At 45.1% G+C, this 288,358-nt stretch overlaps 3 protein-coding genes and 1 pseudogene across 3 annotated transcripts in view; all 4 read right to left on the reverse strand.

Moving 5' to 3' along the window:
• LOC141091536 (trefoil factor 3-like) overlaps positions 1-1,652 on the reverse strand; it is a 4,415-nt gene extending 2,763 nt beyond the window's left edge. The window contains exon 1 of the mRNA XM_073577184.1: positions 1,564-1,652. Coding sequence (XP_073433285.1) covers positions 1,564-1,642 — 79 coding nt within the window. The 5' untranslated portion in view covers positions 1,643-1,652. The remainder of the gene's footprint in view (positions 1-1,563) is intronic.
• Positions 1,653-26,510: 24,858 nt separating this feature from the next.
• Positions 26,511-80,367, reverse strand: LOC141091555 (uncharacterized; annotated as a pseudogene).
• Positions 80,368-86,644: 6,277 nt separating this feature from the next.
• On the reverse strand, positions 86,645-88,552 carry LOC141091535 (putative gastrointestinal growth factor xP1). Its single transcript, XM_073577183.1, has 3 exons — positions 88,421-88,552; positions 87,079-87,225; positions 86,645-86,860 (listed from the first exon to the last, which is right to left on the reverse strand). The coding sequence occupies exons 1-3, from the start codon at positions 88,500-88,502 to the stop codon at positions 86,847-86,849; spliced, it is 243 nt and encodes an 80-aa protein (XP_073433284.1). The 5' UTR covers positions 88,503-88,552; the 3' UTR covers positions 86,645-86,846.
• A 23,323-nt stretch (positions 88,553-111,875) lies between these two features.
• TMPRSS3 (transmembrane serine protease 3) lies at positions 111,876-189,002 on the reverse strand. Its single transcript, XM_073577221.1, has 13 exons — positions 188,988-189,002; positions 187,498-187,639; positions 179,604-179,720; positions 176,267-176,383; positions 175,050-175,173; positions 172,686-172,814; positions 172,231-172,274; positions 170,826-170,997; positions 165,273-165,445; positions 163,244-163,339; positions 148,395-148,537; positions 125,973-126,125; positions 111,876-112,089 (listed from the first exon to the last, which is right to left on the reverse strand). Exons 1-13 carry the CDS (start codon positions 189,000-189,002, stop codon positions 112,066-112,068), a joined length of 1,449 nt encoding a protein of 482 aa, XP_073433322.1. The 3' UTR covers positions 111,876-112,065.
• Between the last annotated feature and the right edge of the window lie 99,356 nt (positions 189,003-288,358).

Raw genomic sequence — 288,358 nt, forward strand, 5'->3', positions numbered from 1 at the left:
GATGTAGGGAAAGCGTAGGTCATAGATTTAGCCCACTAGAAGGGGCACAATAGAGTAAGATAGGAGTAGGTTAGACCAATAGGATTTAGTCATTTAAGAGGGGCCAACTGGGTGTAAGATAGAGAGCTTCCTGGAGCTAGTCAGGAGGGGCTGGGAGCTCGAACAGGACAGTTGAGTCCCGTAACGTTTAAGCTGAGGAGCTCAGACGTCCAGTGCCTAGGAGCTGACAGTCACACGGTAGTGGAGGAATACAGGGCAGCATCAACGTGGATCAACCCTAAACGTCTGGGGCGAAACGGACGGGGAACTCCTGAAGCGGGTTAGTCTGACCAGTCAGGAAGCTGCAGTACCGAAGAAGATGGTATGACCCTGCGATATTCCTGGAGAAGTGAGGGACAGCACAGTGAATGAGATAGTGATGTTCTGCAAAGAATCTTGTGCTGATTCTGTGACTAAACTGGACGAGCTGAGTAAAGTTGTTCTGTTGAAACTGGATCTGGACTCTGACTGTCATTGTGTGATGCTAAAAGGAAAGAAGCCCCAGCAGCCCAGAGAGGACCCCGCTTTACAAGTAAGTGCACTACAGAAGGGACAATGTGTTTATGTGACGGAAGGCCAGGGTGTGACAGAGCAGCCCCCGTTAGCCACGACTACAGCCCTTGTCCCCGTTACACTACTGTAAGGATGGCACTAATGCAGGTCTTACTAGTGTAAGGTTGGCATGATATCTACATACTACTGTCAGGATAGCACACTAGGTATGATGGCCACGTTGGCACTACAGATCTTATTATAAGCATGGCACAGGAGGCACTACTGTGAGGATGGCTCTATAATTTGTAATATGGATTAGCACTTCTGTGAGCATGACTTTATAGATACAGCTGTGAAATAACTTCAGCCAGAATGGCACAATGGATGCTGCTGTGACACTGGAAATAGAGGAACTGCTGAAAGGAGGATAGTATGATATATAGTAATGTGACTATGGCACTGTAGGTGCTACTGATGGCATGATACATAAAGAAGGCACTACAGATGATATTAGGATGATGGCACTGGAGACACTGATGTGAGAATGGGACTACAATTTCTAGATGACACTACTGTGAGGATGACACTATAGATACTGATGTGAAAATGGCACCATAGGTACTCCTGTAAGGATGGCACCATAATAATAATGGATATGACACTACTGTGAGGCCGGTACCATTTTTATTACGTTAGGTACTACTGTGATGACTGATCTACATCAAGGATGGCACTATAATACTACTGTGAGTATGACTGGGCATGTTGAAATCCAATATGCCTGATTTTAACCCTTGAAGGGGGTGTAAGCCCTATGCACATATGATAATTGAGACCAAAATCAGCATTTTACTGACTTCACTAAAAACAATTATAATACTACAAATAGTCCATGTTGTGAGTGCAGGTTATGCTGGGATTTGTAGTACATCAGCATGCTGAAAGGGCCACACAGCTCTATATCCAACCTGACTGAAACCCAACGTGCCATATCATTGTGCCAACGTCTGTAGCAATACCGATACTTACGGGGTGCCTCGGTTGTCCCACGGGCAGCCAGGACCATGACGAGGGCCAGCACCCAGCACAGTCTCCAGCCCATCACCATCTTCTCTCTGCGGGTGGGACGGGCACAGGGGTTATTTTATACCCTCGGACCTGTTTACATCATTCTGTAAATGAGGTTTACTTAGGGAGAGGCCTCGCTCTAATTTTCCTCCCCCGCCCTATATATATTTTAAATCAAGTGAAATGTGACGAAGGTGAAATTCCCTCCAGGTCCAGATAAGATGTACGGTAATCCCTCATTATGTCAGGGATCGGCAAAAGAAAAGGACGGGCCTAAGAGCCGGGAATAATAATGCCGGACGGACTCTCTGAGGATTGCGCATCCATCAGCGGGTGCTAGTCTGCCCTCTAAATGGCATCACGGCCCCCCAAGCGAAGGTTGGCTCAGGGTGAGCTGTACATGAGCCCCTGGCTAAAAGGGTCCTGGTGGTGGTGCAGCATTATATCCCTTCAGTTATATGGTATCCCCCGCAAGGCTCGATAATGGGGAGAGGACAATGGGCAGAAGTCAGGGCCTTCACCACCCTGGTGACTGGGGGTCTTCACTACTAACGCTATCTATTATCTATCTATCTATCTATCTATCTATCTATCTATCTATCTATCTATCTATTATATATCCATTATCTATCATCTATCTATCTATCTATCTATCTATTATCTATCTATATTATCTATCTATCTATTATATATCCATTATCTATTATCTATCTATCTATCTATCTACTATCTATATATTATATATCCATTATCTATTATCTATCTACCTATTATCTATCTATTACATATCTATATATATCCCACAACCGCATACAAGACTTCTCCCGTGTTTCCCCCATACTCTGGAACTCTCTGCCGCAACACATCAGGCTCTCACCATCAACGGAAACCTTCAAGAAGAACCTGAAGACCCACCTGTTCCGACAAGCCTACAGCCTGCAATGATCCTCGGTCTACTGAACCACCGCACGACCTGCTCTACCCTCTCCTACTGTATCCTCACCCTGTAGACTGTGAGCCCCCGCGGGCAGGGTCCCCTCTCCTTATGTACTTGTGTGTCCCTTGTCTTACACATGTTTATTATACTTGTCTATATTTCCCCTTTTCACATGTAAAGCGCCATGGAATAAATGGCGCTATATAAATGTATAATAATAATATATATATTATCTATTATCTATCTATTATATATATTATATATATATTATCTATCTATCAGTTATCTATCTATTTTATGTCTATTATCTATCAATTATCTATCTATTATCTATCTATCTATCTATCTATGTATCTATCTATCTATCATCTATCTATTATCTATCTATATCTGTACTATCTATCTATTGTGGCGTGGCAAAGGCCTCTTTCACACATCCAGTGACAGGGGTCCGGCGGCGTGCGGCGAAAAGCCGGGCCGCTGGATCCGGCCTGCAGCCGTGACACCGGATGTAGATGCGGCTTGGATAACATTTAAAGGAGCCGCAGCACCGGGGGACGAGAGAGCCAGCCGGAGAGAGGTCGAGGGCGAGAGAGCAGCCGGAGAGAGAGCGGGGGACGAGAGAGCAGCCGGAGAGAGAGGGGGGGACGAGAGAGCAGCCGGAGAGAGAACGAGGGACGAGAGAGCAGCCGGAGAGAGAGCGGGGGCGAGAGAGCAGCCGGAGAGAGAGCGGGGGACGAGAGAGCAGCCGGAGAGAGAGCGGGGGACGAGAGAGCAGCCGGAGAGAGAGCGGGGGTGAGAGAGCAGCCGGAGAGAGAGTGGGGGACGAGAGAGCAGCCGGAGAGAGAGCGGGGGCGAGAGAGCAGCCGGAGAGAGGTCGGGGGCGAGAGAGCAGCCGGAGAGAGAGCGGGGGACGAGAGAGCAGCCGGAGAGAGAGCAGGGGCGAGAGAGCAGCCGGAGAGAGAGGGGGGGATGAGAGAGCAGCCGGAGAGAGAGCGGGGGACGAGAGAGCAGCCGGAGAGAGAGCGGGGGACGAGAGAGCAACCGGAGAGAGAGCGGGGGCGAGAGAGCAGCCGGAGAGAGTGGGGGACGAGAGAGCAGCCGGAGAGAGAGCGGGGGCGAGAGAGCAGCCGGAGAGAGAGTGGGGGACGAGAGAGCAGCCGGAGAGAGAGCGGGGGACGAGAGAGCAGCCGGAGAGAGGTCGGGGGCGAGAGAGCAGCCGGAGAGAGAGCGGGGGACGAGAGAGCAGCCGGAGAGAGAGCGGGGGACGAGAGAGCAGCCGGAGAGAGAGCGGGGGCGAGAGAGCAGCCGGAGAGAGAGTGGGGGACGAGAGAGCAGCCGGAGAGAGGTCGGGGGCGAGAGAGCAGCCGGAGAGAGAGCGGGGGACGAGAGAGCAGCCGGAGAGAGTGGGGACGAGAGAGCAGCCGGAGAGAGAGCGGGGGCGAGAGAGCAGCCAGAGAGAGAGTGCGGGGGACGAGAGAGCAGCCAGAGAGAGAGTGCGGGGGACGAGAGAGCAGCCAGACAGAGCGGGGGACGAGAGAGCCAGCCAAAGAAAGGTAAGGAGCGTATGGAGAGAGAGAGAGGGGGAGAGAGAAGGGGAGAGAGAGAGGGGAGGGGGTGAGAGAGAGAGATGTGCACCGGGTGCTTGTGGGGTTAAAACTCACAGTGCCCGGGCATGCGCAGTTTGAAAAACCGTTCCAGCACTGCAAAAAAACGTAGACGAGAACGTTTTTTGCAGACGCCGGACGGCGCATGTTTGCTGTATCTGGCAAAACCCGGAGGCGCCGCATGTCCATCCAGCACGATGCGGTGATCATTATATTCTATGTGAAAAAAACGGATCCAATTCCGGATCCGGTTTTCACAATTTTCGCCGCATCGTGCCGGATTAAAAAAAAACGGAAGTGTGAAAGTAGCCTAAGGGTCGTATAGTCGATGGGAGGTATGTGTCACAGTGATGGCTTGTCTCTGTGATGTAGCCCGGAGTGTTTTCTTTCCTGCACGTAAGCACTAAGGAACATCACCGTACCTCTATATGTGTTTCAGGACCTGCGGTGATGTCACAGTCACGGGGCTAGTCAGGTGATGGGTTCCTGGGTGTGGTTATACCTATATAATGTGGGCTACTGCTTAACACAGGGCTGTATGTGGGGAAGGATAAGCCTCCTGTGTGTGTTCCGGCTCCAGGACCGAGCCTGAAGTACTGGACACTTGTACTTTGTTTTGCCTGAGCTAAAGGCTATTTTTTTTGTTCTGTTCTGTTTTGTGGGTTTGTGAAGCAATAAACCCCGTGACCTTTAAAAGGAACGTGCTACCCGTTGCACCTGAGCGAGTACAACCCTTACAATTGCTAGATGTGCAGGCAGCGTTCCCAGCAGAGACGTGAGACTGTTACTGCATGTCCTGGGTCAAGTCTGTAGCAAGCCAGCAAGCATTGCCGGAAAAAATGGAGGACCTGCTGAAACACCTGGTCCAGTCCCAGTCACAGCAGCAAGAGACCAACAGGCTATTATTACAACAGATACAACAGAGCCAGCAGGAGCAACGGCAGCAGATGCAGCTTCTGGCATCCGCCATCCAGGGCAGGGCGAGCACCCCAACCCCAGGTCTGGCTGATGACACCCACGTCAGGAAGATGGTAAGACGCGCATTGCAGAAAATGACCCTGAGGATGATGTTGAGGCCTTCCTGACGGTGTTTGAGAGGGTGGCTGAGAGGGAAAAACTTCAGCTAGAGCAGTGGGCAGAGGTACTGGCACGATACCTGACGGGGAGCCCCAAAAGGCATACTGTGACTTGACTTTGCAAGACACCAAGGATTATCCCAAATTGAAAGCTGAGATTCTCGCACGTTTGGGGGTGACAATGACTGTCAGGGCACAGCGAGTTCACCGCTGGGCCTGTCACCGGGACAAACCGCTTCGCTCCAAAATGTTCGACCTGTTGCACCTGGTCCAGAAATCACTGCAGCCAGAGTCCTCTACGCCTGCGCAGATGGTAGAATGTGTGGTGATGGATCGGTTTGTGAATTCCCTGCCGAGACCCCTACAGACTTGGGTTGCCCAGGGTGATCCCCAGAATGCCGATGAACTGGTCGAGAGATACCAGGGGATGGAAGGCTCCTTGGGGAGGCAGCCCATTCTGTGTTGGGGGTCCCAGCAGGGGCGGAGTCCCAAAAAGGGTGGGGTGTCCAAGGTCAAAAGGGGCGGGGGAGGTGGTGACCCTAGTGAGGGCCACTTTTCCTCTCAACGTACTCCCGAAGAAAAAGGTCAGCATTCAGTGCATACATGGTGATGCAAAGGACTACCCTATGGCCAGAGTGGACATTGAAACAGCGCATGGCACGGAGTCCCATGAAGTCGACTTGTTGCACCCTATAATTATAGGTCGGGATTTCTGTTTGTTTTGGGATCAGTGGGGTAAGGGTTCTGAAGTCGCTAGCTAGTGTAGGGAACCAATGAACCCTATTAAGGTATCGCCACAACCAGAGGCAAACGGGTTTCCTTTTTGTGTCCTTGTAGGGGATGAGGAGGAAGTGTCCCCGGTATCTGATATTCCGGAGTTAGGGGTGGCCGATGAGAATTTTGGGACTGCCCAACATAGGGACCCAACTCTGAGGGAAGCCTTCAACAATGTCACCGTCATTAATGGGTTGCACTGGAGCCGGGGGCTGACACAAGATTTCCCTATTTTATGATGAGTGGGGAGTTGTTATACCAGGTCACGAAAATAAGGGAGGAGTTGGTAGAGCAGTTGATAGTGCCAGGTCCCTATAGACGGAAAGTGTTGGACATGGCCCATTCACACATCTTGAAGGAAACCTGGGGGTGGAAAAAACACAGGAACGGGTTGTGCAGAGGTTCTATTGGCCTGGGTGTCACCGGGAAATGGTAAACTATTGCAGGTCCTGCACTACATGTCAGTTAACTGTACATCTCCCAGTTGAGGACTTCAGTGTACCATCCTCAGTCAGATGACCTTGTTGAGAGATTTAACAAGACACTGAAGAGCATGCTAAGAAAAGCCATAGAGAAAGACGGTAGAGATTGGAACTGTCTCTTACCGTATCTGCTGTTTTCCATCCGTGAAGTTCCCCAGGCCTACACGGGGTTCTCGCCCTTTGAGCTTCTGTATGGCCGACATTCGCGAGGTCTCCTGGATATAGCCAAGGAAACTTGGGAAGCCGAAGTCATGCCTCACAGAAGCGTCATTGAGCATGTGGCACTGATGCAGCAGAGGATTGCAAAGGTGATGCTCATTGTGAAAGAACACCTCCACTAGGCACAAGAAGCTCAGGCCAGGGTCTACAATCGGTCAGCAAGAGTGAGGCAGTTCAGTCCAGGAGACCGAGTTCTCGTGTTAGTTCTGACAATGGAGAGCAAGTTCTTGACCAAATGGCAAGGGCCGTATGAGGTGGTGGAGAAGCTTGGTGAGGTAAACTATATGATTCACCAACTAGGAAGACGGAAACCAAACCAGGTTTACCATGTTAACCTCATCAAGCCATGGCAAGATAGAGAACCAGCGGTAACTCCGTGCTTGCTGGGCATATGCCATTGGGCCTTATTGAGTTATGAATGTTTTGACTTTTCTCCTAAAGTAAAGGAGTTCCATACTCAACCTTTTAGAGTCGTGCTTGGGCTGATTAGAGGAGCAGGAAAACACAAAAAATGTCAAGCTTGAACAATTCCACCAAGCGATATGAGTGTTCATTCATGTCAACCTCATCAAGCCATGGCAAGATAGAGAACCAGCGGTAACTCCGTGCTTGCTGGGCAACCCAGAAGGTGAGGTTGGAGGGGTTACTATAGCGGAGACACTATCGAAGGACCAAAAACAGCAGTGCAGGGAGTTGCTCCAGAAGAACAGGTACCTGTTTTCAGAGTTGCCGGGGTGCACGAAGGTCGTTGAGCACAAAGTTCTGACAGAGCCACATGTGCGGGTGAATGTGAAGCCTTATTGAATTCCTGAGGCCCGTCGAGAAGTAATCTCTAAGGAGGTGCAGCGTATGTTGAAGCTAGGGGTCATTGAGGAATCCAAGAGCGGTTGGTCGAGCCCGATTGTCCTGGTCCCAAAACCTGATGGCGAATGGAGGTTCTGCAATGACTATCGAAACCTGAATGAGGTCTCCAAGTTCCACGCATATCCCATGCCACACTTTGATGAGCTCATCGAAAGACTTTGGCCTGCCAAATATATAACCACCTAGGATTTGACAAATGGATATTGGCAGATCCCCATGGTACAGGAAGCCTAGGAGAAGACCGCATTTTTTACACTAGACGGATGCTTCCAGTATATCCAGATGCCATTTAGCCTGCAGGGAGCTCTGGCAACCTTCCAGAGGGCTATGGATAGAATACTTGTGTGGCACCCCTGAAGCTTCAGCCGCCACAGAGGTACTGCACCTTCTCCTAAGGTGTAGTGCCCCACCATCCAGGTAGGGTGGGAACTCCTGACCAGGCTCCACACCTGCACCCCACACACAGGATAGTTCAGCAGGGACCCATCCTTGCTTTATGCTGGAAAGGTCATAGGGTTCCTTTTGTGGTCCCTGGCTTCGTAACACGAGAGGTGCTGGGGAGGCGGGTGGAGTTAGATATAAAAGAGAGGGAAGAGTGAAAGTTAGTAGGAGTTGGTTGGAGGAGAAGAGAGAAGATGGGTGTCTGAGGGACGTGCTGCAGCAGGTCCCAGTGATCTGGGCTGCTGGCACGAGAAAGACCAGAGAAAGAGACTGATAAGATTGATAACCTAACCTTCCATAAGAGAGATAGAACAGATCGGAACGAAGGAGAATAGAAGGACGGTGGGAAGCAGGTTGAGAAAGAGAGAGAACCCTTCCAGTCCAGAGAGCGCAAAGGCCAGGGCCCGGTCCCCGAGGTTGATTGGATCTTTATGTCCGGCAACAGACACCGGAGGAGTAGTGAGCCGCTAACGCCTTGCTCCCATCATAGACTTGGGACACAACAGCAAAACGGATAGAGAGCCTGGACGCAGTGAGGAGTCCCTGAAGCAGGCTACAGCTGTCTGTCATACAAGTAAAGAATAGGAACACCTAGAGACAGGCATTCTACCCTCGCCTACTGTATTATCACCCATCCCTTGAAGATTGTGAGCCCTCGCGGGCAGGGTCCTCTCTCCTCCTGTACCAGTTATGACTTGTATTGTTTAAGATTATTGTACTTGTTTTTATGTATACCCCCCTCACATGTAAAGCGCCATGGAATAAATGGCGCTATAACAATAAATAATAATAATAATAATAATAATAATTCCAGGGTAACTAAGTACTGGAGTGCTTTGCACCTAAAGGCGCATTGAAGGAGTCGTTCAGTAAGGTACATGTTGGCGGAGTGTGGAAGGGAGAATCCTATCCTGCCTGGAGGTTGGCTGGAGCCCTGACCTGGAGAACACAGTACGGAGGCAGGCAGTTGTGTGAACTGCAAACAGTGAGTAAAGCTTTGGAACCGCATACTCTGGTGTCCTCCAGTTATTCCCGCACCACTACACCTGGGTACCAGCCTCCATATCATTCTGCGCCTCTCCTCATCCATCGCACCTACACTGCCCTGGGACTACAGCTCCACCTGTGGGGAGCTATACCATCTCAGCTGCACCACACCATCAGTCCCAGCGGATCTGTATGCAGCGTTGGCGTACCATCTTACTTGCCAAACACCACGGGTGGCGTCACGAACTACCTAATAAACTTTAACACCATTAACATCACCGCCATTGATATTGGGCGCCCAGGGCCACGGACCAGGTCACCACTGCTGTGACACATTTCCGTCTTGACACGGGCCCGGTACCGAGTACCCCGCAGCCCTTGGTGTGCGAGGGCGACCCAATTTTTGGCGTCACGAACAGGATAACAAGACCCGATGCTATCGGGTTCTGTGTGCCTTGGATTTACAACTTTTGAAAATGTGCAGAAGACCAAATTTAATAGACTGTAAAATGGACATTAGAAATGGCCGCTGGCGCAGAGAAGAAGGGCGTGAAGAGATGGGAGGTCCTAAGAAAAGACCGCGAAGAGTCTTGGGCCGTCCCTGCCTGAATTGCTATGTGACCGATGCATGGCCCTACCCCCCGAGGGGTTCGTATACTGCCTTGGTATGGAGGTGTGGGAAGAAGACGCCGACGCTGGAAGTAGGGGCAGAGAAAGCCAGTTGTGAGCAGAAGGGCGGAGCAAGAAGAAGAATGCCAGGACGCCATTTTGGAGAGTGAGGGAAGGAGGCCTGCGGAGCGCAGGGAAGTGCGAACCCCCGGCGCCATGGCTGACGGCTCCAACCCTGAAGCTGGCATGATTTGCCGACAGCTACAAGACGAAATCACGGAACTGACTACCCGTCTGCAGCTAAGAAGAGAAGCGCTGGAGAGGCTGAGACGGCAGCGCGCCCCGGCGGGGCCTACATCAGCGGTACCCTCTCCATCGGTACCTGCCGCACCAGGCTGCTCCCCGGCAGCATTAACTTTCACCTCCACGCTGTCCGTGCGGCTGAGTCCCGCTTGCCCAAAGAAGTCACCGGAGGACCCGGAAGCTGAGACCGTGCTCCCACCCGGACCTGTTGCGGCTGCGCAGGTCCCGACCGAAGCCCCTGCGGACCCGGAGCTACCATCCGCTCCATCACCACCTGCACCGGAACAGAGGCCGCACCGCCAGGAGGCCCCAGGTATTTTGGATGTTCCTCCACCTGGGAAGGCCCTGGGGTGTACCGCAGTCGCAGCGGCTGGCCAGATCGTCCTGGATCTGGTCTGGGACCGGGATGCTGGTGCTGTGGGTGAAAGCAGGTCCCAGGAGGAGCAGAATGAGGCCTATTGCCGAGCCACCATTACAAAGCTGGCAGCGGAGTACTGGGAGAGGGAACAGAGGAAGCAGGCTGTGTTGGGCCCGGATCTGGCCCAGAAGGAGAGGGCTCATGCAGGTCATTATGGCCACCGGGATGCAGCCGGATGGGGGCAGGTGCTGAATGTGAATAAGGAGAGGGGTTTTGGATTCATCGCGGACCCCAAGCGCATTGCTGACCTGCTATTCAACCGACGGGATGTGGAGTCCCATCTGAGGAAAGGGCATCCAGATAGAGACCTGCAGCCTGGGGAGTATGTGACTTTCACCCGGCATGAAGGACTCCGGGGTTGGTACGCCCTGAATGTACGACGTATCCCTGCAGAGTTCATCGAGAGGTACCTGCCATCGAAGCCAGTCAATGCCCCTATATCCACCGGTACCACTCAGACTGCTCAGGTACCTGATCCTAGGAACCAGGCTGCTCTTGCAAAACCTCCAGTTCGGGAGCCCAAACCAAAGATCCCTGGCTTGACACCATGGGAAGAGGACTACCTAAAAATAGTCAATGATTATCTCGAATATGGTGATGGTTCAGCTTCCAGAACCCCAGGAGGGGACCACAACTAAGAAAATTTACATTTACTAAATCTCGTTACCCAGGAGGGTTTGTTTGCACCAGTTGTGCCTTGTTTGCTATCATGTTCTTCCGGTAGCACTTTTGTTGTCTGTTTTTCTACAAATGGAACTGTGGAGATCATGAACGCTGTGTGATCCAAAACTTTCCTGTAAATAGTTTGCACCCCTTTGGGTGCTCTCTCTTGGTTTTACATAAAGAGACTCTTTGCGAAGATAATGTTTCTGCATGGACACTTTTCGAAGAATGATGTCTACCTCAAGGGACACTGCAAGAAATTCCGGCTGGGAGCAGTGTTCAGCACCTTACAAGAATTTTGTATGTTTTATGATAATATATTTGATAATGTTATGTCTTATGAAAAGTAAATGTCTTTTATAGAATATTTGATAGAGAGAATTAGAAAAGTTTTGAGATAGAATGTGAGAATTGAATAAAGACTGAAGAATTGAAAGTGACAGGTGACAGGCCAAGAGTAGATGGTCAGTGTCTTGCGTCCAGTAGAAGAAAGAAAGAAAAAGAGAATAATTGCTAGAAAATGTAATAAAGAAGATGTGCTGAGTATAGCACTTTGAACTAGGAATTGCACTTAAGTAAATTTTTGATATTAAGATAGGAAGTTAACCTATTTGTAACGTTTAAGAAATGAGCCTCCTACATTAGGAAGATTAGATAAGTATTGTTGAATAGCATTTAAAATTTTTTGTGTGTTCCTGTATTGTACCTTTTGTTGCCTTGCAGCCCGTGGATGTGCTGTGTTTAACGGTGGGGGGTATGTGGCGCCCCTGAGGCTTCAGTCGCCACAGAGGTACTGCACCTTCTCCTAAGGTGTAGTGCCCCACCATCCAGGTAGGCTTGGAACTCCTTTCCGCACTCCACACCTGCACCCCACACACAGGATACTTCAGCAGGGACCCATCCATGCCTTATGCTGGAAAGGTCATAGGGTGCCTTTTGTGGTCCCTGGCTTCGTAACACGAAAGGTGCTGGGGAGGCGGGTGGAGTTAGATATAAAAGAGTGGGAAGAGTGAAAGTGATTAGTTGGTTAGCTGGTTGGAGGAGAGAGAGAAGAGAGAAGATGGGTGTCTGAGGGACGTGCTGCAGCAGGTCCCAGTGATCTGGGCTGCTGGCACGAGAAATACCAGAGAAAGAGACTGATAAGATTGATAACCTAACCTTCCATAAGAGAGATAGAACAGATCAGAACGAAGGAGAATAGAAGGACGGTGGGAAGCTGGTTGAAGAAAGATAGAGAACCCTTCCAGTCCAGAGAGCGCAAAGGCCGGGGCCCGGTCCCTGAGGTTGATTGGATCCTTATGTTCGGCAACAGACACCGGAGGAGTAGTGAGCCGCTAACGCCTTGCTCCCATCATAGACTTGGGACACAACAGCAACTGAATAGAGAGCTGGGACACAGATTAGAGTCCCCAAAGCAGGCTACAGCTGTCTGTCATACAAGTAAAGAATAGGAACACCTAGAGAGAGGCATTCCAGGGTAACTAAGTACTGGAGTGCTTTGCACCTAAAGGCGCATTGGAGGAGTCGTTCAGTAAGGTACATGGCGGAGTGCGGAAGGGAGAATCCTATCCTGCCTGGAGGTTGGCTGGAGCCCTGACCTGGAGAACACAGTACGGAGGCAGGCAGTTGTGTGAACTGCAAACAGTGAGTAAAGCTTTGGAACCGCATACTCTGGTGTCCTCCAGTTATTCCAGCACCACTACACCTGGGTACCAGCCTCCATAGCTTCTGCGCCTCTCCTCATCCATTGTACCTACACTGCCCTGGGACTACAGCTCCACCTGTGGGGAGCTATACCATCTCTGCTGCACCACACCATCAGTCCCAGCGGATCTGTATGCAGCGTTGGCTTACCATCTTACTTGCCAAACACCACGGGTGGCGTCACAAAATACCTAATAAACTTTAACACCATTAACATCACTGCCATTGATATTGGGCGCCCAGGGCCACGGACCGGGTCACCGCTGCTGTGACACATTCCCGCCTTGACACCGGCCCGGTACCGAGTACCCCGCAGCCCTGGGTGTGCGAGGGCGACCCACAATATATTTTACATCTTCCTTCTGCATCAGACAGGTCCATAGGTCAATCCACCCCCTACAGTACCTTACCCCCTTGGGCTTGCCCTTGACACTCCCTGTATAGGGGGTGGTCCTCACTAGGTCAGCTCGCCCTGGGAGTGTTGGTGCTACAAACCAAAGGGTCCACTCCAGGAGTCATCACAGTAACCAGGAGATTGGAAAGAGGGGACGTGTTTTGGAGTTATTCATCTCTGGGTCCAGAGGCAACAGGGTAGCCAGGAGATTGGAAATAGGGGACACGTTTCAGAGTTGTTCTAACTCCTTTGAGTTTCCAATCTCCTTGCTACCCTGTTTCCTCTGGAACCAGCTTTGCCTACAAACAACACATTTTCCTTTTTTTCATCTCAAGTTCCGTGCCTGACTTGGTAAGGTTTAGCGAGTGGAGCAGCAGCCACGTCCTATCTTTCCTCAAGCCCCCAGCAGTGTTGTGTTTGCAATTTGCACAACCTTACTAGGTGGGCGACTCCCTTGATTGTCTATTTCTCAGTTTTATCCCACTCGATTTTACCCATGTAGCGCCCTTGCTTCTTATTCTAACAAGGCCATTTGGAAATGTTACTGGGAAGCACATTACATGGGGAAGTACTGGTTCTTTTTAAAGAAACCAGATGCATCAAGCCCTATTGGTGATGCTCTATGGGAGAAAAGTATGCACATTTTCTTTCTCAAAGAATGAAAGAAACTATGTAATAAGCACCATCTATAATAGTTATTTACTCTATATGTCAATGTGTAGTCTTTTAACAGGTCTTACAACATGACCAGGGATATATGCCAAGCGGAAACTCCTCCATTTTGGGGTTTGTCCTTCATCAATACAGAGTAGGATAGATATTTAGGTGACATATGGAACAGTCTCTACTATGAGACAGAAGGATGAGACTGACAACTAGCACTTTGGGAAGTTGAATGATTGACAGCTGGTCCGTATGAATTGTTGCTGTAGTTTGTGGCTAAAGCACATTGTTGGCAATGCAAGGGATCAGTTCTGGTGCATGAGCTGGGACTGAGAGAGAGGAGAGCCATGGTGGGTTGTATGGGGCTAGACTCATTTTTTGTAGGTGCCTACTGTTCAGGCTAAGTATGTATGGAATTGTAAGGTTTGCTGGGGGCAACCCACGTACATTATCCAGGGGCAGTAGTGGTTCTATGAAGCAGAAGGCACATCTTGTGCAGACAACTTTACGAGATGGTCATCTTCTCCTGATTCTTGGCACACATTTGTAGTGGTTCACTCAAGCAGAGCTTTGTTACAATGCAGTCGACAGGTGGCAGAAGCTCAGTCAGATGATTCTACTATTGTTAGTCAGGCCCGGTCTACACTCTCTCAGTGAGGGACAATACCAGGCGTACCCCCCAAGCAGCGCTTCATTGAGGGGTTCCCTTCCTTTCCCAAACAAAGGTTCTAAGACCAGTAAAAATATCAGCTAGAGGTGAGAAAGTGTATAACACTTTGAGGTCTCCTAGGACTGTAGTGAATACTTTTCAAGCTCTTTATGCCTAATACAGCCTTAGTAATGTCCATGTGACCTCAACACATGTAGGCTATAAGTAAAGCGATGGTGGCTTTTATCACTGCTGCCACACAATATCTGTAATTGATGCATCGCTTCATCACTGTTACACCCTGTGCCAAGAGGTGACCCGCTTAAAAGATCAACAGGACAAGATCACGTCTTACCTACGTAACCTGTCCACCCGCATGGATTCTCTGCTGAACTCGGCTGCTTCTGAATCACCTATCAACATCCAGGTACCTGCTGTCTCGGCAAGCAAGGGTCCTCGCCTGACGTCTCCTCCCCGCTTCCATGGTGACCCCACTCAGTGTCGGGGTTTTCTCAATCAGTGTACCCTACATTTTGAAATACTGGGGCACATGTTTGCTTCTGACCGTGCCAAAGTGGGCTTCATTATGTCACAACTAGCCGGAGAGGCTCTCGCCTGGCTAAACCCGTTATGGGAGAGAGGAGACCCGCTGGTTAATGATCTTCAATCTTACCTAGAGACTTTTCGCAGGACCTTCGATGAATCTGGCCGGCGTCGACCGCTTCTGCCCTGCTGCGTTTACACCAAGGAACCCTCACGGTGGCTCAGTATGCTGTTCAGTTTCTGCACCCTCTCGTCTGAGCTGTCCTGGAACAATGAGGCCTTGCTGGCTACCTTCTGGGAATGCCTATCTGGAAAAATTAAGCATGAGCTGATTTCCTTGGCAACCTGGATTGACCTGCGTTTTCAGGAGCGTTCCATGGAGATTAAGCGAGACAAGAGGTCCTACCACCTGGACTCTAGTTCATCCAAAATGGCTACCTCATCTTCTCCCGAAGCTATGGAGGTAGATCAAGTAAGTCTGGCCAGCCGCCGCCAGGAGGCGCGTTGCAAAGACGAAAGCTGTCTATATTGTGGTAGTTCCGAACACTTGATCCGCTCCTGTCCAAAGAAGTCGGGAAACTCCTGTGTCTAGGTTCGGTAGGAGAGGCCACCCTAGGTAGAGAACATTCCTCTCCTTCATTGCAGATCTCAGTCTCCGTGACCTGAGGAGCAATAAAATTTTCTGGACTCTGTCTGTTGGATTCCGGGGCCGCCGGGCCTTTTATCCAGCAGATGCTTGTGGATCGTTACCACTTACCAGTTCAGGCTCTTCCCAATCCGCTGCGGGTGACCGCTGTCGATGGCCAGCCACTGACTGAACCTGTCCAGTTCCAGACTGTGCCAGTGGAACTCTGGGTAGGTCTTATGCATTCTGAAAGAATCCGTTTTTATGTGTACCCTGGTTTGTCTCACCCCTTGCTTCTAGGTTTGCCTTGGTTTCAGAAACACGAACCAGTTCTTAATTGGAGAACAGGCGAAATTCTACGTTGGGGAGATTCCTGCTCGGACCGTTGCTTAACCCGTATTGAACCAGTTTCACCCCCCGGTCCAACCTGCTACCCTGCCTGGATTACCATCCGCTTACTGGTCCTTCTCGGATGTCTCCGGGAAAAAAGAGGCTGAAAAACTCCCCCCCCAGGTCGTATGACTGTCCGATAGATCTTCTTCCTGGAACACATCCTCCCCGTGGGAGAGTTTACCCTCTTTCCCAGGCAGAGACTCAGGCTATGCCGGACTACATCCAGGAGAATTTGGCCAGAGGGTTTATCCCAAAATCATCATCAACGGCAGGAGCAGGCTTCTTCTTCGTGAAGAAAAAAGACGGATCCTTGCGGCCCTGTATCGACTACCGGGGACTGAACCAGATCACGGTAAAAAACAGGTACCCTTTGCCTCTAATTTCAGAACTGTATGACTGTCTCCGAGGGGCCAAGATCTTCACCAAGTTGGATCTCAGCCTTCAACACCCGTGATGGTCACTACGAGTACCTGGTAATGCCGTTTGGTCTAAGCAATGCACCCGCTGTTTTCCAAGAGTTTGTCAATGACATTTTCAGGGATCTGCTTTACACCTGTGTTGTTGTCTACCTGGACGACATTCTGATTTTTTTCCACTGACTTGGTCTCGCACCGAAGGCAAGTACGCCTAGTCTTACAGGGGCTCAGGGAGAACAGACTGTATGTCAAGTTTGAAAAAAGCCTTTTTGAACAATCCTCTTTGCCTTTCCTCGGTTACATTGTTTCCTCCACAGGATTAAAAATGGATCCAGAGAAGTTATCGGCTGTACTCAAGTGGCCTCATCCGTCTGGGCTGAAGGCCATACAGCAATTTCTGGGCTTCGCCAACTACTACAGACAATTCATTCCTAACTTCTCCACCCGAGTGGCGCCCATCTCAGCTCTGACCAGGAAAGTTACAAGTCCCAAGGATTGACCCCCTGATGCGGAGGAGGCTTTTGTTTCTCTAAAAAAGGCCTTTGCTATTGCACCTGTTCTTCATCGTCCTGACTCTAACGAACAATTTTTTCTTGAGGTCGATGCCTCTTCAGTTGGTGCGGGAGCCGTACTAAACCAAAAATTGCCCACTAGGCAAATGCACTACTGTGGTTTTTCTCCCAAGGTTTTTTCTTCCGCAGAGAGAAATTATTCCGTTAGAGATCGGAAATTGTTGGCTATCAAGTTGGCTCTGCAGGAGTGGAGGCATCTTCTAGAAGGAGCCCTTCATCAGGTAGTCATATACACCGATCACAAAAACCTTGCTTATCTCCAAACTGCGCAAAGTCTGAATCCTCATCAAGCTCGCTGGGCTTTGTTTTTTGCTCGCTTTAATTTTGTTCTTCATTTTCGCCCAGCTGACAAAAATGTCAAAGCAGACGCACTTTCCAGAGCCTTTCTACCTCCTGATCAGGAGGAAGAACCACAGCACATCATTGAACCCTCAAGGTCAGTCGTGGTCGCTTCTTCTGACCTTACCGGACTTCCCCCTGGGAAGACTTTCGTGTCAGCATCTGAACGTACTCGTGTCCTTCGGTGGGGTCACTCATCCAAGTTGGCTGGTCACACCGGTCAGAGAAAGACTCTGCAACTCATCTCCCAGTACTATTGGTGGCCTGCTATGGCTAAGGACATTCAGGAGTACGTCACAGGCTGTCCATCTTTTGCCCGTAACAAGACGGCCAAGCATCTACCCGCAGGTAGGCTTCAGCCCCTACCAATTCCGTCTGTTCCCTGGCAACACATCGCGATGGACTTCATCACAGATCTTCCGATCTCATCCGGCTGTTCTGTGGTGTGGGTAGTGGTGGACCGCTTCTCTAAAATGGCCCACTTCGTTCCGCTACCCGGTCTTCCAACTGCTCCTGAGTTGGAGCATCTGTTCATCCGGCACATCTTCCGTCTCCATGGTTTCCCTCTCCACATCGTTTCCGACAGAGGAGTCCAGTTCACCTCAAGATTCTGGAGAGCACTTTGTAAACTGATAAGAATTGAACTGGATTTTTCCTCAGCATACCATCCCCAGTCCAATGGACAAGTGGAGAGGACAAATCAAATCCTGGCTGGATTCCTGCATCACTCTGTCAACGCGCACCATGACGACTGCGTAGACTTACTGTCCTGGGCCGAATTTTCCTACAACAAGCAAGTAAGTGAATCTTCTGGAAAGTGTCCCTTTCAGATTGTCTTCGGACTGCAACCCGGGATACCTCTTCCCATTTCTGGATCATCTGGTGTTCCGGCTGCCGATACTTTCTCCGAAGATTTTTCTAAGGTCTGGAGGGACACCAAAACAGCTCTGGAGAAAGCCTCCCAGCGTATGAAAAGGCATGCGGACAAGAGACGTTTGGATATGCCTATCTTTCATCCCAGAGATAAGGTATGGCTCTCTTCGAAGTATATTATTATTATTATTATTATTATTATTATTATTATTATTATTATCCGTTTAAAGATGCCATCCTACAAATTGGGTCCCTGGTTCATCGGACCATTTGAGATCTTGAGACAGATCAATCCAGTCTCGTACAAGCTGAAGTTGCCTACTTCCCTACGTGTGCCTAACTCCTTTCATGCTTCTCTCCTCAAACCAGTAGTTTTGAGCCCCTTCTTTAAGGATCCGGGTACCACTCCTGACCCTGTCTCGGAGGATGATGTTTTTGAGGTAAAACATATCCTGGCCGTAAAAAAAATAAGGGGTAAGACCTACTACCTGGTGGACTGGAACAGTTTTGGTCCTGAGGAGAGATCTTGGGAGCCTAGGGAGAACATCCAGGCTCCTCTTCTCCTTAAATGGTTCTACGCAGGCTTGAAGAAGAGGGGGTGTAAAGAGGGGGATACTGTTATACCCAGTCCCTGTCCTGGCGCGGCGCCCAGGTCTGCCACTGTTACACCTGGTCCCCATCCTGGCGATGCGTCCAGGCCTGCTGCTGCTCTCCGTTCTGGGCATTCACCTCGAGTCTCACATAGGCAGCAGCCGGCCTCCTCTGGATCTCATGCTGCTGCTCAGCATTCTGGCCTCCCTCCTGCCTCCACCTCCTGGCGTCCTGTGAGGAGGTCTGTAGCTAAGGCTATTAGGGGCCGCCCGCCCACTCTCTTGCCTTCTTAAAGGGGCGGTGTGCATTATTCAAAAAGTGCAATTTACCAATGGCATGGCACTGGCTGCTATTTCTGGCCTCTCCTCCATAGGGAGAGCGCCGGAGCAACGAGTATCTATCATTGCTACATCCGGTTCTCATGCTAACCTGTCTGCGCTGCATCTGCAGTCTCTGTGCCTTGTCTAATGCTCTCTGTCTCCACAGCATATCAGTATCCTGTGCTTCCTGGTTATATCTGCAACCATCTGGGCTTAAGCTATCCCGTTCCGCCAATAGCTATCCGTATCTGAGGACTGTGTGAAGGTCACTGGAACTGACTCCTTACCATCTACCCAGATCCAGGACCCGGCTCATTACGGACTCTGCTGTAACTACTGTTATCCCTTTTGGTCCCGCTGGTACAGCGGCCAAGTGTTCGGGGTCTAACTTGAGGTAGCACCTGTGTCCTCTAGGTATTCCATTCTGGCCCTGTCAGAGGTGCTTTACTACGGGTACCCGAGGCTCACTAGTCACGCCCCCTTCGGAGCCCCCTGGACCGTGGTCCCGAGGTTCCACTTAAAAAATAAAAACGAATGTGAACTTCACCATCTCTGCCTCCACTTCCATTCGTTACAATCACCCTATCTTTGTTCATCTCAGTATCCAGATTCACCCCAAATGACTGCTGCATTCCCTGCCTTGGCTTTTATACAGGATATGACGATCTTCCTTGATTGGCTGTGCTATTCCCTGTGATGTAATAACTGTAAAGCAATATAGAGATACATGCTTGGCCACTCATGAGGTCATGAAAACCATTTCTGGCTCATGCAATCTTCTGCTTTGTGAAAATTGATGGTTGCAAATGAATTTGCATCACATTGATTCACTCATCTCTACAGGGTGGGCCATTTATATGGATACACCTAAATAACATGGGAATGGTTGGTGATATCAACTTCCTGTTTGTGGCACATTAGTATATGGGAGGGGGGAAACTTTTCAAGATGGGTGGTGACCATGGCGGCCATTTCGAAGTCGGCCATTTTGGATCCAACTTTATTTTTTCCAATGGGAAAAGGGTCATGTGACACATCAAACTTATTGAGAATTTCACAAGAAAAACAATGGTGTGCTTGGTTTTAACGTAACTTTATTCTTTCATGAGTTATTTACAAGTTTATGACCACTTATAAAATGTGTTCAAAGTGCTGCCCATTGTGTTGGATTGTCAATGCAACTGTCTTCTCCCACTCTTGACACACTGATAGCAACATCGCAGAAGAAATGCTAGTCTCAGGGGGTCAGATTCCTTGTAGGAATGCTCGGACCTGACACCCATAAAGTGGTGGTGCACCATCTAGCTGGAAAAACTTAGGGAACGTGCCATCTTCAGTATATAAAGAGGGCAACACATCATCATGGAGCAATTTCAGATATCCAGTGGCATTGAGGTTTCCACTGATGAAGAATGGCCCCACTATCTTTGTACCCCATATACCACACCAAACCATCAATTATGGGTGTCAGGTTCAAGCATTCCTACATGAACAGTTTCCTGGAAAGTTAATTGGTCGTCGTGGGCCAGTTGAATGGCCACCAAGGTCTCCCGATCTGACCCCCTTAGACTTTTATCTTTGGGGTCATCTGGAGGCAATTGTCTATGCTGTAAAGGTACGAGATGTGCAGCATCTGAAACAACGTATACTGGAAGCCTGTGCTAGCTTTTCTTCTGCGATGGTCATAAACTTGTAAATAACTAATGAAAGAATAAAGCTACGCTAAAACCAAGCACACCATTGTTTTTCTTGTTAAATTCTCAATAAGTTTGATGTGTCACATGACCCTCTTCCCATTGAAAAAAAATAAAATTGGATCCAAAATGGCCGACTTCAAAATGGCCGCCATGGTCACCACCCTTCTTGAAAAGTTTCCCCCCTCCCATATACTAATGTGCCACAAACAGGAAGTTGATACACCAACCATTTCCATTTTATTTAGGTGTATCCATAGAAATGGCCCACCCTGTAGTATCAATTCCAATGGGTCTGCTCAGGAAATCATTGCACCATGACTAGGACAGGACTGGATAAGACTCTTACGTGACCTCTGTTTATCTTGGTCCCCTGTCCACATGTGTTGAGTACTCTACAATCTTGGTGTTGGCTGAGGGATACGTATGTTGTGTGGTCAACCCAAGATAGATGATGTCAAGAGTTTGTCTAAGGGTATGTGCACATGCTGTGGATTCTGCTGCGGATCCGCAGCGGATTGGCCTCTGAGGATCCACAGCAGTTCTGCAGACAGTGTACAGTACCATGTAAGTGTGGAGAAGGTGACTTGACGGACAGACTTGACTGAAGGGAGAAGGGATGGTTTGTGCACTATAGATGGACCTTTTTAATAATAGAAGGGAAACAGCTGGGTGAAAGTGGAATAGGAGTGCAGTACCTAGATTTGACCACAAGATGGCAGGGGGGAGCATGAGAACAGGACTTGTCAGCAGCTTAGGGCTTCAAAACTGCTTAGTCATGTGGGGCGGGGAGATAGGAAGCCAGGAGGGAAATTCCCGACCAAGGGGATAAATAGGACAGGACAGGGTTCCAGGCTAGGACTTGTCCCTGGAAGAGCTCAGGAGGAGAAGACTCAGTACGAAGGACTGACAACGGTGGAGAGCTCGACCAGGGGACTGACAGGAGGAGACAGTCAGGGGGGTGGCCCCTGACACAAAGAACCACAGGACAGACGAGGCCCCGGGGGTACCGATTGGACGACGACCTCGGACAGGTGAAGCGCTGGCAGTAGATAGGTCTAGGACAGCCCCAGCAAAAGATCCGCGAGGAACGTCACTATGACTGGAGGAAGGTGAAGGTACCCGGGTCTGAATACGGAGAGCTGTAAAGGAGCTGCGGTGTATGGCTACGGTCGTCAGGAGGACGGCCAATAAACTCGAACCTGTTACAAGCAAAATCTGCCTCCGTCTGTTGTCTGTGTCGTCTGTGCGCGGCAAGCTGTGGACCACCCCCCAATCCGGGCCATTTGCCGTAGTCGGCAGGATAGCCGCCGCTTATACTACTACTTCAGCGGCAGGCCTGCAGCAGAAGTACCTAAAAGGACTTGAATTGCTCACCTGTGGATTACAAATTTGAGACTTTGCTCCGGATCATTGGCCGTCGTCAGAAGATCCGGGGCGGTACAAAAGCAGGACAACTTGGCTATGGTACTCCAATGCCAGGAAGAGGCACAGGTGTTTGCAGCTGTACTGGACAATCTGGGGTTACATCAAATCTGCCCCCTCATGCTGGACCCAGGAAAATGGGTGGAGAAGCCAACCACCGCCCCACCCAAGAACGGGAGTGGCCCAGGTGGGAAGACCGGCTGCGGCTGTTTGGCGCCATCCAACTGCTGTACACCGGACGGGATGCGACGTTGCAGCTGCCGCGGTCTCGGATGCCTGGAATGGCGGTGGTGTCAAGAGGTCGAATCTCGTCGGGAGACCTGCCCCTTGGAGCCACTGACAGCACCCCAGACATCGGTTGGAGAAGAGGAGCGACTGCGGGCCCTGCTGGAGCAGCCGCCGAAGACATCACCTGGGAGCCTCCCCGTGGGACCAATGAGCCTGGAGGCCAGCCCTGCCAGACGGCAGGGTGAAGATCGGAGGTTACGAGAGGAGCTGCGGTGTGGCCTGCCAGAGGCCGCGGCATTGTGGAAGGTGAGAGGTCCCCCGGCCCCCGCCATGCAGCCTCCTGCTTCCCAGTGAGCCCGGCTGCAGAGGGCTTTGCGGCCTCCGCCAGACTGAGCAACGCCTCGGCCCATGTCCCCAAGCCACCCCGCCCGGCGGCGCTACGTCCTGTGTTGCCGGTGCGGAACCCACCTGTGGCCGTCCCTGCCACGTTCCACCTTGAGGCGGCGGCCTATCCACCAAAGCCTGCCGCCACTCTGGCCCCGTCTGCGACTCCGGTTGCGGCCTGCCCCGCGGCCGCATCTACTTCACTCCTGGAGTCGGCTGCGGCCTGCTTGTCAGGCTCTGCGGCCTACCCACCGGGACCCGTGGCTGCTCCTGCCCGTCGCCTGGACCCAGTGGCTGCTGGGCCGCCGGAATCTGTGGCCGCCCCTGCCCCGCTCTTGACCGCGGCCGCGTCCCGCCCACCGGACTCCGTGGCCTACACCAGACCCTCCGTATGGGTTGCGGAGGTCATAGAGAAGAAGAAGGCCCGAGAGCGGGAGATCTGGAGCCTGCTCCACGAAAAAGAAGAGGCTGGCATGGCGGCTTCCCAATCAACCGGGCAGCTCGTGTATACCAACCTGGAGAAGGGATACGGGTTCATTCGAGACCTCGCAACTGGCCAAAAGGTATATCTTAACGTGACTTCCATCCGTCACGGCCGGGCTTTGCGGGAGGGGGACTTGGTGTCATACTATAAAGAGTACTGTCCCCGCGGCTATTATGCGGTAGCCGTGAACGTCGAACCCGAAGGCCACGCGCCCCGTAAAAAAAGGGACTCCCAAAGACACTCCCAGCATCCCGGGAGCTCCATGGCTGTGGAGCCCCCTACTATCGGCATAACACCGGCTATCAGGAGATGGCCCGGACTACCGGGATTTCGATGCACAGTTGGGCAGGCCTAGAGGACAGTTTCGTGTTCCAGTGAAGGAAAATGTTTTTGTTTTTTGTTGTTTATTGTTTTCTCCTGTCCTAGCGGGGATGCGGGGGAGAAAGTGCTCATGTTAAAGGAAGGGGGAGTATTCCTGTTCTGTTTTAAAATGTTGTGTTGAAAGGAAAAAAAAACACAAAAAAAAAAAGAAGACAAGAAAAAGGGGTTACTCCTGTTGAGTAACTCATACTGTTATTAAAGTAGAGGTAACGGTATGCTAACAAGTTGATTTAATGTGTAGTATGTATAAAAATGTGTAACAGGTCCCAGGTACAGGGAAGGATAAAAACGCCGACCTTGACTCTTTTCAATTTGATGGACAAACAGACGAGAGAGTGAACCAGGCAGCGGACCGTGAGTCAGGTCCCCGACACCACGGACACCCCAAAAGGATAGGCGGGCGCTAACGATGACCTGGTAGGCAAAAAGGCATCGGTCATGGCGTTCCGGATAGTTGAAGGTAACAGAAGGAGAGAGTAGTGGGAGGTACACGCCGTAGAGTAGTCCGGGTGGACTTTGCCAACTTGAAAGAAGTTGGCACGTGGCGTGCACGCTGGCGAGTAGCAGTAGGCTGCTCGGAGGATGGTGCTCCCGGTTTGATTCGGCCCCCGCGTGTGGCGGGTTTGGCCCAACAACCGGTCCGACAACAGACAGTGGGCAAGCTTCAGGACGACGTAGGTAGGGAGTATGATTGTCGGGGACAACAATAGGCAAAGGAAGGGAGAGTGTGGGGAAGGTGACTTGACGGACAGACTTGACTGAAGGGAGAAGGGATGGTTTGTGCACTATAGATGGACCTTTATAATAATAGAAGGGAAACAGCTGGGGGAAATTGGAATAGGAGTGCAGTACCTAGATGTGACCACAAGATGGCAGGGGGGAGCGTGAGAAGAGGACTTGTCAGCAGCTTAGGGCTACGAAACCACTTAGTCATGGGGGGCAGGGAGATAGGAACCCAGGAGGGAAATTCCAGAGGAAGGGGATAAATAGGACAGGACTCAGTACGAAGGACTGACAACGGTGGAGAGCTCGACCAGGGGACTGACAGGAGGAGACAGTCAGAGGAGTGGCTCCTGACACAAAGAACCACAGGACAGACGAGGCCCGGGGTCCCGATTGGACGACGACCTCGGACAGGTAAAGCGCTGGCGGTAGATAGATCTAGGACAGCCCCAGCGAAAGATCCGCGAGGAACGTCTCTACGACTGGAGGAAAGTGAAGGTACCCGGCCTGAATACGGAGAGCTGTAAAGGAGCTGCGGTGTATGGCTACGGTCGTCAGGAGGACGGCCAATAAACTCGGACCTGTTACAAGCAAAATCTGCCTCCATCTGTTGTCTGTGACGTCTGTGCGCGGTAAGCAGTGGACCACCCCCCAATCCGGGCCATTGCTACATAAGTCTATGGGATTTACAATCCGCTCTGCACATGCTGCAGTTTTTTCACTGCGGAAAAGCAACGGTTTTAAATCCGCAGAAAGAATTGACATGTCAATTTTTTCTGCGGATTACGCTGCGATTTGCCACCTATTCCATTGTCCAGGTGTCAAACCGCAGTGGAAAACCGCAAGCCAACCGCAGGTAAAACCGCAGGTCAATTTGCCTGCGGATCCGCACGGAAAAATCCGCTGGTGAATCTGCAGCGTGTGCACATAGCCTCAAAGTAACTTGTGACCTGCTGATTTTTGTACATCAAAATTACTAGTGATTAATAAATTAGTAATTATTTTTAACTGAAACAGCGCCCCCCATAGGATAACTATGGCACTGCAGCATAGCTCCATTTACTTAAATCGGGCTGATTTGAAATACCATAAATAGTCCATAATGGAGCTGTTTGTGAAAAATAAAAGTACAGTAGATGATTTTTCTATTCTCATTTTTTCATTCCCGTAGAACTCTTCTTTATTATTGTTCTGCCCTTTGAGGGATAACAGCTGACGTCAGCATGGCGCTGAGCGATTTCTGGGTAAAGTCGGTTTCACATGTCCGACATTCGCAGTCCAAGGTCGGACGGTGAGGTCCGGGGACTGGCCACCAAACTGGTACAAATCCAATTTCTACAGCCTTATATATGTAAACAAGAGATTGTGAAATTCGCCCCAAAGGGTCATGTTTTGGATGACAAAAATTGACATAATAATAGGGAACCCATTTTGTTTTTTGTGCCGTGGTCCCCTTTGTTTGCCACTGATCTGAGAATCTAAAGAGTTACATATTAGAAATAAAAAAAAAATTGCGAAACGCGTCTACATATCCAATTGTAGCTTTATTACTTTACATAAGTGCCTTGCTTTATATACATTTAGAAAAAGGGAAAGTAGATGTGAAACATGATGAGGATCGAGTCTTATGGTGTTCTTCCACTGGCAGAGACCAGGTTGTCCATCAAAATCCGATTACAATAGGCATTCTATGGGAGAAAAGCAATAATTAACAAGGACACAGGATACGTAACCAAAAAGCATTACTTCATAGATTTGGATGCATTGGAACAATAAACATAATTGAACAAAAAAAACCCATAAACTTTGCTTCTTTTTACTCCCCAAAAAGCTAAACCCTTGTTCGTTCACTTTGATAATGTAGCACAGCCTCATTGAAGTGAATAGGGATGAGCTGCAGTACCTGGCACAACCAGGGGATCAGAGTGGCGCCTTTTCCTTCCGCCCTTTTACAACCACTGTAAATTAGCAATAAATACCCGTTGAAGCGCATGAGCAGCGCGAAACGGTCGTTGTCAGCCTTTTGCACTCTGGAAGTCACCCTTCCGACCTTGACATGTAACAAATGTGTCAATAAATTTTGAAAATTCATCCCGTTGAGTGCGACCCCTTTCTTCTATAAAGATTTCAAGACGCATTCCCTTCGAGGTCAAGCACCCGGGATCCTGGTTTGTTGGTCTTCTGATAGCCGTACATCACCAGCACATACATGGTAACAGCAGTGCCGTCCGCATTTTCTTTTGTGGTTACCAATAAATACAAAGATTGTTTTCACATTATAAAAATGTTCCAACCTATCCTCATATTTTGAAAGAATAGAAATCGTTTTAGAGTCCATATGATTCTATAAATCTTACCATCATCTGGCTGAGCGTAGTAGCACCAGATGGCGTCTGGGTTCATGTTGTTATAGCAGCAACCCTTGTTGAAACATTCAGTTGGTGTGATGCCGGGACGTCCACAATTTACTCTTGCGACTGGTTCAACAGTACATTGCCGCTCAGCTGAAAAATGGAAAAAAATATACAGTCATATGTAAAAGTTTGGGCACCCCTATTAATGTTAACCTTTTTTCTTTATAACAATTTTGGTTTTTGCAACAGCTATTTCAGTTTCATATATCTAATAACTGATGGACTCAGTTATATTTCTGGATTCAAATGAGGTTTATTGTACTAACAGAAAATGTGCAATCTGCATTTAAACAAAATTTGACCGGTGCAAAAGTATGGGCACCTCAACATAAAAGTGACATTAATATTTCATAGATCCTCCTTTTGCAAAAATAACAGCCTCTAGTCACTTCCTGTAGCTATTAATGAGTTCCTGGATCCTGGATGAAGGTATTTGTGACCATTCCTGTTTACAAAACAATTCCAGTTCAGTTAAGTTTGATGGTCGCCGAGCATGGACAGCCCGCTTCAAATCATCCCACAGATGTTCAATGATATTCAGGTCTGGGGACTGGGATGGCCATTCCAGAACATTGTAATTGTTCCTCTGCATGAATGCCTGAGTAGATTTGGAGCAGTGTTTTGGATCATCGTCTTGCTGAAATATCTATCCCCTGCGTAACTTCAACTTCGTCACTGATTCTTGCACATTATTGTCATGAATCTGCTGATACTGAGTTGAATCCATGCGACCCTCAACTTTAGCAAGATTCCCGGTGCCGGCACTGGCCAGACAGCTCCAAAGCATGATGGAACCTCCACCAAATTTTACTGTGGGTAACAAGTGTTTTTCTTGGAATGCTGTGTTTTTTAGCCTCCATGCATAACGCCTTTTTGTATGACCAAACAACTCAGTCTTTGTTTCATCAGTCCACAGGACCTTCTTCCAAAATGTAACTGGCTTGTCCAAATGTGTTTTTGCATACCTCAGGCGACTCTGTTTTTGGCGTGCTTGCAGAAACGGCTTCTTTCGCATCACTCTCCCATACAGCTTCTCCTTGTGCAAAGTGCTCTGTATTGTTGACCGATGCACAGTGACACCATCTGCAGCAAGATGATGCTGCCGGTCTTTGGAGGTGGTCTGTGGATTGTCCTTGACTGTTCTCACCATTCTTCTTCTCTGCCTTTCTGATATTTTTCTTGGCCTGCCACTTCTGGGCTTAACAAGAACTGCACCTGTGTTCTTCCATTTCCTTACTATGTTCCTCACAGTGGAAACTGACAGGTTAAATCTCTGAGACAACTTTTTGTATCCTTCCCCTGAAAAGCTATGTTGAATAATCTTTGTTTTCAGATCATTTGAGAGTTGATTTGAGGAGCCCATGATGCCACTCTTCATAGGAGAATCAAATAGGAGAACTACTTGCAAGTGGCCACCTTAAATACCTTTTCTCATTATTTGTTACACCTGGCTATGAAGTTCAAAGCTCAATGAGGTTACAAAACCAATTTAGTGCTTCAGGAAGTCAGTAAAAAGTAGTTAGGAGTGTTCAAATCAAGAAAATGATAAGGGTGCCTATACTTTTGCACAAATCAAATTTTGTTTAAATGCAGATTGCACATTTTCTGTTAGTACAATAACCCTCATTTGAATCCAGAAATATAACTGAGTCCATCAGTTATTAGATATATGAAACTGAAATAGCTGTTGCAAAAACCAAAATTGTTATAAAGGAAAAAGGTTAACATTAACAGGGGTGCCCAAACTTTTACATATGACTGCATATATAAGATCAGTGTCAGGCTGCAGCTGTAAAGCTAATAGGAAGTCAAATTATAGTAGCTGAATGAGACTTGATAGAACATTTGTGTTTTACTAAATTAAAGAGGACCTGTCATTTTCTCCAAAAGTTCGATTGAAATTGCTCCTAAAAATCCCGGTAGTCCTCTGATTCTGACACTCTGTTCTGTTTTGCTCTGTGTCACTCCTTTGCAAAGATATTCACATTTGTTTCTTCTGGAGCACACTATGTGAAACCTTTGCTTCTAGTCCAACTGGACGTTTCTTCAGAGTCTTCAATGGGGAACATGCGCTTTCTATCCTCCCTTTCAGATGATGCCAGTCACAGCTAGCAGTCTACAATGCAGCTGAGCTGTGATTGTCAGTGAATGGTAGGGAGGATTGAAAGCACTCTGGAGAAACACTCAGTTGTACTACAAGCAGAGATTTCACATACTGCGTTCCAGAAGACACAAATGTGAATATCTCTGCAATGGAGCGATGCAGAGCAAAACGGAAAAAAACACAAGAATCAGGGGAGCGCAGGGATTTTTACAAATTATTTAACAACATTTTTTGAGCAAGTCACAGGTCCTCTTTAACTTCGTAAATCTATATTAAGATAATAATTAAAAACATCAGGAGACGGGTAACTTTTTTAGGATGACATAAATCAGAGAGGGACCTGCGGGATAAAGTTGGTTGGTGGTAGATACAGATTATAGAAGGCTCTGGAAACAGTGTGGTAAGTAAGGATACTTTGGAGGGGGGGAAGCCTGGGGCTCTATTGCCCCAATCTAGAGTGGCCCATATGCAGAAGTTTTACCATCCTTCCAACTTCCAGATCATTCAGGAGACTTTCGAAAAAGGGAAGACTTCCCTTGAACATTTTCCATGCATGACGTCATGAGTAAACTAAGATCGGTGGTCCGAATTGATGATAACAGGACCCAATGAAAAATGTACAGCAGAGCCCACAACTATCATGGGCTTTAAAGGTATTTTTCTTATTATTTCGGCCAAACAGACCATTGGCAACTTCTGAACCTACTATGATTCTGCCCCTCGCTGATTCCCACTACCCGGTGCTTGGGTGGTAAAAGGAGGTGAGGTTATGAAAAAAAATAGCAATTTGGCAAATATGAGTTTTACTTAAGCATTACCTAAGTGAAACTATATGCTGACATTTTTTGCCATTTTATTCTAAAGTGGTTCAACCAAGTTGACCAAGACCAAGTTGCACCACTGGTCTTGACTTTAAGAAAAAAAAGACTTTCCCAAAATAATGACTTATGTGAAGTCTTTCCATATTATAAGACAAAGATTAAAGGAGTTGTTCATGTTTATGGACTTTTTTTTTTACTTAAATGCATTTATTTGGAGCTGAATACCATATTTACATTCAGATTTCATTAAGAATATTGACTCATTTGCCTTCTATAGTGCTGTACTGTGCTGCAGAAAGAGTTAACAGAGAAACCGTCAGTGAGCTCCTTATTATAGCCTGATGGGAGAATTTGTAATTTTCTTTTATCTCTCCTTTTCTGAGCTCTTTTCATGAAACTGAATTGCAAAGATGATTTTTATCCCAAATACATGCAGTTAAGTAAAAAAAAAAAACAGTGTAATACAATCTAAATATTGTTTAAAGTCCCTGTATATGAGGTTAAATTGAGCTTACCAATATTCACCTCCCTTGAAAACTTTTAACAGCAGTCAAGTGAGCATCCATTTTTTCTTGAAGGCATGGTTTGCATCAAGACTTTTTCCATTAATTAAACAGGTATAAAGTAGTGGGGCTTGAAAGCTAGAACTTTTTTGTGCAGTACAATGTTTTGAGAATATTTTGTGATACATATTTTTATATTCAAATTTTTTCTGGTGATATCAAGAAGAAAAATGTGAAAAAAGCTTAAAAAAGTTTTTTTTTTAAAATGTTTTATTTTTAATATTGGTAATATATGGTTTGGGGTCCTTAGGAGCAGAGCTGGAAGCTATGGTTCGGGTTATCAATGGCATTTTTCTTATTATATTTAATTAAGTATTTTTTTTTTTTTTCATTTTGCACATGATAATCCATATATAATGTTGATTTCCCCTGTAACTGGGGCTGACATTTTAACCCCACTTACAGGGAAAATAAAGACTCCTGACTAGTTTGGATTTGGATTAAAAAAAAAAACAGCAGGAAAAATGTTAAAAAAAATTGTCAAAAAAATTTTTTGGAAAAAAATCTAGTATATATTCCTTGTTGGAGAAGGGACTTTTATATCACTAAGCAAGGAATGACCTATTTGCTTATGCTAAAAGATGTTAAAAAATATATATTTTTTTTTTTCAAAATGTTTTTATTTCTTTTATTCAACAACACGTAGTTCTATTGTGTTATCTCAGGAGCTTTTGCCACTTTCAAAAACTAGAGTCAACACAGTTTGACACCTAGAACTGAACTGGGCCCATTGGTCCTTCCTCTTAATTCTTTTTTTCAGAAGTTTTTCCTTATCTCTTTATCTCAACATCTTCTCCTTTTCCCCCATTTTATTTTGTTAACTTCTTTGTAAGTTAAAAAAAAACAGTGATCATCCTAAATCTTTTAGAGAACCTGGTAGAAACTCTTTGTTTTGCCCACAGTGCCTCCGCAGGGGAACCAAAGAATTGCACTTACCGCCTATAAGAATCATTGGGCTAAAAATATAGGGCACCAATGTTACAGATCCTCCAGAGCAAAAGACCCTCTTTCTAGCTGCTCTTCACTCTGGCTTATGGATGATGACCTTGAGTGGTTGGACCCCCTTTTTTCATTAACCCATAATTCCCAAATGTATTATTTGAACATGGATTTTCCAGTGAAACATATGGTGTACGATATCAGACAAATCTAGGGAACCTCCTTTAAGGCTCCTTTAAAACTAGCTGGACATAATACTATATTTTACTTACTGAGCGCAGCCTGTCCATGTACGGAGCTGAAGGACCCAACAATGAGGGCGATGGCAAATAAACAAAACACCTTGTAATTCATGGCTGGTCTCCTCACTTGTTCTTGCCCGTGGAATAGAGTGCAGGATGGACGATTCTCCAGGGGGATCACTTTATATTCTTTGGTTGTTGTTTGCTAGGTCTTATCGGTCCACATCCACAGGGTGGGTCTTCCGAAATGTTGGCTAACACAATGGTCTCTGGTGGTTGGTCTTTGTTTTGGCACGAATCAGGCCCAGTGAGTCACCATCTAATCTCAGCTAAGAAGCTGCCAATTTCAATATTATATTGGGTGGGAAGTTCCTGTGATTCGAAGCAGCCCAAAAAGTGTTACGAAAGGACTGTATTGCGTAGCCGAGGACGGTGAGAGTCAATATCCTATGACGCAGATGGAGCAAGGTTTCTTGACTCAAATAGTGAGACAATTTTATTTTTTTGATAATGCCTCCTCGTAACAGGAGGAGCCGTTAATATGATGGATCTCCATAGACTTCTTATCCGGTATGTGCCCAAATGCCAGGGGTGGAGGAGAGTCACAAAGGGCCAGAATTAAATCATAGCTATCAGGGATTAATATTCAATATTTTAAGGATGAATCTGTAAAAAAATCTATTGCCAAAGGTTTCTTTTTTTAAGCCTTGCCTCAAAAATATCTACTACAACCTCCTGGTTTGCATAATTTGGCTTACATCAAATCCACCATTATATTGGTGACAGGTATAGATGCCACCAAAGTTACCCGTCTAGAAGAACTCAGAAATACAATTGAGCTTAAATGTGGCCACTTTTCTGTTTAGGTTGCTTGAAAAGCCGTAGAGTAATATAGGCAAGAACGGACCCCCTAAATTAGTGATGGGCAGTCCGGCTTGTTTTTTGGTTCAGCTCCGTAAAAAAAAGCAAACCATGAGGTCAAAACCCGCCCAGCCGCAACTCGCCAACGTCAGAACATTCTACGGAGTTTAGAACACACGTATCAGCCACCGGACGGCATGATTTTACCCCAAGTGACAATCGTCCTAGGATAGCACCACGCACTACTTAGGCTTCCAGCTCACATCTGGAAGCCGCCTGTTCTTCTCTGGTTCAGTCCTTTCTGTTTTGCTCCTTGTTTTGACCTCGGCTTGTGTTTCTGACTATTCTTATGATTTTGTACCTCTCATGTCCTCTTGATTCTGACACAGCCACCTCACCATTCCTGCCAGCCTGCTCCACCGAACAGCAGCTTTTTCTGCGGCCCCATGCCAAGGGCCTCTGTTTAAGCCCATATCCCTGTATAGGGGTTAAAGGGTGAAAGTTAGGGCAACCCCTGGGATTTGGTAAGCGGAATGGCTTGCACTAAGCCTGTCCATGATATACATTTTAGACCTGCCAGGTCACCACTGACAGAACGCAATTATAATTTGCCTATTTTTTTTATTTTAATATTATGAGAAGCCCATGATACACTGTGGGGGCTACAAAGGGGGCTCACATACAGGGTGGGATATACTAAGAGGACCCTCATACAGATTGGAGGTTATATAGGGCCATCATACAGTGTGGGGGTTACTAAGGGAACCAGGATACAGTGTGAGCGCTACTAAAGGGGCCATCATAGAGTATGGGGACTGCTATGGGGACTACTGTGAGGCCATCATACAGTGTGGAAGCTGCTTCTGGGGTCATCATACTGCAAGGGGAATACAAGGGGGCCATCATACACTGTGGGGGGCTACTGTGGGCCACCATACAGAGTAAGGGCTACTAAGGGGGCCATCATAAAGTGTGGAGCTACTGTGCAGGACATCAAACATAGCGAGGGCTATAAAGGGGTCCATCATACACTGTAGGGGTCATCATAAACTGTAGAGACAACTGTGGGGCCATCATACAGTCTACTTTACCTTTGCTGGTTATAAGAAATGGGGGGACCCCACATCGTTTTATTTTTCATTTATTTGTTAGGTTAATAGATCTATTGTAAGCTACACGTGCAAGGCACTAATTATATATCTCACTGATATCTATCTATCAATTATTTATCTATCTATTATTTATCTATTATCTACCTATTCTCTATTTATCTCTCTATCATCTATCAGTCTATCTCACTGTAGGGATCGTGGGCCGAGCTGGGGGGGTGGTCCCTCTTTTTACCACGCAGAGATGTAACAGAGACATGAGGGAGGCAAATATCGGGTACAACAGGTCCAAGTTGTATTCTCTTCGCCGTCCACCCGACGGCCTCCGCAGTACACCGCACTTCAATACACTTCACCTCACTTGACTTATCGGCTCTCCGTTTCCAGAGCCGTTTCCCGCACAACGTACTTTACACCGGGGACGTACATATACGTACCGGCCCCTCTTCACTCTTTGACGCTCCTGTCAGATCTGTCACTGTGGCCGCCTTAGGCCCGTAAACCAACAGTACTTCTACTGATCAGTCGTCTCCCTCTTTCAATACTGTGTGCTTTACCTCGGTGCCTCGTCTATACTGCGGTATTTTCCTGTCAGGACCACCCCCCTGACTTTCTCTCTCCTCAGTCCCCCTGGTTTGGTTTTCCTCAGAGTGCACAAACTGCCGAAGTTCTCCTGTCACTTGAGCTCCCCCTGGGGACTGGAAATTTCTGGAACCCTCCCTCAGTATTTATATCATTTCCGGTTCCCTGTAACTCCGCCCCCCATGACCAACGGTTTCCTAAGCCCTAAGCTGATGTCAAGTCCTTTACTCCCAATCCTCCCTGCCCTCTAATGGTCAACCCAAGGTACTGCACATCCACCACACTTTCTCAGCTATTTTCCCACTGTAGTAACTGACACCTGTCTAAACTGTGCAAACCTTCCTTTCTCTATTCTGACAAGTCCGTCCGTCCGTCAGGTCACCTTCCCTACACTCCCCCTTCCTTGTCTATTGTCGTCCTCGACAATCGTAATCCCTGCCTTCGTCGTTCTGAAGCTTCACCTACACTCTGTTGTCGGACCAGTTGTTGGGCCAAACCCACTACCCGCGGGGGCCGAACCATACTGGGAGCACCATGCTCTGAGCAGCCTACTGCTACTCACCAGCACGCACGCCACTTGACAGCATCTTTCAAATTGGGCTAGGTACACCCATATTCTCTCTATGGCGTGTACCTTCCCCTACTCTCCCCTTCTGTCACCTTCCACTGTCTGGTACGCCATGATCGAGGCCTCACACCTACCAGATCATTACCGGCGTCAACTTTCCTCCTTCAGAGGTGTCCGTGTTGTCGGGGACCTGACCTAGGACGGCTGTCTTTCTCACATCTTCCATCTCTTTTACCTTTCTTTCAGTTACATGTCATGGTCGGCACCTCGGTCTCCCAGACCCTCTTCACACATAGACCCCTTTCGGATCTCACACTTCCCTTTGGTCCCTCAGACCTTCTCTTACCCAGACCTGTTGCATTTACTTGTGCATATTATACAACAAAACAACTTCACAATAACACAAGTACCCCATTTTTATATTTTTTTTTCTTTTTCTATTGCTTCAAAAATCAACATACAACAATAAAACTTCATATGTTATCCTCCCCCCTTCCTTTGACATGGACACTCTCTTTTCTTGACATCCCCGCTTTGCCAGGCTTAATACAAAAAAAAAAACTTCTATATTAAACCTTTTTTTTTTTAAACTCGGACGCAATCTGTCCTTGAAATTTGCACAACGGGGCAACGAATTTTCGAAAGTTCAAATCACTTATTTGTGGCTGGCAGCAAGGCGCCCACAGCCGTGGAGCTCCTGGGATGTAGGGAGTGTCCTCAACAGTTCTCTTTACGGGGGCTCGTGTTCTTCTGGCTCCGCCAGTACTGCCACCGCATAATATCCGCGGGGGGCAGTATTCTTTATAATATGAAACTAAGTCTCCCTCCATCAGAGCCCGGCCGTGACGTATGGAGGCCACATTCACATATACCTTTTGGCCAGTCTTATCTCGGATGAAACCGTACCCCTTGTCGACGTTGGTATACACCAGCCGTCCCCGAGATCTCTTCACTGCCATGCAAGCCTCCCCCTTTGAGTGGAGTAGGCCCCATATCTCCTGCTCCCGGGCCTTCTTTTTCTTGATAACCTCTGCGACCCAAACGGAGGGTACAGCGCAAGCTCTGGAGTCCAGTGGGCGGGATTCCGCTGAAGAAGAGGGCAGGGCAGAGGTGGCCGATGGTTTCTGCGGCCCAGCAGCCGCTGGAGCCGAATGGCAGATGGGGGCAGCCGTGTTCTCGGTAGGTTGGGTCACGGGACCTGCCAAATAGGACGCAGCGGGCTCCAGCACCGGCATAACCACGGCCGCAGGATAGGCCGCACCTGACGTTTCAGCCGGAGCCGGTACAGCAGGGTTAACGGCCGGTCTCGGGGAAGATGTCACTTCTGGCCGGGGGGACGCAACAGCGTCTTCTAGCAACAAGTTCCGCACCGGCGACACCAGGCGTGACATCACCGGGCGGAGTGACTCGGGATTAGGAACGGAGCCCCTGCTCAGTTCAGCACAGATGGTAGCGCCCTCTTTGGCCGGGCTCTCGGGGACACAGGATGCCGCGTACTGCGGCTGAATGGTGGGGGCCGCTTGCGGAGCTGCTGGTGGGGCCGGGGGAACTCTCACCTTCCCCGGCGCCGCGGCCTCCGTCACGTCATCACGCGGCTCCTCACGCAGTCTCCGCTCTTCACCCCGCCGTCCGGCGGTGCTTGCCTCCAGGCTCCGGGGTTCTGCAGAGAGGCTCTCCACTGATATTTTTGGTGTCCGCTCCCGCTGACTCCGCAAAGGCTCCGCTTCTCCGCTCAGCATCCAGTTTCCTGCCTGGGACTCTGAGGGGGCCGTTTTCTGGCGTAACTCGACCTCCCGGCGCCACCGCCACTCCAGGTGCCCGATGCCCCGACATCCACAGCGTCGCATATCGTCTGATAAGCAGCACTCAAATGGCGCCAGACAGTCGCAGCCAAACTTTTCCTCTGTGCCACTCCCTCGGCTGGGTGGGGCGATGGCAGGCCTTTCCACCCACTTGCCAGGGTCCAGTATGTGAGAGTGCCGGCCTCCTGGTACATATCGCTGGCCCCAGGGGTACGTAGGAGGGGGCCCCAGTCCATTGGGGACAACAGCAAACACCTAGATCTCACTTCGGCGTCGAAGTAACACCGCCATCCTGCACAGCTCCTGGTACCGCCCCGGATCCTCTGCCAACAACGCGGATCCGCCACAGCGTTCCCAATTTGTAATCCACAGGTGGGTAGTTTGTATTCCATAGGTGCTTATAATCCACACAAAGCAGTCTGAGTCTCTTTCCATTCCTTGGGCAGGCCTGCCGCAGAAGATGACGTATTAGCGGTGGCGATCCTGCCGACTACGCCAAATGTAGGGATCGTGGGCCGAGCTGGGGGGGTGGTCCCTCTTCTTACCGCGCAGAGATGTAACAGAGACACGAGGGAGGCAAATATCGGGTGCAACAGGTCCAAGTTTTATTCTCTTCGCCGTCCACCCGATGGCCTCCGCAGTACACCGCACTTCAATACACTTCACCTCACTTGACTTATCGGCTCTCCGTTTCCAGAGCCGTTTCCCGCACAACGTACTTTACATCGGGGACGTACATATACGTACCGGCCCCTCTTCACTCTTTGACGCTCCTGTCAGATCTGTCACTGTGGCCGCCTTAGGCCCGTAAACCAACAGTACTTCTACTGAACAGTCGTCTCCCTCTTTCAATACGGTGTGCTTTACCTCGGTGCCTCGTCTATACTGCGGCATTTTCCTGTCAGGACCACCCCCCTGACGTTCTCTCTCCTCAGTCCCCCTGGTTTGGTTTTCCTCAGAGTGCACAAACTGTCGTAGTTCTGTCACTTGAGCTCCCCCTGGGGACTGGAACTTTCTGGAACCCTCCCTCAGTATTTATATCATTTCCGGTTCCCTGTAACTCCGCCCCCCATGACCAACGGTTTCCTAAGCCCTAAGCTGATGTCATGTCCTTTACTCACACTCCTCCCTGCCCTCTAATGGTCAACCCAAGGTATTGCACGTCCACTACACTTTCTCAGCTATTTTCCCACTGGAGTAACTGACACCTGTCTAAACTGTGCAAACCTTCCTTTCTCTATTCAGACAAGTCCGTCCGTCCGTCAGGTCACCTTCCATACACTCTCCCTTCCTTTGTCTATTGTCGTCCTTGACAATCGTAATCCCTGCCTTCGTCGTTCTGAAGCTTCACCTACACTCTGTTGTCGGACCAGTTGTTGGGCCAAACCCACTACCCGCTGGGGCCGAACCATACTGGGAGCACCATGCTCTGAGCAGCCTACTGCTACTCACCAGCGCGCACGCCACATGACAACGTATGTATTATCTGTCTGTTATCTATCTATCTCACTATTTATCTATCTATTATCTATCTATCTATAATTTATCATCTATTATCTATCTATCATCTATCTTTCTTCTATCTATCTATCATTCTATCTATCTATCTATCTATTATCTATCTATTTATCTATCTATCTATCTATCCATCTATCTTTGAGCGCAGAGGTTAGCGGCCCATTTGAAATGAATGGAGCGCCGGTCTCATACACGTACTGCTGCCTCATTCTAATGGGGATTACAGTCCCCTGTTCTGCCGATCAATGTGTGTCCCAGTTTTTGGACCCCCCCCCCCCCCGCTGGACAGATGATATCTTGTTTTCACCATACAATTCCTTTAATGGAATTGTTTTTTACAAACTTAAAGTGCTTGTCCGCCATCATTCATTGTTGCATCAGGAGGTGACGTCCCATCTACACATACCTGGTGGGGCACATGACTCCCATGGGGCACATGACTTATTTGACAGGTTATGGGTTAGTGGTCGTATTGGTATATCATTGTTTGAGTGCAGATTTTGGGGCCCCACTTTAATTTTTTGCCCAGGGCCCCACTTTGCCTGAAACTGTCCCTGAGTGTGTGACACCTAATGGGCCATCATACAGTGTGGGGAGTATTGTAGAGGCATTATACTGTGTATAGGGGAGCTGTGTGGAACAGAATACTGTGTATATGTGAGATATGGAGGCATCATACTGTGTGTAGGGGAGCTGTGGGCCTATCATACTGTATATGGGGGAATTGTGGGGATATCATACTGTGCAGAGTGGAATAGTAGGGGCATTATACTGAGTATGGGGGAGTTGTGGGCCTATCATATTGTGTACAAGAGAGATGTACAAGGGAGGCTTTTGTGACATTATTGAGTGAACACTTATTGTTATAGTGGCACTCAGAGTATTATTTTCTAGGGGGGCAAAACGTGGCTGCTGTTTTCTAGGGCACTTGCGCAGGGCATTAATATTTTCTAAGGGGCAATTTTACCATCTAGTGGGCACTAAGGAGGCATTAAACTTTGTAAGGGGCACAGTGGTGGACATTATTATGTGGGGGCACTGAGACCTTTTGCCACACAGCAGGTGCAGTAATAGGGACACATACAGCAGCAGCGGCTCAGTATTGAGGTATCAGCAGGATGGGGAGGTTGTGCATGTTGGGAAGGAATAGTTGTAATCATGGTTACCTGGTTAGGGCCGGAACAGGCTTATTCAACATGTAATTTTGGTGGGCAAAAGCCCCAGAAAGTATTGTCGAATGCCCATAGACACCAGAGTACGAGTTCATCTAGCAAGCTTTGGGAAACACATTGGTACCACCAGGTGCTGTAAAGTGGACCCATTTTGAGTTTTGAGGCCTCCTATGTATACCACTGATCTGAGACCTTCTATTCAAAAAAACTGCGAAACGCGCCTACATTTCCAGTTGGATCTTTATTACTTTACATAAGAGCCATTTAGAAAGAGTGAAAGTCTTTCATGATGTGAAATCTTATCAGGCAGAGATTGTTCTCCGATTGTTCCATCCGTGATATGAAACATGATGATAATTGTGTCTGATTGCATTTCTTCCATTGGCAGAGACCGGGTTGTCCATCAAAATTCACATTCTATAGAAGAAGAAAAGTCATAAGTAACTATTAACATTAATTGAGGACACTGGAAATATAATGAAAGCAAAAAGTCCCAAAAAATGAAGCCATTACATGCGGATTCAGAGAACCCTAGTAACTTTGTCCATTGGACTCATTGAAGTTAAAAGAGCTGAGCTGCAGTACCAGACACAACCTGGGAACAAGGATGGCGCTGTTTGCGCATTCTACGTTCTCATGCAACCATTGACCACAGATGATGTTTTGGTACAATGAGACCATGGGATGTTGTTTTTAGTCTGTACAATTCTTTAAATCTTACCTTCATTTGGGCGAGGATAGAAGCACCAGGGGGCATCATATTCCATATCGTTATAGCAGCAATTCTTGGCGATACATTGCTCCGCTGTGATGCCGGGATGTCCACAATTCACTCTTGAAAATGGGGCAATTGAGCATTGATCTTCATCTAAAAATGATTAAAAAAAAAAAAATCATATAAGGTAAGCTCAGAGTCAGGCGGCAGCTGTAAAGGTTGTAGGTGGGGTTGAGCTAATCGGTTTGAGGTAAATTGAATTTGCCTTGAATATTATAAAAAAAAATCAGATTTTCCTCATATCCAAAATTTTTTATGATTCAAAATCAACAAGAGTTTTGGGAAAGGTGTAAGGGGTCTACAGAGGCCATAGAGAATAATAAGGAACATTCAGTCCAAATAAAACCTTTGTTTTTGCTAATTTCAAGCAAATTGATTAATTCAAATTTTCAGCAAATTTTGCTCATTTCTACTTAAAGGAAATTAAGTGACAGCTACTGGATAAAACTTAGATACTTTATAAAACACTGGTGTTTCAACAATTCATTTCCCTAAGCCGATATTAATATAATTAAACAGACATCAGAAGTTACCTACATGGCTCCTATAACATATCGATTCGTTACGTGTGAAATACAATGCTTGTGTTATACACGTGGTATCACAGGTCCAGCTTCCTTCCCCTGAGTCCGCTGCCCCCGTGTTGTGCTCCACACCATTTAGGCACACATCTGTGTCTTGGGATTGAGACTCTAGACCTCTATGGTTGGTGTTGTCCTCCTTCTCTGCATACATTCCTTTTGCTTCCTTCCCTGCTGTGTTCCACTTCATCCAGCCTGCTGCTTCCTGAGATACCTGAGCATGACTAGTCCTCATGGACCACGTGCCTTCCTGCCTGCTGCACCAATGCCTGGTGTCTGTGTGCCCACCCGTACCTGAGGCTTAGAGGATCTACCTCACCTACTGAGCCTGACATTTTGTCTTTCGATATTAAATATGTGTCTCAGCAGGGGCTGGCACTAAACTTTTTTGGCCCCATAACCAGGGTGTGATCTGGTGGAAACACAAGGAAGAAGGGACTTTTTGTAAGGAGTGATTATGTTTGGGTATAATCAAGAAGGTCAGGCGAAATGTAGATAGGTAGGCATATGCAGGGGAGGGTGCAGAGTGACGGGCAGAAGGAGTCATAAAGTAACAGAGGTTCGGTTGGGGAAGTGGCACAGGGATGATACATAAGATTTAAGGAGCCCTAAGGGTTAAGATGAGTCAAGGGGAACACAAGGTTGCAGGGACTCTGTGGATAAGGTCCAGTAAAACATGTAAATTAGAAGAGGCTCTGCAGGGGAGGAGCTGTGTGCGACTTACAGGACTCTATTGGTCCACTCCAGTAAAGCCCATAGACAGTAGCTTTACCATCCTTGCTTTGTCTCACGGAAAATTCAGGACAGTTACAGGCAAAAAAAAAAGACCTCTCCTGAGTAGTCAATTCTGCTGGACATGTCAGAAACCACTTACAATATTTCAGTGAACAGTGCCCCCTAATCTTGAGATGTCGAACGGGAATGGTCTTAGAATGATGGTATGGTTATGAAAAAAATTATTCACAAAGACCATTTCCGAAAGTTGGTAACTTAAAGAAGTTGTACCAAGTTTGGAGATTATTATCCCCTATCCATAAGAATGTAGATCATGTAACTGTGCCCTCGATATCTCCGGAGGTCCCATACAGAATGAATGGAGCAGAAATGCACATGATTGCACATCACTGCATTACCAAAAGGGTCTTCAAAGCCCCGATTCCAGGAATCGGTGGGGCTCCCAGCATTCCGACAACCAGAGATCTGAAAGTCTATACAAAGCTTTATACAGTGCCTTGAAAAAAATACTCATACGCCGTGAACTTTTCCACATTTTTTGACATTAAGCCCACAAATTTACAGTGCCATGTAAAAGTTTGGGCACCCCTGGTCAAAATTTCTGTCATAGTGAACAGTTAAGCAACTTGAAGATGAAATGATCTCTAAAAGGTTTAAAGTTAACAATGACGGATTTCCTTTGTATTTTAGGCAAAAAAGTATATATTTTGTAATTTTTTTACATTTTAAAAACTACAAAAAGGGAAATCGGCCAATGCAAAAGTTTGGGTACCCTTGGAGATTTGTGTGCTCAGATAACTTTGACCAAGATTTCAAACCTTAATTAGCCTGTTATGGTTATGGCTTGTTCACCAACATAGTTAGGAAAGGCCAAGTGATGCAAATTTCCCAGCTTTATTAAAACCCAGACTCTTCTAACCTTGTGCCAAAAACAGCAACCATGAGTTCTTCTAAGCAGCTGCGTAGCTCTCTGAAAATGAAATGGTGGAGGCACACAAACCAGAAGAAGGCTATAAGAAGATAGCAAAGCATTTTCAAGTTGCCCTTTCCTGAGATTGAAATATAATTAAGAAATGGCAGTTACCAGGAACAGTGGAGGTCAAGATAAGGTCTGGAAAACCAAGAAAAATTTCAGTGAGTGCTGCTTGTAGGATTGCTAGTGAGGCAAATCAGTACCCCCACTTGACTGCAAAAGACCTTCACAAATTTTTAGCAGACTCTGGAGTTGTGGTACATTGTTCTACTGTTTAGAGACACCTGCACAAATATGGCCTTCATGGAAGATCCATCAGAAGAAAACTTCTCCTGCGTCCTCACCATAAAATTCATAAAATTCAGCGTCAGAAGTATGCAAACGAATGTCTAAACAAGCATGATGCATTTTGAAAACAAGTCCTGTCGACTGATGAAGTTAAAATAGAAATCTTTGGCCACAATGATCAAAGATACAGTATGTGTGGAGAAAAATGGGCACAGAATTTAAGGAAAATAACATCTCCCAACCATTAAGCATGGGGGGTGGATTAATCATGTTTTGGGGTTGTGTTGCAGCCAATGGCACATTTCACTGGTAGAGGAAAGAATGGATTCAATTAAATTTCAACAAATTCTTGATGCAATCATAACACTGTATGTAAAAAAGCTGAAGGTGAAAAGAGGAAGAGGAAGAGGATGGCTTCTACAAATGGATAATGATCCTAACCACGTGGCAAATGCACAATAGATGACCTCAAAAGTCACAAGCTGAAGGTTTTACAATGGCCCTCACAGTCCTCTGATCTGAACCTCATTGAAAATTTGTGATTAGACCTCAAAATAGTAGAGGAAGTAAGACGGCCCAGGAATCTCACAGAACTGGAAGAATCTTCCATAGAAGAATGGATGAAAATCCCTCAAATAACAATTGAAAGACTCTTGTCTGGCTACAAAAAAACTTTTACAAGCTGTGGTACTTTCAAAAGGGAGGGCTACTAGGTACTAACCATGCAGGGTGCTCAAACATTTACATTGGCCCATTTTCCTTTTTGTATTTTTAAAAAATGAAAATCATTACTATATACTGGAAATGGGTCATCTTTAACTTTAGGCCTTTTAGAGATAATTTAATGTTCAACTTGCTTAATTGTTCACAATAACAGTAATTTTGACCAGGAGGGCCCAAACATTTATATGCCACTGTAAAGTATATGTGGAGTGTAAAGGAAATGATAGAGGGTTTTCTAATTGTTATAAAAATATTAATCTGAAAATTGATTTGCATTTGTATTCAACCACTGTGAGTCAATACTTTGTAGGACCACCTTTGACTGCAATTACTGGTGCAGCCTTTTCGGGGTCTGTCTCTCCCAGCTTTGCACATCTAGAGGTGACATTTTGTCCCTTCTTCGCACACTCGCTTTCGCTCAGTAAGATTGGATAGAGACGTCTGTGATCAGCAATTTTCACGTCTTGTGACAGATTTTCACTGGGATTTAGGTCTGGACAGTGACTGGCTTTTATCTTAACCCTCCATTGTAGCTCTGGCCAGATGTTTAGGGTCTTGTCCTGCTTGAAGGTATACCTATGCCCTAGTCTTAAGTCTTTTGCAGCCTCTGTACAGGTTTTCCTCCATGATTGACCTGTATTTAGCTCCATCCGTCTTCCTAGCAACTCTGACCGGCATCCCTAACCCTGCCCCTGCTGAAGAAAAGCCTCCACACAGCATTATGATGCTGCTACCATGTTTGACAGTGGGAATGTTGTTTTCAAGGTGATGTACAGTGTTAGTCTTCCCCAATGCAATGTGTTTTGCATTTATCCCAAAAAGTTCTACTTTGGTCTCATCCAACCATATCACCTTTTTTTCTACATGCAATGTAGGGGAGCTGCCAGCATGTGGAAGAAGGTTCACCGTCCAACAGGACAAGAACCCTAAACAAAAAGGCCAGAGCTACAATGAGTGATTTAGATCTGTTCTTCAACTCTCTAATAACACAATATATCCTATTAAAGTACTTTCACACATATAAACTAGTAACTCATATGAAATACTCTTTGACAAATTTTTATATCAAGATGAACGCATACATATAATATAGTAATATAAGAAACAAATGTAGACAACTTACTTGGTGCATTCTGACCATGTACGGAACTGGAGGACCCAACAATGAGGGCGATGGCAAATAAGCAAATCACTTTGCAGTTCATGGCTTGTCTACTCACTTGGTGTTTGTTGCCCGTGGATGGTTGGAACTGAGAGTAGGATGGACGAGTCTTACGGGAATTAACTTTATATTCTTGGTTGTTTGCTATGTCTTTTCAGGTTATGTTTAATAGGGTGGATCTGTCGAAATGTTGGGTAACACAATGGTCTCCTGTTGTAGGCCTTTGTTTTGGCACAGTACGCGTCCAATTGGTCACAATCTTTTCCATCTTATCTGGAGTAAATATTTGCCAATTTCAATATTATTTTGGGAAAGAAATTCAAGTGATTTCCAAACAGCCCAAAATATGATACCATAAAGACCCGAGAGTCAATATCTGCTGACGCAGACTGAACTAGCTTTATTGTCTCAATTGGTAAATTTTTTGTAGACATACAAACATATGGCTCTTAAAGGGACACTCTAGTAAAACTGCATTGCTACGTTATATCTGTGATTTTTCTTTGTTGAGGCATTTTGCATATTTTGTTTCCCAGAAGAGCACTGCATGGCCTTTAAGTCTCTTTACACAGCCACGTCAAGCACGTCACTCGCCACAAGGATGATGTTACCCCTTGGACCCCAGTAAGAGGACTCTCATCGCATACAGCCTAATCAGATCAGAGGAGAAACATTATCCCGAAACACACGTCTACAAAAAAAGATAGCGGATTGGATTTTATTATAAGGGCAGGTGCACACGTCTGGTGATTCTCTCATCTGAAGGAATTGGGATGATTATGCCAATAACACTCTGATCAGAGCTGGATCTGAGCGTCTGAAAAGTGTTATCCATTTCTTTCAGATCAAAGTTGAACGTGCAGGGGGATAAAAAGCCTGTAAAAGCAAAATGGCACAACATTTTTAATCAAACCCAATAGCAAAAATTATTTTTATCACAAAATACATGCTTTAAAGTAAAAAAAAAAAACCTAACTGTCCCCAGAGATAAACAACCCCTTTAAGCCCATCAGGCCCAAGGAGAAGCATTGTCCAGTTATAAAGTCAACAGGACCTTCTGCACTTCTATCATCATGTGGGCCTTTAGTTTGAGGGGATTACCGATATTTTTTTTATCCTCACCTTATGAGAACCATAACTTTTGTTACTCACTTACTGTATATAAAGCTACAGGTGCGTCTCACAAAATTAGAATATCATCAAAAAGTTAATTTATTTCAGTTCTTCAATAAAAAAAAAAAGTGAATCTCCTATATTCTATAGAGTCATTACACACAGAGTGATCTATGTCACGGGTTTATTTCTGTTAGTGTTGATGATTATGGCTTACAGCCAATGAAAACCCAAAAGTCATTATCTCAGTAAATTAGAATACTTTATAACAAACAGCTTGAAAAAATGATTGTAAAATCCGGAATGTTGTCCTACTGAAATGTATGATCAGTCAATGCACTCAATACTTGGTCGGGGCTCCTTTTGCATCAATTACTGCATCAATGCGGCGTGGCATGGAGGAGATCAGACTGTGGCACTGCTGAGGGGTTATGGAAGCCCAGGTTGCTTTGATAACAGCCTTCATTTCGTCTGCATTGTTGGGTCTGGTGTCTCTCATCTTCCTCCTGACAATACTCCATAGATTCTCTATAGGGTTAAGGTCAGGCGAGTTTGCTGCCAATCAAGCGCAGTGATACTGTTGTGTGTACACCAGGTATTGGTACTCTTGGCAGTGTGGACAGGGGCCAAGTCCTGCTGGAGAATGAAATTTCCATCTCCAAAAAGCTTGTCAGCAGAGGGAAGCATGAAGGTCTCTAAGATGTCCTGGTAGACGGCTGCACTGACGTTGGTCTTGATAAAACACAGTGGACCTATACCAGCAGATGACATGGCTCCCCAAACCATCACTGATTGTGGATACTTGACAGCCAGCTCCCCCAGTTAGGCAGCAGAGAGTCGGCTGTCAATCAGCATGACATCGGCAGTCCCCCTGTCAAAGAGCTATTAGGATTCTGTTTTTACTCTCTCTGCGCTCGTCACATTACGGCTCCATATGCAATTTTTAGAGACACAAGCACTTTCTCTTCTGCTTCGTTCATTGTTTCAGATGGGTTTATCAGAAAAGAAAGAGATTGGCATGTGATTGTGTAAGCAGGTCACGGGATGCAGAGACGCAAGTGAGGCAGAGCAAGGGTTAACAGTATAACAGTTTAATTGAAACAATAGAGGAACTCCTCACAGGGAGATAAACAGTTAAGTTGAAAAGATAAATTGCAAAGTAACAGCAGTCCAGTTATTAAACTTATCATGTCCTTAGGTTCCTCAGCTGCAGATGATCCGTTGGGGGTTGTAGTACCTACAACGGCTGGTGGAATGTCCTCAGATGGGGTCAAACAAATAACGGTCCAACTTCTGGCGGCAGCGGGCGGTCACTGGTTTTACCTTCTGAGCCCCTAGTATATAAGCCTGTGCAGCTAAAGCAAAGAGAGCCGCAGAAATCCTGGTGTCAAGCGTGGGCTGCTGCACTCTGGCCGGAAGAGGAGACGGCAACTCAATGTCCTGCCGCCGTCTCACGTTTTCTGTTGTGAATTCCCTTACTCGGACTTCTGGGCCTGAGCTCCCTCTGGTGGTTACTGGGAGTAGTGGAGCTGGCCAGCTTGATGGAAGTTTGCCACCTGACGATGATGATTGGGAATCTGGGATTGCAGGCTGGGAGCATATAAGTGAGCAGGCTTCCCTTAGTAGTTGCTGATGATTTCCTTCTTGTGCATTTGGATTTCTTTTGTCTCCTGCCTGATCTGCATGGTTCAGTTAAGTGATTATTTTGCTAATCCATTGCATCTAACCTGGTTGTGCCTTTTTCTGCTTTCTGCTTTGTTGCGAGGGTTCAGCGTGCTCCCTGCTGGGGCAGCGCTGGGCCCCGCTCCATATGTTACAGCTTGTGTCAGTGTGTTCAGTCCCCTGTTATATTAGTCGCTTTTGCTTTGCTGCCAGTTTAAACCAGAGTGCTGATCTAGCGGGGGGAGAGGTTGTGTGGTCTCTGTGTTTTTGTATATCAGACGTGTTGGATATTTTTAGGGTTTTTGCGTGATTGCAGACAGCGTCTTTCCTGTCCTATCCTGTCTAGACAGTTTAGGCCCCATCATTTGCTCAGTCTATTTTCTGCCTATGTTTGTGTCTCATCTTGTCTCAGTGACAAGATATGTTTGGGGGCTATCTATTCCATTGGGGATCTACTCCGGGGCTGTTTAGATTTCACCTTTCTGGCTTTAGGTCTTCAGAGAAGTGGGCTGAACCCAATCATAAATGGCCTGTACCTTGGCCGGGTTCATTTCAATAGCAGACGGGGACAAAATGAATCCCAAAACCAAAAACTAAATCCTATGTACACCAAAAAGACATTTCGATCCCTGAACATACAGAGTATTTTCCTTCAAAATCCAGAACACAGTCCGAACATGTTCCACATGAGAATCCCAATTACTGGAAAAAATCAAAATATCATCCAGATAAATGATCAAAAACTTATCCACAAGGTCCCGGAAAATATTGTTCATAAAAGATTGGAACATGGAAGGGGAATTAGTGAGCCAAAAAGGCATCACCAGGTACTCAAAATGTCCCTCTGGAGTATTAAACGCCATCTTCCATTCATCCCCGTGCTTGATGCGAATAAGATTATACGCCCCCCTGAGGTCAAGTTTGGTAAACCAACCAGCACTTTTAACTCTGCAAAATAAATCAGAAATCAGGGGTAACGGGTACTGATATTTAACAGTGATTTTGTTAAGGGAACGATAGTCAATACATGGCCTTAATGAGCCATCTTTTTTGGCCACAAAAAAAAAACCAGCACCCAAAGTTGAAGAGGATGTTCTGATATGACCCTTCTCCAATGATTCCTTGATATAAGATCGCATAGCATCATGTTCAGGTACCGATAAGTTGAAAAGCCGACCCTTGGGAAATTTACAACCGGGCATTAACTCAATTGTGCAGTCATAACTCCTATGAGGAGGCAAAGACGCAGACTTACTCTCACTAAATACATCAGGAAAATCAGCCAAATAGTCAGGAACATCTTGAGACTAGGGAGAGGGGGAGAAAATAGAAATGTCACTAAGAACACGTTGACAACCCCAACTCACCACAGACACAGATTTCCAATCCAAAACAGGATTATGGGTTTGCAACCAAGGAAAACCCAGTACAATAATATCATGCAAATTGTGCAACACCAAAAATTTAGAATTCTCTTGATGGTCCAGGGCGACCCGCATTATCACCTGAGTCCAAAACTGGGGATTATTCTCCGCCCATGGGGTAGCATCAATCCCCCTCAAGGGAATAGGGGTTCTCAGGGGCACCATGGGGAAACCACAACATTTGGCAAAGTCAAGATCCATCAGATTCAAAGCTGGTCCTGAATCAACAAAAGCCTTAGCAGAAAATGTAGACAATGAGCAGATCAAGGTAATTGCCAACAGGAACTTAGGCTGTACACTGCCCATGGCAAATGAGTGACAAAAACGATTTTCTCATTTAGGGCAGACAGAAATAACATGAGGCGTCCCCACAAAAGAAGAATAACTTATTACGACTTCTAAACTCTTGACGTTGCGCCCTAGACAAAACCCTATCACATTGCATGGGTTCAGAAGTTTGTTCAAAAGGCAGCACGCCTCTCGTGTACTTTTACGTTCACGTAAATGTCGATCAATTTGAATGGCTAATGACATGGAGTCGTTAAGACCAGAGGGGACAGGAAATCCTACCATAACATCTTTTACGGTTTCTGCCAAACCTTTCCGAAAGAGAGCTGCTAGGGCATCATCATTCCATCTAGTAAGGACCGCCCACTTTCGGAATTTCTGGCAATATAACTCCGCAGCATCTTGACCCTGGTTCAATGCCAATAAGGTTTTCCCAGCTTGATCAATAGCATTAGGTTCATCATACAACAAACACAGGGCTTGAAAAAACGCATACACATTAGCCAGAATAGGATCTCCAGGTGTCAGAGAAAAAGCCCAGTCCTGGGGATCACCGCGCAGCAGGGAGATGACAATTTTAACCTGCTGCACCGAGCTCCCCGATGAGTTAGGCTTCAAAGCAAGAAATAGTTTACAATTATTCTTAAAATTCAAAAAATTTGACCGATCCCCCCGAAAACACATCAGGAGTAGGGATTTTTGGTTCTATAGCAGATGATTGAGCTAGATAGACAGAAATTCCCCGCACTTCAGCAGCGAGTTGCTCAACATGATCAGACAATTGCTTAGTCTCCATTAAGGAAAAAATCCTCCTACGGCCCCAGAGAAAAAGAGGAAAAAATATACAAAAAAATTCTGACACTTTTTTTTTTTTTTTTAAATAATTCTTTCCTTCTTTTGAGTACCCTAGAGTCTACAGTTCGGGCTGGTGATTCTGTTATGAATGGGTCACCGAGGAGGATAGCAGGAATAGGCTAAGCCACCAGGAAACCAGAGAGGTTGGTAACTTAGTGGATGGCAGACCCCTGATCCTAACAGCACAACTACAGTAGCAGTAGCCGTGGAGCGTTCCTACGATGCCCTAGACGCCTCGGCACAGCCGGAGAGCTAACTAAGCCTAAAGCCAGAAAGGTGAAATCTAAACTGCCCCGGAGTAGATCCCCAAAGGAATAGATAGCCCCCAAAAGTATATTGCCGGTGAGACAAGATGAGACACAAACATTGGCAGAAAATAGACTGAGTAAATGATGGGGCCCAAACTGTCTAGATAGGATAGGACAGGAAAGACGCTGTCTGCAATCACACAAAAACCCTAAAAAAATCCAACAAGTCTGATATACAAAAAGACCGAGGCCACATGACCTCTCCCCCGCTAGATCAGCACTCTGGTGTAAACTGGCAGCAAAGCAAAGATACTAATATAACAGGGGACTGAACACACTGACACAAGCTGTAACATATGGAGCGGGGCCCAGCGCTGCCCCAGCAGGGAGCACGCTGAACCCTCGCAACAAAGCAGAAAGCAGAAAAAGGCACAACCAGATTAGATGCAAAGGATTAGCAAAAGAATCACTTAACTGAACTAAGCAGGTCAGTCAGGAGACAGCAGAACTCAAAATGCACAAGGAGAAAAATCACCAGCAACCACTAAGGGAAGCCTGCTTACTTAAATGCTCCCAGCCAGTAATCCCAGATTCCCAATCATCATCATCAGGTGGCAAACGTTCATCAAACTGGCCAGCTCCACTACCCCCAGTAACCACCAGAGGGAGCTCCGGCTCAGAAGTCCGATCAAGGGAATTCACAACAGTTCTCCATATAGTATAATACACTACTCAGTCCTCCATATAGTATAATACACTCCTCATAGTCCTCCATATATTAAAATACACTGCTCAGTCCTCCATATAGTATAATACACTCCCCAGTCCTCCATATAATATAATACACTCCTCAGATCTCCATATAGTATAATACACTCCTCATAGCCCTCCATATATTAAAATACACTCAGTCCTCCATATAGTATAATACACTACTAAGTCCTCCATATAGTATAATATACTCCTCACAGCCCTCCATACATTAAAATACACTCAGTCCTCCATATAGCGTAATACATTAATCAGTCCTCCATATAGTATAATACACTCCTTGTTGTGCTCCATATAGTATAATGCACCGCCATAGTCATCCATGTAATACAATTCACTTCCCATAGTATAATGCACCCCATAGTTCTTCATATAGTATAATGTATTCTCAATAGTCCTCAATACAGTATAATGCAGCCCACATATAGTATAATGCAGCCACCCCATAGAGCATAATGCAGCCACCCCAGAGTATAATGCAGCCACCCCAGAGTATAATGCAGCCACCCCACAGAGTAAAATGCAGCCACGCCACAGAGTATATAAGAATATAATGCAGCCCCCCTCATATAGGATAATGAAGCCCCTCCATAGAATATATGGTAGCCCCCTCATACAGTATAATGCAGCCACTCTATAGAACATAATGCAGCCCCCTTATATAGTATAATGTAGCCCCTCCATAGAATACAATGTAGCCCTCTTCATAGAGTATAATGCAGCCCCCCATAGAATATAATGTAGCCCCTCATCGTATAATGAAGCCCCCCATACAAAATAATCTAGCCCACCATACAATATAATGCAGCCCCCTCATATAGCATAATGTAGCCCCCTCATAGAGTATGATGCAATCACCCCTCATAGAATATAATAAATATAATACAACCCCAATAGAATATGATGTAGCCCCCCATAGAATATAATACAGCCCACCTCCGCACAAAATATAATGTAGCCCATCAAAGAGTATGATGCAATCCTCCCTTATAGAATATAATGCAGCCCCTCATAGAATATAATGTAGCTCCATCAAAGTGTATGATGCAATCCAATCTCATAGAATATAATACAGCCCCCATAGAATATAATACAGCCCACCTCCCTATAGAATATAATTGTCATGATCCAGGTTGGATTATGACAGATTTTGCACAAGTAACCTTTTTTTTTCCTTTAAGCTGTTTTCTTAAAGTTAGCTTTGCCCCCCGGTGGCCATTAGGGTCATTACACTGTTGTTGTTTTAGTTCTAGTTTTGCCCCCGGTGAGCATTAGGGTCATTGCACTCTGGTTACTTTAGTTTAGTTGCCCCCGATGGCCGCTAGTGTTATTGCACGTGATAATTAATTCAGGTGTCGAGCTTCAGGGGTGAAGCTGGACTTTGGTGTCGTACTCTGTTGCTGGGAGCAATAGCAACAGAGCAAAGCTAAGTGGTGTTTTTCCCTGTTTGTTACTTTCCTTGTGTGTGTATTAGTGCAGTGGTGGGATTAGTTTCTGCACCGTCCAATTCACTAGAAAGGGATAGGTGCAGGGTGAGCTAGGGATTTGAGGTATCCAGCTCGTCGCCAGGTGCGGAACCTGCCTAGGGATCGTCAGGAGTGTAGGGACACTGACTCAGGGGAGTGCAGGAGGTCTCCACCTCCCCGTTCCCTATTGCAGGGCCCTCCATTGAACGGCTTCCCGGTGATCCCCTTAACTCTGTTTAAATTCGCCCTGCTGGAGGCAGTGTATCCAGGTTCACGGGTGTTATAGAAAATCGCCCTGCTGGAGGTGGTGTATCCAGTCACACGTGACATTACAATAATACAGCCCACCCCCCTGTAGAATATAATGTAGGCCCCCATAGAATAAAATTCAGCCCCCATAGAATATAATGTAGCCCCCCATAGAATATAATACAGCCTACCTCCCTATAGAATATAATGTACCCCCATAGAATTTAACACCGCCTCGCCCATAGAATATAATGTACCCCACATGGTACTGTATATAACACAGCCTCCCACATCGAATATAATGTAGCGCCCCCATAGTATATAACACAGCCTCCCCAATAGAATATAATGTACCCCCCATAGTATATAGCACAACCTCCTCCATAGAATATAATGTACCCCCCATAGTATATAACACAGACTCCCCCATGTAATATAATGTACCCCCCATAGTATATAACACAGCCTCCCCCATAGAATATAATGTACCCCCCATAGTATCTAACACATCCTCCAGCCATAGTAAATAACACAGCCTCCTCACCCCCCATAGTATATACCACAGCCTCCTCCCCCATAATATATTACACAGCCTTCTCCCCCATAGTATATAACACAGCCTCCTCCCCTATAGTATATAACACAGCCTCCTCCCCCCATAGTATATAACACAGCCTCCTCCCCCATAGTATATAACACAGCCTCCTCACCCCTCTATAGTATATAACACAGCCTCCTCACACCCCATAGTATATAACGCATCCTCCTCACACCCCATAGTAAATAACACAGCCTCCTCACCCCCCATAGTATATAACACATCTTCCGCACCCCTCCATAGTATATAAAACAGCTTCCTCACTCCCCCCATAGTATATAACACAGCCTTCCCCTCCCCCATAGAATATAACACAGCATCCCCCCCCCACAAGTAGTGACACAGTCCAGTACTCAGGGATATATTTAAAAAAAAAACAATCCTTACCTCTCCTCGTGCCCAGCGCTGCTCCCGGCTCTGGTCTTAGAGGCTGCACTGCAGTATGCCCGGCACATAGTGGGTGTGTGATGATATGACGTCATCGCACACCCACAGTGTCAGAGGGGAATGATGGGAGAGGGAGCGCCAGCTGACGCTGTCTCCTCCATCATTGCTTTGAACTCTACTATGACGCGAGGGGAGTCTGTGCTGGCGGCAGGCAGGCCCCCCTGTCTCACAGGCCCCATAGTGACTGCGTGATGTGCCACTAACTGGGGGCCCCTGGGGGAGCGGGGGCCCTAGGCAGCTGCCTGGCCTGCCTGCCGCTAATGCTGGCAGTGCCAGTGGGGCTGCATTACACTATAGAGGCTGTCTATGGGGGTGTATTATGCTATAGAGGCTGCCTATGGGGGTGAATTACTCTATAGAGTCTTCCTATGGGGGGCTGCATTATACTATATAGGCTTCCTATGGGAAGTGCATTATACTATAGCGTCTGCCTATGGGAAGTGCATTATACTATATATATAGTCTGCCTATGGGGAATTCATTATACAATATAGAGTCTGCCAATGGGGAGTGCATTATACTATATGGAGACCTACAGGGAGTGCATTATACTATATTGAGGACTATCTGGTGTATTATGCTATATGGAGGCTATCTGGGGGCCATCACACAGTGTGGAGATTACAGTGATGGGGTCATCATACAGTGTTGGAGCCATTAAACAGTTTGGAGGATATTAAGGGGGCAGAATATATACAGTGAGGGGGCATTATACTGTGTATAAGAGAGGATCATATTGTGTATAGGTTAGCTTACAGGGGGAGACTCGGGACTTTATTAAATGTAAAGTGGGCACTTATTGTTATAGGGGAACTCAGGTTACTGTGACTGTCAAACGGGCACACAGAGCATTATTACTTTTTAGGGGACAAAATGTGGGCACTGTTTTCTAGGGCACTTGCTCCCGGCATTACTATATTCAAGGGAGTTGCTTTAGAATTTAGAGCGCACATAGTGCCACACAACAGGTGAAGTAATAGGGGCACCTAAAGCAGAAGCGGCTCAGTATTGGGGTATCAGCAGGACGAGCAGTTTGTGCAGGTTGGGAATAGTCCCATTGGGGACGGTGCTGAAAATATGAGAATTGAAATGTGTCTCTGTTGCATTCTCTGCAGCCGAGTCCTGGCTGGAAGAAGTTGTCATGTTGGTCTGGGCCAGATGGAAAAGAAGACTCCAGCAGTAAGTCATTATCTGTAACTGAACTGTGATCTCTTATATGTCCTGTAGGACTGGTATCTACCACTGACCATATGGCGGTAATATCAATATTGGTCTTTATATAGAGATTATTTTCAGCAACAGCGCGGTTTTCTGCTGAGGTTCTCCTCCACTATTAGGGAGCGTCACCCAGTTATAATCAAGGTTACCTGGTTAGGGTCCCAAAGAAAAGTTTCACCCACCCAGAACCAAAACCCTAGCTACGCCTCTGATTCTAATACAGAAACTGAAAATATTTTCTGAGGGTGAAAAACTTTGCAAAAAGTATTCTTGTTTTTTTTAAAGATGGTGTTCAAAAGGACCTCACTAGATAACTTTTGTATACAGTATGTGGTGAGCTGGGTTATGGTACTGTATCTATGTAGTAAGCTTGATTATATTCCCATATCTATATAGTAAGGTCAGTTATGGTATCTATGCAGTAAGCTTGGCTCTTTTACTGTGTCTATGTAGTAATCTGGATTCTGGTGCCATATGTATGCAGTAAGCTTGGTTCTGTTCCCGTAACTATGTTGCTGTATCTACGAGGGGCGATCCAAAAGTAATGATAATCAATAATAAACACAATGAATATAGTAAAAAAAAAAAAATTATTTTTCTACATAGTCTCCTAACAAGTCTATACATTTAGTCCATCTCTTTTCTAAACTTAGAATTCCCTTTGAAAAAAATTCTTGATCTTGACCCTCAAAAAACTCCCCAACAGCGGTTATCACGTCGCTATTGTCGTCAAATTTCTTGCCCCGGAGGTGTTCCTTGAGCCGAGGAAAGTGAAAGAAGTCACTGGGGGCTAGATCTGGCGAATAGGGGGGGTGTTCCACCAGTTCAAAGCCCGCTTCTTGAATGGTAGCCATGGCAACTGCGGCTTTGTGAGCCGGTGCGTTATCTTGGTGAAACAGCACTCCAGCCCGCAGTTTGCCTCGCCTTTTCTCCTTGATAGCCTCCCGCAATCTTCTTATTTGTTCTGCGTAGTAGGAGCCCATAATAGTGGCTCCCTTCTCCAAATAGTCCACCATAATAATTCCTTCAGCGTCCCAAAAAACGGACGCCATAACCTTCCCTGCTGAGCTTGACACTTTGAATTTCTTCGGCGTCGGTTCGTCGGCTCGTTTCCATGTCATCGATTGTTGTTTAGTTTCGGGATCAAAGTGGTGGATCCAGGTCTCATCCATGGTCAAATAACGTGACAAAAAATTCTCCTAGTCTGCTTGGAACTTTTCGAGATTTGCTATTGAAATGTCAACTCGTTTCTTCTTTTGCTCGTCGGTTCACATTTTTGGCACCCAACGCGCGGAGACCTTTCTCATATGCAATTCTTTTGCAAGGATTCTTTGAATACTGCCATATGAGATCCCTGTGACCTCAGCTACATGCCTGGTAGTCACTCTCGATCTGCCAACACAACTTCTTCAACTTTTTTCACGTTTTCTTCATTGAGGGACGTGGATGGGCGTCCTTCGCGATGTTCATCTTCCGTCGATGTTCTTCCCAGCTTAAATTCCTTGGCCCAGCGTGCAACTGTGGAATATGGAGGAGAACAGTCCCCAATGTTTCCACCAAGTCGCTGTGTATGTCTTTGCTAGACATTTTTTTCAAGCAGAGGTATTTGATGACAGCTCTGATCTCGTTTTTTTCCATTTTGATGTTCACTCCTTGGCAGTTCATATTCAAATGAATGTAGCTCCTGGGAATCGTGGCCTATTTAAGTGATTTTTTTTCCTGGACTAGTGGGTACCTAAGAGAGAAGAAAACATTTTATTTTAATTTCTGTGTGCAATAGAAATAACCGATTATCATTACTTTTGGATCGCCCCTCGTATGTATTAGACTTAGTAAGCACAATTCTGTCCACGTATAGATGTAGTAAGCTTGGTCTGCTCCCATATCTCTGTAGTAAGCTTGGTTCTTCTCCAAATTTACAGTATGTAGTAAGCTCAGTTCTGCACCCTTATCTTTGTAGTAAGCTCCTTTCAGTACCTGCATCTATGTAATAATCTTGGTTCCGTTTTCATATAATCAGCTTGCTTCTGTTGCAGCATCTATGTAGGCAGTAAGCTTGGTTCTTCTCCTATATCTATGCCGCAAGCTCCGTTCTGTTCTCATATCTATGTACCAGCCTATTTTTAAAGCCTGTTACCTATGCTGCTTTAATGCAGCGGCCAGAGATAAGCAAGCCAAAGGTGGACTTTCACAAGTCACTGGCCAGTGCTTTGATTGCCCCCCAGGCTGAAAGGTGCCATCCAGCCCCTGTCTACGCACTCCAACCGTCTTGTCAGACACAGGACTAAATCAGCCTGCCTCTGTTCTCTTTTATGATGCAGTTTGCACGAAAAGTTTATCCTTTCCATGAATAATCCAGAACATCTCCCCTATTTCCAAGAGCATCCAATATGTCCCAAACAACAGGGTCCGACCTCAGAAAACCTCTCATGAAAGAAAAGGCAAAAATTCCCACATACACCTCCAAAATCTTGTAAAAATCCTGCACAGAAAAGTGGGAGCTGGTATATCTGCAGAAGGGGCAACCCCATATTATTGTCTATGGATGTAGGATGGGAGGTCAGAAAAGCACTTGTAGGTGTAATGTAGAGGGGGCACTTACTTTATATAGTGTAGCTATCCCTGTCCTGACTAAAAATCAGCGCCTAGTAGAACGTTATTGTCTCTCTTCAGCCTCTGTCATGTCCCATGATACAGTATTGTATTAACACTGTATTGTTCTTATTCTGCTATGCAATCAGGTTTGCCCGTTTAGAAGATTGTCCTGTCTCTCTCCCTGTAGCCTAGCTCTGATGAAAGTAACCCCTTCCTCCTGGGTCAGTGTTTGTCATCTACCTTTGGAAGCGGTCTTAGGAGCGCAGGAAAGAGACTCAGACAAGAGATGGGGTTAAACCACAACGCGTTTCGACGGAGGATCCGTCTTCATCAGGTAGAACTTCCACCTGATGAAGACGGATCCTCCGTCGAAACGCGTTGTGGTTTAACCCCATCTCTTGTCTGAGTCTCTTTCCTGCGCTCCTAAGACCGTTTCCATTTTCTCATTGCTCCTATCCTCCATTGGAGGTTTTCGGCTGGAGCTGCGGTGGAGACCTGACATTTTTGCCTGCCCCTGGGTTGCTTCCTAAGCGCTCCTCTATGACCGCTTATCACTGACTCTTTGTCATCTATCTTTGGCTGAGGATCATCTCTGTACTCCTCTGGCACAGTATAATCATGTTTACCTACTGTAAATTTTCATAATACAAGAGTTTAGCTTGAAAATATGCCTTCTTCTGGAATCTTCATACTTACCTCCTGCAGTCGAGTTTTAGCTATCTGGCAAAATCACTTTGTGTGAGTACTGGTACATAGAGAAAAGGAGTCTCAAGAGCTCCAAACTCGCAGTCTGGTTATGGAGTCAAAATAATCTCTTAAATCGCTAGTAAACAGAGAGGATGATGTCAAACTGTTCATTTTTCACTATAAGTAGCTTTTCATAAGCATTTTTTTCTGCATGAAAAAACATAGACTGTGGCCATAAAAATTCTGAAGAAATGACTGCGTTTTTTAATGAAGTTCTGGATGTGGTTTTGGTGCTTTTTTCGGTGCTAAGCCATTTTTATTTCAGAGGGAGAAAATTGTAGCAACAGTTGTTTTCATGTGCTTTTTAAAAATGAACCACAGGCAAAAAAAAAAATTGAGAAAAAAAATAAACCACATGAATGAAATATTAGAAATTTAATTTTTCCTCCTGTGTGAGCAATCATCTGAGATTTTGTCTCTTTCGATTATATAATATACTAGCTGAAGAGCACGGCGCTGCCCGGGCATAGTAACTAACTACGGTTAATTAGAACAAATTATAATGATTATATCTATATATATATAAAGCAGAGAGTATAGCCCCGCCCACTCCGCATAGCCACATTCACTATAATATTGGGTCGCCCGCCAGGGCCGTGGGGTACTCAGAGCCGGTTCCATTGATTTCAATGGGAAGTGTCACAGCAGCGGTGACCCGGTCCGTGGCCCTGGTCGTCCATGTAAAAGAAATAGTGTGGCTGATGATTAAAGTTTATACGTGGATGATTCGTGACGCCACCTGTGGTGTTCGGCAATGAAGATGTTAAGCCGATGCTGCAGACAGATCCTCTGGGACAGATGGTGTGGTGCAGCAATGATGTTGTGGCCCTCCACAGGTAGGGCCGTCGTCCCAGGGCAGTGTAGATGAAGAGCTAGTGAGGAGAGCGTAATGGTGCAGTGTTAGGCACAGAGATGTAGCAGTGCTGAGTGGGTTGGCGCAGGAATAAACGAAGGACACCAGGGCATGTAGTTCCAAAGCTTTACTCACAGTCTGTTGTGCATACAGGTGTCCGCCTTGGTGCCGTGTCCTCCAGGTCAGGGGCCCAACCAACCTCCAGGCAAGATGAAGTGCTCCGTTCCAACACTCCGCCAACATATGCCTTCTCTGAACATCTCCTCTCTAGCGCTTGTAATGAAGTACTTGTGGTTGTGTGTTAAACCCAAGTTCCTCCTTAAAGATGTTCCTTTGAACTCTACTTGTACGGCAGACAGCTGTAGCCTGCTTCGGGGACTCCTTACTACCAAGTCCCGGCTCACTTACGTTGCTGTTGTGCCCCCAAGTCTTGTGTGGGAATAAAGTGGTGACAACTTCTATTCCTCCGGTGTCTGCTGCAGGACCATTAGTATCCATACAACCTCGGGGACCGGACTCCGGCCTTGCGCTTAGAACTTGGGAAGGGTTCTCCTCTAACCCTGGTCCTTGTTCTCTTATTCTCCTCACGTTACGTATCAATCCTTTCTTTCTTGTGGAGAGTCAGGCTTTCTATCAAAGTTCCTTTCTAGTGCCAGGGGACCCAGATCACTGAGGTCGGCTGCAGCACTTCCTTCCTCCATCCCACTCGGGATCTCCTTTCACAGACTGACCTCGTCAGACCCCTGTGACTAGCTAACTAAATCCTATCCTCTTCCCGCTCTTTTAGTGCAAACTAAACTCCACCCACCTCCCAGCACGCTTCGTGTTCCAAGCAGGGAGACACCAAAGGGTGCTTTGCTACACTACTATGTTGTGTGGGATGCAGGTGTTGGAGTTTGGTCAGGTGTCTCCACCTTACCTGGATAGTGGGGCACCATGCCTCAGGAGGAGGTGTAGTACCTCTGTGGCGACTGAACCCTCAGGGGCGCCACAATTTCTTGCAGTGTCCTAGGTTTGGAGCAATGCTCCATGATGAGGTAGTTCTTTGTTATGATTGGGAAACCAAGGAGGAAAAACAAGACAACAAGCTAAGTCTCAGAAAACCAGAGAAGTTGGAAACTATGCAGATTGCAGATCCCTGATCTTAACCGCACAACTAGAAGTAGTCGTGGAGCGTTCCTACATTGGTCCTAGACGTCTCGTCACAACCGGAGAACTACATAAGCCTAAAGAAGGAAAAGAGGAAAACTAACTGCCCCAGAGCAGACCCCAAAGGAAAGACAGCCCCCCACATGTATTGACGGTGAAGCAAGATGAAAATACAAACAAAGGCAGGAAAATAGGCTGAGCAAACGATGGGGCCCGGCTAACTAAAAAGGACAGAAAAGGAAAGACACTGTCTGCAATCTGCCAAAAACAACCTACAAAAATATTGTCCAACACTTCTGATAGCAAAATTAACCCTGAAGTCACTAGACTTCTAAACCTATATCAGCACTCTGAAATATTCTGAGACAGAGCAAAAAAGAGGCCAATCTAATAAGGGACAAAAAGCAGATTGGCAAATACTGATTAATAGGAGTGGAATTTCAGCCTAGCCCCAGCAGGGGCAGGCTGATTACACAACAAACTGAATTGACGAACAAGCGCAAGTGTGAACATTAGCAAAAAACACACTTAACTTGAGAAGACTGGATGAGAGATGAAGTCCAGGACCTGAGAAGCAGACTGAATCACCAGCACCCAGATAGGGTGTCGGCTGTCTTATATCCAGTCTGATACTCCAGAGATCCAATCGTTATCTTCCTCATCAGGTGGCAGATCATTACCACTTAAACCAACTGCACTACCTCCTGTCACCACCAGAGGGAGAACGGAAGGGGAACTCTCAACTGGTGGAGCAGAAAATGAGTTCATGACAGTTCTTATTTATAGAAGACCTATGTAAAACCAAGAAAGGGCACCTCAAGAGGTGCAACTATTTACAAACACAGTTTGCGGATCACTCATTGTCCATGATCTCTGCAGTTCAAATTTTCATAATACTGATCCTAAGGTAAACAATGCCAAAACTAGGCAAAAACTTGAAGAAACATAGAAAAACATGATAAACGAGAAGGCACAACGGTGCCAATACCCTTCTGGTTAACAGTTTAGTTATTTGTGGAATGTTCTTTATTGTTGGTCTCCTCCTGGGGTAGTGGAAGCTGGTTTCTTTAGCTGCTTCCAGGGGAAAACTTCAGATTTTCCTCCTTCTGTGGTTTGTTGCACAAAGGATGAAATTTTAGCTGATGGAGCTCCTGCCTGAGGTACAGCAGGGGTGGTAACACGTACCAGTGGGTGTTGTACTGGAGTAGAGGTGGCTTGCTTATGTGGCGCCCCTGAGGCTCAGTCGCCACAGAGGTACTGCACCTTCTCCTAAGGTGTAGTGCCCCACCACCTAGGTAAGTTGGGAACTCCTTTCCGCACTCTAACACCTGCACCCCACACACAGGATAGTTCAGCAGAACCACATTGCGGCTCCATGCTTAGAGGGTAGCAGAGCACCTTTCGTGGGTCCTTGCTTCGTAACACGAGATGTGCTGGGAGGTGGCTGGAGTTGAGTTTCTTATAAAAGGTTTGGAAGGTTTAGAATTACAGTTCGGTCTGGGGATCAGTCTGACAGAAGGTCAGTGAGAAAGGAAGCCACTCGAGAGGAGTGGGGATCCCTGGAAGGAGGGATGGAGGAAGGAGTGCTGCAGCTGCCTCAGTGATCTGAACCAGCTGGCACGGGAAAGGAACAGAAGGAGAAAGACGTAGAACTGCAACCTAAGCTTCCATAAGAGAGAGATGGATCAGTACGGAACAAAGGAGTAGGAGAACAGAGAGGAGACGTGGGTTGGAAGAGGAACCCTGCCTATAGGTTCTCAGTGCAAGGCCGGGGCCCGGTCCCCGAGGTTGTATGGACACTTATGGTTCTGCAGCAGACACCTGTGCTGGAGCTCTTCACACAGAAAGGCGCAACAGAGGAGTCGTTCAGGAAAGGTACATGTTGGCGGAGTGTTGGAGAGGAGAATCCTGACTTGCCCGGGAGGTTGATTGAGTCTCTGCCCCTGAGGACACAGCACGGAGGCAGGCACCAGTGTGTACCACGAACTGTGAGTAAAGCTTTGGAACTGCAAGCCCTGGTGTCCTCCATTCATTTGTGCGCCAACACGGTCAGCACCGCTACATCTGGGTACCAATGTTCCTTACATCCCCTGCGCCTATCCTCATCTATTGCAACTACACCGCCCTGGGGTTACAACTTCACCTGTAGCTCACACCATCTATGCTGCAACACACCATCAGCCCCAGAGGATCTGCACGCAGCGTTGGCTTAACATCTTGCTTGCCAAACACCACAGGTGGCGTCACGAACTATTCCATTCCATTAACTACAAACCACCATTGATTTGGGCGCCCAGGGCCATGGACCGGGTCACCGCAGCTGAGACACATCCCACTGACACCCGCCCGGTACTGAGTACCCCACAGCCCTGGGAGGGCAACCCAATTTTGGCATCACGAACAGGATGACGAGACCCGATACCAACGGGTTCTGTGCGTCTGAAATTTGTGAGACTTTATACTTTTGAAAATGTGCAGAAGACCTGATTTGACAGACTGTAAAATGGACATTAGAAATGGCCGCTGGTGCGGAGAAGAAGGGCGTGAAGAGATGGGAGGTCCTAGTAAAAGACTGCGAAGAGTATTGGGCCTTCCCTGCCTGAATTACTATGTGACAGCGATGTGGCCCAGCCCCCCGAGGGGTTCGTATACTGGCTTGGTATGGAGGCGCTGGAAGAAGACGCCACCCCCGGAAGGAGGGGCAGAAGAAGCCAGTGGCGGGAAAGAGGCCGAGGCAGGAAGAAGAACGCCAGAACGCCATGATGAAAGAAGACAAGAAGTCAGAAGAACAGGGGGAGGAGAGGCCACTCGTCCCTAGGCCGCCCACGCGGAGGCTGCAACCGCTGATACATCCTCAGCAGCAGCCGCCACCACCTCACACCCGATACTGCCATTGGATGAGTCCCGTTCGGAGAAGATACATGAGGGCTCTGGAGCAGAACGGAGGGCCGGGACCGCGCCCCGCCTGGACCAGGCGTGGCTGCACCGAGCTCCATCGATGACCCCGGCTGAGGCTGGCCTGGCCCCGGCACGGATCCAACTGCGTCCCATCCCACCAGTCACCCCGGGGGTTGCGGCTGCTGCTATCTACTACCCGGTACCAGAGTCGGAACCGTGGACGGAAACGCCAGGTATGAATACTGCACCGGGGTTGACCCTAGCTTTGGGAGCGGAACCCCTGGATAGGAATGGCCCAGTTGACCTCAGCCGACGATCCCCGGCTGCAGCACCATTGACTTGGGTTGGAGACGTGGGTTGGAAGAGGAACCCTGCCTATAGGTTCTCAGCGCAAGGCCGGGGCCCGGTCCCCGAGGTTGTATGGACACTTATGGTTCTGCAGCAGACACCGGTGGAGTAGTTGGCTGTAAATGCACTACTCCCATCTAAGACTTGGGGCACAACAGCAACTGAATAGAGAGCCAGGACTCTGGAGAAGGGAGTCCCCGAGAGAGGCTACAGCTGTCTGTCATACAAGTAGAGTTGTTAGGAACATCTGACAGGAGGAACTTCAGAGTACCACGGTACTGGAGCTTTTCACACTAAAAGGCGCAATAGAGGAGTCGTTCAGGAAAGGTACATGTTGGCGGAGTGTTGGAGAGGAGAATCCTGACTGGCCGGGGAGGTTGATTGAGTCTCTGCCCCGGAGGACACGGCACGGAGGCAGGCACCAGTGTGTACCATGAACTGTGAGTAAAGCTTTGGAACTGCAAGCCCTGGTGTCTTCCATTCATGTGCGCCAACACCGTCAGCACCGCTACATCTGGGTACCAACATTCCTCACATCCCCTGCGCCTATCCTCATCTATTGCAACTACACTGCCCTGGGGTTACAGCTTCACCTGTGGGGAGCTACACAATCTATGCTGCAACACACTATCAGCCCCAGAGGATCTGCACGCAGCATTGGCTTAACATCTTGCTTGCCAAACACCACAGGTGGCGTCACAAACTATTCCATTCCATTAACTACAAACCACCATTGATTTGGGCGCCCAGGGCCACGGACCGGGTCACCACCGCTGTGACACATCCCACTGATACCGGCCCAATACCGAGTACCCCACAGCCCTGGAGGGCGACCCACTTAGCCTTGGCTTTTGGTCTGACTGCGGGTGAAACTTTCGCCTGTGGCCGCTTGTAGGTTGAAACACGGGGATCTTGAATCTCTGAAAGGGGAAACCCATGATGCATAGTAACACTCATCAGCTGCTCAGACTCCTCTGCTGAGATCAGAAGATATCAAATGGGATGCGCCTGCTCCAGCCTTGCTCTTTTTAGCAGAGCCTTCTTCCACTTCCCCATCGCAGTCAGCTTAGTGCCTTGGAATTGAGAACAGAGCTCTTCCATTTGACCCATGCGGGGTACCGGCCCGTTGCACGCGGTGTTCGGGAACTCAGGGGGCAACCCGGTTGCAGGGGCGGCGGTCATACCTGATGCTTCCTGGTGGTGTCTTGGCTCTGATGCCGTATTGGACAGCAGTTGGTGGCAGCGGTGGTTGCTGGAGCTGCCTGGTCAGAGGCTGGAGACGGTGGTGGAGCGGATGGCATCTCCGGGTCCGCAGGGGGACCTGCGCGGCCGCGCTAGGTCCAGACAGGAGCACAGCTTCTTCCTCCTCAGCTCCCAGGAACTCGGGTAACTCCTCCTGGCAGGCAGCGCTCAGCGACGGTTGCAGCGTGGAGGTGGTACTAGGGGCTGCCGATGGCATTGCAGCAGCCGCGGGTTCCGCAGGTGCCACCTGAGAGAGACCCAGTGCAGCGGCGGTGGGTACCGGTGGTGAAGGTACCGTTGGTGTATGCCCCTCCTGGGCGCGCTGCAAGTTCAGAGTCCACAAAGCCTCCTGCTACAGCCGCAGACGGTGGGTCAGCTGGGCAATTTCGTCCTCCAGCTGCTGGCGGTCCATTGTAGAAGCGGGGTCGGAGCCTTCAATCAGTGCACGAGGAAGATCAGCTCAGCCTCCTCGCGCTCTTCAGTCCTCCGTGCTTCTTCCAATATGGCATCCTGGCATTCTCTCTCCTTCCTGGGCTCCTTTCCCGCCACAGGGCTTCGCTCCTCCTTCTGGGGGTGGCGTCTCCTTCTCTGCCTCCATACCAAGCCAGTATACGAACCCCTCTGGGGGTGGGCCATGTTGCTGTCGCATAGAAGTTCAGGCAGGGGAGGCCCAGGACAGTTCGCGCTCTTTTCTTAGGGCCACCCATGTTGTCACGTCCTTCTTCACCGCGCCAGCGGCCATTTTGAGAGTCCATTTTTCCTTCTTCACCGCGCCAGCGGCCATTTTGAGAGTCCATTTTATAGTCTATCAACTTGGTTATTTTGCGCATTCTCAGCAATTTTAAGTCTAATGTAATAAATCTTCAGCACACAGGACCCGGTGGTACCGGGTTTCGTCATCCTGTTCATGATGCCAAGATGGGTCGCCCGCCAGGGCCGTGGGGTACTCGGAGCCAGGCCCGTTGATTTTAATGGGAAGTGTCACGGCAGTGGTGACCCGGTCCATGGCCCTGGGCGTCCATGTAAAAGAAATAGTGTGGCTGATGATTAAAGTTTATAAGTCGATGATTCGTGACGCCACCTGTGGTGTTCAGCAATGAAGATGTTAAGCCGACGCTGCAGACAGATCCTCTGGGACAGATGGTGTGGTGCAGCAATGATGCTGTTGCCCTCCACAGGTAGGGCCGTAGTCCCAGGGCAGTGTAGATGAAGAGCTAGTGAGGAGTAATGGTGCAGTGTTAGGCACAGAGATGTAGCAGTGCTGAGTGGGTTGGCGCAGGACTAAGCGAAGGACACCAGGGCATGTAGTTCCGAAGCTTTACTCACATTATGTTGTGCATACAGGTGCCTGCCTCGGTACCGTGTCCTCCAGGTCAGGGGCCCAGCCAACCTCCAGGCAAGATGAAGTACTCCGTTCCAACACTCCGCCAACATATGCCTTCTCTGAATGTCTCCTTTCTAGCGCTTGTAATGAAGTACCTGTGGTCGTGTGTTAAACCCAACTTCCTCCTTTAAGATGTTCCTTTGAACTCTACTTGTACGGCAGATAGCTGTAGCCTGCATCAGGGACTTCTTACTACCAAGTCGCGGTTTACTTATGTTGCTGTTGTGCCCCCAAGTCTTGTGTGGGAATAAAGTGGTGACAACTTCTATTCCTCCGGTGTCTGCTGCAGGACCATTAGTATCCATACAACCTCGGGGACCGGACCCCGGCCATGCGCTTAGAACATGAGGATGGGCCCTGCTCTGACCCTAGTCCTTAGTTCTCTTCTTCTCCTCACGTTCCATACAAATCTTTCTTCCTTATGGAGAATCAGGCTTTCTATATCTCTTTCCAGTGCCAGCAGCTCCAGGACACAGGAGACTGCTGCAGCACCTCCCTCCATCCATCCCTCTCAGGGGATCTTCTCTCACAGACTGACCTAGTCCTAATAATCTCTGACTCTCTTGTGCAGACTAAGCTCCACCCACCTCCCAGCACTCTTCGTGTTCCAAGCAGGGAGCCACCAAAGGTGCTTTGCTACACTACTGTGTTGTGTGAGATGCAGGTGTTGGAGTGAGGTCAGGTGTCTCCACCTTACCTGAATGGTGGGGTACCACACCTCAGGAGGAGGTGCAGTACCTCTGTGGCGACTGAACCCTCAGGGGCGTTACAATATCCCACATCATCCTGTCAGCCAGAGCTACCAGACTACTCCCACTAATATACCACATCATCCCGTCAGCCAGCGCTACCAGACTACTACCCCTAATATCCCACATCATCCCGTCAGCCAGAGCCACCGGACTACTACCCCTAATATCCCACATCATCCCATCAGCCAGAGCCACCGGACTACTACCCCTAATATCCCACATCATCCCATCAGCCAGAGCCACCGCACAACTACCATTAATATCCCACATCATCCCGTCACAGCCACCGGACTACTACCCCTAATATCTCACATCATCCAGTCAGCCAGAGCCACCGGACTACTACCCCTAATATCCCACATCATCCCATCAGCCAGAGCCACCGCACAACTACCATTAATATCCCACATCATCCCGTCACAGCCACCGGACTACTACCCCTAATATCTCACATCATCCCATCAGCCAGAGCCACCGGACTACTACCCCTAATATCCCACATCATCCCATCAGCCAGAGCCACCGCACAACTACCATTAATATCCCACATCATCCCGTCACAGCCACCGGACTACTACCCCTAATATCTCACATCATCCAGTCAGCCAGAGCCACCGGACTACTACCCCTAATATCCCACATCATCCCATCAGCCAGAGCCACCGGACTACTACCCCTAATATCCCACATCATCCCGTCAGTTTTAAAAGGAATAAATTTATGGACTTTTGTGCTCTGCTTGACAAATTACCACATCAGAGTTGTATTGATGGATTAACCATTTAATTCCCAACGCGTTTCGAAGTATACAGCACTTCTTCTTCAGGGGATGACATATATGAATAGATAGAGCTGTCTCCGGTTATATACATACAAAGTTTAAAAATTGGCGCCAATGGTCACATGCTATGCGATACAGAAGTCAAAGTTCACATAGATGATATTGCATAAAAATATATTATTAGTTAATCCATGGTATATAAAATCAATCAATCCTTTCATTTCTGACAGAAAAAAAAGAAAAAGTCAGCAAAAGAAAAAAGAGAAAAGAAACGAACCCACACCACTCACAATAAAAAAAAGAGAGAGGAGGAGGAACAGTGACCCAGCACTCAAACCACCACACCAGACAGAAACAAGTCTTGAAGTGAGGAGAAGAGGAGAAAAGGAAAAAACATTAACAATAATTATATATATCAATTGTATAAAAATGTTTTTATGAATATATGTATTTTTTTATTATTTGTATATAAAATTGGAAGTCGCATATAAGCCTATGATGATAAAATTATTTTTGTCATTAAAAAATATAATAAATAAAAGAGTATGAATAAAAAGAATATGTGCCAATTACTAAATCAAGGATCATGAGAACAATTAGTGGTACTTGACTAAGGGAACGGGCTCACAGGGAGAGAAGTATATAGCACATATTCTTTTTATTCATACTCTTTTATTTATTATATTTTTTAATGACAAAAATAATTTTATCATCATAGGCTTATATGCGACTTCCAATTTTATATACAAATAATAAAAAAATACATATATTCATAAAAACATTTTTATACAATTCATAAAAACATTTTTATACAATTGATATATATAATTATTGTTAATGTTTTTTCCTTTTCTCCTCTTCTCCCTTCAAGACTTGTTTCTGTCTGGTGTGGTGGGTTGAGTGCTGGGTCACTGTTCTTCCTCTCTCTTTTTTTTTTATTGTGAGTGGTGTGGGTTCGTTTCTTTTCTCTTTTTTTCTTTTGCTGACTTTTTCTTTTTTGTTTTGTTCTGTCAGAAATTAAAGGAGTGATTGATTTTATATACCATGGATTAAATAATAGTATATTTTTATGCAATATCATCAAAGTGAACTTTGACTTCTGTATCGCATACCATGTGACCATTGGCGCCAATTTTTAAACTTTGTATGTATATAACCAAGACAGCTCTATCTATTCATATATGTCATCCCCTGAAGAAGAAGTGCTGTATACTTCGAAACGCATTGGGATTAAATGGTTAATCCATCAATACAACTCTGATGTGGTAATTTGTCAAGCAGCGCACAAAAGTCCATAAATTTATTCCTTTTAAAACTGATTTTTTGGCGGTCACGGAGTGGACCTTTGAACGTGCAGCAAGCTGACCTTTGATCTTACGTGCCTGAATCTCTCCTGCAAAGGGTGAGTATAATTGCCTGATTTTCTCTCGAGGATTTACCCGGATAAGACCCTATTGCGCTCTTTTTTCCTCCAACTTATATCTACATCATCCCGTCAGCCAGAGCCACCAGACTACTACCCCTAATATCCCACATCATCCCGTCAGCCAGAGCCACCAGACTACTACCCCTAATATCCCACATCATCCCGTCAGCCAGAGCCACCGGACTACTACCCCTAATATCCCACATTATCCCGTCAGCCAGAGCCACCGGACTACTACCCCTAATATCCCACATCATTCCCGTCAGCCAGAGCCACCGGACTACTACCCCTAATATCCCACATCATTCCCGTCAGCCAGAGCCACCGGACTACTACCCCTAATATCCCACATCATCCCGTCACCCAGAGCAACCGGACAACTACCCCTAATATCCCACATTATCCCGTCAGCCAGAGCCACCGGACTACTACCCCTAATATCCCACATTGTCCCGTCAGCCAGAGCTACCGGACTACTACTCCTAATATCCCACATCTTCCCGTCAGCCAGAGCCACCGGACTACTACCCCTAATATCCCACATTGTCCCGTCAGCCAGAGCTACCGGACTACTACTCCTAATATCCCACATCTTCCCGTCAGCCAGAGCCACCGGACTACTACCCCTAATATCCCACATTGTCCCGTCAGCCAGAGCTACCGGACTACTACCCCTAATATCCCACATCTTCCCGTCAGCCAGAGCCACCGGACTACTACCCCTAATATCCCACATCATTCCCGTCAGCCAGAGCCACCGGACTACTACCCATAATATCCCACATCATCCCGTCAGCCAGAGCCACCGGACTACTACCCCTAATATCCCACATCATCCCGTCAGCCAGAGCCACCGGACTACTACCACTAATATCCTACATCATCCTGTCAGCCAGAGCCACCGGACTACTACCCCTAATATCCCACATTATCCCGTCAGCCAGAGCCACCAGACTACTACCCCTAATATCCCACATCATCCCGTCAGCCAGAGCCACCGGACTACTACCCCTAATATCCCACATTATCCCGTCAGCCAGAGCCACCGGACTACTACCCCTAATATCCCACATCTTCCCGTCAGCCAGAGCCACCGGACTACTACCCCTTATATCCCACATCATTTCCGTCAGCCAGAGCCACCGGACTACTACCCCTAATATCCCACATCATCCCGTCACCCAGAGCAACCGGACTACTACCCATAATATCCCACATCATCCCGTCAGCCAGAGCCACCGGACAACTACCCCTAATATCCCACATTATCCCGTCAGCCAGAGCCACCGGACTACTACTCCTAATATCCCACATCATCCCGTCAGCCAGAGCCACCGGACTACTACCCCTAATATCCCACATTATCCCGTCAGCCAGAGCCACCAGACTACTACCCCTAATATCCCACATTATCCCGTCAGCCAGAGCCACCGGACTACTACCCCTAATATCCCACATCTTCCCGTCAGCCAGAGCCACCGGACTACTACCCCTAATATCCCACATCATTCCCGTCAGCCAGAGCCACCGGACTACTACCCCTAATATCCCACATCATCCCGTCACCCAGAGCAACCGGACTACTACCCATAATATCCCACATCATCCCGTCAGCCAGAGCCACCGGACAACTACCCCTAATATCCCACATTATCCCGTCAGCCAGAGCCACCGGACTACTACCACTAATATCCTACATCATCCTGTCAGCCAGAGCCACCGGACTACTACCCCTAATATCCCACATCATCCCGTCAGCCAGAGCCACCAGACTACTACCCCTAATATCCCACATTATCCCGTCAGCCAGAGCCACCGGACTACTACCCCTAATATCCCACATCATACCGTCAGCCAGAGCCACCGGACTACTACCCCTAATATCCCACATCATCCCGTCAGCCAGAGCCACTGGACAACTACCCCTAATATCCCACATTATCCCGTCAGCCAGAGCCACCAGACTACTACCCCTAATATCCCACATCATCCCGTCAGCCAGAGCCACTGGACAACTACCCCTAATATCCCACATTATCCCGTCAGCCAGAGCCACCAGACTACTACCCCTAATATCCCACATTATCCCGTCAGCCAGAGCTACCGGACTACTACCCCTAATATCCCACATCATCCCGTCAGCCTGGGGTCAGAACCAGAGCGCTGAGTGGAACAGTCCTAACTTCCATACCAGAGATTCCTTTAAGAGAGGCCTGGCTTCAGAAGCCGAGCGCTGAGTGGATTTGCCCTGACTTCCATACCAATGATCCCTTTAATAGAAGCCTGGGGTGAGAATCAGAGCACTGAGGGATTTACTCTAACTTCCACACCGGAGATCCCTTTAAGAGAGGCCTGGGGTCAGAACCAGAGCACTGACTGGATTTGCCCAAACTTCCATACCGAAAATCCCTTTAAGAGAGGCCTGGGGTCAGTACCAAAGCGCAGAGTAGATTTGCCCTAACTTCCATACCGGTGATCCCTTTAAGAGAGGCCTGGGATCAGAACCACAGCGCTGACTGGATTTGCCCTGACTTCCAAACCAATGATCCCTTTAATAGAAGCCTGGGGTCAGTATCAGAGCGCTAAAGGATTTGCCCTAATTTCCATACCGGAGATCCCTTTAAGAGGGAAGATGTGCCTTTGGTATGGAGGATGTGTGATGTGTATATGGGCAGGGAGAGGGGGATTCATTTGTCATGTGCTCTCTGCTCCTTTCTGAGGGGCAGACAATGGCTTATGTTCCCGGGGATGCTAGATTTCTCCCACCATGTAAGTGTCTGCTGAGGTGTTGTCGAGTTGGGAAAACTGTTGCTCATAGCAACCAATCACAGCTCAGATTCTTTTAAACATCTCTGGTGAAATGAAAGATGCTTAGTGATTGGTTGCAAAGAAAACTGTTGCTCATAGCAACCAATCACAGCTCAGCTTCTTTTAAACAGCGCTGGTGAAATGAAAGATGCTTCGTGATTGGTTGGTGACACACACACACACATTCAATTTTATATATAGAGATTGCAGTTTTGTTATAAAAAGCAGTAAAGGCAAACCCCTGTGGTAGTCAGCCCAATGTGGGTCTTACTGTAAATATCTACACCACAAAAGTAGCCTACAATGATTTGGGGGCAGTTTTACTATCCTTTGGTTATTTCGTCTGGTATAGGTTAGATTTAAGTTATAAAAGTTACCTGGAAGTGGCTCAGTGTATGGCTGAAGCCACATGGCAGGTAGAAGCCCCCTGTTACTAAATAATAGAGGGAAACTACACCAGAGGAATAGAGCAGCTCCTGAAGAAGGTGATGGTGTCATGTTGTGCTGTCACATATTGTGATCTTCTGTATCCAAGCTCTCGTCTACCTAGTTAAGGCCACATTACACATTATTCGGCCATGAGCAGAACGCTCAACTTGGCTGCCAAACGTCTCCGTGTTGAGCTAAAATATTGGTCATTGTAATTCCAACAACCAACTCTTTCTCCCCTTACTTCATCTGTTTGGGAAGAGTCTAAAGGTTCCATACGCATTAGACTGGTGGTTTTGATGGGTTCAAACGACTTTTATCTATTATGTATGGGGAACTCTAGTGTGTTTGGCTGGTGGGTTGAAATACTCGGAGATATCACCCTGCCTTGTGGCCTGCAGGAAAGGATGCCAGTGCCTCAAAGAAGACTTTAGAGGAGGAATGGTGGAGACTGGAGAGTGTTATGGCACTGAAGGAAGTATTGTTAAAATGGGTAAATAGTTGTGCACATGAAAGATCGGTTTTGGCAGCAAGAGGAGGAAATGCGGCAAACTCGGAAGTGATGGCCACTAAAACTGTGATTGGCCAGGTTTGGCCATTGTTGGTGTGTTGTGGAGCTTAAGTCCTGACCTGCTTGTTCATCAGGTAGAGACCGTGAGCTGGAAACCAACATGTGCTTGTTCAACTTGTAGAGTCAATGGATAGAAGCACCCTTGAAATAGTTTTGCAGGCCCATGGGCATTAGAGTATGGGTTCATCTCTCAAGCTTTGGGAGATACTTCAGCCTCAAACAGGTGATGTAAAGTGGACCCATTTAGATTTTTGAGGCCCCCTATCCCCTATGTATACCACTGATGTTAGACTTTATATTAGAAAAGATTGTGAAACGCGTCTACATTTCCAGTTGAATCTTTATTACTTTACATAAGAGCCTGGCTGTCATACATTTAGAAAGAGGCAAAGTCTTTTACAATGTGAAATCTAATCAGGCAGAAATAGTTCTCCGATTGTTCCATCCGTGTAAATAATGAAACATGACGACGATCGTGTCTTATTGCATTTCGTCCACTGGAAAAGACCGGGTTGTCCATCAGAATCTGATTATAAGTTGCATTCTATAGAAGAAAAACAGCCATAAGTAATTAACATTAATCATTTTCCCTTCTCTTGCAACCACTCTAAGTTGACCATAGATGATAACTTGGTACAATTAGCGCATGGGACATTCTTACCTTCATTTGGGCGAGGATAGAAGCACCAGATGGCATCCGGTTCCATACTGTTATAACAGCAATTCTTCGCGATACATTGCTCCGCTGTGATGCCGGGTTCTCCACAATTCACTCTTGAAAATGGGGCAAGTGAGCATTGAAATTCATCTAAAAACAATCAAAAAATCACATATGGTAAGCTCAGAGTCAGGCGGCAGCTGTAAAGGTTATAAGTCGGGATGAGTGAATCGGTTCTAGGTGATTTTAATTTGCATCAAATATGAATAAAAAAAAATTATTTATCCGGAATCCAAATTTGTCATGATCTGTTTCATACAAAATCTTCAAAATGGCTTCCGAGAACTTCTTGGCTAATTTCGGTAGAAATACCGAATTCGAATTTGACGAAAATGTGTTCATCTCGACTTATAGGAGATTAAGTTACAGCCAGCAAATAAAACTAAAAAAACCTTATAAAATATCTGTGTTTCATTAGTTTAGTTCCTCAAGCTCATATTAACATATATATGTGAACTTTCTTGGCTCCTTACCCACGGTGGGATATAGGGAAACACAAGGTAGCAGAGACTTTCTGTACAGAACGGGTATGTTTGGGGAGATGTAAGAAGGCAAGTGGGATATAACATGGCAAAGGCTCCTTAAGGTAGGTGTAAGTGGGGGAGGATGCAAGGTGATGGACAGAAGGAGTCGTAAAGTAACAGAGGTTCTGTTGGGGCCAGGGGAACAGGGGAAGCTGGAAGGCGCTCTATGGAAGGAGGTTGGGTCAATGGGAACACAAGTTTAAAGTGACTCTGTGGAAATTGTCCAGTGGAGCATGCAAAATTAGAAGAGGCTCTGCAGGGGAGGAGCTGCGGGGGAATCATGGGACATTGTTGCTCAAATCCTTATATAGTAGTTTTTCAATACTTTCCATCTCTCCTAGAATATCCAAGTCTAAGACCTCTTATAATTTGAATAATTCAGAAAACAGCGCCCCATAATCTTTTACTGTGTAAGGTGCAGTGACCGGACTGAGCCCTGCTGATCAGATGCTAATCCGAGAGTTGGAGAACTGAAACGTGAAAGGGGAAAAAGTGATGTAGCTATGAACAAAGACTATTTCCAAAAGTTGGAAACTTAAAGGGGTTGTACCAAATTTGGAAGTTATCTCCGAGTCTTAGGATAGGAAACAGCTTCCTGAGGGCTCAAACCTCTGGAACCTCCACCGATCCCGAGAACTGGGGCTTTTCAGATTGTGAATGGATCAGTGGTTGTTCAGTCCCGAAGACCAGCCGAACTCCACGCTGGCTATCTCCCATAAACAAAGAATGAAGCAAAGATGTACATGATTGTCCACCACTCCATCAATGGGATCAGTGGCAGTCCCAGTGATCAGGAAGTCCCATGGATAGGAGATAACTTCCCAACTTGGGGCAACTTAAATAACACCTAGGTGAAGCAATATTGGACCGATATACTAAAGTGGGTGGGCTTCGGACTTTCAGACACCATAAAGGTGTAGCTTGAAGCTCTTGGGCCTGCATGCACAATCAGTAACCTACGATAGGTGTTTAAAATAATGGGGTTTTAGTATGTGGCAAGAAGGTCTTTCCGTCCCTCAGTCACTAGGGCCCGAGTGTGACCCCCCTATAGCCATGATGACCCATTCTACGGGGTGTCTCATTTCCTGGGTAAACCGTGCACCAAACTTGGAGGGATCCTTAGTCGAACCCCTAAGGACTGTCCCTTTCTTACAAGCAGAATCCTGAAACCATCTGTAACCTTTCAGGTTTTATATGTATCACGCAAAGGCCGTGGTAAGAAATTAATTGATTAATTCTGTTTCTTTAACCCCTTAACGACCATGGGTATTTTTGGTTTTGCATTTTCATTTTTCCCTCCCCTTCTTTCCAGAGCCATAACTTTATTATTTTTCCGTCTATATGGCCATGTGAGGGCTTATTTTTTGCGGGACGAGTTGTACTTTTAAATGACACCATTGATTTTACCATGTCGTGTACTCGAAAACGTGAAAAAAATTCCAAGTGCGGTGAAATTGCCAAAAAAGTGCAATCCCACACTTGTTTTTTGCTTGGCTTTTTTGCTAGGTTCACTAGATGCTAAATCTGACCTGCCATTATGATTCTCCAGGTCATTACAAGTTCATAGACACCAAACATGTCTATGTCTTCTTTTATCTAAGTGGTAAAAAAAAATTCCAAATTTTGCTAAAAAAAAAAAAAAATTGCGCAATTTTCCGAGACCCGTAGCGTCTCCATTTTTCATGATCTGGGGTCGGGTGAGGGCCTATTTTTTCCGTGCCGGACTGATGTTTTCAATGATACCACTTTTGTGCAGATACGTTCTTTTGATCGCCAGTTATTGCATTTTAATGCAATGTCTTGGCGACCAAAAAAACGTAATTCTGGCGGTTTGAATTTTTTTCTCGCTACGCCGTTTAGCGATCGGGTTAATGCTTTTTTTATTGATAGATCGGGCGATTCTGAATGCAGCGATACCTAATATGTGTATGTGGGATTTTTTTTTACTGTTTTATTTTGATTGGGGCAAAAGGGGGGTGATTTGAACTTTTAGGTTTTTTAATTTTTTTTATTTTTAAACATTTTTTTCTTTACTTTTGGCATGCTTCAATAGAAGCATACGCAACCCGATCTGCTCTGCTATATATGGGCGATGCGCAACCCGATCTGCTCTGCTACATATGGGCGATGCGCAACCCGATCGGCTCTGCTACATATGGGCGATGCGCAACCCGATCGGCTCTGCTACATATGGGCGATGAGCAGATTTACTGCTGTGCTTTCAGCGCCGACGCCGACGCCGACCCCTGATCACGTGACGGGGTCGGCGATGACGTCATTTCCGGCCCGGCGGCCGGAAATGCTGTTTAAATGCCCACTGTCCGCTTTGACAGCGGGATTTAACTAGTTAATAGGCACGGGCGGACGGCGATTCCGCTCGCGCCTATTGCGGGCACATGTCAGCTGTTCATAACTGTTAATCTCAGCGCATCAAAGCAGGGGAGATGTCTGATGACGGACTGTGTCCGTCATTGGACATTAAGGGGTTAAAACCTAAAACCGTTTACGTCTTAAATTAAACAGCCTGAAGTTCTGAATTAGAGGGAGCGCTCAGCACGGTCACCTGACAAGTGTTTATGTACGTGCGGGCGCTGACTTATCACACATGGCACAGCGATATATCAAGGTTAACCATTAAAATTTTAAATTCTATATTGTAATACAAAGGACTGAGAGGGACACTGACACCAAAAGGGTCTTTTATGGGAGTCCCTCTAACTTGGAACTAGGGGGTGCCACCGTAAGCAGCAATTTCCTTTGAAGGTATTCAAATTGCCTCTTCAGAGAAGACGAGGACTTGAACTCTATAGCGCCGCCTGTTGGAAGCAGCGATCCTACAACTCACTATCAACCTTATAATGAGCCTTGTAATATGACTTAGGATAAAAGCCAAATCAGAATCTCAGTTTGCAGACACGGTGTTTCAGGGCATTACCCCTCATCAGTGCAAAACATGAGATCCGATTTGGCAAGGAGAGAGTCTCTGGACTTAGGTCTAAGGGGTAAGGTTTCTCTAGCTCTGGCATGCCAATGTAAGGCTAGGTTCACATTGCGTTAATGCAGTCCGTTCAACGCATAGCTGCCCACAAGCGCAATGTGAACCCAGCCTAAGGAAATTAAATATTCAAATTGCCACTTCGAAGAGGAACAGGACTCGAACTCTATAGCGCCGCCTGTTGGAAGCAGCAATCCTGCAAGTCACTATCAACCCTTTAACAAGCCTTGCAATATGACTTAGGAGAAGAGTTTGGCTCTTCAATATTCTCCTTCCTTGAGACTTCTCGCTCGACAGCAGAGCAGCAAGTGGACATGTTTCCTCAAAAGCATCAATTACTTCTTTATTTAACCAGTAAAGACTAGGCCATTTTTTCCTTTACTTTTTTAATAACCAGGAATATTTTTTGTTTTTTTGGGGGATGATTTTTCAGTACATGAAGGTTTGAAAGCATAAAACATTATTTTTGGAACAGAAAGGGAAAATATTTTTCTTTTTTTTTTTAAAGTAACACAACATGCCACTAAATAAACTTTTCATCTGAGTCTCCCTTTCTTTTATGATTTTTTTTTTATATACAGGACATATTTAGTTTTGGGTTGACAGGGGCAGGACTAGAAGCTATAGGTGGATTTTTAAAAAAAATTGTTTTAGTTATTATTTTTGTTTTCTTTTTGTATTTCTATTTTGTTTTTTGTTTATTTTTTTCATTGTATACATTGTGTTATCAATAAGGTAATAAAAGACATCTGGGGGGATTTCAACACATTTTAAAATTACAACATTGCAACATATATTTTTTAAAAGGCCATTTAGTGGGTAAAAACTCACTTACTGCTTAAAGTGTCACCATTATTTTAATTTTGATTTCATAAATCAATATTACACATAAAAAACAACAACTTTCTAATAAATTTTATCAGAGAAATAGTTTTTTTCTCTTTCGGAGCTGATCTTTCACTTTGTAAATTTTGCATTCAGTGAAGACGAGAATACAGTTGGTGCTTGTAGAATTCTATGGAGAGGGGAGGAGTTAAGAGGAGGAGGAGCTAAAGGCAGGCACGGACCTTTTGCCACAAGCTCTCCTGAATCAACAGTTATAGTTCTCAGTAGAACATTATAAGCACCAACTGTCATCTCCTATCTTAGTAATAGGAAACTTGTTTTCATTGAAGATACTGTTCCATGTATACTCGAGTATAAGCCGAGTTTTTCAGCACATTTTTTAGTGTTGAAAAAGCCCTGCTTGGCTTATACTCGAGTGAGGGTCCAGAACATGGAGGAGGAGCTGCAGAGGCGGAGCAGTGGGTCACAGGAGGCAGGAGCCGGCTGCTACGGCTCACTCCTGTGCCCGCTGCTAAAGAGAAATGAATATTCTCTGCACTGGCAATGAATATTCATTTCTCTGTAATAGCGCGCACAGTATCAGCCGCAGCAGCCAGCTCCTGCATCTGCTGGGCGGTCACGTGTGCCCTCTACTTAAGAGAAATGAATATTCACTTCTCTCCACTCCCATTCATTTCTCTTAAGCAGCATACGTGACCGCCCGGCGGCAGACACTGTGTGCGCTACTTAATACTCACTGCCTTCCATGCACATAGTTGAGTGGTGAGTATTCCGGCAGCTGTGCTCTACCTGTGAGCAGTGCATGACATCCCTACCATGCGCTGCTTAAAGTAGCTGCTGGCACCGGAACAAGACGCTGCGAGGGAGCACAGGAAGGTAACTATAATGGTTTAATATTATTATTTATGTTTTTTGATGGGGGCCAATCATACCAGGAAAAGGATGGGGTCATGCATACAAAGATAGGGAGGGAGCCATGCATATAAGGATAGGGAGGGAGCCATGCATGCAAAGAAAGAGAAGGAGCCATGCATACAAGGATAGGGATGGAGTCATACATACAAGGATAGGGCAGGAGCCATGCAAACAAGGATAGGGCTGGAGGCATGCATAGAAGGATAGGGATGAGGAGCCATGCATACAAGGATAGGGCTGGAGCCATGCATACAAGGATAGGGATGGAGTCATACATACAAGAATAGGGCAGGAGCCATGCAAACAAGGATAGGGCTGGAGCCATGCATACAAGGATAGGGATGGAGTCATACATACAAGAATAGGGCAGGAGCCATGCAAACAAGGATAGGGCTGGAGGCATGCATAGAAGGATAGGGATGAGGAGCCATGCATACAAGGATAGGGATGGAACAATGCATACAAGGATAAGATGGAGCCATGCATCCAAGGATAGGGATGAGGAGCCATGCATACAAGGATAGGGATGGAACAATGCATACAAGGATAAGATGGAGCCATGCATCCAAGGATAGGGATGAGGAGCCATGCATCCAAGGATAGGGATGAGGAGCCATGCATACAAGGATAGGGATGGAGCCATGCATAGAAAGATAGGGATGGAGCCATGCATACAAGGATAGGGATAGGGGCCAATCATACCAGGATAGATATGGGGCCATGTATGCAAGGATAGGGATGTGGGCTAATCATACCAGTATAGTGATGGGGCCATACATACAAGTATAGGAATGGAGTCATGCATACAATAATAGGGATGGGGGCCAATCATACCACTATAGGGATGAGGGGACAATGCATACCAGGACAGGGATGAGAAGCCATGCATATCAGGATGGGGATTAGGAGGCCATGCATACCAAGATGGGGACAATGCATACCAGACTTATACTCGAGTCAATAAATCTTCCCAAGTTTTTTGTGGTAAAATTAGGTGCCTTGGCATCTACTCTGGTCGGCTTATACTGGAGTATATACAGTAGGTACATTTTACCTATGAATTGAGAATTTGGGGAACTAGAGATCAGTCCCAGGAGGATCAAGAAGAATATTTCTTTGCTGGAGAAGGCACTCTTCTTTGGATATACCTAAAGTAAGAAATACCTCTTTCCACATGTTAAAGGAGTTATTACTACAACTGACAAACAGCACTGGACCGGTATGACCTTCCTCTTAATACATATTATCTCTTTGTCCCAATATTTCCTTTTTCTTTCCCTTTTTTCATGTCTTTGTAATTTAGAAATCAGCAATCAGCCTCAATCTTTTAGAGAACCTAACAGAAACTGTTCAGTTTGTCCACAGCACACCCGCAGGAGAAATAAAGAATTGCACTTTACCTATAAAACTCCAAGGCCTGAAAATATACTGTTACAGGTTCTCCATAGTAAAGCACACTCTTTGTAGGTTCTCTTAACCTTTCGCAGAGCTTAGAGATGAAAAGCCCAGATTGGGTCCTCACCTTTCTAGTAACGCAATATTTCCAGTACTTTCACACAGATAAACTAGTAAAACCATATAAAATACTCGTCAATAAATCTTTATAGCAAGTTGAACATACACATATAAAAACAAAGGTAGGTAACTTACTCGGCGCATCCAGCCCATGTGCAGAGCTGGAGGACCCAATAATGAGGGTGATGGCAAATAAGCAAAACACCTTGTAGTTCATGGCTGGTCTCCTCACTTGGTGTTTCCCGTGGATGGTTGGAGTCGAGAGTAGAATGGACGAGTCTTACAGGAAGTGACTTTATATTCTTTGCTGTTTGCTATGTCTTCTCAGGTAATGTCTACTTGGGTGGGTCTATCGAAATGTTGGGTACTCTGGTTGGCCTTTGTTTTGGCACCCTGCACGTCCAGTGGGTCACGATCGTTTCCATCTTATCTGGAGTAAACACCTGCCAATTTCAATATTATTTTGGAAAGAAAATTAAAGTGATATCGAAACAGCCCAAAATATTACGTCATAATCGTGGAAAAGAGTCAATATCTACTGATGCAGACGGAGCGAGCTTTATTGTCTTCATTGGTGTGTATTCATGACTGATTTTTTTTTCTTTATAATCTAATTATTTCCAAACTGCGTTGAGCTCTGTAGACATATAGACAGACACTCTTCTAAGAAAGCATTTCCTTCCATAATTTTTCATTGTCCTGATCGGTTATCTGTTCCCTTCGTCTATCTTTCATTTTCCTCTAAAAGAAGCATTTTGCATATTTAATTTGCCATGGGAGCACTGCATGGCCTTTAAGTCTCTTTACACTGCCGTGTCACTCACAGCAAAGAGAGATGTTACCCTATGAAGAGAGATATTACCCTCTTAGACCTCAGACCAGAGGCTTTCACCTAGCCTAATCAGATCTCTTGCTTTGCACTGATGAGAGGCAATACCCCAAAACGCACGTCATCAAATACAGATTGTGGTTTGGTTTTTATCGTAAGTCGTGGTAAGGTTCAATAAAGGGTCGATATTGACTTATAGGATTCCTACATACAATAAGTGTCGCTAGAGTTCTAGCCCTCTTCCTCTCTGAAGAGGCAATTTGCATAACTAAAATCCGTAAGACAGCGCATCTCATATATTTTACCCAACCCAGAGTTTCGCCCATCTGGCTTTGTCCAGGGCCAATGTTCTTATGCTTTGGACTAAGCTGAAATAATAAAACCCTGGTTCTACCATAATTTCAAACCAAATTTAGCACAATGGATCAATTACTACAGTTTACACCGTTGTTGGATGTCTGTATATGGAGGTCGAGCTGGAAGATTTTTCCCACTGGGTTCTATAGATTGGGGAGAATCGGACACCAATCGCTTGTGGTTTAAATGGCAATATCCATTTTATGAGACCCCTGAACAGACTATAAGAACAACTAACTGTGGTCGTGAGAGTATATCGAAGATTGAATTACCTTTCATGTTTTGAGCGATCTGCTGTTATAGTTATTTTGACTTTTCTTTGAAGACTTTTAAAGGCTTTCTGCCTCGTTGTGTATCTGTTCTATTTGACTACATGTTTAATGAGTGGATTTTTGCACCATTTATGTAGACGTTGATTGATAGAATTGTTTCTCCCCTGTGCAAGTTTAATTTTTTGCAAATTTTTATTTATTCTTTTTATGCAAATTTAGGTTCCTATTGCCACCCAATCTATGCCTCACATGTTCTTAGCTCAGAAAGGAGGAAAGCGGAAGAGGTTAAATAAATATATTCACGAAAATATAAAATATATTTTTCTATGGTTTATTATAAGGAGAGTGTAGGAATATATTATCCTGCCTGCAGCGGATGGGAGACAGCGTATATACTGATACAAGGAGATAAGGGTCACTCGGTTACAGGTCGGTGGTCTCGGCTCTATAGGTTCCTTATTCTTTGTAAACAAGAAACAATAAAGGAAAATATCCTCAGTTCATGGTACACCCTCATCTCTTCTCCCTGTGACAACCCCCTCCCCCCCCCCAAACAAAAAGATTAAGGGGTTGTCCAACTCTGGTGAGCAAAAAAAAAATGATTTTTTTTGTCTCAAAAATTTGAGCAAAATATTTCATCCCTGCAGAAGATCAAGGGAAAGAAACACTGGAGCACTTTTGTTAGACACGATTGATAAATCAGCCCGAAAACATTTAGAAACCCTAAATCATGTCCACAATGTTGAACATAAAAAATAAACAACCGAACACTTGTGAAATAGATTTAAAAAATGGCTCAAATGAAAAATAATGCATTCCCTGCCTCTGCTTTTATAGGGGCTATTGTTATGAATGGGTCACTGAGGAGGATAGCAGGACCAGGCTAAGCCACCAGAACACCAGAGAGGTTGGTAACTAAGCGGATTGCAGACCCCTGATCCTATCCACATAACTAGCAGTAGCCATGGAGCATGCCTACGATGCCCTAGATGCCTTGGCACAGCTGGAGAGCTAACTCAGCCTAAAGCAAGAAAGGTGAAATCTAATCTGCCCCGGAGCAGACCCCAAAGGAATAGAAAGCCCCCAAACATATATTGTCGGTGAGGCAAGATGAAAACACAAACGCAGGCATAAAAATAGATTGAGCAAATGATGAGGCCCAAACTGACTAGACAGGACTGGAAAGGAAAGACACTGTCTGCAATCACGCAAAAAACATTGAAAAATCCAACACGTCTGATGCACCAAAAAACACTGAAGTCACACGACTTCGCCCCCACTATATCAGCCCTCTGATATATACTGAAAGCAAAGCAAAAAGAGACCAATATAACAGGAGACAAAACAAACTGACACAAGCAGTAACATATGGGCGGTGATCCAGCACAGCCCCAGCAGGAGCTAGCTGACCCGCACAAAGCAGAGATAGACAAAACCAGATCCAATGCAAAAAGATTAGCAAATGAACCACTTAGCTGAACCATGCAGGAACAGAGCAGGAGACATCAGACCTCAGAAGGCACAGGAAGAAAATCAGCAGGGAATGAAGGAAGTCAGCTGTCTTAAATTCACCAGTCAGAAACCCCAGATCTCCAATCATCATCATCATTATCAGGTGGCAAGCCTCTGTCAATCTGACCAGCTCCACTACCTTCAGTAACCACCAGAGGGAGCCCAGAAAGAGAATTTACAACAGGCTATGTTAGTCCCTCCTGATTGGACTTTCTATAGCATGTGATAGGATAGCTGGAAGGCCTTATGGGAAAGCCTGCTCAGTTGCACCCTATGTGATGTCAGACTTCTGTATTGTGCAAAGCTGAATTTATTCAGATACCTTGATAAAGGTCCTATGTGGCTGAAACGTTGGCAATTTCTGTTTTTCACAGCTCGGATTGCAATCAATTGTTTCATTAAGATTTACGCTCATGTATGTTGAAATATATTTTATTATTGATGATATTATCATTCTTCCAAGCACCAATCTATAACCAATAGCAGTCAGAGCGAGCTAATTCATTTATAGATTAACATATTGTATACAGACATCAGCAGGGGGAAACTTTTATGGGATCACACATAAGACATAGGTGGGCCTACGGGATAACATAGAATCAGGGGAGCACAAACAAGGGGGCCAAGGCTCCAAGCAGGAGCAGGGGGTAGATATAGAAGGCGAGAGGCTCTGGATACTTTGTGGGGAGCATGGATTCTTTGGAGGAAGATTGGGATACTGTTACCCCAGTCCTGTATGGCCCATATACAGTAGTTTGACCATACTTGCCAACGTCCAGATCATCCAGGAGATTCTTGGAATAGGGAGGACTGCCCTTGAACATTTCTCATATATGGCATCAGGATTAGACTAAACTCAGTGGTGCATCTTGAAGATAATGAAAAATCTACAACAGGGTCCACAACTATCATAGTCTGTAAGGGTATTTTCTTCTTATTAGGCCACAGAGACCTTTTGGACCCACTGGGCTTCAGGATCTAGGTGTGACTGTACCCATTTGCTCCCATTATAGTTATAACCCTGGATAATCCCCATAACCAGGTGCCCATTTAGAGAATTTGGTTCCTGGAAGGGGCATGAGTGGTAAAAGATGATGAGGTTGTGAAAATTTTTTAGCAATGTGTCATGTATCAGCTTTACTTAGATAAGATTTAAGTGAAGCTATAGGCGTCCATTTTTTTTATATTCCCACAATATTATATGCATTATGCAAAATAGGAGGCAGGTCACTGAAGAATCAGGACCTGTCATAACCCCATAAGGATGAATATGTAAGCAGAGAGTCACATAAAGCCCCACCCAGAGGCCACTCACAGCTCCGCCCACAGCCCTGCCCACAGGACACTCACAGCAATGCCTGCAGGCCAATTAGATTAGAAGCACTTCACCTTCATATTAAATGGTGTAAGTTTATTTTCAGCAGCGCAGGGGTTAATTTGCTCAGTTGAGAGCTCCTGGAAGCTTTCCTGCAATAAGGCTCTCAGCTGTTCACTGTTAGCCACTCCCATCTCCTATACAATCTGGGTCCTGGATAGCACTCATTGTCAGAGGACGCTTATGCTGCATGGATGGAGGTTGTTTGTTAATATTGGAAGATTTGGTGGATTTATCTGTGACAGTTGCTAGATTTTGAGTGTGTGATAATTTTCTTTCTTTTTCTATTTTGGTTTAACCCCATCCTCCACTCTCTGGTGTTTCCCTTTGTTGTTTGAGTGAGTATATTGGTATGTTTTCCTTTATCCCTGTTTGTATTACCTTGCTAGTCTGGTTTGTGTATTACGGTACACTATTACTTCCCTCTTCCCTGGGTGGGGGAAGGGTACAGACTAAGGGCAGATTCAGGAGCTAAGGCAAGGTATATGGCCCTGGCATCTTCACCATCAGAAGTAATCTGGGGAACAGGGTGAGCTAGTGCACCCCTAACTTTAGGGACAGGGAAAGAACCCCTGGCCCTGGGACACCAGACAACAGAGTTGTGACACAAAGTTTAATATATCAGGTACGTTACAAAAAAATGTTAAAAAAAAAGTAAAAAAAGGGAAAAAATCTGTTCTTTCAATGTATTTTTTATATCAGCAACATATACAGTGAGGGTAGTAAGTATGGAACACGTCACCTATTTTCTAAGTAAATCTATTTCTAAAGGTGCTATTGACATGCATTTATCACCAGAGATCAGTAACAAATCATCCAATCCACACAGGCAAAGAAATCAAACCATAGCCAAATTTTGCACCTGGCCCATCAGACTCTAGTTATGCCACTGGATAGTCATGTAGTATGAAAATGACTTTTGGCTTTGAACAACCCCTTTAATGTCTGCTCTGTAAAGTTCTATTTGTCCCCAGCTGCAGCAGCCTCTGTACGTCATGCTCCCTCAGCAGGGGTGACATAAAGCACAAGAATAACTGACCAACTGCGGATCTCCTGATCTGAACTTGACAGCCTCATGGCCTAGGCATATACAAGGCAAATTCACTATGTGGAGAAAAGCATTTGTCCACATGCCTTAATCATTGGATTCCGGTTTCTCATTCAGTCCCCAGTGTATAACATACGATCCCTCGCCCCCACATGTATAACATCTGGCCCCCCGGTGTCTAACCTCCGGCCCCCCACATGATGTCCACCTTTACTAACGTGACAGAACGGCCGGTGGTGCAGAGCTCACTGATACCAGGGCGGTCCTGTAATAGGAGCCACTGAGGTATCAAGTCATGACATTTCTTCACTCCCTTCTTCAGTTTGGTGGAAGAACATGACTGGCCGAACAGAGTTTGGACCTCAACCCAATCCAACACCTTTGGAAAGAAGCAGACCAGAAATTGTGAGCTGAGCTTTTCTCCTAATTTCAGGGTCTGACCTTATAAATGATCTTCTCGAATATGGAGAAACGTCTCCAAGATCTTGTGGAAAGTCTTCCCAGAAGAGCGGGAGCCGTTACACCTGTAGAGGGGCCAACTCCATATTAATGTCTATGGATGAAGAATGGGAGGTCAGAAAAGCTCTTGGGTGGGATGTGGAGGGGGCTCATACTTTAGTTCCTAGAATATTGCTATAGCCCTGTTCTGAGTGTAGAGTAGCGCCTAGGAGGACATTATTGATCAGGACTCTCTTCAGCCTCTTAATCTGTGCTGACCAGTGAGGATGAGGTCAAGCTTTATCTTTTTCACAAGTATCTCTTCTTAAGCATTTTTTTCTGCACAAAAAAACACAAACTATAGGCGCAAAAACATAGCAGACATTACAAGTCATTTTGATCTCAGTTGTGGAAAAATGGTGGCGCTTTTTAAAAATGTAACACAAGCCAAAAAAAATTAAAAAAATTAAGGAAAAAAAATTAACCTTGAGAATAAGATTTCAGGAATCTAATTTCTCTCGCTGTTTCTGTAAACCACTGTGTTTTTTTTCTGCATGAAAAATGTATAAGAACTTGGAATCTTTGGGCTGAAGACCCTTAAAGTAGTGAATTAGTGTCGAAGGTCCTTTGGGCGTCAGTTAAAAAAAAATTGCAAATCGCGTCTACATTTCCAATTGGTTCTTTATTACTTTACATAAGAGCCTGGCTGTAATACATTTAGAAAGAAGGAAAGCCATTATTTGAAATCGGATCGAGGCAGAGAACGTTCTCCGATTGTTCCATCTACGTAGATATGAAACATGATGACGATCGTGTCTTTGCGTTTCTTCCACTGACAGAGACCGGGTTGTCCATCAAAATCTGATTAAAACTCGCATTCTATAGAAGAAAACGAACCATTAATAAAAACTCCATTTTGTGGTACATTTTGCAATTCCACTGTAATTATAGAATGCTGTAGATAAGCCCTGAAAGGCGGTGGCCGCATCTTATACCTGCCAAAACAGCTGACAGGTTCCCTTTAACCACAGATCACATCTTGGTACATTGAGACCATGGGACATTGCTTTGTGACTGTACAAGTATTTAAGACTTACCATCAACTTGGCGAGGATAGAAGCACCAGGCGGTATATGGGTCATTATTGTTATAACAGCAATTCTTCTCTATACATTCTTCTGCTGTGATGCCGGGGTCTCCACAATTTTTTCTTAAACTTGGGTCAAAAGAGCATTCATCTTCACCTAAAAATGAGCAAAGAATCATAGAAGGTAAGCTCAGAGTCAGGAGGCCGCTGTAAAGGTTGTACATAGGGTTGACAAAATCAGTTTAAAGTCATTTGAATTTGCCTCAAATATAAAAAAAAAATTTCATTATCCTGGACTCAAATTTTGCATCATCCGCTTCATGCACAATCATCTAAATGTCGCCTGGCCAGCCGCTGTTTTTCTGATTTGCAAAGCTTGGGGGAACAAAAATGATCCTCATCTTGCTGCAGCTCACCTGTCTTTCAAATGCCGCAGTGGACCATCTGGTCATCCACTCCATTTGGCCTCTTTTTGTCCTCCAGCATGCAACGCCCTCTTAGGGCATCTTCACGCTGCACCGAGAAAGTCTCTGACGCCAAGATGCACGCTATCACATAAGGAATGCATGACATGCACCTCCCAAGAAAAGAATTAGGCTAAGTCGTGATGATAGAGGCCTAAAAGATGCGCTTGGTAGCTCCATTTTTCACTCTTCATGGAGATAATACATAAAATGGGGTTCCCTCCTTTCCACTAACCCAATATTTCCTAATAAAGTACTTTCACACGGATTCACTAGTAAATCAAATGGAATAGCTGTTTTAGTCCTTAGGTAACGCAAGTCGTGATATTAGGGCTCATACTCATATGTGAGAAACTCGGACGAGTCTCGCACGTCAATACCCGGCACTGCCGCCGGCACTCGGATCGCGTAGAATTACATGCAGCTGAACGTTCCGATCCAAGTGCCGGGTATTGATGTGCGAGACTCGTCCAAGTTTCTTGCATGTGAGTATGAGCCATTAGAGGGCTACTTGGTGCCGTGAATATGCGCAAAGACAACATCAACAGCCTCAATCTTTTTGAGAACCTAGTAGAACCTGTTCAGTTTGCCCACAGCACAACCGCAGGAGAAATGAAGAATAGCACTTTACCTATAAAAATCAATTGGTTGAAAATATAATGTTCCAGGTCCTCCACACTAAGAGATGCTCTTTGTAAATCCTCTTTACGGAGCTATCAGGCTCCCACCTTTCCAGTAACCCAATATTTCCTAATAAAGCACTTTTACTTGGATTTACCAGTAAAACAAATTAAGTGCTCGTTTTGACAAATCTAGGCAACGCTCTTACAGGAGGTAGAACATACATATATAATATACTGATATAAGAAAAGAGGGTTTATGACTTACTTGGCGGATTCTGCCCATTTGCAGAGATGGAAGACCCAACGATGAGGGCGATGGCAAATAAGCAAAACACTTTGTAGTTCATGGTTGGTCTCTTCACTTGGTGTTGCCCGAAGGTTGGATTGGAGAGTAGGATGGAAGAGTCTTACGGGAATTAACTTTATATTCTTAGTTGTTTGCTGTGTATTCTTAGGTTATGTCTCTTAGGGTGAGTAACACAATGGTCTCGTGCGATTGGCCTTTGTTTTGGCACGGGGCAGGTCAAATGAGTCATGATCTCCTTCTAATCTGGAGTAAATATTTGATAGTTTCAATGCTATTTTGGAAAGCAAAGTCATGACATTTTCAAGCAGACCTAAGTTTGGATGTCGTAAACGTGGAAGAGACCCGAGAGTCAATATCTACCGACGCAGGCAAAAAAAAAAGATTTCTTGTCTCCATTGGTGCATTTTCATAGCGAAAAATTAAAAATCCATGGAAAGGACCCAAGAGTCAAAATCTATTGAAGCAGTTGGAGCGAGATTTATTGTCACACTCGGTGATTTTTCATATCAGATTTTTTTTCTTTATAATCTAATTTATTCCAAACTCTATTGCGCTCGGTGGACAGACAAACATCGGAGTCTTAGATTTACGTTTTAGTAATATAGCATTTACTGCTGTAAATTTTCATCAATCTGATCGGCTATTCTGTCCCCCTGCCTATTGCTGAATTCTTCAGAAGAATTAGTAAAAAAATGGCTTTGGCACATGAACATAATTTTTTTGTTTTAGATATAGTTTTGCGCAACTATTTAAAAAGTAAAATAAATTTTCATATGAAAATGGGTTTTTTTACTCAGCATAAAGTTAAGGCGGTATATTGTTATCCTTTCCCACTTAAGTCAGTTTTGGCCTTTTTAACAAACCACTTTTTTCTTTTTTTATTGTTTAGAACTCCAAAGTTATACCTTTTTTTTTATTTTTCCTTTGACGTAGCCAAATGAGGTCTTGTTTTTTTTTCTGGATAAGTTAAAAAGGTTGTCCACTATTTGAACATTGATGACCTGATAGGTCATCAATGACTGATCAGTTTGGGTCTGACACGTGGCACCCCTTCTGATTAGTTGCTCTGGTCAGCGAATGTGTAGTACTCTGCTGTGCCCACTATCAGAAGATGGAGCAGATCCGCAAATGAGCATTTCAAGCCGTCAGTCACCAATACTGAGAACAGCTAGGCCTGTGTCTGATTGGCACATCTAATACCCTGCAATGCAAAAGATCTATGATAAAACAAGGGAAAATTAATGTCCCATCCTGGTGTAACAAGGTGGCATGGGGTGGTAGTCGCGGGCGAGTCCACTACAGCAGTTAGTCCACACCCTGGCCCCTTGCACAAAAAAAGACCATTCTAATCCCATCCTCGGGTCATGGTGGGTTACCTCAATCATGCAGCTGTTCTCCATGCTGGATGAAACACACGTCACATGTTGTACGGCCCAACAGTGGCAACTTGTATTTAATAAAGGTGTAGTAAAGAAGAAGGTAACGGTTCCTGATCTTTCCCTATTCACAGCAACGGCTGCAGCAGCAAAGTCCATAACTCCCAGTAGGCTCTCCTGAGCTAAAAGTCTCTGGCGGGGCACTCATCCAGTCCTCCTGCTCGCTGCCTCACAGTCCTCTGGCAGCTCCATCCCCCTCACGGGTCTGGCAAGCTCCCAGCCGGTGTGCTCATCCTGCCACGGGAACGCCTGCCTCAAGGAATTCATTGGTGGGTGTGGTGAGCATATTAAACCCACAGGTACTTGACATAATTTTATAACTTTGGGATGTTAAAATGAAAAATTACGTTTTGTACATGAAAAAGTTGCTTTAGCCCCAATTTTTTAATTTTCACAAAGAATAATAGGATGAATTGGAACCAAACATTTATAAAGTAATTTCTTCCAAATGCAGCAATACCATATATGTGGCCATATACTTTTGTTTGGGCGTACAGTGGCATGTAAAAGTTTGGGCCCCCCTGGTCAATATTATTGTTATTGTGAACATTTAAGCAAGTTGCAGAGGAAATGATCTCTAAAAGGCCTAAAATTATTAGATGACACATTTCATTTCTATTTTAGGCCAAAAAAATATATTGTAATGTTTTCATTTTAAAAATTAACAAAAGGAAAATATGCCAATGCAAAAATTTGGGCCCCCTGGGAGATTTGTATTCTTAGATAACTTTGACCAAGATTTCAAACCTTAATTAACATGTTAGGGTTATGGTTTGTTCACTATCATTGTTAAGAATGTTTTGCAAATTTCCCAGCTCCTTCCTAGCCTATTAATATCAGCCTGCTGCTTACTGTTTAACTTTGGTGGTTAGTATATATAGGGGACTCCATGTCATTTTTTGGGAGGTCTCTTCTATAATAACCAGTAAAGGCTAAGGAAACAGCAATGAATTAATATTAATAGCATGAGAACCATTATGGCTATTGGCCCCTTTCCAGATTGTTAACATCAGCCTCCAACTGTCGTCTTTCCCTCAGCTGGTTATGAAAATTAAGGGGGACCTCTATCTATCTATCTATCTATCTATCTTCCTCATCACTATCTATCTCTATCTTTCAATATCTTTAATACATATAATTCCTTCTTGTCTATTTGTATCACATACATTGGCCAATCTATGCGCTAAGAACCTTCTTTTTTTTCATAGCAATTTTTGCAGATGCATATTTCATGTATACATTATATAGCGCTTTTTTCAATTGTTTCTACTATTTTCTATGGCAGCAATGCAGTTCCTATGCTCTAGAGTAATTATTTTTGGTAAATTATGGTGCAAACCTTAATCTTTTTGTTTTATCACTAGGACATTATCATTGCTGTCGCTAGCTGTCGCATGGTCTGACTCCGCCCCCTCCTATGATAAGCAACTCAGGTCATCAATATCAGATTAGTGGGGGTCCTATGCCCGACACACCAACCAATTAGATATTTGAAGCTTCCAGAATGTTCACAGCTGGTGAGGCACAGCTCCATACACTGTCCAGTGGACATTATTAGGTACTGCAACTCAGATCTCATTCACATCAATGGTAGTTGAGCTGCCATCCCAAGAATGGCCAGTATACAGTGAACGGAGCTGTTCTGTTCCGGCCACTTGACTGCTATTGGACCCAACTACAGCTAATGCATTGGGGTGCCAGATGTCGGCTGGCTACTAGTCTGATAGTGATAACTAGAGCTGAGCGACTTTTGTTTTTTTAGGGTCGCGTTTCGTTTCGTGAAACCCGACTTTTCCAAAAGTCGGGTCGAGCAAGATCGGCCGATTATAGGGAAAAGTCGAGGTCGTCCCGAAACACGAAACCCAATGTAAGTCAATGGGGAATAAAAGTCGGCAGTGAGAGGAGGACAGGAAACACACCTACAGTGCCCATTTGAATGCCAAAAGCATCAATTCTTCTTACTTAAGCTTGTCAACCTTAATTAACTTCATAATACTAGTTACGCACTGAAAAATGGGGGTTATTTGGCTAAAGTTGTGGGGGGGCAGGGCTGGCTCCAGGTTTTCATGTGCCCTGGGCGAAAGAGCGCCCCTTTAACACATAATACCACAACTCATCATGCTCCGATACGGCAGAGAAATAGCGGTATAGTACAATGAAAAATACTTCACTTTTTACATCTCATGACGAGGCCCATCTATTTCTCCATACAGAATCATTGGTCCCATATAATGTGTGAAACAGTATATGATGCGCTCCACATAATGCTACAGTATATGTTGGTCCCCATGGATGAAGCTCCACTGTCTTATGGGCCCAAATAATGCTCCAAACATAATGGGCCCCATTTCTAATGCTCTAGTGTATAATGGGCCCTGTAAATGCTGCTCCAGTGTCTGATGTCCACCTTTGGAATGTTCCAGTGTATGGTGGGCCCCATCTATCATTCTCCAGAGTATAGTGCTCCCCAAAAATTGCTGTCCCAACATTGAAAACAATGAAATAAGTCTCCTCGCTAGGGAATCCCTGTACTAGTCTGGACTCCTCGTTGTCCCCATCTTCCATCTCACTGCACAGTATTTCAACCTTGCAAGTGCTGTGATCCTGAGCAAGCAGGGGGGGCCCACTCGTTGGCGACGGCACTGGCACAGGGCCCCTGATAGTACGGTGGTGTGTCTGATGGCGGGTGGGCCAAACCTGCACTTTCATCTGCAGCTTCCTCTTTGTCACCGTGTAAGATGGAACTGTATATGGGAAGGGTAACCTGAGTTTCATCAGGGTCAGATTCAGGCCGTGTAGCGTGCGAGGGGAATGTAGTGGTCTGGGTCAATGTACCAGCAGATTCATCGAGCAGTGGCTGGGCATCAGTGCACTTGTGTCGCCCCCAGGAGTACGGTCGCCACAGTGGCATTACCTTCCTCCTAGGGAGTGTGATGTCATGCTTGGGAGCAATGAAGGATCTCTCTAGCAGGTTAACTGATTGGGCGGCGTTATTCCCATGAGTCATGACCCTCCAAACAGCGTTCATGAAGGCAAAGTGTTTGTTTTACGTGGGCAGTATGGTTGCAAAGCTGAACCTTAAAGGAATGTCCAGAAGGGCACCACCAGGAGTGGAGCCTACGGTTTAATTCGACTCCACCTGGGAAACCTCAACCATGCCAGCTACAGAACAGATGCACACATTGCAAGCTTAATTCCATTAACGAACGAGACTCCGTCATTCCCCGCGGTCCGAGTCCGGCTTACTAGAGGGACACGTGAGACTCTGGCACATGAGATTGGCCAATAACTGGTGTGTCATGCCCTTACAGTCCGTGGCTGCATGTGCGCTACACTGAAAAGGCCAGCGTTTGTCGCTTACAGGTGCAGATAACCCGCTGAACAACGTTAGTGATGGGGATCACTGATTACAATTATTACTCGCGAATGATGATTTCCCAGTAAGTGCAGGTCAACCGCAGTTCCGGAATTAGGCCTAACCGTCATTCCTGAAAAAAATGAAAAACTTACGTGTGCAAACCACAGGTACTGTAGATTGCTTAACAGCTCGCCAGCCGTTCTCACGCCCAGTATGGGTTACACGTGATTGCACAAAGGTGAGAAAGGGTACCGTATCCCCGGATAACATGTATGGATAGCGTACACATTCAAAAGATATGTCTATACATCAGGAGGCAGGCTCAGACGGTGTAAGGCCCAGTATGGCTTGCAAGTGATTGCACAAAGGTGAGAAAGGGTACCGTATCCCCGGATAACATGTATGGATAGCGTACACATTCAAAATATATGTCTATACATCAGGAGGCAGGCTCAGACGGTGTTAGGCCCAGTATGGCTTGCACGTGATTGCACAAAGGTGAGAAAGGGTACCGTATCCCCGGATAACATGTATGGATAGCGTACACATTCAAAAGATATGTCTATACATCAGGAGGCAGGCTCAGACGGTGTCAGGCACAGTATGGATTTGACGGCCCAGACTACACAGCGGAGGAGCAGGGAGAGGTAAAGATTGCAAATGCTGGGGCCCTGCCCAAGCAAGGGGGGCCCACTCGTGAGCGTCGGTACTGGCACTGGGCCCCTCATAGTACGGCGGTGTGTCTGACGGCGGGTGTGCACCACCACCGTCAGAGACACTTGATTGCACTATGAGGGACCCTGTGCCAGTGCCCGCGCCCAAGCGTCGGCCTACCCACCTGTCCAGGGCAACGGCACTCGCACGGTGTCGCGTGCTAGGTGGTGACCCCGGCCATGGGGGGGAGGCAGCACAGTTAGGGAGTTTTAGAAAGTGGCATATGTTGATGTTGGACATTCAGCTGATGCAAAAGGCGAAATAGGTCAAGTCCCAGGAAGAGGTGGACCAAAGCAAGCCATTTTTCTGTCACCCTATGTGTCATCAGGGGAAGGTGGGACAAAATCCTTGGAAACCCATGCATGGTTCATTTTAATGAAGGTTAGATCATCCACATTTTGGGTTGACAGATGGGTCCTTTTTTCTGTCAGGATTGATCCAGCTGCACTGAAGACTCTTTCCGAAAGCACACTTGCAGCTGGGCAAGCGAGCTCCTGTAAGGCATATTGTGCCAATTCAGGCCAGGTGTCCAGTTTAGCAGCCCAATAGTCAAAGGGGAATGACCTGTGTGGGAGAACATCGATATGGGAGGAAAAGTAGTTTGTAACCATAGTTGACAACTGCTGTCTCCTGTCACTTTCCATCGATGCTGTATTACCAGTTGTGTGAGCGGTACTTGAAAAATCAGTCCACAACATTGTCATGAAACCCCTGTCTCCAACACCACTTCTGCTGTGTGCACCATGAACACCTCTGCCAAGCTGCCCCCGGCCCGTACGGCTCGTGTGAGAACCATCACCGCTGCTGTGTGCTGGGAATGCCTCAAGCAACCGATTTACCAGAGTTGCTTGTTTATTAGCCAATATTAGGTCAAGGTTCTCCTGTGGCATGATGTTTTGTAATTTGCCTTTATAGCGTGGATCCAGGATGCTGGCCAACCAGTAGTCGTCATCGTTCATCATTTTGGCAATGCGGGGGTCCCTTTTTAGGATCCGCAAGGCATAATCTGACATGTGGGCCAATGTTCCCGGTGTCAATGATGCACTGCGAGTGCTGGTTGGAGGAGCACTTTCTGGCAAATCCACATCCCTCCAGTCACGCACAAACCCTGTACCAGACCTTGCCACGCCAACATTTTCACTTGCCCCACGAGATGCATTCTCCTCCCCTAAGTAATCATCCCCATCATCATCCTCCTCCTCCTCTTCTTCCTCCAACTCGTCTAGGAGAGGTCCCTGAGCAGACAATGGCTGAATGTCATCAACGATTCCCTCCACCTCTTCCTCCTCGTCAACATTGGCTGCAGATGCCTGCTCCTTAAGGTGCGTCAAAGTTCACATGAGCAGACGCATAAGTGGGATGCTCATGCTTAGGATGGCGTCGTCTGCGCTTACCAGCCGTGTGCATTCCTCAAAACACTGAAGGACTTTACCGAGGTCTTTCAGCTTCGACCACTGCACACCTGTCAACTCCATGTCTGCTCTCAAAGTGCCTGGCCGTGTATCCTCCCATAAATGCATTATGGCCTGCCTCTGCTCGCACAGCCGCTCCAGGGCGCAGGGTGGAGTTCCACCTTGTTGCAATGTCGATAATGAGGCGGTGGTTGGGAAGGTGGAGCAATTGCTGCAGCTTCTGCATACGAACGGAGTGTACAGGCGACCGGCGGATCTGCGCGCACAGTCTTCGCACCTTATGGAGCAGGGCTGTTAACTCCGGATAATTTTTGAGGAAGCACTGCACCACCAGGTTCAAGGTGTGAGCCAAGCAAGGTATGTGGCTGAGTTTTGAAAGGGCTATGGCTGCCACAAAATTACGGCCGTTATCACTAACTACCTTGCCTGCCTCAAGATGTACACTGCCCAGCCATGACTCAGTTTGTCGCTTCAAGTACTCGGCCCGCACCTCGGCGGTGTGTCTGTCGCCCAAACACATCATCTGCAACACAGCCTGCTGACGCTTTCCACTAGCTGCTCGATAGGGGGACACCTCGTGTGCAACAGTGGCAGCTGCAGATGGAGTGCTCGTACGACTGCGCTCTGTGGATGAGCTTTCGCTTCTGGAGGAGGAGGAGGAGGAGGGTGGAACGCCTACAGCCAACTGTTTCCTATACCGTGGGCTAGGCAGCACTGTCCCACCACCGCTGTCCCCTGTGGACCCTGCATCCACCACATTAACCCAGTGCGCAGTGATGGACACGTAACGGCCCTGGCCATGCCGACTGGACCATGCATCAGTTGTGAGGTGCACCTTTCCACTCACTGACTGCTTGAGTGCATGGACAATGCGGTCTTTCACATGATGGTGGAGGGCTGGGATGGCTTTGCGAGAGAAGAAGTGGCGACTGGGTAGGTCATAGCGTGGTACTGCATAGGCCATGAGTTCGCGGAAAGCTGCGCTTTCCACCAACCGATAGGGCATCATCTCAAACGAGATTAGTTTGGCAATGTGGGCGTTCAAACCCAGTGTACGCGGATGAGAGACTGAGTACTTTCTTGACCTACTCATAGTGTCTGGGAGGGTGAGCTGGACTTGAGAGCTGCATATGGTGGAAGTAGCGGTGGACAGGGCGGACTGAGAGAGGGTTGATGATGGTGATGGAGTTGGTGTTCTTTCTGATGGCCTAGATTCAGTATTTCGTTGATATAACAGTGGGATTCCCTGACTGCTGTGGCCTTGCAACGACACCTCAACATTTGCTGCTGTGCTAACCGGTGGGCTTACAGTGGGGAAACAATGTAGCGTTGCTGACTACCTTCTTTGTGATCAGTTGCACATGTGGCACTTGAGGTTTGGTGTTGTGTCCACGCTTGCAAGTGCATGCTGGTTAAAGGTCTTTGCGCACTTCTTACAGATAACCTTGGCCTGATCATGAGGATTTTGTTCAAAAAAGTGCCACACTGCACTCTTCCTACTTTGGCAGACATTTTGCGGCCTAGCACGCTGTGATGTTTTGACCCTCTGGACAAGCTGTCCAGCAACTCTTTTGATTTTTTGAACCTGTCTTTGGAGTGCTCCAGGCCTGCCAGATAACAGCTGTTGCGATGTTGATGTCTGCTGTGGATGCTCCTCATCTGAGCTATTGGAAGCAGCACCCTCTTCCCCCAATGGATGCCAATCTGGGTCTACAACTGGGTCATCCATCACCTCCTCTTCAATGTCATGTGCACCTTCCTCTGTGTCACCGTGTATGGTGGTATAGTGTGCGGGAAGGGGCACCTGAGTCTCATCAGGGTCAGAATCTGGCTCTGTACACTGCGAGGACAATGTAGTGCTCTGAGTGAATGTACCAGCAGAATCATCTATCAGCGGCTGTGCATCAGTGCACTCCATGTCAGATTCATCTTGGCCTGGGTAATTCACCATTTCACTTGATAATCCAGGCATGGTATGTGAAAACAGCTCCATGGAGTAATCAGTAGTATGGCCTGCGTCATCCTTCAATCTTGGTTGTGGTGAAGGACACAAGGAAAGGTGTGGTTCATGAACATGAGCCTCCAATGACGACTCAGTGCTTTTACTTTTTACAACTTCAGAAGAGGAGGCGATAGAGCTGGAGGCTGAGTCAGCAATGTAAGACAAAACTTTTTCCTGATGCTCTGGCGTTAAAAGCGGTTTGCCAACTCCTAGAAAACTAAGCCTTCGAAGCCTTATGGAGCCAGACGATGACCAAGGCTCAACACCTCCTGCATTCGGTCCTATTTTGCTTTTGCCACTACCATCAGATCCACCACCAACACCATCATTACCAGCTGCCAACCCCCGCCCAATTGCACGGCCTCCTCCACCAGCCTTCCTCATTTTTGGTAGAAATGTAGACAAAATCCTACAAACTATATAGTAATGTAAAACAAGGTACAAGGTGTCTATAGGACAGGGGAGATTTAGATTTTCTGCAGACACTTGTGGACACTGGACACTTGGATTGTGTGAGGCCCACTGAATATCACAGCGCTATGTCACAGGCTCGATGGCACAGGTGTGAAAAAAGTGACTACAGGATAACGGAGATTTTGAATTTCTGGGAGATTTTGAATTTCTGCAGACACTTGTGGACACTGGACACTTGGATTGTGTGAGGCCCACTGAATATCACAGCGCTATGTCACAGGCTCGATGGCACAGGTGTGAAAAAAGTGACTACAGGATAAGGGAGATTTTGAATTTCTGGGAGATTTTGAATTTCTGCAGACACTTGTGGACACTGGACACTTGGATTGTGTGAGGCCCACTGAATATCACAGCGCTATGTCACAGGCTCGATGGCACAGGTGTGAAAAAAGTGACTACAGGATAAGGGAGATTTTGAATTTCTGGGAGATTTTGAATTTCTGCAGACACTTGTGGACACTGGACACTTGGATTGTGTGAGGCCCACTGAATATCACAGCGCTATGTCACAGGCTCGATGGCACAGGTGTGAAAAAAGTGACTATAGGATAAGGGAGATTTAGATTTTCTGCAGACACTTGTGGACACTGGACACTTGGATTGTGTGAGGCCCACTGAATATCACAGCGCTATGTCACAGGCTCGATGCAGCAGGTGTGAAAAAAGTGACTACAGGATAAGGGAGATTTTGAATTTCTGCAGACACTTGTGGACACTGGACACTTGGATTGTGTGAGGCCCACTGAATATCACAGCGCTATGTCACAGGCTCGATGGCACAGGTGTGAAAAAAGTGACTACAGGATAAGGGAGATTTTGAATTTCTGCAGACACTTGTGGACACTGGACACTTGGATTATGTGAGGCCCACTGAATATCACAGTGCTATGTCACAGGCTCGATGGCACAGGTGTGAAAAAAGTGACTACAGGATAAGGGAGATTTTGAATTTCTGGGAGATTTTGAATTTCTGCAGACACTTGTGGACACTGGACACTTGGATTGTGTGAGGCCCACTGAATATCACAGCGCTATGTCACAGGCTCGATGGCACAGGTGTGAAAAAAGTGACTACAGGATAAGGGAGATTTTGAATTTCTGCAGACACTTGTGGACACTGGACACTTGGATTGTGTGAGGCCCACTGAATATCACAGCGCTATGTCACAATGTCACAGGCTCGATGGCACAGGTGTGAAAAAAGTGACTACAGGATAAGGGAGATTTTGAATTTCTGGGAGATTTTGAATTTCTGCAGACACTTGTGGACACTGGACACTTGGATTTTGTGAGGCCCACTGAATATCACAGCGCTATGTCACAGGCTCGATGGCACAGGTGTGAAAAAAGTGACTACAGGATAAGGGAGATTTAGATTTTCTGCAGACACTTGTGGACACTGGACACTTGGATTGTGTGAGGCCCACTGAATATCACAGCGCTATGTCACAGGCTCGATGGCACAGGTGTGAAAAAAGTGACTACAGGATAAGGGAGATTTTGAATTTCTGCAGACACTTGTGGACACTGGACACTTGGATTGTGTGAGGCCCACTGAATATCATAGTGCTATGTCACAGGCTCGATGGCACAGGTGTGAAAAAAGTGACTACAGGATAAGGGAGATTTTGAATTTCTGGGAGATTTTGAATTTCTGCAGACACTTGTGGACACTGGACACTTGGATTGTGTGAGGCCCACTGAATATCACAGTGCTATGTCACAGGCTCGATGGCACAGGTGTGAAAAAAGTGACTACAGGATAAGGGAGATTTTGAATTTCTGCAGACACTTGTGGACACTGGACACTTGGATTGTGTGAGGCCCACTGAATATCACAGCGCTATGTCACAGGCTCGATGGCACAGGTGTGAAAAAAGTGACTACAGGATAAGGGAGATTTTGAATTTCTGCAGACACTTGTGGACACTGGACACTTGGATTGTGTGAGGCCCACTGAATATCACAGTGCTATGTCACAGGCTCGATGGCACAGGTGTGAAAAAAGTGACTACAGGATAAGGGAGATTTTGAATTTCTGGGAGATTTTGAATTTCTGCAGACACTTGTGGACACTGGACACTTGGATTGTGTGAGGCCCACTGAATATCACAGCGCTATGTCACTGGCTCGATGGCACAGGTGTGAAAAAAGTGACTACAGGATAAGGGAGATTTTAAATTTCTGCAGACACTTGTGGACACTGGACACTTTGATTGTGTGAGGCCCACTGAATATCACAGCGCTATGTCACAGGCTCGATGGCACAGGTGTGAAAAAAGTGACTACAGGATAAGGGAGATTTTGAATTTCTGCAGACACTTGTGGACACTGGACACTTTTGGATTGTGTGAGGCCCAATGAATATCAGAGCGCTATGTCACAGGCTCAATGCAGCAGGTGTGAAAAAAGTGACTACAGGATAAGGGAGATTTTGAATTTCTGCAGACACTTGTGGACACTGGACACTTTTGGATTGTGTGAGGCCCACTGAATATCAGAGCGCTATGTCACAGGCTCGATGGCACAGGTGTGAAAAAAGTGAATTGTAGAATTGGGCAGAATAGGAATCTCCCTAGAGTGTAGGTCTGTAAGAACAGAACAAGTCCTCCACTTATCCTTCCACAGTGACACACAGATAGCTTCACTGTGGCTGTGATAACAGCCGTTACACGGTACTGTGTGAGGAGCGTACACCGCTGTATGGTGTGAATAAATGCACGCTCAGTACCTTAGCAGGACAAAAAAAAAATTGGGATTGCTTTTAAAAAAGCAGTTTGCAGAGCAGTGGGGAAACAGCAATGCAGCTGTCAGGAAGCCTTAGAAGGCAGCCTAACAACCAACACCGCTGATTCACCACAATATAGCCTCCCCTTGCACTGCACACACAGTGACTGGTGTGTTGCACAGGCAAAATCGCTAGCAGCAGAAGCAGTTTTTTTGTCTTCTTCCCTGCCTAACGCTCTCCCTACAGAATCCGCAACCTCTCCCTATGCTAAGATCGGCAGAAGTAAGATGGCGGTCGGCGTGCACGCCCTTTTATAACCCCTGTGACGCCCACCAAAGCAAGCCAATCACTTGCATGCCCTTCTGAAAGATGGTGGCGACCCCTGCCTATGTCATCATGTTGCCCACAGTGTCCGTGGATCCTGATTGGCTGAAAAAGAGCGCTAAACAAACTTTTGAAACGCGACTTTGGCGCGTAAGTCGCCGACCTCGTGGCCGACCTCATCCTAGGGTCGGGTTTCGTTTCATGAAACCCAACTTTGCCAAAAGTCGGCGACTTTTGAAATTGTTCGACCTGTTTCGCTCAACTCTAGTGATAACCTATCCGTGAGAAATTCTAAAAAGTCATTTTAACTATATTAATTGCCATTATTTCTGTATTATAATATTTTCCTGAATTAAAGTGTTGTTATACTGAGAAATGAGTGAGAAAAAATAAAAAGAAGCACTCACTTGCGAATATCACAATCTGCATTGTCTTTTTCTGGCCCCAATATTGACAGTCTTGTAAACTCTGTGTCATGTCGGACACTGTTCGCACCAGGGTGTCCGGCAGATAGCAGTAATACCCCATCCTACCACATGGTTCTCAGCGGCGCTGGTTGGTCTTCTGATCCGGCTTGGATTGGGTTAACCAGGTTGTCATTCTGGCTGAGGGCTTAGCCACGCCCTCTGTCTTTAAATTGCCCTGTGTGACTATGGGCGTCGCCGACTATAGCTCTTGCCTTGTGCTAAGCGATACCGGTCTGGAGTGGTGGTCTAAGGAGCATACAGTTGCTGGTGTAGTATATGCCATTGTTGCCATTTTGCCTCCCTGTGTTGTATTCTTTGGTTGCCCTTGCACATTACTGTATTCCCCTGTGTGTACGCGGTGTGGTGCATTTCCGTTATCCCTGTCCATACTTATTTGTTGGGTCTGGTGTTTGGTCTCCTCACTGGGTGGAGTGTGGTGGCTTCAGCTTAGGGCTGGACAGGAGACAAGGACAGGGTGGAGGCCCAGGCAGGCACACCTTCAGTGTAAACCCTGGGTTGAGGGACAGACAGGGTTTCCCCTAGGCTGAGGGACACCGCAGGGGCCCCGGGGTTTCAGCCTAAAGTTACCTAGGCTTCCCATGACATTATAGTCGGCCCAAAAAGAAAAAAAAAAAAAAATAGGAATTATTTACCATGGATCCTATAGTCTCCATAACCAAGCAGCTGGAGGCTCTGTCCATACAGGTCACTGAACTGAGGGGGGTGCTCCAGCAACAAGGCCTGTCTGTTCCTGCTGTGCAAACTGAGGCAGCAGTCAGGGCAGCTGAACCCAAGTTACCTCTTCCTGAACGATTTTCTGGTGATCGCTGTAAGTTCGTTGTATTTCGTGAATCCTGCAAATTGTATTTTCGCATGCGTCCTCTCTCCTCAGGAAAGGAGGCTCAACACGTGGGCTTGGTAATGTCCTTGCTGAGTGGTGATCCACAAGCATGGGCGTTTTCACTACCTTCTGATTCACCTGCATTTGAGTCCGTAGACTTTTTTTTTCTGCTCTGGGTTTAATCTATGACGATCCTGACAGACTGGCGTTAGCAGAGTCTAAAATACGCTCTCTACTCCAGGGTGAGCGACTAGCCGAGGATTATTGTACGGAATTTCGTCGCTGGGCTGTGGACACTCAATGGAATGACCCTGCTCTAAGGAGTCAATTTTTGCATGGGGTTTCTGAAAGGGTAAAACAAGCTCTGCTAATGTATGAGACTCCCGCTTCACTAGAGGCTGCTATGGTGCTTGTAGTATGCATTGATCGCCGTTTTCGTCAGAGGTCGCAGGAGACATTGCCTGTGGGGGGAGGGGCAGTCTCTGGTGAGGTCGCCTCAGGTGAATCCGTGGAACCTATGCAGATCGCTGGTATATCACATACACATAATGACAAGCATAAATGTCCCTTGCCAAGGAAGCAAGGGGTCTGTTTTTTTTGTGGCAAAAAAGGACATTTTATTAATGCTTGCCCCCTGGTACCTAAGAAAGACGTGCCGGCGGAAAACTGCTAGGCTCAGAGGGTTTGGAGGAGTCTAGTCTGAGCCTTTGCATATCCTCCGTGGTGGTCTCCCAGTGTATGCTCCCTGTCAAGGTAGTAATCGGGGGCCAAGAGCTGTTGATTACTGTATTTGTAGATAGTGGTTCAGCCGCTAATCTCATTGATGAAAAGTTTGCGCGTACTGCGGGATTTAAGGTGGAGACGCTGCCTAATCCTATCCGGGTGGTTACCATCAATGCCTCCCCTCTCTCACAAGGGGAGATTAAAGAGTTTGTGGCTGATGTAAAACTCCACATTGGGGTCCTACACTCTGAGCGGGTAACATGTAAGGTGCTCAGTAATTTACCTGCTCAGATAGTTCTGGGGTTTCCATGGTTGTCTATGCACAATCCGGTGATTGATTGGAAAACCCAGGACATAATTCAGTGGAGCAGATACTGCCAGGAGAGTTGTCTGGCCACGTGTATCTCCACTGTGACTCCCAGCATCCCGGAGCCACTGCTGGATGTATTTTCTGAAAGAGGTTGTTCAGAGCTGCCACCGCACCGACCCTATGACTGTGCTATTAGGTTAAAACCGGGGGCCAAGTTACCAAAAGCCAGGATGTTTAATATCTCAGGTCCTGAGAGGCAAGCTCTCAAAGAATACATTGCAGAAAGTCTAAGCAAAGGGCACATCAGGCCTTCATCATCTCCATTGGCGGCGGGGTTCTTCTTTGTCAAGAAGAAAGCTGACGGATTACGCCCCGTGTCTGGATTTCAGGGAACTCAACCAGATTACTGTTCGTGACCCCTACCCGATGCCACTGATACCCGATTTGTTCAACCAGGTGTCTGGTGCCAAATGGTTTTCCAAGCTTGACCTCAGGGGGGCGTACAATCTCATAAGAGTCCGTCAAGGGGATGAATGGAAGACGGCATTTAATACCCCTGAGGATCATTTTGAGAATTTGGTGATGCCATTTGGGTTGACGAGCGCGCCAGCAGTATTTCAACATTTCATAAATGATGTCTTTTCTCATCTCTTGGGGAAATTTGTTATTATATACCTTGATGACATTCTTATTTACTCACGCGACCGTGATGCACACATAGAGCATGTTAGGCAGGTGTTGCAGTTGCTCAGGGAAAACAAGCTCTATGCCAAGCTTGAGAAATGTGTATTTGTCGTCCAAGAATTACCTTTTTTGGGTTATGTAATTTCCGCCTCAGAGTTTAAAATGGACACCGCTAAGGTGCAAGCGGTGCTGCAGTGGGATCGGCCTGATAATCTCAAGGCGCTTCAGCGATTCCTGGGCTTTTCAAACTATTATAGGAAATTTATTAAGAATTTTTCTATGATTGCTAAGCTGCTCACCGACATGGCTAAAAAAGGTACCAATTTTTCTGACTGGTCTGAGGCTGCTGTGCACGCGTTTGAATTCCTCAAAAACAGTTTTGCTTCAGCTCCCATCCTGGTTCAGCCTGATGTCTCCCTACCATTTACCGTGGAGGTGGATGCATGTGAGGTTGGAGTGGGGGCGGTACTGTCTCAGGGTCCATCCTTGGGCGAATTGCATCCGTGTGCCTACTTCTCCAAGAAACTGTCGCCGGCCGAGCGTAATTACGATATTGGGAACAGGGAATTGTTGGCCATCAAGTTGGCATTTGAGGAATGGCGACACTTCTTGGAGGGGGCTGTCCATCAGATTACTGTTATAACAGACCATAAGAATCTGCTTTATTTAGAGTCTGCTAAACGCCTGTCCCCCAGACAGGCTCGCTGGGCGTTATTTTTCACCCGGTTCAATTTTTTTGTGACATACCGACCAGGTTCTAAGAATACTAAGGCGGATGCCTTGTCCAGATGTTTTCGGGTGGAGAGCCACGTGAGGATCCGGTGCCTATCCTCCAAAAGGGAGTTGTGATCTCGGCTCTCACGACATGGGGTTGAGGCAGAGATTGCAGATGCTCAGGAGGAGGTACCGCCGGATCTGCCTCCTAATAAATCGCTTGTGCCACTACACCTACGCTTAAAAGTGTTAGGGGAACATCACGATACTGTCCTGGCGGGCCACCCAGGAGATAAGGGCACTCTGGAACTTGTATCACGTCGTTTTTGGTGGCCCAAAATCTGGCAGGACGTTGCCTCATATGTGTCAGCCTGTACCACGTGCGCACGGGCCAAGACACCACGCTCCCGTCCTGCTGGCACATTGCATCCTCCCAGTAAGCCATGGACTGAGATTTCCATGGATTTCATTACGGATTTGCCCTCCTCGGCTGGGAACACGGTCATTCTGGTAATAGTTGATCGGTTCTTTAAAATGTCGCATTTTGTTGCTTTGCCATCTTTGCCCAATGCGAAGACCATTGCTTAGGTATTTATTCGCGAGGTGGTCAGACTTCATGGTGTCCCGTCTGACATTGTATCTGATAGAGGTACACAATTTGTGGCAAAATTTGGAGAGCGTTTTGTTCACGTCTAGGGATTAAATTGTCTCATTCATCGGCTTTCCATCCTCAGTCGAATGGGCAGACTGAGCGTATGAACCAAAACCTGGAACAATACTTACACTGTTTTGTGTCTGGCAATCAGGAAGAGTGGTCGGCGTTTCTTCCTCTGGCTGAATTCGCGATAAACAATCATTATCAGGAATCGTCTGGGGAATCTCCTTTCTTTTGTGTTTATGGTCAACATCCCCAATTCTGTACCTTGCGCCAAGGGAGCTCTGCGGGCGTCCCTGAGGAGGACCAGTTGGGAGCACAATTGTCATCCGTTTGGAGGAGAGTAAAGCAGCGCTTGCTGAATGTAGGTTCTAGGTATAAACGTGTGGCTGACGGTAGACGTGTGCCTGGTCCGGACCTGTGTGTGGGTGATTGGGTGTGGTTGTCCACAAGGAACATAGAATCATAGAATCATAGAATCATAGAATAGAATCGTAGAGTTGGAAGGGACCTCCTGGGCCATCTGGTCCAACCCCCTGCTCAAAGCAGGATTCGCTAAATCATCCCAGTCAGATGTCTGTCCAGCCTCTGTTTGAAGACTTCCATTGAAGGAGAACTCACCACTTCTCGTGGCAGCCTGTTCCACTCATTGATCACTCTAACTGTCAAAAAGTTTTTTCTAATATCTAATCTGTGTCTCCTCCCATTCAGTTTCATCCCATTGCTTCTAGTCTTTCCTTGTGCAAATGAGAATAAAGTTGATCCTTCTACAATGTGACAGCCCTTTAGATATTTGTAGACAGCTATTAAGTCTCCTCTCAGTCTTCTCTTTTGCAAACTAAACATTCCCAAATCCTGCAACCTTTCCTCATAAGACAGGGTTTGCAGACCGGTCACCATTCTGGTCGCTCTTTTCTGAACTTGCTCCAGTTTGTTGATGTCTTTTTTAAAATGTGGTGCCCAAAACTGGACACAATATTCCAGATGAGGTCTGACCAAAGAGGAGTAGAGGGAAATAATGACTTCACGTGATCTAGACTGTATGCTTCTGTTAATACATCCTAGAATTGCATTTGCCTTTTTTGCTGCTGCATCACACTGTTGACTCATATTCAGTCTGTGATCTATTAGTATACCCAAGTCTTTTTCACATGTGCTGTCACTTAGCCCTATTCCTCCCATTCTATATATGCTTTTTCCATTTTTATTGCCCAGATGTAGTACTTTGCATTTCTCCCTGTTAAAAACCATTCTGTTAGTTGCTGCCCACTTCTCCAGTTTATTTAAATCTTTTTGAATCCTCTCTCTCTCTTCTCTAGTATTAGCTATTCCTCCTAGCTTTGTGTCATCAGCAAATTTAATCAGTTTACCCTCAATTCCTTCATCTAAATCGTTGATAAAGATGTTGAACAATACAGGGCCCAGGACAGAGCCCTGTGGTACCCCACTTGAGACATTCTTCCAACTGGATGTGCAGCCATTTACGACCACTCTTTGGGTCCGATCACTAAGCCAGTTATGAATCCACCTAACAGTTGCCTTGTCCATTCCATACTTAATCATTTTTTCAATAAGGATTGTATGAGAGACTTTGTCAAATGCTTTGCTGAAGTCAAGATATACTATATCTACAGCATTTCCTTGATCCACCCAATCAGTGATACCGTCATAGAAGGAAATTAAGTTAGTCTGACATGACTTATTAGTTACAAACCCATGCTGATTCTGTTTAATCACTTCATTCTTATCCAGGTATTGACATACATGTTGTTTAATAATTTGTTCAAAGATCTTTCCTGGTATAGAAGTCAGACTCACCGGCCTATAGTTACCTGGGTCCACCTTCTTCCCCTTTTTGAAGATAGGAACAACATTTGCTCTTCTCCAGTCTTCTGGCACTTCTCCTGTTCTCCAAGAATTTTCAAAGATTATAGAGAGGGGTTCAAAAATTTCTTCTGCTATCTCCTTCAGTACTCTGGGGTGTAATTCATCTGGACCTGAAGACTTGAATTCATTTAGGCTAGCTAAGTGTTTCCTCACTATCTTTCTGTTTATAGATATCCTGGATTCTTCTATTCCCTTAATAGGACAGTGAATAACAGTTGATGTTACATTTCCTTTCTGAGAGAAAACAGATGCAAAATAGGAATTTAAAAGTTCAGCCTTCTCAACATCCTGTCTTACCATTTCATCATTTTCATCCTGTAAAAATCCTATAGCATCTTTGACTTTTCTTTTACTTTTGACATATCCCCAAAATCCTTTATTATTGCTTTTGACATCTCTTGCAAGCCTCAATTCATTTTCAGCTTTAAATAATCTGATTTGTGCCCTGCAGGTTCTGCAGACAGCATTATATTCTTCTTTAGATATGCCTCCCTCTTTCCATTTTATAAACATTTTTTTCTTCCTTATTAGCATGTGCTTAAGTTCTGTGTTCATCCATCCTGGTTTCCTTAACTGCTTCCTATTCTTCCCTCTTTTCGGAATTGTTAACAACTGTGCTTTGAGAATTTCATTTTTCAAGATTTCCCATCCTTCCTGGACATTTTTGTCTTTAAGGATATCCAGCCATTGGATCCCTCCAATTCTCTTTCTGAATCCCTTAAAATATGCCTTTCTGAAATCTAACCTTGACGTCTGAGTCTTCACAGGTCTTCCGCCTCTAGTTATCCAAAATTCTAAAATAGCATGGTCGCTACCTCCTAGGGTCCCAGCCACTTTTACCTCCTCAACCATTTCCTCCCTGTTTATAAGGATTAGATCCAAGGTAGCAGTTCCCCTTGTTTTCTCCCTTACCTTTTGGAAGATAAAGTTGTCAGCAAGAGAGGATAAGAATTTCCTTGACCTGTTAGTTTTGCCTGAGAGAGATTCCCAACAAATGTCTGGATAGTTGAAATCTCCCATGACAACTATGTCATATTTTTTGGAGAACTTGGCCATTTGATGCATAAAGAGTTCATCCATAGCTTCAGCTTGCACAGGCGGCCTGTAGTAAATGCCTACAATGGTGTCCTTTCCATTGTTCTGTCCTTGTATTCTTACCCAAACAGTTTCCACAGAACTCCCAGTCTCTGAAGCTTCAATCTCTGTGCAGATATACGCGTTTCTAACATACAATGCGACACCCCCTCCTCGTTTATCAAGTCTGTTTCTTGCAAATAAGTTGTATCCTTCTAGTCTTGTATTCCAATCATGTGTATTGTCCCACCAAGCTTCAGTGATTCCAATGACATCATATTTCTTTTCCTGTGTTAGTAGTTCCAATTCTCCTTGTTTGTTGCCCATGCTTTGTGCATTAGTATAGAAACATTTTAGTTTGTGATTGGTTTCTCTTTCTCCAATATTTTTATTAATTAGATTCTTTCGTCTTTGTTCTTCCTTTCCACTTCTAATAGCAGAGTTCTCAATAGCATTTGTCAGGTGTATGGCTTTTTCTGGTCTTTTGCTTCCCTTCCCATGTTGTTCTAGTTTAAAGCTCTCCTTACAAGTGTAGCAAGGCGACTTCCAAATACATCAAACTCAAAATACCATCGCTTAAGTTGGGGCCCAGGTTCATTGGTCCATTTAGGATCTCCGCAATTATCAACCCTGTGGCATTTCGTTTAGAGTTACCTGCCATATACAAGATACATAATGTGTTTCACAAGGCGTTACTTAAGAAAGTCGTGGGTGCTGTTGATGTTTCTCCCGTGCCACCACCTCCCGTCTTGGTGGATGGCACATTGGAGTTTGAGGTGTCCAAGGTGGTTGACTCTCGGGTAGTGCCTTGCACTCTACAGTACCTGGTCCACTGGCGTGGCTATGGTCCTGAGGAGAGGACTTGGGTACCGGCCTCGGACATACATGCGGACCGACTGATTACAGTGTTTCATCGCCGCCATCCGGACAAGCCGGGTCCTCGACATTGTGAGGTTCCTGGGGTCCCTCGTAGAAGGCGGGGTACTGTCATGTCGGACACTGTTCGCACCAGGGTGTCCGGCAGACAGCGGTAATACCCCATCCTACCACCTGGTTCTCAGCGGCGCTGGTTGGTCTTCTGATCCGGCTTGGATTGGGTTAACCAGGTTGTCATTCTGACTGAGGGCTTAGCCACGCCCTCTGTCTTTAAATTGCCCTGTGTGACTATGGGCGTCGCCGACTATAGCTCTTGCCTTGTGCTAAGCGATACCGGTCTGGAGTGGTGGTCTTAGGAGCATACGGTTGCTGGTGTAGTATATTCCATTGTTGCCATTTTGCCTCCCTGTGTTGTATTATTTGGTTGCCCTTGCACATTACTGTATTCCCCTGTGTGTACGCGGTGTGGTGAATTTCCGTTATCCCTGTCCATACTTATTTGTTGGGTCTGGTGTTTGGTCTCCTCACTGGGTGGAGGGTGGTGGCTTCAGCTTAGGGCTGGACAGGAGACAAGGACAGGGTGGAGGCCCAGGCAGGCACACCTTCAGTGTAAACCCTTGGTTGAGGGACAGACAGGGTTTCCCCTAGTCTGAGGGACATCGCAGGGGCCCCGGGGTTTCAGCCTAATGTTACCTAGGCTTCCCATGACACTGTCATGTAAGTTGGTTTTCTCTGTATTTCAATGAAATACTAAAAAAAAGGGTGGAGCTTTTTAAAAAAATGGGGGGGATCTTATTTGTGCTCCAATGACAAAAGTAGGGGAGGTTCCAATTAACAAATATAATGTTGTGGCGGCTCAACAAAAAAAAAATATCGGTATCCACTCACCACCACAATCAGGTGTTCTCATAGTCAATCTACCATGGATTGGCATCCACTCTTCCACAATCCGTGGCATCCATGGGAAAAAATTTCTCTAACACTACTTCTGTAAGACAGTCTGACATCCGACCTTAGCATAAAACAGTAAGAACTCATTTATTAAGTACAATGCATTTTTTAACATATCAGTAGTTAAAAAAGAACTTTAAAATAATTGAAAATATGAATGTATGTTGCCAGAGTTTCGCCGTTCCAGCTTTTCCAATGAATTAGACGAGATGCCCTAGAAAAAGAGACAAGAGCGAAACCCTGGATCGTGAAAGATACATGAGGAGTGGTCTCTTATGGACTTTTAAATTGTTTTAAAGTGGTGTTTTGTCTATGTGAGTAAAGCACGTTGGTGTGAATAAATCAATCCTTATTGTATTACTCTCTGGTTGTATGGAGGTAGAGCTGGAGGATAATTCCATTGGATTGTGGAGGAGAGGACCATGATCCTTGGTGGTTTAAATGACGACATCTATCTTATGAGACCCCTGGACAGATTTTAAGAACATCCGACCGTGATCGTGAGTAGATACCAAAATCTGATTTATCTTATGTTTTGAGCGGCCCAACATTATATTTATTTTTTGTTGTGCCCAGTAGAGGCACACGTGGATTTGTGGACCCACTAGGCCGGGCCTGCCTAGGAATGGGCGTAATTAAGCGGCTATCTGGTGTTCCCTGGAGCTTCTGATGGTGGAGACAGACTGGACTGCATGTAGCCGCCAGGTACCACTCCTAGGCAGATCCCGGTACTGCAGCAGCTGACCCCAGGTCCATTGACACGGACTAGGGCTATGTTTAGACACACAGGTCTAGGATACTGGATAAGGGAGTAGCACACGGACCGGGGGGGACAATGTTCAGGCTCTGTCCGCACTGGGACCAGAGATCTTTGGGATCAGGACTAGTCACATTGGGACCATGGGATTTCGGATACAGGACTGGCCGAACCATAACCAGGGGACAAAGTTCAGGCTCTGGTCTCATCAGGGTTCAGGCACTGGACGCATCAGGACCAAGGGACTTCGGATTAAGGACTGGCCGCAGCGGGATTAGGGGTCAACGTTCAGGAACTGACTGCATGGGGACCAAGGGACTTCGGATTCAGAACTGGCAGCACCAGGACCAGGGTACAACGTTCAGGCACTGACCTCACTGGGATCAAGGGACTTCTGGAACTGGACTGGCCGCACCAGGAGCATGGAATTGGGTTCAGGATACAGGCCGCACCAGGAGACCTCACAACTGCACTGGTAGAACACCAACTACCTAACGACTCAACTCGCTGCTTGGCAATTCCCTCTTTAAGATCAGGGCAGAACATGTTGCCGAAACTGCTCCGCAAACACCAGGAAAAGGCAAGAGCACGCCGGGGAACCATGCCGCAAGGCCGGGGCTGTGAGTAAGCCGGCATCCCTGCAAGGAGGGAGAAGGGGACACCATGCAGGGGTGCCGGCCATTCATCTACATTAATTTTTCTTCAAGGACTTTTAAAGGCTTTCTGCCTCGTTATTGTGTCCCTGCTCCATAAAAGACTATTTACATGCTGTACTTGTAGATTGGATTTTCACACCATATAGGTATATTTCATTTGACTAAAATCTTTATCCCCTACTACGCCCTTTAAATTTTTTGATGCTAAAATTGTTTTTCTTTTGCTTCAATTTATAGGTTCTTCTCACTGCCAAGGCAGAAACCGGCCAGCCTCACAATACACATTTTTCCCAAATGTAGGAGCAACATCTTCATATGGCCAAAAGCGAGATAAAATAAAGATCTTCTCAAAAATGTAAAATATATTTTTCTATGGTTTATTATAAGGAATATAATATCCTGCGTGCAGAGTGTAGGTCACAGCGCATACATTGATACAAGGAGATGACGGTCACTCGGTCACTGGTCGATGGTCTCGGCTCAGTGGGCTCCTTATTCTTGATTTTTCTCAAGTCTATTCATTGTAAACGTGAGACAACGAGGAAGGTTGGTGAATATCCTTAGTTCATCCTCCTCTCTTCTCTCTGTGACAAAAAGTTTAAGAACATTTAAAGCTGTGCAGAAAGTCACTCCTGAGGGCTAGATTAATTTTTACAAATTTGCAATTGATAAATCTGCTCAAAAACATCTGAAAACCCCAAACTCTTCCCACAATGAATAACACAAAAAATAAACAGCGGAACACATATTAAATAGACAAACAAAAAAAAGGTACAAATGAAAATTAAAAATAAAACTTGGTTTTATATTTTGGACAAATATTTGTCCTGCAAATTTTAGTTTTTGCTTTTGTAATGTTGATAATGCTATATAGTAAAACAGAAGTGCAAAAAAAATTGTTTGTGATACGCAGGCTTTGGGTGTTAGCCAGTCGGAGCTAAATGTTTGGATTTTAGGGAATTTCCTTTTGTATTTATAACCAGTTAAATGCCGCTGTCACTGACCGACAGCGACATTTAACACACGCCGGCCAAAAGCGTGTCATTGATCCTGCTCATCAACACCCCTGTCACATGATTGCGGGACACCGATGGGTTGTCATGACAGTCTGTCATCACGACCCTCCAGTGAACGTCAGCTTATGGCCGGCGTTAATAGGAGATCATCATTTTTGCCATATATAGTGGGGCTGAAGCACTGCGATGTATAGCACAGGAAATTGGACGATTGCAGCTTCAAGTCCCCTAAGTGAACTATTAAAAAAAAATTTTTAAAAAAAGGATTAAAAAATATTGCAAAATTTTAAAAAACACAAAAGTTCAAATCACCCCACTTTTGCCACATTAAAAATAAAACAATTAAAAAAATTTAAAAAAATACATATATTTGGTATCGCTGAGTTCAGAAATGTCCGATCTATGAAAACATAAACTAAATAACAACATAACGAGAAAAAAAAAAATCTAAATGCCAGAATTCCTTTTTTTTGGTCACCACAACATTGCAATAAAATGCAATAACAGGCGATCTATCCCAAAATGGTATCAATAAAAATATCAGCTCGGGGTGCAAAAACTAAGCCCTCACTCATCCCCAGATCTCTAAAAACGGAAACACTTCTGGTCGGTCAGTAGGGATACGGTGACCCCAAATAAACAACAAGTTTATTTAATACTTATAAAATATAAATAAATTGGGGGTTGCTTTCCCCTATTCTGAGACCAATAAACTTTTACATTTTGTTTTTTTCACTTTGTGAGAGCTATAGAGAACATACAGCTATATGATCATCTTTTGGGAGGGCCGGGGGAGCGAGATGGCAGAAAAACAGCATTTATTGTTAATAATTTTTTATTTTAACAGTTGTGACTTTTACTAACGTGGCGATGCCACAAGTTTTTTCTTATTATCTTTAACATTTTTCTTTTCATTTAACAAATTAGAAAGTGGATTACTTAAATCTTTTAGTTGGCTTTTTTTTTTCCTTTTCAAAGTCTTTTAGAAAAATATTTGTAAAAATTAGAAAATATTTCCCTTACAGGACTTTGGGTTGCAGTTGTCCACATGATGGTGACTAATCTCCTGTGAGATAAACCTCACCAGCCCCACAATCCAAACACGTCAATCTGATCCACCAGAGCCAGAAAACACTACAGAAGATAATATTGGTGTGCGGCTCAGTATCTCTCCAGTGTGAGCACACAGGGTGATAACAGCTCCTATGGGCCCGGCCTCGGGAGGCAAACAATGCCTCACAGTCCTCACACCCTTCCTCCAACACCCAGCCGATATATTTCTGACTTTTCCTTGTTTTTTGCTAGGCTGGTAAGCCGGACAAGATTGTGCACATACATGTAAGAAAATGGCTACAATGGCGTCTCTTTCTCTAGAGCAATGGCAAATCTGAGCATCCTTTCAGTCTCTTAGGCACCATGTAATACATTATTTCACCTGTGGGGGAGCTGCAGGGGAACTGAACACTTACTATCAGATATATCCACTTTGCAGATCACTGCAGGACTAAAGAGCCATTTGTTGTGATCTGGTTATGGTGGAGGAAAAAAAGTCTTAAATAAAGCAGACAGCCCCGTTAAATTAAATTGTGACCCCATAACAATCTCGATACAAGTGCCAGTCACAGGGCCCCCCAAAAAAGCCATAGGCCTCCAATAGCAGCCAAAATGGCACCACATGATATGAACTAGTCCCCAATAATATTTGAAGAAATGACAGTACAATCCAGTGGTGAACCCACTAATAGCCACAGTGCTCCTGCACTAATAGCCACAGTGTCGCTATACTAATAGCCACAGTGCCCCTACATTAATAGCCACAGTACTCCTACACTAACAGCCACAGTGCCCCTACACTAATAGCCACAGTACTCCTACATGAATAGCCACAGTACTCCTACACTAATAGCCACAGTGCTCCTACACTAATAGCCACAGTGCCCCTACATTAATAGCCACAGTTCCCCTACACTAATAGCCACAGTGCCCCTACACTAATAGCCAGAGTGCCCCTACACTAATAGACACAGTGCTCCTATACTAATAGCCACAGTGCCCCTATACTAATAGACACAGTGCCCCTACACTAATAGCCACAGTGCTCCTACACTAATAGCCACAGTGCCCCTACACTAATAGACACAGTGCTCCTATACTAATAGCCACAATTCCCCTACACTAATAGCCACAGTGCTCCTATACTAATAGCCACAGTGCTCCTATACTAATAGCCACAGTGCACCTACACTAATAGCCACAGTGCCCCTACACTAGTAGCCACAGTGCTCCTACACTAATAGCCACAGTGCCCCTACACTAATAGCCACAGTGTCCCTACACTAATAGCCACAGTGCTCCTATACTAATAGCCACAGTGCCCCTACACTAATAGCCACAGTGCCCCTACACAAATAGCCACAGTGCTCCTATACTAATAGCCAAAGTGCCCCTATACTAATAGACACAGTGCTCCTACACTAATAGCCACAGTGCTCCAACACTAACAGCCACAGTGCTCCTACACTAATAGCCACAGTGCCCCTACACTAATAGCCACAGTGCCCCTACACTAATAACCACAGTGCCTCTACACTAATAACCACAGTGCCCCTACACTAATAGCCACAGTGCTCCTACACTAATAGCCACAGTGCCCCTATACTAATAACCACAGTTCCCCTATACTAATAACCACAGTGCCCCTACACTAATAACCACAGTGCCCCTACACTAATAGCCACAGTGCTCCTACACTAATAGCCACAGTGCCCCTACACTAATAGCCACAGTGCTCCTACACTAATAGCCACAGTGTCCCTACACTAATAGCCACAGTGCTCCTACACTAATAGCCACAGTGCTCCTACACTAATAGCCACAGCGCTCCTACACTAATAGCCACAGTGCCCCTACACTAATAGCCACAGCGCTCCTATACTAATAGCCACAGTACTCCTACAATAATAGCCACAGCGCCCCTACACTAATAGCCACAGCGCTCCTATACTAATAGCCACAGTGCTCCTATACTAATAGCCAGAGTGCTCCTACACTAATAGCCACAGTGCCCCTACACTAATAGCCACAGCGCTCCTATACTAATAGCCACAGTGCTCCTATACTAATAGCCAGAGTGCTCCTACACTAATAGCCACAGTGCCCCTACACTAATAGCCACAGTGCTCCTATACTAATAGCCACAGTTCCCCTACACTAATAGCCACAGTGCCCCTACACTAATAGCCACAGTGCCCCTACACTAATAGCCACAGTGCTCCTACACTAATAGCCACAGTGCCCCTACACTAATAGCCACAGTGTCCCTACACTAATAGCCACAGTGCTCCTATACTAATAGCCACAGTGCCCCTACACTAATAGCCACAGTGCCCCTACACAAATAACCACAGTGCTCCTACACTAATAGCCACAGTGCCCCTACACTAACAACCACAGAGCTCCTACACTAACAGCCACAGTGCCCCTACACTAATAGCCACAATGTTCCTACACTAATAGCCACAGTGCCCCTACACTAACAACCACAGTGCCCCTACACTAATAGCCACAGTGCTCCTATAATAATAGCCACAGTGCCCCTACACTAATAGCCACAATGCTCCTACACTAATAGCCACAATGCTCCTACACTAACAACCACAGTGCCCCTACACTAACAACCACAGTGCTCCTACACTAATAGCCACACTTCTCCTACACTAATAGCCACAGTGCTCCTACACTAACAACCACAGTGCTCCTACACTAATAGCCACAGTGCTCCTACACTAACAACCACAGTGCTCCTACACTAATAGCCACAGTGCTCCTACACTAACAGCCACAGTGCCCCTACACTAATAGCCACAGTGCTCCTACATTAACAGCCACAGTGCCCCTACACTAACAACCACAGTGCTCCTACACTAATAGCCACAGTGCCCCTACACTAACAACCACAGTGCCCCTACACTAATAGCCACAGTGCTCCTATAATAATAGCCACAGTGCCCCTACACTAACAACCACAGTGCTCCTACACTAATAGCCACACTTCTCCTACACTAATAGCCACAGTGCTCCTACACTAACAACCACAGTGCTCCTACACTAACAACCACAGTGCTCCTACACTAACAACCACAGTTTCCCTACACTAACAACCACAGTGCTCCTACACTAACAACCACAGTGCTCCTACACTAACAACCACAGTGCTCCTACACTAACAACCACAGTGCTCCTATACTAATAGCCACAGTTCCCCTACACTAATAGCCACAGTGCTCCTATACTAATAGCCACAGTGCTCCTATACTAATAGCCACAGTGCCCCTATACTAATAGCCACAGTGCCCGTACACTAATAGCCACAGTGCCCCTACACTAATAGCCACAGTGCTCCTACACTAATAGCCACAGTGCCCCTACACTAATAGCCACAGTGTCCCTACACTAATAGCCACAGTGCTCCTATACTAATAGCCACAGTGCCCCTACACTAATAGCCACAGTGCCCCTACACAAATAACCACAGTGCTCCTACACTAATAGCCACAGTGCCCCTACACTAACAACCACAGAGCTCCTACACTAACAGCCACAGTGCCCCTACACTAATAGCCACAGTGCTCCTATAATAATAGCCACAGTGCCCCTACACTAATAGCCACAATGCTCCTACACTAATAGCCACAGTGCCCCTACACTAACAACCACAGTGCCCCTACACTAACAACCACAGTGCTCCTACACTAATAGCCACAGTGCTCCTACACGAACAACCACAGTGCTCCTACACTAACAACCACAGTGCTCCTACACTAATAGCCACAGTGCTCCTACACTAACAACCACAGTGCTCCTACACTAATAGCCACAGTGCTCCTACACTAATAGCCACAGTGCTCCTATACTAATAGCCACAGTGCCCCTATACTAATAGCCACAGTGCCCGTACACTAATAGCCACAGTGCCCCTACACTAATAGCCACAGTGCTCCTACACTAATAGCCACAGTGCCCCTACACTAATAGCCACAGTGTCCCTACACTAATAGCCACAGTGCTCCTATACTAATAGCCACAGTGCCCCTACACTAATAGCCACAGTGCCCCTACACAAATAACCACAGTGCTCCTACACTAATAGCCACAGTGCCCCTACACTAACAACCACAGAGCTCCTACACTAACAGCCACAGTGCCCCTACACTAATAGCCACAGTGCTCCTATAATAATAGCCACAGTGCCCCTACACTAATAGCCACAATGCTCCTACACTAATAGCCACAGTGCCCCTACACTAACAACCACAGTGCCCCTACACTAACAACCACAGTGCTCCTACACTAATAGCCACAGTGCTCCTACACGAACAACCACAGTGCTCCTACACTAACAACCACAGTGCTCCTACACTAATAGCCACAGTGCTCCTACACTAACAACCACAGTGCTCCTACACTAATAGCCACAGTGCTCCTACACTAACAGCCACAGTTTCCCTACACTAACAACCACAGAGCTCCTACACTAACAGCCACAGTGCCCCTACACTAACAACCACAGTGCTCCTACACTAATAGCCACAGTGCCCCTACACTAACAACCACAGTGCCCCTACACTAATAGCCACAGTGCTCCTATAATAATAGCCACAGTGCCCCTACACTAACAACCACAGTGCTCCTACACTAATAGCCACACTTCTCCTACACTAATAGCCACAGTGCTCCTACACTAACAACCACAGTGCTCCTACACTAATAGCCACAGTGCTCCTACACTAACAGCCACAGTTTCCCTACACTAACAACCACAGTGCTCCTACACTAACAACCACAGTGCTCCTACACTAATAGCCACAGTGCTCCTACACTAATAGCCACAGTGCTCCTACACTAATAACCACAGTGCTCCTACACTAACAGCCACAGTGCCCCTACACTAATAACCACAGTGCTCCTACACTAACAGCCACAGTGTCCCTACACTAATAGCCACAGTGCCCCTACACTAAGAGCCACGGTGCCCCTACACTAACAGCCACAGTGCCCCTACACTAACAGCCACAGTGCCCCTACACTAATAACCACAGTTCTCCTACACTATCAGCCACAGTGTCCCTACACTAATAGCCACAGTGTCCCTACACTAATAGCCACAGTGCTCCTACACTAATAGCCACAGTGCTCCTACACTAACAGCCACAGTGCCCCTACACTAATAACCACAGTGCTCCTACACTAACAGCCACAGTGTCCCTACACTAATAGCCACACTGCCCCTACACTAAGAGCCACGGTGCCCCTACACTAACAGCCACAGTGCCCCTACACTAACAGTTACAGTGCCCCTACACTAATAACCACAGTTCTCCTACACTATCAGCCACAGTGTCCCTACACTAATAGCCACAGTGTCCCTACACTAATAGCCACAGTGCTCCTACACTAATAGCCACAGTGCTCCTACACTAACAGCCACAGTGCCCCTACACTAATAATCACAGTGCTCCTACACTAACAGCCACAGTGCCCCTACACTAACAGCCACAGTGCTCCTACACTAATAACCACACTGCTCCTACACTAATAGCCACAGTGCTCCTACGCTAACAGCCACAGTGCTCCTACACTAATAGCCACAGTGTCCCTACACTAATAGCCACAGTGCTCCTACACTAATAGCCACAGTGCTCCTACACTAACAGCCACAGTGCTCCTACACTAAAAACCACAGTGTCCCTACACTAATAGCCACAGTGCCCCTACACTATCAGCCACAATGCTCCTATACTAATAGATACAGTGCCCCTACACTAATAACCACAGTGCTCCTACACTAATAGCCACAGTGCTCCTACACTAATAGCCACAGTGTCCCTACACTAATAGCCACAGTTCTCCTACACTAATAGCCACAATGCTCCTACACTAATAGATACAGTACCCCTACACTAACAGCCACAGTGCCCCTACACTAACAACCACAGTGCTCCAACACTAACAGCCACAGTGCTCCTACACTAATAGCCACAGTGTCCCTACACTATTAGCCACAGTGCTCCTACACTAATAGCCACAGTGCTCCTACACTATTAGCCACAGTGCTCCTACACTAATAGCCACAGTGCCCCTACACTATTAGCCACAGTGCTCCTACACTAATAGCCACAGTGTCCCTACACTAATAGCCAGAGTGCCCCTACACTAATAGCCACAGTGCCCCTACACTAATAGCCACAGTGCTCCTACACTAATAGCCACAGTGTCCCTAAACTAACAGCCACAGTGTCCCTACACTAACAGCCACGGTGCCCCTACACTAACAGCCACGGTGCCCCTACACTAACAACCACAGTGCCCCTACACTAACAGCCACAGTGCCCCTACACTAACAACCACAGTGCTCCTACACTAATAGCCACAGTGCTCCTACACTAACAGTCACAGTGCTCCTACACTAACAACCACAGTGCCCCTACACTAATAGCCACAGTGCCCCTACACTAATAGACACAGTGCCCCTACACTAGTAGCCACAGTGCTCCTACACTAATAGCCACAGTGCCCCTACACTAATAGACACAGTGCCCCTACACTAGTAGCCACAGTGCTCCTACACTAGTAGCCACAGTGCCCCTACACTAATAGCCACAGTGCCCCTACACTAATAGCTTCAGTGCCCCTACACTAATAGCCACAGTGCCCCTACACTAATAGCCACAGTGTCCCTACACTAATAGCCACAGTGCCCCTACACTAATAGCCACAGTGTCCCTACACTAATAGCCATCGTGTCCCTACACTAATAGCCATCGTGTCCCTACACTAATAGCTTCAGTGCCCCTACACTAATAGCCACAGTGCCCCTACACTAATAGCCACAGTGTCCCTACACTAATAGCCACAGTGTCCCTACACTAATAGCTTCAGTGCCCCTACACTAATAGCCACAGTGCCCCTAAACTAATAGCCACAGTGTCCCTACACTAATAGCCACAGTGCTCCTACACTAATAGCCACAGTATCCCTACACTAATAGCCACAGTGTCCCTACACTAATAGCTTCAGTGCCCCTACACTAATAGCCACAGTGCCCCTACACTAATAGCCACAGTGTCCCTACACTAATAGCCACAGTGCCCCTACACTTATAGCCACAGTGACCCTACACTTATAGCCACAGTGCTCCTACACTAATAGCCACAGTGCCCCTACACTAAAAGCCACAGTGCTCCTACACTAATAGCCACAGTGCCCCTACACTAATAGCCACAGTGCCCCTACACTAATAGCCACAGTGCCCCTACACTAATAGCCACAGTGTCCCTACACTAATAGCCACAGTGCCCCTACACTAATAGCCACAGTGCTCCTACACTAATAGCCACAGTGCCCCTACACTAATAGCCACAGTGACCCTACACATATAGCCACAGTGCTCCTACACTAATAGCCACAGTGCCCCTACACTGATAGCCACAGTGTCCCTACACTAATAGACACAGTGCCCCTACACTAATAGCCACAGTGCCCCTACACTAATAGCCACAGTGCCCCTACACTAATAGCCACAGTGCTCCTACACTAATAGCCACAGTGTCCCTACACTAATAGCCACAGTGTCCCTACACTAATAGCCACAGTGCTCCTACACTAATAGCCACAGTGCTCCTACACTAATAGCCACAGTGTCCCTACACTAATAGACACAGTGCCCCTACACTAATAGCCACAGTGCTCCTACACTAATAGCCACAGTGCTCCTACACTAATAGCCACAGTGCCCCTACACTGATAGCCACAGTGTCCCTACACTAATAGCCACAGTGCTCCTACACTAATAGCCACAGTGTCCCTACACTAATAGCCACAGTGTCCCTACACTAATAGCTTCAGTGCCCCTACACTAATAGCCACAGTGCCCCTACACTAATAGCCACAGTGTCCCTACACTAATAGCCACAGTGCCCCTACACTTATAGCCACAGTGACCCTACACTTATAGCCACAGTGCTCCTACACTAATAGCCACAGTGCCCCTACACTAATAGCCACAGTGCTCCTACACTAATAGCCACAGTGCCCCTACACTAATAGCCACAGTGCCCCTACACTAATAGCCACAGTGCCCCTACACTAGTAACCACAGTGTCCCTACACTAATAGCCACAGTGCCCCTACACTAATAGCCACAGTGCTCCTACACTAATAGCCACAGTGCCCCTACACTTATAGCCACAGTGACCCTACACATATAGCCACAGTGCTCCTACACTAATAGCCACAGTGCCCCTACACTGATAGCCACAGTGTCCCTACACTGATAGACACAGTGCCCCTACACTAATAGCCACAGTGCCCCTACACTAATAGCCACAGTGCCCCTACACTAATAGCCACAGTGCTCCTACACTAATAGCCACAGTGTCCCTACACTAATAGCCACAGTGTCCCTACACTAATAGCCACAGTGCTCCTACACTAATAGCCACAGTGCTCCTACACTAATAGCCACAGTGTCCCTACACTAATAGACACAGTGCCCCTACACTAATAGCCACAGTGCCCCTACACTAATAGCCACAGTGCCCCTACACTAATAGCCACAGTGCTCCTACACTAATAGCCACAGTGTCCCTACACTAATAGCCACAGTGTCCCTACACTAATAGCCACAGTGCTCCTACACTAATAGCCACAGTGCTCCTACACTAATAGCCACAGTGTCCCTACACTAATAGCCACAGTGCTCCTACACTAATAGCCACAGTGCCCCTACACTAATAGCCACAGTGCTCCTATACTAATAGCCACAGTGCCCCTACACTAATAGCCACAGTGTCCCTACACTAATAGCCACAGTGTCCCTACACTAATAGCCACAGTGCCCCTACACTGATATCCACAGTGTCCCTACACTAATATCCACAGTGCTCCTACACTAATAGCCACAGTGCCCCTACACTAATAGCCACAGTGCTCCTACACTAATAGCCACAGTGCCCCTACACTGATATCCACAGTGTCCCTACACTTATAGCCACAGTGCTCCTACACTAATAGCCACAGTGCCCCTACACTAATAGCCACAGTGCTCCTACACTAATAGCCACAGTGCTCCTACACTAATAGCCACAGCGCTCCTACACTAATAGCCACAGTGCTCCTACACTAATAGCCACAGTGCCCCTACACTAATAGCCACAGTGCCCCTACACTAATAGCCACAGTGTCCCTACACTAATAGCCACAGTGCCCCTACACTAATAGCCACAGTGCTCCTACACTAATAGCTACAGTGCTCCTACACTAATAGCCACAGTGCCCCTACACTAATAGCCACAGTGCTCCTACACTAATAGCCACAGTGCCCCTACACTAATAGCCACAGTGCTCCTACACTAATAGCCACAGTGCTCCTACACTAATAGCCACAGTGCTCCTACACTAATAGCCACAGTGCTCCTACACTAATAGCCACAGTGCCCCTACACTAATAGCCACAGTGCCCCTACACTAATAGCCACAGTGTCCCTACACTAATAGCCACAGTGTCCCTACACTAATAGCTTCAGTGCCCCTACACTAATAGCCACAGTGTCCCTACACTAATAGCCACAGTGCCCCTACACTAATAGCCACAGTGTCCCTACACTAATAGCCACAGTGTCCCTACACTAATAGCCACAGTGCCCCTACACTAATAGCCACAGTGTTCCTACACTAGTAGCCACAGTGCCCCTACACTAATAGCCACAGTGACCCTACACTTATAGCCACAGTGCCCCTACACTAATAGCCACAGTGCTCCTACACTAACAGCCACAGTGACCCTACCCTTTTAGCCACAGTGTCCATACACTAATAGCCACAGTGCTCCTACACTAATAGCCACAGTGCCCCTACACTAATAGCCACAGTGCCCCTACACTAATAGCCACAGTGCTCCTACACTAATAGCCACAGTGCCCCTACACTAATAGCCACAGTGCTCCTACACTAATAGCCACAGTGCTCCTACACTAATAGCCACAGTGCTCCTACACTAATAGCCACAGTGCTCCTACACTAATAGCCACAGTGTCCCTACACTAATAGACACAGTGCCCCTACACTAATAGCCACAGTGCTCCTACACTAATAGCCACAGTGCTCCTACACTAATAGCCACAGTGCCCCTACACTGATAGCCACAGTGTCCCTACACTAATAGCCACAGTGCTCCTACACTAATAGCCACAGTGTCCCTACACTAATAGCCACAGTGTCCCTACACTAATAGCTTCAGTGCCCCTACACTAATAGCCACAGTGCCCCTACACTAATAGCCACAGTGTCCCTACACTAATAGCCACAGTGCCCCTACACTTATAGCCACAGTGACCCTACACTTATAGCCACAGTGCTCCTACACTAATAGCCACAGTGCCCCTACACTAATAGCCACAGTGCTCCTACACTAATAGCCACAGTGCCCCTACACTAATAGCCACAGTGCCCCTACACTAATAGCCACAGTGCCCCTACACTAATAACCAGTGTCCCTACACTAATAGCCACAGTGCCCCTACACTAATAGCCACAGTGCTCCTACACTAATAGCCACAGTGCCCCTACACTTATAGCCACAGTGACCCTACACATATAGCCACAGTGCTCCTACACTAATAGCCACAGTGCCCCTACACTGATAGCCACAGTGTCCCTACACTGATAGACACAGTGCCCCTACACTAATAGCCACAGTGCCCCTACACTAATAGCCACAGTGCCCCTACACTAATAGCCACAGTGCTCCTACACTAATAGCCACAGTGTCCCTACACTAATAGCCACAGTGTCCCTACACTAATAGCCACAGTGCTCCTACACTAATAGCCACAGTGCTCCTACACTAATAGCCACAGTGTCCCTACACTAATAGACACAGTGCCCCTACACTAATAGCCACAGTGCCCCTACACTAATAGCCACAGTGCCCCTACACTAATAGCCACAGTGCTCCTACACTAATAGCCACAGTGTCCCTACACTAATAGCCACAGTGTCCCTACACTAATAGCCACAGTGCTCCTACACTAATAGCCACAGTGCTCCTACACTAATAGCCACAGTGTCCCTACACTAATAGCCACAGTGCTCCTACACTAATAGCCACAGTGCCCCTACACTAATAGCCACAGTGCTCCTATACTAATAGCCACAGTGCCCCTACACTAATAGCCACAGTGTCCCTACACTAATAGCCACAGTGTCCCTACACTAATAGCCACAGTGCCCCTACACTGATATCCACAGTGTCCCTACACTAATATCCACAGTGCTCCTACACTAATAGCCACAGTGCTCCTACACTAATAGCCACAGTGCCCCTACACTGATATCCACAGTGTCCCTACACTTATAGCCACAGTGCTCCTACACTAATAGCCACAGTGCCCCTACACTAATAGCCACAGTGCTCCTACACTAATAGCCACAGTGCTCCTACACTAATAGCCACAGCGCTCCTACACTAATAGCCACAGTGCTCCTACACTAATAGCCACAGTGCCCCTACACTAATAGCCACAGTGCCCCTACACTAATAGCCACAGTGTCCCTACACTAATAGCCACAGTGCCCCTACACTAATAGCCACAGTGCTCCTACACTAATAGCCACAGTGCTCCTACACTAATAGCCACAGTGCCCCTACACTAATAGCCACAGTGCTCCTACACTAATAGCCACAGTGCCCCTACACTAATAGCCACAGTGCTCCTACACTAATAGCCACAGTGCTCCTACACTAATAGCCACAGTGCTCCTACACTAATAGCCACAGTGCTCCTACACTAATAGCCACAGTGCCCCTACACTAATAGCCACAGTGCCCCTACACTAATAGCCACAGTGTCCCTACACTAATAGCCACAGTGTCCCTACACTAATAGCTTCAGTGCCCCTACACTAATAGCCACAGTGTCCCTACACTAATAGCCACAGTGCCCCTACACTAATAGCCACAGTGTCCCTACACTAATAGCCACAGTGTCCCTACACTAATAGCCACAGTGCCCCTACACTAATAGCCACAGTGTTCCTACACTAGTAGCCACAGTGCCCCTACACTAATAGCCACAGTGACCCTACACTTATAGCCACAGTGCCCCTACACTAATAGCCACAGTGCTCCTACACTAACAGCCACAGTGACCCTACCCTTTTAGCCACAGTGTCCATACACTAATAGCCACAGTGCTCCTACACTAATAGCCACAGTGCTCCTACACTAATAGCCACAGTGCCCCTACACTAATAGCCACAGTGCCCCTACACTAATAGCCACAGTGCTCCTACACTAATGTTTCCTACTAATTTTTTACCTTTGTTTTTATACTCCCGCCCCTCTCACATGTATCAGCATAGCTATAGTAGTATAGGGATAAGAACTCAATTACCTCCATCTGCATATGGATCCAGTCCAGGAATGATGTTATTCGAGTGTAGACTCCTGGCTTGTACCTCAAAGCACAGCCGACACCCCAACTTGTAGTTCCCATCAGTTTCCAAACTTTTCTGTCTTCACATGCTAAAGGACCCCCGCTGTCCCCCTTATAACAACACCAAAAAAAGCACACAAAGAGATATCAACCAACGTGACGGTTATACAAAGAGTGATCCACAATACTAGATATAGAGAAAGCTAACAATATCGTTATCACAGTAGTTACATTCTTATACAGAGGGGCAGTATTATAGTAGTTATATATTTATAAATAAGGGCAGTATTATAGTAGTTATATTCTTATACATAGAGACAGTATTATAGTAGTTATATTCTTGTACATAGGAGCAGTATTATAGTAGTTATATTGTTGCACATAGGGGCAGTATTATAGTAGTTATATTGTTGTACATAGGAGCAGTATTATAGTAGTTATATTCTTGTGCATAGGGGGCAGTATTATAGTAGTTATATTCTTGTACATAGGGGCAGTATTATAGTAGTTATATTCTTGTACATAGGGGCAGTATTATAGTAGTTATATTCTTGTGCATAGGGGGCAGTATTATAGTAGTTATATTCTTGTACATAGGGGCAGTATTATAGTAGTTATATTCTTGTACATAGGGGCAGTATTATAGTAGTTATATTCTTGTACATAGGGGCAGTATTATAGTAGTTATATTCTTGTACATAGGAGCAGTATAATAGTAGTTATATTATTGTACATAGGGGCAGTATTATAGTAGTTATATTCTTGTACATAGGAGCAGTATTAGAGTAGTTATATTTGGGTCGCCCTCACACCCAGGGCTGTGGGGTACTCGGTACTGGGCCGGTATCTCACAGGGAAGTGTCACAGCAGCGGTGACCCGGTCCGTGGCCCTGGGTGCCCATTGTAAATGTTCAGTGTGAATGTCTAAGTCGTGACGCCACCTGTGGTGTTCGGCAATGTGGATGTTCAGCCGACGCTGCAGACAGTTCCTCTGGGACAGATGGTGTGGTGCAGCAGTGATGGTATAGCCCTCCACAGGCAGGGCTGTAGTCCCAGGGCAGAGTGGATGTAGCAACACTTAGATGGTGTAGTGTCGGGCGCAAGGGATGTAGCATTGCTGGGCAGGTTGACGCAGGAATAAGTGGAGGACACCAGGGCATGTAGTTCCAAAGCTTTACTCACAGTCTGTGGTGGCTCAAGAGCCCGCATTGGTGCCGTGTCCTCCGGGTCAGGAGCACAGCCAACCTCCAGGCAAGATGAAGCACACCTTTCCAACACTCCTCCAACTTATGTGCCTTTTCTGAACGTCTCCCTCTTAGGCTACTTTCACACTTGCTTTGTTTTGCAGCGCGTTTTTCCCGCAAAAAAACGCATGGAAAAACGCATACAAATGCTGCGTTTTTTTCATGCATTTTTATGAGCATGCATGAAAAAAACGCAGCGTTTTTATGCATTTGTATGCGTTTTTAGTGCGTTTGCATTTTTTTCCAACATTAGTTGGCCCCTCACACTAACCCAAACCATGACTTTACTAACCCTAACCCTTAACCAAACCATACCCTAACCCTAACCCAAACCATGACTTTACTAACCCTAACCCTAACACTAACCCTTAACCAAACCATACCCTAACACTAACCTTTAACCAAACCATACCCTAATCCTAACTCTGACCCTAACCCTTAACCAAACCATACTAACCCTAACCCTTAACCAAACCCTACTAACCCTAACCCAAACCCTAACTCTAACCCTAAACCCTAACTAACCCTAAACCCTAACCCTTAACCAAACCATACTAACCCTAACCCAAACCCTAATCCTAACCCTAAACCCCCTTAACTAACCCTAACTCTAACCCAAACCCCTAATTTCCATTGTCTAACCAATGGTCAACAAAAAAACGCATGCGCAAAAAAACGCATACATGAGCATGCCAATGCGCACATATGCGCACCTATAGACTTATAATGGGTGTCTTGCTGTAAAAAAAACGCATTGCGCGCGCATGCGATTTTTTGAGGCAAGTCGGACGCCAAAAAAATGCAACAGGATGCATTTTGTGCGCCCGAGCGCATACCGCAAAAAAACGCATGCGCGTAAAAACGCATACAAACGCATGTGTATGCGTACATAAGCGCATCCCATGCAAAATATAGGGAAAAACGCATGCGTTTTTTAGCGCTAAAATACAGCGCAAAAAAACGCAAGTGTGAAACCAGCCTTAGCGCCTTTAAGTGAAGTTCTCCTAGTACTGAGTTACACCGGAGTTCCTCCTGTCGGATATTCCTATGAACTCTACTTGTACGGCAGACAGCTGTAGCATGCTTCGGGGACTCTCTGCTTCTAAGTCCCAGCTCTCTATCTCGTTGCTGTTGTGCCCCCAAGTCTTGTGTGGGAATAAAGTGAAGACAAACTTCTATTCCTCCGGTGTCTGTTGCGGGACCATAAGTATCCAAACAACCTCGGGGACCGGACCCCGGCCTTGCGCCTAGAACTTGAGAAGGGTTCTCGTCTAACCCTCAATCCTCTGTTCTCTTCCTTTCCTCACGTTCTGTACTAATCCTTTCCTTCTTATGGAGAATCAGGCTTTCAGTGTTTCTTTCCTGTGCCAGCGGACCCAGGTCACTGAGGTCGGCTGCAGCACCTTCCCTCCTTCATCCCTCTCAGGGGATCTCCTTACACAGGTCCGACCTCGTCAGACTCCTGTGACTCCATATCCTATCCTCTTCCTGCTCTTTAGTGCAAACTAAACTCCACCCGCCTCCCAGCACGCTTCGTGTTCCAAGCAGGGAGCCACCAAAGGGTGCTTTGCTACCCTACTGTGTTGTGTGGGATGCAGGTGTTGGAGCGTGGTCAGGGGTCTCCACCTTACCTGAAAGGTGGGGTACGACACCTCAGGAGGAGGTGCAGTACCTCTGGGGCGACTGAACCCTCAGGGGCGCAACATATTCTTGTACATAGGGGCAGTATTATAGTAGTTATATTCTTGTACATAGAGGCAGTATTATAGTAGTTATATTCTTGTACATAGGAGCAGTATTATAGTAGTTATATTCATGTACATAGGAGCAGTATTATAGTAGTTACATTCTTGTATATAGGGGCAGTATTATAGTAGTTATATTCTTGTATATAGGGGCAGTATTATAGTAGTTATATTCTTGTACATAGGGGCAGTATTATAGTAGTTATATTCTTGTACATAGGAGCAGTATTATAGTAGTTATATTCTTGTACATAGGGGCAGTATTATAATAGTTATATTCTTGTATATAGGAGCAGTTGTCATGATCCAGGACGGGGTTTCGCTTTGGCCCGTCCTGGTCAGACAGGGGGTTAATTGTTTCTGCCTCTCTCTGGCAGAGGGCGGCTATTTAATGCTCAAAGGACCTAGGTCCGGTGTCAGTTATACTCCTGCCCTCGGCTGAGTTAAGTGACCTCTTGTATACGTGTGCCTTGTCCCTGATGGCTTGTTTGTGTTGTGATCTGGTTCTGTCCCTGTTATGAGTTCTGCCTGACCCTCTTGTACCGCACCGCCCTCTCTTGAATGACTCTCTGCTTGTGACTCGACTGCTCTCTGCTCATCCCTTTGGTACCGCACCGCCCTCTTGTGTATGACCTTTGGCTTCGTCTGACCTCCCATCTGCTTATCCCTCCTGTAACTCGTTTGCCCGTACTGTGTCTGACCTCCGGTTTGCCTGACTCTGAGGCTGGGTTCACACGTACTGGAACTCTTGCGGAAATTACCGTGAGAATTCCGGAATTCCATTCCGCGGGAAAATCGCATTTTAAATTCCCGCGATTTTCCCCCGGAAAAGCTAGCATTTTGCAAGCGTAATTAGCTTGCAGAATTGCTAGCGTTTTCCAAGCGATCTGGAACATCGCTTGGAGAGCTGATTGACAGGTTGGTCACACTCGTCAAACATAGTGTTTGACGAGTGTGACCAACTTTTTACTATTGAGGCTGCAATAGTACAATTCCAGCATCAATAGTAAAAGATAGCATGTAAAAAATAATACAAAAATATATATATTGTTATTCTCACCTTCCGACGTCCCGCACAGCCTTCCCGCCTCTCTCCACGCTCCCGGTCCCAGTAATCCTTTGCGAGAATTACCGCGATGACGTCCGTTCTCGCGGGATCGCGACGTCTCGTGGTCATTCGAGATGACGTCACGCGAACGACCGCGAGACTTCGCGATCCCGCGAGAACAGACGTCATCGCTCGCAAAGGCTTACTGGGACCGGGAGCGTGGAGAGAGGCGGGAAGGCTGCGCGGGACGTCGGAAGGTGAGAATAACAATATTTTTTATTTTAAATTCTATTTTTTACAGGGATATGGTACCCAAAGTCTGGAGGACAGTCTCCTCTCCTCCGGACCGTGGGTACCATCCGCAAATGTTCTGCTTACTTTTCGCATGGTGTGCATAGCCACATGCGGAAAGTAAGCAGAACAATGCATTCCTATGGGTGCAGGATCGCAACGATTCCGCAAAATTAATGAGCATGCTGCGTTTTTTACCGCGAAGCGATTCCGCCACGGTAAAAACCGCAGCATTAGCACAGCATTGCGGAATCCCATAGGAATGCATGGGATGCTTATTTTTCGCGTTTTCGCAGCAAAATCGCGCGGTTAAAACCGCCGCGGAAACGCGAAAAAACTGCAGCATCAGAACTCAGCCTGAGTGTTCTACCATCTCAGTAAGCAGGACGCTAAACCCCGCCCCCTTGTGGTCACATGACCGCAGGTCCCGTGCCTGCTTGCTAGAACTTCAGCGTGCAGGTCCTGTGCGTCTGTACTTTCTGGCTGTTCCTGTCCCCAGGGCCCCTACAGTAGGGTGAGTCCCTGCTCAGCGAAGGCTGTACGCCGGCGCTGTCAGAATCCTGACATTATAACTGACCATTACCATTTTTTTTTTCTCTGCTCCCTTTGTCCTGTGTGTGATGGATCCTATGCACGCTCTTTCTGAGCAGGTAAAGCACCTGACTCAGATGTCTCAGAAACTCCTTGGAGAACAACGAGTCCTGGCTCAGTCTCAGCAGCTGATCGCTGACACTGTGCAGGGGGCTTTTTCATCGTGGGCCCGGGATGTTACATTAGTTTCCCCTGAATCTCCGGTTAAGTTACCGGATACCTTTTCTGGAGATAAAAAGGAAATTCAGAGTTTTCAAGGAGGGCTGTAAGCTTTTTTTTTTTTCTTTGAGACCACACTCTTCTGGGGATGAAAGCCAGAGAGTGGGGGTTATTATGTCTCTGTTAAGGGGAGCCCCCCAGGCTTGGACTTTCTCCCTTCCGACCACGGCCCCTGAGCGTATGACTATGGATGCATTTTTTGAGGCCCTGGGGCATGTTTATGATGAGCCTGATCGGATGCGTATGGCTGAGGACATGTTGATCAGTGTGTGCCAGGGGAAGCACTCAGCCGAGTGGTTTTGTTCATAGTTCAGACGCTGGGCTGCTGAGGTCTGCTGGAATGATGCCGCCCTCCGGGGTTTGCTCAATAGAGGCCTGTCTGAACATCTGAAAGATGCCTTGGCTCTCCACCCTCCGCCTGATTCCCTGGAGTAGACTATGACACAGGCCGTCCGAATGGATCGCAGGCTACGGGCGAGGGGAGTGATGCAGATTGAGACACCGTTATTCTCCCAAGGAAGGGGAGCCAGTCTTACATTAGGAACCATCTACCTCAAAGAGAAAGAAAGGAGACAATGACACGTGGGAAAATGCTGTTTTTTCTGTGGCGATTCTGTACATTGGAAAAAGGATTGCCCCTCCTGTCCTCTGTCCAACAAGCGACTAAGCCCTGGTGATTGTCGTGGAGGTCACACAGGCTCTCAGGTACCCTTTTCTGCATTTTCAAAAATGTTGTTGCAAGTGGAACTTTGTTGTGGGAGTGTCTCCACATCCACTTCTGCCTTCGTGGATTGCGGATCGTCATTAAACTTTATTGACTCTGACTTGGTGGCCAGGTGTAAGTTAGGGACATTTAGGTTGGAGACTCCTATTCACATTGTTGCCATTGACAAAACACCACTGGTTAAGAATGATGTTATGTTTCGTACAGAAGAGTTTCTCCTTAAAGTGAGTTCCTTGCACCAGGAACATATTTCATGTTTTGTTATGGACAACCTGCCTGCGGGACTGGTGTTGGGGTTCCCCTGGTTACAAGTGCATAATCCAGTGATTAATTGGGAATCTCAGGACATTGTTAAATGGGGTCCCTATTGTTCTGAAAAATGTCTTGTTACTGTGTCTGTGTCGTCCGTGGGTCTGGAAGGTATTCCGGAGTGCCTGAAAGACTATACAGATGTTTTCTCTGAAAAGGTGGCCGAGATTTTACCACCACACCGCCCATTTGATTGTGCCATTGACCTGGTTCCAGGTGCTAAATTGCCCAAGGCCCACTTGTATAACCTTTCAGGTCCAGAACGGGCTGCAATGAAGAAATATAATTCCGAGAGTCTCCGTAAGGGACACATTCGTCCTTCTGTTTCTCCCGTGGCGGCGGGGTTCTTTTTTGTAAAGAAAAAAGACAGTGGTTTACGCCCATGCCTCGATTTTCGTGAGTTAAATAAGATAACTGTGAGGAATACGTATCCCCTTCCACTTATTCCTGATTTATACAACCAATTGTCCGGATCTAAGTGGTTTTCGAAACTAGATCTACGGGGAGCGTTTAACCTTATCAGAGTCCGGGACGGAGATGAGTGGAAAACTGCTTTTCTCACTACTGAAGGGTTGTTTGAAAATTTGGTCAGGCCTTTCGGCATGACCAATGCGCCAGCAGTCTTCCAAAATTTCATAAACTATGTGTTCTCTGATTTTATTGGACGTTTTATGGTGGTATATTTGGATGACATACTGATCTACTCTCCTGATAAACAGGCTCACATTGATCATGTTCGGGCAGTTCTCCAAAGGCTCCGGGAGAACTGTCTCTTTGCTAAACTTGAAAAATGTTTATTTTTTTGTTCAAGAACTGTCGTTTCTGAGGTTCATTGTGTTTGCTGAAGGGTATCGCATGGATCCTAATAAGGTGCAGGCCATTGTCGAGTGGGTTCAACCTTGTGATTTGAAGGCTCTGCAGCGTTTCCTAGGGTTCGCCAATTATTATCGTAAATTTATAAGGGGGTTCTCACAGGTGGTTAAACCCCTTACAGACATGACTCAAAAGGGGGCTGATATCAAGAATTGGTCAGCCGCAGCGGTAGCGGCGTTTCAGTTTTTGAAAAAATGTTTCATGTCTGCCCCGGTTCTTATTCAACCGGACCCGTCTGAATCATTTATTGTCGAGGTAGACGCCTCAGAGGTGGGGGTGGGGGCGGTATTGTCCCAGGGACCCGCCACTTTGACCAATTTGAGACCTTGCGCCTTTTTCTCGAAGAAATTCTCCCCTGCGGAGAGAAACTATGATGTTGGGAATCGAGAACTTCTGGCCGTAAAGTTGGCCTTTGTAGAATGGAGGCATTTTTTGGAGGGGGCTGTCCATCCTATAACCGTAATTACGGACCATAAAAACCTAGCTTACATTGAGTCAGCTAAAAGGTTGACTCCCAGGCAGGCTAGATGGTCACTTTTTTTTTCCCCCATTTAACTTCTCGATCACTTTTCGGCCAGGATCCAAAAATGTCAGAGCTGATGCCCTGTCATGCAGTCTAGATCCGGTGTCCCCCCCGGAACCTCCATCCTCCATTCTTCAGCCTGGGGTGGTGCTGACAGGTGTTTCTAATATGTTGGAACGGGAGATTCGGGAAGCCCAGTCTCTTGTACCTCCGGCTAAGCCGGTGGATAAACTTTTCGTGCCAGCTCAGTTTCGTCTCAAGGTCCTCTAGGAGTTCCACGACTCAGTTCTGGGAGGACATCCAGGGATCTCGGCTACCCGGAAGGCCATTGCTAGAGTATTCTGGTGGTCTTCTTTAGCCTCTGATGTTGGGGAATATGTGTCTGCTTGTGATGTTTGTGCCCGTGCGAAAACCCCCCATAACCGGCCGGCCGGAGAATTGGTACCACTGCCAATTCCTGGGAGACCATGGACCCATTTGTCCATGGATTTCATCAAAAACCTTCCCCTCTCCAAGGGTAATACTGTTGTTTGGGTTGTGGTGGACAGGTTTAGTAAGCAGGCACATTTTGTACCTTTGGCAGCTCTACCTAATGCGGAAACATTGTCCAGATTGTTTGTTGAGCATGTGGTGCGGTTGCATGGGGTACCCTTGAATGTGGTGTCTGATAGAAGAGTGCAATTTGTTTCCAGATTTTGGAGGGCTTTTTGTAAGAGGTTGGGTATTAGTATGTCCTTTTCATCCGCTTATCATCCAGAGTCTAATGGGCAGACCGAGCGGACCAATCAGTCTCTGGAGCAAATTCTGCGTTGCTTGACCTCAACCCGACAGGATGATTGGTGTTCTGTGTTACCGTTGGCCGAGTTGGCATTTAACAACCGCATCAAGCAGTCTACGGGTACATCTCCCTTTTTCTGCACTATGGGTTTCATCCTCATTTTGGAGAATTTTCCCGTTTCAATTCTGGGTGTCCTGGGGCGGATGAGACGATCCAGCGCTTGGGGGAGGTATGGCGGGAGGTCCAGAGTAACATTACGAAGGCTCAGGATAAATTTTAATTTTTTGCAGACAAAAAACGATCCGCAGGACCGGTGTTTCAGGTTGGGGATAAGGTATGGTTATCCACCAAGAATATAAGGCTCAAGGTCCCCTCGGCGAAGCTTGGACCCAAGTTTATAGGTCCCTATGAAGTTACCGAAGCAGTTAACCCGGTGGCTTTTCGGTTGCGTCTCCCGCCATCTCTGCGGATCCCAAATGTTTTCCATAGGGCCCTTTTGAAACCTGTGAGGCCCAGTGGGGAGGGACCATCAGCTTCCCCGCCACCGGTTTTGGTAGACGGGCAGTCTGAGTACGAGGTGGAACGAATTGTCGACTCCAGGATGGTCCGTCATGCCCTTCAATATCTGGTACATTGGAAAGGCTACGGTCCTGAGGAACACTCGTGGGTTCCTGCTCGATCGGTTCATGTGGATCGGTTGGTCCGGGCCTTTCACGCCAAGTATCCTGAGAAACCTGGGGGTCCAGTGGCCCCCCATTGAGAGGAGGGTACTGTCATGATCCAGGACGGGTTTCGCTTTGGCCCATCCTGGTCAGACAGGGGGTTAATTGTTTCTGCCTCTCTCTGGCAGAGGGCGGCTATTTAATGCTCACTGGACCTAGGTCCGGTGTCAGTTATACTCCTGCCCTCGGCTGAGTTAAGTGACTTCTTGTATACGTGTGTCTTGTGCCTGATAACTTGTTTGGTTGTGATCTGGTTCTGTCCCTGTTACGAGTCCTGCCTGACCCTCTTGTACCGCACCGCCCTTTCGTGAATGACTCTGCTTGAGACTCGACTGCTCTCTGCTCATCCCTTTGGTACCGCACCGCCCTCTTGTGTATGACCTTTGGCTTCGTCTGACCTCCCATCTGCTTATCCCTCCTGTACCTCGTTTGCCCGTACTGTGTCTGACCTCCGGTTTGCCTGACTCTGAGTGTTCTACCATTTCAGTAAGCAGGACGCTAAGCCCCGCCTCCTTGCGGTCACATGACCGTAGGTCCTGTGCCAGCTTGCTAAAACTTCAGCGTTCAGGTCCTGTGCATCTGTACTTTCTGGCTTTTCCTGTCCCCGGGGCCCCTACAGTAGGGTGAGTCCCTGCACAGCGAAGGCTGTACGCCGGCGCTGTCAGGATCCTGACAGCAGTATTATAGTAGTTGTATTCTTGTACATAGGGGCAGTATTATAATAGTTATGTTCGTGTACATAGGAGCAGTATTATAGTAGTTATATTCATGTATGTAGGAGCAGTATTATAGTAGTTATATTCTTGTACATAGGAGCAGTATTATAGTAGTCATATTCTTGTACATAGGGGCAGTACTATAATAGTTATATTCTTGCATATAAGGGGCAGTATTATAGTATATTCTTGTACATATGAGCAGTATTATGATAGTTATATTCTTGTACATAGGAGCAGTATTATAGTAGTTATATTCTTGTACATAGGAGCAGTATTATAGTAGTTATATTCTTGTACATAGGAGCAGTATTATAGTAGTTATATTCTTGTACATAGGGAGCAGTATTATAGTAGTTATATTCTTGTACATAGGGGGCAGTATTATAGTAGTTATATTCTTGTACATAGGGGCAGTATTATAGTAGTTATATTCTTGTACATAGGGGCAGTATTATAGTAGTTATATTCTTGTACATAGGAGCAGTATTATAGTAGTTATATTCTTGTACCTAGGAGCAGTATTATAGTTATATTCTTGTACCTAGGAGCAGTATTATAGTAGTTATATTCTTGTACATAGGGGCAGTATCATAGTAGTTATATTCTTGTACATAGGGGGCAGTATTATAGTAGTTATATTCTTGTACATAGGGAGCAGTATTATAGTAGTTATATTCTTGTATATAGAGGCAATTTTTATTGTATAAAACCAACAAATACAATTAAAATAAACAGGATTCTTCCTTAATACAAAACATAAATTCTCCTGAATGCATCAGACAATAATTATATAACTAAATTAATACATTAGGAATAAAGGTAACTTAGAGTTCACTTCTGTGGAAGGAAGAATATGAAATAAACACTTTTAGTAACACGATCATGTTATTATCCCACAGACACATTCCTCCATAGTTTCTCATTACTCTGACTTTTCTTTATCTCTGACGCTCTTATCCATCTGAGCTCGGACAGTATCTTTGTGACTGCGGTGACGGGATGGAAGGGCTCGCTGTGGAGGGACACTCGGGTTCTCATGTGCCAGTGGTAATATTTAATGGTGGTAATGATCAGGTACATTGTCCCCCTGTCGATGTTACCGTCAGTGGATGGGACACCATAGATAATGTCAGGGTATTTCAGGGACAGCAGTCTGGGGATTTTCAGCTTGGTCGATACTTCAGTCCATATTTCCCTACCTCCCCAGCAATCACAAATAAAATGCTCCATGGTTTCCTCCTGCTGACAACCAAGGGGACAGTTCCGATCCGAAACACTTAAATATTTTAAGTTCCCCTTCACAAAGAGCTTCCCATGTAGCGACAGCCAAGCAATGTCAAAAAACTTTGCTGGAAGTCGCCTCCCGTTGAGGAATCGGAGACTGTCCTGAAGGGTCCTGGTGGCACAATCCCTTAGGGCCAGTGGAGAGTAGAAGGAAGTCCTACATATATGAGAACACAGATCTTTCCTCGTATTACTCTCAATGTAGGACTTCTCCAGTCCCCACTTCCTGACACACTTCAGACCATATTCCAGATACTGGAGAAGGAGGTCACCTGTCCATCTCCTCCTCGTGAGACTGCCGCCTCGCACCCAAGATTCCGCAAAAGGCAATATCCAATACATGATACTATTCGCCCACAGGGAGCTACTGTTTGAATCCATGCTCCCAAAATTTACTTTCAGAAACAAGGAGTCAAAGAAAACCCTTGGATTTAACATATCCAGCTCACCCTCACTCCGCCGTAGGTACGTGATTCCCCTCTTTATCAGGTTCATCCTGTTCCCCCACAAGAGCTGGAAGAACAGGCTGAGGAGCCTCGCCGAGAAGGATTCTGGCAAAGGAAAAACGACAGAGACATACAAGAAGACGGGGACCAGGTAAGTCTTCAACATAGCAACCCTTTCTCTGTAAGTCAGCCTCCAGTTCTTCCATCGCTGAACCTTTGCATTTCCGGTCTCCAATTTTTCCTCCCAATTTAGGCTGGCATTATCTTCCCTCCCAAATTTAACCCCTAAGATCTTAATATGGGTGGAGGCCTTAACAAAATGCGGCAGATCAAAGTCTGGGTCAGATTGCAATGTCCACAGAGCTTGACTCTTCTCAAGGTTGACCAGAGACCCGGAGGCCTCTGAGTAACTTCTGATGGCCGCAGACAACATCTGCACCTCATGAGGATTAGATATCACCAGTGTCACATCATCCACGTAGGCAACCACCTTCAGAGGTGGGCAGTGGGGGACCAGCACCCCCCAAAAGTTACACTCCTGCAGTGATCTCAAAAACGGGTCTATGGCAAAAACATGCAGGAGTGGACTCAGCGGGCAGCCCTGTCTCACCCCCGCCTCAACTCCAAAAGTGCCACCCTGCCAACCATTAATCAGAGGAAAGCTCACCGCCTCTCTGTACAAAGTCTTTGACAAAGTTGCCCACAGATATCATGATCAACTCTGTCAAAGGCTTTAGCCTGGTCCAGACTAACAACATATCACCCACACCGCAGAGCTTTACATCTCTCAAACTTCTCCCGTATCGAGATGACCGCTCCAGAGATGTTCCACCCTTTTACCATGCCAAACTGAGAGCCTACCAACAGTGCCGGGGACAAACAGACTAACCTAGAAAACAGGATCTTTGCCAGAATCTTCCTGTTAACATTCAAGAGGGCAATTGGTCTCCAGTTCTTGATGTCGCTCGGCTCCTTACGTTTCGACAGCAGAATTAATGAGGACACTCTCATGGATGGAGGCATCAGGTGATTTTCTAGACAATTTTTGTAAACATCCACAAGAATTGGAGCCAGGAGGTCTCCGAATTTCTTATAAAATTCTGCTGTTAAACCATCCGGACCTGGTGCCTTCTTCAGATGTAACTTATCAATGGCCTCCTTAACCTCCTCCACCGTTAATTCTGCTGTCAAAGGAGAAAAGTCCAGATCATTAGTATCAGGCGTTGGAGTTGCCTCCAAGAATTGAGTCATTTTATGTTTATCCAAAGCCTTCCTCTGAAACAAGTCAGTATAATAAGATTTCACAACCCCCACGATACCCTCCCGAGATTCCTGCAATACACCCTGGGAGTCAATGAGACCTGTGACCAATTTATTGGCCACCCGCTCCCGGCAATTCTCAAAGGGATCAGGTGCCCCTAAGACCCCATAATCCCGTTCAAGAACCAAGGAGGTATACCTGCTGTACTGATACTACCTTATCTCAGATTTCAGCCGGTCGATCTTCTCTTTGTTACCCCCGCCCTCAGAATAGAGTGACTCTAATTCTTTGCGCAGCCTTAGGTACTGGCTATACTTACTCCAGCCTTTCTTAACTGACAGTCTCTTCAAGAAGTATCTGATATCATCCTTGACGTCCTCCCACCAGTCGGCCATGTTGTCATAGAAGTCCACTCTCTGTAGATGACCCTGCAAAAGGGAGTGGACACAACTCTGGACAGAGACATCATGGAGGAGGCTAGAATAGAGTCTCCATAACCCCCTACCAACATCAGCTCGCTTAGTGGCCCCCAGGCAGAAATATAGGGCAAGATGGTCTGAGTATGGGACGACTCTCACACTCATGGCATCAATGACTTCCATGGGACTTACAAAAGCCAGATCTATTCTACTGCATCTATTGGAGCAGGAATAGGTTAATTTTGGCTTTTGACCTCCCCGTTTTAAGACGTCACCTAATCCGGCCTGAAGGACTATGTTATTCAAGATCCTACCATCCCTCGTCACGGTTATACCTGAGGGGCTGTCACCTGATGTCAGTATGGCATTAAAGTCCCCCACCATTATCACTGGAAGAGAGGTGAACAGATAAGGCTTGACATCATTAAATAACTGTATCCTGTCAGTCACCATCTGTGGCCCATAGATGTTAATAAGCCGGAGTCGCCTCCCATGGACAGTGACTTCCAGGACCAGACACCTTCCCATAACCACCTCCGTCATCCTATGTACTGTCACATCCCTGGTGTTAAAAAGAATGGCGACCCCGGCGTACAGCTCCACAGCCAGTGACCAAAATGAGGGACCAGACCGCCATTCCCTCTCAGCCTCCCTCATAAGCCCCTGAGTCGTCAGCCGCGTCTCCTGCAGAAAGACATCTGCGTCCAGGTATCGGAGATGGTCATAAACAGCATGCCTCGTCCTCCTCACCTTAATACTGTTCACTTTACTGGATGTTATTTTTAATGAGAAATCCGCCATCACAATACCACAACAGAGGAGCAGAGATGTAAAAGCCGCCATCATAAGTCTGGGTCACAGATGTTCTGACTACCACCGGTCTCCATGTCAGACTGTATCTCAGTGTCAGCAGGTACGGGCTTCCGTTTTGTAGGGGGATGGTCCGCTACGTCCCTGTCATACTCAGTCTCTATTCTTTTTATCTCTTCCTCCAAGTCCCCATCAGACTCAGACAAAACATCAAATTTATTGGATACGACCATCACACCTGCCAAACTCTGGACTTTTTTTCTGCCACCCTGGCTAGTGACATACTCCTTCTCAGGTTTGCGGGAGGTCTTGTCCTTTTTTTTCCTTTTTACCTGATTACAGCCACTTTCTTCCGCTAGAGATGGTGATACTGAAGCACTGGCTGTATGTGGCTGCTGGACCTGAGGGACGACCTCCATGCTCCCCTCTGTACCCTCTGTGCAAAGCTGCTCTGATGTTTCTTGAGCGGACCCCTGGTGGACCTCTGACCTGGTCAGTACTGTCCCTGATATTAAAGCCTCCTCCTCCTGAGCCTCTGTCCCTGTCACTAACTCCTCATCAGGAAGGAGCTTGCATATATTGTGCCAGGCATCAGGACAGTCCCTGTGAGGGTGGCCGACCTCCCCACAGAAGTTGCACTTGATGTTCTGGCAATCTGCCGCTAAGTGGCCGACTTCCCCGCACAGGCTGCACTTTACCACGGTACAGGTGTTTGCCAGGTGACCCACATTACCACACTTAAAACACTTTCGTGGCTGCCCAGGGTAGAAGCAAACCCCCTTCTCCCTCCCAATAAAGGAGTTGGGTATGTGAGCCGTGATATTGTTGTGCTGGCGCAGTTTCACCAGCACCTTCCACCCACCGGGCCATATACCGTCCTCATCCCTGTTTTTGGTGAGGTCGGAGACAAGATCGCAATGCCTCCGGAGCCACACCACAATGTCCTGCGGGGGAACAGCCTCATTTCAAAAGATGATATTAACGGTGGCGGTATCTGGCTTAGATATTGGAATGAAGCTGAACTTATTCCAACCATCAGCGTCCCTGAACTTGGGTAAATTGGCCCAGAATCTGTCCAGATCAGACATGAGCTTTAAGCTGATATCATAGCCCTGTCTGGCAGATTGATGACCGCCAAGATATTAACCGGTGCAAACCCCATCTGGTGGCACAGGAGCTCCCTGACCACCAGCCTCCTGTCCGGCAGGTCCTCCTTGGCACCTCTGTGCCTGAACCGCATCACATTCCTCCTTTTGAATGCCTGCCCGGTGTAATTGGCGCCGGAGGTAAAGAACGGAGCGCCGTGGCTCCAAACATTACTGGGAGGGATCTATGGGGACGCACTGGGCTGACTGACAGGGCGAGGGTCTGCAGCGGAGAGGCCTGTTGCACCTTGTGTGCTGGAAACCAAAGGGGGGAAATCACAGACATTTTGCACATTATTGTCATCATCAATCTCAATAGCGTTATCAGGATGCGCAATGTCCACCACAGACTCTGTACCCCCTTCAGCCCCCAACCCCACATGAACAGTACCAATATCCCCAGAATTAGTGCTCTCCCGGACACCAGCAGTAGATGTAGTCTCATGTCCACTGTCTTGCTGTTGTGCTGGGTATGCTGGGACTTGTGGTACCGCTGGGATCTGAGCCTCTTGCTCCTGCTTGGGGTCTGCCACAGGTAGTTGCGGCTGCTGGTGCAGTATCTGACCCTCCTTGAAACAGAAGCTAGCGGGCTGCAGCACTGGCCGTACCTGCTGCCGGGTCCCACCTGGGACAATGTCTGTGCAGGAGCCAGCAGAGTCCTGCGTGTAGGACCTAAACCGCTCCTGGTTCCTATATGTCTCTGCCAGGGGCCCCATCCTCACCAGCACACAGTCCATGTCCGGCACCACAGTCGCCAGCTCTACCCCCAGTGCGTTCAGTCTCTGGTCATAAACAGAGTGATCCCCAGGATTAGCAGCCTTCAACTTGTAAATGCAGTCAATTTCCACTTGCAGAAGATTCCTCTGCTGCTGTAACTCACCCATCCTCCTGACCAGTCCTGGTATCTCCTCTTCCAGCTGTAGCTCTGGGGCACGCGGCGGCTCCTTCTGGGGTCTTGCTTTAGGGGATGACACCTTGGTTTTTAATGTCGCTGGTTTTGTGGCTCCAGCCTCCGCAACACTTTTACCGCTGCCCCCAGCCTGCAATCTCGTGCGTCCAGAGCTCGCCATGCTGGTCACCACATGTCAGCTGAAGGTTCTCCTGGAGTGTTTGCTTCTCTAGAGATGTCCGTCTCTGTCTGCCTGGAGTGAGCTGCACACCTGAGGCTGGTAATGGACTCTGCCTCACCTTCTGTGCAGCCACCTGTCCTCCAGCACTCAGGTTCTCAGCAGAAGATGCCTTCTGGGATTTCCTTCCAGGTTCTGATACAGGAAAGATATGTATCTTTGTACACATCTTTGACACTCTCAGTGCTGGAATGAATGTGTCGCATGGATTTATGTCTTTTTACATCAATTAAGGAATTTGCTTCCAAGACCTTGTGGGGGCATCACAACACATTAGGAGACCCCAATCAGAGGACTATAAAACATCCGGACTCCTTATCTATGTACTGGTCCAATATTTATGTTTCTCCCTCTCCCATATTGATAGTTCTGCTTCACGTCACATGTCTTATCTATTGCATTTTTTCTGTGTTGTATTGTGCATAAATATGTGACTCTTCAGATGGTGTAATAGTCTAGCCTGATGAAGAGACCTGAGTAGTCTCGAAAGCTTGCAATGTGTTACCATCCTTTCAGTTAGCCATTAAAAGGTATCAACCACTGAGGACTCTCAATTCTAAATATTTTTCTTCCAGGTTCTGGACACTGTTTGCCTCGGCCGACTGTTTAACTGCAACATCCTTGCACACAAACAAAGCTTTCTCCTGTTTCTTTCCTGTACTGAGCTTCAACACAGGATCTTTCTCCATGCTGCTGGGACTTCCATTCTGAGGTTTATTTTCCCCAGAGGCAACTATGGGATTTCCATCCACATGAGAAGGATGGGATTTTCCTCCCAGTGTAGGCCTGGAAGCCAGGGCCTTGCTTGGGGAGCTTCCCAGCCCAGGGTGGCCCCTCCCTGGGCTTGCTCCAGATATGAGGAGAACCACAGACACACAACCTCACAGCTAGGAGGCAGTATTATAGTAGTTGTATTCTTGTACATAGGAGCAGTATTATAGTAGTTATGTTCTTGTACATAGGGGCAGTATTATAGTAGTTATATTCTTGTACATACAAGCAGCATTATAGTAGTTATATTCTTGTACATAGGGGCAGTATTATAGTAGTTATATTCTTGTACATAGGAGCAGTATTATAGTAGTTATATTCTTGTACATAGGGGGCAGTATTATAGTAGTTATATTCTTGTACATAGGAGCAGTATTATATTCGTTATATTCTTGTACATAGGAGCAGTATTATAGTAGTTATATTCTTGTACATAGGGGCAGTATTATAGTAGTTATATTCTTGTACATAGGGAGCAGTATTATAGTAGTTATATTCTTGCACATAGGGGGCAGTATTATAGTAGTTATATTATTGTACATAGGGGCAGTATTATAGTTGTTATATTCTTGTACATAGGGGGCAGTATTATAGTAGTTATATTCTTGCACATAGGGGGCAGTATTATAGTAGTTATATTCTTGTACATAGGGGCAGTATTATAGTAGTTATATTCTTGTACATAGGAGCAGTATTATAGTAGTTATATTCATGTACGTAGGGGCAGTATTATAGTAGTTATATTCTTGTAAATAGGGGCAGTATTATAGTAGCCAGATGGCCGGCTCAGGTAGACACTAGGTACGAGTGTCTGACAACAAGGACGTGCAGGAAACAAGACTGGACAAGACGTAAGTTCAAGATATCTTCATTAGACAAATTCAGATAACATTCAGTGCAAAACGTGATAACAAGCAAACACGGCAAGGTGCGTGCGTGGCACGCGAAGGTCCATGGAATAGTACGTGCTAGAAGGCAAGCCCGGTTACCGGCAAGGACACGATGGCATCGGACTCCGGACAGCTGGCAGGGATCAGGCTGTAGACTTCATGCTTACGATCTCTGGCAGGGATGGCAGGTTCCGGGAATCCAGCAGGTAAACCAGGGTACAGGCAAGGAGGCACGACAGATCACCAGGCATGGTGCGCGTTAGGGAACACGCCGAGGTCCAAGGAAAGATTCCAGGCAGGGTGCGTGCTAGGGCACACCAGGGTCCAGGGCAAGGTGCAAGGTAAGGTGCGTGTGTAGGTAACATGCCAGGTTCAAGGTGCAAAACACGGTGCGTGTGTAGGGGACACGCCAGGGTTCAAAGTTCAACATACAAGACAGGATGCGTGCGTAGAGACACACCAAGGGACGAGGCAGAGTCCTACGCGTGCCAAGGGGCACACCAGGGTCATAGTTCATGTCAGAGTCCTGCGCGTGCAGAGGGCACGCCAGGGTCATAGTTCAGGTCAGAGTCCTGCGCGTCCAGAGGGCACGCCAGGGTCAGGTTCAAGGCAGAGTCCTGCGCGTGCAGAGAGACACGCCAGGGTCATAGTTCAGGTCAGAGTCCTGCGCGTGCAGAGGGCACGCCAGGGTCAGGTTCAAGGCAGAGTCCTGCGTGTGCAGAGGGCACGCCAGGGACAGGGTACATGGCAAGACCTGCGCGTACTTTTACAGAAGCACGGGGAGGTATGCCACGGGGCAGGTGAGAGCCTGCCCGTGCTAAGAGGAGCACGCAGAGCCAGCGTGAGTGCAAGGAAGCACAGAGAGCACGGCTGGGGCACTGGCTAGCTGGACGGGCTGCAGCACAAACAGGCGGGTAACACTCCAGCGAACCCGACTGGGGCATAGCAGGCGACATAGCTGTCACTGACCGACGAGCACGGCTGAGGCACAAGCAGGCGGGCATGGCTAGGGCGGGTACGGCTGAGGCACAAGCAGGAAGCTAGGAAGGCCAGGTGCATGCAAAGGGCACATGAAGAAACAAGGCAAGGCAAAGCAAGAAACAAAGCAAAGCTAGGCAGGGTACGGAACAATGAGCGGAACGTAGGCAGAAACACAGAGCCAGGTCAGAACAAGAACAGTGCTAGCAGCGGAGCGTAGGCCGAAGCCCAGAGCCGGGTCAAGGGAGAGCCTTGAGACTAGCCTGGAAATGTGCAAGAGAGCACCAAAGGTAAGAGAGGAGGAATGGTGCGTGTGCCAAGAGGCACTACAGAGCACCATAGGTAAGAGAGGAGGAGTGGTGCGTGTGCCAAGAGGCACTACAGAGCACCATAGGTAAGAGAGGAGGAGTGGTGCGTGTGCCAGGCTAGGCGAGAAACATAGGAAGGACTACAAGTCCAAGCATGACAGAGACAAAACATGGCACAAAGGACAAACACAAGACAAGGCACGGGACAAGAGGCAGAGTACAAGCACAGAGCGTGCGCAGAGACGCACTACAGAGCAGAGTGCAGGGGCACAGAATACAGAGAGCAACCGAGCAGCCAGGCAGGGAAGCAACACGATACTCAGGCCCCGACCATAGGAAGGGGTGGTCTGATATAGCACCATAGCACCTGCAGTTCCGGGTCATGATCAGGGAAGGACTTCCGGTTCAGATCCTCCAGGATCATAGAGAGCGTTGCTAGATCAGACTGGGCTGGACCATAGAGAAGGTCACATGATCAGGGCTCCAGGAATACAGAAGATTGCAGAATCAGAGCAGAGACGGATGGTGACCTAGCAACGGCGTGCAGCCATGAGGTAAGGTGCGCGTGCACACCGCTCCAGGCATCTTGCAGCACGAGATGTAACAGCATGAGAATTCAGTACACGTGCACACCGCTCCAGGAGTCATGCGGCATAACAGACATGGCGGGCATGACGGACATGACAGTCATAATGGACATGGTGGGCATGACAGTAGTTATATTCTTGTACATAGGAGCAGTATTATAGTAGTTATATTCTTGTACATAGGGACAGTATTATAGTAGTTATATTCTTGTACATAGGAGCAGTATTATAGTAGTTATATTCTTGTATATAGGGGGCAGTATTATAGTAGTTATATTCTTGTACATAGGGACAGTATTATAGTAGTTATATTCTTGTACATAGGGTCAGTATTATAGTAGTTATATTCTTGTACATAGGGGGCAGTATTATAGTAGTTATATTCTTGTACATAGGGGCAGTATTATAGTAGTTATATTCTTGTATATAGGAGCAGTATTATAGTAGTTATATTCTTGTATATAGGAGCAGTATTATAGTAGTTATATTCTTGTATATAGGAGCAGTATTATAGTAGTTATATTCCTGTACATAGGGGCAGTATTATAGTAGTTATATTCCTGTACATAGGAGCAGTATTATAGTAGTTATATTCTTGTACATAGGAGCAGTATTATAGTAGTTATATTCTTGTACATAGGAGCAGTATTATAGTAGTTATATTCCTGTACATAGGAGCAGTATTATAGTAGTTATATTCTTGTACATAGGGACAGTATTATAGTAGTTATATTCTTGTACATAGGGGCAGTATTATAGTAGTTATATTCTTGTACATAGGAGCAGTATTATAGTAGTTATATTCTTGTACATAGGAGCAGTATTATAGTAGTTATATTCTTGTACATAGGGGGCAGTATTATAGTAGTTATATTCTTGTACATAGGGGCAGTATTATAGTAGTTATATTCTTGTATATAGGAGCAGTATTATAGTAGTTATATTCTTGTATATAGGAGCAGTATTATAGTAGTTATATTCTTGTATATAGGAGCAGTATTATAGTAGTTATATTCCTGTACATAGGGGCAGTATTATAGTAGTTATATTCTTGTACATAGGGGCAGTATTATAGTAGTTATATTCTTGTATATAGGAGCAGTATTATAGTAGTTATATTCTTGTGCATAGGGGCAGTATTATAGTAGTTATATTCTTGTACATAGGGGGCAGTATTATAGTAGTTATATTCTTGTACATAGGGGCAGTATTATAGTAGTTATATTCTTGTACATAGGAGCAGTATTATAGTAGTTATATTCTTGTACATAGGAGCAGTATTATAGTAGTTATATTCTTGTACATAGGAGCAGTATTATAGCAGTTATATTCTTGTACATAGGGAGCGGTATTATAGTAGTTATATTCTTGTACATAGGAGCAGTATTATAGTAGTTATATTCTTGTACATAGGGGGCAGTATTATAGTAGTTATATTCTTGTACATAGGGGCAGTATTATAGTAGTTATATTCTTGTACATAGGAGCAGTATTATAGTAGTTATATTCTTGTACATAGGAGCAGTATTATAGCAGTTATATTCTTGTACATAGGGGCAGTATTATAGTAGTTATATTCTTGTACATAGGGGCAGTATTATAGTAGTTATATTCTTGTACATAGGAGCAGTATTATAGTAGTTATATTCTTGTACATAGGGAGCGGTATTATAGTAGTTATATTCTTGTACATAGGCGCAGTATTATAGTAGTTATATTCTTGTACATAGAGGCAGTATTATAGTAGTTATATTCTTGTATATAGGGGCAGTATTATAGTAGTTATATTCTTGTATATTGGGGCAGTATTATAGTAGTTATATTCTTGTACATAGGGGCAGTATTATACTAGTTATATTCTTGTACATAGGAGCAGTATTATAGTAGTTATATTCTTGTACATAGGGGCAGTATTATAGTAGTTATATTCTTGTACATAGGGGCAGTATTATAGTAGTTATATTCTTGTACATAGGAGCAGAATTATAGTAGTTATATTCTTGTACATAGGGAGCGGTATTATAGTAGTTATATTCTTGTACATAGGAGCAGTATTATAGTAGTTATATTCTTGTACATAGGGGCAGTATTATAGTAGTTATATTCTTGTATATAGGGGGGCAGTATTATAGTAGTTATATTCTTGTACATAGGGGGCAGTATTATAGTAGTTATATTCTTGTACATAGGAGCAGTATTATAGTAGTTATATTCTTGTACATAGGAGGCAGTATTATAGTAGTTATATTCTTGCACATAGGAGGCAGTATTATAGTAGTTATATTCTTGCATATAGGGAGCAGTATTATAGCAGTTATGTTCTTGTACAGAAGCAGTGTTACGGTAATTACGTTGTCACATGGTTGCAGTAATATGATAGTTCCATACTTGTACCTTTCAGAGAATACAGGTATGAGAGATCATGACTCCAGTTGTGAAATATAAGCTATGTGACAAATTGATGACAGTGTCCCGCACCCAGTGATGCGATTCTGATAAGTAGGGAGGGTCTGGTTATTTTCTCTATCTGATTTTTTTATATCTAATTAATAAAGGCTCCTGCTGTACCTGACAGGTATCTACTCCACCTTCCAGGAAGCCGGCGCAGAGCATGGATGGCTTTATGACTCCACCATAAATATATTTTGTATTACAGACTCTGTTTGATATGAGAGGAACTCCAGCGTAATCCATTGTCTGTGATGTGTCCCCTGTAAAAGAATGTGAAGACAAAAGATAATGGATAAAATTATGCTTTGTTATGGGGGATCTATAGATGACACACGTTTATGTGGATCTGTGAATGACGCACTGTTATGGGGGATCTGTGGGTGACGCACCGTTATGGGGGATCTGTGGATGACGCACCGTTATGGGGGATCTGTGGATGATGCACTGTTATGGGGGATCTGTGAATGACGCACTTATGGGGATCTGTGGATGGCGCACTTATGGGGATCTGTGGATCATGCACTGTTATTGGGATCTGTGGATGACGCACTGTTATGGGGGATCTGTGGATGACGCACTGTTATGGGGGATCTGTGGATGACGCACTGTTATGGGGGATCTGTGGATGATGCACTGTTATTGGGATCTGTGGATGACGCACTGTTATGGAGGATCTGTGGATGACGCACTGTTATGGGGGATCTGTGGATGATGCACTGTTATGGGGGATCTGTGAATGACGCACTTATGGGGATCTGTGGATGGCGCACTTATGGGGATCTATGGATCATGCACTGTTATTGGGATCTGTGGGTGACACACTGTTATGGGGATCTGTGGATGATGCACTGTTATTGGGATCTGTGGGTGACGCGCTGTTATGGGGATCTGTGGATGATGCACTGTTATTGGGATCTGTGGATGACGCACTGTTATGGGGGATCTGTGGATGACGCACTGTTATGGGGGATCTGTGGGTGATGCTCTGTTATGGGAGGTCTGTGGATGACGCACTGTTATGGGGATCTGTGGATGATGCACTGTTATGAGGGATCTGTGGATGACGCACTGTTATGGGGGATCTGTGAATGATGCGCTGTAATGGGGAATCTGTGGATGATGCAGTGTTATGGGGGATCTGAGGATGACGCCCTGTTATGGGGATCTGTGGAGGACGCACTGTTATGGGGGATCTGTGGATGACAGCCTGTTATGGGGGATCTGTGGATGACGTAGTGTTATGGGGGATCTGTGGATGATGCCCTGTTATGGGGAATCTGTGGATGACGCCCTGTTATGGGGGATCTGTGGATGACGCACTGTTATGAGGGATCTGTGAATGACGCGCTGTAATGGGGGATCTGTGGAGGATACACTGTTATGGGGGATCTGTGGATGACGGCCTGTTAAGGGGGATCTGTGGATGACGCAGTGTTATGAGGGATCTGTGGATGATGCACTGTTATGGGGGATCTGTGGAATCTGTGGATGACGCACTGTTATGGGGATCTGTGGATGACGCACTGTTATGGGGATCTGTGGCTGATGCACTGTTATGGGGGATCTGTGGATGACGGCCTGTTATGGGGGATCTGTGGATGACGCGCTGTTATGGGTGATCTGTGGATGACGCACTGTTATGGGGGATCTGTGGATGACGCACTGTTATGGGGGATCTGTGGATGACGCACTGTTATGGGGGATCTGTGGGTGACGCACTGTTATGGGGGATCTGTGGATGACTCTGTTATGGGGGATCTGTGGATGACGCACTGTTATGGGGGATCTGTGGATGATGCACTGTTATGGGGAATCTGTGGATGACGGCCTGTTATGGGGGATCTGTGGATGACGCCCTGTTATGGGGAATCTGTGGATGACGGCCTGTTATGGGGGATCTGTGGATGATGCCCTGTTATGGGGAATCTGTGGATGACGCCCTGTTATGGGGGATCTGTGGATGACGCACTGTTATGAGGGATCTGTGAATGACGCGCTGTAATGGGGGATCTGTGGAGGATACACTGTTATGGGGGATCTGTGGATGACGGCCTGTTAAGGGGGATCTGTGGATGACGCAGTGTTATGAGGGATCTGTGGATGATGCACTGTTATGGGGGATCTGTGGAATCTGTGGATGACGCACTGTTATGGGGATCTGTGGATGATGCACTGTTATGGGGATCTGTGGATGACGCACTGTTATGGGGATCTGTGGCTGATGCACTGTTATGGGGGATCTGTGGATGACGGCCTGTTATGGGGGATCTGTGGATGACGCGCTGTTATGGGTGATCTGTGGATGACGCACTGTTATGGGTGATCTGTGGATGACGCACTGTTATGGGGGATCTGTGGATGACGCACTGTTATGGGGGATCTGTGGGTGACGCACTGTTATGGGGGATCTGTGGATGACTCTGTTATGGGGGATCTGTGGATGACGCACTGTTATGGGGGATCTGTGGATGATGCACTGTTATGGGGAATCTGTTGATGATGGCCTGTTATGGGGGATCTGTGAATGACGCCCTGTTATGGGGAATCTGTGGATGACGGCCTGTTATGGGGGATCTGTGGATGATGCACTGTTATGGGGATCTGTGGATGACGGCCTGTTATGGGGGATCTGTGGATGACGCACTGTTATGGGGGCTCTGTGGATGACGCACTGTTATGGGGATCTGTGAATGACGTCCTGTTATGGGGAATCTGTGGATGACGGCCTGTTATGGGGATCTGTGGATGACGCACTGTTATGGGGGATCTGTGGATGACGCCCTGTTATGGGGATCTGTGGATGACGCACTGTTATGGGGATCTGTGGATGATGCACTGTTATGGGGATCTGTGAATGACGCCCTGTTATGGGGAATCTGTGGATGACGCACTGTTATGGGGATCTGTGGATGATGCACTGTTATGGGGATCTGTGAATGACGCCCTGTTATGGGGAATCTGTGGATGACGCGCTGTTATGGGGGATCTGCGGATGACGCGCTGTTATGGGGGATCTGTGGATGACGCACTGTTATGGGGGATCTGTGGATGACGCACTGTTATGGGGATCTGTGGATGATGCACTGTTATGGGGATCTGTGAATGACGCCCTGTTATGGGGAATCTGTGGATGACGCGCTGTTATGGGGATCTGTGAATGACGCCCTGTTATGGGGAATCTGTGGATGACGCACTGTTATGGGGATCTGTGGATGATGCACTGTTATGGGGATCTGTGAATGACGCCCTGTTATGGGGAATCTGTGGATGACGCGCTGTTATGGGGATCTGTGAATGACGCCCTGTTATGGGGAATCTGTGGATGACGCACTGTTATGGGGATCTGTGGATGACGCACTGTTATGGGGATCTGTGAATGACGCCCTGTTATGGGGAATCTGTGGATGACGCGCTGTTATGGGGGATCTGTGGATGACGCGCTGTTATGGGGGATCTGTGGATGACGCTCTGTTATGGGGGATCTGTGATGACGCGCTGTTATGGGGGATCTGTGGATGACGCACTGTTATGGGGGATCTGTGAATGACGCCCTGTTATGGGGAATCTGTGGATGACGCACTGTTATGGGGATCTGTGGATGAAGCACTGTTATGGAGGATCTGTGGGTGACGCACTGTTATGGGGGATTTGTGGATGACGCACTGTTATGGGGGATCTGTGGATGACGCACTGTTATGGGGGATTTGTGGATGACGCACTGTTATGGGGGATCTGTGGATGACGCACTGTTATGGGGGATCTGTGGATGGCGCACTGTTATGGGGGATCTGTGGATGACGCACTGTTATGGGGGATCTGTGGATGATGCACTGTTATGGGGGATCTGTGAATGACGCACTGTTATGGGGGATCTGTGGATGACGCACTGTTATGGGGATCTGTGGATGACGCACTGTTATGGGGGATCTGTGGGTGACGCACTGTTATGGGGGATCTGCGAATGACGCACTGTTATGGGGGATCTGCGGATGACGCACTGTTATGGGGGATCTGTGGATGACGCACTGTTATGGGGGATCTGTGGATGACGCGCTGTTATGGGGGATCTGTGGATGATGCACTGTTATGGGGGATCTGTGGATGACGCACTGTTATGGGGGATCTGTGGATGACGCACTGTTATGGGGGATCTGTGGATGATGCACTGTTATGGGGAATCTGTGGATGATGCACTGTTATGGGGGATCTGTGGGTGACGCACTGTTATGGGGGATCTGTGGATGACGCACTGTTATGGGGAATCTGTGGATGACGCACTGTTATGGGGGATCTGTGGATGACGCACTGTTATGGGGGATCTGTGGGTGACGCACTGTTATGGGGGATCTGTGAATGACGCACTGTTATGGGGGATCTGTGGATGACGCACTGTTATGGGGGATCTGTGGGTGATGCACTGTTATGGGGGATCTGTGGGTGACGCACTGTTATGGGGGATCTGTGGATGATGCACTGTTATGGGGGATCTGTGGATGACGCACTGTTATGGGGGATCTGTGGATGACGCACTGTTATGGGGGATCTGTGGATGATGCACTGTTATGGGGGATCTGTGGATGACGCACTGTTATGGGGGATCTGTGGATGACGCACTGTTATGGGGGATCTGTGGATGATGCACTGTTATGGGGGATCTGTGGATGACGCACTGTTATGGGGAATCTGTGGATGACGCGCTGTTATGGGGATCTGTGAATGACGCCCTGTTATGGGGAATCTGTGGATGACGCACTGTTATGGGGATCTGTGGATGACGCACTGTTATGGGGATCTGTGAATGACGCCCTGTTATGGGGAATCTGTGGATGACGCGCTGTTATGGGGGATCTGTGGATGACGCGCTGTTATGGGGGATCTGTGGATGACGCTCTGTTATGGGGGATCTGTGATGACGCGCTGTTATGGGGGATCTGTGGATGACGCACTGTTATGGGGGATCTGTGAATGACGCCCTGTTATGGGGAATCTGTGGATGACGCACTGTTATGGGGATCTGTGGATGAAGCACTGTTATGGAGGATCTGTGGGTGACGCACTGTTATGGGGGATTTGTGGATGACGCACTGTTATGGGGGATCTGTGGATGACGCACTGTTATGGGGGATTTGTGGATGACGCACTGTTATGGGGGATCTGTGGATGACGCACTGTTATGTGGGATCTGTGGATGGCGCACTGTTATGGGGGATCTGTGGATGACGCACTGTTATGGGGGATCTGTGGATGATGCACTGTTATGGGGGATCTGTGAATGACGCACTGTTATGGGGGATCTGTGGATGACGCACTGTTATGGGGATCTGTGGATGACGCACTGTTATGGGGGATCTGTGGGTGACGCACTGTTATGGGGGATCTGCGAATGACGCACTGTTATGGGGGATCTGTGGATGACGCACTGTTATGGGGGATCTGTGGATGACGCACTGTTATGGGGGATCTGTGGATGACGCGCTGTTATGGGGGATCTGTGGAAGATGCACTGTTATGGGGGATCTGTGGATGACGCACTGTTATGGGGGATCTGTGGATGACGCACTGTTATGGGGGATCTGTGGATGATGCACTGTTATGGGGAATCTGTGGATGATGCACTGTTATGGGGGATCTGTGGGTGACGCACTGTTATGGGGGATCTGTGGATGACGCACTGTTATGGGGAATCTGTGGATGACGCACTGTTATGGGGGATCTGTGGATGACGCACTGTTATGGGGGATCTGTGGGTGACGCACTGTTATGGGGGATCTGTGAATGACGCACTGTTATGGGGGATCTGTGGATGACGCACTGTTATGGGGGATCTGTGGGTGATGCACTGTTATGGGGGATCTGTGGGTGACGCACTGTTATGGGGGATCTGTGGATGATGCACTGTTATGGGGGATCTGTGGATGACGCACTGTTATGGGGGATCTGTGGATGACGCACTGTTATGGGGGATCTGTGGATGATGCACTGTTATGGGGGATCTGTGGATGACGCACTGTTATGGGGGATCTGTGGATGACGCACTGTTATGGGGGATCTGTGGATGATGCACTGTTATGGGGGATCTGTGGATATCAGTAGCCAGATTTTACTCTTCCTACTTTTTCCTTATATTTCATGACTCCCCTCATTTTTGTGAATTCTCCATCGGGGCGGGGGATGGAGCCGCACTTTTGTGCCTGACATGTTATTTTCTTCTTTTTGTCTCCTCGCCGTCTCGCTCACTCGCCACCTGCTGCGATCCCATTGCTGCGCTGAATCGGTAATAATACAGCCGTTTCCATGGCGACCGAGCGTGATGCAATGAATTCGGCAGCCGGCTTTAAGGAGAAGAATAAGCGGCTTCCTAATCCCTCATTTAAATATCTTTCACACAAAAAAATATAATTGCTGAGCCGATCAACCATTAACATAAAAAAATAAAAAATAATAAAAAAAAAAACACAGAAAAATAACACCGATTCCCAGCGCTGAGCCGGCCATTTACACAAGATGGTGCGATGAACTATTAAACTTATCACAAAAGCTCCTTCTGAATGATTGTTCCGAAATTTATATTTTATTTTTGTGCGTGTCCCCTTTAAGAAAAAAATGACCCATAAATTAAAGGAACACTCTTCAGAAACTGACGGAAGAGTGTGGTGAGTCCAGTGCAGGGTCCGAGAGGAGGCACCGCCATGTGTCAGGCTATTCCCCAAAGGGGACCAGTTTGGGCTCACAGACTGCTAGACTCTTCCCCTGTGCTTTACACTGCATCACTGCTTCATCCAATGAATAAAGACATGATTTGAAGAACAGAAATGTTTAAATAAATATAGATCAGCAAAGAACTGTATATGAGGACATGTGAGTGCACTGTATATGGGGAACACGTGGCTGCATTGCATATTATGAAAATATGACTGCACTGTATATACGGGACATAATTCCTATCAGAGGTTCAAGCTGCTACTAGATAGATAAAGAGATCATAGGAGACATGTGACACCCTATACTGTATATGGGGACATGCAAGATATGTGACTATTGTATATGGTGAACATGTCACCACACTGTATATGAGACACGTGACAACACTGAATAAAGGGACATATGACTGCACCAGCAGAATAGTGAGTGCAGCTCTGGGGTATAATACAGGATGTAACTCAGGATCAGTAATGTGATGTGTGTACACAGTGACTGCACCAGCAGAATAGTGAGTGCAGCTCTGGTGATATAATACAGGATGTAACTCAGGATCAGTAATGTATGTACACAGTGACTGCACCAGCAGAATAGTGAGTGCAGCTCTGGAGTATAATACCGGATGTAACTCAGGATCAGTAATGTAATGTATGTACACAGTGACTGCACCAGCAGAATAGTGAGTGCAGCTCTGGGGTATAATACAGGATGTAACTCAGGATCAGTAATGTATGTACACAGTGACTGCACCAGCAGAATAGTGAGTGCAGCTCTGGTGTATAATACCGGATGTAACTCAGGATCAGTAATGTAAAGTATGTACACAGTGACTGCACCAGCAGAATAGTGAGTGCAGCTCTGGGGTATAATACAGGATGTAACTCAGGATCAGTAATGTAATGTATGTACACAGTGACTGCACCAGTAAAATAGTGAGTGCAGCTCTGGAGTATAATACCGGATGTAACTCAGGATCAGTAATGTAATGTATGTACACAGTGACTGCACCAGCAGAATAGTGAGTGCAGCTCTGGGGTATAATACAGGATGTAACTCAGGATCAGTAATGTAATGTATGTACACAGTGACTGCACCAGCAGAATAGTGAGTGCAGCTCTGGAGTATAATACAGGAGGTAACTCAGGATCAGTAATGTAATGTATGTACACAGTGACTGCACCAGCAGAATAGTGAGTGCAGCTCCGGGGTATAATACAGGATGTAACTCAGCATCAGTAATGTAATGTATGTACACAGCAGAGTGGATTTGATTTAAATCTAACTGATTTAAATCACGATTTAAATCACTAGTCAGTAAGGCTTGATTTAAATCAGTGATTTAAATCAAAGTTTCTACCTAAACTAGTTCTTGCTACTTTAACATGCAAGTAGATGAAGATTTTTAGAATCACTTTTTATATTACTTTTTTCTCCCCAGTTTAATGGGTTAATCATTCATATTTGGACACCACTGTTCTGTTGTACTTAGGAAGGAGAAAAATAATCCTGACCTTAATAACAATTTAAATAGATTTATTCAACTGAAACAATAACAACATTACAGCATAAGTTATTTGCTTAAACAAACATCCATGTTTGTTAACTAATTTGGCTAAACAAAATATATATATATTTTAAGAAACTTAGACTGTCAGCCCAGCCGACACATGAAAAACTTAAATACTACTGTCCCTGATGTCCTCTGTAGCTCACTTGTCGTCATCTTCATCATCATCTTCTTCTTTGTTCCTATTCATAATCTGGAAAAGAAAAACAAGCTTTCCTGCTTTATTGGGTCCCAACCGATTTCTCAATTTAGAATGAATGAGTTCAAAGGAAGAGAATATTCTTTCAACGCCTGCAGAAGAAGCTACTGCTGTTAAAAGTGAAATCATTACTTGAACAGTCTCTAAATCCAAGCGCTTAAGTGACTTCCACCAGTTTACTGGTGTGACCTTCCTTAAAATATCTTCAGCTCTGAAGTTTATTATAGTTGGCATTAAAGATGGATGATTACTGGATACCCATGTCATAGCTAAGTCCTCTTCCTCAGCACTTAGGTTTTGACCCTGATATTGGATATTGACAATATTTGCCAAAAAATGAGCTGGAGTCAGTGCTTGTCCCATTCGTTTGTTACTGCTTGTAATTTAATTCTGTCCATGTGTAGTTCTGTTTTTAAGTGTTCACTCAGTTCCTTACAAATGTCAACAGCATCCGCAATAAAACAGCTATTTTTCTGTATTTTGTTTAAAGCTTGAGAGATGGGTTTCAGGAAGCTCAGCATATGTTCAACATTTCTCTTAAGCCCAATGTTGAGGATTTTGGCCGTGACAGTGCCATCTATTTTATCTCGATTTTCTTCACAAAGTGTCATCAGAATAGGCCAGTTTTTGATATACTGCTCAAAACAGTCCACCACAGAGTTCCATCTAACATCTTGTGGGAGCGTTAGCTTGGTTCCACCCATCCTTTTCAGAGCTGCTGCAGCAAAATGGTTATTACGGAAGTATTTAGCAATTTCAACAACATTAGCCTTTATTTCTGGAACACTTAAGTCTTTGGCTAAGAGGTGCAGCAAATGAGCACTGCAACCATATGTTATTAGCAGCTTTGTATTCCCTCCCTGCTCTTCTAAATCTCTTCTCATCTTGGATACGTTTGCAGCATTGTCAGTGACCAAACTGCGTACTAGACATTTGAATTTTTGTTCACATGTCGTTATAGCTTTTACTGCCACTTCTTGTAAGTATTCTGCTGTGTGTATTTCCTGACGTATCAGTTGTTTGTGCAAGGAAGACTTTACCTTCTTCTGTTGTTATACAAGCACATACAATAGGATCATTGTGGACATTACTCCACCCATCAATACTTAGGTTAACAATTTTACCCTCCAGAGCTGTTGCACATTGCTCCATTTCTCTGTCATACACTTGATCCAGCAGTTTCCCTGCAACATCAGCTCTGCTGGGTGGACTGTATCCTGGTCTCAGTGACTGAACCATATTAATGAAATGTGGGTTCTCAGTCAGACGGAAAGAAGAGTTCGTTGCATAAATAAACTGGGCAATTTTTTCATCAATCAACTCTTTTTCTAATCTGCTAGTTCTTATCACAAACCTATCTATGGTGGTTCCAGGAGGTAAAGGTTTTTTCTTCCTTTTGGGTGATGGTGATATGTGGCTGTGGGTGTCTGATGATGATGCTGCTGCTGCTAATGAAGCACTATCCTGGATGGATAACTCTGAAACTGTAGAACAGGATGATGGTGATCTTGGAGGTGGATAGTTTCCAGAATCCATGAATTCCCCTAAACAAAAAAAGTCAATGCTGTTATTTTATCGTTTATACAATTTCTGCTTATTGTACACAACACATCACTGCCCCTGCCCCAAAAGGAATATTTGTTTTTCTTCATAACTGTACCAAATGACAGTAACATGCAGTAATAATAAGAAATATAATTTTTCTCACACATGACAGTTCAGTCTTTAGAAATAGGATTCAATAAAAATGTTTACCAACCTGAAGATCCTGCCTGTTCAGAAGTGTTTCTTTGGTCATCTTCATCACCGCACTTCTCATGATGTTGCCTCATTCGCACCACCAGGCCTTCCATCTTTTTGTTGCATCGTTTGCATTTTGCACGCATGCCTGCCTTACCGATAGGCGAAGGAGCTTCATTAAAATATTCCCAAACTGGGTCTCTTTTACGGCCTGCTGCCATTATAAGGAAAGAATGTAATAAACCTCAGATCGTACACACAAACAGATCCAGACTTGTCTGTCTGTGGCTATGCTGCAGTATTGTGCTCAAAGTTTCACTTTCATTTTCTTGTCTGCTTGCCCTTCCTCCTCCTCACACTTAGATTCACATTCTTCTTGTGTTGTGCAGATCTATTCCACTCCAAACAATCAGAAACATATTGTCTAACTTCTTGGACTTGGCACTGAAGGGGTTGATTCTGTATTCATAGGTTTGTAGAACAATAGGATTAAGGTCTTTTTCTCAACTCTGTTCATGTTGTAACATTTTTGCCGTGAAGAAGAGGCTGGGACCTCTGCGGAGTCAAATTCAGTTTTGAGAACTGCGTAAGTAAAGCGAGCGTCTGTGATAATATAGGAGAGAAACTGCCCACTAATCCTACAGAAACCTCTGGAAGAGCATGGCATTGTGAATGTTACACATATACAGCCTTTATTCTACTGAGTTAAACAACTCAGCTTTATCTCATGATGGAAGAACCTTTGGATGGTAAAATATTTTCCTCAAAAAGCAGTTTATTGAAAAAAATCCGATTTAAATAAAAAAAATCCGATTTAAATAAAACAAATCCGATTTTTTTGATTTTTTTAAAAAAAACATTGATTTTTATCCACCCTGGTACACAGTGACTGCACCAGCAGAATGGTGAGTGCAGCTCTGGGGTATAATACAGGATGTAACTCAGGATCAGTAATGTAATGTATGTACACAGTGACTGCACCAGCAGAATAGTGAGTGCAGCTCTGGGGTATACTACAGGAGGTAACTCAGGATCAGTACTGTAATGTATGTACACAGTGACTGCACCAGCAGAATAGTGAGTGCAGCTCTGGAGTATACTACAGGAGGTAACTCAGGATCAGTACTGTAATGTATGTACACAGTGACTGCACCAGCAGAATAGTAATTGCAGCTCTGGGGTATAATACAGTATGTAACTCAGGATCAGTAGTGTAATGTATGCACACAGTGACTGCACCAGCAGGATAGTGAGTGCAGCTCTAGAGTATAATACAGGAGGTAACTCAGGATCAGTAATGTAATGTATGTTCACAGTGACTGCACCAGCAGAATAGTGAGTGCAGCTCTGGGGTATAATACAGGGTGTAACTCAGGATCAGTAATGTAATGTATGTGCACAGTGACTGCACCAGCAGAATAGTGAGTGCAGCTCTGGGGTATAATACAGGAAGTAACTCAGGATCAGTAATGTAATGTATGTACACAGTGACTGCACCAGCAGAATAGTGAGTGCAGCTCTGGAGTATAATACAGGATGGAAATCAGGATCAGTAATGTATGTACATAGGGCCTGCACCAGCAGAATAGTGAGTGCAGCTCTGGGGTATAATTCAGGATGTAACTCAGGATCAGTAATGTAATATATGTACACAGTGACTGCACCAGTAGAATAGTGAGTGCAGCTCTGGGGTATAATACAGGATGTAACTCAGGATCAGTAATGTAATGTATGTTCACAGTGACTGCACCAGTAGAATAGTGAGTGCAGCTCTGGGGTATAATACAGGATGTAACTCAGGATCAGTAATGTAATGTATGTACACTGTGACTGCACCAGCAGAATAGTGAGTGCAGCTCTGGAGTATAATACAGGATGTAACTCAGGATCAGTAATGCAATGTATGTACACAGTGACTGAACCAGCAAAATAGTGAGTGCTGCTCTGGGGTATAATGCAGGATGTAACTCAGGATCAGTAATGTAATGTATGTACACATTGACTGCACCAGACATTGCTTTTCAGCCATGCTTCCACAGAGTTTTTAGAAAAATTAAACTCATGAAATAGGCCTGGACAGAAATGATGGTTCCCTTGAAAATAATGTGACAAAAGGGACATGTTACATCATGGTGTGCCCACCAATTGTCATCACAGGTGTCTACAATCCTGGAGTCAGTGAGTGGCCCCTATAGAAGGCTACAGATCCTCACTGTGCTGTGTGGTGACATGGTGTGTATCACACTCAACATGGACCAGAGGAAGTGAAGGAAAGAGTTGTCTCAGGAGATAGGAAAATTATAGACTTAAAAGTTATAAGATCATCTCCAAGCAGCTCGATGTTCCTGTGACTACAGCTGCACATATTATTCAGAAATGTAAGCTCCATGGGACTGTAGCCGACCTCCCTAGACGTGGCCGTAGGAGGAAAATTAATGACAAATCAAAGAGACGGATAATACGAATGGTAACGAAAGAGCCCAGAAAAACTTCTAAACAGATCAAAGGTCAACGTCAAGCTCAAGGAACATCAGTGTCAGATCGCACCATCTGTCGTTGTATGAGCCAAAGTTGACTTCATGGAAGACGACCAAGGAGGACACCATTGCTGAAAAAAAAATTTAAAAAAAGCCAGACTGGAATTTCCCAAACTACATGTTGACAAGCCACAAAGCTTCTGGGAGAATGTCCTATGGACAGATGAGACAAAAATGGAACTTTTTTGCAAGGCACATCAGATCTACAGCTCTGGCAAAAATTAAAAGACCACCACATCAAACCCCTGTCATGGCCAGTCCAATCTCCAGACCTGAACCCCACTGAAAACCTCTGGAATGTAATCAAGAGGATGATGGACAGTCACAAGCCATCAAACAAAGAAGAACTGCTGACATATGTGTACCAGGAGTGGCATAAGGTCCCCCAAAAGCAGTGTGAGAGACTGGAGGAAAGCAGCCAAGATGCATGAAAGTTGGGATTAACAATCATGGTTATTCCTCAAAATATTGATTTCTGAACTCTTCCTGAGTTAAAACATTAGTATTGTTGTTTCTAAATGATTATGAACTTGTCTTCTTAGCATTATTTGGTGTCTGAAAACTGTTTTTTTTTATTTTGACAATTTTTCTTTGTCAAAAAAAAAAAAATATAAAATTTATTGCTTGGAAATTCAGAAACATGTTGTCAGAAGTTTATAGACTAAAATAACAATTTACATTTTACTCAACGATATACCTATGGAGAGAAAAATCAGTCGAACTGAACATTTGAAAGTGGTCTCTTAATTTTTGCCAGAGCTGTATGTTCACAGATGGAAAAATGAAGCATATCAAGAAAAGAACACTGTCCCTACTGTGAAACATGGAGGAGGCTCTGTTATGTTCTGGGGCTGCTTTGCTGCATCTGGCACAGGGTGTCTAGAATCTGTGCAGGGTACAATGAAATCTTAAGACTATCCAGGGATTCTTGAGAGAAATGTGCTGCCCAGTGTCAGAAAGCTTTGGTCTCAGTCGCAGGTCATGGGTCTGTAACAGGATAATGACCCCAAAACAAACAGCTAAAAACACCCAAGAATGGCCAAGAGGAAACCATTGGAGTAGTCTGAAGTGGCCTTCTATGAGCCCTGACCTAAATCCTATTGAGCATCTTTGGAAAGAGCTGAAACATGCCGTCTGGAAAAGGCAACCTTCACACACGAGACAACTGGAGCAGTTCGCTCTTGAGGAGTGGCCAAAATACCTGTCGAGAGGCGCAGAAGTCTCATTGACAGTTACAGGAATCGTTTGATTGCAGTGATTGCCTCAAAAGGTTGTGCCACAAAATATTAAGTTAAGGAACCATCATTTCTGTCCAGGCCTATTTCATGAGTTTTATTGTTTTTACATTCTGTGGAAGCATGGCTGAGAAGCAATGTCTGACTTTTATTTGTTCATTTTCATAGATTTTTGATGTATTATTACTTTTGTCAGATTCAAGTTATTTCTGTCACCATTGTGGGTTTTACTGTCATTAAACGAGGGGAACCAACAATTTTGACCACGTGTGTATACACAGCCTCGTCTGCAGCAATTCAAAATGATGGCTTCTTGCTAAGTGATGCCATTACTTTGGGATCTGATGGACCATATAGCTGTTTCTTGTTGCGCTTCATATCACCCACAAGAAATATTATGCAAAGACCATTATTACCAATAATACCACATGCCAAAACCCAAATAATACCGCCACACCGTGACACCATACCAATAACTTCAGATAGTGACACTATCATTTTACTATAATGTTAGCGAAAAAAACACGTTACGAAGAGCAATATTACCATTGATGCTACTAAACAAGCTCGAATAATACCGCCACACTGTGACACGGTCACTAAACAATCACTAGATGTAGTCTCCGTTATAACCTGTGTTAGCAGTTTGCAGCTCAGTCATCTTTTTATTCTCAATTTCCCAGCTTTGTTCCTTCCGTTTTCCAACCTACACAAGCTCCCGATTCAGTTTCTTGCACGGTGGTAATAACGTCTGGTCACCCTGGTAATTCTGGTCATTTAATTCTCCTTGAAACAGCGCCATACTCGTGTATAGGTTGTGTCTGGTATTGCAGCTCAGCGCTATTAAAATCGATAAGGCTAAACTGCAATACCGCACGCAACCTGTGGACTCCTGTGGCGCTGTTTTTGAAAAGTTATGTTGTTTTTTCTTCTTTAAAGCACCGTTCAATGCTGGTTACATGTTTTATCACACTCTAATTGTCGCCTACCTCCTTCCTCCGTGGCTCCCCATCCTGATATCCAGCAGATTTTACCCTCTGGAAAATCCTCTCCATAATTTGGGAGACATATTGGTTGTATAAAGCCTGATAAGAGAAATAGAAAGCATATGAGAGGCTGTAATTATACCTGCTAGCCACTAGGTGGCGGTGTGACAGAATGACAGCAAGTCCTCAGTGTGCGGTGTCATTTATGTGCACTATGTGGATGTCGCCTGGGATTACCACGATCTGTCTCTGCCATATTAAGATTTACAATGTCATTGCATTATTAGCCATTATCAGTATTTATTATGGTCATTGGGTGCACATGAAAATGTGACACTATTATTACTATTATTATTGATTGTATTATTTCTATTGTCAGTATTAGTAATATTGCTATTAATTGTATTGATATTTATGTTATTATTACTACTACTATTATTAATAATATTAGTATTATTATTTTAAATTTGTTATTAGTCATTTGTTTTATTTTAATATTTATTATTTCTATTACTATTATTATTTGCATTATTATTAATATATTTATTTTATTGCTACTTTTGTTTGCATTACCATTTTATTATTACTATTATCAAAAATAAGTTTTATTATTTTTATTAATATTTGTATTACTATTACTATTATTCTTTATATTATTATTATTTATTTTACTGATACTTGTATTATTACTATTACTATTATTATTATCTTATTGCTATTTATACAATGGTTATTACTATGTTTAGTATTAGTATAAATAATAATATTTTATTACTATTATCATCAATAATATTTTTATTTTTATTTCTGTTATTTGGATTACAATTGTTATTACTATGATGTTTATTATTACAATCAATACTATTTTATTATTACTATTAATATTTGTATTTTTATTACGAATATTTTTATTACTATTATGTTTATTATTACTATTATGTGCATTGTTGATAATAATAATAATAATAGTAATAATATTTTACCTCCTAGTGTGATTTTTTTTTTTTTTTTTTTAGAAAGCTCAACATGACAATCAAATTATAGTGATCTGCCATAATCTACAGAACAACCTGGCACCAGGTGTTCAATTTTCCTACAGCACCCCCACAGGGGGAATTAAGTATTGCACAATTTTATGCTTTTGTTTCTGTAATTGCTTGTTTTTTAATCAATGGTTTTGCATAACGTAATTATATATCAAGTCCTTTTGAACAAGAAAAAGGTAGACACAATCTTTTCTTCTGATGCACTTTAACCCTTAAGGATCAGACAATTTCTCATTTTTGCGCTTTCATTTCCTTTCTTCCCCTGAGACCCACACCTTTTTTCCCCACATAGCCTTATAATGCCTTTTTTTTTTTTTTTTTTACCCAGAACAAGTTGTACTATTGAATGGCACCATTTATTTTGTCTTCTAATGTACTGGAAATTAATGTGAAATGGTAAAATAACACAATTTCACCATTTTATTTTTTACATTTTGTTTTTTTTTATGGTTTACACTGTGCAGTAAAAATGGCCTGGCAGTGGGATTCTTCTGGTCAGGACCATTACAGTGATACCAAAGTTATATATATTTTTTTTTTATATTTCATTGGTTAAACATTTTTTGGGAAAAGTACACAGGGTTTAAAGGGGTTAAATGCGTCGCCCCTAAAGCAGATTGCTGCCTCTGTGAACCGCACAGCCTCCTATACATTTACTGTTTTTTGCCTTCTGTGCCATCCAACCATTCCATCCCGCAGTGTTATGAGACGCTTTACTATCTTCCGCCTCCACCATTGGTAAAGAACACTGCAACATCATTATGCAAATTAGCTCTTCTCCAGAAGGAAGAAAACTGTCTCTTTGCTGCCACCTATTGGTAGCTGCGCTGTAAGTCAATGTCTGGAAACATGAAGGATCTCAGACACAGGAGAGAGAGCTGTCGTCCTTTTTTGAGGAGAGATAACCTGTATACTTCCCCCCAGGGATCACTGTCTCCCCTAAAGCAAGTAGATCTCTGCCAAGGAGCACCAGGTGCCCCACTAACCATTGAAAGTGAAGGGTGCAGCCAGTTTAAGGAGGGCGATGTCATTGGACATGGAGCTTGATTTGTATTTGCTGTGATAAATGATCTTTTCCACCAGAGCTGAATTAGTCGGAAGCTCCAGAGGTTGATTCACCAGCCCGACCTGTACGCTCCATGAGTCTGGAAAATATAAGCTGCAAATCAAGGGAAAGAAGGCTCAATAAAGCAACATCATAATGGTAACAATTAGGTATATAACGTGTTCTTATTATATTCCATATATAGATGTAGCAGTATCGGATTTGTGACTGAATATAATATTGATATAGTGTTATGGATAGAAAAAGAAATTATAAAAAAAAAAGCTTTTGCTTGGTTATTAGGCAACTGGCAGCAGCAGTCAGTGTGGTCATTGGGCAACTGGCAGCAGCAGGCAGTCTGGCCATTAGGCAACTAGCCGCAGCATGCAATGTGACCGTTAGGCAACTGGCGGCAGCAGTCAGTCTGGCCATTAGGCAACTGGCGGCAGCAGTCAGTCAGGCTGGTAGGCAACTGGCGGCAGCATTCAGTCTGGCCGTTAGGCAACTGGCCGCAGCAGGCGGTCTGGCCGTTAGGCAACTGGCGGCAGCATTCAGTCTGGCCGTTAGGCAACTGGCCGCAGCAGGCGGTCTGGCCGTTAGGCAACAGGCCGCAGCAGGCGGTCTGGCCGTTAGGCAACAGGCCGCAGCAGGCGGTCTGGCCGTTAGGCAACTGGCTTCAGCAGTCAGTCAGGCTGGTAGGCAACTGGCGGCAGCATTCAGTCTGGCCGTTAGGCAACTGGCCGCAGCAGGCAGTCTGGCCGTTAGGCAACTGGCTTCAGCAGTAGACCGCCTCAACTGATCTCTCATTTTTAGCATGTGGTCTAAAATGATTTTCACAATATTCCATATACATTTTTAGAAGTGCTGAATTTGTAATTAACAACATTTATATGGTACTAAGAGACAGAAAAAGAAATGGTTTAACTTTTCTGTATGTGTCCCAGAAAATTATTTATAAAAAACACCACAGTCTGGCTGTTAAGTAACTGGCTGCAGCAGTAGCCCTCTCCTGATCAATCAATTTTAAACGGTGTCTTTCAATGATTGTTATAGTATTCCCTACACAGATGTAGCAGTGCCAAATTTATAATTAAAAATATAATCTTAATATAGTGCTAAGAGAAAAGAAAAAATCTTGTGACTCTTATTGGCATCATGGTGGCTCGGTGGTTAGTACTGTAGCTTTGCAGCGCTTGCTGGGGACCTGGTTTCAAATCCGACCAAGGACTACAACTGCAAGGAGTTTGCATCGGTTTTCTCCTACACCTCAGAGACATACTGATAAGGAATATGGATTGTGAGCTCCATCGGGGACAGCGGTATATACATACAGTAAAATATTTACATTAAAAGATTAAACTCAGTCTGGCTGTTAGGCAACTGTCTGCAGCAGTAGCCCTCCTCCCCCAATCTATACATTTTAGAGAATGATTTATACCGTGCCAAACTTATGCTTAAAATATCTTCTTGCTGTAGTAATGTGAATAGAAAAACGCAAGATTTACAGTTGTGTGAAAACGTGTTTGCCCCCTTCCTGATTTCCTATTCTTTTGCATGTTTGTCACACTTAAATGTTTCAGACACCAAACAAATGTAAATATTAGACAAAGAGAACACAAGGGAAAAATAAATCCAAACCTACAGGGCCCTGTGTGAAAAAGGGATTGCCTCTTAAATCTAATATCTGGTTGGACCACCGTTAGCAGCAACAACTGCAATTAAGTGTTTGCGATAACTGGCAATGAGGCGTTTACAGCGCTCTGGAGGAATTTTGGCCACTCATCTCTGCAGAATTGTAGTAATTCAGCCACATTGGCGGTTTCCGAGCATGAACTGCTTTTCAAGCTCATGCCACAGCATCTCAATTGGATTAAGGTCAGGACTTTGACTAGGCCACTCCAAAGTCTTAATTTTGTTTTACTGAAGACATTAAGAGGTGGCCTTTTGCTGGTGTGTTTTGGAGACAGGATCTTGCAGCTGAGGATCATGGTGGCGGTGTTAGTCTTGCAATGGTTGGAGACCAATCAGAAGGAGCATTATTATCCATATACTCGGCTCTGCTACATTATATATAATAATAATAATACATTTTATTTCTATAGCGCCGACATATTCCGCAGCACTTTACATTTCAGAGGGGATTTGTACAGACAATAGACATTACAGCATAACAATAATCACATAGATTATAACAAATACTAAGAGGAGTGAGGGCCCTGCTCGCAAGCTTACAGTCTATGAGGAAAGAGGTACACACGAAAGGTGGGTGGTAACAGTTGCCCTGATTGTATGGACCAGCCATAATGTTAAGTGTGTAACAGTACAGACACAGAGGGCTAATGGATGCATAAAGCATGTGGGAACATGATGCGGGAAATCTGGTTGTGGTAAAACTTTTGGCTGTGCCACACAGGGATAGATTAGGTTAATGTGTTGAGGCGGTAGGCCAGTCTGAATAAATGCGTTTTCAGGGCACGCTTAAAATTGTGGGGATTGGGGACTAATCGTATTGACCTGGGAAGTGCATTCCAAAGAATTGGCGTGGCACGTGTAAAGTCTTGGAGACGGGAGTGGGAGGTTCTGACTATTGAGGATGCTAACCTCAGGTCCTCAGCAGAACGGAGGGCGCGGGTAGGGTGGTATACTGAAACAAGGAAGGAGATGTAGGGTGGTGCTGAGCCATGGAGGGCTTTGTGGGTGAGGGTAATAAGTTTATACTGAATTCTGGAGTGGATGGGTAGCCAGTGTAATGACTGGCACAAGGTAGAGGCGTCGGTGTAACGATTGGTGAGGAATATGATCCTGGCTGCAGCATTCAAGACAGATTGGAGAGGGGAGAGTTTGGTAAGAGGGAGACCGATTAGAAGAGAGTTACAATAGTCGAGACGAGAATGAATAAGAGAAACAGTAAGAGTTTTTGCAGAGTCCAAAGTAAGAAAAGGTCGAATTCTAGAAATGTTTTTGAGGTGCAGATGACAAGAGCGAGCCAGTGATCGAATGTGGGGGGCAAAGGAAAGCTCAGAATCAAGTATGACCCCAAGACAGCGGTCATGTTGCTGGGGAGTAATAGTGGAACCACACACGGAAATGGCAATGTCGGGTATAGGTACATAGTAGAGGGAGGAAACACAAGGAGTTCAGTCTTTGACAGGTTCAGTTTCAGATATAGTGAGGACATGATGTTAGACACAGCGTTTAGACAATCGCCGGTATTCTCTAGAAAGGCTGGCGTGATGTCAGGAGAAGAAGCGTATAATTGGGTGTCATCAGCATAGAGATGGTACTGGAAACCAAATCTACTGATTGTTTGACCAATAGGGGCAGTGTACAAGGAGAAGAGGAGGGGGCCTAGAACCGATCCTTGAGGAACCCCAACAGTAAGGGGAAGGTGAGAGGAGGAGGAACCGGCAAAATATACAGTAAAGGAGCGGTCGGAGAGATAGGAGGAGAACCAGGAGAGAACGGTGTCCTTGAGGCCAATGGCACGGAGCATAGTGAGGAGGAGCTGATGATCCACAGTGTCGAATGCTGCAGAGAGATCCAAGAGAATTAGCATGGAGTAGTGACCATTAGATTTAGCTGTTAGCAGATCATTAGAGACTTTAGTGAGGGCAGTTTCAGTGGAGTGTAAAGAGCGGAAACCGGATTGGAGAGGGTCGAGAACAGAGTTTTCTGAGAGATAGCGGATAAGACGGGAGTGGACCAGGCGTTCCAGGAGTTTAGAGATGAAGGGAAGATTAGAGACAGGTCTATAGTTAGCGGCACAGTTTTGGTCGAGGGATGGTTTTTTAAGTAGTGGATGTATGATGGCATGCTTAAATGAGGAGGGAAAAATACCAGAAGAGAGAGAGAGGTTAAATATTTTAGTTAGGTGAGGGGTGACAGCAGGGGAAAGGGACTGGAGGAGATGTGACGGAAATGGGTCACTGGTGCAAGTAGTTGGTGCAAGTTACATCAATGCCTTTCCATGCCTCCTTCATCACGGTGGATCATCAGTAAGCTCGCAGCGCATTACGACATCGGCGACATCAATGTTATTTTTGCTCTTTATAGAACAAGGAGCCTTCAATGAGCGGTGGCTGGAAATGTAAGATATGGAGAGACATGAGAGTCACAGTCGTCTCAGATAAGCCTCCGATGACATTTCAATTAAAGCAAAGGATTCTTATGATAGTTTTCCAGCTATAATCTGTATATCCAGAGCACTGGGAGAGGAGAGGCTGGAGACCGGCACGGTTAGGTTTCACACATTCTCCTTCTCTTGATGCCACTATTCTGGTAAATACTTGCTTTAAAATAAAGAAAGAGCAACTGTTCTTAGAATGTAGTGTTGTACGGCCCCTCTGTTACTCTTCTTGGAAACTCCTACTTGATGCCTCCTGGAAGTGCAACTGGGCCTTACCATTCCCATGTCACTGGAGATGTTTGCACATTGTATGAATGTGGGGGACGTGCAGATATCTCCAATAGTCCTTGTGTTTCATGTCTCGCTCTAGACCATTGTCACCATCTCTGCAGAGATTCTACATCCAAGACCAAGAATGAATCATATTAGGCCTTAAAAATGACACATCTGAAACTATGCAACAAGCATTATATCTGACAGAAGCAGAGAAAAAAAGGGCCATAAACGCTGAATTACTCATATAAATAGGAAATACATTTGCAAAAAAAATACTCCTATGTGCAGGTATCACTGTCACATAATTGTTATGTCGCTCTCTGATGTATTTTTTTATATCCATAGCGATGTAGTAAACAAAACATGTAACACCAGGGGGCGCCATAACAAGTATGTAACACCAGGGGCACCATAACAAGTATATAACACCAGGGGGCGCAATAACAAGTATGTAACACCAGGGGGTGCCATAACAAGTATGTAACACCAGGGGGCGCCATAACAAGTATGTAACACCAGGGGCACCATAATAAGTATATAACACCAGGGGGCGCAATAACAAGTAAGTAACACCAGGGGGCGCCATAACAAGTATATAACACCAGGGGGCGCAATAACAAGTAAGTAACACCAGGGGGTGCCATAACAAGTATGTAACACAAGTGGCACCATAACAAGTATGTAACACCAGGGGGCGCCATAACAAGTATATAACACCAGGGGGCGCCATAACAAGTATGTAACACCAGGGGGCGCCATAACTAGTATGTAACACCAGCGGGCGCCATAACAAGTGTGTAACATTAGGGGGCGCCATAACTAGTATGTAACAACAGGGGGAGCCATAACTAGTATGTAACACCAGGGGGCGTTATAACTATTATGTGACAACAGGGGAGCCATAACTAGTATGTAACACCAGGGGGAGCCATAACTAGTATGTAACACCAGGGGGAGCCATAACTAGTATGTAACACCAGGGGGCGATATAACAAGTATGTGACAACAGGAGGCGCCATTTATTTCAAGTAGACTTCCCCTTTAAAACACAGGTTCGGTGACTTTGGTGACAAGACTTGGTGCGGCACTTACTCGTAGACGCAGTGAGCAGCTGTCACTATCCACTGTGGACTGATGAGTGAGCCGCCACACAGGTGAAAGCCCTGGAAGGTCAGACTGGCTTGCCACGGCCACTGTCCCTCGGCAGAAATGTTTCCTCCCACGATGCGGGGGGATGAGGAATAACTGGGCCGTTCTCCACACACTGCAAGTAATTAGAGGGATTAGAGATCTGATGTGACGGCAGTGCAGAGCATAGAAGGAACAGGGGCGATAGAGACGATCTTCCCGGCCTCAGAAACTAGAATGTTGCCCAAAGCGTCAACAGATCAGCGGCGATCAATAACATAACAAGCTGATTTGCGTTCACTGAAAGGTCCTTTTACATGAGCTGATCAGCGTAATTCAGTCTAAGAGATGAACGGAATCGGTTCAAGCCCTCAAATTTTACAAAAAATATTTGGATAATCCTGAATTTGATCTTTTTTGTGCATCTTTAGCTAAATGTCAGCGGGACACATATTTTTCTCATTTATAGAAAACCGAGAAAAAGTAAATAAACCTCCCCTCGCTGATCACCTCTGCTGCCGCCGTAGGCGCTGGCCGATCCTCCTCACAACTCCCCCCCTGTGCTCCACTGTCGTCTTCCTCAGTCTTCTCTCCGGGCTGAGGAGGCCTCTGATGTCATTACATACACATGAGTATTGCAGGAGGCCTGGGCAGCCACTAGGGGGCGCACATTGGGACCTCAGAGTCCTAACTGGCGCCAGAAAGAAGAATCGTCGTGTATGGTGGAGCAGTAATGAAGAAGAGCTGCGCAGAAGACTGGGAGGATTTGGTGACGGAATCGGTGAGCAGCAAGGTAAGATTTCAATTTTTTTTTACCCCATCATTATTATGTTTTGGGGTCCGGTGAGCCCCCCCCAGCATAATAATGCACCTCTGATCGAAATTTCCCTGCCAAATTCTAGCAAAATGCCTAATTTGACTTTGAGCAGATTACTGGAATCCCCATGTTATTTGGTTATTATCGGCCCAGGTAAAAAGTGTTCGAGCGACAAAGAAGCGGAATCCGGGTGAAGTTAAATCTCAGATTTTACAACAGTCAATAATATGTTAATTAACTATAAAGATACACAAAATAGATAAAAATATATTTATTTTTTTCATAAAAACCAACAAACTTTATTTTTGGTCAAAAATCGAATTACTAACTCAGTAAATGATGGAGAAATGTGAATGTCAATAAAGCTATTTGAAACTTTATTGACACTGTACAAATGCTGACAGCCAGCATTAATAATCAGATTTTTTTTCTATTTATTTATTTTTTTAAATTGATGACGAATTCCGATCTTTAAAAAAAAAAAATATTCCTGCTGTTCCTCAACATTCCAAAATATCGCCTTACACCCTCGGATCAGTACTGAATACTCACCCACGCACTTTACTGTGGTGACGTTTCCCGAGGAGCAAAATTCCCTAAAAAAAATAAAATAAAAATGAGTTAACGGTGCTGTATTTTAATTTTTAAACTATTATTGACCCAACATTTATAATAAAATTAGTGTGAAATAAATGGTCTCCCGTTGTGTTTCTCCACACTGAACAATCCCACGTTTTTAGGAGGGTTTCTTAAAAATCAGAAAATCAGCAGTAATCTGTGGAGAAGCCTGGAACTAAGGTGTTCAATTTCCCAGCAGCACCCCCACAGGAGAAACGAGGTATTACACGGCGTCCATTCAAATCAATGACTGTCTGTGTAGCGCGGGACAGGTTGGGTCCTCCAGAGACAGAGGACCTGTCCTCCCCGCTCACTCTTTACTCTCCCACCGCAGTCTTACCACCTATATTCGTGGCACTTGGTGCGGTGGGATCGGCACCTCTACTTACTGCCCCTGTATGATCTGCTGGATCAGTGTTTCCCGCAAGTCCGGATTAGAAGATTTAGTTATGGACACAAATTCTCGCCTAAACTGTTCCTCCGCAGCGGTCACTGGCACGGAGCCAGTGCTCACAAAACTGCAAAGTAAAGGGAGAAAGATGATAAAAAAGAAACTTCTGCAGGAAAATACTAAAACATAGAAGAGAAAAAAAGACAAATCATTGGAATGTTATCCAAAATGTAATATATCTGTTATTACACCTGGGAATTTCTGAATTGACCCAAAAGTTTTTCCAGTTATTTTTTTTCTTACAACTTTTTGTTCCTCTGTTATTACTCACTGAAATTTGACAACTGGGTTTTACCTGTTTGTTTGTTTTTTAGTAACTTTCTGTTATTACTACTAGACATTTCTGAATAAATTTACATTTTTTTCTTATAACTTTTTGTTTCCAAAATTTCTGGCTAAATTAACAACTGGGATTCACCCTTTTTTTTTTTCTTTTTTGTTTTTTGTTATTACTCCAAGAAATTTCTGAATAAATTGACAACCGGATTTTACCAGGTTTTTTGTAACTTTTTATTGCTCCGATATTATTCCTAGAAGTTTCTGAATAAAAAATGACAAATACGTTTTTCCACTTCTTTTTTTTTTTTCTTATAACTTTTTTTCTTTTTATTTCTTTCAGAGCTTTCTGAATAAATTGACAACTGGGTTTTACCATTTTTTTTTCCTATATCTTTTTGTTCATCTGTTACTATGTAGGGAAGTGGACTGACCTATGGACCTGTCTGAAGAGGAACAGCGAATGGAAAATGTGCAGTAGATATACTTGATGTGAATTTGTATATACATGTGGGGAGACAGCTAGAAGTAGTGAAAGATGGTGAAGTACTGGGATTTGGCCACTAGGAGGAGACTAGGGACAGCAGGAAAAAGAGACGGTGCAGTACTGAGGTTTGGCCACTAGAGAGAGAGATAAAAGAAAGTAGGGAAAGGACTTAACAGCAGCTAAAGCATAAGAAAGTGCAAAGTCATGGTGGGTGGAGTTACAGGGACTCAAGAGGGGATTTCCCAGGGAGGGGAATAAAAGGGAGAGAGAGGGAGCCCAGGGGAACCAGTCCAGGAGGAGGAGTTCAGTGAAGGAAGGAGACTGAAAGAAGAAGAGCTCCGGAAGGGACTGGAAGGAGAGACAGTCAAGGGGGTGGCCCTGACAGGTTAGCCGCAGGACAGAGGAAGCCTGGGGGTACCAGACCGACAGACTCGGACAGGCGAAGCGCTGTGGTGGTAGGCCTAGGGCAGCCACAGCGATAGAACCGCGAGGTACGTCACTTTAGGAGAAAGAAGAAGGTGCAAGTTACCTGGGCCTGTGTGTACGGAAGCTGTCATGTTGCTGGGGTCGTCGGGAGGACGACCAAAAAAGAAGACCTGTTGAACGCACATCGGTTTCTGTCTCCAGTCTGTTCACGGTGAAAAAGGGACCACCCCCGGTCGGCACACGTACCTACAACTACTCCTAGAAATTTCTGAATAAAGTAACAAAAAGTTTTTCTATTTTTTTTTTTTTCATGTAACTTTTTGTTCCTCTTTTATTCTCACAAATTTCTGAATAAATCGACAACCGGGTCTTACAAGGCTTTTTTTTTTCTTTATAACTTTTTGTTGCTCTATTATTACTCCAAGAAATTTCTGTATAAATTGACAGCTGGGCTTTACCATTTTTTTTAAATTTTTTCATCACTTTTTATTCCTTGGTTATTACTCCTAAAAGTTTCTGAATAAGTTGACAACTGGGTTTTACCTTACTCTACTTTTGCTCCTAGAAATTTCCCAATAAAATGACAAATAATATTTTAGAACTTTTGTTATTACTATCAGAAATCTCTGAATAAATTGACAACTGCTTGTTACCAGTTTTAATTTTTTTTAGAACTTTTTGTTCCTCTGATATTACTCCTGGAAATAAATTATTAAATAAGTTTTACCATTTTTTTAAATTTTTTTTCCTCTGTTATTACTCTTAGAAATTTCAGAATAAATTGACAACTGGGTTTTATCATTGTTACTTTTTTCCTCGAACGTTTTGAACATGCCACATTGCACAGGGCCGCGGCTCTATCACATCCCGTTATCAGTTTATTTCTAATGGAATGGGTTTTTTATTTGTTAATTTTTATCACATTTCCTACTGTTAGACCATTTTCTTAATATTACGGTAATTTAATTTCAAGACAACCCTGCAGCAAGCACAATTATCCCACTGAGAAAATAAGGAAAAACACAGAAATAAAAGGGGCAGATTAAAAAGTTTCACGAACTTTAAAAACAAATTCACAACATTTTGCGCAAACATAACTGGAATCCTCATTACCTTGAAAACCCTAATTGCTTACAAGTCAGATTCCCATACAAGCTTTTCCATCCGTCAGAACAGACGGTTCTCCAGGAGCCGGCGGCGTAAGCCTGCAACACGCCACTCCGTCCGCTCAGCCGCACTGCAACGTGTCATACAAAATCTGTTATTATCTCGTAACGGAATTGCACCATTTTTATTGTCGCCATTTACTCATCACAATAAATAATAATCTGCTGTGCTAATTACTGCTTTAATAATATCATCCCATAGCTGGCATAGCAACCTCTGGCTCACTGTTTCTGCTTCTCATGCACTTTACACCTGGTAAAAGAAAAGGTTTCATAAAAGTGAGATCTATCCCTTCAAAACTGTCAGAATGCAATCAGGGATTTTTCCTTCCATTGTATTGTGATGGTGTGATATGCTATGTGGATGTCATTTTTTGTATATTCCTATTTTTCTATTTCAGTTATTTTCATAGTGTTTTTCTTATTACATTGTAAGTCTACAGCCTCACTGTATCTGTCTTTTGATGACCCCCTGTAGTGCATTAATCCCTAAAGCCCTTTGTTCTCCTCTGGAAGGCCTGGAAACCGCCCCAACTTGTTTGACTACCCCTGGACAAGGAAGGGGGTGGAGAGAGAACAGGAGCTGGGCAAGTCAGTTCCGGTGTGGACAGGATCGTGTAAAGACTGCATTTCAGAGACAAGGACCCATTTTATCCTCCGGTGCTAGAGTTTTGGAATCTCGTTTCCCTGGATATTTTATCCTGTTACTGGACTGCATTCTTATTCTGGACTATCTTATCCTTTGTGTGGTGGACTGAATATGGACCTTTTCATATTTTTGCCTGAATAAAGGTCTTGGAATTGTTCACTCTTCGCTTGCTCTGTTGATTGTGTGATACCAGAGAAGGACCCCGTGACAGTATTATTTAGGATTTCTTGTTTTTTCCTCTTTTATGTTGCGGTGGGCGGGACCTAAAACAAGTCTGTGATTTACAGAAAGGCAGTCAATGGTAAAGCCAGAAATTGATGTAACAGCTGTTCTTTTTGAAACTTAGCATACTAAGGAGGTTATTTTTTGAATACCTGTAATAGTTATGAGTCTGACCAATAACTGTAGTTCTACAATATTCGATAATGTGAATCTACCCAGTGTAAAATTAGAGCTTAAGAAAAATACTTAAAACCAACACATGAAGAATATCAGCAAGGCAGTACTGAGATTACCACATCGGAGTTCATCATCTCCATCCGGGCAGTCGTAGACTCCATCGCAACGTTTGGACTTTAGGATACATTTTGAAGAGGATTGGCAGCGAATCTTCCCAGGACATGTGTAATGAACTGGAAGACAAAATAAAATTATGATCATGCTATCTTATCTATTTTTGCACGTCCTCAGTCTGCTGAGCTCTCCCCGAAAACTTTATGTTGCAGATGTTCTTGTTGAGATTGGCTGCTGTGTAAATGCATGAGCCCTCCACAAGCTCAGAAAGTTTCCTGGGTCAACATAGCAGAAAGAACAAAACAAACTCCACCGTGGTCCAAATTATTATGCAGATTGGATTGAAGTGTCATAAAGATGGAATTTTTGGTTTTCCTAATAACCTCATGGATGGTTTGTGTCTCAGGGTCTTTGGATCACTGAAATTAGTCCTTGGACAAGGTATAAAAACATTAGATAATTCACGAAAACTTAAGCATGAGCATTGAACTCTGAAGAGATTTGTGGCTGACTTATTTTGTGCAGATAAAAATATAATAAGGAAGGATTCTGCCAGACAAATTCATCATATTGAGACAGCAGCTGCTAAAATACCATTAAAAGAAGCAAACAGAAATATGAAGCTGCTGGTGCCTCTGGAGTCCCACGAACCTTAAGGTGTAGGATCCTCCAGAGGCTTCCAGTTTCGAATAAACCTACTACACCGCTCAAAAAATAAAGGGAACACTCAAATAACACATCCTAGATCTGAATGAATGAAATATTCTCATTGAATACTTTGTTCTGTACAAAGTTGAATGTGCTGACAACAAAATCACACAAAAATCATCAATGGAAATCAAATTCATTAACCAATGGAGGCCTGGATTTGGAGTCACACGCAAAATTAAAGTGGAATGTAATGTCCTTAAAACAAGTCAAAATGATGCTCAGTATTGTTTGTGGCCTCCACGTGCCTGTATGGCCTCCCTACAACGCCTGGGCATGCTCCTGATGAGTATACACGAAGAGAAATGCTCCTGATGAGGCGGTGGATGGTCTCCTGAGGGATCTCCTCCCAGACCTGGACTTAAGCATCCGCCAACTCCTGGACAGTCTGTGGTGCAACGTGACATTGGTGGATGGAGCGAGATATGATGTCCCAGATGTGCTCAATCGGATTTAGGTCTGGGGAACAGTAGGGCCAGTCCATATCTTCAATGCCTTCATCTAGCAGGAACTGCTGACACACTCCAGCCACATGAGGTCTGGCATTGTCCTGCATTAGGAGGAACCCAGGGCCAATCGCACCAGCATATGGTCTCACAAGGAGTCTGAGGATCTCATCTCGGTACCTAATGGCAGTCAGGCTACCTCTGGAGAGCACATGGAGGGCTGTGCGGCCCTCCAAAGAAATGCCACCCCACACCATTACTGACCCACTGCCAAATCGGTCAGGCTGAAGGATGTTGCAGGCAGCAGATCACTCTCCATGGAGTCTCCAGACTATGTCACGTCTGTCACATGTGCTCAGTGTGAACCTGCTTTCATCTGTGAAGAGCACAGGGCGCCAGTGGCGAATTTGCCAATCCTGGTGTTCTGTGGCAAATGCCAAGCGTCCTGCACGGTGTTGGGCTGTGAGCACAACCCCCATCTGTGTACGTCGGGCACTCAGACCATCCTCATGGAGTCAGTTTCTAACCGCTTGTGTAGACACATGCACATTTGTGGCCTGCCGGAGGTCTTTTTGCAGGGCTCTGGCAGTGCTCTTCCTGTTCCTCCTTGCACAAAGGCGGAGGTAGCGGTCCTACTGCTGGGTTGTTGCCCTCCTACGGCCCCCTCCACGTCTCCTGGTGTACTGGCCTGTCTCCTGGTAGCGCCTCCAGCCTCTGGACACTACGCTGACAAACATCAAACCTTCTTACCACAGCTCGCATTGATGTGCCATCCTGGATGAGCTGCACTACCTGAGCCACTTGTGTGGGATGTAGAGTCCGCCTCATGCTACCATTAGTGTGAAAGCACAACCAACATTCAAAAGTGACCAAAACATCAGCCAGAAAGCATCGGTACTGAGATGTGGTCTGTGGTCCCCACCCTCAGAACCACTCCTTTATTGAGGGTGTCTTGATAATTGCCAATAATTTCCATCTGTTGTCTATTCTATTTGCACAACAGCATGAGAAATTGATTGTCAATCAGTGTTGCTTCCTAAGTGGACAGTTTGATTTCACAGAAGTTTGATTTACTTGGAGTTATATTCTGTTGTTTAAGTGTTCCCTTTATTTTTTTGAGCAGTGTATTTAGCCACCCCTAAACAGTGCTCAGCTCACAAGCAGAAACGGTTGCAGTGGCCTAGACAGATATGAAGAGTAATTGTAAAACAAAATTGTTTACTGATGATGTCGTTCAACCCTGGATAGTCCAGATGGATGGAGTATTGGATGGTTGGCCACCATGTCCCAACAAGGCTGCAACGTCAGCAAGGAAGTGGCGGAGTCATGCTTTGGACTGGAATCATGGGGTGAGAGCTAGTAGGTCCCTGAAGGTGAGGAAACTACTTTGGCAAATTATATAGAGTTTCTGACTGAACACTTTGGTGAAAAAAATAAAGAAACGTGCCATCCGTAGCAACATCATCATCATGCTGACAATGCACAAATAAGTCTCAGGCAGCAGAGAAGTCTCCGAGTCATTGGCTGCTATGGGCATAAAGGTAGAGGAACTCATGATGTGACCACCATCCTCTCCTGACCTCAACCCTATTGAGACCCTTTGGAGTATCCTCAAAGAAAAGATCTACAGTATGTGGGTGGGGACGCCTGTAGGGAAATGGATACAACTAGGGGTCTAGTTTTAGGGTTTTAGGGTTTTCTTTTGATATAGGAACCTCGTAGACCTACATCTAACACAGGTTCGTCACATCCCATGTAAAAATCCTAATCGATACACAGTCTGTTTTCTGAAAAGCCCACTCCACAGGCTGCTGTTGTTTTGGAGTGAACCGAGCAGACTTGAGAGGAGACCCGCAGAAGATTAATGCGTTCTGGAATTGCACAGGGACCAGACATTAGACACAGTTAGACAGTGAAATTTCGCTAAGTAGAAGAGTGCATGAAACTCATCCAACATAATGAATGTCTACTGTCCAATTAAGCCATTAATACACTGATAAACAAGCTATCAAGTCATCGGCCATTCATCGCACCGTCAGACAATGAAGGTGAGAAAGGTCAACTTGCTTTGCTTAATGAAAAAAAAAGCCGCTAACCGTCTCTATTCTTTCTTTCAAGTGGCTTGTAAAACATTTAATCCTTGACAATTTAATGGAGATGCCACTGAATAATGAATAGCACTCACCAATCAGGCCGGTAGCAATCACCAGGACAATAGCCAGCACAACGAGAAGGATGATAATGAGATATTTCATAGGGACGATGAGATGGCACTTGGAGGATCCATCACTTTCTTGGTTCTCTGTAAGAAAAAAAAAAAGAAATCAGAAAAGTGTACAAAGAATTCAGAAGTTTTTGCATGATCTAAAGACATCAACAAGGGCACCGCCATTCCAAAATCCTAATTTTTGCATTTGATGTTGTGAAACCTCAACTGAGTTGGCAATGACTAGACCATGGCAAAGATAAAAAAAAATCCCATTTTTCATCCTTAGACCACTCATGCAGTTGCAAACTTTCCCATTTGGATCTCCGGTTTATCGCTCCCAAAGTAGTCACCAATGGTTGGTTGGTATTCTGACAGCGATGTCAGGCAGAAATGGGCTGAAGAACAAAGTGCAAACAAAACAAAGGCAAGGGTTCACACGTTCCAATTTGGATCTCCAGGTTACAAACCCTAAAGTAGTCATTGATTGGTGATGAATGTCTGCAGGGGATGCCTTGCCAGGCTGAAACGGGCTATAGAAGAAAGGTCAGCATAGCCAAAGGCAGGGGTCCAAACTTGCTTGGTTGGATTCCCTGGTCTTCACTTCCAAAGTATCATAGAATGTTAGAGTTGTCATCGTGTCCAACCCCCTGCTCAATGCAGGATTCAGTAAACCATCCCAGACAGATGTCTGTCCAGCCTCTGTTTGAAGACTTCCATTGAAGGAGAACTCACCACCTCTCGTGGCAGCCTGTTTCACTCATTGATCACCCTAAATGTCAAAAAGTTTTTTCTAATATCTATCTGTATCTTCTCCCTTTCAGTTTCATTCCATTGCTTCTTTTGTTTCCATGTGTAAATGAGAATAATGATGATCCCTCTACACTGTGACATCTCTTCAGATAGTTGTAGACAGCTATTAAGCCTTCTTTTTTGCAAGCTAAACATTGCCAGATCCTTTAACTGTTCCTCATAGGACATACTTTTCAGTCCGCTCACCACCGTTGTAGCTCTTCTTTGAATTTGCTCCAGTTTTTCAATGTCTTTTTTTAAAATGCGGTATCCAGAACTGGACACAGTTTTCCAGATGAGGCCAAGGAGGAGTAGAGGGGGATAATTACTTCATGTGATCTAGACTCTATGCTTCTCTTTATACATCCTAGAACTGTGTTTGCCTATTTTGCTGCTGCATCACACTGTTGACTCATGTGCAGTCTGTGATCTATTAGTATACCTAAGTCTTTCACACATGCTGTTGTGTAGTTCTATTCCTCCCATTATGTAAATGCAATTTTAGTTTTTCTTGCCCAGATGTAGAATCTTGCATATCTCCCTGTTAAATACCATTCTATTAGTCGCTGCCCATTGTTCAAGCTTTTTTAGATCCTTCTGAATCATTTCTCTGTCTTTTCTAGCGATAACTATCCCTCCTAGCTTTGCACCATCAGCAAATTTGATTAGTTCACCTTCAGTTCCCTTATCTAGATAATTTATTAAAATGTTGAACAGCACTGGGGGAAGGACAGAGCCTTGTGGTATCCCACTTGAAACACTTTTCCAGTTGGATGTGCAACCATTTATTACCACTGTTTGAGTACGATCACTGAGCCAGTTATGAATCCACCTAACCGTAGCCTTGTCAGTCCCATTCTTAGACATTTTTTCAATAAGGATAATATGAGATACTTTATCAAATGCTTTGCTGAAGTCAAGATATATTATATCTATCGCATTTCCCTGATCCCCCCAGTCAGTGATTCCATCGTAGAAGGAAATTAGATTAGTCTGGCATGACTTGTTTTCTACAAACCCATGCTGGCTCTGGTTAATCACTTCATTCTTATACAAATACATACATATATGCTGTTTAATAAATTGTTCAAATATCTTTCCTGGGATAGAAGTAAGGCTCACTGGCTTGTAATTTCCTGGCTCCGTCTTATTTCCTTTTTTAAAGATAGTGACAACATTTGCCCTTCTCCAATTTTCTGGGACTTCTGTTCTTCAGGATTATTCAAAGATTCTGGCTTGTGGTTCTGCAGTGTCCTCTGCTAACTCTTTCAATACCCTAGGATGTAATTCATCTGGACCAGGAGATTTAAATTCACTTAAATTAGCTAAGTGTTCCCTCAACATCTCTCTGCTTATAGATTGTGTTGATTCTTTTTTCTCCTTCGTTGGCACCGTGAAGATCAGTTGATGTTACATTGGCTTTCTTAGAGAACATGGATGCGAAATAGGAATTTAAAAATTTGGCCTTCTCAACATGTATTAGTCATGTAGTAGACATCAATTGGTGGCAAGCGTATGCAATAGATGGCAGGCAGAAAAGGGCTATACATAAAGGCAAGGGTCCAAACTTTATTGGTTGGATTCCAAGGTCTTGTCTTCCAAAGTAGTAGTCAATTGGTGGCGGGCGTCTACAAGAGATGACAGGCAGAAACGGGCTATAGATGAAGGAAAGGGTCCAATCTTTCTCAGTTGAATTTCCAGGTCTTGATTTCCAAAGTAGTCACAAGTAGATGGACTGCAGGAGATGCCAGGCAGAAACATGGTATAGAAAAGAGTCAAATTAGCCAGCGGCAATATATATTCAATATGGTATGGTGTACGACTGTGAATATGTTACGATTAAGTTATGACTGACTTGCTGCAAGACACAAAGAAAAGTTGCCTGAGGCCGCACGGTGTGATAGAGGAGTCTTCTGTTCCTGAGCAATGTATGCAGTGACGCTGGCAAGTTGTGCCACCATAAAATTGGGAGAAGAAGCCCTTGCTTACACATAAGGGTGTTTCGGTGTCCGTAAAGATAAATGAAGGAGTGACGGGGAGGTCACTAGTTGCAAAAGAAGCTGCTGGTCTTTGTCAAAGCGGTGGTGCCAAGTGAAAGGTGCAAGAGCAAGAGCCGGCGATGGTTTCTTGTTGTTGCAGATGCGAGGAGGTGCCTGCTGCTCTGCAGTGGGTCTGAGACTGGCCTGGAGGATAAGGAATGATAAACGCCATTTTCGAGACTCATACCCTAAGTCACTGTGATGTTTTTCACCCCAGGGTGACAAATATTCCCCTGTGCAACAAACTGTCAATCTAGTCCCGAGTATGGACAGAGTATAGGGTATGCTCCCAGGTAGACTCACACCCCAGGGGCGGACCTATGCATCCACACCCAAGAGGTACGGGGCTACGTCTACCTCTAATATGGGTGGAATTGTGCATTGTGATGAGCCATAGGACTGCAGAGGGCCCGTATATTGTCCTTACACAGCGGCCCCTTCTGTCTGTGTCCGTGCCCCTATCACAGCACATACCAGAATGTTTCCGAAGAGCACACTCCATGAGAAACTTCGGGCGATATATGGATAAATGATTTAGAGTTACGTCCACCCAGTTTATACAAGGGGTGTGATCACTTTTGCAATTCACTGTCTAAATCTTTTACCTTGTAGTATACATCTCGCATGTGTGAGTAAATAAAGCTTAAGTGGCATCTCTGATTATTCTGCCGTAGATCGTGTGGAATCCTCAGTATCGTCAGTGATTGTGAGCTGTGCTGAGCGGTTACTATGTTTCCGGGTGCATTTTTCTCCAATAATTAGGAAGCATAGCTGCCAGGACAGATGGGTAGGGATAAAGGAGTCAGCTTTTTTTCTCTCCCTCTGGCAAAATTACAAGTTTAAGCAAATGAACATCTGCATATTCAAACCCTTCAGATTACAGGACAATAAAACGCAGCAGCTGGAAAATTAATGGGAAGCGATTTAACCACAGCGCACAATTCCCCGAACCTAAATAAAAAAAACAAAATCTGTATTTATAGCTATCAGGTTATCTCACAGGACGGGGGAATGAGAACTTCTTCAACTCAGCTGTTTATGCTGAAAGTCATAAAAAGTTGTAGATTCCCATTGGGTGTTAACTTTAAATGCCAGAATACAAAAAACATATCTATATTCATATAGCAGACAGTTATAGGCTAACTGTAAAAGCCCCCTCTGGACAGGAATATAAAAAATGTTAAATAAAATAATATTTCTAAGGATCACTTCCCACATACAGAAAAACACATTAACATTATGTCTGCAGCCACCACTAGGGGGAGCTCCCTGTCTACAGAGATACATGATAAGATCCTGTCTGTAGCTACCACTAGGGGGAGCTCCCTGTATACAGAGATACATGATAAGATACTGTCTGCAGCCTCCACTAGGGGGAGCTCCCTGTATACAGAGATACATGATAAGATCCTGTCTGCAGCCACCACTAGAGGGAGCTCCCTGTATACAGAGATACATGATAAGATCCTGTCTGCTGTCGCCACTAGGGGGAGCTCCCTGTATACAGAGATACATGATAAGATCCTGTCTGCAGCACACCACTAGGGGGAGCTCCCTGCATAAAGAGATACATGATAAGATTCTGTCTGCAGTCACCACTAGGGGGAGCTCCCTGTATACTGAGATGCATGATAAGATCCTGTCTGCAGCCATCACTAGGGGGAGCTCCCTGTATACAGAGATACATGATAAGATCCTGTCTGCAGTCACCATTAGGGGGAGCACCCTGGATACAGAGCTACATGATAAGATCCTGTCTGCAGTCACCAATAGGGGGAGCTCCCTGTATACAGAGCTACATGATAAGACCCTGTCTGCAGCCACCACTAGGGGGAGCTCCCTGTATACAGAGCTACATGATAAGATCCTGTCTGCAGTCACCAATAGGGGGAGCTCCCTGTATACAGAGCTACATGATAAGACCCTGTCTGCAGCCACCACTAGGGGGAGCTCCCTGTATACAAAGATACATGATAATATCCTGTCTGCAGTCACCACTAGGGGGAGCTCCCTGTATACAGAGCTACATGATAAGACCCTGTCTGCAGTCACCACTAGGGGGAGCTCCCTGTATACAGAGATACATGCTAAGATCCTGTCTGCAGCCACCACTAGGGGGAGCTCCCTGTATACAGAGATACATGCTAAGATCCTGTCTGCAGCCACCACTAGGGGGAGCTCCCTGCATACTGAGATAGATGATAAGATACTGTCTGCAGTCACCACTAGGGGGAGCTCCCTGTATACAGAGATACATGATAAGATCCTGTCTGCAGCCACCACTAGGGGGAGCTCCCTGTATACTGAGATACATGATAAGACCCTGTCTGCAGTCACCACTAGGGGGAGCTCCCTGTATACAGAGATACATGATAAGATCCTGTCTGCAGCCACCACTAGGGGGAGCTCCCTGTATACAGAGATGCATGATAAGATCCTGTCTGCAGTCACCACTAGGGGAAAGAAATTTTAATAGGTCCCATCCACACCCATTAACCTTCCTGGTCAGGTGAGAGTAGGATGGCTAATCATATGCAAGGACAAATGTCAGGATATAATTCTAATCCGTTCTTATTTTCCCACAAGAACATCCTATTGGAATAATAGGACCAGTATATTTCTGAGCGTACTTTCACCATCCTATATACACTACACGTGCATAAGATACAGTCATATGTAAAAGTTTGGGCACCCCTATTAATGTTAACCTTTTTTCTTTATAACAATTTTGGTTTTTGCAACAGCTATTTTAGTTTTATATATCTAATAACTGATGGACTCAGTTATATTTCTGGATTCAAATGAGGTTTATTGTACTAACAGAAAATGGGCAAGCTGCATTTTAATAAAATTTGACCGGTGCAAAAGTATGGGCACCTCAACATAAAAGTGACATTAATATTTCGTAGATCCTCCTTTTGCAAAAATAACAGCCTCTAGTCGCTTCCTGTAGCTATTAATGAGTTCCTGGATCCTAGATGAAGGTATTTGTGACCATTCCTGTTTACAAAACAATTCCAGTTCAGTTAAGTTTGATGGTCGCCGAGCATGCACAGCCCGCTTCAAATCATCCCACAGATGTTCAATGATATTCAGGTCTGGGGACTGGGATGGCCATTCCAGAACATTGTAATTGTTCCTCTGCATGAATGCCTGAGTAGATTTGGAGCGGTGTTTTGGATCATTGTCTTGCTGAATTATCCATCCCCTGCATAACTTCAACTTCGTCACTGATTCTTGCACATTATTGTCAAGAATCTGCTGATACTGAGTTGAATCCATGTGACCCTCAACTTTAACAAGATTCCCGGTGCCGGCATTGGCCACACAGCCCCAAAGCATGATGGAACCTCCACCAAATTTTACTGTGGATAGCAAGTGTTTTTCTTGGAATGCTGTGTTTTTTAGCCTCCATGCATAACGCCTTTTTGTATGACCAAACAACTCAATCTTTGTTTCATCAGTCCACAGGACCTTCTTCCAAAATGTAACTGGCTTGTCCAAATGTGCTTTTGCATAATTCAGGCGACTCTGTTTGTGGCGTGCTTGCAGAAACGGCTTCTTTCGCATCACTCTCCCATACAGCTTCTCCTTGTGCAAAGTGCGCTGTATTGTTGACCGATGCACAGTGACACCATCTGCAGCAAGATGATGCTGCAGGTCTTTGGAGGTGGTCTGTGGATTGTCCTTGACTGTTCTCACCATTCTTCTTCTCTGTATTTCTGATATTTTTCTTGACCTGCCGCTTTTGGGCTTAACAAGAACTGTACCTGTGTTCTTCCATTTCCTTACTATGTTCCTCACAGTGGAAACTGACAGGTTAAATCTCTGAGACAACTTTTTGTATCCTTCCCCTGAAAAGCTATGTTGAATAATCTTTGTTTTCAGATCATTTGAGAGTTGTTTTGAGGAGCCCATGATGCCACTCTTCATAGGAGAACTACTTGCAAGTGGCCACCTTAAATACCTTTTCTCATGATTTGATACACCTGGCTATGAAGTTCAAAGCTCAATGAGGTTACAAAACCAATTTAGTGCTTCAGGAAGTCAGTAAAAAGTAGTTAGGAGTGTTCAAATCAAGAAAATGATAAGGGTGCCCATACTTTTGCACCGGTCAAATTTTGTTTAAATGCAGATTGCACATTTTCTGTTAGTACAATAAACCTCATTTGAATCCAGAAATATAACTGAGTCCATCAGTTATTAGATATATGAAACTGAAATAGCTGTTGCAAAAGCCAAAATTGTTATAAAGAAAAAAGGTTAACATTAACAGGGGTGCCCAAACTTTTACATATGACTGTATATCCATAATTCAGGTTGACATTAAAAATGAAAATTGGAACCACAGCAGAGATTATATTTCTTCGATCAAAGATACTCTATGGATTGTGTTGACATCAGATAATATGGCGTGGAAATGTTGCATTTCCATTGCCCCATGTGGACATACCATTGTTTAAACCTCTGCAGCCGCATGGGACCTAAGAGAAGAGGGGGCCACTACCTCTTCCAAAATAGGTGAAATTGGACATTAGGATGAGCTATTGGAATATAAAGGGCCCACATAGTCTTCCTGCACAAGGGCCCTCTCCTGTCTGTGTCCGTCAGCGCCGTGTGATGTCCCTGGTGTGGATTGGTGACGTCCAGTCTACCTAGGGGAAATTATCTTTCCCGGCATGAATGTGCTCCTCTTTGCAAGTGAGGAAACATGCAGAGAGCATTTGGTCTACCTGCCAATGTATGACCTTACCTCCTTGCCCCATGGCTTTCATCCATCTGACCCTCCATGAGTTAGCTTTAGGGCCCACAAAGGGGTCCCCCAAAGATGTGCTTGGACTTTGTGAACAGCTTCTATTCTCTGCCATTTGGCTGTTTTGTGTCCTATAGTTTGTCCAGGCCCAGGATCTTGGCCCATTTCTCCTAGCTCTTCACCACTAGTGGTAGCTACCGTGGATCATCTAAACTTCCAGCCATTCATTTTCTGCCCCCATGACGCTAAGTTTATTAGCAATTTTCACGAGGTTGCGACCATGTCTTACCTGATTTGTTTTCTCCTGGATCCACTTTGGTTTTTGTTAGGAAAAATCTAAAGTAAGAGAAGGCGATATCCACAACCGGCAATTCTTCCTCTGAAACAGACACGACTTCTAGATTCCCGGAAGCCAGAGCTTCCTCTGGAGCCTGGAAGACAGATAGATGTGTTGGGACACGCAGTTGAAAAGTTTTACTAAACTGGTCTGTATTACCGAAATGTAAGTGACAGCCGGATGTTGTGTATGTGTCATGCTGACCGTCCGGTCACTGCCTCTACCCTGCAGAAACTGTAGGGATTTTTGAGAATCCCTACAGTTTAATCCCTAAGATGCCACAGTGAGCAGAGAGTGCAGCATCTCAGGGGGTTAGACAGAGAAAATGGGCTATGTTTTTTTTTAAATATATTTTATTATATATGTATAGTTGTGCTCAAAAGTTTACATACCCCAGGAGGATTTTTGCTTCCTTGGCCTTTTTTTCAGAGAATATGAATGATAACACCAAAACTTTGTCTCCACTTGTGGTTTGTGGTCGGGTGAAGCCATTCATTGTCTACTGTGTTTTCTCTATTTAAATCAAAATGACAACCCAAAACATCCAAATGACCCTGATCAAAAGTTCACATACTCCTGTGATTTTTGGCCTAATAACATGCACAGAAGTTGACACAAATGGGTTTGAATGGCTACTAAAGGTATACTTCCCCTTCAGAAAACGTCCTGTGTGGACGCGAAACGCGCGTCGGGGTGTCTGTCATCTGATTTGGGGTCCGTGTTAATCCTCTTGGTAAGCTCTGCCTGCATTAATTAACTTTGTCTGTGTTCATTGATTCCTCCATTTTGGGGACAATACTCTTTGTTCACTTTGAACTTACATTTACTCTATGGCTGTACTTGCCAAACTTTACCTTCACAGCTTGTCCTGATAATCAGAGTACGGTATCTATACAAGTTGTGTTATTATAACTTTTTTTTTGCACGGGACTCCATTGTTTCGGTGATTGTCTTGTCTTACTGTCACGTTTTTAAGGAACTTAATTACCTTCTAATTTTTACTCCATTTTCCTCTATGCTCCGTTCTTTCTCCTATTTTCACCTTCTATAGCTATGTACGTGGCAGCTCCGCAGGGGAAGAATTTAGAGGACTTTGATACAATTCACTTTGGGTCTCAACAGGCCAAAAACAATCAGGAAATATTTAAATTAAAAAAAAGGGTAAAAAAAAAATTGTAAGAAGCGAAGGCAAAAAACACATTGAAATGTTTACTTTTCAGAGCCATAAGAAAAATAAAAAAAAAATTAAAAAAATCACAAATTCTTCTTTCAAACAATTACCAGCGCTTTTATGGGGACTGACATATAATATACAGATGTAGCAGAGCTCAGGTACGCTTCCCATGTGATTGAAGTTCAGATGCAAAAACTATGTGCAGCCACAGAAGTAAATGATAATTCCAGCTCTGCTACATCAGCTCATCCCATTAGCAGTCACTTACCTTCTCAGCGCTCATGGTTGCGGCTTGTAATACTTTCTCCGCTCATTATAACATATGGCAGCCGTTCTGCTTCCTTGGCGCTGTAAAGTATTGGAAGTCACCTCCAATGTAAGACAGTGCAAGCGATACGGTGTAACTGAGCCACATCCCTGACATCTGATAGTCGGGGTAGTCACTATGGTGACCAAGAAGTCCAAAATCGCTAGATGTATCGATCAGGTGATACCAGTACTGAGGTAAGACGAGAATTCTCCACCTCTAATGTGGATGATGAGAGTAGTGGATAAAGGACAATAAAGTGATTGATGCAAGTAGGCAATAATAACTCTCCAAAAAAAATCTACATACCGGGAAAAGGGCACATAGAAATGATTCGTCTAACATAACTCTAATCTAGAAAATGCCATACCCTTTCTTACAGAGAGCAGTATTATAGAAGTTATATTCTTGTATATAGGGGGCAGTATTATAGTAGTTATATTCTTGTACATAGGGGGCAGTATTATAGTAGTTATATTCTTGTATATAGCAGCAGTATTATAGTAGTTATATTCTTGTATATAGCAGCAGTATTATAGTAGTTATATTCTTGTACATAGGGGTAGTAGTAGTTATATTCTTGTATATAGCAGCAGTATTATAGTAGTTATATTCTTGTACATAGGGGTAGTAGTAGTTATATTCTTGTATATAGCAGCAGTATTATAGTAGTTATATTCTTGTACATAGGGGTAGTATTATAGTAGTTATATTCTTGTACATAGGGGCAGTATTATAGTAGTTATATTCTTGTACATAGGAGCAGTATTATAGTAGTTATATTCTTGTACATAGGGGCAGTATTATAGTAGTTATTTTCTTGTATATAGCAGCAGTATTATAGTAGTTATATTCTTGTACATAGGGGCAGTATTATAGTAGTTATATTCTTGTAAATAGGAGCAGTATTATAGTAGTTATATTCTTGTACATAGGGGGCAGTATTATAGTAGTTATTTTCTTGTATATAGCAGCAGTATTATAGTAGTTATATTCTTGTACATAGGCGCAGTACTATAGTAGTTATATTCTTGTACATAGGAGCAGTATTATAGTAGTTATATTCTTGTACATAGGAGCAGTATTATAGTAGTTATATTCTTGAACATAGGGGCAGTATTATAGTAGTTATTTTCTTGTATATAGCAGCAGTATTATAGTAGTTATATTCTTGTATATAGGGGTAGTATTATAGTAGTTATATTCTTGTACATAGAAGCAGTATTATAGTAGTTATATTCTTGTACATAGGGGCAGTATTATAGTAGTTATATTCTTGTACATAGGAGCAGTATTATAGTAGTTATATTCTTGTACATAGGGGGCAGTATTATAGTAGTTATTTTCTTGTATATAGCAGCAGTATTATAGTAGATATATTCTTGTACATAGGCGCAGTATTATAGTAGTTATATTCTTGTACATAGGAGCAGTATTATAGTAGTTATATTCTTGTACATAGGAGCAGTATTATAGTAGTTATATTCTTGTACATAGGGGGCAGTATTATAGTAGTTATTTTCTTGTATATAGCAGCAGTATTATAGTAGATATATTCTTGTACATAGGGGTAGTATTATAGTAGTTATATTCTTGTACATAGGAGCAGTATTATAGTAGTATTATTCTTGTACATAGGGGCAGTATTATAGTAGTTATATTCTTGCACATGGAGGCAGTATTATAGTAGATATATTCTTGCACATGGGGGCAGTATTATAGTAGTTATAATCTTGTATATAGCAGCAGTATTATAGTAGTTATATTCTTGTATATAGCAGCAGTATTATAGTAGTTATATTCTTGTACATAGGAGCAGTATTATAGTAGTTATATTCTTGTACATAGGGTCAGTATTATAGTAGTTATATTCTTGTACATAGGGGGCAGTATTATAGTAGTTATTTTCTTGTATATAGCAGCAGTATTATAGTAGTTATATTCTTGTACATAGGGGTAGTATTATAGTAGTTATATTCTTGTACATAGGAGCAGTATTATAGTAGTATTATTCTTGTACATAGGGGCAGTATTATAGTAGTTATATTCTTGCACATGGAGGCAGTATTATATTCTTGCACATGGGGGCAGTATTATAGTAGTTATAGTCTTGTATATAGCAGCAGTATTATAGTAGTTATATTCTTGTATATAGCAGCAGTATTATAGTAGTTATATTCTTGCACATAGGGGGCAGTATTATAGTAGTTATATTCTTGTACATAGGGGCAGTATTAGAGTAGATATATTCTTGCACATGGGGGCAGTATTATAGTAGTTATAGTCTTGAACATAGGGGCAGTATTATAGTAGTTATATTCTTCTACATAGGGGCAGTATTATAGTAGTCATATTCTTGTACATAGGGGCAGTATTATAGTAGTTATATTCTTGTACATAGGAGCAGTATTATGGTAGTTATATTCTTGTACATAGGGGCAGTATTATAGTAGTTATATTCTTGTACATAGGAGCAGTATTATAGTAGTTATATTCTTGTACATAGGAGCAGTATTATAGTAGTTATATTCTTGCACATGGAGGCAGTATTATAGTAGATATATTCTTGCACATGGGGGCAGTATTATAGTAGTTATAGTCTTGTATATAGCAGCAGTATTATAGTAGTTATATTCTTACACATAGGGGGCAGTATTATAGTAGTTATATTCTTGTACATAGGGGCAGTATTATAGTAGATATATTCTTGCACATGGGGCAGTATTATTGTAGTTATAGTCTTGTACATAGGGGCAGTATTATAGTAGTTATATTCTTGTACATAGGGGCAGTAATATAGTAGTCATATTCTTGTACATAGGGGCAGTATTATAGTAGTTATATTCTTATACATAGGAGCAGTATTATGGTAGTTATATTCTTGTACATAGGGGCAGTATTATAGTAGTTATATTCTTGTACATAGGAGCAGTATTATAGTAGTTATATTCTTGTACATAGGAGCAGTATTATAGTAGTTATATTCTTGTACATAGGAGCAGTATTATAGTAGTTATATTCTTGCACATGAGGGCAGTATTATAGTAGTTATAGTCTTGTACATAGGGGCAGCATTATAGTAGTTATACTCTTGTACATAGGGGCAGTATTATAGTAGTTATATTCTTGTACATAGGGGCAGTATTATAGTAGTTATATTCTTGTACATAGGAGCAGTATTATAGTAGTTATATTCTTGTACATAGGGGGCAGTATTATAGTAGTTATTTTCTTGTATATAGCAGCAGTATTATAGTAGTTATATTCTTGTACATAGGCGCAGTACTATAGTAGTTATATTCTTGTACATAGGAGCAGTATTATAGTAGTTATATTCTTGTACATAGGAGCAGTATTATAGTAGTTATATTCTTGAACATAGGGGCAGTATTATAGTAGTTATTTTCTTGTATATAGCAGCAGTATTATAGTAGTTATATTCTTGTATATAGGGGTAGTATTATAGTAGTTATATTCTTGTACATAGGAGCAGTATTATAGTAGTTATATTCTTGTACATAGGGGCAGTATTATAGTAGTTATATTCTTGTACATAGGAGCAGTATTATAGTAGTTATATTCTTGTACATAGGGGGCAGTATTATAGTAGTTATTTTCTTGTATATAGCAGCAGTATTATAGTAGTTATATTCTTGTACATAGGCGCAGTATTATAGTAGTTATATTCTTGTACATAGGAGCAGTATTATAGTAGTTATATTCTTGTACATAGGAGCAGTATTATAGTAGTTATATTCTTGTACATAGGGGGCAGTATTATAGTAGTTATTTTCTTGTATATAGCAGCAGTATTATAGTAGATATATTCTTGTACATAGGGGTAGTATTATAGTAGTTATATTCTTGTACATAGGAGCAGTATTATAGTAGTATTATTCTTGTACATAGGGGCAGTATTATAGTAGTTATATTCTTGCACATGGAGGCAGTATTATAGTAGATATATTCTTGCACATGGGGGCAGTATTATAGTAGTTATAATCTTGTATATAGCAGCAGTATTATAGTAGTTATATTCTTGTATATAGCAGCAGTATTATAGTAGTTATATTCTTGTACATAGGAGCAGTATTATAGTAGTGATATTCTTGTACATAGGGTCAGTATTATAGTAGTTATATTCTTGTACATAGGGGGCAGTATTATAGTAGTTATTTTCTTGTATATAGCAGCAGTATTATAGTAGTTATATTCTTGTACATAGGGGTAGTATTATAGTAGTTATATTCTTGTACATAGGAGCAGTATTATAGTAGTATTATTCTTGTACATAGGGGCAGTATTATAGTAGTTATATTCTTGCACATGGAGGCAGTATTATAGTAGATATATTCTTGCACATGGGGGCAGTATTATAGTATTTATAGTCTTGTATATAGCAGCAGTATTATAGTAGTTATATTCTTGTATATAGCAGCAGTATTATAGTAGTTATATTCTTGCACATAGGGGGCAGTATTATAGTAGTTATATTCTTGTACATAGGGGCAGTATTATAGTAGTCATATTCTTGTACATAGGGGCAGTATTATAGTAGTTATATTCTTGTACATAGGAGCAGTATTATGGTAGTTATATTCTTGTACATAGGGGCAGTATTATAGTAGTTATATTCTTGTACATAGGAGCAGTATTATAGTAGTTATATTCTTGTACATAGGAGCAGTATTATAGTAGTTATATTCTTGCACATGGAGGCAGTATTATAGTAGATATATTCTTGCACATGGGGGCAGTATTATAGTAGTTATAGTCTTGTATATAGCAGCAGTATTATAGTAGTTATATTCTTACACATAGGGGGCAGTATTATAGTAGTTATATTCTTGTACGTAGGGGCAGTATTATAGTAGATATATTCTTACACATGGGGCAGTATTATTGTAGTTATAGTCTTGTACATAGGGGCAGTATTATAGTAGTTATATTCTTGTACATAGGGGCAGTATTATAGTAGTCATATTCTTGTACATAGGGGCAGTATTATAGTAGTTATATTCTTACACATAGGAGCAGTATTATGGTAGTTATATTCTTGTACATAGGGGCAGTATTATAGTAGTTATATTCTTGTACATAGGAGCAGTATTATAGTAGTTATATTCTTGTACATAGGAGCAGTATTATAGTAGTTATATTCTTGTACATAGGAGCAGTATTATAGTAGTTATATTCTTGCACATGAGGGCAGTATTATAGTAGTTATAGTCTTGTACATAGGGGCAGCATTATAGTAGTTATACTCTTGTACATAGGGGCAGTATTATAGTAGTTATATTCTTGTACATAGGGGCAGTATTATAGTAGTTATATTCTTGTACATAGGAGCAGTATTATAGTAGTTATATTCTTGTACATAGGGGCAGTATTATAGTAGTTATATTCTTGTACATATGGGGCAGTGTTATAGTAGTTATATTCTTGTACATAGGAGCAGTATTATAGTAGCTATATTCTTGTATATAGGAGCAGTATTATAGTAGTCATATTCTTGTACATAGGGGCAGTATTATAGTAGTTATATTCTTGTACATATGGGGCAGTGTTATGGTAGTTATATTCTTGTACATAGGGGCAGTATTATAGTAGTTATATTCTTGTACATAGGGGCAGTATTATAGTAGTCATATTCTTGTACTTAGGGGCAGTATTATAGTAGTTATATTCTTGTACATAGGAGCAGTATTATGGTAGTTATATTCTTGTACATAGGGGCAGTATTATAGTAGTTATATTCTTGTACATAGGAGCAGTATTATAGTAGTTATATTCTTGTACATAGGAGCAGTATTATAGTAGTTATATTCTTGCACATGGAGGCAGTATTATAGTAGATATATTCTTGCACATGGGGTCAGTATTATAGTAGTTATAGTCTTGTATATAGCAGCAGTATTATAGTAGTTATATTCTTGTATATAGCAGCAGTATTATAGTAGTTATATTCTTGCACATAGGGGGCAGTATTATAGTAGTTATATTCTTGTACATAGGGGCAGTATTATAGTAGATATATTCTTGCACATGGGGCAGTATTATTGTAGTTATAGTCTTGTACATAGGGGCAGTATTATAGTAGTTATATTCTTGTACATAGGGGCAGTATTATAGTAGTCATATTCTTGTACATAGGGGCAGTATTATAGTAGTTATATTCTTGTACATAGGAGCAGTATTATGGTAGTTATATTCTTGTACATAGGGGCAGTATTATAGTAGTTATATTCTTGTACATAGGAGCAGTATTATAGTAGTTATATTCTTGTACATAGGAGCAGTATTATAGTAGTTATATTCTTGTACATAGGAGCAGTATTATAGTAGTTATATTCTTGCACATGAGGGCAGTATTATAGTAGTTATAGTCTTGTACATAGGGGCAGCATTATAGTAGTTATACTCTTGTACATAGGGGCAGTATTATAGTAGTTATATTCTTGTACATAGGGGCAGTATTATAGTAGTTATATTCTTGTACATAGGAGCAGTATTATAGTAGTTATATTCTTGTACATAGGAGCAGTATTATAGTAGTTATATTCTTGTATATAGGGGGCAGTATTATAGTAGTTATATTCTTGCACATGAGGGCAGTATTATAGTAGTTATAGTCTTGTACATAGGGGCAGCATTATAGTAGTTATACTCTTGTACATAGGGGCAGTATTATAGTAGTTATATTCTTGTACATAGGGGCAGTATTATAGTAGTTATATTCTTGTACATAGGAGCAGTATTATAGTAGTTATATTCTTGTATATAGGGGGCAGTATTATAGTAGCTATATTCTTGTACATAGGGGCAGTATTATAGTAGTTATATTCTTGTACATATGGGGCAGTGTTATAGTAGTTATATTCTTGTACATAGGAGCAGTATTATAGTAGCTATATTCTTGTATATAGGAGCAGTATTATAGTAGTTATATTCTTGTACATAGGAGCAGTATTATAGTAGTTATATTCTTGTACATAGGAGCAGTATTATAGTAGTTATATTCTTGTATATAGGGGGCAGTATTATAGTAGTTATATTCTTGCACATGAGGGCAGTATTATAGTAGTTATAGTCTTGTACATAGGGGCAGCATTATAGTAGTTATACTCTTGTACATAGGGGCAGTATTATAGTAGTTATAATCTTGTACATAGGGGCAGTATTATAGTAGTTATATTCTTGTACATAGGAGCAGTATTATAGTAGTTATATTCTTGTATATAGGGGGCAGTATTATAGTAGTTATATTCTTGTACATAGGGGCAGTATTATAGTAGTTATATTCTTGTACATATGGGGCAGTGTTATAGTAGTTATATTCTTGTACATAGGAGCAGTATTATAGTAGCTATATTCTTGTATATAGGAGCAGTATTATAGTAGTTATATTCTTGTACATAGAGGCTGTATTATATTAGTTATATGTGACAGGGTATACGACAGAGCAAGAAGGGACAACAGGCCGAGGGACGATCCAACGAGATTTATTAAGGCAGGGAGCATACAACATCAAATATCCATAATGTCCTTGGAGTCCATGAGAAGTCCACAATAAGTCCACACAATGGAAACAAATCCGGGCACCTCACGATAGTCCTTGTGCCAGATGCGATAACAATAATCCTTGCAATAGTCCACAGGATTCCACCCAATTCCATGGACGTCACGAGCTGGCCTCAACTCAGTTCGTGACTCCTTCACGTCTGCACTCAAATCACAACTGATCTTAAAACAAGAATGTATTGTCAGGGCTCCTGGGATCAGCTCATCTGAAGGGGGGTAGGGGTCACACCTACTATTCAATGGTTTGGTCCATCAGAAGATTCTAGAAATGTAAGGGCTCCACTGAGTCTACAGGATGTGTATTGTAGGTTATCTTCTGCTTAGGAAACAATAGCCACAGTTTCACTAGCTGTTGACACAAGCCTAAATTAGATTATGGTCCAGGTACATCACAAGACATTGCAAAGTATTGGGGGAAGGAGACATGGTTAATTTACAGCAAATACAACCAGAGAAAAGTTAAATGACATATTATACAAAATACAGGACAGGGCAAGACTGCAAATCATGACAATCCCTTCCCCTCCTAATTTGTGTACGTACTAGGGACCTCTACAGGTCGCTTGTTAAGTACACACAGGCATGGCTGACAGGACTCAGGGCTCCTCCTGCCCTGACAGTCCATCTGCATTTTGGTGTTCGCTGCCTCTTCTATACTGTATGGTAAAGTTATAGGGCTGCAGAGCCAGGCTTCATCGTAGTAAGCGTCCATTGTCCCCAGAGACTCGGTTCAGCCAGGTGAGGGGATTGTGATCAGTAATGACAGTGAATTCTCGTCCATACAGATACGGCCTTAGTTTCCTAAGGGCCCACACTACAGCCAGACATTCTTTTTCAACAGTTGCATAGGCCACTTCTCGGTCCAGCAGTTTCCGGCTGAGGTAGGCAATGGGGTGCTCGTCCCCAGCTGCATTCACCTGGCTGAGGACAGCTCCCAGTCCATAAGCAGAGGCGTCCGTCTGCACAATGAATCTCCTCTTGTAATCTGGAGCAGCCAGAACAGGGTCGCAGACCAGGGCGTCCTTCAGCCGGTTAAAAGCCTCATCACAGGCTGGAGTCCAGATCACCAGCCGGGGCATCGTTTTCTTGGTCAGGTCGGTAAGAGGCTTGGCCACAGTGCTGAAATGCAAAACAAATTTTCGGTAATAACTGGCAGTGCCCAAAAAGCCATAACTTGTTTCTTAGTTTGGGGTACAGGCCAGTCTCTAATAGCCTGGATTTTGGCAGGTTCAGGACGGAGCTTCCCTCCTCCTACTCTATGCCCTAGGTACTGGACTTCACCCATCCCCAATTGGCATTTATCGGGTCGAATGGTTAGGCCGGCTGCAAGAATCAGGTCAAGAATAATGGCTACTTGATTCAGATGTTCCTCCCACGTCTGCCTGAAGATGGCGATATCATCCAAGTAGGCACAAGCAAAGTCACCACATCCCCGGAGGATCTGGTCCACCATTCTCTGGAAGGTTGCCGGGGCATTCTTCATTCCAAAAGGCATACTTAGAAATTCATACAGACCAAAGGGGGTTATAAAAGCGGACCGTTCTCTCCCTTCCTCCTTGATAGGGATATGTCAGTATCCCTTACTGTGATCCAAGGTAGTGACATATCGGGACCCAGCCAGTCGGTCTAGTAGTTCGTCAATACGGGGCATTGGGTAAGGATCGCTGACGGTATGGTCGTTTAGTCGTCAATAGTCCATACAAAATCGAGTACTCCCATCCTTCTTGGGTACTAACACCACAGGAGAGGCCCAAGGGCTATGGGAGGCCTGGATTACCCCAAGCTATAACATCTCCAGTTCATGCTGCATGGTGTTTCGAACAGATTCAGGTACCCGGTAAGGAGCCTGTTGTATGGGACGGATACCCTGAGTGTCCACATGATGTTAGGTGACGGTGGTTCGACCTGGTTGGGATGAGAAAGCAGCCCGTCTCTGTTGAAGCACTCCCAACATCTGGTTTTTCTGCAAGGAATCCAGGTGATCTCCCAGAGGAACCTGTTCCACAGTGGATGGGGCTCTTGCTGCTTCCACGAGATCAGGTAGGGAGTCCTCATCCTCTTGACTGTCTTCTGAAGCCAGCTGACAGCTTGCTATCATTGGAAGGTTCCGGTCATGGTACTCCTTAATCATATTCACATGGACAGTCTTTTGTCTTAGCCCCTGATCATCTAAAGCAAGAAGATAATTGGTATCATTAAGTTTTCTGAGAACCCGGAAGGGACCCTCCCATGTTGTCTGCAGTTTATTCTGCCGATGGGGAACAATCATTAAGACCTGTTGTCCTTCTACAAACTCCCGATAGTGTGCTTTACGGTCATACCATGTCTTCTGTCTTGTTTGAGCCATGCGCACATGACTCTGGGCTAAACTAGCGAGCTGAGCCAGGGTTTCTCGCAGCTTTAGGACATAAGGGACAATAGGGGCTCCTGTATCTTCAACTTATCCCTCCCAATATTCTTTTAGCAGGGTTAAGGTAGCTCTATAGGCTGCGGCAGCTCCACCCTCTAAGAGCCCCACTAGATGTCGGACTCGCTCCCTTTCCGGGACTTCCATTAATCGACACTGATGCTCAAAGTCCTGGAAGAAGCCCTCAATGTCACCTGAAGCCTCATTAAACGGCTTGAAGTCTTTGCGAGACACTCTGGGGAGTTCCCTCATGGTGGGTGTTGGGGTTACAGTCTGTCTGGAGCTTCTAGCTGCTTCCACATCGAGCTGCCTCTCCAGCAATGCCCTCTCTTGAGCTCTATGAATGGCCTCCCTCTTATCTTCTATGGCAGCCTCTTCTCCCAGCAATGCCAACTCCTCCTCGTACCACACAACCCACTGACTTTTTTGGGTATTTACCTCCGGCTGTAGTCTTTCCTCCGTTTGCTGTGGGGGTCCTTCCTCAGCATCATCTTGCAGGCGAACTCCTTCCAAAGCCTCAATCAGCTGCTCCTTGGAGAGTCCCTTGTAGCTGACTCCCAGTTCACGGGCCTTTGTTTGTAGGTTCACCGCAGTCCAGTTCTTGTACTCTGCGGTGCTGGTTCCAGATGTTGATGGGCCGTTGTCCTCCATTCCTTCTGCTCTGATCCCACCGCTGCCACCAGTTTGTGACGGAGTATACGACAGAGCAAGAAGGGACAACAGGCCGAGGGACGATCCAAAGAGATTTATTAAGGCAGGGAGCATACAACATCAAATATCCATAATGTCCTTGGAGTCCATGAGAAGTCCACAATAAGTCCACACAATGGAAACAAATCCGGGCACCTCACGATAGTCCTTGTGCCAGATGCGATAACAATAATCCTTGCAATAGTCCACAGGATTCCACACAATCCCACGGACATCACGAGCTGGCCTCAACTCAGTTCGTGACTCCTTCACGTCTGCACTCAAATCACAACTGATCTTAAAACAAGAGTGTATTGTCAGAGCTCCTGCATACAGCAAATACAACCTGAGAAAAGTTAAATGACATATTATACAAAATACAGGACAGGGCAAAACTACAAATCATGACATTATATTCTTGTACATAGGAGCAGTATTATAGTAGTTATATTCTTGTACATAGGAGCAGTATTATAGTAGTTATATTCTTGTACATAGGGGCAGTATTATAGTAGTTATATTCTTGTACATAGGGGCAGTATTATAGTAGTTATATTCTTGTATATAGGGGGCAGTATTATAGTAGTTATATTCTTGTACATAGGAGCAGTATTATAGTAGTTATATTCTTGTACATAGGAGCAGTATTATAGTAGTTATATTCTTGTACATAGAGGCAGTATTATAGTAGTTATATTATTGTACATAGGGGCAGTATTATAGTAGTTATATTCTTGTACATAGGAGCAGTATTATAGTAGTTATATTCTTGTACATAGGAGCAGTATTATAGTAGTTATATTCTTGTACATAGGGGCAGTATTATAGTAGTTATATTCTTGTACATAGGGGCAGTATTATAGTAGATATATTCTTGTACATAGGAGCAGTATTATAGTAGTTATATTCTTGTACATAGGGGCAGTATTATAGTAGTTATATTATTGTACATAGGAGCAGTATTATAGTAGTTATATTCTTGTACATAGGAGCAGTATTATAGTAGTTATATTCTTGTACATAGGGGCAGTATTATAGTAGTTTTATTCTTGTACATAGGAGCAGTATTATAGTAGTTATATTCTTGTACATAGGGGGCAGTATTATAGCAGTTATATTCTTGTACATAGGAGCAGTATTATAGTAGTTATATTCTTGTACATAGGGGCAGTATTATAGTAGTTATATTCTTGTACATAGGGGCAGTATTATAGTAGATATATTCTTGTACATAGGAGCAGTATTATAGTAGTTATATTCTTGTACATAGAGGCAGTATTATAGTAGTTATATTATTGTACATAGGGGCAGTATTATAGTAGTTATATTCCTGTACATAGGAGCAGTATTATAGTAGTTATATTCTTGTACATAGGAGCAGTATTATAGTAGTTATATTCTTGTACATAGGAGCAGTATTATAGTAGTTATATTATTGTACATAGGAGCAGTATTATAGTAGTTATATTCTTGTACATAGGAGCAGTATTATAGTAGTTATATTCTTGTACATAGGGGCAGTATTATAGTAGTTTTATTCTTGTACATAGGAGCAGTATTATAGTAGTTATATTCTTGTACATAGGGGGCAGTATTATAGCAGTTATATTCTTGTACATAGGAGCAGTATTATAGTAGTTATATTCTTGTACATAGGGGCAGTATTATAGTAGTTATATTCTTGTACATAGGGGCAGTATTATAGTAGATATATTCTTGTACATAGGAGCAGTATTATAGTAGTTATATTCTTGTACATAGAGGCAGTATTATAGTAGTTATATTATTGTACATAGGGGCAGTATTATAGTAGTTATATTCCTGTACATAGGAGCAGTATTATAGTAGTTATATTCTTGTACATAGGAGCAGTATTATAGTAGTTATATTCTTGTACATAGGGGCAGTATTATAGTAGTTATATTCTTGTACATAGGGGCAGTATTATAGTAGATATATTCTTGTACATAGGGGCAGTATTATAGTAGTTTTATTCTTGTACATAGGAGCAGTATTATAGTAGTTATATTCTTGTACATAGGGGGCAGTATTATAGCAGTTATATTCTTGTACATAGGAGCAGTATTATAGTAGTTATATTCTTGTACATAGGAGCAGTATTATAGTAGTTATATTCTTGTACATAGGGGCAGTATTATAGTAGATATATTCTTGTACATAGGGGCAGTATTATAGTAGTTTTATTCTTGTGCATAAGAGCAGTATTATAGTAGTTATATTCTTGTACATAGGGGGCAGTATTATACTAGCTATATTCTTGTACATAGGAGCAGTATTATAGTAGTTATATTCTTGTACATAGGGGGCAGTATTATAGTAGATATATTCTTGTACATAGGGACAGTATTATAATAGTTATATTCTTGTACATAGGAGCAGTATTATAGTAGTTATATTCTTGTACATAGGGGGCAGTATTATAGTAAATATATTCTTGCACATAGGGGCAGTATTATAGTAGTTATATTCTTGTACATAGGAGCAGTATTATAGTAGTTATATTCTTATACATAGGGGGCAGTATTATAGTAGTTATATTCTTGTACATAGGAGCAGTATTATAGTAGTTATGTTCTTGTACATAGGGGGCAGTATTATAATAGTTATATTCTTGTACATAGGAGCAGTATTGTAGTAGTTATATTCTTGTACATAGGAGCAGTATTATAGTAGTTATATTCTTGTACATAGGAGCAGTATTATAGTAGATATATTCTTGTACATAGGGGCAGTATTATAGTAGTTATATTCTTGTACATAGGGGCAGTATTATAGTAGTTATATTCTTGTACATAGGGGTAGTATTATAGTAGTTATATTCTTGTACATAGGGGCAGTATTATAGTAGTTATATTTTTGTACATAGGAGCAGTATTATAGTAGTTATATTCTTGTACATAAAGGCAGTATTATAGTAGTTATATTCTTGTACATAGGGACAGTATTATAGTAGTTATATTCTTGTACATAGGGGCAGTATTATAGTAGTTATATTCTTGTACATAGGGACAGTATTATAGTAGTTATATTCTTGTACATAGGGGCAGTATTATAGTAGTTATATTCTTGTACATAGGAGCAGTATTATAGTAGTTATATTCTTGTACATAGGAGCAGTATTATAGTAGTTATATTCTTGTACATAGGAGCAGTATTATAGTAGTTTTATTCTTATACATAGGGGGCAGTATTATAGTAGTTATATTCTTGTACATAGGAGCAGTATTATAGTAGTTATATTGTTGTACATAGGAGCAGTATTATAGTAGTTATATTCTTGTACATAGGGGCAGTATTATAATAGTTATATTCTTGTACATAGGAGCAGTATTATAGTAGTTATATTCTTGTACATAGGAGCAGTATTATAGTAGTTATATTCTTGTACATAGGAGCAGTATTATAGTATATATATTCTTGTACATAGGGGCAGTATTATAGTAGTTATATTCTTGTACATGGGGCAGTATTATAGTAGTTATATTTTTGTACATAGGGGTAGTATTATAGTAGTTATATTCTTGTACATAGGGGCAGTATTATAGTAGTTATATTCTTGTACATAGGAGCAGTATTATAGTAGTTATATTCTTGTACATAGGAGCAGTATTATAGTATTTATATTCTTGTACATAGGAGCAGTATTATAGTAGTTATATTCTTGTACATAAAGGCAGTATTATAGTAGTTATATTCTTGTACATAGGGACAGTATTATAGTAGTTATATTCTTGTACATAGGGGTAGTATTATAGTAGTTATATTCTTGTACATAGGAGCAGTATTATAGTATTTATATTCTTGTACATAGGAGCAGTATTATAGTAGTTATATTCTTGTACATAGGGACAATTTTTATTGTAAAAACCAAACAAATACAATTAACATTCCTCCAATAATACAAAACTGAATTCACTAGGATTGTACATACATTCATTACATATCCAGTTTATACATATCAAATTAACTTAGAGTCCATACTCCTAGTTTGAGGAGGGAAAAAAAAAAAAAAAACACACTTTGCAAACAGAGCTCATCATATTCCTACCCAGTGACTCATCCTTCTCTATCTTAACATTTCCTAATTTCTCCTAATGATTTTCCCTATCTGAGTTTGGACATTATCTGGTTGACAGCGTCACAGATCTGAGTCGGAGTTATTCTGTTCACCACCGGTCTCTATCTCAGACTCTTCTCGAGTGCCCTCAGGTAAGGGCTTCCGCTTTGGCGGAGGACAGTCCTCTATGTCCCTATCACACTCTGCGTCAATTCTTTTAAGGTCATCTTCAAAATCGCCGTCAGACTCGGACAGAACATCAAACTTGTTAGATACGACCATTACACCTGCAGAGCTCTGGAGTTTCTTCCCGGCTCCTTGGCCAGTGTCATACCCCTCAGGTTTTCGGGAGGCTTTGTCCTTTTTCTTCCTTTTCTGATTATTGCTATACTCTTCAGACACGGATGGTAGCACTGCAGTAATGCCTTCCTGTGACCGCTGCTCCTGAGGTACAACCTCCATACTCCCCTGTTCTCTCTCTGAACCCTGCTGCTCTGGTGTTAGCTGAGTAGACCCCTGGTGGACCTCTGGTCTGGTCAGTATTTCCCCTGACAGTAAAGCTGCCTCCTCCAGAATCTCTGCCCCTGCCACCAAGTCCTCATCAGGAAAGTCCTTACAGATATTGTGCCAGGCGTCTGGACAGTCCCTGTGAGGGTGACCGATCTTCCCACAGAGGTTGCACCTGATCAGCGTCGGACTGGAACACCTTGGGCCCACCAGAGAAAATCATTCTTGGGGCCCACTATGTAGCTGCATAGAGTTAAATACCAGACCACCAATTATGCGGTAAAACACGCTAATATCCGGGTATAAGGTTGTACATGTCTTAATTATGTAGCAGGAGTTGGGGTAGCCCCCTCACATAGTATAATGCAGCCATCTCATAGAATATAAGGCAGCCATCTCATAGAATATAATACTGCCCCCCTCATAGGGTATAATACTGCCCCCCTCATAGGGTATAATACTGCCCCCCTCATAGGGAATAATGCACCCCCTCATAGGGTATAATGCACCCCCTCATAGGGTATAATGCACCCCCTCATAGGGTATAATACTGCCCCCCTCATAGGGTATAATACTGCCCCCCTCATAGGGTATAATGCTGCCTCCTCATAGGGTATAATACTGCCCCCCTCATAGGGTATAATACTGCCCCCTCATAGGGTATAATACTGCCCCCTCATAGGGTATAATGCTGCCCCCCTCATAGGGTATAATAATGCCCCCCTCATAGGGAATAATGCTGCCTCCTCATAGGGTATAATGCTATATAGATATAGAGTTAGATAGATATAGATAGAAAGATAGATGTAGAAATAGATAGATATAGAGATAGAAAGTAGATAATGGATAGAAAGTAGATAATGGATAGATATAGATAGAAAGATTCATAGAGATAGATAGAGATAGATAGAGATAGATATAAAGATAGATATAGAAAGAAATATAGATAGATAGATCGATAGGTAGATAGATATAGAGATAGATAGAAAATAGATAATGGATAGATAGATAGATAGATAGATAGATATAGAGATAGATGGCTATAGATAGAAAGATATAGGGATAGATAGATATATAGATAGAGATAGATAATAGATAGAGATAGATAATAGATAGAGATAGATAATAGATAGAGATATACAGATATAATAATAATAATAATAATAATATAGACATATATAGATAGATATAGAGATAAATATATATAGATAGATGGCTATAAATAAAAATAGATACAGAGATATATAGAGATAGATAGATATAGAGATAATAGATATAGAGATAGATAGATAGATATAGAGATAGATATAGAGATAGATATAGAGATAATAGCTAGATATAGAGATATGTATAGAGATAGATAGATATAGAGTTAGAAAGATAGATATAGAGAGATATAGAGATAGATAGAGATAGATAGATGGATAGATAGATATAGATAATAGAGATAATAGATATATATAATAGATAGATATAGAGATAGATGGATAGATCAATAGATAGATAGATAAAGAGCGAGAGATAGAGATAGAGATTGATAGATAATGAGATATAGAGATATAGTGTTAGATAGAAAGATAGATATGGATATAGAGAACAGATATAGAGATAGATAGATATAGAGATAGATAGATAGATAGATATAGAGATAATATATAGATAGATAGATATAGAGATAGATATAGAGATAATAGCTAGATATAGAGATATGTATAGAGATAGATAGATAGATATAGAGTTAGAAAGATAGATATAGAGAGATATAGAGATAGATAGAGATAGATAGATGGATAGATAGATATAGATAATAGAGATAATAGATATATATAATAGACAGATATAGAGATAGATGGATAGATCAATAGATAGATAGATAAAGAGCGAGAGATAGAGATAGAGATTGATAGATAATGAGATATAGAGATATAGTGTTAGATAGAAAGATAGATATGGATATAGAGAACAGATATAGAGATAGATAGATATAGAGATAGATAGATATAGAGATAGATAGATAGATAGATATAGAGATAATATATAGATAGATAGATATAGAGATAATATATAGACAGCTATAGAGAGAGAGATATAGAGATAGATATAGAGAGAAACAGATATATATATAGAGATAGATATAGAGATAGATAGGTAGATAGATATAGAGATAATAGATATAGAGATAGATAGAGATAGAGAGAGCGGTAGATAGAGAGAGAGATAGATATAGAGAGAGATAGATATAGATAATAGATAGAGATAGATAGATAAAGATAGATAATAAATATAGAGATAGAGTAAGATAGAAAGATATAGAGATAGGTAGATATAGATAATAGAGATAGCTAGATAGATAGACATAATAGATAGATATAGATATAGATAGATATAGATAGAAAGATAGATATAGAGATAGATGTAGAGATAGAAAGATAGATATAGAGATAGAGCGATAGATAGAGATAGATATAGATAATAGATAGAGATAAATAGATAGATAGAGAAAGATAGATAGATATAGAGATAGATATAGTGATAGAAAGATAGATAGATATACAGAGAGATAGATATAGAGATAGAGATAAATAGATATAGAGAGAGATATAGAGAGAAATAGATATAGATATAGAGATAATAGATATAGAGATAGATATATATAGATATAAAGAGAGATAGATATAGAGAGAGATAGATACAGAGAAAAGATATAGAGATAAATAGATAAAGATAGATAGATATAGAGATATAGAGATATAGAGATAGAAAGACAGATAAAGAGAGAGAGCGATAGATAGATATACAGAGAGATAGATATAGAGATAGATAGAGATATATAGATAGATAGCTATAGAGATAGATATAGAGAGAAATAGAGATAGATATAGAGATAGTTAGAGATAGATTTATAGATATAGATATAAAGATAGATATAGAGATAGATATAGATATAGAGATAGAGCGATAGATAGCGAGAGATATAGATATAGAGATAGATAGATACAGAGAAAAGATATAGAGATAGATAACGGATAGATAAATAGATAGATAGGTATAGAGATAGATAGATATAGATATTAGATAGAGATATATATAGATAAAGATAGATAGATATAGATGGTAGCTAGATAGATAATAAATATAGAGATAATAGATATAGAGATAGATAGATATAGAGATAGATAGATAGACATAATAGATATAGAGATATATATAGATAGATATAGAGATAGATAGATATAGAGATAGATGTAGAGATAGAAAGATAGATATAAAGATAGATATAGTCTAGATAGATATAGATAATAGATAGAGATAGATATAGAAATAGATAGATATAGATAATAGATAGAGATAGATATAGAGATAGATAGAGATAGATAATAGATAGAGATAGAAAGATAGATATAAGAGAGATAGAGAGAGATATATAGAGAAATAGAGATAGATAGATAGAGAGAGCGAGAGATATAAAAAAAAAAACCAAAACACAATACTCACCTCTCCTCCTCGCTCCCACGCTGATCCCGGCTTCAGTGTCAGGAGCTGCCCCCTCTGCCAGACACACAGCGGGTGCGCGATGTAGTGGCGGGGCCTCTGGGGGTGGAGACCTGAAATGATATTCACTGCTTCGCAGTGAATATTCATTTCTCTTTAGCAGCGGGGACGGGGCTCCTGCCTCCTGACACCCGCTGCTGCTCCGCTGGCAGGGGCCCCCATAGCAGCTGCATGGTGTGCGACACACCACTGGCTGGGGGCCCCTGGAGCAGCGGGGGCCCTAGGCAACTGCTGGCCCTGTATGCCAGCAGGTGCCAGGGCCCACCAGATGCCAGGGCCCACCGGAGAATCCTCCGGTTCCCCGGTGGGCCAGTCCGACGCTGCACCTGATGTTCTGGCAGTCTGCAGCTAGATGGCCGACCTCCCCACACAGGCTGCACTTCACCACAGTACAGGTATTTGCCAGGTGACCTGCCTTGCCACATTTAAAGCACTTATGAGGCTGCCCAGGATAGAAACACACACCCCTCTCCCTCCCAATAAAGAAGGAGTTGGGTAAATGGGCAGTGATGTTATTGCATTGCCGCAGTTTCACCAAAACCCGCCACCCTCCCGTCCAGATCCCATCACTGTCTCTGCTTTTGGTGAGGTCAGAGACCAGGTCACAATGCCTCCGGAGCCACACCACAATGTCCTGCGGGGGAACAGACTCATTCCAGAAGATGACACTAACAGTAACGGTATCTGGCTAGAGATAGGAATAAAGCTGAACTTACTCCAGCCCCCCATGTCTCTAAACTTGGGGAAACTAGACCAGAATCTGTCCAGGTCAGACATGAGCTTAAAGCTGACATCATAGCCCTGCCTGTCTGGAAGATTAATCACTGCCAGGATGCTGACTGGCACAAACCCCATCTGGTGGCACAAGAGCTCCCTGATGACAAACCTCCTGTCTGGCAGGTCCTCCTTGGCACCTCTGTGCCGGAAACGCACAACGTTTCTCCGTTTAAACGCCTGGCCTGTATAATTGGTACCAGAGGTAAAAGACGGAGCACCACGACTCCAGGCATTACTGGGGGGACCGTGCGGGGTCACATTGGGTTGACTGACGGGGTGAAGGTCTGCAGCAGGAGGGGCAGCCACACCTTGTGTGCTCGAAATTAAAGGGGGAAAATCACAGACATTATCATGCACATTGTTATCATCAGCATCAATGTCATTATCAGACTGTGCAGCGTCCACCAAAGATACTGTGCTCCCCCAAGCCCCCGACCCCCCAGATACAGTGCGGTTATCCCCAGCATCAGAGCCCTGCTGGGCACCATCAGTAATGACCGGCACATGTCCACCGCCCAACTGTTGTGTTTGGCATTCTGAGACTTGTAGTCCCTCTGCTGGAAAGTGCAGTCCATGCTGCTGCTTGGAATCTGCTGCAGGCTGCTGTGCTGGGCATTCTGAGACTTGTGGTACACCTGCTGGAATCTGCATAACATGCTGCTGCTTGGGATCTGCCGCAGGCTGCTGCGGCTGCAGTATCTGACCCTTTTGGAAGCAAAAACTTGCAGGCTGCAGCACTGGCCGCACCGGCTTCTGGGGCTCACCTGGGACAATGTCTGAGCTGGAACCTGCAGAGTCCTGCTTGTGTGCCATAAACAGTTCCTGGTTCCTATAAGTCTCTGCCAGGGGCCCCATCTTCTCCAGGATACAGTCCATGTCCGTCACCACTTTTGCCAGCTGTATGCCAAGCATATTCAGAGTCTGATCACAAAAGGTGTGATCCCCACCAGGATTAGCAGCCTTTACATTATAGCCCATGTCTATTTGCTTCTGCAGCAAGTCTTTGTGCTGCTGTAACTCACCGAGCCTCTTGACCAGTCCTGGGATCTCCTCTGCGACCTGAAGCTCAGGTGCACATGGCGTCTCCTCCTGGGATCCTGCTTTCAGCAATGTCCCTGGATGCTTGAAACCAGACGTCTCCTTAACTTTCACCACCGCTGGTTTCGTGGTTCCAGGCTCCACAGCACTTTTACTGCTGCCACCTGACTGCGACCTTGTGCGCTCAGAGCTCGCCATGCTGGCCACCACATGCTTCTGCTGCAGGTTCTCCTGGAGCGTCTGTCTCTCCAGTGAGGTTCTCCTCTGTCTGCTGGGAGTCAGCTGCACACCTGAAGATGGTGATGGCACCTCCTGAGCTGCAGGCTGCTTTCCTCCATTCAGCTTCTCACCAGTAGATTTCTTTTGGATTTCTCCAAGTTGTCCTTCACTCTGCTTGCCTTGGCTGGCCGACTGCTTAACTGGAACTTTCTTACCCACAGCCATGGCTTTTCCTTGTTCCGTTACTTTACGTACTTTCACAGCTTCATCTTTCTTGCTGCTGCTGCTACTTCCATGCTGAGCTTTCTTTCCCTCAGAAACAACTTTGGGACTTGCATCCGCCTTAGACACAACTTGGGTGTTACTTCCAAGTGTAGGCCTTGCTTGGGGAGTTACCCCGCCCAGGGTGGCCTCCCCCTGGGCTTGCTCCAGACATCAGGAGAGCTACAAACACACAACCTCACAGCTAGGAGGCAGTATTATAGTAGTTATATTCTTGTACATAGGGGCAGTATTATAGTAGTTATATTCTTGTACATAGGAGCAGTATTATAGTAGTTATATTCTTGTACATAGGGGGCAGTATTATAGTAGTTATATTCTTGTACATAGGGGCAGTATTATAGTAGTTATATTCTTGTACATAGGAGCAGTATTATAGTAGTTATATTCTTGTACATAGGAGCAGTATTATAGTAGTTATATTCTTGTACATAGGAGCAGTATTATAGTAGTTATATTCTTGTACATAGGGACAGTATTATAATAGTTATATTCTTGTACATAGGAGCAGTATTATAGTAGTTATATTCTTGTACATAGGGGCAGTATTATAGTAGTTATCTTCTTGTACATAGGGACAGTATTATAATAGTTATATTCTTGTACATAGGAGCTGTATTCTAGTAGTTATATTCTTGTACATAGGAGCAGTATTATAGTAGTTATATTCTTGTACATAGGGGCAGTATTATAGTAGTTATATTCTTGTACATAGGAGCTGTATTCTAGTAGTTATATTCTTGTACATAGGAGCTGTATTCTAGTAGTTATATTCTTGTACATAGGAGCAGTATTATAGTAGTTATATTCTTGTACATAGGAGCAGTATTATAGTAGTTATATTCTTGTACATAGGGGCAGTATTATAGTAGTTTAAGTTCTTTTACTGAGGGGCACTATTATAAAAGTTATACATTTGTACATGAGGGAGCAGTAATATAATAATTATCGTATGACATAAGGGTAAAATCTGACATATTGCAGGTGAGAAATTGCCCCATTGTTTGGGAATGTGGCTGTTATATTAGCGGTTACATTTACACTCCACAGATGCACTGTATCATTAATATATCAGGTATGGAATGAGAGTGAAGATAATGATCTCCACCGTAAAGGAAGTGTCATTGAGAAATAAAATTGCTGTATCACAGATGAAGATCCTGTTAAAATATTAATAGAGTTTATAGTAGGGAGACGATTCCAACATGGTGCTCAGTGTGAATCACGGGAAATATGATCTGTTATCCGTCACAATGAACCCTGCAGTACCGGGAAGTAAACTTCATTAAATGTTTTTTTATTAATGTAGCCACAGGAGTGTAAAGCTCTTACTTTCAAAGTATAAAACCTTTCCTATCTCTGTAGAAGTAAAAAAGGGATGAAAAAAAGTATCAGGTCCACTTTAAAATGTAAAAAAAACACCTTGGTAGGAGGATTGAAGAGTAGGAAGAGGCTCGGTGCCTGAGTGTCCGGTCACCTACGACCTCTAGGCTGTAGAGTTATGTTTTTCTTAGTGGCAGTTTGGATGTATTAACTGCTTTTGATAAATTTTCCTGGTCCAAAGAAATGACATTTTTTCTTGTAATGTTGGTGACTTTTGTTCACGCAGCCCACATAATTTGAAGTACCGTCTTACCATGTTCAACACATATAATTTACAACTCCAGCAATTTTTATTGATGTCAATTAATTTTTCTCTTTTTGGTCACAATTTTTTGTTTGATGATTTCTAATTTTACAATCGAATGGTACCCCTATGGGGTCTAAATTCTCCCCTTTACTGACTGTGTTGTATTGTGGCATGGTGGGAAAAGTCATCTATTTTTTTCATACGCCATACGCCATTTTTGGAGCAGGTTGTCTAGTTACTATTGCTTCTTTGATGATTTGCTTCTTGTACATACCATTAATTTAGTTCCATACTGTAGGCTGAAATATTCAGGGCAAAACGTATTAGCTTTAATACAGAACTTTTTAATGACTAGTTCACTATCATTATAGATTGACTAGGAAGGAGATACAATAGAAACTTATTACATGGTGCTGATTCTAAAAGTAGTAGATTTTCGCATAATACATTACTACACAAGGAAGAACAAAGCAGAAATAAAAAGAGCACAAGTAATTAATCCATCAGTGTTTCTACAAATTTCATTGTACAATTGTTTTACATAGAGATGACCGAATATATTTGAGTGCATTTGAAATCTATTGGAATATTACAAATAAGCAATAACCAAAATACGGATTTTTAGTAATTTACTTCCACATGGATTCAGCTGAACCTTAAAGGACCTGTTATTGTGCGAACTACACAGGTCAACGAAAAAAAATTTTTTTTCTGGTGTCCAAAATATTTTAATGAATTTGGGGTATTTTTGGGGTGCTGATTCTGAATATGTCATCAGTTTTGCCAGATTGGCTCAAGTTTTTGAGATTTTTGGTATCTTATTTATAGCACTTGTTGGTAAATGCGACGCATCATCTCATTAATTTCTTTGGATTAGTACTTGAACTGAGCAGTTCTCAATATAGTTTTGTGTTAATTAGTGTTCTAAAAGTTTGTTCATAGCTTGATTTTTGCACTAACTTTATGTTGTTGTCTGTTTTCCAGTGAAAAGCATGAACTCATCATGAAGAAGTTGTCTTAACGATCCAGACTCATTCTGTTACATTTGTGGTGAATATACACTGCCAAAACATAGAAGAAACATAACACACTTCGTAAAAAAAGTGTATTTTGCCTATTTTGGGGTTATGCTTGGGGACCAAGACAAGTTTTGGGCACCACACATAGTGTGCAAAGCATGTATCGAATTATTACGAAAATGGAGCAAAGGACAAAGAAAAAGCTTCAAATTTGGTGTTCCAATGGTGTGGAGAGAGCCAAAAAATCATCATGATGACTGTTATTTCTGTGCAGTGCAAGTGCAAGGATTCAATAAGCATAAGAAACGAAAATGGGAGTAACATGGAATCTGCAAGAAGGCCTGTCCCTCATTGTGAAGATGTGCCTGTACCTGTGTTTACCATAAATAACAGTCATCATGATGATTTTTTGGCTCTCTCCACACCATTGGAACACCAAATTTGAAGCTTTTTCTTTGTCCTTTGCTCCATTTTCGTAATAATTCGATACATGCTTTGCACACTATGTGTGGTGCCCAAAACTTGTCTTGGTCCCCAAGCATAACCCCAAAATAGGCAAAATACACTTTTTTTACGAAGTCTGTTATGTTTCTTCTATGTTTTGGCAGTGTGTATTCACCACAAATGTAACAGAATGAGTCTGGATCGTTAAGACAACTTCTTCTTGATGAGTTCATGCTTTTCACTGGAAAACAGACAACAACATAAAGTTAGTGCAAAAATCAAGCTATGAACAAACTTTTAGAACACTAATTAACACAAAACTATATTGAGAACTGCTCAGTTCAAGTACTAATCCAAAGAAATTAATGAGATGATGCGTCGCATTTACCAACAAGTGCTATAAATAAGATACCAAAAATCTCAAAAACTTGAGCCAATCTGGCAAAACTGATGACATATTCAGAATCAGCACCCCAAAAATACCCTAAATTCGATGAAATATCTTTGGCACCAAAAATGCTGTTGACCAGTGCTATTACCGGAGATTCATTAAAGGTTTCTCACAAGTGGCTAAAACACTCACGGATCTCACCCAGAAGGGGGCTGATATAAAAAATTGGTCTGTATTCGCTAAGGAGTCCTTCTCAGCTCTTAAGAAATGTTTCATGGTTTCATGTCCACCCCGGTGTTGGTCCAACCAGACCCGTCCAAACCATTCATTGTGGAGGTGGATGCTTCTGAAGTGGGGTGGGGGCTGTGCTGTCCCAGGGTCCGGCCACCCTTACTAATCTCAAACCCTGTGCTTTCTTCTCCAAGAAGTTCTCTTCAGTCGAGAGAAACTATGATGTAGGCAATAGAGAACTTCTTGCGGTCGAGCTGGCATTCGAGGAATGGAAGCACTTTTTGGAAGGGGCGGCTCACCCTATCACTGTTATGACGGATCACAAAAATTTGGCATACCTTGAATCTGCTAAGAGGCTTACTCCTAGACAAGCCTGTTGGTCACTTTTTTTCACAATTTCAATTCTCCATTACTTTTCGACCGGGGTCCAAAAATGTTAAAGCGGATGCCCTGTCCAGAAGTTTTGACTCGGTGTCTCCCCCCGAGCCGCCATCCTCCATTCTTCCCCCAGGGGTGGTAGTGGCGGGGGTCTCATCAGAGTTGGAACAAGAAATTTTAGGGGCTCAGTCCCTAGCTCCAGCAACCAGGCCAGGGGATAAATTGTTTGTTCCAGAGTTATTGCAGCCTAGACTTCTGCAGGAGTTTCATGAGTCTAGGCTAAGTGCTCAACCTGGTATCACGGCCACTAGAGAAGCAGAAGCCAGAGGTTTTTGGTGGCCTTCACTGAGGTCCGATGTCAAGAAATTCATAATTCATTTCTGCTTGTGATGTGTGTGCCCTTTCCAAAAGCTCGCATAACCGGACGGCTGGGGAACTCATACCTTTACCGGTTCCTGATAGGCCATGGACTCATCTCTCCATGGACTTTATTGCAGGCCTTCCACCTTCCAGGGGCAATACCGTGATCTGGGTAGGTTTTCAACCCATTTCATTCCCTTGACAGCATTACCCTCGGCAGAAACTTTGTCAAGGTTGTTTGTGCAGCATGTGGTCCGATTGCATGGGGTACCCATGAATGTGGTGTCTGACAGAGGTGTGCAGTTTGTGGTCAAATTTTGGAGGGCATTTTGTATGAAATTGGGCATCTCACTCTCCTTCTTGTCGGCATATCACCCAAATCTCTGTTGAAACCCGTGGGGTCTGTCAAGGAGGACTCCGAGTCTGTTGTTCCTCCAGTGTTGGTGGAGGGTCACTTGGAGTATGATGTTGGACATATTGTGGACTCTCGGCGGGTGCGCTGCTCTTTGCAGTACCTGGTCCACTGGAAGGGATATGTGGGTCGCCCTCCCTGGGCTGTGGGGCACTCGGCACCGGGCCGGTGTCAGGGGAATGTGTCACAGCAGCGGTGACCCGGTCCGTGGCCCTGGGCGCCCAAGTCAATGGCGGAATGTATATGTAGTTAATGGAATAGTTCATGACGCCACCTGTGGTGTTTGGCAAGCAAGATGTTAAGCCAACGCTGCGTGCAGATCCTCTAGGGCTGATGTGTGTTGCAGCATAGATGGTGTAGCTCCCCACAGTTGAAGCTGTAACCCCAGGGCAGTGTAATTGCAATAGATGAGGATAGGCACAGGCGGTGTGAGGAATGCTGGTACTCAGATGTAGCGGTGCTGACGGTATTAGCGCACAAATGAATGGAAGACACCAGGGCTTGCAGTACCAAAGCTTTACTCACAGTCCGTGGTACACACTGGTGCCTGCCTCCGTGCCGTGTCCTCCGGGGCAGAGACTCAATCAACCTCCCGGGCAAGTCAGGATTCTCCTCTCCATCACTCCGCCAACATGTACCTTTCCTGAACGACTCCTCTATTGCACCTTAAGGTGTGAAGAGCTCCAGTACCGTGGTACTCTGAAGTTCCTCCTGTCAGATGTTCCTAACAACTCTACCTGCATGGCAGACAGCTGTAGCCTCTCTCAGGGACTCCCTTCTCCGGAGTCCTGGCTCTCTATTCAATTGCTGTTGTGCCCCAAGTCTTAGATGGGAGTAGTGCATTTACAGCCAACTAATCCACCGGTGTCTGCTGCAGAGCCACAAGCGTCCACACAACCTTGGGGACCGGGCCCCGGCCTTGCGCCGAGAACCTATAGGCAGGGTTCCTCTTCCAACCCTTGTCTCCTCTCTGTTCTCCTACTCCTTCGTTCCACACTGTTCTTTCTCTCTCTTATGGAAGCTTAGGTTGCAGTTCTACGTCTTTCTCCTTCTGTTCCTTTCCCGTGCCAGCTGACTCAGATCACTGAGGCAGCTGCAGCACTCCTTCTCCTCGGACCCGTCCTCAGACTCTCCTGACTGACTGTCCTTCTCTCGCCTGACCTCCCGTACTAACCTTCAACTGATTTGTAATTCTAAACCTTTCCAACCTTTTATATGGATCTCAACTCCACCCACCTCCCAGCACATCCAGTGTTCCAAGCAGGGAACCACCAAGGCACTCCTAATGTCTAGGAGGAGAGAGAGACCTCAATGTGGTCGTGCTGAACTACCCTGTCGTGTGGGATGCGAGTGTTGGAGTATGGAAAGGAGCTCCCAACTTACCTAGGCGGTGGGGCACTACACCTTAGGAGAAGGTGCAGTACCTCTGTGGCGACTGAGCCTCAGGGGTGCCACATACCCCCCCCCCGGTAAACACAGCACGTCCGCGTCCTGCAAGACAACAAAGTTGACAGTACAGGAACATACAAAAATTTTATAATGCTGCATAAACAATTCTTATACTAAACTTCCTAGTATAGGAGGTACTTATTCTTTAACGTTACAAACAATTCTTATTTAACTATCTAAATTTCAAGTCAAAAAGTGCAATTTTTCATTCTAAGTGCCATTATCTGTGACTCACTATCACTTCAGTATTATTCAGCTTTTCCTTCTCTAGTACACATTTCTTGATCATTTTTCTACTTTCATTGTCTCTTCTAGACGCAAGACGCTGACCGCAAGTACCTGGTTTGTCACCTGTCTACTTTCAATTCTTTATTCTGAATTCTATATCAAGATATTTCTCACTCTATCTAAAAGCCATTTCTCAGTCACTAATACTCTTATAAAACACATTATCAACAATATAACATTTCAAAGATTCTTGTACGTGCTGAACACCGCTCCCAGCCGGGACTTCTTGCAGTGTCCTTTGAGGTAGACATCATCTTCGAAAAGTGTCCATGCAAAACATCATCTTCGCAAAGTGTCTTTATGTAAAACCAAGAGAGGGCACCTAAAGAGGCGCTAACTATTTACAATAGAGTTTGTGATACACTCCAAGTTCATGATCACTGTAGTTCAAAATTGAAGAACGCTGCCACTGCAAAAATTAGGCAACAAAAGAGCTACCAGAAAAACATGATAACCAACAAAAATATAAACAGGCACCACGGTGCAAACAAACCCTCCTGGGTAGCGAGATTTTGAAAGTATACTAATTGTGGTCCCCTCCTGGGGTTCTGGAAGCCGAACTGGAACTGTCCTCATCCTGTTTCTGGTTTCTGGCTAACTGCATGTACTTTGCTTCCCACAGGGAGAGATAGGGACTGGTCGGGGTAATTGAAAGGGCCATAGAAATGTCTACTGCCTGCAGGGATGGCATATCCGCTACCTCCGATGGCGCTTCCGCGGCTGTTGGGTACTCAGCCACTGCTGCCGCTGATTCCTCGGAATCCGATTCTTCAGTGTCCATCGAGATCTCAGCTAATGGAATTGCAGTCGGGGGTTGTCGGCGGAGGTCAATCGGGCCATTTCTATCCGTAGGTTCCGCTCCCAAAGCTAGGGTCAACCCTGGGGCAGGATTCGTACCTGGCGTTTCCAGCCGCGGTTCCGGCTCTGATACCGGGTGGTAGATAGCAGCAGCCGCAACTCCCGGGGTGACTGGTGGGATGGGCCGCAGTTGGATGCGTGTTGGGGCCAGGCCGGTCTCAGCCGGGGTCGTCGATGGAGGTCGGTACAGCCGTGCCCGGTCCAGGCGGGGGCGCGGTCCCGGCCCTCCGTTCTGCCCCAGAGCCCTCATGTATCTTCTCCGAATGGGACTCATCCAATGGCAGTATCGGGTGTGAGGTGGTGGCGGCCGCTGCTGAGGATGTATCAGCGGTCGCAGCCTCCGCGTAGGTGGCCTAGGGGCGAGTGATCTCTCCTCCCCCTGTTCTTCTGACTTCTCGTCTTCTTTCATCATGGCATTCTGTCGTTCTTCTTCCTGCCTCGGCCCCTTTCCCGCCACTGGCTTCTTCTGCCCCTCCGTCCGGGGGTGGCGTCTTCTTCCAGCGCCTCCACACCAAGCCAGTATACGAACACCTCGGGGGGTGGGCCGCGTCGCTGTCACATAGTAATTCAGGCAGGGAAGGCCCAACACTCTTCGCGGTCTTTTCCTAGGACCTCCCATCTCTTCACGCCCTTCTTCTCCGCGCCAGTGGCCATTTCCAATGTCCATTTTACAGTTCATTAAATTGGGTCTTCTGCACATTTTCAAAAGTTCAAAGTCTCACAAATTTCAGGCGCACAGAACCTGATGGTATCGGGTATCGTCATCCTGTTCGTGACGCCAAGTTGGGTCGCCCTCTCAGGGCTGTGGGGCACTCGGCACCAGGCCGGTGTCAGGGGAATGTGTCACAGCAGCGGTGACCCGGTTCGTGGCCCTGGGCGCCCAAGTCAATGGCAGAATGTATATGTAGTTAATGGAATAGTTTGTGACACCACCTGTGGTGTTTGGCAAGCAAGATGTTAAGCCAACGCTGCGTGCAGATGCTCTGGGGCTGATGGTGTGTTGCAGCATAGATGGTGTAGATCCCCAGAGTTGAAGCTGTAACCCCAGGGCAGTGTAATTGCAATAGATGAGGATAGGCGCAGGCGGTGTGAGGAATGCTGGTACTCAGATGTAGCGGTGCTGACGGTGTTAGCGCACAAATGAATGGAAGACACCAGGGCTTGCAGTTCCAAAGCTTTACTCACAGTCCGTGGTACACACTGGTGCCTGCCTCCGTGCCGTGTCCTCCGGGGCAGAGACTCAATCAACCTCCCGGGCAAGTCAGGATTCTCCTCTCCAACACTCCGCCAACATGTACCTTTCCTGAACGACTATTGCGCCTTAAGGTGTGAAGAGCTCCAGTACTGTGGTACTCTGAAGATCCTCCTGTCAGATGTTCCTAACAACTCTACTCGTATGGCAGACAGCTGTAGCCTCTCTCGGGGACTCCCTTCTCCGGAGTCCTGGCTCTCTATTCAGTTGCTTGCTATTGTGCCCCAAGTCTTAGATGGGAGTAGTGCATTTACAGCCAACTACTCCACCGGTGTCTGCTGCAGAACCACAAGCGTCCATACAACCTCGGGGACCGGGCCCCGGCCTTGCGCCGAGAACCTATAGGCAGGGTTCCTCTTCCAACCCACATCTCCTCTCTGTTCTGCTACTCCTTCGTTCCGCACTGTTCTTTCTCTCTCTTATGGAAGCTTAGGTTGCAGTTCTACTTCTTTCTCCTTCTGTTCCTTTCCCGTGCCAGCTGGCTCAGATCACTGAGGCAGCTGCAGCACTCCTTCTCCTCGGACCCGTCCTCAGACTCTCCTGACTGACTGTCCTTCTCTCGCCTGATCTCCCGTCAGACTAACCTTCGACTGATTTGTAATTCTAAACCTTCCCAACCTTTTATATGGATCTCAACTCCACCCACCTCCCAGCACATCCTGTGTTCCAAGCAGGGAACCACCAAGGCACTCCTAATGTCTAGGAGGAGAGAGAGACCTCAATGTGGTCATGCTGAACTACCCTGTCGTGTGGGATGCGAGTGTTGGAGTGTGGAAAGGAGCTCCCAACTTACCTAGGCGGTGGGGCACTACACCTTAGGAGAAGGTGCAGTACCTCTGTGGCGACTGAGCCTCAGGGGCGCCACATATGGACCGGAGGATCGCTCATGGGTCCCTGCTCACTCTGTACATGCAGATCGCCTGGTTCGGGCTTTCCATGCCAAATACCCGGGGAAGCCTGGGGGTCCAGAGGCCCCCCGTTGAGAGGGGGGTACTGTCATGATCCCAGTGCAGGTTTTGACCGGCATGTCAGGGGTTAATGTCTTGAGCTCAGTGCAGGCTTTGACCTGCACGCCTGGGGTTAATTATTGTGGCCTCTGTTTGGTTCTGCGAGAGCTTCTTGTAGCCCTGAGAAACTCCAATCCCTGTCAGTTATACTTTTGCCTTTGGCTGAGTGTGTGACTCCTGTGTGCCTGTGCATTGTCTTCTAGCTTGCTATATGGTTCTGACCCGGTTCTGTCTCTCATGAGTTTGCTTGTTGATTCTGTACTGCGCTAACCTCTCTGTGTATGACTCATTGCCTGTGACCCGACTATTCTTTGCTCGCCCCTTTTGTACTTTGCAGCTATATCCGTGTATGACTCATTGGCTACGTCCTGACTATCCTTCCTGTCTAATCCTCTGGTTTTGTCGTGCTATCTCGTGCTTTGACCCCGGCCTGATCTGATTACGTCCCTGTCTATGCCCCTTGGTAACTTTGTCCCGTCGTTACCCTGCTAGTTTTCCTGCAGCTCCTAGCTCTCTGAGGTCTAGGCCACGCCCCCAGCAGTCACATGCTTCATGTCCTGTTGCTCTGAAGCACGCACCTTCTCTGCTGCTGCCCGCTCCACAGGTATCTCTGAGCACAGTTTGTCTTACTCAGGACACGCGCACTGGCTCAGTGAGCCAGTGCAGTGCGGTGTTCCTGACAGGACCTTTACCACTTACCTTTGCTGTATACCAGCACCTGTCCGGTTTTAGTCACATCATCTTATGACTGTCGCAAGTGCTGAATTTCCAGGTTTCTTCATTCTCGGCCAGGACTTTCAGCTCTGATGAGGCTTGTGATGTTTCCGTACATGGTAAAGGCACACATCATGATGCCATGACGTTGTGACCTTTTGCGCACTTCCACCTCTGATGAGGCCTGCACAAGTCCTGGCCTAGCATGAAGAGGCATGGGGATTCAGCGCTTGAGGTGGTGATAAGAAGATATGACAAGGACCGGGCAGCTGATGGTGACTGAGGACCAGAGGTGCTGGAGATGAGAATGGTGAAGTCAGCATAAGTATTTTCTTTAATTTTTGTACCTTACATTAATTTTGCACTGGCGTCTGGAGAGACCCCAGACCATAATAAAATACAGAAAATTTGTGCAAAATAACTTCTCTGCAAATCAAATTTCCCAGGAAAATCTGTGCGAGCAGGCAAACTCAAACTTTGCCCAATCTTAATCCAAGATGCCGAACTTGAAAATATCCTCCAACAGGGAATCATTGGTACAGTTGTGGCAAAAAGTTTTGAGTGACACAAATTTTGGTTCCCGAATCTTGCTCCTTCAGTGTTGTTGGATGTTTCTATGTTTTACTGATGTACAATTATCAGTATCTTATCAGCTTTAAAATTTTATTGACAAATGCAGTAATTTTAAGTGAAGAGCTCCAGTACTGTGGTACTCTGAAGATCCTCCTGTCAGATGTTCCTAACAACTCTACTCGTATGGCAGACAGCTGTAGCCTCTCTCGGGGACTCCCTTCTCCGGAGTCCTGGCTCTCTATTCAGTTGCTTGCTATTGTGCCCCAAGTCTTAGATGGGAGTAGTGCATTTACAGCCAACTACTCCACCGGTGTCTGCTGCAGAACCACAAGCGTCCATACAACCTCGGGGACCGGGCCCCGGCCTTGCGCCGAGAACCTATAGGCAGGGTTCCTCTTCCAACCCACATCTCCTCTCTGTTCTGCTACTCCTTCGTTCCGCACTGTTCTTTCTCTCTCTTATGGAAGCTTAGGTTGCAGTTCTACTTCTTTCTCCTTCTGTTCCTTTCCCGTGCCAGCTGGCTCAGATCACTGAGGCAGCTGCAGCACTCCTTCTCCTCGGACCCGTCCTCAGACTCTCCTGACTGACTGTCCTTCTCTCGCCTGATCTCCCGTCAGACTAACCTTCGACTGATTTGTAATTCTAAACCTTCCCAACCTTTTATATGGATCTCAACTCCACCCACCTCCCAGCACATCCTGTGTTCCAAGCAGGGAACCACCAAGGCACTCCTAATGTCTAGGAGGAGAGAGAGACCTCAATGTGTCGTGCTGAACTACCCTGTCGTGTGGGATGCGAGTGTTGGAGTGTGGAAAGGAGCTCCCAACTTACCTAGGCGGTGGGGCACTACACCTTAGGAGAAGGTGCAGTACCTCTGTGGCGACTGAGCCTCAGGGGCGCCACATATGGACCGGAGGATCGCTCATGGGTCCCTGCTCACTCTGTACATGCAGATCGCCTGGTTCGGGCTTTCCATGCCAAATACCCGGGGAAGCCTGGGGGTCCAGAGGCCCCCCGTTGAGAGGGGGGTACTGTCATGATCCCAGTGCAGGTTTTGACCGGCATGTCAGGGGTTAATGTCTTGAGCTCAGTGCAGGCTTTGACCTGCACGCCTGGGGTTAATTATTGTGGCCTCTGTTTGGTTCTGCGAGAGCTTCTTGTAGCCCTGAGAAACTCCAATCCCTGTCAGTTATACTTTTGCCTTTGGCTGAGTGTGTGACTCCTGTGTGCCTGTGCATTGTCTTCTAGCTTGCTATATGGTTCTGACCCGGTTCTGTCTCTCATGAGTTTGCTTGTTGATTCTGTACTGCGCTAACCTCTCTGTGTATGACTCATTGCCTGTGACCCGACTATTCTTTGCTCGCCCCTTTTGTACTTTGCAGCTATATCCGTGTATGACTCATTGGCTACGTCCTGACTATCCTTCCTGTCTAATCCTCTGGTTTTGTCGTGCTATCTCGTGCTTTGACCCCGGCCTGATCTGATTACGTCCCTGTCTATGCCCCTTGGTAACTTTGTCCCGTCGTTACCCTGCTAGTTTTCCTGCAGCTCCTAGCTCTCTGAGGTCTAGGCCACGCCCCCAGCAGTCACATGCTTCATGTCCTGTTGCTCTGAAGCACGCACCTTCTCTGCTGCTGCCCGCTCCACAGGTATCTCTGAGCACAGTTTGTCTTACTCAGGACACGCGCACTGGCTCAGTGAGCCAGTGCAGTGCGGTGTTCCTGACAGGACCTTTACCACTTACCTTTGCTGTATACCAGCACCTGTCCGGTTTTAGTCACATCATCTTATGACTGTCGCAAGTGCTGAATTTCCAGGTTTCTTCATTCTCGGCCAGGACTTTCAGCTCTGATGAGGCTTGTGATGTTTCCGTACATGGTAAAGGCACACATCATGATGCCATGACGTTGTGACCTTTTGCGCACTTCCACCTCTGATGAGGCCTGCACAAGTCCTGGCCTAGCATGAAGAGGCATGGGGATTCAGCGCTTGAGGTGGTGATAAGAAGATATGACAAGGACCGGGCAGCTGATGGTGACTGAGGACCAGAGGTGCTGGAGATGAGAATGGTGAAGTCAGCATAAGTATTTTCTTTAATTTTTGTACCTTACATTAATTTTGCACTGGCGTCTGGAGAGACCCCAGACCATAATAAAATACAGAAAATTTGTGCAAAATAACTTCTCTGCAAATCAAATTTCCCAGGAAAATCTGTGCGAGCAGGCAAACTCAAACTTTGCCCAATCTTAATCCAAGATGCCGAACTTGAAAATATCCTCCAACAGGGAATCATTGGTACAGTTGTGGCAAAAAGTTTTGAGTGACACAAATTTTGGTTCCCGAATCTTGCTCCTTCAGTGTTGTTGGATGTTTCTATGTTTTACTGATGTACAATTATCAGTATCTTATCAGCTTTAAAATTTTATTGACAAATGCAGTAATTTTAAGTGAAGAGCTCCAGTACTGTGGTACTCTGAAGATCCTCCTGTCAGATGTTCCTAACAACTCTACTCGTATGGCAGACAGCTGTAGCCTCTCTCGGGGACTCCCTTCTCCGGAGTCCTGGCTCTCTATTCAGTTGCTTGCTATTGTGCCCCAAGTCTTAGATGGGAGTAGTGCATTTACAGCCAACTACTCCACCGGTGTCTGCTGCAGAACCACAAGCGTCCATACAACCTCGGGGACCGGGCCCCGGCCTTGCGCCGAGAACCTATAGGCAGGGTTCCTCTTCCAACCCACATCTCCTCTCTGTTCTGCTACTCCTTCGTTCCGCACTGTTCTTTCTCTCTCTTATGGAAGCTTAGGTTGCAGTTCTACTTCTTTCTCCTTCTGTTCCTTTCCCGTGCCAGCTGGCTCAGATCACTGAGGCAGCTGCAGCACTCCTTCTCCTCGGACCCGTCCTCAGACTCTCCTGACTGACTGTCCTTCTCTCGCCTGATCTCCCGTCAGACTAACCTTCGACTGATTTGTAATTCTAAACCTTCCCAACCTTTTATATGGATCTCAACTCCACCCACCTCCCAGCACATCCTGTGTTCCAAGCAGGGAACCACCAAGGCACTCCTAATGTCTAGGAGGAGAGAGAGACCTCAATGTGTCGTGCTGAACTACCCTGTCGTGTGGGATGCGAGTGTTGGAGTGTGGAAAGGAGCTCCCAACTTACCTAGGCGGTGGGGCACTACACCTTAGGAGAAGGTGCAGCACCTCTGTGGCGACTGAGCCTCAGGGGCGCCACATATGGACCGGAGGATCGCTCATGGGTCCCTGCTCACTCTGTACATGCAGATCGCCTGGTTCGGGCTTTCCATGCCAAATACCCGGGGAAGCCTGGGGGTCCAGAGGCCCCCCGTTGAGAGGGGGGTACTGTCATGATCCCAGTGCAGGTTTTGACCGGCATGTCAGGGGTTAATGTCTTGAGCTCAGTGCAGGCTTTGACCTGCACGCCTGGGGTTAATTATTGTGGCCTCTGTTTGGTTCTGCGAGAGCTTCTTGTAGCCCTGAGAAACTCCAATCCCTGTCAGTTATACTTTTGCCTTTGGCTGAGTGTGTGACTCCTGTGTGCCTGTGCATTGTCTTCTAGCTTGCTATATGGTTCTGACCCGGTTCTGTCTCTCATGAGTTTGCTTGTTGATTCTGTACTGCGCTAACCTCTCTGTGTATGACTCATTGCCTGTGACCCGACTATTCTTTGCTCGCCCCTTTTGTACTTTGCAGCTATATCCGTGTATGACTCATTGGCTACGTCCTGACTATCCTTCCTGTCTAATCCTCTGGTTTTGTCGTGCTATCTCGTGCTTTGACCCCGGCCTGATCTGATTACGTCCCTGTCTATGCCCCTTGGTAACTTTATCCCGTCGTTACCCTGCTAGTTTTCCTGCAGCTCCTAGCTCTCTGAGGTCTAGGCCACGCCCCCAGCAGTCACATGCTTCATGTCCTGTTGCTCTGAAGCACGCACCTTCTCTGCTGCTGCCCGCTCCACAGGTATCTCTGAGCACAGTTTGTCTTACTCAGGACACGCGCACTGGCTCAGTGAGCCAGTGCAGTGCGGTGTTCCTGACAGGACCTTTACCACTTACCTTTGCTGTATACCAGCACCTGTCCGGTTTTAGTCACATCATCTTATGACTGTCGCAAGTGCTGAATTTCCAGGTTTCTTCATTCTCGGCCAGGACTTTCAGCTCTGATGAGGCTTGTGATGTTTCCGTACATGGTAAAGGCACACATCATGATGCCATGACGTTGTGACCTTTTGCGCACTTCCACCTCTGATGAGGCCTGCACAAGTCCTGGCCTAGCATGAAGAGGCATGGGGATTCAGCGCTTGAGGTGGTGATAAGAAGATATGACAAGGACCGGGCAGCTGATGGTGACTGAGGACCAGAGGTGCTGGAGATGAGAATGGTGAAGTCAGCATAAGTATTTTCTTTAATTTTTGCACCTTACATTAATTTTGCACTGGCGTCTGGAGAGACCCCAGACCATAATAAAATACAGAAAATTTGTGCAAAATAACTTCTCTGCAAATCAAATTTCCCAGGAAAATCTGTGCGAGCAGGCAAACTCAAACTTTGCCCAATCTTAATCCAAGATGCCGAACTTGAAAATATCCTCCAACAGGGAATCATTGGTACAGTTGTGGCAAAAAGTTTTGAGTGACACAAATTTTGGTTCCCGAATCTTGCTCCTTCAGTGTTGTTGGATGTTTCTATGTTTTACTGATGTACAATTATCAGTATCTTATCAGCTTTAAAATTTTATTGACAAATGCAGTAATTTTAAGTAAAGACTTAATATTTCCAGCGCTGACCCTTGTTTTTCCCATCGTCTGCCCTTTGCTTCTGCAGCTGGATATTAGCTTTAGAGCCAGATCCTGACTGATGATGACTGACCACAGGTTATTAATGGGACTTAGATCTGGGGAGTTTCCTGCTCATGGAGCCAAAATGTCAATGTTTAGTTCCCTGATCACCGGAAAGGCAGAGCCAGAGCAAAAAGACCATCAGGAAGTCAGAGCAATTACCCTGCTGGAGCATGTGGAGTGAGCAGTGCCTAATCCGGTCTGAAGAGATGGCCTATGAGAAAGTTGGTTGCAGTTGGAGGAGCAAAGGTTGAGAGGGATAAGGAAAAAGCACAGAGGAGATAGATGGCTCTGAAAAGTGAAAAGTGGAAGTGGAGAAATGGGTGTAAGAAAAACCACATCTGAGAGATCTGTCTGCAGCATCGGCTTAACACCTTCATTGCCGAACACCACAGGTGGCGTCACGACTCATTCATTCTAATCATCATAAGCACACTGAACATTCCCCCTTTTCACAATGGGCGCCCAGGGCCACGGGCCGGGTCCCAACTGCCGTGACATCTCCCATTGAAGCTCATCGGGCCCGGTACCGAGTACCCCACAGCCCTGGGAGGGCGACCCAGAAGCATAGAAAAAGCGCTCTCACAGCCAGATGTGGATATGCAAAAAGGACTTTTATTAATCAAACAAATGCCAGGAAGGCCGAATACATGATAAAAACATATATTTCTTATGCTGCTATGTTTCTGCACAGTGTACATAATAGGGACAGTGCAGTTTACAGTATGTCCACTAGATGGGGACACAGAGGTCAGTCGGTTAGGTTACACTTCCTCTTCAGCTCCCGGGCCCTCCGATAACTCCTCCTGGCAGGCCGCGACCAACGTTAATTGTAGCGTGGAGGTGGAGACAGGTGCTGCCGGTAACATTGCAGCAGCCGTCGGTTCCACCTGTGCGGCGGCGGCAGGTACCGCAGGTGAAGGTTCCGGTATGGCGGCAGCGGGTACCAATGGTGAGGGTACCGGGCATGGAGGTGCCGAAGGCGTAGGCCCCTCCCGGGCATGCTGCCAGTTCAACAACCAGAGAGCCTCCTGCCTCAGTCGTAGATGGTTTGTCAGCTGGGTGATCTTGGCCTCCAGCTGCTGGCGGTCCATCTTGGAAGTCGGATCAGAGCCTTCAGCCAATGCGCCGGGGAGGTTCAGCTCAATCTCCTTGCACTCTTTGGGCCTCCCTCCTTCTTCCATCATGGCGTTCTCTTCCTTCTTCTTCCTGTCTAGACTCTTTTCCAGCCACCGGCCCTCGCTCCTCCTTCTGAGGGCGGCGTCTTCTTCCTACTCCTCCATACCAGGCCAGTATACGAACCCCTCGGGGGGTGGGCCATGTTGCAGTTGCATAGAAGTTCAGGCAGGGGAGGCCCAGGACAGTTCGCGGTCTTTTCTTAGGACCACCCATATTGTCACGCCCTTCTTCTCCCCGCCGGCGGCCATTTTTAGAGTCCATTTTACAGTCTATGAATTTGGTTATTCTGCACATTTTCAACAATGTTTAAGTCCAATAAATGTTAGGCACACAGAACTCGGTGGCACTGGGCTTCGTCATCCTGTTCCTGATGCCAAAATTTGGGTCGCCCTCCCAGGGCCGTGGGGTACTCGGTACCGGGCCCGATGAGCTTCAATGGGAGATGTCACGGCAGCTGGGACCCGGCCCGTGGCCCTGGGCGCCCATTGTAAAAGGGGGGAATGTTCAGTGTGCTTATGATGATTAGAATGAATGAGTCGTGACGCCACCTGTGGTGTTCGGCAATGAAGGTGTTAAGCCGAAGCTGCAGACAGATCCTCTGGGACAGATGGTGTGGTGCAGAAATATAGCCCTCCACAGGCAGGGCTTTAGTCCCAGGGCAGAGTAGGTGAAGTGACACTTAGATGGTGTAGTGTCGGGTGCAGGGGATGTAGCAGTGCCAGGCAGGTTGACGCAGGAATAAGTGGACACCAGGGCATGTAGTTCCAAAGCTTTACTCACAGTCTGTTGTGGTACAGGTGCCCGCATCCGTGCCGTGTCCTCCGGGTCAGGAGCTCAGCCAACTTCCAGGCAAGATGAAGTACTCCTTTCCAACATTCCGCCAACTTATCTGCCTTTTCTGAACATCTCCCTCTTAGCGCCTTTAGTGAAGCACTCACAGTACTGAGTTACACTGGAGTTCCTCCTGTCCGATGTTCCTATGAACTCTACTTTTACGGCAGACAGCTGTAGCCTGTTTCGGGGACTCCTTACTACCTAGTCTCGGCTCACTACAGTATAGATGCTGTTGTGCCCCCAAGTCTTGTGTGGGAATAAAGTGGTGACAACTTCTATTCCTCCGGTGTCTGCTGCAGGACCATTAGTATCCATACAACCTCGGGGACCGGACCCCGGCCTTGCGCTCAGAACTTGGGAAGGGTTCTCCTCTAACCCTAATCCTTAGATCTCTTCTTCTCCTCACGTTCCGTACTAATCCTTTCCTTCTTATGGAGATTCAGGCTTTCTATCAAAGTTCCTTTCCTGTGCCAGCGGACCCAGGTCACTGAGGTCGACTGCAGCACTTCCTTCATCCATCCCACTCAGGGGATGTCCTTTCACAGACTGACCTCGTAAGACTCCTGTGACAAACTGACTGAATCCTATCCTCTTCCCGCTCTTTTAGTGCAGACTAAACTCCACCCGCCTCCCAGCACGCTTTGAGTTCCAAGCAGGGAGGCACCAAAGGGTGCTTTGCTACACTACTATGTTGTGTGGGATGCAGGTGGTGGAGTGTGGTCAGGTGTCTCCACCTTACTTGGATGGTGGGGTACCACACCTCAGGAGGAGGTGCAGTACCTCTGTGGTGACTGAACCCTGAGGGGCGCCACACTTCTTTTTCTTTTTCTTTTTTTTTTCTCCTTGGTATCTTTGGCACTGTGCTGCACCCAGCTAAGGCTAGTTTCACACTAGCGTTTATGAGCGCAGCGACGGCCTGTGCACGGCCGTCGCTAAGCCCCGCCCCCTGCTGGGCCCCCGCCGGTAGCTCCGCCCACCGGCGCATGACGCTGCATGCGCCCTGCGCCCCCTATCTTTATCACAGGGGGCGCAGGCCGTGCGCAGTATGCGTTTGGCGGCGCATGCGTCCTTTTGACGGTGCGCCGCCCTGCGCCAAACGCAACCTGCTGCAGTTTGGCTGCGTCGGCGCACCGTCAAAAAGGCGCATGCGCCGCCAAACGCATACTGCGCACGGCCTGCGCCCCCTGTGATAAAGATAGGGGACGCAGGGCGCATGCAGCGTCATGCGCCGGTGGGCGGAGCTACCGGCGGGGCACGGCAGGGGGCGGGGCTTAGCGGCGGCCGTGCGCAGGCCGTCGCTGCGCTCATAAACGCTAGTGTGAAACTAGCCTTAGTCATTCATGTGTTAAATATTGTGGTGCCCACCTAACACACATATAGCATAAGAAATATAAATAATACAACGGAATCAAAGATATATATATATATATATAAATACATACCGTATATACTGTATTTATTATTTTTATTTATTATTATTATTATTATTTATTGTTATAGCGCCATTTATTCCATGGCGCTTTACATGTGAGGAGGGGTATACATAAAAACAAGTACAATAATCTTAAACAATACAAGTCATAACTGGTACAGGAGGAGAGAGGACCCTGCCCGCGAGGGCTCACAATCTTCAAGGGATGGGTGATAATACAGTAGGCGAGGGTAGAGCTGGTCATGCAGCGGTTTGGTCGATCGGTGGTTACTGCAGGTTGTAGGCTTGTCGGAAGAGGTGGGTCTTCAGGCTCTTTTTGAAGGTTTCGATGGTAGGTGAGAGTCTGATATGTTGTGGTAGAGAGTTCCAGAGTAGGGGTGATGCGCGAGAGAAATCTTGTATGCGATTGTGGGAAGAGGAGATAAGAGGGGAGTAGAGAAGGAGATCTTGTGAGGATCGGAGGTTGCGAGCGGGAAAGTACCGGGAGACGAGGTCACAGATGTATGGAGGAGACAGGTTGTGGATGGCTTTGTATGTCATGGTTAGGGTTTTGTAATGGAGTCTCTGGGCAATTGGGAGCCAGTGAAGGGATTGACAGAGGGGAGAAGCTGGGGAATAGCGGGGGGACAGGTGGATTAGTCGGGCAGCAGAGTTTAGAATAGATTGGAGGGGTGCGAGAGTGTTTGAGGGGAGGCCACAGAGCATGATGTTGCAGTAGTCAAGGCGAGAGATGATGACGGCATGGACTAGGGTTTTTGCAGATTCTTGGGTGAGGAATGAACGGATTCGTGAAATATTTTTGAGTTGAAGTCGGCAGGAAGTGGAAAGGGCTTGGATATGTGGTTTGAAGGAGAGATCAGCGTCAAGGATTACTCTGAGGCAGCGAGCTTGTGGGACTGGGGAGAGTGGGAAGTCATTTACTGTAATTGATAGGTTCGTAGGGGGGGTCACGTGAGATGGGGGAAAGATGATGAATTCTGTTTTGTCCATGTTGAGTTTCAGAAATCTAGCGGAGAAGAAGGATGAAATAGGGAACAGACATTGAGGGATTCTGTTTAGTAGGGAGGTGATATCTGGTCCAGAGATGTAGATCTGTGTGTCATCAGCGTAAAGATGATACTGAAAGCGATGAGATTCTATGAGCTGTCCTAGGCCAAAGGTGTAAATAGAGAACAGCAGGGGCCCAAGGACTGAACCTTGTGGGACTCCGACAGATAGGGGCGAGGTGAGGAGGTGGTGTGTGAGTGGGAGACGCTGAATGTCCGGTCTGTTAGGTATGATGAGATCCAGGATAGGGCCAAGTCTGTGATGCTGAGGGATGAGAGGGTCTGTAATAATAGGGAATGGTCCACTGTGTCAAAGGCAGCCGACAGGTCCAGGAGGAGGAGGACAGAGTAGTGTCGCTTGCTCTTGGCGGTTAAGAGGTCATTGGTGACCTTAGTAAGGGCAGTTTCAGTGGAGTGGTGTGACCGGAAGCCAGATTGTAAGCGGTCAAAGAGGGAGCAAGAAGAGAGATGGGAGGACAGTTCAAGGTAGACGTGTTGTTCCAGTAGCTTGGAGGCGTAGGGGAGAAGTGATATAGGGCGATAGCTAGATACAGAGGATGGGTCAAGAGAGGGCTTTTTGAGGATAGGTGTGATGGAGGCATGTTTAAAGCTTGAGGGGAAAACACCAGTTGTTAGTGATAGGTTGAAGAGATGGGTTAGGGTTGGGATGAAGACTGTGGTGAGGTTTGGTATGAAGTGGGATGGGATCAGGTCGAGTGCACAGGTGGTGAGATGTGATCTTGAGAGTAGAGTGGAGAGTCGATCTTCTGTAATGGTGGAGAAGTTGGTTTTGAAGGTGGAGGGCTGGGAAGTCGGGAGGAAGGGCTCTGGGGGTGGTTGACCAAAACTGTCCCTGATGTTATCAATTTTCTGCTTGAAAAATGAGGCAAAGTCTTCAGCTGAGATGAGTGGGGAGGGAGGAGGTGCTGGGGGGCGGAGGAGAGAATTGAAGGTGTTGAATAACTGTTTAGGGTTGTGAGACAGGGAGGATATGAGAGATGAGAAGTAGGTTTGTTTAGCTGTGGCGAGTGTGGTCTTGAAAGTAGTGAGGGACTGTTTGAATGCGATGAAGTGCTCGTTGGAGTGGGATCTTTTCCATCTGCGCTCAGCAGCCCTGGAAGCTCGCCTCAGCTCTTTGGTCAGGCTGGTGTGCCAGGGCTGTCTGTTGATTTTGTGAGTTTTGGTATGTGTAAGTGGGGCAGCGGATTCCAAAGCTACAGCTATTGTGGTGTTATATAGAGCAGCAGCGTCATCTGCATTGTGTAAGGAACTTATATCTGTGAGAGGGAGGAGGGATTCAGAGAATGAGTGTAGGTCAAGGTGATTAAGATTCCTGCGAGGGTGTGAAAGTTTGTGGGGTGGGGATTGTAGACATGGAGTGAAGAGGGAAGAGAATGTGAGCAGGTTGTGGTCAGAGAGAGGAAGAGGTGAGTTAGAGAGGTTAGATAGGGAGCAGAGGCGGGTGAAGATGAGGTCCAGTGTGTGGCCATCTTTATGGGTGGATGTAGAAGACCATTGAGTGAGGCCGAAGGAGGAAGTGAGAGATAGAAGTTTAGTGGCAGCTGAGAGGGAAGTGTCAATGGGGATGTTGAAGTCGCCCATGATGATAGTAGGGATGTCCGCGGAAAGGAAATGAAGTAACCAGGTGGTGAAGTGGTCAAAGAAGGTGGTGGCTGGCCCTGGGGTGCGGTAGATGACAGCCAGTTGGAGGTTGGAGGGGGAGTAGATGCGCACAGAGTGCACCTCAAAGGAAGGGAGGGTAACAGAGGGTGGCAGTGGGATTGGGGTGAAGGAGCAGGTATCTGACAGGAGAAAACCAACTCCTCTGCCATGTTTGCTGCTGGGGTGGGGTGTGTGAGAAAGGTGGAAGCCGCCATACGAAAGTGCAGCAGGAGAGGCTGTGTCAGAAGGGGTGAGCCAGGTTTCGGTGATGGCGAGGAAGGACAGTTTGGTAGTAACAAAAAGATCATGGATGTAGGAAAGCTTGTTGCAGACAGAGCAAGCGTTCCACAGAGCTCCTGTTAGTGGGACTGGGGAAGTGGGGACTGGGTGAATGGGTATAAGGTTGGAGAGGTTACGGAAGGTTGTGATAGAGCGTGGATGGGAGGTAGAAATGATTGTGGGAATGTGGTGAGGAGGACCAGGATTTGGAGAGATATCACCAGCAGTGAGAAGGAGCAGAGAAAGTGTTAGCAGGTGGGAGCAGGAGAGGGCATGAGGGGGCTGTCTGTGTTTGGAGACAGAGGATTGTATGTTAAGGAACAGTTTTGAGGCGGAGGTGAGGTGGATGGGGAGGATTGAAGAAGAGATGAACAGTTCCTTACTAGGAGTAGGGATTAGGGGAATTAGCAGAAAGTGAAGGATTATTGGGGTGAAAGTGAAAACAAACAGAAACATTGTTTACAGTGACTGTGTGCAGTTACCTTCAGTTCCCTTCTGGTTCAATTCTGGTTTTAATTCTTAAATTAATCTTCACACTTCTAGAACACACTTATAGAAATCACACTGCAGACTGAAGTCTTTATGCAGACTTTGCTCTGCAATATATGTACAACTAAGTGCAGTCAGGTGTGAAGCAGAGAGGAGTGGTCTCTGCTCTTCTTGGTCAGACAATTAAGAGTGGACCAGATGCATATGATCAAGCCAGAGTAAACAAGGTCATAAATAACACTGGGGTAAGCTGGGGTTAGCTGAAAGGCATACCATGTGAATGCTAGGTGCAGAGGCAAGTCTATGTGCAAAGCTGGGTGATGCACTGTGTGCCCTTCATAGACAGACAGCAGGAGAGCAGGAGAGCTGGGTGGATGGACATACCATGTGAATGCTAGGTGCAGAGGCAAGTCTATGTGCAAAGCTGGGTGATGCACTGTGTGCTCTTCATAGACAGACAGCAGGAGAGCAGGAGAGCTGGGTGGATGGACATACCTGTCGGAAGAATAGAGATGCTTGTTAGAGTGCGATGGTGGCAGGTAGCAGGGCACAGTCAGTATACATCCTTCTGGTTTTAATTCTTAAATTAATCTTCACACTTCTAGAACACACTTATAGAAATCACACTGCAGACTGACTGTACATACATGTTTCATATAATGGATGCTTACAGGGGTAAGACGCTCAACCCCTTACATCTGCCTACACCTGCCTTGTCTTCCCGTATTCCTGCCGTGCAGGCCTGTATTTCATAGAATCGTAGAGTTGGAAGGGACCTCCTGGGCCATCTGGTCCAACCCCCTGCTCAAAGCAGGATTCGCTAAATCATCCCAGTCAGATGTCTGTCCAGCCTATGTTTAAAGACTTCCATTGAAGGAGAACTCACCACTTCTCGTGGCAGCCTGTTCCACTCATTGATCACTCTGTCAAAAAGTTTTTTCTAATATCTAATCTGTGTCTCCTCCCATTCATTTTCATCCCATTGCTTCTAGTCTTTCCTTGTGCAAATGAGAATAAAGTTGATCCTTCTACAATGTGACAGCCCTTGAGATATTTGTAGACAGCTATTAAGTCTCCTCTCAGTCTTCTCTTTTGCAAACTAAACATTCCCAAATCCTGCAACCTTTCCTCATAAGACAGTGTTTACAGACCGGTCACCATTCTGGTCGCTCTTTTCTGAACTTGCTCCTGTTTGTTGATGTCTTTTTTAAAATGTGGTGCCCAAAACTGGACACAATATTCCAGATGAGGTGTAACCAAAGAGGAGTAGAGGGAAATAATGACTTCACGTGATCTAGACTGTATGCTTCTGTTAATACATCCTAGAATTGCATTTGCCTTTTTTGCTGCTGCATCACACTGTTGACTCATATTCAGTCTGTGATCTATTAGTATACCCAAGTCTTTTTCACATGTGCTGTTGCTTAGCCCTATTACTCCCATTCTGTATATGCTTTTTTCATTTTTATTGCCCAGATGTAGTACTTTGCATTTTTCCCTGTTAAAAACCATTATGTTAGATGCTGCCCACTTCTCCAGTTTATTTATATCTTTTTGAATCCTCTCTCTCTCTTCTCTAGTATTAGCTATCCCTCCTAGCTTTGTGTCATCAGCAAATTTAATCAGTTTACCCTCAATTCCATCATCTAAATCGTTGATAAAGATGTTGAACAATACAGGGCCCAGGACAGAGCCCTGTGGTACCCCACTTGAGACATTCTTCCAACTGGATGTGCAGCCATTTACGACCACTCTTTGGGTTCGATCACTAAGCCAGTTATGAATCCACCTAACAGTTGCCTTGTCCATTCCATACTTAGTCATTTTTTCAATTAGGATTGTATGAGATACTTTGTCAAATGCTTTGCTGAAGTCAAGATATACTATATCTACAGCATTTCCTTGATCCATCCAATCAGTGATTCCATCATAGAAGGAAATTAAGTTAGTCTGACATGACTTATTACTTACCAACCCATGCTGACTCTGTTTAATCACTTCATTGTTATCCAGGTACTGACATAAATGTTGTTTAATAATTTGTTCAAAGATCTTTCCTGGTATAGAAGTCAGACTCACCGGCCTATAGTTGCCTGGGTCCACCTTCTTCCCCTTTTTGAAGATAGGAACAACATTTGCTCTTCTCCAGTCTTCTGGCACTTCTCCTGTTCTCCAAGAATTTTCAAAGATTATGGAGAGGGGTTCAAAAATTTCTTCTGCTATCTCCTTCAGTACTCTGGGGTGTAATTCATCTGGACCTGGAGACTTGAATTTATTTAGGTTAGCTAAGTGCTTCCTCACTATCGTTCTGTTTATAGATATCCTGGATTCTTCTATTCCCTTAATAGGACAGTGAAGAACAGTTGATGTTACATTTCCTTTCTGAGAGAAAACAGATGCAAAATAGGAATTTAAAAGTTCGGCCTTCTCAACATCCTGTCTTACCATTTCATAATTTTCATCCTGTAAAAATCCTATAGCATCTTTGACTTTTCTTTTACTTTTGACATATCCCCAAAATCCTTTATTATTGCTTTTGACATCTCTTGCAAGCCTCAATTCATTGTCAGCTTTAGCTAATCTGATTTGTGCCCTGCAGGTTCTGCAGACAGCATTATATTCTTCTTTAGATATGCATCCCTCTTTCCATTTTATAAACATTTTTTTCTTCCTTTTTAGCATGTGCTTAAGTTCTATGTTCATCCATCCTGGTTTCCTTAAATGCTTCCTATTCTTCCCTCTTTTCGGAATTGTTAACAATTGTGCTTTGAGAATTTCATTTTTCAAGATTTCCCATCTTTCCTGGACATTTTTGTCTTTAAGGATATCCAGCCATTGGATCCCTCCAATTCTCTTTCTGAATCCCTTAAAATCTGTCTTTCTGACAGGCCATCCATTCTTGGCTGTTCCATCTTCTTGCCTCTTTGGGGGTCAGCTGCTGTGTGTCCGAGGTCTGCCCTGGAGTAGCACCTGGCATCCATTGGGAGCCAAGTCTAATCCACCATCAGGGACTCTAGTGAAGAGTGAGTTGTTCACCTAGTCACGCCCCTCCAGGCTCTCCTCGGGCCATGGCACAGTGGTTCCACTTGCTGTTTGCTCAGCCTATAGAATCCCAATCATCTTCTATCTCTGTCCTGTACCAGGATGTCTCCCAACAGATAGGCCATCAGGATGAGATATCCTCTTATATGCGGACAGATACCACCGGCCTGGACACTGACATCTGCTGTCGCATCTGCTCCTCCCTAAGCTGCAGCAATCTCGGCCATGAACCTCCGGCCTGCCTGCTATGTTCCTGGTTCTGGACCCCGTCTGTCAGCTCCATCACATTATGATGGTGATCCTGCGCTATGTCGAGGGTTTGTCAACCAATGCATGCTGCATTTTGAACTTTTGGCACACCAATTCACTTCAGATCGGGCCAAAGTGGATTTCATCATGTCCCATCTCACTGGCGAAGCTCTGGCTTGGCTCAATACCCTATGGAAACAAGGGGATCCTCTTGTCTCCAACCTTCAGACCTTCTTGGAAGTCTTCTGTAAGGTCTTTGATAATCCTGGCCATGTTTCCTCCTCAGCATCTTCCCTTCTCAGGGAACGCCAGGGTAACCTCACAATGGGTCAGTGCGCCATTCATTTCCAGACCCCGTCTGCCAAACGTACCTGGAACAATGAGGTTTTGGTGGCCGCTTTCTGGGGGAGCCTTTCTGGAAGAATTGAGGATGAGTTGGCTGGCTGTGATATTCTCACCTCGCTGGATAACCTGGTGTCCTTGGCTACCTAGATCGACATCAGTTTCAGGAGCGCTCCAAGGAAGTGACCCACGAGAAAAGATCTATGCGCTTGGCTCCTACCTTCCAAGGGTTGATCATGCTGTGAATCCCAGCCTCGACACTTTCCCCTGAATCCATGCAAATTTACCAGGTGAAGATGGTCAACCATCATCAGGAGCCCTGTCATGCCAAAGGAAGATGCTTCTATTGTGGCAGTCCTGAACGTTTAATCTGCTCCTGACCTGAAAAAAACAGGAAACTCCAGACCCTAGGATCTGTGGGAGAGTCTACGCTGGGCAAGGATCAATCCTCTTCTTCACTGACTTTCCAAGGCCGTTTTTTTTTTTTTTAACTTGTCGAACTTTGGGCTGGAATGTTGCACTTAAAGGGAATCTCTCTTTATATACTGTCTGGTCTGTCCCATTCACTGCTCCATGGCTACGAAAGTACGAGCCTGTCTTATATTGTAGACCCAGAGAAATACTCTCATGAGGCCAGGCCTGTCATGAGAGATGCCTTGTCCCCATTTGTCCTGCCAGACCGCCGCCTAGTTCATTTAAATTACCTGGCCTGTGTCCCGCTTATTGGACTTACATGGATGGCTTTGATAAAAAAGGAGGCAGATGCACTACCAACACACAGGATGTATGATTGCTCTATTGACCTCCTTCCTGGCTCTTATCCTCCACTAAGCCCTATCTACCCTCTGTTCCAGGCTGACAGCCGAGCCATGTCCGAATATATCAAAGAGAACCAAGCCAGGTAATTTATCCAGAAGTCTTCCTTTCTGGCTGGAGCAGGATTCTTCATTGTAAAGAAAAAGGACTCACTTCATCCCTGTATAGACTATAGGGGTCTCAATCTGCCCACACACAGGAGGGATGTTCACCAGGTTCTGCAGAGATTGAGGAAGAATCGTTTGTACATCAAGTTTGCAAAATAAGTCTTTGAGCAAACGTATTGTCACAAAGTGACTGGCCCTGTGTGACACGACCCAGCAATCGGTCAGTCACCAAACAGCAAACAAACAAGGGAACATCGGGGACATAATTACAACAGTGGGCCCTGTGATAGGGAACGGGGAAATGGACACCTCCTGAGGCTGTGCCCTGGTCTATCCTGACGTCCCTATATGGCTTCTTTCAAACCGTTACTGAGCAGGATAGCTTACTTGCCCTGCACCTATCCCTCAGTAGGGAATTGGCAAGTGCGGACACTGGTCCCACCGCTGCACTAATACAACACCAAGGGAAAATATAACAAACAAGGTAAGACAAAAAACACTTAGCTTTCTCTGCTGCAATGCACCACACAGCAGAGTTAGGCACCCGATCACAGCATTCAGCTGAAGTACCACTGCACCAGCAAGCTCCTGTCTTCACCACGGTTGGTTTCCAAAAGGAAGTGTATCACCAACAGTTAGCTGAAGCATCAGGTGACCTTTTAAAGGAAGGTGGGAGTGGTCACCACCTGCATCAGCAAAACTGACCAGCTATGTGATTACACGAGCGGCCAACAGGGGGAAAAACTGATGTTAACCCACGATGGCCTGAAAGGAAAAAAGTTTATATATGAGAATCCTAGATCTGACACAGGTCCAAAAATGGATCGTGACACGTATCTTCCGTTCCTTGGGTACATCATCTTTGATGGTCTGAATGCAATCCTGTTTTTTCTCGGATTTTCTAGCTACTATTGCAATTCTCCTCTCTGATCTCTCCAATATCTGCCCTGACCCACAAGGGGGGATAACCTCGATGTAGACTCAAGGCTGAAAGCACCTTTTTCTCTTCAAATCAGGCCTTCGCCTCCGCTCCGGTGCTGCACCGTCCGTACATTGTGACGAACATCGCACCGCTGCCACCAATATGTGATGAACGGGCGGACCGCCGCCGCCAAATTGCGACAGACAGCGGACCCTGTGCCACCAATATGTCACGATCCCACCACCGACACGGGTTTGTCAGCGGACGGAGGGACGTGACGCACTGCCGGCACACGGCTATCACAGGCACAGTGGGGGCTTATCTTAGTTATCCCACCACGGGCACCATGTGACAAAAACACAGCAAGCTAATCTTGCTCTAACAATTTATCGCAGGGGGGTATTTTGGTTGCCCCACCACTGCTAACAACTTTCCAAGAACTGCGGGAATTTATGTATATCCCACTTTCTCAGTTCCACTTTGGAACTCGCAGCTCTCCGGCGCCCCGCTTAACCTCAGGTCAGTCAGGGAACTGCACCTAGGATAATTAGTCACCGGACGGGCTGCTTGTTGTGCACGGGCAATTAGACTACTGCAGTAAGGGAATTATCAATGCTGTGGTCGCAGCCCCTCATTCAGCATGTAAGAACCGTCTGTACTGCCAGCTAGCCTTGACAGTCGCGCACACCACACTGCCACCAGCTCCTGGTTTCTCCACTTAAGTTATAGACTTAATGGAGGGGTTCGAAGCCAACCCAAACAGTAGCGTAATTATCTAAAAAAGGCGCATAGTTCGTTTCTTAGAGCATGGAGACAGAGCTAATAGATTTTATCATTTATTCCCAAAAGAATGCGGCCAGTGATTACATAGATAAAAGTTGCTATAAAGTTGAGACATTACATATGTACAAATACAAATATAAAACAAAGTGGATGAAAGAACAGAAAGTAACACTCACATGTGCGTAGTTGGTATTAGACCATGTGGCTGGGGGAGGGGCGCTTAACCAAACGTCCCCACTCATCGGTACGTCTCTCTGGCAGGAGAACTCCAGCTGAACTGACTGGAATTTGGTAGGGAATACCTATAGCCTAGGGTCTGTGACCTCACGAAATGGGCGGTCTGGAGAAGTCCAACCTCCCTCTCTCCAAGTTATGATTTGGCTACAAAACTTAGAATAACTATATCTAAACGAGAAAAGCCCGTACCAACACACATCGGACATCATTGTTTGTGATTTACCGAATAGAATCCGAAAACACCAAGCATGCCATAATTAAGACCCTCCATTTGGGAGCAATCCATATCTCAGTTTCTGGAGAGATTAGGATTTTGCAAGAGCCACCGTAGGGAAGCCGGGTCCGCGCAGATCACAGAAATGTTCATTTTGTTATTCTGTCGCGATCGGAGCCCATGCTAGCCTATTTTAATATCTCTCACAGTATTATTTCAGACACATGTCCCAGAGGACAAAGGACTTCCCTTAGCTGTGCAGGGAGGGGGGAGGAGTATTCTACACTGAAGCTTCAGGTTTCAGAGCTGCACGCAGGAAGACGCTGGTGTGTGTGTTGTGGGGGAAGAGAGGGGGGGTTGCAGCTACATGACAGGTTCGTCTCCTCAGTGTGTAGCATTGGGAAATTTCTAGAAGGTTCTAGAAACATCATACTTTACTTAAACAAACAGATCTTACAGATATTTTACATTACACTTCCCCCTTTTAGAGGGCACCACGGCGGCATTACCTCTCGGTAATCGGCCATGCGCACCTCAGCGGGTTCGCCCCAGCAGGACAACCCATCAGCATTTCCATGTTCGCTGCCCTTTTTTTGTTGTACAGTAAAGTCGTACTGTTGAAGGGCAAGGCTCCAGCGGAGCAACCTTCCATTGGTTCCAGACACTGTGTGCATCCAGCTCAGAGGGTTGTGATCGGTAACCACGGTGAAGGTGCTCCCGTACAGGTAGGGCTGCAAACGTTGCACCCACACCATGGCCAGACACTCCTTCTCGATGGTCGAGTATGCCACTTCCCTCGGCAAAAGTTTCCGGCTCAGGTACAACACGGGGTGCTCCTGGTTCCCCAAGTCGACCTGGCTGAGCACAGCACAGAGGCCAAACTCGCTGGCGTCGGTCTGTACCAGAAACAGGCGACTACTGTCGACTGCTCTCAACACTGGAGAGTTGCACAGGGCTGCTTTCAAAGCTTGGAAGGCCGCCTCCCAGTCATCTGTCCAGTTGACTGTTTGGGGTAGCCTCTGCTTGGTGAGGTCAGTCAAGGGTTTTGCAAGGGCGCTATAGTCTTGAACAAACCACCTATAGTACCCTGCAGTGCCCAAGAAGGACTTCACCTGTTTCTTGGTCCTGGGGGTGGGCCAGGACGCGATTGCGTCCACCTTTTCTGGCTCCGGACTCATGGAACCCCCGCCTACCCAAGTAGTGGACCTCGCTCATGCCCATCTGGCACTTTCCCGGCTTGATAGTCAGGCCAGCCTGGTGAAGACGTTTGAGCACCTCCTGGAGATGCTGAAGGTGTTCCTCCCAGGTGGAACTGAAGATGGCGATGTCATCCAAGTACGCCACTGCGTACTCCTCCAGTCCCCAGAGCAGGTGGTTGACCATCCACTGGAAAGTGGCAGGGGCATTTTTCATGCCGAAGGGCATGACCGAGGACTTGTACAGTCCAAAGGGGGTGATTAAGGCGGATTTCTCCTGCGCCTCAGGGCTCAGGGGAATCTGCCAGTATCCCTGACTCAAATCCATGATGAATATGTACCTTGCTTTCGCCAACTGCTCAAGCAGATCCTCGATGCGCGGCATCGGGTGGGAATCAGAGGTTGTGATGGCGTTGAGCCCCCTGTAGTCCACGCAGAACCGAGTGGTTCGATCCTTTTTAGGCACGAGGTCTACAGGTGAGGCCCACGTGCTTTTTGACCGTCGAATCACCCCCAGCCTTAACATCTCATTGATCTCTTGGCGCATGACTTGTTGCACCTCCTCAGAGATCCGATAAGGTGTTCGCCGTAGTGGGGCGTGATTCCCGGTGTCCACCTCATGAACCGCTAACTCCGTCCTCCCAGGTCGGTTGGTGAACACGGCCTGGAAGGGTTCCAGGGCTTCCACCAACTGCAGCCTCTGGGATACGGTTAGCAAACCACTGATCTCCATGGCCTCAATGGCCCATTGGCCTTGGCTTGGTCCAGCATGTCCAGTAGGGGATCTTCCTCCACATCCTCGGGCAGGTTGCAGACCGGTAGAACGCAAGCTTAACGCTCGTGGTGCGCCTTCAGCATGTTGACGTGAAAGGCCTTGCGCCTACCCCGAGCATGGTCAAGCGTGACCACATAGGTGACCGGGTTGAGCTGTTGGTGGATGACGTATGGGCCTTCCCAGGCTGCCTGAAGCTTATCCGTTGGTACGGGGACCAGCACCCACACCTTTTGACCCACCTGGTAGGTCCGCTCCCGGGCGTTCTGGTCGTACCAGTGCTTCTGGTCAGCCTGAGCCTGCGTCATGTTGTCATGCACCAACTGCGTCAAGGTCTGCATCTTGTCACGGAAGCGCATGACATAATCCACGATGGACACTTTTGTGGGGTTTGGCTCATCTTCCCAGGATTCTCTTATCAACCTAAGGGGTCCCCGGACTCGCCTGCCATACAGGAGCTCGAAGGGGGAGAACCCGGTCGAGGCCTGCGGAACGTCTCTGTAAGCGAACAGCAGGTGTGGGAGGTACCGCTCCCAGTCGCGCCCTTGGGTCTCAACCAGCATGCAGAGCAACTGTTTGAGGGTACCGTTGAAGCGTTCACACAAACCATTAGTCTGTGGGTGATACGCACTCGATACCAGGTGCTTCACCTGCATTTTCTTACAGAGAGCCTCCATTAGGCGAGATATGAATTGGGTCCCTTGATTGGTAAGCATCTCCCTGGGAAATCCTACCCTTGAAAAGATGGTCACCAGTGCGTCAGCCACCTTATCTGCCCTGGTTGAAGACAGAGCTACTGCCTCTGGGTACCGGGTAGCGTAGTCTACCATGGTGAAAATGTATCGTTTTCCAGAGCTGCTGGGGACAGCCAGCGGGCCTACAATGTCCACCGTGATTCTCTGGAAAGGCTCCTTTATCACCGGCAAAGGAATAAGGGGAGCCTGAAGAGCAGGCCCCGCCTTACACACCTTTTGACAGGTGTCACAGGAGCGACAGTATTGTGTTACATCTGTCCCCATCTTGGGCCAATAGAAGTGTTGAGACAGCCGTGCCTTTGTTTTGCTGATCCCCAAGTGTCCAGCGAGTGGAATCTCATGGGCAATCCGCAACAACTCATTTCTGAACTGTACCTGGACGACTAGCTGTCTTTCCCTCAACCACTCCTTTTGGGGATCTCTGGGTACTGTCTCCCGGTACAACCTTCGTTGTTCCCAGAACACACTCTCCTTATCAGACTTGGAGGTGGGCGTCTCAGCGAGATCTCTCAATTTCTCCAGACTCGCATCTGAGTGCAGAGCAGCCTGGAACTCCTTGCTGGAGGCTGCCAGAAGTGACGTCAGGGTTCCTTCTGTACTGGGACCCTCTGTAACCGGCTCTGGGGTCACCTCTGGTTCAGTCTCTCCTGTAGCAGAAGAGGGTCCAGAAGACAGGGCGCTACCTGCGATCTGGGCACTCTGACTACGTGTTACAGCTGCTACGTATGCTGTCTCCCTGGGGTTTTCTACAGACCCACAAGTCGGTGCTGCTATGGGTTCTACCTCCCCATCCACCCCCAACACTTCAGGAGCAGTGCTACTTATGGGCCAGTTACCTTCCTCAGTGGCACTGGTCAGCTGCATGGCATGACCTTCCTCATGTTCCCCATGCTCCTCCCCATTTCCTTGAGCACCGTTGCTTGCTCCTGCCAGGGGTTTCTCAGCCGTCTCACCCCGCAGAGTGAAGGGACTGAGCACTTCGGTACCTGTGGACACATCTACCGTTTCAAAGAAATGGTTAACAGGTTCAGTCGGCACAGATACATCATCATTCCTAGGAAAAGAATGGTTATCAGATTTCTTTGGTACAGTTACATCACCATCAGCATCATTCCTGGGGAGAGAATGATTGTTAGTTGCATCATTACTCATCAAGGCATTAGCAGGTAACACATTCAGTTTCCCGTCATCATCATCATCATCAGGGTTAACGTTACCCTTATTATCAGGTTGGGGAGGGGTGTCAGGGACGTAGTATGCAACCATCCTCCCCAAGTCAGTCCCCAATAAAACATCAGTGGGCAGGTTTTCAGACACTCCCACTTCCCTCACCCCGCTCCCAACACCCCAATCAAGGAATACCCGGGCCACTGGCAAGGGACAGCGGGTACCCCTGATCCCGGTGACAGTCAGGGTTTTCCCCTCAACAAACTCTTCAGGGGTCGCCAGTCCAGGACGGATGAGGGTTCGTTCAGCCCCGGTGTCCTTGAGGCCTGTAGCAAGACGGGCGCCCACCTGGACGGGTTGGACGTTGTCGTCAATCCTCCCAACCACACCTCCCACCAAAAGAACAGAGGCATTGAGCCCAGAGGCCTTGGCTGGGGGGTTCTTCGGCTTTTCCACACAGGTGTAACTGAGGTGACCAGGCCGCTTGCAGTGGAAATACAGGCGACTGTCAGTAGTAGGCCTGGTGTTGGCAATAGGGACAGGGCCTCCGGAGAGACGGCTAGCTGGGGCACTGGGGTTGGTTGCAGGCTTACCCCCTCTCCAGCTGGTGGTGACTGGCCTCCGTGTCTCTGGCTTCTGGTTGGCCTTGTAGTTGTCGGCGATCTGCGCCGCTTTGTCCGCGTTCGTTGGTTCGCGGTCCAGGATGAACTGAGGCTGGGCAAAGATGCAGGAACTGGTCTTTGATCATCAGGTCCCATAGCTGCTCAAAGGAATCAACGGATAGTCCATGGATCCACTGGTAAAAGTGGGTCCTGAATCCTTGCACCAAATCACTATAGCTATCATGTGGGCCACGTTGGAGGTTCCGGAACTTCTTTCGGTACACCTCAGGTGTCAGCCGGTATTTGGCGATCAGAGCCTGCTTTATGGCGTCATAGTCATCGTCGTCTTCTGACGGAAGAGAAGCTAACGCCTCCAGAGCTTTGCCTGTTAGCCCTGGGGTCAAGTACTGGGCCAATTGGACCTTATCCAGCTGGTACTGTCTGCAGGCTTTCTCAAAGGCTCGCAGAAATGTGTCCAAGTCCCCGTCCTTTTCCATCACGGGAAAATGCTCTGGCCGGGGTTTAGGAGTCTGGACGCTGCTGGGCTCACTGCTTCGGGCTGTGGGGGCATTCCCCCCTTGTCGGAGCATCTCCAGTTCATGGGCTTTCTGAGCTTCTGCTTGGCGCTCAGCTCTCTCAGCCTCTGCCTGGCGTTCGGCTCGGGCCTCCTGCCGATATTGCTGGATCAGCCTCACCCATCCCTCACTGTTTTCGGCGGGGAGTGTGTCCAAGGCCGCTTGCAGGTAGGGGTCCAGCTCGCTCTGGTTGAATGTGGGGCCAGCGCTCTGGAGTGGAGCCTCTGCTGCAGCCCCATTGTCACTTGGGCCAACTTCTGCGCCCGCTGGATTCTGGTCATTGTCCAACTGCACCAGAGCCGCGATCAGTTGGGCTCTGTTTTTGTTCGTGGCATCAAGGCCTTGGTATGTGCATAACCCAGCAAGAACTTCCTTTGTCTGCTGTTTGTACCAGTGTTCTCCTTTTGCCGCCATGGTTGCCTAATAAAAGATAGAAAAGAAAAACGAGAGGGAATACTCGCACATACACACTAATGTCTCAGGACTAGTAATCACTGAGTCTGTTCTCCAAAACCTATGATGCAGGATTCCCGCAGGAACCGTGCAGGTCTTTTGTGAGCGGAATGAGTGCTCAAACCAAATCACTAATGCTCTATGATTATCCCACTGCTCTGCCACCAATATGTGATGAACGCAAGCAGGAGGCACGCCGTTGCACCAAATTGTGACGAACGGCGCCGCCGGTGCCACCAATATGTCACAATCCCACCACCAACACGGGTTTGTCAGCGGACGGAGGGACATGACGCACTGCCGGCACACGGCTATCACAGGCACAGTGGGGGCTTATCTTAGTTATCCCACCACGGGCACCATGTGACAAAAACACAGCAAGCTAATCTTGCTCTAACAATTTATCGCAGGGGGGTATTTTGGTTGCCCGACCACTGCTAACAACCTTCCAAGAACTGCGGGGATTTATGTATATCCCACTTTCTCAGTTCCACTTTGGAACTCGCAGCTCTCCGGCGCCCCCTTACCTTCAGGTCAGGCAGGGAACTGCACCTAGGATAATTAGTCGCCGGACGGGCTGCTTGTTGTGCACAGGCAATTAGACTACTGCAGTAAGGGAATTATCAATGCTGTGGCCGCAGCCCCTCATTCAGCATATAAGACCCGTCTGTACTGCCAGCTAGCCTTGCCAGTCGCGCACACCACGCTGCCACCAGCTCCTGGTTTCTCCACTTAAGTTATAGACTTAATGGAGGGGTTCGAAGCCAACCCGAACAGTAGCGCAATTATCTAAAAAAGGCGCATAGTTCGTTTCTTAGAGCATGGAGACAGAGCTAATAGATTTTATCATTTATTCCCAAAAGAATGCGGCCAGTGATTACATAGATAAAAGTTGCTATAAAGTTGAGACATTACATATGTACAAATACAAATATAAAACAAAGTGGATGAAAGAACAGAAAGTAACACTCACATGTGCGTAGTTGGTATTAGAACCAAATACCAATGAGTATGGTGGAAGATGATACTGACAGAGTGCCAAGTGGAAATAATATATACAACAACACGTGAAAATAGATAAAAACACCTTTATTAATATAAATGGGTGTACACTTAGATAAACAATAATGGTAAAAAATAATAAAAAGGCATCCCAGATAAATACATAATAATGGATTATAATATCCTATAACATAGGGTAAAATGTATACCTATGAGGCACAGGCTCAAAAAGGAAAAAAGTATTAATGAAACCTTGATCAAGCCCCCAAAGTAAAATGTGTATACAGTACACCATATAATAATGAATCAACAAAAATAGTGTAAACACAGTATACAAAAAATAATAGAAAATAGTAATAATAACAACAACAATAATACCGACAATATGTGAAATAGAAAGTGCAATGGAAAAAATTGGTGCAGTGACCAAAGAAGAGACACCACAAAAGTGTCATACAATGTGAGAAGGGAAAAAAGTAATGGGAGCTGAAATTAAATAATACCTAAAGAGCCGGAGGATAATGCCTGGGGATGCCTGGGAACGCGCCCCGATGCGCGTTTCGGAATAAAACTTCCTTCGTCAGGAAGTCCGTCCGAAACGCGCGTCGGGGCGCGTTCCTAGGCATCCCCAGGCATTATCCTCCAGCTCTTTAGGTATTATTTAATTTCAGCTCCCATTACTTTTTTCCCTTCTCACATTGTATGACACTTTTGTGGTGTCTCTTCTTTGGTCACTGCACAAATTTTTTCCATTGCACTTTCTATTTCACATATTGTCGGTATTATTGTTGTTGTTATTATTACTATTTTCTATTATTTTTTGTATACTGTGTTTACACTATTTTTGTTGATTCATTATTATATGGTGTACTGTATACACATTTTACTTTGGGGGCTTGATCAAGGTTTCATTAATACTTTTTTCCTTTTTGAGCCTGTGCCTCATAGATATACATTTTACCCTATGTTATAGGATATTATAATCCATTATTATGTATTTATCTGGGATGCCTTTTTATTATTTTTTACCATTATTGTTTATCTAAGTGTACACCCATTTATTTTAATAAAGGTGTTTTTATCTATTTTCACATGTTGTATATATTATTTCCACTTGGCACTCTGTCAGTATCATCTTCCACCATACTCATTGGTATTTGGTTCTTTCACCGGATGGTTTGCCATCCATATTTCCAGAGGGGTGGTGAATTTTATTTTATTTATAATTAGTATATTACCCTCATTGTTCTAAAGTAGTTGGTATTAGACAGACCATGTGGCTGGGGGAGGGGCGCTTAACCAAACGTCCCCACTCATCGGTACGTCTCTCTGGCAGGAGGACTCCAGCTGAACTGACTGGTATTTGGTAGGGAATACCTATAGCCTAGGGTCTGTGACCTCACGAAATGGGCGGTCTGGAGAAGTCCAACCTCCCTCTCTCCAAGTTATGATTTGGCTACAAAACTTAGAATAACTATATCTAAATGAGAAAAACCCGCACCAACACACATAGGGCATCATTTTTTGTGATTTACCGAATAGAATCCGAAAACACCAAGCATGCCATAATTAAGACCCTCCATTTGGGAGCAATCCATATCTCAGTTTCTGGAGAGATTAGGATTTTGCAAGAGCCACCATAGGGAAGCCGGGTCCGCGCAGATCACAGAAATGTTCGTTTCGTTTTTCTGTCGCAAACGGAGCCCATGCTAGCCTATTTTAATATCTCTCATAGTTTTATTTCAGACACATGTCCAGAGGACAAAGGACTTCCTTTAGCTGTGCAGGGAGGGGTGAGGAGAAGGATTCTACAGTGAGGCTTCAGGTTTCACAGAGCTGCACGCAGGAAGACGCTGGTGTGTGTGTTGTGGGGGAAGAGAGGGGGGTTGCAGCTACATGACAGGCTCGTCTCCTCAGTGTATAGCAATGGGAGATTTCTAGAAGGTTCTAGAAACATCATACTTTACTTTAACATACAGATCTTACAGACATTTTACATTACAAACATTAAGCAATTCTTTTTGGAAGTGGATGCCTCTTCTGGAGTTGTCCTCACCCAGAAGTCTACTTCCGGCCATATGATGACCTGCGGTTACTTTCTAAGGCCTGCTCGGCCTCAGAATGCAACTACTCGATAGGCAATCGAGAAATCTTGGAGATAAAACTGGCTCTGGAGCAGTGGTGCTTTAAACTTGAAGGAGCGGTTCATCCTGTAATTATCTATAGGAACCACAAGAACATGGCCTACTTGCAGTCCGCACAGCGCCTAAATCCTTGTCAAGCCTGGGCGTCTTTCATCAAAGCGGATGCGCTTTCCAGGTCTTTTCAGTCTTCAGATCAGGAGGAGGAGTCTCAGAGCATCATTGACCTCTCCAAGATGCTTACTGTCACACCACTGGACTTGTTGTCTCCGGTTTCACTTGGAAAAACCATCGTCTCCAAACCGGACAGGAAGCAGATGCTTCTCTGGGGTGATTCATCCAAATTGTCTGGTCGTGCTAAACAGAAGATAACAGCTCTTATCATTTTACAGTACTATTGGTGGCCATCACCAAGGGTATTGTGGATTTCGTCTTGGCCTTTTCCTTCTGTGCCTGGAATAAGACTCTGATTGTTGGTACCATCTGCTCAATGGCAGCATATTGCAATGGACTTTATCACCAATCTTCCAGTATCAGCCAGAAGTACCATCATCTGGGTAGTTTTGGATGGCTTTTCTAAGATGGCCCATTTTACTCCGCTATCCAGCCTCCTGTCTGCTCATGTGCTTGCCAAGAAGTTAATTCAACATATTTTTTACCTCGATGGGGTACCTCTCCATATTGTCTCTGATAGAGGCGTCCATATTACATCTTGCTTCTGGAGGGCTACCTGCAAACTACTGAATGTCACCTTGTACTTTTCTTCGGCCTACTATCCACTAACCACAATCCAATGGCCAGGTAGAGCGGGTTAACCTGACCTACTACCTGTGACCCTTTGTCAGTGCTCACCACAGAGATTGGCCCGAACTCCTGCCTTGGGCCAAATTCTCACACAACAACCATGTGAGCGAATCCTCAGCTAAATCTCAGTTTTTGGTGGTATATGGTCAACACTCCAATATTCCGTTTTCCTGTATCTGCTACCCCTGACATTCCTGCTGCTGAAAAACTCTTAAAAGGCTTCTCTAAGATCTGGGACGACACCAAGACGTCTTTAATGAAATCTTATGAACGGATGAAGAGAAAGTACCAGAGACATCTGGACCTGCCTCTCTTTCTCCATGGGGATAAGGTTTGGCTTTTGTAAAAATATGTCCGTCTCAAGCTAACCTCGTATAAATTTGGGTCCTCGCTTCCTTCCATTCGGGGTTCTCAAACATTAATGCTGTAGCTTACGAGCTCAAACTCCTAGCCGCTCTATGAATTCCCAATTCATTTCACGTGTCTCTCCTCAAGCCTGTCATCTTCAGTCCCTTCTTCAGTGCTCCTGTCAGTACTGAAAATGTTTTTGAAAAGAGGAAAAACCTTTTTTCTTGTTCATTGGAGGATGTTCGGTCCTGAGGAAAGGTTGTGGGAGCCCAGAGCAAATATCCATGCCCCCTCCTCCTGGAGAGATTTCTTGCGGAACTGAAGAAGAAAGGGCGTTATTTCTTGCGGGACTGAAGAAGACAGGGCGTATTTCTTGCAGGACTGAAGAAGACAGGGCATAAAGAGGGGTGATACTGTTGCGATGGCGTCCCTGTACGCTTCCTCCCTCCACTGGCAGGGACACTGACTTAGCGCCATGGCTTCCTTCCCACATTTCCTCCCTCTCCCCCTGCTGCTTCTGCCCAAGATGTGCACACGGCTCGCATATCCCAGGACACTGTGCTTAAAGCACGCACTCTTCTGCCTTTTTAAAAGGACAGTGCTGGTCGTTCTAAAGTTTCCCAAGCCAATGGATGGGACACACATATTATTTAAGGCACCTCCACCTGTTGGTGTTGCTTGAGCAATGTGTTTAGTCAGATAGCCTACACGCTTGCTAGTTGTCATGTCCCATGTCTCTGTGTGTACCTGCCAGTACCCGCTACTACCCACTACTACCTGCCTGTACCTACCAGTACCCACCAGTGCCCACGCTTGTCCTGATGGTGCCTTCCAGCATACCTGCCTGCACCTGCTGTGAAAGTCTGCATACCAACCTTACCTACCTACACCTGCCATGTCTGTCTGCATACCAGCTGTACCTGCCTGTATCCGCAGTGCCAGTCTGTATACAAGCCGTACCTGCCAGCACCTGCCATACCTGTGGGCATACCAACTGTACCTGCTTGCACCTGCCGGGCCAGTTTGTATACTAGCCATAATTGCCTGCACCTGTTGTGCCAGTCTATATACCAGCCATGCCTGCCTATACCTATCGTTTTTGTCTACATAACAGCTGTACCTGCCTGCACCTGCCGTGCCAGTCTGGATACCAGCCATTCCTGCCTATACCTGCCTTGTCTTCTCGTATTTCTGCTGTGCCCGCCTGCACTTGTCAAGTTCATCCATTCTTGGCCGTTCCATCTTCTTGCCCCTTTGGCGGTCAGCAGCCATGTGTTCGAGGTCTGCCCTGGAGTAGCACCTAGCGTCCATCAAGAGCCAAGTCTAACCCCACCATCAGGGCCTCTAGTGAAGAGTCAGGTGTTTGCCTAGTCATGCCCCTCCAGGCTCTCCTCGGGCCACGGCACAGTGGTTCCACTACCACGGATGTTATAGCAGCAGCTGTTAGGCTGTGACAGGGATAATAGCTAGTGTCAACCCAGGTGGGGGGAGTTCCTGGGGCATTTTGTACAGGAATATAGTTCCTGTTATTTAGTTTATGGAGAGATTTTGAAGAAGATAAGAAGTACTGTGGAATAATTGGGCACAAGTGGGGAGGGTGCAGTGACTGATAGTCAAGAACAGCGTTCAGAACAATTCTAGAGAAGTCATATATCATCTACACCACTGGCGTACAGAGACAGAAAAGGAAGTCACAGTGACACACATTGACCTGTGTGACTAATGTAGAGGGGATTTTTGCTGGCTGTTAGTACCTGCTGTAGGATTAAATAGAGCTTACAAAGGCGTAATTCCCATAGGCAGCTAGAAGGAGCGGGCTTCAGGCGACGACGCGTCAAACCAGCTCTAGAGGTTTAGAAACTGAATGCTATTTTGGCCGGGGAGGAGCACGGGGTACCAACCTTAATGGAGGATATTGAAAGTGGGAAGTCAGAGTTGGACAGCTCTAGAATTGCTCTGTTACTCTGAAGCGTCTTGCAACATCCAGATATGTCGTCTGTGACCGTATCTGAATATGAGCCTCTGCCTAAAGCAGAAGAAATGTTGAAGATTTGTCATGTTTTTAAGTGATTTTACTACGTTTGAAGCTCGACACTAAAAATGTTTGTAACTTTTTATACCGGACTCTGGCTCTACTGAATTGTCTCATAAATATAAGGCCCCCATACCATCATGCCACTTGTGGCCTAGTAAGGGGTAAGCAACTAGTCCCCAAAAAGCACACGCACACTCTGGGGTAACGTAGCAGGGTGTATTGGAAGGCGGAAAGTGATGTCGGCCCATTCCACAACATTCGTGAACAAGCTCCACAATGTTATTGAAACAATCCTGTAGCCGAGTCCCTTTTGGGAGACAGTCTCTTTTTTTAAGTCATTGAGGAATCATAAAAAATGGTTGATTTAGGGGAAATCTTACAAGCGGCAATATCTGTACCTGTAAAGCCCGGTTGATGAAAACATTGGTGGCTTCATGTTTCCTTGGATGTAACCATGGTTAACAGAACATTATGATTTCAAGCAGCAGACTCGTTTTAAATTAATTAGTGTGCGCTTAAAATTCAATCAGTATGATAGAGTGATTCCAGCTGCCAGAAGGTATAAAGAAACAGCTCACACTGTTGTCCACCCTGTCTAGCTGATCTAATACTAGAGATCCCAGATGTGTTGAGGTAAGAAGAGACTGCTCACACTGCTGTCCATCCTGCCTATCTGATCTAATACTGGAAATACCAGGGGTGCAGAGATAAGAAGATGCCACTCACACAACTCTCCACTCTGTTTAGCTGACCTAATACTAGAAATATCAGGGGTGATGAGGTAAAAAGAGGCCACTCACACTGCTGTCCATCCTGTCTAGGTGATCTAATACTGAAGATACCAGAAGTGCTGAGGTAAGAAGAGGCTGCTTACACTGTTGCCCATCCTGTCTTCTGATCTAATACTGGAGTTACCAGCTGTGCTCATGTAAGAAGAGGCTGTTCACACTGCTGTCCGCTCTGTCCAGCTGATCTAATACTGCAGTTGCCAGGGGTACTGAGGTAAGAAGAGGCTGTTCACACTGCTGTCCACTCTGTCTAGCTGATCTAATACTGGAAATATGACTGGTATTCAGGTAAGAAGAGGTTGCTCATACTGCTGTCCACCATGCCTATCTTATCTAATACTGGAGATACGAGGGGTACCGAGGTAAGAATATTCTGCTCACACTGCTGTCCATCCCCCCTATCTGATCTACTAGTTACTGAGGTACTGAGTTAAGAAGAGAATGCTCACACTGCTGTTCACCCTGTCTATTTGAATACTGGAGATACCAGGAGTGATAAGGTAAGAAGAGGCTGCTCACAGTGCTGTCCACCCTGTCTATTTCAACTTGTGCTGGAGATATCAATGGTGCTGAGGTAAAAAGAGACAGCTCACACTGCTGTTCACCATGTGTATCCAATCTAATGCTGATAATACTAGCGGTGCTGAGTTAAGAAGAGGCTGCTGATACTGCTGTCATCCCCATCTTTCTGATCTAATACTAAAGATACCAAAGGTCCTGAGGTACGAAGAGGCTGCTCACACTGCTGTCCACTATGTCTATCTGATCTAATCTGCTCTAGAAGAGTTGGCAAATCTCCAGGACTTTGCTGAAAAAGTCCCAAAGTTCTGCAATATTTTATCTGTTCTAGCATCTTGAGGAGAAAAGATGAAAAAGTCTTCCCTATGTCCTCCAGGGTAGCTATGATTAAGGAATTTTATTTCGAAACATGTAAGTACTGATGACTTTTTCTTCAGTCACATTTATATTCATGCCTACTCAGGCTGCCGAGCACCCAAAATAGTAATGATGCAGATGGAGTGAGCTGTTCTGTTTGATTGTGTGTTTTTTTACAATGTCCATTTATTATGCCATGCCAGAATTCTGCTCTTTTTTACCTAGCTAACGAAAACATTTTTTTTTTTTACTTTTGACTGCATGAAAGCCTCCACCTGACTCCTCCTGCCACCAATTTTGCTCCTCTGGGGCAGCCATGAACAAGGTATCTTTTCAGTGGTTGGAGCTTGAGGGTATGTGCACACGTTGCGGTTATTGATGCGTTTCAGTGGCGTTTTTGGACGCGCGGAATTGCCTCAAATCCGCAGTGCTTTGTGCACACAATGTTAATCAATGGGAAAATCAAAAACGCTGTGCACACGCTGCAGAAAAAAACGCACGGATTCGCAGCATGTCAATTCTTTGTGCGGATCTGCACCACTTCTGCACCCATTGACTTGCATTGAGTCGGGCACTTCTGCAGCAAAACCGCAGAACTAAAAAAGATCTGCGGATTTGCTGCGGATAAAACGCTGCTGATTGGGAGGAGGGAAGAGTGTGGACGGTGACTGTGTGTGTGTATGGTGTGTGCGGGCTATGTGGGTGCGGGGTGTGCGGAGGTCTGCGGGGCTGTGCGGGGGTCTGGCGGGGCTGTGCGGGGGTCTGCAGGGCTGTGCGGGAGTCTGACGGGGCTGTGCGGGGGTTTGGCAGGGCTGTGCGAGGGTCTGGCGGGGCTATGTGGGGGTCTGCGGGGCTGTGCGGGGGTCTGGCAGGGCTGTGTGTATGTGTGTAGGCAGGCATTGTCCTATCTGGCTATGCCTGCTACACTGACAGTGATTGACACATTAGCCAATGATGGGACAGTAGTAGACCCATCATCCGGCTAATGTGTTGAATGTAAAAAAAAAACACATACACACATATATAGTACATACTTACCATCTACACGTAATCCCCGAAGCCCTCGCTCAAATGAAAAAAAATTAAAATAATAAGCAAACAATATACTCCCTGTGTCCTTCGTAATCCAATTAATACGATTGTCCCACGACGATCTCCCATGGAGAGCTGTCACATCAGCTGATGTGACCTCTCTCCAGGGTCTCCAGTGATACAATGATGGAGATAATCCTCTGCATTGTATCACTCCTCTGCCGATAGGTCACCGAAGTTCACCTGTCACTTTGCGGCACTACAGCGTGAGAATTTTCTCACGCTGTAGTGCCGTAAAGTGAGAGGCTTATCTCTGATGATACACTGCTGGAGGGTTTTCTCCAGTCAGTGTGTCATCAGAGGCCTATAGAGCGGTCACATCTTCTGAAGTGATAGCTCTATAGGGGAGATCATCGTGGGACAATCATTATTAATGGGATTACGTTGGACAGGGAGTATATTGTTGGTTTGTTTTTTTGTTTTTTGTTTTACAGGAGACGATGGCTTCCAATGGATTTAGGTGTACAATAAAAATAATGAAGAACTGTGTTGTGTTTTATTTCATTAAAATACTTTATTCTTATGTGTGTGTGTTTATTTTTAACCCTTTCTTACTGTAAGATTAATAATGGATAGGTGTCTTATTGACGCCTCTACATTATTAACCAGGCTTAATGTCACCTTACAATAGCAAAGTGACATTAACCCCTTATTACCCTATATGTCACCGCTACACGGCAGTGGGAAGGGAGGGGCTAAGTGCCAGAATTGACGCATCGTACAGATGCGCCATTTCTGGGGTGGCTGTGGGCTGGTATTTGTAGCCGGGGGGGCAATATCCATGGCCCCTTCATAAGCTATGAATATCAGCCCGCAGCTATCTGCGTAGCCTTTCTGGCTATAAAATATAGAGGGACCCACGTCATTTTTTGGGGGGTCCCCCTATTTTAATAGCCAGTAAAGGCTATGCAGACAGCTGCGGGCTGATATTCATAGCCTGGGAAGGTGCCATGGGTATTACCCCCTTCCCAGGCTACAAATTACCAGCCTGCATCTATGGATAAATCTATGGATATATCTATAGATATCCAGAGATATATCTATAGAAATATCCATATCTATCTATATATCCATAGATATATCCATATCTACCACCTGTGTCAATTTTTACACCTGTTGTTACCTGTGTCACTGGTATCTGTATGGAGTATTATATACTCTTCAAAGTAGTGAACTAATGAACAACCTTATCATTTACTCTTTATCAGAACTTTATTAAAACTTATTTTTTCTCCCAGCAATGGTTATAATTTAGTGTTGATATCTTAGATGGCATTTTGTATCCTGACAAATGTGGACTTTCATTTAGTGATTCAATGTTCTATATGGTCAGCTTCGGATAGGTGTAACATGAAGCAATATGTTTTCCACCAGCAGAAAAATAACAATCATGGTGATGGTTTCATTTATACAGCTCTGCTGCCACCTACTGGCCACAAGGTTGGGGCCTGAAGAAGGATCGGGCAAGGAAAATATGGTGTCTGCAGCAAACTGGGATGTAATGCAAACTATGGACATTGGCATCACTTACCGTCCCCATTGGTGCTCATAATCTAAATTCCATACAAGTATGTTTTTTGTGTTGTGAAAGGAAACTTGGGAAAACTTGAAAAGAACATATAATCTCCATACACATTTTCCTTGATTGAATAGGAAGCCAGGACCCAGCAGTGCAAAGGAACCGTGGTATCCACCATGTAATAAAACATATAGACATACAGGTGCTTCTCACAAAATTAGAATATCATCAAAAAGTGAATTTATTTCACTTCTTCAATACAAATAGTGACTCTCCTCTATTCTATAGAGTCATTACACACAGAGGGATCTATTTCACGGGTTTATTTCTGTTAATGTTGATGATTATGGCTTACAGCCAATGAGAACCCAAAAGTCATTATCTCAGTAAATTAGAATAACTAACAAAAAACACCAGCAAAGGCTCCTAAGTGTTTATAAAGGTCCTTAGTCTGTTTCAGTAGCTCCACAATCATGGGGAAGACTGCGGACCTGACAGATGTCCAGAAGGCGTCACTGACACACTCCACAAGGAGGGGAAGCCACAAAAGGTCACTGGTAAAGAAGCCGGCTGTTCACAGAGTGCTGGATCCAAGCAGATTAATGGAAAGTGGAGTGGAAGGAAAAAGTGTGGTAGAAAAAGGTGCACAAGCCACCGGGATAACCACAGCCTGGAAAGGATTGTTAGGAAAAGGCCATTCAGTAATGTGGGGGAGATTCACAAGGAGTGGACTGCTGCTGGAGTCATTGCTTCACACCACACATAGACGTCTCCAGGACATGGGCTACAAGTGTCACATCCCTTGTGTCAGCCACTCATGACCAATAGACAATGCCAGAAGCATCTTACCTGGGCCAAGGAGAAAAAGAAGCGGACTGTTGTCAGTGGTCCAAGGTGTTGTTTTCAGATGAAAGTAAATTTTGCATTTCATTTGGAAATCAAGGTCCCAGAATCTGGAGGAAGAGTGCAGAGGCCACAATCCAAGCTGCTGGAGGTCTAGTGTGAAGTCTCCACAATCAGTGATGGTTTGGGGAGCCATGTCATCTGCTGGTGTAGGTCCACTGTGTTTTATCAAGACCAAAGTCAGCGCAGCCGTCTACCAGGACATTTTAGAGCACTTCATGCTTCCCTCTGCCGACAAGCTTTTTGGAGAAGGAAATGTAATTTTCCAGTAGGACTTGGCCCCTGTCCACACTGCCAAAAGTACCAATACCTGGTGTACACACAACAGTATCACTGGGCTTGATTGGCAGCAAACTCGCCTGACCTTCACCCCATAGAGAATCTATGGAGTATTGTCAAGAGGAAGATGAGAGACACCAGACCCAACAATGCAGACGAGCTGAAGGCTGCTATCAAAGCAACCTGGGCTTCCATAACCCCTCAGCAGTGCCACAGGCTGATCGCCTCCATGCCACGCCGCTTTGATGCAGTAACTGATGCAAAAGGAGCCGCGACCAAGTATTGAGTGAATTTACTGAACAGAAATTCAGTAGAACAATATTTTGGATTTTACAATAATTTTTCAAGCTGGTGCTATAAAGTATTCTAATTTCCTGAGATAATGACTTTTGGGTTTTCATTGACTGTAAGTAGTGATGAGCGAGTATACTCGTTACTCAAGTTTTCCGAGCGTGTGCGGGTGTTCCCCAAGTATTTTTTGGGTGTGCTCGGAGTTTGTGTCGCTGCAGCTTCATGATTTACGGCTGCAACACAGCCTGAATTCATGTGGGGATTTCCTAACAAACAGGCATTCCTCACATTTATTCAGGCTGTCTAACTGAGTCCACTCAGTCTGATCCTTCACTTTAAAGAAAATTTATATTATCTTTGGTTAATTAGAATGTGAAGTTCAGTATTTTATCTGGGGGGCAGTATTATAGTAGTCATATTCTTGTACATAGGGGGCAGTATTATAGTAGTCATATTCTTGTACATAGGGGGCAGTATTATAGTAGTTATATTCTTGTACATAGGGGGCAGTATTATAGTAGTTATATTCTTGTACATAGAGGCAGTATTATAGTAGTTATATTCTTGTACATAGGGGCAGTATTATAGTAGTTATATTCTTGTACATAGGAGCAGTATTATAGTAGTTATATTCTTGTACATAGGGGCAGTATTATAGTAGTTATATTCTTGTACATAGGAGCAGTATTATAGTAGTTATATTCTTATACATAGGGGCAGTATTATAGTAGTTATATTCTTGTACATAGGGGCAGTATTATAGTAGTGATATTCTTGTACATAGGGGGCAGTATTATAGTAGTTATATTCTTGAACATAGGGGCAGTATTATAGTAGTTATATTCTTGTACATAGGAGCAGTATTATAGTAGTTATATTCTTGTACATAGGGGCAGTATTATAGTAGTTATATTCTTGTACATAGGAGCAGTATTATAGTAGTTATATTCTTATACATAGGGGCAGTATTATAGTAGTTATATTCTTGTACATAGGGGGCAGTATTATAGTAGTGATATTCTTGTACATAGGGGCAGTATTATAGTAGTTATATTCTTGTACATAGGGGCAGTATTATAGTAGTTATATTCTTGTACATAGGAGCAGTATTATAGTAGTTATATTCTTGTACATAGGGGCAGTATTATAGTAGTTATATTCTTGTACATAGGAGCAGTATTATAGTAGTTATATTCTTGTACATAGGAGGCAGTATTATAGTAGATATATTCTTGTACATAGGGGCAGTATTATAGTAGTTATATTCTTGTACATAGGGGCAGTATTATAGTAGTTATATTCTTGTACATAGGGGCAGTATTATAGTAGTTATATTCTTATACATAGGAGCAGTATTATAGTAGTTATATTCTTGTACATAGGGGCAGTATTATAGTAGTTATATTCTTGTACATAGGAGCAGTATTATAGTAGTTATATTCTTGTACATAGGGGCAGTATTATAGTAGTTATATTCTTGTACATAGGAGCAGTATTATAGTAGTTATATTCTTATACATAGGAGCAGTATTATAGTAGTTATATTCTTGTACATAGGGGCAGTATTATAGTAGTTATATTCTTGTACATAGGAGCAGTATTATAGTAGTTATATTCTTGTACATAGGAGGCAGTATTATAGTAGATATATTCTTGTACATAGGGGCAGTATTATAGTAGTTATATTCTTGTACATAGGGGCAGTATTATAGTAGTTATATTCTTGTACATAGGGGCAGTATTATAGTAGTTATATTCTTATACATAGGAGCAGTATTATAGTAGTTATATTCTTGTACATAGGGGCAGTATTATAGTAGTTATACTCTTGTACATAGGAGCAGTATTATAGTAGTTATATTCGTGTACATAGGGGCAGTATTATAGTAGTTATATTCTTGTACATAGGGGCAGTATTATAGTAGTTATATTCTTGTACATAGGAGCAGTATTATAGTAGTTATATTCTTGTACATAGGGGGCAGTATTATAGTAGTTATATTCTTGTACATAGGAGCAGTATTATAGTAGTTATATTCTTGTACATAGGGGCAGTATTATAGTAGTTATATTCTTATACATAGGAGCAGTATTATAGTAGTTATATTCTTGTACATAGGGGCAGTATTATAGTAGTTATACTCTTGTACATAGGAGCAGTATTATAGTAGTTATATTCGTGTACATAGGGGCAGTATTATAGTAGTTATATTCTTGTACATAGGGGCAGTATTATAGTAGTTATATTCTTGTACATAGGAGCAGTATTATAGTAGTTATATTCTTGTACATAGGGGGCAGTATTATAGTAGTTATATTCTTGTACATAGGGGCAGTATTATAGTAGTTATATTCTTGTACATAGGGGCAGTATTATAGTAGTTATATTCTTATACATAGGAGCAGTATTATAGTAGTTATATTCTTGTACATAGGGGCAGTATTATAGTAGTTATACTCTTGTACATAGGAGCAGTATTATAGTAGTTATATTCGTGTACATAGGGGCAGTATTATAGTAGTTATATTCTTGTACATAGGGGCAGTATTATAGTAGTTATATTCTTGTACATAGGAGCAGTATTATAGTAGTTATATTCTTGTACATAGGGGGCAGTATTATAGTAGTTATATTCTTGTACATAGGAGCAGTATTATAGTAGTTATATTCTTGTACATAGGAGCAGTATTATGGTAGTTATATTCTTGTACATAGGGGGCAGTATTTTAGTAGTATAGGAGCAGTATTACAGTTGTGGCCAAAAGTATTGACACCCCTGCAATTCTGTCAGATAATACTCAGTTTCTTCCTGAAAATGATTGCAAACACAAATTCTTTGTTATTATTATCTTCATTTAATTTGTCTTAAATGAAAAAACACAAAAAGAATTGTCCTAAAGCCAAATTGGATATAATTCCACACCAAACATAAAAAAGAGGGTGGACAAAAGTATTGGCACTGTTAGAAAAATCATGTGATGCTTCTCTAATTTGTGTAATTAACAGCACCTGTAACTTACCTGTGGCACCTAACAGGTGTTGGCAATAACTAAATCACACTTGCAGCCAGTTGACATGGATTAAAGTTGACTCAACCTCTGTCCTGTGTCCTTGTGTGTACCACACTGAGCATGGAGGAAAGAAAGAAGACCAAAGAACTGTCTGAGGACTTGAGAAACCAAACTGTGAGGAAGCATGAGCAATCTCAAGGCTACAAGTCCATCTCCAAAGACCTGAATGTTCCTGTGCTACCGTGCGCAGTGTCATCAAGAAGTGTAAAGCCCATGGCACTGTGGCTAACCTCCCTAGATGTGGACGGAAAAGAAAAATTGACAAGAGATTTCAACACAAGATTGTGCGGATGTTGGATAAAGAACCTCGACTAACATCCAAACAAGTTCAAGCTGCCCTGCAGTCCGAGGGTACAACAGTGTCAACCCGCACTATCCGTCGGCGTCTGAATGAAAAGGGACTGTATGGTAGGAGACCCAGGAAGACCCCACTTCTTACCCTGAGACATAAAAATGCCAGGCTGGAGTTTGCCAAAACTTACCTGAAAAAGCCTAAAACGTTTTGGAAGAATGTTCTCTGGTCAGATGAGACAAACGTAGAGCTTTTTGGGCAAAGGCATCAGCATAGAGTTTACAGGAGAAAAAAAGAGGCATTCAAAGAAAAGAACACGGTCCCTACAGTCAAACATGGTGGAGGTTCCCTAATGTTTTGGGGTCGCTTTGCTGCCTCTGGCACTGCACTGCTTGACCGTGTGCATGTCATTATGAAGTCTGAAGACTACCAACAAATTTTGCAGCATAATGTAGGGCCCAGTGTGAGAAAGCTGGGTCTCCCTCAGAGGTCATGGGTCTTCCAGCAGGACAATGACACAAAACAAAATGGTTTTGTCATGTCGGACGCTGTTCACACCACAGCGTCCGGCAGGCAGAGGTAGTTCCACCTCCAGCCACTATAGCCTCAGTGGCGCCGGCTTGATCTTCAGGCTCTTGGGGGTTAATCCTGCTGGAGACCAGGTTGGAAGGTTAGTCACGCCCACGGTCTTTAAATAGCCATACTGGCATATGGGCGTCGCCGATTATAGCTTGTGTTTTCATACCAAGTGGTTCCGGTCTGGAGTGGAGGTGTTGCAGAGAGAGAGATTTGTATCTGGTGTCGTATGATCCGTCGTTATCCTTTCTCCTTCCCATATTTGTGTTTAGTTGTGCCCTGTTCACATTACTGTATATTCCTGTGTGTGTGCGGCGCAGTGCAGTTTAAGTTCTCCCTGTCTGTCTTATTTGTGTGGGAGCTTTGGTGTTGTGTCTCCTCACTGGGTGGAGGGTGGAGGGTTAAGTGCAGGGCTGAGCAGGAGATAAGGCAAGGGTGGAGGCTCAGGCATTTGCACCTTCAGCAAAAACCCTGGGTTGAGGGTCAGACAGGGTTTCCCCTAGTGAAAGGGACACCACAGTATTTCTGCCTTAGTTGTCCTAAGCCCCGCGTGACATTATAATCGGCCCACATTTTTTCAGGAGTCCATGGATCCCATGGATTCCATAACCCGCCAGTTGGCGGCGCTGTCCTTACAGGTCTCCGAGTTGAAAGGGGCAGTTCAGCAGCAGGGCCTGGTAGTAGCAAAGGTGCAAACGGCATCTGCAGGTATCGGTGCAGAGCCGAAGTTTCCGCTGCCAGAACGATTTTCAGGCGATCGCAGCAAATTTGTCGTATTTCGGGAGGCCTGCAAATTATACTTCCGCATGCGGCCAATCTCCTCAGGTAATGAGGCCCAGCGAGTAGGGCTGGTGTTGTCATTACTGAGTGGTGACCCCCAAGCATGGGCATTTTCCTTACCAGCTGACTCTGCTACATTTCATTCGGTCGATAATGTTTTTTCTGCCCTCGGGCTCATTTACGATGACCCTGACCGACTGGCTCTAGCGGAATCTAAAATCCGCGCCCTCCGCCAGGGGGAGCTCTTGGCAGAGGACTATTGTTCGGAATTTCGCCGCTGGGCTGTAGACACACAGTGGAATGACCCAGCGCTGCGGAGCCAGTTTATTCATGGGGTATCAGGGAGGGTGAAACAAGCCCTCCTGATGTATGAGACTCCGGCATCATTGGAGTCTGCCATGAGTTTGGTGATACGTATTGATCGCCGTTTTCGCCAGGGGGCACAGGAGACGCTACCTCTGGGGGAAAGCAGAGGTGCAGGTGTGGTTGAAGTAGATGAGTCCCCTGAACCTATGCAGATTGCTGGCGTGGCACAGGTTCAGCCTCGCGCTCCGGGATTCCGGAAGCCCGGAGCATGTTTCTACTGTGGTAAAAGAGGTCATTATGTTAACGTTTGCCCGGTACTACCTAAGAGGGTCACATCGGTGGAAAACTGTTAAGCTCAGAGGGTATGGAGGAGACCCAACTGAGCGTATGCATATCCTCCATGATGGTATCTCAATGTATGCTCCCTGCCAAGGTTATTATCGCCGGCAGAGAGCTACCTATATCAGTGTTTGTGGATAGCGGTTCCGCTACCAATCTCATAGATGAGGAGTTTGCACACACCGCCGGGTTTAAGATCGAAAAACTTCCTCACCCCATACAGGTGGTGACCATTAATGCTGTTCCCCTCCCTCAAGGGGAGATTACTGAGTTTGTGGCAGAGGTGAAACTCCACATTGGGGTCCTACATTCTGAGTCGGTTACATGTAGGGTCCTCCGTAATCTCCCAGCTCAAATGGTCCTGGGTTTTCCATGGCTGTCCAGGCACAACCCGGTAATTGATTGGAAAACTCAGGACATAGTGCAATGGAGTGGTTTCTGCCAAGACAATTGCTTGGCCACATGTGTGTCCGCCGTGACGCCCAGCCTGCCGGAGGCTTTGCAGGATTTCGCGGATGTTTTCTCTGAGAAGGGTTGCTCAGAACTGCCTCCACATAGAGCCTATGACTGTGCGATTAGGTTAAAACCCGGGGCCAAATTACCTAAGGCCAGGATGTTTAATATTTCTGGTCCTGAGAGGCAAGCTCTGAAAGACTACATCGCGGAGAGTCTGAGCAAAGGACACATCCGGCCTTTGTCCTCGCCTGTAGCCGCGGGGTTTTTCTTCATTAAGAAGAAAGATGGGGGGTTACGCCCGTGTCTGGATTTCCGAGAGTTAAACCAGATTACTATCCGTGATCCCTACCCAATGCCGTTGATCCCGGATTTGTTCAACCAGGTAGCGGGGGGCGAAATGGTTTTCCAAGCTGGACCTCAGGGGGGCGTATAACCTCATAAGGGTCCGTCAGGGGGATGAGTGGAAGACGGCGTTTAACACTCCTGAGGGTCATTTTGAGAGTCTGGTTATGCCGTTTGGGTTGACCACCGCGCCTGCCGTTTTCCAACATTTTATTAATGATGTATTTGCTCATGTCCTGGGGAGATTTGTGATTGTATACCTGGATGATATCCTCATTTATTCTAGCGATCGGGACACTCATTTGCAGCATGTTAGGCAGGTGTTACAGTTGCTCCGGGAGAACCAGCTCTATGCTAAGCTGGAAAAATGTTTATTTTTTGTCCAGGAGTTGCCCTTTTTGGGATATATTGTGTCCGCAGCCGGTTTTAAAATGGACACCACTAAGGTGCAAGCGGTGCTGCAATGGGAGAGGCCGGAGAGTCTGAAAGCACTCCAGCGGTTCCTTGGGTTTGCGAATTATTATAGGAAATTTATAAAACACTTTTCGACTGTCGCCAAACCGCTCACGGACATGACAAAAAAGGGTGCCGATCTGGCGAACTGGCCTGAGGTGGCTATACATGCATTTGAGCGTCTGAAGAATAGTTTTGCTTCAGCCCCCATTCTGGTGCAACCAGACGTGTCTAAACCTTTTGTGGTAGAGGTTGATGCGTCGGAGGTGGGAGTGGGGGCAGTACTGTCTCAAGGCTCGTCCTTGAGCGAGATGCATCCATGCGCCTACTTCTCCAAGAAGCTGTCGCCGGCCGAACGGAATTATGATATCGGCAACAGGGAGTTGTTGGCCATCAAACTGGCTTTTGAGGAATGGCGACACTTCTTGGAGGGGGCGGCTCACCAGGTCACAGTTATCACCGACCATAAGAATCTGCTCTATCTGGAGTCGGCCAAGCGTCTGTCTCCTAGGCAGGCTCGCTGGGCATTGTTTTTTACTCGTTTCAATTTTCTTGTGACGTACCGTCCCGGGGCTAAAAACACCAAGGCGGATGCTTTGTCTAGGTGTTTTCCGGGGGGAGAACCTCGGGAAGAGCCGGTACCCATCCTCCAGAAAGGGGTAGTGGTCTCGGCTCTCACGACGGAGGTAGAGGCGGAGATTGCCGAGGCCCAAGAGGAGGTACCACCAGGACTTCCCGCCAACAAATCATTTGTACCCCTGCATCTTCGGTTTAAGGTGTTGAAGGAACACCACGATTCGGTACTGGCTGGTCATCCAGGGGTGAAGGGCACCTTAGAGCTGGTATCGCGTCGTTTCTGGTGGCCCAAAATCCGGCAGGACGTGGTCTCGTACGTGGCAGCTTGCATCACGTGCGCTAGGACTAAGTCACCCCGAACCCGTCCTGCTGGCACGCTACAGCCTCTGGGGGTACCCAATAGGCCATGGACAGAACTCTCCATGGATTTTATCACTGACTTGCCAGCCTCGGCAGGGAACACGGTCATCCTGGTGGTGGTTGACCGTTTTTCAAAGATGGCGCATTTTGTGGCGTTGTCTTCTTTGCCCAATGCTAAGACGTTGGCTCAGGTATTTGTGAAGGAGGTGATCAGACTCCACGGAGTACCATCTGACATAGTATCTGATAGGGGTACGCAATTTGTGGCGAGGTTTTGGAAAGCTTTTTGCTCAAGGTTGGGGATCAAGTTGTCACATTCATCGGCGTTTCATCCACAGTCTAATGGACAAACTGAGCGCATGAACCAAAATCTAGAACAGTATTTACGATGTTTTGTGTCCGACAACCAGGAGGAGTGGTCTACTTTCCTTCCTCTGGCTGAATTTGCGTTAAATAATCACCGCCAAGAGTCATCAGGAGAGTCTCCATTCTTTTGTGTGTACGGTCAACATCCTCAGTTTTGTACCTTACGTCAGGGTGATTCCGGGGGTGTCCCGGAGGAGGATCAGCTAGGAGCCCAATTGTCATCAGTCTGGAGGCGGGTGAAACAGCGTTTGTTAAGCATGAGTGCCAGGTACAAACGGGTGGCTGACAGTAGACGCGTGCCAGGTCCGGACCTGTGTGTGGGTGAATGGGTGTGGCTAGCTACGAAGAACATAAAACTCAAAATCCCATCTTTAAAACTGGGTCCAAGGTTTATTGGGCCTTTTAGGATTTCTGCCATCATTAACCCAGTGGCTTATCGGTTGGAACTTCCTGCGGTGTACAAAATACATAACGTTTTTCACAGGGCTTTATTGAAAAAGGTGGTAGGCTTGGTGGACACGACGCCAATGCCACCTCCAGTCATGGTGGATGGCGATTTAGAGTTCGAGGTCGCCAAGGTAGTGGACTCTCGAGTAGTACGCCGTACTCTTCAGTATTTGGTGCACTGGCGGGGGTATGGTCCGGAGGAGAGGTCTTGGGTTCCAGCCTCAGACATACATGCGGATCGGCTGGTCAGTTCTTTTCACCGTCGTCATCCGGACAAGCCGGGTCCTATGAGTCTTGAGGGCCCTGGGGTCCCTCGTAGAAGACGGGGTACTGTCATGTCGGACGCTGTTCACACCACAGCGTCCGGCAGGCAGAGGTAGTTCCACCTCCAGCCACTATAGCCTCAGTGGCGCCGGATTGATCTTCAGGCTCTCGGGGGTTAATCCTGCTGGAGACCAGGTTGGAAGGTTAGTCACGCCCACGGTCTTTAAATAGTCATACTGGCATATGGGCGTCGCCGATTATAGCTTGTGTTTTCATACCAAGTGGTTCCGGTCTGGAGTGGAGGTGTTGCAGAGAGAGAGATTCGTATCTGGTGTCGTATGATCCGTCGTTATCCTTTCTCCTTCCCATATTTGTGTTTAGTTGTGCCCTGTTCACATTACTGTATATTCCTGTGTGTGTGCGGCGCAGTGCAGTTTAAGTTCTCCCTGTCTGTCTTATTTGTGTGGGAGCTTTGGTGGTGTGTCTCCTCACTGGGTGGAGGGTGGAGGGTTAAGTGCAGGGCTGAGCAGGAGATAAGGAAAGGGTGGAGGCTCAGGCATTTGCACCTTCAGCAAAAACCCTGGGTTGAGGGTCAGACAGGGTTTCCCCTAGTTATAGGGACATCACAGGGGCCCCGGGTATTTCTGCCTTAGTTGTCCTAAGCCCCGCGTGACATTTTTGAGAGAAAGCACTGGAGACTTCTAAGGTGGCCAGCAATGAGTCCAGACCTGAATCCCATAGAACACCTGTGGAGAGATCTAAAAATGGCAGTTTGGAGAAGGCACCCTTCTAATATCAGGGACCTGGATCAGTTTGCCAAAGAAGAATGGTCTAAAATTCCAGCAGAGCATTGTAAGAAACTCATTGATGGTTACCGGAAGCGGTTGGTCGCAGTTATTTTGGCTAAAGGTTGTGCAACCAAGTATTAGGCTGAGGGTGCCAATACTTTTGTCTGGCCCATTTTTGGAGTTTTGTGTGAAATGATCAATGTTTTGCTTTTTGCTTCATTCTCTTTTGTGTTTTTTCATTTAACCCCTTCCTGACATGAGACGTACTATCCCGTCCATGGGACCCGGGCCCCTATGCCCATGGACGAGATAGTAGGAAGCTGCAGGATCTGTCACAGTGATCTGTGGTGTGACAGATCAGCGATCTGTCACAGGACAGTGATGTCCCACCTGGGACTATTTAATAAAGTAAAAAAAAAATTAAAAAAAGTGTTAAAATAAATTTAAAAAAAAATCGCCAAATAAATTAAAAAAAAAAAAAAATATTCCCCCAAATAAATCCATTTTTTAGAAATAAAAAAAACAAAACAATAAAAGTGCACATATTAGGTATCACCGCGTCCGTAACGACCCGCCCTATAAAACTGTCCCATTAGTTAACCCTTTTAGCGAACCCCTTAAAAAATAAAAATAAAAAACGAAGCAAAAAATAATGATTTATTATCATACAGCCAAACAAAAAGTGTAATAACGCGCGATCAAAAAGACGCATATAAATATCCATGGTACCGCTGAAAACGTCATCTTGTCCCGCAAAAAACGAGCTGCCATACAGCATCATCCGCAAAAAAATAAAAAAGTTATAGCTCGCAGAATAAAGCGATGCAAAAATAATTATTTTTTATATAAAATAGTTTTCATTGCATAAAACCGACAAATCATAAAAAAACAACCTAAATAAGGTATCGCTGTAACCGTACTGACCCGAAGAATAAAACCACTTTATCAATTTTACCGCACGCGGAATGGTGTAAATGCACCCCCCCAAAAGAAATTCATGAAACGCTGGTTTTTGTTCATTCTGCATCCCAAAAATCGGAATAAAAAGCGATCAAAAAATGACATGTGCCCGAAAATGGTACCAATAAAAACGTCAACTCGTCCCGCAAAAAATAAGACCTCACATGACTCGGGGGGTCAAAATACGGAAAAATTATAGCTCTCAATATGTGGTGATGCAAAAACTATTTTTACAATAAAAAGCGTCTTTTAGCATGTGACAGCCGCCAAACATAAAAACCACCATAAATAGTAAATCAAACCCCCCGTTATCACCCCCTTAGTTAGGGAAAAATAATAAAATAAAAAAAATGTATTTATTTCCATTTTTCCATTGCGGTTAGGGTTAGGGCTAGGGTTAGGGCTAGGGTAGGGTTTATTGTTAGGGTAAGGGCTAGGGTTAGGGTTAGAGCTAGGGTTAGGGTTAGAGTTAGGGTTAGGGTTAGGGCTGAGATTAGGGTTAGGGGTGTGTAGGGGTTCGGGTTGGAGTTAGAATTGGGGGTTTCCACTGTTTGGACAACATCAGGGGCTCTCCAAATGCAACATGGCGTCTGATCTCAATTCCAGCCAATTCTGAGTTGAAAAAGTCAAATGGTGCTCCTTCCCTTCCAAGCTCTGTCATGCGCCCAAACAGTGTTTTACCCCCACATGTAGGGTATCAGCCTACTCAGGTCAAATTGCAAAACAATTTTTGGGGTCCAATTTCTCCTGTTACCCTTAGGAAAATAAAAAACTGGGGGCAAAAATATCATTTTTGTGGAAAAAAATGATTTTTTTATTTTCACGCCCGAGCGTTATAAACTTCTGTGAAGCACTTGGGGGTTCAAAGTGCTCATCACACATCTAGATAAGTTCCGTGGGGGGCCTAGTGTCTAAAATGGGGTCACTTGTGGGGAGTTTCAATAGTTTAGGTACATCAAGTGCTCTCTAAACGCACATGACACCCGCAGATCATTCCATCAAAGTCTGCATTCCAAAACGTCACTACTTCCCTTCCGAGCCCTGACGTGTGTCCATACAGTAGTTTTCTCTCACATATGGGGCGTCAGCGTACTCAGGACAAATTGGACAACAACTTTTGGGGTTCAATTTCTCCTGTTACCCTTGGGAAAATAAAAAAATTGGCGACTAATTGATCATGTTTGTGGAAAAAATACGAATTTTTTATTTTCACGCCCGGGCGTTATAAACTTCTGTTAAGCACTGGGGTGTTCAAAGTGCTCACCACACATCTAGATAAGTTCCTTGGGGGGTCTAGTTTACAAAATGGTGTCATTTGTGGGGGGTTTCCACTGTTTAGGTACATCAGGGGTTTTCCAATCGCGACATGGTGTCCGATCTCAATTCCAGCCAAAAACGTCAAAAGGCGCTGCTTCCCTTCCGAGCTCTGCCATGCGCCCAAATAGTGGTTTACCCCCACATGTGGGGTATCAGCGTACTCAGGACAAATTGCACAGTAACTTTTAGGGTCCTGTTACCCTTGGGAAAATAAAAATTGGGGTGAAAAGATCATTTTTGTGGAAAAAATATGATTTTTTAATTGTACCGCTGTACGTTATAAACTTCTGTAAAGCCCTTGTGGGTTCAAAGTTCTCACCACATATCTAGATAAGTTCCTTGGGGGGTCTAGTTTCCAACATGGGGTCACTTGTAGGGGGTTTCCACTGTTTAGGTACATCAGGGACTCTCCAAACGTGACATGGCGTCCGATCTGAATTCCAGCCAATTTTGCATTGAAAAAGTCAAACGGCGCTCCTTCCATTCTGAGCTCTGCCATGCGCCGAAACAGTCGTCCCCCCCACATATCAGGTATCAGTGTACTCAGGACAAATTGCACAATAACTTTTGCAGTCCAATTTCTCCTGTTACCCTTGGTAAAATAAAAAAAATTGAACCTGAAGTATTTTTTTTGTGAAAAAAAGTTAGATGTTCATTTTTTTTTAAATATTCAAAAAAATTTCTGTGATGCACCTAAAGGGTTAATAAACTTCTTGAATGTGGTTTTGAGCACCTTAAGGGGTGCAGTTTTTAGAATGGTGTCACTTTTGGGTATTTTCTATCATATAGACCCCTCAAAGTGACCTCAAATGTGATGTGGTCCTAAAAATAAAATGGTGCAAAAATGAGAAATCGCTGGTCAACTTTTAACCCTTATAACTTCCTAACAAAAAAAAATTTTGGTTCCAAAATTGTGCTGATGTAAAGTAAACATGTGGGAAATGTTAGTTATCAAGTTTTTTGTGTGCTGTATCTCTGTGATTTAAGGGCATAAAAATTCAAAGTTGGAAAATTGCGAAATTTTCAAAATTTTCGCCAAATTTCCGTTTTTCTCACAAATAAACGCAAGTTATTTGAATGAAATTTTACCACTAACATGAAGGACAATATGTCACGAGAAAACAATGTCAGAATCACCGGGATCCATGGAAGCGTTCCAGAGTTATGACCTCATAAAGGTACAGTGGTCAGAATTGTAAAAATTGGCCCGGTCATGAACGTGCAAACCACCCTTGGGGGTGAAGGGGTTAAGATAAATTAAATGAAGATAATAATACCAAAGAATTTGTGTTTGCAATCATTTTCAGGAAGAAACTGAGTATTATCTGACAGAATTGCAGGGGTGTCAATACTTTTGGCTACAGCTGTATAGTAGTTATATTCTTGTACATAGGGACAGTATTATATTAGTTACATTCCTGTACATATGGGCAGTATTATAGTAGTTATATCCTTGTACATAGGAGCAGTGTTATAGTAGTTATATTCTTGTACATAGGGGCAGTATTATAGTAGTTATATTCTTGTACATAGGAGCAGTATTATAGTAGTTATATTCTTGTACATAGGGAGCAGTATTATAGTAGTTATATTCCTGTACATATGGGCAGTATTATAGTAGTTATATTCTTGTACATAGGGGGCAGTATTATAGTAGTTATATTCTTGTACATATGGGCAGTATTATAGTAGTTATATTCTTGTACATAGGGGCAGTATTATAGTAGTTATATTCTTGTACATAGGGGAAGTATTATAATAGTTATATTCTTGTACATAGGGGGCAGTATTATAGTAGTTATATTCTTGTACATAGGGGCAGTATTATATTAGTTACATTCCTGTACATATGGGCAGTATTATAGTAGTTATATTCTTGTACATAGGGGGCAGTATTATAGTAGTTATATTCTTGTACATAGGGGAAGTATTATAGTAGTTATATTCTTGTACATAGGGGAAGTATTATAGTAGTTATATTCTTGTACATAGGGGGCAGTATTATAGTAGTTATATTCTTGTACATAGGGGCAGTATTATATTAGTTACATTACTGTACATATGGGCAGTATTATAGTAGTTATATTCTTGTACATAGGGGGCAGTATTATAGTAGTTATATTTTTGTACATAGGGGCAGTATTATAGTAGTTATATTCTTGTATATAGGAGCAGTATTATAGTAGTTATATTCTTGTACATAGGGGCAGTATTATAGTAGTTATATTCTTGTACATAGGGGCAGTATTATAGTAGTTATATTCTTGTACATAGGGGCAGTATTATAGTAGTTATTTTCTAGTACATAGGGGCAGTATAATGGTAGTTATATGGGTGTACATAGGAGCACTATTATAGTAGTTATATTCTTGTACATAGGGGGCAGTATTATAGTAGTTATATTCTTGTACAGAGGGGCAGTATAATGGTAGTTATATGGGTGTACATAGGGGGCAGTATTATAGTAGTTATATTCTTGTACATAGGAGCGGTATTATAGTAGTTATATTCTTGTACATAGGGGCAGTATTATAGTAGTTATATTCTTGTACATAGGAGCAGTATTATATTAGTTACTGTATATTCTTGTACATAGGGGCAGTATTATAGTAGTTATATTCTTGTACATTGGAGCAGTATTACAGTAGTTATATTCTTGTACATAGGGGCAGTATTATAGTAGTTATATTCTTGTATATAGGAGCAGTATTATTGTAGTTATTTTCTTGTACATACGAGCAGTATAATAGTAGTTATATTGTTGTACATAGGGGCACTATTATCGTAGTTATATACTTGGTCATAGGGGCAGTATAATGGTAAAATAAAAAAAAATAAATAAATAAATCTTTATTTTTATATAGTGCTAACATATTCCGCAGCGCTTTACAGTTTGCACACATTTTCATCACTGTCCCGGGTGGGGCTCACAATCTATATTCCCTATCAGTATGTCTTTGGAGTGTGGGAGGAAACCGGAGTGCCCGGAGGAAACCCACGCAAACACGGGGAGAACATACAAACTCCTTGCAGATGTTGTCCTTGGTGGGATTCGAACCCAGGACTCCAGCGCTGCAAGGCTGCAGCGCTAACCACTGAGCCACCGTGCTGCCCCGTGGTAGTTATATGGGTGTACATAGGAGCAGTATTATAGTAGTTATATTCTTGTACATAGGGGCAGTATTATAGTAGTTATATTCTTGTATATAGGAGCAGTATTATAGTAGTTATATTCTTGTATATAGGAGCAGTATTATAGTAGTTATATTCTTGTGCATAGGGGGCAGTATTATAGTAGTTATATTCTTGTACATAGGAGCAGTATAATAGTAGTTATATTCTTGTACATAGGAGCAGTATTATAGTAGTTATATTCTTGTACATAGGAGCAGTATAATAGTAGTTATTATAGTAGTTATATACTTGGTCATAGGGGCAGTATAATAGTAGTTATATACTTAGTCATAGGGGCAGTATAATGGTAGTTATATTCTTGTACATAGGGGCAGTATTATAGTAGTTATATTCTTGTACATAAGGGCAGTATTATAGTAGTTATATTCTTGTACATAGGGGCAGTATTATAGTAGTTATATTCTTGTACATAGGAGCAGTATTACAGTAGTTATATTCTTGTACATAGGGGCAGTATTATAGTAGTTATATGCTTGGTCATAGGGACAGTATAATAGTAGTTATATACTTAGTCATAGGGGCAGTATTATAGCAGTTATGTACTTGTACATAGGGGCAGTATAATGGTAGTTATATGGGTGTACATAGGAGCAGTATTACAGTAGTTATATGCTCACGTCCTGCAGGAGGCATAACACAGTGTATCAGTTGCTACTTATTCTTTATTTTGACTTTTTGCTCATGTTGTATGATGTGTCAAATTACCCATCTGGGTGCCAGTTGACTGTTTGTAGCTATGAGCACTGAGCTGATCATAGGATGTTATATGTGCTATAGATTAGACTGCATTTCTTGTCTGCACAGACTTATTTTATGCCCCAAGAACAACAAGCAGGAGAAGAGCAGATAAATCATTTTAATTCAGTATATAAAGCATTGATTGTGTGGATTCACTACATGGCAGCTTCCCTACAGGGCCTCATTGGATTTCCATCTCTCCTTCAGTTTCATCTTTGCAAGTAAAATAAATAATTAAGTGAACAGACAGAACTGTTAATTGGGATCAATGGGCAGAAATAGATGAAACATCACCGTGATTAACAACATAACAATTCATTACAATGATTTACTGATGTCTTAAAGGGATGGCAGTAAGACTGGGTTATCTTGCCACCCGCTAAACAGGTGCAGATAAGAAGCAGTTCAGGAGTTAAGAGCACCTTTCAGCTAAATAGTATTACATACAACAGATAAGAGATAAAAGGGAGGTATGTGGTATTGTTCTGCCTAGAAATTTGCATGAATTTGCATAATAATGTAAAGTATAGGTTAATTTATACAATATATTAACTCTACTGCATACATATCAGTATGGAGTACAAACACAACATGTACAGTACATGTATTAGAGCATGAAGCACAGACCCTGCAGACCCTGTTATACTGCATCAGCAAGCTCTCTCCTGGGCAAATAATTTAAAGCAGACTGGGGTTTCATGATGTGCTGAAGAAGTACAAAGAAATGGACAATGTTGAGAACTGTTGGTGTAGTGGATGGCCAAAAAAATCTATTGCAGAAGATGAAACTTCCCTTCAAATTTGGAAGATGTCCAGCAGTGCCATTAGCTCAAAACTGACAGCAACCAGTGGGACCCATCTAATCTCATCTTCTGTTGGGAGAAGTTTTGCCAGAAGTGGTCTTCCTGGAAGAACTGCAGACAAAAGCCATTCATGTGTGTCATGGGTGTGTCACGTCCCGATGTGACTCTTGGAGGATCTCGGATTAGAAGGTCACAATGTCTATTGGATCGCAGATTCTGTTTAGGATCCGTTTGTCGAATACCTTGAATCTGAGTGGATTTACTTTAATTCAGTGCTGAAAGGGTTAAGGACAGTTTCTGTTCTGGCTGTGAACTTGGAGCTTGAGTATTGAGATGCAGCACCTCCTGACCACTCCCTTTCACTATATAAACCCTCTGCTAACTTCATTCCTTGCCGGTTATAGTTCATCTATACTGACTTGTTTAAAGGAGCCAGTCTCTGGATAAGCTGAGGTGTTAGTTCCTTTTGCAGCAGTGAAGTTTCCTGTTGGAGAAATTGAGGAGTGTTATTTGTTGTGCATTTTCCCACTGTTTGTCATACCTTCATCGTGTTGTCTTATAAGTTCAGGGCCAGCGAAGGCTTACGCATGTGATCGCGCACGGGGAAAGTACCCGTCTAGGGACGATAGGGACTGCAGGGATCAGACTCCGGTTTATGGTAGGAAGTGACCCCTCTCCCTTCTCCCTATCACCAGGGTTTCCTTGTTCATCTTCTCTGGAGTTGCACCGCATGCAGTGTGTCCGCTCGGCCCCAGCGTGATACTGTGATATGAAAACAAAGCTAAGCAACTCATCTATGCACGAAAACATAGGAATTTGGGTCCAGAAAAATAGTAAAAGGTGCTCTGGATTGATGAGTCGTGGGACCACTTCGAGTCATTTTCAAGATTTGATGGCTTTGTCTGTGTGACTGAATATGGAGTGGAGCCGATTGTGGCACAATGAGACTACTTGGAGTGAACATAAGTGAAGATAGTGCCCTTGACCACAGGGTCTGGATCAGAAAGGCAGAGTAAAAAGTCGTATCTGTGTCCGTCAGAGGGTAAGACTTTGTGTGTAGCAGCAATATGATCACACAAACTCTTTTGTGTTTTGTAAGTTTGGCTGGCATTGTCCCTCATGAGAGAGATAAAACTAATAAAACGTACCTGTCATTTCAGGTGATTTTTTTCAGGAGAAGCTGTCATGTGTGAACATGAGGAATAACACTATTGATAGCCATTATTTGTCCTGTAAACTGCATGTCTCATCAGTTTTCCGTTGTCTCTGAGCTGCTGGGTGGAGACAACCTGCCATGAAGTCTCCCATACACAACACACACACAGACATGAAGGATTCCTTCTCTCCTATCTCTATACAGAATGTTTGAAAGCATATGTTTCTAACAAATATCCTGAATTTTACATCATTTTACCTCTCTCTTTCTAATTTTCAGTTGTCTCTGAGCTAGTGGATGAATATTAGCTGCTATGATGCCTTCCATACACTGCACACAAAAATATGAGGGATTCCTGTGTATTTTTTTTACAAATTTATTGCCTTTTACAATAGTTTTTTTTACAGTTTTTCATTCTATCTCTAATTTTCAGGTGTCTCTGAGCTGGTGGGTGAAGACTATCTCCTATTTTCAGTTGTCTCTGAGCTACTATGTGAAGACTATCTCTAATTTTCAGTTTCCTCTGAGCTAGTAGGTGAAGACTATCTCTAATTTTCAGATGTCTCTGAGCTAGTAGGTGAAGACTATCTCTAATTTTCAGATGTCTCTGAGCTAGTAGTTGAAGACTATCTCTAGTTTTCGGTTGTCTCTGAGCTAGTGGGTGCTATTATATTTCCCATGCACAGTACACATGGAAATTAGGGATTCTTGTCTCTTTGTAGCTCATGTTCACTAGTAACAGCAAAGATTATAACTTATTGCAATCAGAATAATTATTGGGAGACTTAAGTCAGATATTGTGCATCAGGGATATGTGGCGCCCCTGAGGGTTCAGTCTCCACAGAGGTACTGCACCTCCTCCTGAGGTGTGGTACCCCACCATTCAGGTAAGGTGGAGACCCCTGACCACACTCTAACACCTGCATCCCACACAACACTGTAGTGTAGCAAAGCACCCTTTGGTGGCTCCCTGCTTGGAACACGAAGCGTGCTGGGAGGCGGGTGGAGTTTAGCTGGCACCAAAAGAGCGGGAAGAGTTTAGGATTTAGTCAGTCTGACAGAGTCAGTGGAAGAGTGAAGATCCCCTGAGTGGGATGGATGAAGGAAGTGCTGCAGCCGACCTCAGTGACCTGGGTCCGCTGGCACAGGAAAGAGACATTGATGGAAAGCCTGACTCTCTCCATAAGAAGGAAGGATTAGTACGGAACGTAAGGAGAGGAGGACTAAGGATTAGGGTTAGAGCCGAACCCTTCCCAAGTTCACAGCGCAAGGCCGGGGTCCGGTCCCCGAGGTTGTATGGATACTAATAGTCCTGCAAAAGACACCGGAGGAACAGAAGTTGCCACCACTTTATTCTCACACAAGACTTGGGGGCACAACAGCATCGTGAGTGAGCCGGGACTAGGTAGTAAGGAGTCCCCGAAGCAGGCTACAGCTGTCTGCCGTACAAGTAGAGTTCATAGGAACATCTGACAGGAGGAACTCCAGTGTAACTCAGTACTGCGAGTACTTCACTATAGGCGCAAGAAGGGAGACGTTCAGAAAAGGCACATATGTTGGCGGAGTGTTGGAAGCCGGCACTTCATCTTGCCTGGAGGTTGGCTGAGCCCCTGACCTAGAGGACACGGCAGAGATGCAGGCACCTGTATGCACAACAGACTGTGAGTAAAGCTTTGGAACTACATGCCCTGGTGTCCTCCGCTTGTTCTTGCGCCAACCCACTCAGCACTGCTACACCTTTGTGCCTAATGGATCGCCCGCCAGGGCAATGGGGTACTCGGTACCGGGCCGGTATTTCACTGGGAAGTATCACAGTAGCAGTGACCCGGTCCGTGGCCCTGGGCGTCCATGTAAGGGAGTGAAGTGATGGAATAAAGTTTATGAATAGATGATTCGTGACACCACCTGTGGTGTTCGGCAAATGCTAAGCCGACGCTGCAGATAGATCCTCTGGGACAGATGGTGTAGTGCAGCAATGATGTTATAGCGCTCTCTATGAAGTACTCCCAGTACTGAGTTACACTGGAGTTCCTCCTTTCTGATGTTATCCACACTCCACTCGCATGGCAGACAGCCGTAGCCTTCTATCTCTCTTGGCTCACGTGTCACTGTTGTGCCTCCGAGGATTATGTGGGAATAGGGCATTTACAGCCTCCTATTCCTCTTGTTTCTGGTGCAGGACCGTTAGTATCCATACACCCTTGGAGACCAGGCTCCAGATCATGCACTATCACTGGGACTGAGCTCTCCACTTTCCTCAGTCTCCCCAGCTCTTCTCCTCCATGTCTGCACACGATGCCCTCCTCACACTAACTGACTAATTTCCCCTCCTGGCCCCCAGAGAGAAGCTCTTCCCCTTAGTATTGGTTCAGAGCTCCCTCTGCTGGACCGGAGTGGGAACTGTGTTGCATGTTATGGTTAACTGCCAGAAAGACCCTTCATTGCTTCCAGGCATGACATCACTCTCCCTAGGAGGAAGGCAATGCCACTGTGGCGACCATACTCCTGGGTGTGCCACACTCCCCCCTAGTGCAATTCATCACTCCTGGGCTGAAGAAGAACATATAAACAACATAAACAAATAAACAATTATAGGTGTACAAGATTCAAAAAGGAAACATTTACAAAAACCAAATGCTCAAAAAGAGTCCTATGACGAGAAGTCCATGCGCCAATGTCCATGGTCCCATTCCTGGGCAATTGGTGAACTATATACAGGTTCTTACAGAGTCTCTAGGCACAAAACTTGAGAAAGGTTACATATTTACATTTTTATTAAACCATTCACTATTACTATTGAACATTAGACACTATCATTATTTACTTTAACTTATTTATATGCGAAATCTGATGGGCGGTATTTAGCCATCTGCGAACTCTTAGACTCACTGTGGGCATGACAGATTTACCACTGGCAGGGCGAGGATTCTCTGGCTCCACTCCTGGTGTGGCATCCGCTGCCTGAATTTCCTGATTTTCAACATTCTCTTGAGTCTCTGCTACTTCAGTTGCAGTAGGCTGGGGAAAGGTTAGGACAGGAACTACAATGGCGGGATCCATTCTTGTCCAGTTTGCAGGGAATTCACCAAGTACAGTGCTGACCTTTTCTTCCTCTTCAATGGGCTGAAGATTGTTTTGTTCTTCCATCCTTTCTTTTAACTGGTCAGGGCACAGTTTCAGATGATCCCTTGATACTGCTGCTGAGGTTTCACCTCCATCCTTACTGATAAGGCACACTTTGGTGTTGTCGAAGTTTGATGGTAAGACGGTGTAGGGTTCACCGGGTCATCCAATTTATGCAGCCTTCGTTTCCTCTTGAGGACTTGTTCTCCTGATGACAAGGGAACTGCAGGTGCATTTTGGTTGTAGTTCTTCTCTTGTTTTTGTCTTGCCTGAGCTAGACTCTTTTCCACACCCTCTTGTACCCTTCAATATTGCTGTTGCCTTTCTGTATCCCAGTCAGCATCTGGGGATGTTACTTCAGGGTTAAGGACTCCCATATCCAAATCAATAGGCAACTTGCCAGGCCTCTCTCTCATTAGGTAGGCTGGAGTGCAGTTGGTGGAATTCACAGGAATGTGAAGGTCTACAAGATCTGGCAACTTTTCTTGCCACAGATTCCTGTCGTCCAAAGGCAAGGTCTTCAGTAGGTCAATCACTACCTGGTTCATCTTTTCACACATGCCATTGGTCTGTGGATTTTAAAGGAGAAAGTTTATGGATTAAACGTGTGCTGCTTGACAAATCAATCCTTCCAGGTTTTATGAACTGTACTTTTATTTCCCAACGCGTTTCGAAGTTTTTCCTCAGGGGATGACATGTCATCCCCTGAAGAAGAAGTATAAACTTCGAAACGCGTTGGGAAATAAAAGTACAGTTCATAAAACCTGGAAGGATTGATTTGTCAAGCAGCGCACGTTTAATCCATAAACTTTCTCCTTTAAAATCTGATGATTCGTGGTCACGGCGTGGCCCTTTGGATGTGCAGCAGGCTGACTACCTACTTCTATGTGTCTGAATCTCCCCTGTATAAGGTGAGTATAATGAATTGATTTTATATCAAGCTCTACTCGGGTAAGACCCTATTGCGCTCTTTCTTTTTCAGCTGTTTTACCATTGGTCTGTGGATGGTACGGGGTTGTCCTGATCTTCTTGCAACTGTACAAGTTACAGAATTCCTGGAACACTTCTGCCTCGAAAGCTGGACCTTGATCTGTAAGCACTCTCTCAGGATAACCGTGTGGTCGGCAAAACTGCTGTTGGAATGCTCTGGCTGCTGTCCTGGCTGTTTGATCCTTGACAGGCACTACTACCAGGAATCTCGAGTAGTGGTCAACGATGGTAAGACCATAAATGTAGCCGGAACGGCTTGGGACCAGCTTCACATGGTCCAGGGCAACCAACTCAAGTGGTTGCTTGGTTATGATTGGCTGCAAAGGAGCTCGCTGGCTGTTAAGGTCCTTTCTGTGCAAGTTACATTGTCCACACTCCCGGCACCAATTTTCAATAGCCTTCCTCATACCAGCCCAGTAGAATCTCTCCCGGAGCAAGGCTTCCAACTTCATCCATCCGAAGTGTCCAGCTCCATTGTGGTATGCTTCAAGGACCATTGATGCCTCTCTCTTTGGGACTACCACCTGCCAGACCAACTCATGAGTGCGGGCATTGATACTCCTCCGACACAGCTTTCCTTCATAGATGAACAGTCTGCCTCTTTCCTTCCACAACTGCTGGGTTTCTTTAGGATCATCTGAATCCGGGCGTGAGTCAGCTTGTGACAGTAGCTCCTTCACCAGGCGGACTGCGGGGTCGCTATCCTGGGTTTCTGCCCAGTCATGGTGAGGCAATGGATTTAGGGTAGCCTCTTTCAGGATAGACCGTCTGTTTCTCGCTCCCTGGGCACGTTGGGCCACAATTGGCCGGTGGAAGGGAGGTAACTCTACTTCTTCGAGTGCCTCAGGGTCTTCTCCTGCATCTGGCAGATTAGGCATCCTGGACAGCGCATCAGCATTGGCATTCTTGTGCCCTGCTCGGTACTTGATGGTAAATTCATAGCTAGACAGCTGAGCCATCCTTCGCTGCTCCAGTGCACCTAGCTTTGCAGTTTCCAAGTGAGTCAACGGGTTGTTATTCGTGAGGATGGTAAACTTGGCTGAAGCTAGGTAATGCTTGAATCGTTCAGTCACAGCCCAGACTATGGCAAGGAACTCCAGCTTGAAGGAACTGTAGTTGTCAGGGTTCCTTTCAGTGGGACGAAGCTTCCTGCTGGCGTAGGAGATCACTCTTTCTTTGCCATTCTGTACATGTGACAGTACTGCTCCCAGTCCCACGTTGCTGGCATCAGTATACAGAACAAACGGTTGGTCATAATCTGGGTAGGCCATCTCCTGTGAGAGCCACCTTCAGTCGAGTGAAGGACCTCTCCAGCTCCTCATTCCATTTGAATGTAGGACTCTGCTTTCTGGCCTTCTTGGGCTGACCCACCAGAAGATTTTGCATAGGAGTGGCTATCTCAATGAAGCCTTTGATGAACCTTCGGTAGTAGCCTACCAGCCCGAGGAATTGACGTACTTCATGGAGGTTGCTGGGCTTCTGCCAGTCCCAGATGACTAACTTTGTCAGGGTCCGGTGCCACACCTTCTGCACTCACTACATGACCGAGGTACTGAACCTTGGACTTCAGGAGGTGGCATTTGGAAGGCTTCACCTTCAGGCCAAAGTTGGACAAGGCTTCAAACACTTCAGCCAGGTGTTTCAGACGGTCTTCATAAGTCTTGGAGAAAACAATGACATCATCAAGGTACAACAGGACTGTCTCGAAGTTCTTGTGGGTCGCCCTCCCAGGGCTGTGGGGTACTCGGTACCTGGCCAGTGTCAGGGGAATGTGTCACAGCAGCAGTCCGTGGCCCTGGGCGCCCAAGTCAATGGCGAAATGTCTATGTAGTTAATGGAATAGTTTGTGACGCCACCTGTGGTGTTTGGCAAACAAGATGTTAAGCCAACGCTGCGTGCAGATCCTCTGGGGCTGATGGTGTGCTGCAGCATAGATGGTGTAGCTCCCCACAGGTGAAGCTGTAACCCCAGGGCAGTGTAATTGCAATAGATGAGGATAGGCGCAGGCTGTGTGAGGAATGCAGGTACGCAGATGTAGCGGTGCTGACGGTGTTAGCGCACAAATGAATAGAAGACACCAGGGCTTGCAGTTCCAAAGCTTTACTCACAGTCCGTGGTACACACTGGTGCCAGCTTCCGTGCCGTGTCCTCCGGGGCAGAGACTCAATCAACCTCCCGGGCAAGTCAGGATTCTAATCTCCAACACTCCGCCAACATGTATCTTTGCTGAACGACTCCTCTATTGCGCCTTAAGGTGTGAAGAGCTCCAAGACCGTGGTACTCTGGAGTTCCTCCTGTCAGATGTTCCTAACAACTCTACTCGTATGGCAGACAGCTGTAGCCTCTCTCGGGGACTCCCTTCTCCGGAGTCCTGGCTCTCTATTCAGTTGCTGTTGTGCCCAAAGTCTTAGATGGGAGAGGTGCATTTACAGCCAACTACTCCACCGGTGTCCGCTGCAGAACCATAAGTGTCCATACAACCTTGGGGACCGGGCCCCGGCCTTGCGCTGAGAACCTATAGGCAGGGTTCCTCTTCCAACCCACGTCTCCTCTCTGTTCTCCTACTCCTTCGTTCCGCACTGTTCTTTTTCTCTCTTATGGAAGCTTAGGCTGCAGTTCTACGTCTTTCTCCTTCTGTTCCTTTCCCGTGCCAGCTGGCTCAGATCACTGAGGCAGCTGCAGCACTCCTTCTCCTCGGACCCATCCTCAGACTCTCCTGACTGACTGTCCTTCTCCCTCCTGACCTCCCGTCAGACTGACCTCCAGACTCCACTCCTCAGACTGAACTGTAATTCTAAACCTTCCCAACCTTTTATATGGATCTCAACTCCACCCACCTCCCAGCACATCCAGTGTTCCAAGCAGGGAACCACCAAGGCACTCCTAATGTCTAGGAGGAGAGAGAGACCTCAATGTGGTTGTGCTGAACTACCCTGTCATGTGTGATGCGAGTGTAGGAGTGTGGAAAGGAGCTCCCAACTTACCTAGGTGGTGGGGCACTACACCTTAGGAGAAGGTGCAGTACCTCTGTGGCGACAGAGCCTCAGGGGCACCACACTTGTGTCCCAGACAGCATTCCATTAGCCGTTGGAATGTCCCAGGAGCGGTGCAGAGCCCGAATGGCATGTAGTTGAACTCACAGAGACCCATTGGTGTTGTGAGTTCATTTTTCCCTTCACCAGTGAGGTCTGATGAACTCCCTCTTCTGGCGAAGGAAGGTAGTGAGGCTGATTACCAAACAGCTGAGCAGGTAGATGATGACTGGGTCACAGGAACTGATGACTGGATATAAGGCAGCCGACGCCCTGCTGCCTTGCCAGGGATTTTCCTGCTGGATTCTTGGAGACCAGTCTGATTTCTGCTTCTCAAAGCTAAGTTTTGCGCTGCCTTTTGTACACTTTAGTTCTGGTTTTGTTTGCCTTGTTTTTTGGAGTTCAGCCATCCCCGGCCGGGGGTGAGCTGAATTCCCTTTTTGTCTCTGATCTGTTCATCTCTGGCTCTGTCTTCAGAATTTACCTGAGTGCTGATATAGTCTTTTTGAAGCCTAGCGACTTCAGGGCCTGTTTTTCCTATCAGTCTGTTGGTTCATTTTTGGATAGGGTTTTTGCGGATTGCAGACAGCAGCTTTTCTATCCTGTCCTATTTAGTTAGCTTGGGCCCCATCATTTTCTCAACCTATCTTTCTATCTGTGTTAGTGTTTTTCATCTTGCTTCACAGTCATTATATGTTGGGGGCTGCCTATTTCTTTGGGGTCTGCTCTGGGGCAGTTTAGATTTCCCCTTTCTGTCTTTAGGCTAATTTAGTTCTCCGGCTGTGATCGAGGGGTCTAGGGCACCGTAGGAACCCCCCATGGCTACTGCTAGTTGTTGTGGATAGGTTCAGGGGTCTGCAATCCGATAGCTTCCAACTTCTCTGGTTTTCTGGACTTAGCTATTATTTTTGTTTTTTCCTCCTTCGGTGACTCATCCATAACAGAATCACTGGCCATACTGCAGATCCTAGGGTACTCAATAGCAGGAAAGAATTGTAAATAAAAAAAAAAAAAAAGGGTGTCAGAATTTCTTTGTGTATATTTTTTCCTCTATATCTCTGAGGCCATAGGGGGAATTTTTTTTTCTCTCAATGGAGATGAAGCAATTGTCTGATTGTGTGGAGCAGCTCGCTGTGGAAGTGCGGGGAATTTCCACCTATCTTACTCATTCACATGCTGCTGAACCAAAGATCCCCACTCCTGATGTGTTTTTTGGGGATCGGTCTAAATTTTTGAATTTCAAGAATAATTGTAAGTTATTTTTTGCCTTGAAGCCTAACTCGTCAGGGAGGTCCGCGCAGCGGGTTAAAATTGTCATCTCTTTGCTGCGCGGCGATCCCCAGGATTGGGCGTTTTCTTTGAAACCTGATGATCCTATTCTAAATAATGTGGATGCATTTTTTCAAGCCTTGGGGTTGTTGTATGATGAACCTAATGCTATTGATCAGGCTGAAAAGGCCCTGTTGGCATTGAGCCAGGGTCGGGATTCTGCAGAGTTGTACTGTCAAAAATTCCAAAAGTGGGTGGTCCTTACTACCTGGAATGATGATGCCTTGGCAGCTCTCTTTCGGAAAGGTTTGTCAGAAACCGTAAAAGATACTATGGTGGGATTTCCTGTTCCCTCTGGTCTTGACGATTCTATGTCATTAGCCATTCAGGTTGATCGGCGTTTGCGTGAACGCAAGACCGCACGAGAGGTGTTGCCACCTGTTGAACAAATGTCTGAACCTATGCAATGTGATAGAGTTTTGTCCAGGGCGCAACGTCAGGAGTTCAGAAGGCATAATAAGCTGTGTTTTTTGTGTGGAGATGCCTCGCATATTATTTCTGTCTGCCCTAAACGAGAGAAACGTTGTGCTCACACGTTTTCTGTGGGTGGTGTTCAACTTAAGTTTCTTCTGGCTATTACTCTGATCTGCTCCCTGTCCACATTTTCCGCCAAGGCTTTTGTGGATTCGGGAGCAGCTCTGAACCTGATGGACTTGGATTTTGCTAAACGTTGTGGATTTCCTATGACGCCCTTGCGGACGCTTATCCCTTTGAGGGGTATTGATGTGACTCCTTTGGCGAAAAATAAACCTCAGTTTTGGACCCAGGTGGTAATGCGGGTCGCCCCAGACCTTCAAGAAAATTGCAGATTTTTGGTGTTGCATAATTTGCATGATACCATTGTTCTGGGGTTTCCCTGGTTGCAAATCCATAATCCAGTTTTGGATTGGAAATCTGTGTCTGTGGTGAGTTGGGGTTGTCGGTGTGCCCTTAGTGATGCTCCTGTTTTCTCCACCTCTCCCCAGTCGCATGATGTTCCTGACTATTTGGCTGACTTTTATGATGTATTTAGTGAGAATGAGTCTGCATCTTTGCCTCCTCATAGGAGTTATGATGTGTAAATTTCCCAAGGGTCGGCTTTTCAATTTATCTGTACCCGAGCACGAGGCTATGCGATCCTATATTAAGGAGTCGTTGGAGAAGGGTCATATTAGACCATCCTCATCAACCTTAGGTGCTGGGTTTTTTTTCGTGGCTAAAAAAGATGGTTCATTAAGGCCTTGTATTGACTATCGTGCCCTCAACAAAATTACTGTTAAATATCAGTATCCGTTACCCCTGATTTCTGATCTATTCTCCAGAGTTAAAGGTGCTTGCTGGTTTACCAAGCTTGACCTCAGGGGGGCGTATAATCTTATTCGCATTAAGCATGGGGATGAATGGAAGACGGCGTTTAATACTCCGGAGGGACATTTTGAGTACCTGGTGATGCCTTTTGGGCTCACTAATGCCCCTTCTGTCTTCCAATCCTTCATGAACGATATTTTCCGAGACTTTGTGGATACATTTTTGATTATCTATCTGGATGATATTTTGATCTTTTCCAAGGATTGGGACTCTCATGTGGAACATGTTCGGACTGTGTTCCGGATTTTGAGGGAGAATTCCCTGTATGTCAAGGGATCGAAATGCCTTTTTGGGGTACAGAGAATTTCATTTTTGGGATTCATTTTGTCTCCGTCAACTATTGAAATGGACCCGGCCAAGGTACAGGCCATTTATGATTGGGTTCAGCCCACTTCTTTGAAGGCCCTCCAGAAGTTTTTGGGTTGTGCTAATTTTTATCGGAAATTTATAGCTAATTTTTCTAGTATTGCCAAGCCATTGACTGATTTGACTAAGAAGGGTGCTGATGTGCTGAATTGGTCTCCGGAGGCTGTTTCTTCCTTTCAGGAGCTGAAGCGAAGATTCACTTCTGCTCCGGTTCTGCGGCAACCTGATGTCTCACTCCCGTTTCAGGTAAAAGTGGACGCCTCTGAGATTGGTGCAGGAGCTGTTTTGTCCCAAAAAGATCCTGTGACATCTAAAATGAATCCCTGTGCTTTCTTTTCCCGAAAGTTCTCCCCATCCGAACGTAACTATGGTGTGGGGAATCGGGAACTGTTGGCCATGAAATGGGCATTTGAGGAGTGGAGACATTGGTTGGAGGGAGCTAAACACCAGGTCGTGGTCCTTACTGACCACAAGAATTTGATTTACCTGGAGTCGGCCAAACGCTTGAATCCTAGACAGGCTAGGTGGGCCTTGTTTTTCACACGTTTTGATTTTGTGGTCTCTTTTCTTCCGGGCACTAAGAATGTCAAGGCAGACGCCCTCTCTAGGAGTTTCTTTGCTGATTCTCCTATTGTGACCAAGCCTGCTACCATCTTAGGCGAGGGGGTAGTTCTTTCTGCCATCTTGCCCGATTTGAGACGTGCTCTGGAAGAGTTTCAGGAGGACAAACCTGAGCGTTGTCCCAGTGGAAAGTTGTATGTTCCTGACCAGTGGAGGAAGAGAGTGATGTCTGAAGTTCATTGCTCTGCATTGGCTGGTCATCCAGGTATTTTTGTTACTAGAGATCTGGTGAGTCGGTCTTTTTGGTGGCCCGCCTTGTCTCGTGATGTCAGGAATTTTGTGCAGTCCTGTGGGACTTGCTCCCGGTCTAAACCTTGTTCTCGCTCTAGTGGGTTGTTGATGCCTTTGCCGGTGCCCAAGAGGCCATGGACTCATATTTCAATGGATTTTATCTCTGATATGCCTGTCTCTCAGAGAATGACCGTTATTTGGGTGATTTGTGATAGGCTCTCTAAGATGGTCCATCTTGTACCACTCCCTAAGTTGCCATCTTCCTCTGAGTTGGTGCCCTTGTTTTTGCAACAGGTAGTTCGCTTGCATGGGATTCCTGAGAACATTGTGTCTGACAGAGGAGTTCAGTTTGTGTCTAGATTTTGGAGGACTTTCTGTTCCAAGCTGGGAATTCAGTTGTCCTTCTCCTCTGCTTTTCACCCTAAGACCAACGGGCAGACGGAGAGAACAAACCAGACTTTGGAGTCGTATTTGAGATGTTTTATTTCGGCTGATCAGGATGATTGGGTTTCATTTTTGCCCTTGACCGAATTTGCTTTAAATAATAGAGCTAGTTCTGCCACTTTGATGTCACCTTTTTTTTGTAACTTTGGGTTTCATCCTCGATTTTCTTCAGGGCAGGTGGAGCCTTCTGTCTGCCCAGGTGTTGACACTGTGGTGGAGAGAATGCACCAGATCTGGGACCAAGTGGTGGATAAGTTGTCTCTCTCCCAAGAAAAGGCCCAGCGGTTTTCCAACCGGCATAGGACCATTGGTCCCCAGTTTAAGGTGGGTGATATGGTTTGGTTGTCATCAAAAAATATCACTATGAAGGTGGCTTTTCCTAAGTTTAAGCCTAGATTTATTGGACCTTACAAGATTTTGGAGATTATTAATCTGGTCTCTTTTCGGTTGGCTCTTCCTGTCACGTTTAAGATTCATAATGTGTTCCATAAGTCCTTGTTGAAGAGGTTTGTTGAACCAGTAGTTCCTGGGGTGGCACCTCCTGACCCTGTATTGGTTGAAGGTAACATGGAGTATGAGGTAGAGAAGATACTGGATTCCCGTCTGGCTAGACGGAGACTCCAGTATTTGGTTAAGTGGAAGGGTTATGGTCAGGAGGATAATTCCTGGGTCTCTGCCTCTGATATTCATGCCGAAAGATTGGTGCGTGCCTTTCATCGGGCTCACCCTGATCGCCCTGGTGGCATGGATGAGGGTTCGGTGACCCCTCCTCAAGGGGGAGGTACTGCTGTGAGTTCATTTTTCCCTTCACCAGTGAGGTCTGATGAACTCCCTCTTCTGGCGAAGGAAGGTAGTGAGGCTGATTACCAAACAGCTGAGCAGGTAGATGATGACTGGGTCACAGGAATTGATGACTGGATATAAGGCAGCCGACGCCCTGCTGCCTTGCCGGTGATTTTCCTGCTGGATTCTTGGAGACCAGTCTGATTTCTGCTTCTCAAAGCTAAGTTTTGCGCTGCCTTTTGTACACTTTAGTTCTGGTTTTGTTTGCCTTGTTTTTTGGAGTTCAGCCATCCCCAGCTGGGGGTGAGCTGAATTCCATTTTTGTCTCTGATCTGTTGATCTCTGGCTCTGTCTTCAGAATTTACCTGAGAGCTGATATAGTCTTTTTGAAGCCTAGCGACTTCAGGGCCTGTTTTTCCTATCAGTCTGTTGGTTCATTTTTGGATAGGGTTTTTGCGGATTGCAGACAGCAGCTTTTCTATCCTGTCCTATTTAGTTAGCTTGGGCCCCATCATTTGCTCAACCTATCTTTCTATCTGTGTTAGTGTTTTTCATCTTGCTTCACAGTCATTATATGTTGGGGGCTGCCTATTTCTTTGGGGTCTGCTCTGGGGAAGTTTAGATTTCCCATTTCTGTCTTTAGGCTAATTTAGTTCTCCGGCTGTGATCGAGGGGTCTAGGGCACCGTAGGAACCCCCCACGGCTACTGCTAGTTGTTGTGGATAGGTTCAGGGGTCTGCAATCCGATAGCTTCCAACTTCTCTGGTTTTCTGGACTTAGCTATTATTTTTGTTTTTTCCTCCTTCGGTGACTCATCCATAACACATTGGGGTGGTAAATGCTGTTTTCTCCTTGTCTGCCTCTGCCATGGGAACCTGCCAATACCCACTAGTGAGATCTAAGGTGGAAAAATAGTTAGCAGTTTTAAGTGCAGCTAATGACTCCTCAATTCTGGGTAATGGGTAGGCATCTTTATGTGTAATGCTGTTAATTTTTCTGTAATCAACACACATTCTCATGGTACCATCTTTCTTTTTCACAAATACTATTGGAGCTGCCCAGGGGCTACAACTGCCTCTGATCACCCCTGCTTCCTTCATCCCTCTCAACATACGTTTGGCACATTGGTATTGTGTTGGGGGTATAGGCCGGTACCTTTCTTTAATGGGTGGATGATCTCCAGTGGGGATATGATGTTGAACCCTTTTTGCCTTCCCAAAATCTAGAGGGTGTTTACTGAATTCCCACTCATGC

Source organism: Dendrobates tinctorius, unplaced genomic scaffold, assembly GCF_039654945.1.
Source record: "Dendrobates tinctorius isolate UK_male_01 unplaced genomic scaffold, ASM3965494v1 ptg000054l, whole genome shotgun sequence".
Lineage (NCBI taxonomy): Eukaryota > Metazoa > Chordata > Amphibia > Anura > Dendrobatidae > Dendrobates > Dendrobates tinctorius.

Bases quoted from the DNA above. Each gene is read 5' to 3' on its own strand.
- TMPRSS3 (XM_073577221.1), bottom strand. The intron at 172,275-172,685 runs GTAAGTAGAGGT...TATTTTTTTTAG, and splicing joins CAGCAGATCATACAGGGGCA to GGAATTTTGCTCCTCGGGAA. The intron at 148,538-163,243 runs GTAGGCGACAAT...ATTCTTTTACAG, and splicing joins GGGAGCCACGGAGGAAGGAG to GGGACACATCACAGACAATG.
- LOC141091535 (XM_073577183.1), bottom strand. From the start codon at position 88,502: ATGAACTACAAAGTGTTTTGCTTATTTGCCATCGCCCTCATCGTTGGG. The intron at 87,226-88,420 runs GTAAGTCATAAA...GCTCATTTTTAG, and splicing joins AAATGGGCAGAATCCGCCAA to GTGAAGATGAATGCTCTTTT.